At 32.1% G+C, this 280,811-nt stretch overlaps 31 protein-coding genes, 3 non-coding genes and 6 pseudogenes across 81 annotated transcripts in view; 10 read left to right on the plus strand and 30 right to left on the minus strand.

Moving 5' to 3' along the window:
• Positions 1-3,775, minus strand: part of LOC111299088 (uncharacterized) — a 5,797-nt gene extending 2,022 nt beyond the window's left edge. For 2 of the 4 annotated variants that reach the window (XM_022894050.2, XM_022894045.2), the window contains exons 1-7: positions 3,517-3,775; positions 2,161-2,437; positions 1,912-1,985; positions 1,149-1,308; positions 962-986; positions 724-813; position 1 (exon numbers count right to left, since the gene is read on the minus strand). The exon at position 1 is cut by the window's left edge and continues 171 nt beyond it. In XM_022894050.2, coding sequence (XP_022749785.2) covers position 1; positions 724-813; positions 962-986; positions 1,149-1,308; positions 1,912-1,985; positions 2,161-2,353 — 543 coding nt within the window. In that variant the 5' untranslated portion in view covers positions 2,354-2,437; positions 3,517-3,775. Of the gene's footprint in view, positions 2-723; positions 814-961; positions 987-1,148; positions 1,309-1,911; positions 2,053-2,160; positions 2,438-3,516 lie in introns of all 4 variants that reach the window. The other 2 variants (XM_022894047.2, XM_022894051.2) reach the window with 2 other exon arrangements.
• Positions 3,776-11,995: 8,220 nt separating this feature from the next.
• LOC111299089 (leucine-rich repeat extensin-like protein 4 pseudogene) lies at positions 11,996-15,533 on the minus strand (annotated as a pseudogene). Its single transcript, XR_016329682.1, has one exon. The product of XR_016329682.1 is annotated as a leucine-rich repeat extensin-like protein 4 pseudogene (transcript).
• A 15,372-nt stretch (positions 15,534-30,905) lies between these two features.
• LOC111300335 (putative sulfate transporter 3.5) lies at positions 30,906-35,014 on the minus strand. Its single transcript, XM_022895969.2, has 12 exons — positions 34,629-35,014; positions 34,329-34,536; positions 34,065-34,236; positions 33,813-33,878; positions 33,530-33,643; positions 33,310-33,426; positions 33,057-33,183; positions 32,679-32,965; positions 32,377-32,567; positions 32,177-32,259; positions 31,575-31,651; positions 30,906-31,483 (listed from the first exon to the last, which is right to left on the minus strand). The coding sequence occupies exons 1-12, from the start codon at positions 34,930-34,932 to the stop codon at positions 31,304-31,306; spliced, it is 1,926 nt and encodes a 641-aa protein (XP_022751704.2). The 5' UTR covers positions 34,933-35,014; the 3' UTR covers positions 30,906-31,303.
• Positions 35,015-45,753: 10,739 nt separating this feature from the next.
• Positions 45,754-47,180, plus strand: LOC111300846 (uncharacterized; annotated as a pseudogene).
• A 624-nt stretch (positions 47,181-47,804) lies between these two features.
• MSH7 (MUTS homolog 7) lies at positions 47,805-56,049 on the minus strand. Of its 2 annotated transcripts, XM_089747130.1 has the most exons (17): positions 55,678-56,049; positions 54,952-55,414; positions 54,687-54,782; positions 54,531-54,586; positions 54,242-54,308; positions 53,640-53,735; positions 52,920-53,051; positions 52,806-52,839; positions 52,656-52,703; positions 51,996-52,195; positions 51,776-51,902; positions 51,404-51,681; positions 50,695-50,889; positions 49,914-50,327; positions 49,675-49,771; positions 49,173-49,300; positions 47,805-48,526 (listed from the first exon to the last, which is right to left on the minus strand). In XM_089747130.1, the coding sequence occupies exons 1-17, from the start codon at positions 55,983-55,985 to the stop codon at positions 48,056-48,058; spliced, it is 3,210 nt and encodes a 1,069-aa protein (XP_089603256.1). In that variant the 5' UTR covers positions 55,986-56,049; the 3' UTR covers positions 47,805-48,055. The 2 variants fall into 2 exon arrangements, with proteins under 2 accessions (XP_089603256.1, XP_089603258.1); XM_089747132.1 differs by lacking the exon at positions 49,914-50,327.
• Positions 56,050-57,141: 1,092 nt separating this feature from the next.
• On the minus strand, positions 57,142-62,312 carry LOC149513647 (aldehyde dehydrogenase family 2 member C4-like). Its single transcript, XM_089747133.1, has 9 exons — positions 62,123-62,312; positions 61,800-61,942; positions 58,901-59,284; positions 58,719-58,808; positions 58,464-58,637; positions 58,087-58,224; positions 57,864-58,001; positions 57,707-57,768; positions 57,142-57,632 (listed from the first exon to the last, which is right to left on the minus strand). Exons 1-9 carry the CDS (start codon positions 62,232-62,234, stop codon positions 57,359-57,361), a joined length of 1,515 nt encoding a protein of 504 aa, XP_089603259.1. The 5' UTR covers positions 62,235-62,312; the 3' UTR covers positions 57,142-57,358.
• Positions 62,313-68,322: 6,010 nt separating this feature from the next.
• LOC149513648 (FRIGIDA-like protein 4a) lies at positions 68,323-70,266 on the minus strand (annotated as a pseudogene). Its single transcript, XR_016330127.1, has 4 exons — positions 70,161-70,266; positions 69,856-69,912; positions 69,371-69,544; positions 68,323-69,255 (listed from the first exon to the last, which is right to left on the minus strand). The product of XR_016330127.1 is annotated as an FRIGIDA-like protein 4a (transcript).
• LOC149513649 (DNA mismatch repair protein MSH7-like) lies at positions 68,413-71,929 on the minus strand. Its single transcript, XM_089747136.1, has 3 exons — positions 71,355-71,929; positions 70,348-70,532; positions 68,413-69,544 (listed from the first exon to the last, which is right to left on the minus strand). Exons 1-2 carry the CDS (start codon positions 71,660-71,662, stop codon positions 70,529-70,531), a joined length of 312 nt encoding a protein of 103 aa, XP_089603262.1. The 5' UTR covers positions 71,663-71,929; the 3' UTR covers positions 68,413-69,544; positions 70,348-70,528.
• An 889-nt stretch (positions 71,930-72,818) lies between these two features.
• LOC111284558 (aldehyde dehydrogenase family 2 member C4) lies at positions 72,819-77,955 on the minus strand. 2 transcript variants are annotated; one of them, XM_089747134.1, is made up of 9 exons: positions 77,768-77,955; positions 77,445-77,587; positions 74,578-74,961; positions 74,396-74,485; positions 74,141-74,314; positions 73,764-73,901; positions 73,541-73,678; positions 73,384-73,445; positions 72,819-73,309 (listed from the first exon to the last, which is right to left on the minus strand). In XM_089747134.1, the coding sequence occupies exons 1-9, from the start codon at positions 77,877-77,879 to the stop codon at positions 73,036-73,038; spliced, it is 1,515 nt and encodes a 504-aa protein (XP_089603260.1). In that variant the 5' UTR covers positions 77,880-77,955; the 3' UTR covers positions 72,819-73,035. The 2 variants fall into 2 exon arrangements, with proteins under 2 accessions (XP_089603260.1, XP_089603261.1); XM_089747135.1 differs by lacking the exon at positions 73,764-73,901.
• A 6,003-nt stretch (positions 77,956-83,958) lies between these two features.
• LOC111299092 (FRIGIDA-like protein 4a) lies at positions 83,959-88,010 on the minus strand. The gene is made up of 3 exons (XM_022894056.2): positions 86,961-88,010; positions 85,009-85,184; positions 83,959-84,893 (listed from the first exon to the last, which is right to left on the minus strand). Exons 1-3 carry the CDS (start codon positions 87,814-87,816, stop codon positions 84,321-84,323), a joined length of 1,605 nt encoding a protein of 534 aa, XP_022749791.2. The 5' UTR covers positions 87,817-88,010; the 3' UTR covers positions 83,959-84,320.
• A 482-nt stretch (positions 88,011-88,492) lies between these two features.
• On the minus strand, positions 88,493-95,225 carry LOC111299093 (casein kinase 1-like protein HD16). Of its 11 annotated transcripts, none has more exons than XM_022894062.2 (19): positions 95,067-95,225; positions 94,045-94,142; positions 93,761-93,948; positions 93,302-93,427; positions 93,137-93,210; positions 92,982-93,051; positions 92,824-92,879; positions 92,636-92,707; positions 92,458-92,552; positions 92,299-92,365; positions 91,942-92,071; positions 91,615-91,833; positions 91,390-91,520; positions 90,745-90,919; positions 90,561-90,651; positions 90,057-90,214; positions 89,788-89,976; positions 89,313-89,418; positions 88,493-88,840 (listed from the first exon to the last, which is right to left on the minus strand). In XM_022894062.2, exons 2-18 carry the CDS (start codon positions 94,139-94,141, stop codon positions 89,359-89,361), a joined length of 1,998 nt encoding a protein of 665 aa, XP_022749797.1. In that variant the 5' UTR covers position 94,142; positions 95,067-95,225; the 3' UTR covers positions 88,493-88,840; positions 89,313-89,358. The 11 variants fall into 11 exon arrangements, with proteins under 11 accessions (XP_022749797.1, XP_089603265.1, XP_022749794.1 ...); XM_089747139.1 differs by having other exon boundaries at positions 88,493-88,843; XM_022894059.2 differs by having other exon boundaries at positions 94,045-94,172.
• Positions 95,226-97,012: 1,787 nt separating this feature from the next.
• Positions 97,013-103,373, minus strand: LOC111299094 (Late embryogenesis abundant (LEA) hydroxyproline-rich glycoprotein family). Of its 4 annotated transcripts, none has more exons than XR_016329683.1 (4): positions 102,684-103,373; positions 101,752-101,822; positions 101,052-101,123; positions 97,013-100,446 (listed from the first exon to the last, which is right to left on the minus strand). XR_016329683.1 is itself a non-coding variant. In XM_022894067.2 (3 exons), the coding sequence occupies exons 1-3, from the start codon at positions 103,251-103,253 to the stop codon at positions 100,405-100,407; spliced, it is 684 nt and encodes a 227-aa protein (XP_022749802.2). In that variant the 5' UTR covers positions 103,254-103,371; the 3' UTR covers positions 97,013-100,404. The 4 variants fall into 4 exon arrangements, 2 of the variants coding, with proteins under 2 accessions (XP_022749802.2, XP_022749803.2); XR_002691245.2 differs by having other exon boundaries at positions 97,013-100,451; XM_022894067.2 differs by lacking the exon at positions 101,752-101,822 and having other exon boundaries at positions 102,684-103,371.
• A 7,669-nt stretch (positions 103,374-111,042) lies between these two features.
• LOC111299105 (ras-related protein RHN1-like) lies at positions 111,043-115,193 on the plus strand. 2 transcript variants are annotated; one of them, XM_022894083.2, is made up of 8 exons: positions 111,043-111,472; positions 112,073-112,150; positions 112,241-112,408; positions 113,027-113,075; positions 113,426-113,499; positions 113,967-114,060; positions 114,545-114,667; positions 114,998-115,193. In XM_022894083.2, exons 1-7 carry the CDS (start codon positions 111,434-111,436, stop codon positions 114,640-114,642), a joined length of 600 nt encoding a protein of 199 aa, XP_022749818.1. In that variant the 5' UTR covers positions 111,043-111,433; the 3' UTR covers positions 114,643-114,667; positions 114,998-115,193. The 2 variants fall into 2 exon arrangements, with proteins under 2 accessions (XP_022749818.1, XP_089603277.1); XM_089747151.1 differs by having other exon boundaries at positions 114,545-114,652.
• Positions 115,194-116,099: 906 nt separating this feature from the next.
• Positions 116,100-117,829, minus strand: LOC111299102 (uncharacterized). 2 transcript variants are annotated; one of them, XM_089747149.1, is made up of 3 exons: positions 117,692-117,829; positions 117,295-117,573; positions 116,100-117,216 (listed from the first exon to the last, which is right to left on the minus strand). In XM_089747149.1, the coding sequence occupies exons 2-3, from the start codon at positions 117,506-117,508 to the stop codon at positions 116,297-116,299; spliced, it is 1,134 nt and encodes a 377-aa protein (XP_089603275.1). In that variant the 5' UTR covers positions 117,509-117,573; positions 117,692-117,829; the 3' UTR covers positions 116,100-116,296. The 2 variants fall into 2 exon arrangements, with proteins under 2 accessions (XP_089603275.1, XP_022749816.2); XM_022894081.2 differs by lacking the exon at positions 117,692-117,829 and having other exon boundaries at positions 117,295-117,605.
• LOC111299098 (uncharacterized) lies at positions 117,761-122,198 on the minus strand. 2 transcript variants are annotated; one of them, XM_022894075.2, is made up of 6 exons: positions 121,965-122,198; positions 121,748-121,880; positions 121,366-121,469; positions 119,974-120,118; positions 119,744-119,884; positions 117,761-119,636 (listed from the first exon to the last, which is right to left on the minus strand). In XM_022894075.2, exons 1-6 carry the CDS (start codon positions 122,003-122,005, stop codon positions 118,209-118,211), a joined length of 1,992 nt encoding a protein of 663 aa, XP_022749810.2. In that variant the 5' UTR covers positions 122,006-122,198; the 3' UTR covers positions 117,761-118,208. The 2 variants fall into 2 exon arrangements, with proteins under 2 accessions (XP_022749810.2, XP_022749809.2); XM_022894074.2 differs by having other exon boundaries at positions 121,366-121,481.
• Positions 122,199-130,876: 8,678 nt separating this feature from the next.
• LOC111299106 (uncharacterized) lies at positions 130,877-131,948 on the minus strand. The gene is made up of 2 exons (XM_022894084.2): positions 131,677-131,948; positions 130,877-131,325 (listed from the first exon to the last, which is right to left on the minus strand). The coding sequence occupies exons 1-2, from the start codon at positions 131,881-131,883 to the stop codon at positions 131,134-131,136; spliced, it is 399 nt and encodes a 132-aa protein (XP_022749819.2). The 5' UTR covers positions 131,884-131,948; the 3' UTR covers positions 130,877-131,133.
• A 1,839-nt stretch (positions 131,949-133,787) lies between these two features.
• On the plus strand, positions 133,788-139,145 carry LOC111299095 (kinesin-like protein KIN-13B). 5 transcript variants are annotated; one of them, XM_089747145.1, is made up of 13 exons: positions 133,788-133,949; positions 134,367-134,553; positions 134,652-134,828; positions 135,159-135,353; positions 135,709-135,816; positions 136,153-136,230; positions 136,309-136,390; positions 136,837-136,996; positions 137,084-137,386; positions 137,624-137,842; positions 137,926-138,421; positions 138,505-138,570; positions 138,649-139,145. In XM_089747145.1, exons 2-13 carry the CDS (start codon positions 134,422-134,424, stop codon positions 138,823-138,825), a joined length of 2,193 nt encoding a protein of 730 aa, XP_089603271.1. In that variant the 5' UTR covers positions 133,788-133,949; positions 134,367-134,421; the 3' UTR covers positions 138,826-139,145. The 5 variants fall into 5 exon arrangements, with proteins under 5 accessions (XP_089603271.1, XP_022749805.2, XP_089603270.1 ...); XM_022894070.2 differs by having other exon boundaries at positions 133,830-134,200; XM_089747144.1 differs by lacking the exon at positions 133,788-133,949 and adding an exon at positions 134,006-134,021.
• A 2,268-nt stretch (positions 139,146-141,413) lies between these two features.
• LOC111299104 (uncharacterized) lies at positions 141,414-142,938 on the minus strand. The gene has a single exon (XM_022894082.2). It carries the CDS (start codon positions 142,563-142,565, stop codon positions 141,903-141,905), a length of 663 nt encoding a protein of 220 aa, XP_022749817.2. The 5' UTR covers positions 142,566-142,938; the 3' UTR covers positions 141,414-141,902.
• Positions 142,939-149,609: 6,671 nt separating this feature from the next.
• On the minus strand, positions 149,610-150,816 carry LOC111299101 (transcription repressor OFP8-like). Its single transcript, XM_022894080.2, has one exon. The coding sequence runs from the start codon at positions 150,693-150,695 to the stop codon at positions 149,760-149,762; it is 936 nt and encodes a 311-aa protein (XP_022749815.2). The 5' UTR covers positions 150,696-150,816; the 3' UTR covers positions 149,610-149,759.
• A 3,965-nt stretch (positions 150,817-154,781) lies between these two features.
• On the minus strand, positions 154,782-156,714 carry LOC111299099 (polyol transporter 5-like). Its single transcript, XM_022894077.2, has 2 exons — positions 156,487-156,714; positions 154,782-156,262 (listed from the first exon to the last, which is right to left on the minus strand). The coding sequence occupies exons 1-2, from the start codon at positions 156,629-156,631 to the stop codon at positions 154,878-154,880; spliced, it is 1,530 nt and encodes a 509-aa protein (XP_022749812.1). The 5' UTR covers positions 156,632-156,714; the 3' UTR covers positions 154,782-154,877.
• A 15,611-nt stretch (positions 156,715-172,325) lies between these two features.
• On the minus strand, positions 172,326-176,145 carry LOC111299100 (uncharacterized). 2 transcript variants are annotated; one of them, XR_016329684.1, is made up of 8 exons: positions 175,479-176,145; positions 174,495-174,605; positions 174,265-174,363; positions 174,046-174,156; positions 173,650-173,953; positions 173,378-173,517; positions 172,579-173,277; positions 172,326-172,455 (listed from the first exon to the last, which is right to left on the minus strand). XR_016329684.1 is itself a non-coding variant. In XM_022894079.2 (7 exons), the coding sequence occupies exons 1-7, from the start codon at positions 175,614-175,616 to the stop codon at positions 172,717-172,719; spliced, it is 1,464 nt and encodes a 487-aa protein (XP_022749814.1). In that variant the 5' UTR covers positions 175,617-176,145; the 3' UTR covers positions 172,326-172,716. The 2 variants fall into 2 exon arrangements, 1 of the variants encoding a protein (XP_022749814.1); XM_022894079.2 differs by having other exon boundaries at positions 172,326-173,277.
• Positions 176,146-182,664: 6,519 nt separating this feature from the next.
• Positions 182,665-186,902, plus strand: LOC111299096 (proline-rich receptor-like protein kinase PERK1). Its single transcript, XM_022894072.2, has 8 exons — positions 182,665-183,524; positions 184,164-184,730; positions 184,842-184,928; positions 185,019-185,089; positions 185,411-185,487; positions 185,588-185,729; positions 185,901-186,062; positions 186,370-186,902. Exons 1-8 carry the CDS (start codon positions 182,882-182,884, stop codon positions 186,679-186,681), a joined length of 2,061 nt encoding a protein of 686 aa, XP_022749807.2. The 5' UTR covers positions 182,665-182,881; the 3' UTR covers positions 186,682-186,902.
• Positions 186,903-187,042: 140 nt separating this feature from the next.
• Positions 187,043-188,958, plus strand: LOC111300847 (ras-related protein Rab7-like; annotated as a pseudogene). Its single transcript, XR_016329687.1, has 3 exons — positions 187,043-188,150; positions 188,224-188,304; positions 188,572-188,958. The product of XR_016329687.1 is annotated as a ras-related protein Rab7-like (transcript).
• A 589-nt stretch (positions 188,959-189,547) lies between these two features.
• Positions 189,548-195,145, minus strand: LOC111299108 (subtilisin-like protease SBT6.1). Its single transcript, XM_022894085.2, has 10 exons — positions 194,499-195,145; positions 194,277-194,405; positions 193,970-194,122; positions 193,515-193,631; positions 192,804-192,988; positions 191,971-192,234; positions 190,744-191,815; positions 190,051-190,548; positions 189,905-189,965; positions 189,548-189,812 (listed from the first exon to the last, which is right to left on the minus strand). The coding sequence occupies exons 1-10, from the start codon at positions 195,012-195,014 to the stop codon at positions 189,724-189,726; spliced, it is 3,084 nt and encodes a 1,027-aa protein (XP_022749820.2). The 5' UTR covers positions 195,015-195,145; the 3' UTR covers positions 189,548-189,723.
• A 181-nt stretch (positions 195,146-195,326) lies between these two features.
• On the plus strand, positions 195,327-202,517 carry RSY3 (Adenine nucleotide alpha hydrolases-like superfamily protein). 8 transcript variants are annotated; one of them, XR_002691247.2, is made up of 12 exons: positions 195,327-195,917; positions 196,066-196,260; positions 196,332-196,416; positions 196,605-196,680; positions 196,933-197,109; positions 197,255-197,357; positions 197,606-197,715; positions 197,826-197,915; positions 198,002-198,082; positions 198,190-199,014; positions 199,330-199,519; positions 202,431-202,517. XR_002691247.2 is itself a non-coding variant. In XM_022894087.2 (11 exons), the coding sequence occupies exons 1-11, from the start codon at positions 195,665-195,667 to the stop codon at positions 199,420-199,422; spliced, it is 2,088 nt and encodes a 695-aa protein (XP_022749822.2). In that variant the 5' UTR covers positions 195,327-195,664; the 3' UTR covers positions 199,423-199,679. The 8 variants fall into 8 exon arrangements, 4 of the variants coding, with proteins under 4 accessions (XP_022749822.2, XP_089603272.1, XP_089603274.1 ...); XR_002691249.2 differs by lacking the exon at positions 202,431-202,517 and adding an exon at positions 199,718-199,853; XR_002691248.2 differs by lacking the exon at positions 202,431-202,517 and adding an exon at positions 199,704-199,843.
• LOC111300849 (chloroplast processing peptidase-like) lies at positions 200,757-203,377 on the plus strand (annotated as a pseudogene). Its single transcript, XR_016329686.1, has 4 exons — positions 200,757-201,322; positions 202,431-202,517; positions 202,842-202,909; positions 203,000-203,377. The product of XR_016329686.1 is annotated as a chloroplast processing peptidase-like (transcript).
• Positions 203,378-204,073: 696 nt separating this feature from the next.
• LOC111300336 (uncharacterized) lies at positions 204,074-205,842 on the minus strand. The gene is made up of 3 exons (XM_089747150.1): positions 205,210-205,842; positions 204,806-204,991; positions 204,074-204,712 (listed from the first exon to the last, which is right to left on the minus strand). The coding sequence occupies exons 1-3, from the start codon at positions 205,657-205,659 to the stop codon at positions 204,434-204,436; spliced, it is 915 nt and encodes a 304-aa protein (XP_089603276.1). The 5' UTR covers positions 205,660-205,842; the 3' UTR covers positions 204,074-204,433.
• Positions 205,843-206,584: 742 nt separating this feature from the next.
• LOC149513650 (small nucleolar RNA snR60/Z15/Z230/Z193/J17) lies at positions 206,585-206,676 on the minus strand. The gene has a single exon (XR_016330182.1). It is a non-coding gene; the product is annotated as a small nucleolar RNA snR60/Z15/Z230/Z193/J17 (small nucleolar RNA).
• Positions 206,677-206,745: 69 nt separating this feature from the next.
• On the minus strand, positions 206,746-206,829 carry LOC149513651 (small nucleolar RNA U83). Its single transcript, XR_016330154.1, has one exon. It is a non-coding gene; the product is annotated as a small nucleolar RNA U83 (small nucleolar RNA).
• A 233-nt stretch (positions 206,830-207,062) lies between these two features.
• On the minus strand, positions 207,063-207,166 carry LOC149513652 (small nucleolar RNA Z43). The gene has a single exon (XR_016330181.1). It is a non-coding gene; the product is annotated as a small nucleolar RNA Z43 (small nucleolar RNA).
• Positions 207,167-208,027: 861 nt separating this feature from the next.
• On the minus strand, positions 208,028-212,406 carry LOC111299110 (protein CONTINUOUS VASCULAR RING 1-like). 3 transcript variants are annotated; one of them, XM_089747152.1, is made up of 7 exons: positions 212,050-212,406; positions 211,128-211,180; positions 210,450-210,559; positions 209,703-209,789; positions 209,397-209,494; positions 208,763-208,889; positions 208,028-208,425 (listed from the first exon to the last, which is right to left on the minus strand). In XM_089747152.1, the coding sequence occupies exons 1-7, from the start codon at positions 212,200-212,202 to the stop codon at positions 208,334-208,336; spliced, it is 720 nt and encodes a 239-aa protein (XP_089603278.1). In that variant the 5' UTR covers positions 212,203-212,406; the 3' UTR covers positions 208,028-208,333. The 3 variants fall into 3 exon arrangements, with proteins under 3 accessions (XP_089603278.1, XP_022749824.2, XP_022749825.2); XM_022894089.2 differs by having other exon boundaries at positions 209,622-209,789; positions 212,050-212,378; XM_022894090.2 differs by lacking the exon at positions 211,128-211,180 and having other exon boundaries at positions 209,622-209,789; positions 212,050-212,401.
• Positions 212,407-215,832: 3,426 nt separating this feature from the next.
• On the plus strand, positions 215,833-216,545 carry LOC111300337 (dynein light chain 1, cytoplasmic-like). The gene is made up of 2 exons (XM_022895970.2): positions 215,833-216,028; positions 216,126-216,545. The coding sequence occupies exons 1-2, from the start codon at positions 215,891-215,893 to the stop codon at positions 216,264-216,266; spliced, it is 279 nt and encodes a 92-aa protein (XP_022751705.1). The 5' UTR covers positions 215,833-215,890; the 3' UTR covers positions 216,267-216,545.
• Positions 216,546-218,594: 2,049 nt separating this feature from the next.
• On the minus strand, positions 218,595-223,420 carry LOC111300850 (uncharacterized). 4 transcript variants are annotated; one of them, XM_089747155.1, is made up of 6 exons: positions 223,191-223,420; positions 222,411-223,088; positions 221,891-221,967; positions 220,069-221,802; positions 219,658-219,949; positions 218,598-219,514 (listed from the first exon to the last, which is right to left on the minus strand). In XM_089747155.1, exons 4-6 carry the CDS (start codon positions 221,797-221,799, stop codon positions 218,907-218,909), a joined length of 2,631 nt encoding a protein of 876 aa, XP_089603281.1. In that variant the 5' UTR covers positions 221,800-221,802; positions 221,891-221,967; positions 222,411-223,088; positions 223,191-223,420; the 3' UTR covers positions 218,598-218,906. The 4 variants fall into 4 exon arrangements, with proteins under 4 accessions (XP_089603279.1, XP_089603280.1, XP_089603281.1 ...); XM_089747156.1 differs by having other exon boundaries at positions 218,712-219,514; positions 222,951-223,088; positions 223,191-223,396; XM_089747153.1 differs by lacking the exon at positions 223,191-223,420 and having other exon boundaries at positions 218,595-219,514; positions 220,069-221,967; positions 222,411-223,138.
• Positions 223,421-227,013: 3,593 nt separating this feature from the next.
• LOC111300852 (rop guanine nucleotide exchange factor 9-like) lies at positions 227,014-229,900 on the plus strand (annotated as a pseudogene). The gene is made up of 7 exons (XR_016329688.1): positions 227,014-227,380; positions 227,851-227,967; positions 228,148-228,302; positions 228,452-228,526; positions 228,624-228,890; positions 228,975-229,295; positions 229,381-229,900. The product of XR_016329688.1 is annotated as a rop guanine nucleotide exchange factor 9-like (transcript).
• A 556-nt stretch (positions 229,901-230,456) lies between these two features.
• Positions 230,457-235,233, minus strand: LOC111299111 (aspartate aminotransferase 3, chloroplastic-like). The gene is made up of 12 exons (XM_022894091.2): positions 235,047-235,233; positions 234,642-234,713; positions 234,461-234,522; positions 234,288-234,371; positions 234,028-234,127; positions 233,809-233,929; positions 233,389-233,552; positions 233,098-233,239; positions 232,240-232,351; positions 231,788-231,882; positions 231,387-231,507; positions 230,457-230,680 (listed from the first exon to the last, which is right to left on the minus strand). The coding sequence occupies exons 6-12, from the start codon at positions 233,873-233,875 to the stop codon at positions 230,596-230,598; spliced, it is 786 nt and encodes a 261-aa protein (XP_022749826.2). The 5' UTR covers positions 233,876-233,929; positions 234,028-234,127; positions 234,288-234,371; positions 234,461-234,522; positions 234,642-234,713; positions 235,047-235,233; the 3' UTR covers positions 230,457-230,595.
• A 2,112-nt stretch (positions 235,234-237,345) lies between these two features.
• Positions 237,346-240,016, minus strand: LOC111300339 (putative protein ABIL5). 2 transcript variants are annotated; one of them, XM_022895971.2, is made up of 8 exons: positions 239,693-240,016; positions 239,506-239,588; positions 238,528-238,675; positions 238,330-238,429; positions 238,176-238,221; positions 237,947-238,107; positions 237,777-237,838; positions 237,346-237,650 (listed from the first exon to the last, which is right to left on the minus strand). In XM_022895971.2, exons 1-8 carry the CDS (start codon positions 239,768-239,770, stop codon positions 237,555-237,557), a joined length of 774 nt encoding a protein of 257 aa, XP_022751706.2. In that variant the 5' UTR covers positions 239,771-240,016; the 3' UTR covers positions 237,346-237,554. The 2 variants fall into 2 exon arrangements, with proteins under 2 accessions (XP_022751706.2, XP_089602932.1); XM_089746806.1 differs by having other exon boundaries at positions 238,182-238,221; positions 239,693-239,907.
• A 3,647-nt stretch (positions 240,017-243,663) lies between these two features.
• LOC111299112 (peroxisomal fatty acid beta-oxidation multifunctional protein AIM1-like) lies at positions 243,664-252,751 on the plus strand. 2 transcript variants are annotated; one of them, XM_022894092.2, is made up of 18 exons: positions 243,664-243,817; positions 243,924-243,995; positions 245,971-246,033; positions 246,171-246,227; positions 246,314-246,381; positions 246,493-246,574; positions 246,703-246,758; positions 247,304-247,606; positions 247,897-247,983; positions 248,188-248,362; positions 248,574-248,695; positions 248,879-249,042; positions 250,061-250,315; positions 250,796-250,917; positions 251,029-251,150; positions 251,375-251,523; positions 251,821-251,959; positions 252,548-252,751. In XM_022894092.2, the coding sequence occupies exons 1-18, from the start codon at positions 243,724-243,726 to the stop codon at positions 252,584-252,586; spliced, it is 2,169 nt and encodes a 722-aa protein (XP_022749827.2). In that variant the 5' UTR covers positions 243,664-243,723; the 3' UTR covers positions 252,587-252,751. The 2 variants fall into 2 exon arrangements, with proteins under 2 accessions (XP_022749827.2, XP_022749828.2); XM_022894093.2 differs by lacking the exon at positions 250,061-250,315.
• Positions 252,752-253,295: 544 nt separating this feature from the next.
• On the minus strand, positions 253,296-260,672 carry LOC111299113 (protein tesmin/TSO1-like CXC 5). Of its 2 annotated transcripts, XR_016329690.1 has the most exons (9): positions 259,760-260,672; positions 258,630-258,734; positions 257,132-257,309; positions 256,337-256,696; positions 255,946-256,049; positions 255,781-255,875; positions 254,706-255,125; positions 253,815-254,106; positions 253,296-253,690 (listed from the first exon to the last, which is right to left on the minus strand). XR_016329690.1 is itself a non-coding variant. In XM_089747157.1 (8 exons), the coding sequence occupies exons 1-8, from the start codon at positions 260,086-260,088 to the stop codon at positions 254,009-254,011; spliced, it is 1,689 nt and encodes a 562-aa protein (XP_089603283.1). In that variant the 5' UTR covers positions 260,089-260,672; the 3' UTR covers positions 253,296-254,008. The 2 variants fall into 2 exon arrangements, 1 of the variants encoding a protein (XP_089603283.1); XM_089747157.1 differs by having other exon boundaries at positions 253,296-254,106.
• Positions 260,673-261,284: 612 nt separating this feature from the next.
• LOC111300340 (uncharacterized) lies at positions 261,285-267,311 on the minus strand. The gene is made up of 3 exons (XM_022895972.2): positions 266,691-267,311; positions 266,143-266,613; positions 261,285-265,764 (listed from the first exon to the last, which is right to left on the minus strand). The coding sequence occupies exons 1-3, from the start codon at positions 266,778-266,780 to the stop codon at positions 265,099-265,101; spliced, it is 1,227 nt and encodes a 408-aa protein (XP_022751707.1). The 5' UTR covers positions 266,781-267,311; the 3' UTR covers positions 261,285-265,098.
• A 7,990-nt stretch (positions 267,312-275,301) lies between these two features.
• On the minus strand, positions 275,302-278,759 carry LOC111300341 (transcription factor bHLH68-like). Of its 2 annotated transcripts, none has more exons than XM_022895973.2 (9): positions 278,249-278,759; positions 277,700-278,030; positions 277,285-277,359; positions 276,894-276,959; positions 276,603-276,668; positions 276,384-276,446; positions 276,164-276,208; positions 275,936-275,983; positions 275,302-275,842 (listed from the first exon to the last, which is right to left on the minus strand). In XM_022895973.2, exons 1-9 carry the CDS (start codon positions 278,494-278,496, stop codon positions 275,705-275,707), a joined length of 1,080 nt encoding a protein of 359 aa, XP_022751708.1. In that variant the 5' UTR covers positions 278,497-278,759; the 3' UTR covers positions 275,302-275,704. The 2 variants fall into 2 exon arrangements, with proteins under 2 accessions (XP_022751708.1, XP_022751709.1); XM_022895974.2 differs by having other exon boundaries at positions 275,923-275,983.
• Positions 278,760-280,811: the final 2,052 nt, after the last annotated feature.

Consider the following 280,811-nt stretch of genomic DNA (forward strand, 5'->3'; position numbering starts at 1 on the left):
GCTACAGAAAAAGTAATTTTTCTATCAGCATTAAAACCCAAATACATACTGAAAAGTAAATAACTAAATTTCTTTGAATGCCACAGAAAAGAGTTTTCCAAATGTATGCTAGCTTTACTTGAAACAATTGTAGGAAATATCATATATCTAACAGGAGCCACAAAGTACATATTCCTCACTTAATCAATTGTGCAAATGCAGGACAGATGTGACTGGAAGAAAATGGCTGTATAAGTTTGAACAAGGTTCCATGCTATGACAGTAAAGAGATTCAATTATGTGATTTAACAGAGTAATCACTTTAGATCTTGAACTCCAAATCATGACATCTTATTTCTGTGATTACTGCTGCAACATAAAACATGAAATAAATAATGAATTCAGACTTTGGAATTTGCTTTAATTTTCAGGGTAAAACTTTAGAGCTGAATAATTCTTACTACAATCTATTGATAAGAATGTTCACTCTCTTCAGCTGGTGAGAGATTATTCACTGCATTGTACATTTACAAATGATTTATATAGAAAGTGCAAATATGTGTAAAGGCCAAAAGCAAAATCGTATCGGTTATCTCATTGTTTGACTAATAGAAAATGGTTTCCACTCTCAAAAACATCAAAAGAAAACATTTTTTTTTACTTGGGAAAATTATCTAATAAAAGCAGAATTAATGTTCATATTCTCAGGTTTCAGAATCAGTTCTAGGAAGGGATAAGCCTTACCATCTTTCTGCATTTTTATCTAATTGACAACAATCATTCAGCCATGTAATGAAACTGATTACGCTTACTAGCTGAACTAGGAGAAAGACCCTGAAAAGGATAAGCAGAAAGTCCTTAAACAATAAAATTGACTTGTGTAACTTAGGAAGCATCGATCTTCAACTTCCTGAACAGACTATTCCAATAACATTGTACATGTCTTATACAGATGAATTTATAACAGGAATCTATGATGTACCCTGCACCAAAATGCGCAATCTCCCCTGCCAAAAAGAGCAACGAAAGGAAAAAGAACAACATATCAGAGATTTGATGCCAACTACAGCAAAATAAAAAACTGGTGCTAAAGTCCTAGCTAGGATTAATTATTAAAAGATGGGGGAAAGAGAGAAAGGTGGTAGATTTTTGGAAAATAGAACACGAACCGTATATTTGTATCATGAAACTAGGAAGCAAAAAGGAGGTGACTGTCAAGGCAATCCAGAGGCCTATCTTTGCAGACCACCATCCTGAATGCCATGAGTCTCTGCAATTGTACAACCTTGGGGTACCAGCAGTTGAAACAAACATTACAAAATAGAATGCCTTCAATAAAATTAAGGAATAATGCAATGGAATCAAAATAATAAAAAAACTAAAAAGTGAAACTACATAAATTTGTAGAAACCAAGCTTTTCACATTTATGCATTGGAATGGATCAAATGCAGGTAATGTTTTCTGTATGTATCAAGAAGCACAATAATGATAATTCCACATGTAGTTAGGCTAAACGTCATCTTCTTTACAGGTATTTTCCAGAATAAAGTAGCAATTATGCAACTTTAAAGTTGAAGATTTTTGAACCCGTAGCTAGCTCAGTTTGGTTTGTGCAGCCACTCTTAAGAGGTGGCATCAAATTTCAGCACATTCAATCCTTTCCTCTATCCCCAAGCTACCACTTTCTTTGTACCAAAAAAGTTAAAAAAATTTTCTTAAAATTTGTCATTAAACTGAAATTTTGTTACTCTTTAGTTTCATGGTTGCTCCTCATTTTTTCTTCATCATTTTTAAGGTTTGACAAGAGAGCATTGTGAGGTCCTACTCTTCAGCATTGTGGTATTTGACATTCAACATCTAACTGTTGAGCACAGAATGCAATCATTGTCAACAAATAAAAAAAAAAATCTATCATTATGAATCAAGGATACAAAACATCCCAAGCTCACGCGTAGGACTCCTCCTGCGCCCAAACAACCACGGCCACCATGGCAATTCTTGAGTTCTACAACCACATTCCCATATACGTACCTATTAACGTTATTATCATAAAGCTCTAGCCAAACCAGAAACTGAAATTCAAAATGCATTAGGGTAATACATTTATCAATGGGACAAACAAGAAGCAAACCCAACAGCATGTCTCACAAAACAATGTTGATGTAAAAAAGCAATCTTACTTTCCATTTCTGGGAAGGCATTGTGGCCATAATCTCGGACAGCCCAAGCCAGCAAATTTGACACTAGAAAGATCAATGCATAGACATATCTAGCCATCCATGGATTAGAGCCATTCCTGAACTGGCTAAACCAGGACTCATCCTTAAAAACTCCATGTCTCTCATTGAGGTTACTTCCTACACCACTCTCCATTTTTCATCACATTACAGACTCAATGTTCCAACAAAGTAGAAAACCTGTAGATTCCGGTTCACTGAAAAAATGAAATCTTGTTATCTGCAATAAATTAAAAAAAAATTAAATCAGATAACAGTAACATTAATAGATTCATTGTTTTGTCCTTGTGGATCCATGTTATCGATACCTGAAAGTCAAAAAAGTGAAATTATAGAAAATCGTGCAAGTAAGAAAATTGGTTTTGGGCTTTTGATGATTTGGGTTTAGAATAAAGCCTACCAAAATTCCATGCGATTAAATTAAACTTTTGATTAAAGTAACTAATCACAAAGAAACCCATTTGTGAACTGAAATAGCTTTCTGTTGCAACAAAAGCTCAGTTTATTGCGTGCAATGCACGACAAGGTACCAACTTTTTTTCTTTTATTCAGAATTTTATGGCTTTATACCAAACCATTGGATTTAAATAATTTTTGGCAGTGAATCTTTTGGGTTCATGCACATGAACATCGAATATGAGTTACAAGAACAATAAAGAATCCTAATTTATTTTTGCTAAAAATGAAAAGAACAATTGTTTTTTTTTTTTCTTTTTGCATGGAAAAGCGTGCAAGATTGATTAACAGATGAGTAAAGGAATCTTTGCAATCTTTTTCTTCCCTTGCAAGTCTTTGTCAAACAAAACTCTTTCCACAGCAGGAAACAGAAACAAACAGTGTTTGATTCTTTGGGACGATTCCACCCTTCCTACTGTGGTGGTTTCATGGGCTTTACAGTTAAAAACAGGGGTAATGCTGTCAACATGTAAGATTATGTTTACACAGTCAAATGATGTTTCAAAGTACAAAACTACTACCAGGATTCTCTGCTAACGTTGGTAAAGTTCAACGTATTAGATGAGAATATTAAGAAAAAACACAGACAAATATTCTGGAAAAAAAAAAAAAAAAAACAAAGGAGAAATGGTGTGAAATGAAGGAAACTTGAAAGAGAAAGAATCAATAAATTTTCTTTCATAATTTGAAACATTTGTTTGTTATATATCATTTGCATGAGTTTCAAAAATCGTTGTATTTTCCATAAAAAATTAAACCAATATAGAAGTTTACAGCTTTGAAAGGCTAAAACCTCAGAATCATAAAGTTACAACAATGCAATCTTTGAAGAAACGAATGTACCTGCAAATGAGTTTGGCCCCAAGCTTGATGATCCGAAACAGAAACGTTTCTGCAAAGAAGAGCTCTCTCCCTCTCAGATGGAAAAAAAAAAAAAAAGAGAAAGAAAGAAGAAGAGAGAAACGCAAAGAAAGAGAGATTGTGCGATTTCTTTCTCTTCTTTTTTCTTTTAATTTGTTTGGGGTTGTTTCAAAACGGTTTTAGGAAGAATAAAGAAAGAAGGAGAGAGATTGCTTTTGGAGTTTTTCCTTCATTGCTCCCTGCTTTTCTTCATTGCTCCCACTGTAAGCTTTTTATAGCGTCCCTGGTACTTTTAATCCCAACTCAAAACACACATAAAAAAATACGAACCAAATTTAAAATATAGCAAAAATCATATAAATTTAATAAAAAATTAAAAATATTTATATTTAACATATTAATATAAATTATAAAAAATAAATTTTATATTTTACAGAAAATATATATGATAAAAATATACGAATTATTAGAATAAAACTATCAGGTCTTGATCATTAATAATTTTGTTCTAAATACATATGAATAATTATTATGATTACGTCGAATAAATAAAAATGTGATAGGAAAATAAAAGTATTCGTACTTTGAATTTGATTAATTACAAAAGATTTGGATTAACTAAAATTGGAAATGCTTAAGATGGACACATTCGAGTTGGTTGAGAAAGTGGGCAAATGACAACAGAAAGTTGATTGAATCATTGATGTTTTCACTCAAAGGCACAGAGAGTTTGCATGCACGCCTAAGACAATGATGTTCAAGGAATTATTGTACAAAAAATCCCATGTCATTGTTTGGTTAGATAGAGAAGAAAAGGAAAAAACTGTCATCGTTTGGTTATAGAGAAAAGAAAAGAAAAAAACATTGTGGGAAACTCTTGGTCTAAAGCCGTTTGTTAAATTTTGCTTCAAGAATAAGGGATTTGATTGGTTCAAGTAATTTGTTTGGCTGCCAACTTCCCTAAGCAAAAATCTAGATTTAATTTCAATGATGGTAATGCTTATAAACATTTGCAAAAGAAAAATTAAAAGTGAAATCTTGAAATTTACCAGGATTTTACAAAGTTAATTTAAGGACTGTTGATTTGGTGAGAAAAAGTGGAGGACAGGGGTCACTTTATTCGAGTAAAGTTAGATATGTCATTCTTTGCTACCTTTTAGAGGGGCATGTTGTAGCTTTTATGATATATTTTTGGCAAATCCACCGCAAGTAATCATTGAAGCTGTGCTGTAATAATTGTTGATGAAGATATCAGAAATTGAAAATACAATAGCTTTCTCATCATTCTTCTTCGAGGAAAATAAAAGAAAAAGGTGCGCAAAAATCACAATCTCAAAAAAATATTTTCCTTCTTGTTTCCATATGTAGTCATAATTCATCAAAAAAATCTAATAATAATCAAAGAAGATTTATTAGGAGAAAAATTTGTATAAAATGTTAGTATTTTTTTTTTTAATTTACATCATGATGTGTAATTATATTATTAAAAAATTAATCATTTATTACATATGATAATTAAATAGTAAATATTTATTTTAATAAATTAATTAAATTTTTTATAATAAATAAATAATTTTTTAATAATATAATTATGTGAGATAATTTAAATGAAAAAATATATATAATGACATGAGGTAATTATTTCATATAATTTTTTTAATTTATTAATATAAAATTTTAAATTTTAAAATTTATAAAAATTCAAATTCTAAATCGATCCATTTGATTTATTCTTATTTCACAAACCTTAAAAAGACCTTATTGATCAATTTGTTTTTAAAGCAATTACTTAATTTCCCACAAATTTTCAAATTAAATTAGATTGGAAAAGTTTAGGAGCTATTACTGTAAAGTTGTGCACAAGTTTCTTTTTATTAAATTAGGTTAAAAATTTTTGAGAGGGCCGTCCACCTTTGCTTACAATAATTAGATGATTATTTATATAGTACATTGGATCAGATTATTTATTGAGTAGGATTTAAACCCAAAATCAATTAAGACTTGGGATGCTTTAATCAATTTAAATTCTAATCGACTATTTTAGTTTATATACAAATATGCTACATCTTTATATTTCTAAAAAAGAGAGATAAATTTAAAAAAAAAAAAAAAAACCTCAATAAAGGAGCAATGGTTCATTACGCATTATCAAAGCTAAAATAAGCCTGAATGATTTCATGATAAGGCATAAAAGATTCCTAGAGTGGGGTTTTTATAAACTTTTTTTTTTTTGCTTAAATTTTAATGAAGCTAAGAGTGTTTTTTTAATATAATATATTTTTTTGTATAAAGAAAACAAAAAATAAAAAAATTCTAAATATTAAAATTTAAATTCTAAATTTATTGAATATTATTTTTAATAATGATTACATAAATTAATTGAATTAAATATCGAAATTTTTTTATATGATACTTTCATTTATAATAAAAATTAAATTTACAATGAATTTCATTCACACTATACATCAATTGAACGATCCTTATCATAACAGAATGCAAAGAACATTCTTTTTTTTTTTTTTTTTTTTCAATTTAGAGGAAGACGTATCATATACTAAAAGAGCAACAAGTCAATTTTTATGTAGATTTTCTAACAACTTAAGCTCATAATGTTGAATTTGACATTAAATTTATTCTTTCTACGTTATGTAGATTGTTAGAAGAGACTTCTTGAGTATTGTAAGGGCCTAAAACCTATATAATATAAGCGATTTAACCTCTTTTGAAAAAAGCGATGAGACAAAAAAATATTTTGTCATGCTCTTTTTTACCATAACTGTCCCAGTCTCCCTTTCAACCGGTTTGTTAGGAACATAACACTGTCGTAGAAAATGCTTCACTTTTTCTTCATCTATGTTCGGATCACGTTGCTCGGCTATTCCATACTTGTTTAAATCTTATAATTTAGAAAATTATACTTCAAAAATAAAAAAATATTATTAAATTTTTATTTGATGTAATATCAATATATAAATTTTATATACTATTAATGAATCAAATTATATCAATTTATTAATAAGATAAATTAAATTGTGTCATTTTATTAATGAATAAATTTTTTTTAAAAAAATTAAATTTTTATATATTTATTTTTAAAATTAATATTTATTTATTAATTAATTAATATTATCTGATTTACTAACAGTGTATTAAATATAAACTGATAATTATTTAATATGATTATTGATTCATAGACAATCAAAATTAAATTATAATGCGTCATATTTTTATTATATTAATTTTTTTATATGTTTTCAATCCTCTAAATTTATTAAAGTTTAATGGTGCACGAAATAGTTTTTATATTAAAAAAAAAAAAAAAGAAAGAAAAGTTTGAAATCACTCAAATAACGTCAATCAAGGAGCCGTTGTGGCTTAAAAGCTAAGATTAACAACACTTTAATCGTGAAAGTCCTTATTCATTGCTCATAATTAGAGATGCATTTTTTATTTTTTTAGAGATTTAAGCAAATAGCAAAGAAAGCAGCGAAAAGCATGGAAACCTTGAGAGTGAAGGCATGAATCTTAGTTGGGTGGGGGTGGGGCAGATTTCGAGCGTCGATCTCAGAGAGAGTTCGGCCGGAGTGCTTTGGTTGAATAAAGGAAGCTCGTCCAAACTTTTTTACATGGGAAATTTTCATTTGAATTGGGTTGAATGAGGTTGGGCTCAAATCTAAGAGATTATCATCTAGTTTAATCCGCACAGCATCACTGCTGGATAACAAGAAAAAACTATAGGCTCAAATGGGTCAGTGCTAACTAGGCCTAAATTCATAGTCAGATAAGCTTGTCAAAGCGTTTGGGTTCTATCTAGGCCTATGTGTTCAATAAGTAAAAGGGTTATGGACTTATGGTTCACAAATAACAAATCACATCTTCTTACTATTAGAATTTGTGCACGTTTGGGTGAGATCAATGGAAAAACATTTTAAAAGACAAATTATTAGTATTTGAATATTTAATTCAGTGGTTGGAATTTAAATTCCTTTTCCTTAAATAAAAAAAAAAGACGACAAATGATTAATTTAAAATTACGTTTGTTATATAAGATTATAATAAAATAAGATAATATTTTACATAAGATTAAATATTTTATCTTATATTTTATATGCGTAAATATTAAAATAAGATAATTTATTTATTAATCAAAATTATTTTTTTTAAATATATATAATTTAAATTATTGATGTAATTTTTAAAGATATAATAAGATATATAAATTTAATATCATGAATTAAAAATAAGTTTCTACACTTTAAAAGTTCATAAATTATTTTATATCAAGAAGATGATAATACTTCTTGTAATTCAATCCCTTTCAATTATAGTTAAATCAAATATAATATAAAATAATTATCGATCATATTATATATTAAACATGATTTAATTGAGTTATAAACATCATTAAATTATTTTATAAAATTTTTTATGTAATTTTATCAACCAAATCGATATCACTCAAAGTGCGATACAAAACTCAACAATTCACTTCAAATTCAAGGCAGAATTCATTTGTACCATTATGAGCGGAACCATTTTTAACATGGTTTTTACCAAGGGATCTATCTTTATGAGGCAGAAACAAGTAGATATGAGTAATGACTACCCAACGCTCCTAATGAAATTATTGATGGCCCAAATCCCTTCACAATATCAATATAGGGACCCAGATTTTGTTTAGTAATTACAATATAATAAATATTCTCAGAGGGGCAATTAATTTTGGTATGACTATTGCAACAATAAGCCGACACCCCATCACTACTGCAACAATTTAGGGGAAAAACTTAGACGAAGCCCTTAAGTAAAATTCAATAAGTTTTTTTAGTAAAAATTAAAAATTAAAACTAAAATTGATAGATTGAAATTTTTTGTTATATAAATTAAGTATATAAAATTTTTTTAAAAAATTTAATAAATTTTGAAATATATTTTTAAATAGATATTTTTAATAAAATATTGACAATTTTTATTATTGAAACCATATCAATCAAATTTAAATTAAAAATAATATTTTAAATATTTTTTTACATGTTATTAATTTTCATATTAAAATTTATCAATCATTGATTTGAATTTTAAATTTTTATTAAATTATTTTTAAAAAATTCATAAACTTCAACTAAAAGATTTTATATAAATTTTGTCTAAAATTTAGTGGCCCAAAAAATGTTGGGTTTGGGAATGTGTATAGATTCTTAAACAAAAAGAATGCCTAGGATTAGGACTACGACTAATCTAAGATGCTCGTAGGATACATTTCCTCTTTCAATATATTCCTATATAAAGCTGTTAAATTTCAAATAATAATATTTTATGAATTAAAAATAGCAATAGAGAAAGTAAGAATACGTGATTCGACCACGGTAATTTACATTCATAAGAAAAAGATTTCAAGGGTTATATTGTTGATATTTTGAATAGTCCGACAGAGTACAAAAAATTTCTATTTATATGATGATTTAGATAATATGCAAAAAATAATGACGATGAATTATAATTGATTTTAAATATATTTTTTAAATCAATGATTGATTGCTCTTTTAATTGTTGGAATCTTTTTATAATTATCGTAGAAAAAGTCCATAAATGCATTATTTAACCGAGTGGCATATGGTTTTCCATTTGTAAGCATTTGTTTGTTTTTAACAATACTTGGCTGGGAAGAAGCATGGGCAAAGGATTACTGTAAGGAGGACTCAAATCATTGGGGGATTTGGTAGAGAAAATCCCTAATTAGTTTAAGGTTATTCTTTTTCCAATCCCCAGTTTCCTTTTTCTGGTGCTGATGGGACCCATTTTTATAACCATGACTTTATAATACACCATTAATATATGTGACCTAATCACAGCCTGTCCAACACAAACACCACCCCTAAGTAAATGATAGTTATGTCCCATTTTTGAAGCAAATAAAACAAAAAATAAAATAAAATAAAATTGATTTTGGGCATTTAAGTTTTGCATTATGTTTCCGATGTGCAATGCTCTTACAGCCCATGTGACTATCACCTTTAGTAGGGCCCTCTTTTTTTATGGCCTACTTGACTATCTTTTGGTGGGATATGTTTGCATCTTATCATTCAATTGCAAATGGAAATTGGACAAGTTGAAGGCATGTTGTTGGCTTTACCTTAAAAAAAATTTTAAGAATAAAATTCAAAGCTCAAAACTGGCAAGGTTATGAAATTTTTAGTGGCAGTCCCTTGAAAGTGACCTTAGATTGCCTTATGGAAAGGGTTCCTGCATTCAACCACTGCTTTAATGGATAATGGATTCTTCTTGATATGGGAATATCTCACAATCACACTTAATGAAAAAAGGATGAAGCTGGGTTGACAGTAGCCTAAGCTGATTTCACTCCTAAATTTTTTATTTTTATTTTTTTTACTATTCTTATTATTTTTATGGTCATCTACCTAATCATGCTATTTTCCAACAGCCGGGTAATTTTGTTTCATGAGAGGGCAAAACCTTTGTAAGAAAAGGAAAGGATAACGGATTAGAATTAACGCCCACGTACTTTCTTCAAAGCCTCCTGATCATTAGATCAAGAGATGGAAGGTAACAGCTGGCTCTTCTTTTTTTGTTATTCCATTCTCCCTTTTAATTATTCTTCAAGTACAATAGCAGTGTATATTTTTAATCCCTTTATTTTAATTCTGCTCTAAGGCCAAAAAATCACAAGAGTAATTCCCTTAAAATAAGCCCACAGCCATGTAATTGAATTTTTAATTTTAATGCTTAAAATTTAATTTTTAACTGTCTCAAATATTAAAAATCAGACATAATAATACACATTGAGGAAAATTGTATATATAGGTGAAGAGTTTGCCGAAGGCAGTAGCTGAAGTAGTATAAAAAATATAAATGAATGGTTAAAGTCAGCATCTTTCCTTTTTATTAAATACCATTGTTTCAGCAGTTAAAAGAAAAAGCAAAATTCTGATTTAGACTAGTGAAAGTTTTCTTTTTGCTTTAACATTACTTAGTTATGGGCCAAAACGACCCTCTCCAATTTTAAAAGTAGGGGTTTGGGCAAAATAAAAATTAAAAGTAGGGTGATAAAAAGTGCAAAAAAAGCAACAGTTGTGGTGATTCACATGCTTCTGTCAGTGCCAGACAGGAGTTTAGTGGTGTTCTTTTCTCCAATTCTCAAAAGAAAACTTGATGAATGGAAACAAAACGCATTTTTGGAAGAAAGCAACCGCCATGGAAAATTTGTACTCTTGACCCTAAATTGCCCAACCATTTAGAAATGAGTTCTCTGCCTGAAAGAGACTTGGCAACGTAGGTTCCTTTGGAATACGATAGATTGTTTCTTAACAGAGTGGAATGTGTCCAGAATCCAAGAAGAAGAAATGTGCTTTTAAGTTTCAATCCGAGGGACAAATTTTGTGCTACAATTGATAATGGCACCATGGATGAAACTACTGATAGATAATAGTGGGCTTGGCAATGATGTTAGCATGTTGCTGCCGCGGTTGCAGCCTGGCATCAACTTATTTTGGACACTGATATTTGTAAAATAATACAGGGTTTTCTTCTGCCTGTCATAATCTAGTTAATTACGATGGCAAATGTGCTTTGGTACCGATTTTGATTGATAGACCATTACATTTCATATCATTCACATTCCATGGGACTCATAACAGTTGCGACCCAAGCGCTTTCAGATGGTTGCATGTGCTAGGAGGCATCAAGAAATGGTCCCTGGAAAAAGAAATACCATGTGGGGATGCTTGGAAAAGTTTCTGCAAAAATGTTGAGAAAATATGTGGAGGAACAAGGACAACAGCAACAGTCAACAACTCTAGCCACCAATTGTTGCATATAAGGAGTTGGACTTTTCAATTCCAGATTCCAAAGGGAAAAATAGTGTGAGCATGAAGAAATCTGATTTGCATTCGAAATTTCAAATCCATCATTAAGAGGTTTGCACATGGGACTAAATCCCAACAACATTAATCAAATGATCAAAGTTGATTACAGATTGAGTCTACCACCAATTAAGGGGAGGGTCCCACTAAAGATCTCAATTAGCACCCGTCGCCTCGATCGAAAATTCGGGACTTGGATGAAATCAATCGGAGACAACAAAGGGATCCGAAACACCTCCCCTTTCATCCAATCTCCCCAATATTTTACCTGTAATCCTGGAACTACAGGCAACCAAAACAGGAAATTTTTCTTAAAGAGGGGACTGGCTATTCAAAACTATTATCCTCACGGAGTTCCTGATTCGAAAGACTATTCTTTTCATTCAGAATCTAACTCGTATGAATCAACTATTCTTTCAATATCACCTAATCTTACACCGACAATCAAGTAATGAACTTGTTCTGCGCAATGCTATGAAAATATGAAGGAAACGATCAACCAATATGCAAAAAAAAAATGAAAGCATTGGTGATATGCATCAATCAAACTCAACACAGAAACAACTGATAACAACGATTGATAATAGTGAATAGAAAACGAATAACTGAATTCTGGAAAATCATGAATACAAGTAAAATGTTCATCCGATTATACTATAAAATGAGAATCAAAAAAGAAACAAAAGTATGAAAAAAGAAGAGAATAATAACAATAAAACCCACAAACTAGCAGCAGCAACAGCAGCAGGAAGGAAGTGTTGCCAGCCGCTGCCTTTGTAAGGCTGGATAATTATGGTTCCTCAAATTCGTCCCTATACATACAACTTTCTCTGCAACCTACTCTCTCTTTTTCTGCCATTTTTATTTCACAACTCCAAATATCCATAGCAATTCAATTAAATATGGGAGAGAATTTCTCCTCTTACCTCTCTCTCTCTCTGTCAATTACTCTTTCTCTCTTCTTTCCACCCTCTTCAATAACATTCATTGAAGAGTTCCATCCCATAGTTTCCGAAAGTGGTAGACTTTTTATCAATCCCTTCCATGAGCGACGAGAATTGCTCCCAAAGAGAAAGAAGAGATCTTTTTGGTCGTAATGAAGTGCAAAGAAGAGGAAAAAGAAGCCATGGTGATGGCCTAATGCAATTTTTGTGAACATTTATTTTGGGGCTTGTGAAGAAGGAAAAGGTTAGAGGAGTAAAATTCCCAAAAGAATCAATAGAAGGGTGGTGGTGGAGGTGAAGCGTACGACACTCCAATTACCGGTGGCAATGGCCCCTCATACACAGGAACTGGAGGTGGCGGGCTTTCATAAATAATTGGTGGAGGTGAATGGTAATGAACTGGTGGTGGTGGCGGAGAGGAATATGCTACAACAGGTGGCGGTGGTGATTTATAAACTGGAGGTGGTGGAGGAGAAGGTGATGGGGGTGGCTTGTAATGAGTTGGGGGTGGTGGCGAGTACTCTACACACGGTGGTGGAGGTGGAGGTGGTTCTATACATGGCGGAGGTGATGGTGGTGGTGGAGAGTGTACTAGAAGAGGTGGCGGTGGCGGCGGAGGCGGCGGCGGCGATAAGTATGGATAAATTGGTGGTGGAGGTGAATGTGGTGGTGGTGGAGAATATGGAGGTGGTGGGTAACTGTAGTAGTAAGGAACTGGTGGTGGTGGGGAAAACAATGGAGGTGGTGGAGGTGGTGAATTTGGTGGAGGAGGTGGGGACCTCACGCAATATGGAGGTGCAGGAGTTGGTGAAGGCGGTGGGGGTGATGGTGGAGGTGGTGATGGATAAGTAGGTGGTGGGGGTGACGGCGGGGGAGGTGATGATGGTAGTGGTGGCGAAGGAGGTGGAGGTGAATAAATTGGTGGTGGTGGGGGCGGAGGTGGAGGGGAGGGTGGTGGTGGGGGAGGTGAATAAAGTGGTGGTGGTGGTGATGGTGGAGGAGGTGGAGAGTAAACAGGTGGTGGGGGCGGAGGTGAATAAACTGGTGGTGGAGGTGGAGGAGGTGGAGGAGGTGGAGAGTATACAGGCGGCGGCGGCGGTGGTGATTGTGGAGTATAAATGGGTGATGGAGGTGGAGGTGAAGGTGATGGCACCAAAACTGGTGAGGGCACCGGTATTGGCGGAGAAGGTGGAGGAGGGGGAGGTAAAGAAGGAACGAAAGGAGCACATCTAAATGAACTGCAGTCCACTGGTCTAGACAAGAAAGACTTACATTGTGCCGCGCTCCTTTGCAAAGGCCTTGCAGGCAAGCAATTTCTACGGTCGTCAAAATCTTTCAGGCTCAAGCAAACCGGTGGCTCTCCGGTGAAGAAATTGTACGAGAATGTGAAGTTTTGCAAGTTCGGTAACTGACAAATTCCGGCTGGAATTTTACCAGAGAGCATATTATGTGCCACATTGAGTTGCTCAAGGCTGACCATTTCTCCAATCTTTTGCGGCAAAGGTCCCATTAACTCATTGAAGCTAATATCGAAAACAGTCAAGTTTCTAAGCAACCCGATTTCCTCAGGCAAACAAGATCTTAAACCATTGTTCATGAGAATGATTTGTTCAAGGCCTGTCATGTTACCAAGACTCGACGGCACACATCCGTGGAAATTGTTGTTGGCTAGGACAATAACCGAAACAGGGGAGTTGCCGAAGTTGTCAGGAAGGTTGAATCTGAAGCGGTTGTGGTTGATGAAAATGGCATCCAAGTCTTTGTCAAAAAGTTCTTTTGGTACGGTTCCTTCAAACTCGTTGAACCTCAGATCCAAGAACTTGAGTGAAGGCAGCTTCAGAACCACTTCAGGAAATTTACCAGCAAACCTGTTGTTGCTAAGATCCAGCTCGAACAGTATCTTCAGGTTTATAAACTTGTGTGGAACAGTACCACAAAAGCGATTGGAGTTGATGTGGAACAATGCAAGATCGGTGAGTAAACCAAGCTCCTCTGGCAAGTACCCAGCAATATCAGCATGGTTTAGATCAATGCCAGCAACGGTTTTGATTTTCTTGTTATCAGGTGCACCAGCACAGTAAACCCCAGTGTAACTGCAAACTTCAGATCCAACCCAATCACCTGTGAAATTGGAAGGGTCAGAAAGAATAGCTTGTTTCCAAGCTTGTAGAGCTATGTAAGCATTTCTAAGCCTTGGGTTTTCAAAAACAAGAGATGGGTCAACTGTGACTCTTTCCCCTCTATCACCAAACTCATCTCTGTAGTAGAGAAGCTGGCGCTGCTTGATGTACGAGACTTCCTGGTCAGTGAGGCCTCCATGGCTTGAAATGGGATGCTGCTCACAGGAACAGAAGCCAATAAAGAGTGCGATGAGCAGGAGTGAGAGATGAGAAGAATGGAGCTTGATGTGAGTCTTCTTCATCTCACATGAGACATCTGATTTAACAAATGCCACTTTCTTTTCTTTTTTTTTTTTTCCTCTGCCTTGGCTCTTGCCTCTCTCTCTCTCTCACTCACTCTCTTACTTCTTGCAAAGCTTCGATTGCAAATGGGGTTTCTGCAGAAATGTTTGTGGTTTCACTCTGAGATCTAAGGAAGAAAATGTGGAGAGAGGAAAGGTAGAAAAGATAGGGATTTTGAGCTTGAGGGGAGAGAAAAAGGATGAGCCGTGAGGTGGGTTTTTTCTAATAGGGATTTTGGAGATTTGTGTGAGAGAGAGAGAGAGAGAGAGATAGTCTCTGAGAGACAATAAACAATAATAATTTACCAAAAAGACAGCTAAATCACAGCTCAAAGGCAAAGCCCACCAGATTCTCTCTCTTTTTCTCCCTGTTTTTTTTTATATTTTTCCATCATCCTTTATGTTAATTTCTCTCTCATTTGAAGCCCGACTTTATTCTCTTTGAATCCCATTCCCATCCCCATCCCCATCCCCATCCCCATCCCCATTTAACTAAAGTTAAGAACACTTGAACAAACCCACATATAAAAATAGGCAAATGTCACCCAAAACCCTGATTATGTCTAACTATCAATAATTGTCAACAAAATTTAAATTCAAAGCTCAAATAATGTAAAAGATGTCGGTGGAGGAGTCATTTCCGGCCAGTATTGACCGGAGAAAAAAAATTCCGGCGGTAGCCTATTGCTATCACGAGAATGCAGTGAAAATTTCACTTTAGTAATTGGAACATAAATTTTTGGTGGTGGGATATGAATGAGAGACGCCGAACCGTAAATTTTAGTTTAACTTTAATCTGAGACGGTGGAGTAGTTTTTGTTTCTTCAAATTGTCAAATCAGGGAACTCTCGTCGTAAATGAACTGTCAGTGACGCTCTATCAAATTACTTTGCTACCCTCTTTTCTTTTGTTTACATTTCTATTTCAACCTTTTTCAATTTCTATATTCACGTGGAATCACTGTATATTTTTTGGGTGGAGAGTCAATTCCCTCTTTTTTCACTTTTCCTGAGCCATAGACTTTTTGTTTCTTTAAAATAGTTAGGATTTGAATTTTACTTTTTAAAACTAAAAGCCGTTCATGCGATTGGTGTATCATTAAACGTGTAAACGGGCGAAGTTATTCAAAAGATATTTGATTTATTTAAAAATTTTAAATCTCATTAATTTATTATTGAAGTTTAAGTTTTTTAAATAATAATTTGAATAATTTAATATTTAATTTGAGAGGTTTATAAGTTTAATTTAAATTTTATTTTTAATATATTTAATATATATAAATAATAAATAAATATATAATATTCAATATAAATATTTTTAATTTTATTAAATTAAATTCAAATAATTTAATTAAATTATGAATCAATTTTAAATGTAAAAATAAAATTTAATTGAGCTTGAAATTTTGAATTTTCAAAATAAGTCATACTCAATCCTAATATGAAAGTCATTATTTAAAAATAAAAATAAATTATAAATATTAAAATTTAAATACCATCTTACAAAATAATTATATAAATTAATTAAATTAAATAACAAATTCAAATACTTACACTCGAAGTAATCTATTTGAAGCAACTGGGTTTTGACATTTTCCCGCTATATATTTGAAAACTTACACTTGAACTAATATATCATGCAACCGCTTCCAACCAGAACCAATTATTGGTTGCATATAGATCAAATTATGAGAGACATCCATACCAAAAGAATCCATTTTGCGTTTTAACCTCAATGCATGGATGGGTTAATAAAATACTTTGAATCACAACAAGACTAATAAACACTTGTCTCAACTTTGATTTATATTTTTGTTAATGGATCCTAGAAAAACAAACAGATCATTTTTATAAGTCAACTATTTACTTTTTAAAAATTGGTTAGAAAAGTTCTCTTTTTTTTTTTTAAATCGCTGAATACTATTAATATATTTTAAATCATGTAAAAAGCAAAGGTTAATGTTTGTAGATATGAATAGAAAAGGGTTTCATATATTTAAAGCAAGAAAATCATTAAATGTAAACTTAGAAAATGAAAATAATTGTCCCTTATTTCATAAACTTTATTTTAAAAATAAATTTAATTAAAGATTAAAAAAAAGAATTAAAAATTTTAAAGGATTAATTATCCATTTAATTATAAGAAATTCAATTTTAAATGCTAACTCTTTATAAAATAAAAGTATGTTACTTATAATTAATCAATTATAATTTAATCCATAAAAGATTAATTCATTGTTAAGAAAGGAATTCTTTTTTTTTTTATCAACCCAAATTAAATCTTGGTGAGACTTATCTTAAGAATAAAATATTGAACACATTTAAATTGATGTAACCCAAGTCACTTTTTAAATAATTGAAGAAAAAGATAAATCCAGACAAAACTTATGCAAGTCTTAGTCGTATTAAAAAAAATGTACTTACAATTTAAGTTGATGAATGACAGATTTCGTATTGACTCTTAATTGATTAAAAAAAATGAGGGAAGAAGGGTAATTAAGAGAATGAACAATGAAAGAGATACACACATGCATTAAGCAAAGAATTTAAGAAATGCGTTACAATCGTACTAGCATTTACTCCGAGACATAAAAGCACCACTAAGGCGGTTTAGATGTGCTTAGATCGAAAGATCCATGCATGTTACTCGTCCACGTCACAGCTTCTTGATGTCGATGATAAATGATTCCTCATCGTCCAACTTACAAAACTACCCCTTTTGGGATTTGAGAACGATGAGATTAAAAAAATGGGTCCCACCCATTTGAGCCCCATCAACGCGACGAAAACGATATCAATCAAGCCAGTGTTTGGGCCTTTTACGGGACCCACGTGTCACGTCGTGCACTGCTGGATCGTCGGCGCTGGTTCGAAAAAGAGAGATGGTAAGGGCCCCGCTCCCCGCGCTCCCGCGTGAGGTTATACAGCCTGCGCGACCGCATTATCTCTAATAGAGGCTAGCTTTGCCTTTTTTTTTTAAATTACAGAACTACTTTTTTTTTTTTTGTACTTTAGTTTGGTTTGGTTCGGCTGCACGCGTTTCTTGCTCTCCTCACGTCAACGGCTATCTTCAATTTGTCAGTTGCGGTGGTCTGTTGGCTTTTTGAGTTTACGTGTAACGGAAACTTTTCCTCCTTTCATACGCTATGTTTTTTTGACTTCCGTGTTGCTTGTAAAATGATTCAATTTCCAAGTGGTCACGGATAAAAATAAAAATAACAATAATAATAATAATAATAATAATAATAATAATTTTATTGAGGGGATGTTTGAATTTATTATATGGTAAATATGTGATTGACCTTCGACATGAGTTTTGTTTACGAAGGTTTAGAAGTTTTCATCTATGTTTTCTGCATTATCTCAAACTATAAAATACGTATTTTTTGTTTTAAAATGAATTTTTTAAATTATATTTGGACTATGCTTTTGCAACGAGTGAACAATTATTATATTTAAGAAAAATAAAAGGCCAACTATATTCAAAATGTGACGCCATAAAGCATGGCAAATTGGCAAAATTAAACATATAATAATAACTCCTAAATTGATTGTATATATTTATTTTTTATATTTAAAATTATTAAAATTTAAAATATAATAATCAATCAATATATCACATAATTATTGATAATTATGTATATTTATTTTATTTTTTCACATTTGGGTTTGATGTGAAATAACTTGGTCTTTTTGGTCGATGTAAAAATACATTCTCAGAAGGGCCCTTGTACATCTCAAAAGTAAGAACAAGGAAAGCAAAGACAAGAACTTATACTTTTTCTTGTTTATGGTTATCAGCGTTTTTATGTTTCACATCAGTTGGTAATAATAAGCTTAAATTATGATTTTTCTGTAAACAAAAATTTATTATTATTAATTTAGATTCAAATAAAATCATCTTTAAACAATAAATTGTAAAATATTCATTTCAACTTTATCATTTTTTAAGATTACAATGAAATTTTGGATTCAAATTTTTTAATTTAATTTTATTAAACTTATATATAATTATTATAATAAATTTAAATCATGTTATTTTTGTATTATATTTATATCATATCATTAAAACATAATTTAGATTATCCAATTTATTTTTAAATCAACTGGTGCAGGTCATGTTAAGCCAAACGCCCAATTCAATAATAGCTCCGATAGGCCGGTACCACGCCAATCTTCAATCAATAAGTATAAAAGTAAGCAGAAGTGTATTCACTCAATTGATCATTATAAAATGTAATAATTTAAAGTAATTCAAATTTTAAGTTATCTATGTTTGTAAATAAGAAAAAAATTCATTAAAATTTTATTAATTATAAAAAAATTACAATCACATTAACATATTAACATTATTTAAATACTCAACTCACAATTCAAGTCCAAATATACATAATTTATCCCAACTCACATACAAGAATCTCAATCTAAACGTCACTTTCTTTTTTCTATAGGCTACAGCCTGCACATTCAATCTTGTGAACTTCTCACAACTCTTTTATATCTTTAAATTGTGTTTCACTTAACTGACATTAAATCTGTTTAAAAATTAGGTTACTTATTCAGGTTCAAAGTTTCATCTGAATTTTAAGAGAATTTGATAAAAAAATTTTATCAAAATTTGGATGAAAAAATTAAAGTTTTATTAGTTCTTATCAAATAAAATATATAATTAAAATATTATAATTATATAAATATATATGTGAATATTTATTTTAATAATTTATTTAAACAATACTTTTTATTTTTTTATTTTCATTGTATAAATTAATTTTAATAAATGAATTTAAAATTTATTTTTTAAATATTAAATTAAAGTTGAAAAAAACTTTTAAAATCTAAAATATAAAATCAACTTAAATTTAAATAAATATATAAATTATTAATATGCGATCCAACTAATCACAACACTTCTAATTAAGACTTTCCTCTAATCTATTATCTTTCTAACTAAATATATTTTATTATCAATCGCATCCAAAAAGTCTTACGTAATTGATGATCGATTTTTGTGAGATTTACGTCATATTTTTATGGGAGACCCATTAACGACACGTAAGAAACCGAACCCACTAAAACCGTACAAAATACAGCCGGCGATGCCAGCTATACTTCTAAAAACGACACTTGTCACGTCAAGCTGGCCCATGTCGTCACAGATTTTTCCTTAAGGTTCCACGTGGCAAAATGACTGATTCCTGGCCTACGGTTTGGATGGACCCATGCCAAGGGAAAGTTGAAAATTTCAAAAAGGATGGGCTTTAAGTCAAAAGGGCGATTAATTAATTAACAATGTAATTAAGCATTAATTTAATCTCCCATCAGCTAAACTAGGAAAGAAAAATTTTATAGTTTTGTATCATTCAAGAATAGTTATTTCGACATCACATTCCCAAATTATAATCTTTTCCTCCGTTATCAATAATATTCATAATTTTTTTGTTTGTGTCTTTTGGTTGATTGACCAAAATTGCAGACAAAATATAGTGATTAAGATGATTTGTGCATGTGAAATGTTTTTTTAATAGTTAGATTAGTACAAAATTGATTTGGTTCATATCATATTTGTAGAATTGAAATGATTGAAAGAAGTTAAATAAATGATTTATTTTTTTCCCAATAAATTATTTTGATTTTGCTTGTTTTCTTCTACCTTCTACAATGTCTTACAATTCGTGAATTGAATTAAATTAAATTATATGCACTTGCAACGATGAAAGGAACAATTGAAACAATACTTATTTATTGGGAATAAATAATATCACTAAAATGATTATTCCAATACATGATCGGTAGGGTTCAAATTTTCATAAAAACATTCATGTTCGTAAAATCTATTTCATTCTATTGATTTATAAAATTATTTTTAATATGTGATATTTATTAAATTTAAATTTTAATATTTATTATTTTTTCTTTATTTTCATGTAATGATCATAAAAAAAAATCAATAATGAATTACAAGTTAAATATAAATACACATATAATACATATATAAATCCATATATGAAGTTTTTAAAATTCATCACACGTGAATAGAAATAATAATTTAACTGAAATTTAACTTTTTTTTTAACAGCTAAATTTGATTTGAAATATAAAGATTTTTGTGGCTAGAAAGAAGTGAAATATATACCATAAAGATATAAAGATAAATCCATTTAGATAACGTTAGCTCATAAGGCAAATAGCTGAAACATTAAAATTCAACTTTTATTAAAGTCTAAGTAGGATGAATATTTTTTTTCTTTTTTAGGAAAATAAGTATGTTTGAAAGTGAAAATTTTATAACTTTTAATAAGTGACATGTAATATATACAAAATTCAAATTTTAGTGTTTATGGTCATTTCTTAAACGCTTAAACTACAATTTAAAAAAAAAACCGAAATTTTTTCCAAATAGTAAATACAATTCTTAATTATGAAGCGAAAGAAAAAGAAAAAAACTTGCAAGAATCATAATTCAGGGCATGGAATGAGCATATATATATTTAACATAATTTTATTTGAACATATAATTTTCTTTAAAGATGTCACGTGTGAACTTCATAAATAAGTTATTCTTTTATTTACAAATTTTTTTTCTATTTTTTTGATTGCATGACTTTATAAATTAGTTTGATCTTTCAATTTACAAGTTAAAATTCTATAATTATATAAAAATGTGTTCAAATCAATAAAAATTTAATTTCAACAATGATTGGTTTCTTCACCCCATTATTACAATTACTCTATTCATGAATAGAAGATGAAAAGTTTAATTCATTAAATCAAAAAGCGATGAAATCTCTTTATATTTTTTATCTATCCATTTTCATGTAAATCTATTTAATGTTGTAAAATTTTCAAAAGCCTTCATAAGCAAACCTTTAAAAAAATTTATTTATATTTTATTTTTTAATTTTCATCTAGATTTTACCTTTCTAAAAAAAAAAATTCGCCGAATTGTAAGTATTTTTTTATTATTTTATTTAAACTCTTATGATTTATAAATAAGTATACTCACTATTTTGTAATACTCTTTTGCAGAATCTATAGATAAAAGACCTAACTTACAAATTTGATAATAAATTTGTTGATTTGTGTTGTGAATTTCTCCACTCATTTCTGTTTTTTTTTTTTTTTTTATTGTTTATGATAGATTTCACTTTTGATTTTAAAAAACTTAATATTTTACAGGTTAAAAAAACAACTATGTATAAAAATATTTTAGTACTTTTAAGTATTTTAAGTGACATGTAATATATACGAAATTCAAATTTTAGTATTTACGGTCATTTCTTAAATGCTTAAACTACAGTTTAAAAAAAATCCAAATTTTTTTCAAAAAAGTAAATACAATTCTTAATTATGAAGCAAAAGAAAAAGAAAAAAAACTTGCAAGAATAAGAATTCAGGGCATGGAATGAGCATATATATATATTTAACATAATTTTATTTAAATTTATAATTTTCTTTAAAGATATCACGTGTGAACTTCATAAATAAGTCATTCTCTTGTTTTAAAAAATACTTTTTATTTTTTGGATTATATGAGTCCATAAATTAGTTTGATCTTTCAACTTACAAATTAAAATTCTACAATTATACAAGAATATGTTCAAATCAATAAGAATTTAATTTCAGTAATTATTAGTTTCTTCACCCTATTGTCACAGTTAGTCTATTTATGAATAAGAAGTGAACAGTTTAATTCATTAAATCAAAAAATGATGAAATCTTATTCTCTTCCTTATTTATCTTTTTGCCTGTAAATCTATTTAATGTTATTAATTTTCCAAAAGCCTTTATAAACAAACCTTGAAAAAAAATATTCATTTTTTATTCTTTAATTTTCATTCAGATTTTGCTTATTTAAAAAAAAATCACCAAATTGTAAGTATTTTTTTATCATTTAATTTAAACTCCTATGATTTATAAATGAATATATTAACTAATTTACAATACCTTTTTGTAGAATTTATCATATAAAAGACCTAACTTACAAATTAGAAAAGTATTGAAAATTTTTTATAATAAATTTGTTGATTTGTGTTGTGAATTTCTCCACCCATTTCAATTATTTTTTGTTTTTGTTGTTCGTGATAGATTTCACTTTCGATTTTAAAAAGCTTAATATTTCACAAATTAATAAAACAACTACATACAAATATGTTTGAGTGTTTTTAAATATTTTTAATTGTTAAATTATAGTAACACGCAAGACACTACTTAATATATATAATTAATCTCCTTAAAATTAGGTCTAAAAGCAAGAATTGACTTAAGCAAATGCACTAATGACGGAGTTGAACGGGCACGCAAAAGGTGCAATTAAGATGAGAGGGAAAAAAAAAAAACCAACCATGGATTGTCGGCTTAAGCGTTAAATGATAATGTGTTTATTTTTTTGTTGAAAATTTGTAAAATTTTTTTTTTCAAAATTTATTAAATTCAACATAAATAAATTAATTTAAATTGATTCGAAGAGAAGATAAATCGGATGAAACTTAAAAGCCCTTACCACTAAATAAAAAAATTGAGAGGCAAAAAAATTTCAAAACAATAACAACAACCGCCGGTCTAAACTCTAAAGTCAATTAAAAAAAAAAAAGATGCCTTGAGGATTAAAGTTAAGAAATAAGCCCCGCAAATTCCGGACTCATGCAAGGTTTTGTTGTTTATTTACATTTCGTCGGCAAGAAAAGACTTTTTATTTTTAAATAAAAAATGCCAATGGGACAATGGCAGTGGCTGGCACATCAATGTCATGAAGATATAATTAAACTGTATTCAAATTTCAACAGAATCTTCACCTTTTTTTTTTTTTTTCCTTTCATCTTAGTAATTTTTTCTTCCCAATTATATACAAGTATATTTTCTTTTTTGCAATAAGAGGAGTTCTTTATTTACTTTATTCAATTTTCATGTGTGGTATAATTTTTTTTTCTTCGATGTATTGGGCAAAGAAGAGAGGAATTCATTGGTACATATATAATAGTATATATATATTCGAGGATTTTGACCGATTTCTTGAGCGATTTATTTATTATTTTTCTTGCAATTAAAAGACTAAGAATTTGGGACAAAACTAATTGATTATAATAGTATATTTTTTTTCAAAACAATTAAGAAATTCATCATGCATGTAGATTTGAATTAATTTTGTGTTGAATTAAATTGATTGATTTTTTACATCAAATATAATATTTAATTATAATTATAATTTTTATATGACAAGTTTTAAAAATTCACGAATGGTATAACCTGCATAGAGAACCGTTGTCAACAAAAGCTAGCTTTTTATTTAACTTCTATTAAAAGGGTCGGGTTATTATCATTAGTTTTGTTAGTTGAAATTTTAAGATATTATTAATGAAAGGATTTGAGATTTTTTATGAAAAAGGATAAAAGTTATACCAAATTTTATGAATAAAATTCATGAAATTTTTTATTAAAAATGAGTAAATAAAAAATTTAAATTAATATATTGATAAAATTTAATGTGAAAATTAATAATATATAAAAAATTTATTAAAAAATATTATTTATAATTTAAATTTGATCGATAATTATTCAAAGATAAAAATTTTATAAATATTTTTATTAAAAATATTTATTTAATAAATATAAAAAAATTTATTAAAATTTTTTCAAAATTTTTACACTTAATTTATACAACAAAAAATTTTAATTTATCAATTTTAATTTTAATTTTTAGTTTATTTATTTTTAATAAAAAATTTCACACAAAAAAAAAAAATCGAAACAATAAACAGATTACCCAATCATGAGAAGAGATACTGAACAGCTTTGTCATCGAAGTGCCATCACCATGTGGTGCAGTGATGGTTGGTTTCTCATCTTATCATTAAAAACTTGGTGCCATTGAGGATAAGATGCCCCGTCCTTTACGTCAAAAGATCGCTTCCACAAATAATTGTTTCACTTTATGGTAAAATGTTAAAATTTTAATTTTAATTATTAAATTTTAATTTCTGGCAAAATGAAGCATAAAAAAAATACCGTTCCAAATTATTCTTGATTTATTGCCTCTTCTTATCAAACGTCAATGTTTATTACGTCCCTATCAGTATCCAAGCCATGTGATTACCCAACGGAAAAGGAAATATGAAATAAATAAATAAATAAAACAAAAAAAAAAAGGAAGAGAGAGAAAGGTTCTAAGCTTTTAGGCAACTTTGATTTGGACGTTTCGATCTACGCCTAGCCACAAACAAAAGCATAAGGGCTGATGCCCATTTTATTGCGTGTAGCAGAGAAAATAATCTAATATAAACGAAATTAAGAAGACATCAAAGAAAATAAAATTTAGATGCTGTTTTATAAAATGAACAAACATAGAAAAATCTCAATTATTGAATTTTTAATTTTGAAAAATTTAAACATTGAATTTATGACATAAAATTATTTGGTATGTTATTAAAAATTAAAATTTTAATACATTTTCATTGAATATTTTATAAAAATTGTTTATTAGCAAAGTTAAAAAAATAAAAAAGAAAGAATATAAAGTTAATTACTTTAAATTAATAATATATAATTTTTATTAAAATCCTTCATTAAATGATTTTTAATGCAAAATCAAATGCAGTAAAAAAATTAATTTTCAATAATTTATGCACGGAGCTTAAATTATCCGATTTTGTCATGGTTTTCAAATATCTCCCAAGTCCTAAAAGCTCATAATTGTGAGACAACAACTTCCCCACAATAATAACTCAAAAAAATAAACGTATATGTCCCAAATCCTGCTTGCTCTTTCTTTCAGACCCAAAACTTGATTATTTCGAATACAGAAAGGACCCATCTATTTGGGACTTAATCGGTAATATCATCAGTTGATGTGTTGGTTCCAATACCATGAATCATCGATTCTTAAGTCCCTACACCATAATATTATTGTCCCACGCCTATATATAGGTGTTGCATGAATCTATTATATCATCACCAAAATGCTGTTCGTTTTTTTTTTCTGCATAATATATAAGCATAATTAGGACGATCAAGTTATATATGCGATAGATTAGATTGATTCGTGTATTTATTATGTGTAAAAACAATCAATGTCTATCTAATATTTAGGTGTTGTACAATTTAATGGTACTAACTGAGCAGTGTTTTGCTTTGTTTATTAGTATAAAGGAAGTAAAAAATGAATTCATAAGGAAAGGAGGGATGTAGCAAATTAAGGAAGAAGTTCAAAAAAACCACTGGAATTTAACTTATAATCAAATGAAGTAATTAAGGTCTTGTTTGGTATTGTAATAAGAGTTATGCTTGATTGTAGTGACTATATCTCACCTCAAATAGAATGTTAAAGAAGGTAAAATTCGCGATAATTTTGAAAATGATTGCAATTTGTAACTCTATCATTTAAGTTGAAAATGTAAAATTAGGTGTAAGATGAATTTAATATCTTGAAATATACTTGACTTGATCAGAATGTTAATTAGAGCCAAGTTTAAAGTAAGTTGCAATTTTGAATGTCTATAATTAAGATCCAAGTAACGAACTACAAAATTTTGTTACATGCCAAGTTGGGTGAATTGCACCCCTAATTATGAGGAAGATAAGCCTCATCACACTACAAAACCTGAGCATGCAGAAACCAGTGGTCTGTTCAAGCTCTTTATGAAGCTTTATATGTTTCGCCCATTTGAAGAAGCATTTCATGTGAATTTCAGAGGAATCAGGGGAGAAAAGAGGTTTGTGCTTAAACTGAAATCTATTTGCTTTTCCATATTTATTTGTAAGCCTGTCGGCATGTGAGAACAAAAAAATCCTGTACCATTCAACCTAACCATACACAGAAGTCGGATTCGCTTTCAAAACAACCAAAAAAGAAAAACAAATTTTCAAAATTTATTTAGAAATAATATTTAATAGATATTAAATTCAAATCCCCTGCAATTTTTTTTTTCCATCTCCTTTGTGTTAAGAAAAACTTAAATTAAAAATGCCAGCTTGGTTTCTCCTACCTGACTAATTATTAACTATAGGAAAAAAATTAAAGAAATAAAAAGCTAACAGAAGAACCTGGAAAAAGGATATATACTGGAAACTTTCCTTTTTTTATTTTTTTTTCTTTTATACTGTTTTAGGTGTTTATGATTGTTTTGATTCTTGCTGTAAATAATCCTTAACAGAGAGAATATCAAATGATTAGTCATGATTGGGTCATTTTTTTAATAAATGATTGTTAAATTAAAAAAGGTTTATTGTTAGACAGCAAATCGAATAAACCCAAAGAAAAGAGAATGAACAAAATCTTAGTTATTACCAGACATACGAATAACAATATTATTTTACATGTAAAGAAAAGAATAAAGAAAGCAATGAATTAGTGATAAGAATCTGCTTTGACGTCCTTAAGTAACCTGTTTACATATAAAAATATAAATAATAAATATAAAAAAATTCAAATCCTATTACTTATAATTTATTTTTTGAACGATTTTTTTTTTTTTTTTAAAACGACTTGGATCCAAATATTTACAGAATCTGAACAGGGTGCATAACATTTTCTGCTTTATCATCTTTTTCCTTTAGGAAATTACTTTGCATCTGTAAAAGTGTAAAGCATCACAGGGATAAGTATAACTAGCATTGCAAGTGCAAGGGAACAAAAAATAAAGGAGAAAGCTTTAGTCTTTTTTTTGGGTTTGGGTGTATATGGATACAGAAGAGATACAGGTCAGCCAACACAAGAAATAAAGGCAACAGAAAATTCTGTGAGGTCAATTTCTAAGATGGAAATGGAGAGCTACAAGATTATTTGCCGGTGCAGTGAATCAGGTCCCACCTGGAAGGGGCAGGGCTGCTCTTGCTCGTACGACCAAACAATTTTACTTTTCAAGCATGGAACCTGCTTTACTATTTACTGCCAAAAATGTAAATGTGGGTCAGCTTATATTTTCATGGTCGCTGATTAGAACTGATCAGTGATCAGGATGGCTCCATCAAGAGCACAACCACAGATATAAAAAAGCATTAAGAGTGCTATGAATCACAAGTTCAACCATCTACCAACCAAAATATAAATAGATGATGGGATGTATGGCAATATCGATAATTTTCTTGACATGGTTGCATGATTGAACATGTGAAAACACTAGTAACTCCCCCAATGCAACTCCACGAATAAATTTAGCCGCTGGAATTTAATTAGAAATTTCTAGTTTTTACTCCTGAAATTGTTTCTATCTTTTTTTTTTTTTTTTAAATGCCTTTGTTTAAAATACCGTATGATATGATTCTGTAAAATACTGAACTTGAAATATGTGATTCAAGTGAAACAGCTAGCTAACCTATAGAGTTCAGAAAAAATTTCCTTGGTGCACCTGAAAATTAGTGCATAACAGCTGGAATATGCTGTCCGGATGAGAGCTGGTGATGTGGCGCAAGTCACTGCCATCTCAGCTCAACTAAAAAGCAACAAGAATCAGCAATAGTGGCGACATTTGTCCCCACAGTCTGCTAAAATTATAAGCTTTACATATAATGCAGATTTGGAAGTAGGAGGGTTACAGGGTGTAGTTTAAATTGTTCAACTCAACACCAAATCCAATATGAGGAATAAATATATAGAAGTAAAACAACCTTTCTAATCCAAATTTCAAAAGGAATAAATAAATTTGACACAAATAGATCAGAAGTACCGTTACATTTTAGAAGTCATATGTTACAAAAATTGTATGAAAATGGTGAATTTGATGATGCTCATGAAATCTCCAGATGAGGCATATTCGATATTTTTATCGGGGGAGGGGGTTCATGAATCGAAAATACAATAACAAATCAATGGTATAGCTATAAAATTATTCATATATAGGGCCAAACTCCAATCAAGGAACATGAATGCAGTACATACTTAGTATGCTTGTTCTGCAAGAAAAATTCTAATCAAGAGAATGGGACAGGAAATATACTTGAGAATTTTTCTGTTACAGGTAGAGACAAGCAAAAGCCATGGGAACCTAATCCACTTCTCAAAGTTCACCCATGTGATAATGATATTCAAGTAACCATACAAGACAATTTCCCAAACAGACAACAAAAAGAGGACATCACCATTTGATCCCATTGTTTTATCATGAGTTCAACATATCACACTAGAAACGGGAAACAAAATGATGCATCAGAAAAGTAAAATAAAGACGGTTGCAATTTGCTCTTCCTAATGGAGTGTTTTTCTTTCCTAAATCACCTCAGACAAAAAAATTTAGAATACTGTTATTGGCCTTCCGCAGTGTGTACAAGCAAAAGAAACTCTTTGCTAAAACATAGATAAGTGGTAGCAGTGAAGGTCTGTTGCTGTCTACTAAGTGCTACGCTACATACCTCTAACCAGTAGCTACCACGTAACCTCCCTTGATCATAGTGAATCATATTTGTGCAGCTTAGCTTCTATGGGGGGAGTCTATTACCATACCAGTTCAAGATAACTAGTGTAATAGCCTATTCATTCAGACCAGTTGAAATGGCAATAGGGGAACTAAGAAGTGACTGCTGGTATTCTTTTTGCCTTCTATAAACCTTAGAAAATGGTACAAATTCCAGCTTGTCAGAATTTTTCCTGAAGTGCAGCTCCCTGCATGTTTTTTGAGCCACTGTGTTGGCCATTGAAAACTTGATCACAATACATAGGGAATTTAACAGCAACAAGGCTTTTCCCCACATTTACTTGCTTATGCCTTCAAGGTTACAGGTTTTAGTTTACAAATATTTCATGGCGTATAGAGTTGGAGTGTGCAAGTTAGAAGCAGGGAGTTGTACTCTAGCGATAGGAATTTATTATGAACTTTGACCAAATTGGCTAATACAGAATTATAGCAGTTGGAGTTGATCAATATTCAAGCATCATTAACAACTTCCATTATAACTTGAGATCATCAGAATCATTTATAATTTCTCAGATAAATTTTAGGGTAGCATCTGAATATAGAAATTACCTGTGAGTCACTGCACGTCATATCTGAACCATCACATCTTCAGAAGAAGAAAGCAAGTACAATCTGAAGTTCAGCGTGGAAGCTGCTGTGGATAAATTCCATGTAAAGTTTATCGATCATTTTCTTTCAAAATGCAGATAATGCCGGTCAGAGGCAGTGAGGAACCACAAACTTCACCTAACATTTCGTTTCTCAAAGAAAAAAAAAAAGAATGGTAATTGCTATAAAGGCCAAAATGGACTCCAAATTCCAATTTCTTAAGGGATTAAATGGTATAACTACTTTCCAGTGATCATTTTTTATGGCAAAAAAGTGTTGGACAATCTTGATTACCTATGAATTGAAAACAGAGACAATATCTCTGTATTGAATAAATAATGCACCGTGTTCATAAATCTGAACTTAATTTGGAGGAAAAAGTGCAGGTTATGTTTACTGAGAACTAGTAAAGTAAGGATTTAATCATATAAATACAGTAATAGAACTGTAGAAAATTTACCTTTATTTGAGTCTTGAGACCTGCCAAATGAACAAAAATAGAGTGCTCATAAATGGAAACTATTAAAGTCTGTTTCTCAGGGAACCAAACAAAGTGAAAATATTGAGAAAAGAATTTGGCCTACAAATGAAATTGGGCAAGATTACCGTGTTAAAGGAAAAACATTAAATAACCACGACCATTTGGTTCCTCCACTCAATTATGATGATTGTGCTTATTTTTTCTTTGATTGTAATACCATTTTCCACTTCATCAAACTAGTTTAGCATGTTTAGTTCTGTTCATGAATTATTAGGACATAGGAATAGGCCACTGGGCCTGTGGGTGGAGGATGAAAGTTTTGAATAAGAATGACATTTCCAGTTTTAACAGTTTCAACTTTTTTTTTTTTTTACTTTGTTTGTCAAAAAGGATTTACTCATCATAATTTGAAATCAATAGAGCTTATGTTGTTGGAGAAATTCAGATATCTTGGAAGCCTTGATGCGCCTTAAATTCATGTCAAAAATGAAAAGTCTTGTTGTTCTTGGAAAAAAAAAAGAACTGGTTGAGCTTTATTACCATGGTAAAAGTACATGAGCTTCATCGTCCAATTCAAAAATATTATCAAACGACAAGCTGAAGAGATGGGAAAACATGAAAAAAGAAGTTACAAAAACGATCATATTTATCCAAACAGAGGACTATCTCATGATTCTCATCATTTACATAACAACAACAACAAATACAACTACTACTACTACTACTACTACTTGGCCTAACTTCGATTACCAGCAACATAGCCCAGCTTAGCCACCGGCTAGGCACCTTCTTTTATTCTGTGTTTTCTCTTCAATAAACAGAAAAAACATACTAGCATCATCACAACAAATTATTTATTAATCCCTTTGTTGATGTTCAAAGGGATGATCGAATTCTAGACCTGGAAAACTGCCCTGGATTTATGGTGCTAATTGAACTAAAGACTGATGATTCATAGGCACATACATACATACATATATATATATATATATATATGCATATAGCCAGTATCTTTTAAGCAACATTTTGGTCGTTTGAGGATTCTGTGGCTGTTTTCTTACTGTTAAGTGTAAATAGACAACTTTGGACTGCATCTTCAATAGACAAGTAGAAAGATTCCTTGCCAATGGCATCCGTGAATTTCGCTAAGGTCATTTTCTCCAGAACTTCAATCCTGGGGTTTACTATTGCTAACTGCAAAAGATGAATTAAACACGGATTCTTAATTTCTTTCTTTCTTTTAAAACTCCAAGCTTAAATGAAAAGGGAACATGTTTTAGTTTACCTTGATACCCTTTGCGTCCAGAATTCTACGTATTTCAACGAATGTTTCAATCCCTGTCATGTCAATGGATGAAACTCCTGCAAACCGCCATCGTCTAGTGTATCAGTCAAAATTTATAAACATGGATGATGGTTTCCGTTAAATATGGATATGATGCTTACTGTCTCATTGATACATGATTTCTTAAATTTTTTTTCTTGAAAAAGAGGGGTTAACATCACTAAATTATAGTAAAATATTTAATATAATATTTAAATTTAAAAAAATTTTTAATATGTACTTTAATTATGAATTTATTAATTAATATGATATATGAATAGTTGTTTGTCGGAATTATTGTTTGAAGTTAATAATATAAAAATTTAGACATCACATTAATAATTTTTAAAATTTAAATATCATGTTAAACTTTTTATTATAATTCGAGATTATTTGTGATAGTAACCCAAAAGAAAAGGTTCTACCAAAATTGAATGTCTAGTGGCTGTAGGTTGTTTAATAGTAGTAGCTTGAATTGGCACTACAAGATTAGTGGAGTCGGCAAGTGGTACAAGTAACTATATTTTATTTGGTCGTGGATTTTGTGGGAACATGATAATTACCTGACAAATCTAGCAAAACATGCTCAATTACATCACTTTTAGAATCTGAAATGCCCTGTTCCTCCTGAACGTACCTCAGAGTCCTGCTCAAAATTCATCCAAAACAAATTAGAAATTACAATGATTAATGACCATAATTTTCTGGATACTAAGAACTTTTTCCTAATCTGTATACATTGTTTTTCCATGAAGATGTATACCTTTCTCTTATATAGGTGCAGTTTGCAAAATAAATAGGGGAGCCAAGTTGAAGAACTAGGATTCCTTCTATTGTTGTCGAGCCAGGGTATTGCTCTGTGTCACGATATAAACTTGAGTTTGGAATTTTTCCAAGCTTACAGGAAGCAGGCCTTGCCACATACAAAAGTGCTCTGAGTAAGGCAAGTCCTACCTGAAATAAAAGATAGTATTTCAGTTTAAAATGCTGAAAAATGAAACAGAAATATATATTTCTTCATTTCAATACTTCTTTTGATTGTCTTTTCTCGGAAGAAATCCTTACGGAAAGCATGAGGCCGACATCCATGCTTATGAAACTAACACCAAGGAAGGCAGCCATGCAGATGACAAAATCGAATTTGTCGACTTTAAAGAGTTGAATGATCTCCTCATAGTTGATTAGTCCAAGCATTGCAGACATGATAATGGCGGATAGAGCTACCAGAGGGGTGTTACTGAAGAGAGGAGCCAAGAACAGGAGTGTTAACATCATGCAAAATCCCATTATTACATTGGACATTGCTGTCCTGCACCCAGCATTGAAATTCACAGCTGTTTTTGAGAATGGCCCTGTAAATCAAACATCAACAAAAAATCAGAAGCATATTAATTAAATGTTAAAAAGAAAACTTGAAATATTGAAGCATCATTATATATATACCTGTTGTCAAGTAGCATGAAGTGAAAGATCCAATGATGTTCATGAAACCAAAGGCTATAATTTCCTTGTTCCCGTCAGTTTGTTCATTTTTAATGATGGCAAAGCTTCGTCCGATTGCTATCCCTTCCTGGAAGTTTCATTTTGAAGATGATTCAATTATAGTATTTTCACAGCTCCATTAACTTAATAAAGTTTGATAAAAATGATAAACTGCTATTAACATAAAAGAAAAAAAGAAAGTTGGGATTCTCACGGCCAATGCAATAAGCCCAGTGACAAGACCGGCCCGCACAGTAACAGGAAGATATTGGCTTTCAAAGTTCAAATGTTGAATTGAGGGAGGATTTAATCCCTTCTTCAAGTCACCCACCTAAAATAAAAAATAAAAAAAAACCAAACGGTTAAGAGTAATAAAGCAAGATTGTCTATGTGATCAAACTGCTGACAGCAAATCTAATTAAACATGAACTCACAATGTTGATTCCATGTTTTTCTGCATGGGCAAAATATGCAAAAAGACAACCAACCACAACAACGACCATTGGAGACATAGCTGATATCCAAAATAACTTTGGTTTTCTTTGCCTCTGAAATACATGGTAAAAAAGATATAGTAATATTAAATCACAGTAGAGGTTTAGAAATTATTTGTTGGTTCATATTATGAAGATCAGCCATGATCTATAAAGAGTAATTGCTACAATATCAAATGTTTTTCTTATAGGCTTTGGGTAAAGGTTAAAAGAGACAGCTCACCAGGTATCGAGTGAATTGGAGGAAACAAAGGAAGACTACACCAACAACAGCACTTTGCCACCTCCACTGCACAACACAAGAATTTTCTGCTCACTTTCCATGGAATTTATATATAAAAACCATTTCTCTTAGAATTTTAAGCAATGCTATAAATAAATAGCAAATTCAATAGGCTCTGTTTGGCAATTACTTTTGCTTTTTGTCTAAAAAACAAATAATAATAATATCTATCAAATGTTATCCTTCTCAAACCTCGTTTCTATGGCTGAAAACTGCACGTAGAACCGAAACCACATCAGTATGAGTTGTGAAATGTTTTAAACCAAATATGCCTTTTAATTGTTGCAGGCAAATTATTATAGCAGTCCCTCCCATGAAACCAGTGATAGTAGAATGTGATAAGAAATCAACCAAAATTCCCAGCCTGAACAAAAAATATGAATAAATAAGAAGAAAATTATGAAATTAAATACTGCAAACACAAAGTCATTCGAGAAATGGTTATAAATCACTGACCTCAGAAATCCTAAAGCCAACTGGAAAATTCCGGTGAAGAAAGTGGCTGTGAAAACTAAGTGCAGATACAATGTGGGATTGTCTTTTGGTGATACTTTATCTCCAATCGTTTCAGCTATAAGCAGTGAGTTTGCCGCCACTGTTCCCACCGCAAGGTGTTTTGAACTTCCGAAAATGGCATAAACAAAAGGCGGTATAAAACTCGAATCTGCAGCATAAAAATTGATCCATCACATTTTCGGAGATTCTTAGCGAAGTTGGGAAAATTATTAAAAAATATTAATGCATCTTTGAGCTTACAGAGGCCGATGATAGGAGGAAGATCAGCGAGTTTGGCATAGCTGATTCCTTGAGGGATTGCAAGGCTGGTAATGGTGATACCGGCGAGCAAATCATATCTAAGCAAACGTAGGTTGTATTTGGGTAACCATTCAAACAATGGGATGAAGTATTGAATGATTTTCTTGGCTTTGTGCAAAGGTTTCTCATCCTTGAACTTATGAAACGGATCATCAGGGAAGAAAGTTTCTTTGCAATCAGATTTGAAGGTAGTGCAAAAGTCTCTCGAAGAAGCGAAATTCACCATATGACTGGAATTTGTCATGGCTATAAGCACGGGAGAGAAAGAGAAGAATTAATGAGAAAGGGTTAATTAGACAGAAGCGGAGATAGTGTGGGTTAAGGAACGAGAGTTGTAACTGACATTTATATAGAAGTCCCCTAGCATGGAAATAGTGCCAAAATAATGGGGGCCAGCAGCAAATTTGATGTTCTGTATAAAAAAAAGGCAAGTATGAGGTCAAATCTTCTGACAGACAACATTATTGGAGGAAAATTAAAGTTTCTGAGCTGAAATGACTCAGCGGCCGGTTTTATCCAAATTGGAGATTTGGGTGGCATTTGGTACAATTGTTTTCCTAGTAATTTTATCTAGTTAATTTGTTCAAAAAAATAAATTAATTAATCGTGAATATGCAAATACAAATAGTACAATTCTTTTACAAACAAATAAAACATTTTACATCCAACGAAAAATGCATGTATTACCTTACTCAATGACATGGTAAATGTCCCTTTCTTCATTTTAAGAAAAAAAAAATCACCAGCATCATCTCTCTTTACCTGTCTATATACGTTAGTCAAGATTTAAGAAGTGAATAGTTTCCTATAACTTTCAAAATAGTAGTTGCCATGCATCCAATTTTTTGTTTGATGAGGAGTCTTTTCCCGAAGTTTCACGATATAAGTTGCTCACCTTTGAAATGAGATGCTAACCAAAGTTATAGTAGCATTTGTTAAGTTGTCTGCAAACACATATTACGTCAGTTAAAATCTAATCAATAGTTGCATGATTTATTGATAGAGTATTAAACTTTGAATTTCAGTAATCAAAATTCAAATTTTAATAGTTTTAAATATAAAAAAATAATTAAAATTCAATGTGTGATTTATAAGATTATAAATTTCAGTATTCATAAAACTTTCCCTATGTAGGTTTCATATTAGTTTTCCTATCAACAATTTGGAAATTTCATTCAGTTGTAGACATTTTTCACCCATATATATTACGTGAGTTGATTTTCTCATGACTTTATTGGAGTGGATTGGATTTAATTTGTAGTCATCGTTATTTGGAGGTTTATTTTGATGTCTTTTTTTTCTCTCAAATTTTCTTGCACTTTTTTTTGTGTAACTTGACGACGTTGCTTGCAATGTATGCTTTTGAAGTCAATCACCTGTATTTAATTTTTATTATCTCCATTACAATACTTATATATTTAAGATTATCAAGATTGAACCACAATCGTTAAAATTAAAAATATAATACTTTCTTATCCGATCATGCGTTTAATTATAATAAATTTTAAATTAATATTTCTCATACATTCAAATATTTGATTCAATTATTAATATATAATTTTTTTTTCAAAGAATTGAGTTTAAATCTTTCCATTTCTTAAAATGAAAATATAGCATCTCTCATGAAAGAAAATTTCCAAATTTGTAACGATTACTACATTAAAGATGGGGGGACATGTTCGTTGATTTTTACTTTCTACTGTTTGTTATGGGGCGGTTTGAAAAATTAAAAGCACCATAGCTAGAAGAACGACTTACAAGGCATGACAAGGACCATTTAAATTAGTCTCCTTAATCTAATTAAGACAACTTATGTGGCAATAATTGAAGACAATAAAACCAAACATATTGAAGTACCAGAAGAATTAATATATAATTCTGATTTCATGCAAAAGAAATTGAAGCAATTAAATAGAAAATAAAACGAGTCTATTAAACACTAATTTCTTCTATATCTAGATATCAAAATTTTTGTAGTTAATTATACTTTTGATTTTTGAATTTTAAAAAAATATATAAATTGGTATCTAAAAAAATAAAATGTACAATTTATACCTAAACTTTATAATTATATATCATATTAATCAAAACTTTAATCTCATTAATCATATCAGTTTATATATAAGATAGTTGACAAATATTATCAAGTTATTAATTCAACACACATTATCAACATACTTTTTCAATATAAATTAAAAATATATATTTTAATTTACTTGAACCATAAAAAAGATTGAAAAATATCTAGAATAGGTTAATCATGTTTTATCACATGACATTCAAACTAATAATATTAGAGTTTGAATTTAAAAAATACATTATTTAAAAATTCAGGGTGTAAAATGTACCAATTTGTACATTTTCCCAAAGTTCAGGTAAAAAATATAATAAACTCATTTTTTTATGGGTTTTACCTTTTTTTTTCTTCCTTATAAGTGTGAATATCATGACCTCAATATGATTCTTCATCTTTAATGTTTGTTTTTCACTGTCGTCACAGCTCAATTTCTTTTTATTCAACTTGCCTCTAATGCATGTGGCAAGTTCATGAACTTGTTTGGGAAAGAGATTATTATTATTACTTTTTGAACTGGAATTTTCGGAACAAAGTAGGACTGCCCTTTCTAAAAATGAATAGAAACCTTCCTGGAGAGAAAGCTTTGAAGCTTTTCAACAGATGGAAACAGAGCAGAAATTTCGTTGGACCAATTTTGACTCAAGTTATAAAAAATATCGAAATCGTCATTTTAACTGGCTGTGATTGATCTAGCTAGGAAGGTCTCAGTCTGATCACCAAGCTGGGGCACGCATAGACAGTCGACCCTGTTTGACCATGGACTCTTAAGCACTGTCCCAAACCCGATAAAACATAATGATTAAGAAACCCACGGTAAATTATTTAATCGAAATATTGGAAAATGTTAGAATCTGATATGAATTGAAAAGGAAAGACTGGAAACGTTTTGTTAGATTGGATGATTGGATCCCCACTTCCCTACGATTGATAATAGCCCTCAAATTAAAATGTAACTTAGAAGTTGCTAATTTTCCTTGATCCATAGCTAGCCTCCACAATTTCATATGAAACCTCCCTCAGTTATCCATGGCACAAGGCTTCACCTGCTTCAGATGGCGATCATGTGCAACACATCAATGGACAATGGATTGGAATTGGAGGGAGATATCTACACGCAAAGTTTGTTTTGTTCTTCTTGGTGAAGTTTGGTGAGTTTGTGTGCTTCCTTTTAATCTCATGCACTAACTTTTCAACCATCATTTCAACAGCCTCAATCATAGATTGTTGCCTCGCCAATCGGAAGTGAGATTTTAAAAAAAAAAAAAAAAAGCAAAGATTAAAGAATAGAAAGAGAAATTTGAGTGCGTCCAATGCATGATACATCCTCCCATTATAGTTCTTTCAGGGTTCGTCGACTGTTACCAGAGTTTCCAGGAAACATTCTGAACTCAATTATAGCAGCCCATCAATAATTTATGTATCAGTCAGCTTTTAGAAGCCGATGAGGAGTAATAATCACTTTCCATCAGTGGACTCCTAAGCCCACATTACTGCTGACTTGTGGCGAAAGCTTTTTTGCTTGTTTAAACGTAAGTGTTGGGGCCAAGCTATTGTCTAAACGGTAAAGATGAGATTTCGAAAATTTTAAATTTCTATAAATTTCATGTAGTTTTATAATAGTTTTAAATTTGATTTTTTTTAATATAATAGTTTTTGTCATCGTGTATGTTGAGTAATACTTTATTCTAATGTAATTTTTTTTAACATAAATATTTAGAAATAGTGGAGATTATCTTATTTTAAAGTCAATATGTATCTCCTATTAAGAGCAAGAATTAAATTTAAGCTTGTCGTAATGAAATATTCGATCTTTATCATCCTAATCAACTTCGTTGACAAACTGTAATTTTACGCGTACTTGTAATATCATTACAAAAACTATAAAGTATTTGGTTCCTGACATAGGTTCCTAGCAAAAGCTATTTGGAATCTTATTACCCATAATTTAATGGGTATATTTCGCCTCTTAATCAATGCTGTACTTGTTAACTATATCCAAGATTTAATCAATTTCAAATTTAAATTTAAATGTTGATAATTTCTTTTTACCTTCTTAAACTTTTAAAAATAATTAGTCATTAATGTATTTTTAACAAGGTATATAAATATAGATATTATTTTGGTTGTCGAAGCTTTTTTTTATTTGATGCATGCAATACTGAGTAAAAACAAAAAGTCAGGAAGTGTAAATCTTTATTTTTCTAAGATTCGAACTCGTAACTTCTAAGATAGAATTTTAAACTATAACAATGGAGATGTTTTTTAAGAAAAATATGCTCTTCTATGTGAAAAAAAGATATATAGACAGTGACAGATCTCAAATTTTTTTGGGTATCATTTATTATTATGTATATCTATTGGACGCAAAGTGTTAATTAACCGTGGAGTATGATTAGGTATTGAATAGTGACAATGAATAAATCGGTTAAAAAATTTAAAAATTTTAAAAATATCAGAAAAAAATTGAAGATGTCCAATGAAAAATTTTCCTTTAGATTTTATTATTTTTCAACTCTTTTTGGTGTCCATAAACACCCTACCCTACCGTTGCATTTGCATTGGCCATTGTCTATAAATGATTCTAATGTGTGTTAAATTAAATCCAATATATATATAATTTTTTAGGGATTAATTATCTAAAACAAAAATAATTAATTAGTGTCGCCTCAAATTTTCTTTTGATTGTAAAATTGACTTCTCTAGTCAACCCGCTCTCTCCCTCTTTCTTAATTTCCACTCTCGTTTCTCCTATGCAAACCTTTTTCGAGACAAAAATTATTGCTTCCACTCCAGATATTTTCTACGAAGGACGCAAAAATAAGGTCACCTAACGTCCAAAAAAAACAGCTTAACACCTCAGATATATGGAAATACAAGTGGCCTCCATTACATATTTCTTGAACATAAGATAGATAACTGACATAACAGGATTTTGCCACCTGTAATTTCCACCAACTACCCCTAGCCTAAGCAACGTCATGATTTTCATACATGAATCTACAAAAATAAACCATATGGTGCTAGAAATAATCAGGCTTTGTTTGGAAGACCCAATACATTTTTATGATATTGAGAGTTTTAATTTGGTATTGCAATTGAAGTTGTATTTAATTTTATCACAACCATCACATTTTAACATACATATAATATCAAACAATCTATGGAATTGCATTAAAATTTTCAATTACCCTCAATAATAATTTTTAATTGCGATTGCAATGTTAATTAGTCTTAGACATTTGTATATTCTCTAATTTATCAAAATAGTTATAGCGAAGAAATATTCTATTGGGAAATGAATAAAGAGTTTTGTTTCCAAACACGACCTTGTATATTAAGGCCTTGGCCTTTGCTAGGTTTTGCCCAACCTTGACCTTTAGTGTCTTGGAAAGTCAAAATTTCGTGTAACTTGTGGCCTGCTATCAATGGCAACTTGTGCAACTCAAAATCAAATAGAGGGTCAAGAATCTGAGGATATCCCACTTCAAATGTTGTTGATGATTTTGTGGGAAATTTTTTTTTTTGAATAAGAATATATACTTTCACCTTTTTGTGTTTTGTGTGGGAAATGGGTTGTTAGTAGGATAGAAAAGCAGGACCACTTTTTTAGATTTTAATACCATAAGGTTATTTTCAACGATATATGGAGCAAATCCATTTAGGTTGCTTTATTCCTATCCATTGGAAGGATGCAATTTCACCAATTTTGAACTTTAATAATAATGAATTTAGCTATAATTCCATTTAACAATATATAGTTTTCCAAATAATAATGAAAAATGATGGCAGGCTGAGATTACAAAGTTTTATGATGATGTAATTAAGATGGAAAAAGAAAAGTTACCATCATGAAGTGAGCTGAAAATTATTAATTTTTTTTATTAAACTTGACAAATTAATTAATTAAAAGATTATTAAATACATACATAATTTTATGTTAAGATGTGTGAAACTTAATTATTATCCTAATATTAATTACTCCTGTGCGTAGTCAATATCCGTCAATTTGTTGGTACAATTACATTTGTAATATCTCTTTCATAGTAAAAATTTACAGTGATTGTAAATGGACATAACTCTCAATTTGAGAATTAATCACTGTAAATCTTGTGTGTTTTAAATTTTTTCACACTTATTTGTTATTTTTTTATGAGAATATGACTTTAATCCTAAAATATAATGGATGGGAAAAAGAATGAATTACATACGTCATTTGAGTTTAGATCAAATGGCGAGTGAGATTTATTTTTTTTAAAATATTAAATTCAAATTGTAATGTTCTCTTTTTTAAGAGAAAAAAAAAAAAGAATAATATAAGACTACAAGAATGATTTTAATTCTTATTCTTTAAATAATATTTCAATCCAACTATATAAAGACTCTAATTTAACTATTTAAATCTAGAAAAACATCTGAATAAAATACGTTAGCAACACCCTAAGTCCCTAAAATTTTAAACAAAAACAGTTCCTTGCACGTTTCAAGTTGTATAAGTGCCGCTGACTTGCAGCCTTGCACGAGCCTTAACGATGATTTTGAATTTCAAAATTATGTTATTAATAATTTAAAATTTAATTTAATTAATTTATATAATTACTTTTTAAAAAAATATCATTCAATATATTTTAAATTTAAATCCTGACACTTATAATTTTTTTTTTTTACCTTTAGACTACAACCTCGTTTGCGTTGTCAAATAAGCTCAAGAAAACTAGTTTGTACTTCCACAAACTTCCTTAGACATATAGAAGGACGTAGGCCATGAAGAACGCGTACGTGTAATTGAGTCACCTTCCATGAGAAATACTAAAAATAATCGCAACAAAAAATTTTTAAAACTTATATTTGATATATTATTAACATATAAATTTTATATATTATCATTGAATCAAATAATATTATTTTATTAATAAATAATTATTAATTTTTAAAATAAATATATAAAAATATTAATTTTTTAAAAAAATTTACTCATTAATGAGATAATATTATTTTATGTACATCATTAATAAAATAATATCATCCGATTTTTTAATAGAATAAAAAATTTATATATTAACAATATATCAAATAAAAATTTTAATTTTAATTAGCTCTTGAACCAAAAAAAATTATTTAGGCTATAGGCTTAAGAGTACTTAACAATAATAACTTTTTAAGTGCTTAGAATTAATTTACATCTTTTCTTTATTTTATCAATTCAAGCATCGATTTTCCTTTTCTTTTTCCCTGAGAAGAAAAGTATATATTATTGTGTGTGCATGAACAGTGCCTCATTATGATTTCATCTAAAATAATGTATCCTTGAAGTCTAAGAGCTTTAGATTATTGGGAGGGTTTAACAGTCAATGCCATTAGCTTTGTTCAAACAACGTTTATCACGAATAACGTGTAAATGCATGTCTCCTAGAGCAATACCTTCAATTGATTGCAAATCAAAGCTCTTTTACAATCTTCCTCCAATAACCATAACCAACTTGAAATTCAGGAAGTTTTTTCAATTTCCACATTCATCAACTGCCAAAACAGCATATATATTCAAACCAACTATATTTTGTAGTACAATGTGCAGTTCTTCCCACTAAGCCATATTAATTCTCCTCTCTCCAATTTAATCATTTCTTTGTTGACATACCCTTTGGTTGGATTCAAAGCAACAAATCAAAAGCCATAATAATAAGTTAGTTTGTTCCAGGAATTGGAGATGAACTAGTGGAAGTCAATCAGCTATGCCGAAATCAAGCGGGGTTCAAAATTGGAGACAAGTTAATGGGCTGGATGGTCTTAATTCATAACTTCCTCACTTTCCTGGAAGAAATGAAAGCAGATTTTAAGAATCTTTTTTTAGGCCAAACCAGGAGGTGAAGCTTCGAAGCCTCAAAGAAACATGGTGTTACGTTGAATAGTTGTCTCCTATTGCAAATGAAAAGTAGCACTCCATTGTTTTAAACATGGTTAAGTATTTTTAAAAAGTGTTATGTTCTGCTTGTTTATTGATGTTTCTGTTGAATTGGTTCTTTGACTTTGAATTCCCTTTTTTATACAGTAATCATATTAATTTATTTTTTTAATTGTTTAAATTTATATTTGATATATTATCAGTATATAAATTTTATAGACTATCAATAAATTATATGATGATACTTCATTAATGAGTAAATATTAATTTTTAAATAAATATACATAAATTAAAATATTTTTAAAAATTTACTCATTAATGAGTTATTATCATCTGATTCACTGATAGTATATAAAAGTTATACACTAATAATATATCAAATATAAATTATTTTCTAAAATTTTACTCAGTATATTATAAGGGTGTAAATGGTACATTAGTATTCGTAAATTATTTGGGTTCAATCCGAATAAAACTCGAATTTGATTCGATTATTATCGAGTCGAGCTCAAGTAACTTGACTCATCGATCGAGTCGATTTCGAGTATTCTTATATCCTACTTGAATAGTTCGTGAGTTTAATCGATGTTTTATATGTAAATATATTTTTATTATTTTAATTAATAAAATATCTCGAATTCGAGCTTAAATAATCGAGTTTTTATCAAATATAAGAATCGAGTTTATTTTTACACTTTAATCGAACATAATCGAATGAGTTTGAGTAATTCGATTTTTATTTCAAATCAAGTTCAAATTAAAAAAAATAAAACTTGATCGAATTCAAATTTAATAACAAGCTTAAAATTTTGAATTGAATTTAAACTTAAATTTAATATTGTATCGACTCAAACTTGATCAATTACATCTCTAATATACTATTTACTTATTTACTTGGAAGCATTTTCTTTAGTAGAAACGGTTCTCTGAAACACTCTGAATTGCCGTGGCTTTCGCTTTGTATAGGAAATTAGTCAATTCTTAGTGATTGGTCCTGTTTTGGAGGCTACTAAGAGAGATGTTGTCCTAGCCAGGTGTCACTGTTTCACTTCAGTTGCACACCTGAAAATTATAGTTAAGGCTGTGATAATGAAATTAATTTTGATAAAATTAAAAATAATAATTATTATTATAATTGTATGTTAAAAAATTTAATAAAAATTTATATTCAATAAATTTTATTAAGATTAATATTTGGATTAAATGGAAATGTGATAAATTTAATTGTATCATACTAAAATTACAGTAAAATTTAAACTTAAATTAGAGTATATATTTTCATGTCTCCTATTTGTTCTACTGCTTTGTTGTGTTGAGAAATAATTTCTTGTTAGTTATCTCGTGGTATTTCCACAAAATGATTCATTTAGTGTTTCTAAGATTTTGTATTTAATGGAGTGTTTTGGATTCCTAAATTGATTAATTAAAGTATTAAATTATGTTTGTGTACTCAAATGAATCTTAGCATCTAGTATCTAAAAAAGGGTTATTGTCATTAATGAACTGTTAATTCAATGTTACTTAATTTTAAGATTGAAGGTGTGGAGTCCCAATCATAACCAAAAGAAAAGAAAAAAAAAGGGAGTTTTAGTCTTTGGGTAATGAAGTGAAAGAAGAAAATGTTTAAGAAATTATGCTGGTAAAAGTGCCAAGTGCATTTGTAAAATAAGGTTTCTTCAGGACCAATTCTACAATTATCATTTCTAAATCAAATTAATTCGTAAAATATTTCGAGAATCATATCAAGGATTTGAGGTCGAATTGGAAAGAAATATGGAAGGGTGGAGGAAAGGATTTTGTTTTATGAAATCAGTTTACATTTGTTCATTGTCATCTCGGACCAACAAGCCCATCCAGTTGAATAGGCCGATTCTGGACCCAAGACCAATTGGAGCGCCAACACATGTTAATTACCACATGTATATATATGTATTATAGAGCCTTGAAGTCCATATTTTGAGTTGAAACGGGTTTACTTGGTATCCTTCAATTCATCCGTGGTAACACCATGTAAAATATGTCTATATTCTCAGTTTTCAGCTATTATCCAAATCTCAAAGTTATTTCATGTTTGCAGTTAAGTGGATGGATTAAGCTATTAAAGCATGTTTTTGTTAGGAAATTATCTTATACTCAAAATAAGGTTAACCCATTCTTGACTCTTTCATTACCCTCTTACCCTCCTTTTTCTTGATTGTTTTGTAGTATCCTAACAAGTTAACAGTCTTAATTATATGCTGAGGAAATTATTTTGGAAGTAACCAGTAATAGAAGTGTAAATCCGTTTGAACAGTCACCAGCAGAGTTCATTTTCAATCATTCATGTTTTCATCTCTTCAACACGGTTGCTTACTCCATTGTCTATACCTCCCCCGACTCCACCACCTGCACCACCACCAATTCCCCTACCTCCACCGCCACCTCCGCCAATCACGACGCCTCCTTCTCCACCTTTTCCAACACAATCAGGCGGTCCAAAGCCAAATCTGAAGCCCACTCCCTTCCCGAAGCTAAAGGAATGTCCAAAACTCCTCCACCAACTCAACTCCGTCTACCATCAGAAAACCATTCTGGCTTCTTGACCACATTCTCACCCTTCTACTCTACTAGCTTCCTACCCTCAACACACTCAAATTAAAGCCCCTGGATATGTTCAATTTAAACGTTGAACAAGTATTTCTACTTGCTACAATTTGATCAAATTAATTAATGAGAAGATCTTCTGTTGGTCACATGTACACTGCTACTCTAAATCTATTTGTATGTGAATTTTATGTTTGCTAAGCTTGATTTGAACAAAAGATTGGCAACCCAAAAATATCCATTTCTAGTTTCCATTCGCGTTATGTTACTTCACTGTAAATTTTTCTGTAATCACAAAATCCATTTGATAACCTGGCCCATTCATCTACTGAATTGAACCCATGGTATGGCCCAAACTCCGGAATTGCAAAACCCAGAGTACAAGCCCGAATGCTTCCCAAATCCAAACCCTAGAATTTTCAATTACACGTCCAATTGGTCTTTCCCTCGAACGCTCAATTTCTTTCCTTTTATTTCCACCAAAATCTCCAATTCAAATTACTTTTAAACCCAACCAATCACATTTACCAAAATCAAATCCACAAAATGAAACCCTAAAGGAGAAATGGACAGTATTGAAGACGATTCAAGATACCCAACCAAGCGCTACTTATTTATTCGGCAAAAACACCCACAATACCCTGGCTCAATCAGAAGACGCCACGTATACAGTTACGGACTAGAAGAAGAAATAGACGGTGAAGATGAAGAAATGGAAGAAGAAAACGACTACGTAGACGACGACAATGACGATGACCCAGATGTTTATTACCGTGTTATTAAAGAAAGCGAGCGTTTTGAAAGATACCCAAAACGGCGAAAGTTGAGAACTTCAGTTCCCACCTACCAATACACGCCCGATCATAGAGATAGCTTCAAAAATACCTATGATGGACGCGGCAAGAAATTTATGTTTTGTTAGAAGTTTGGGGAGATAGTTTTTGCAATTGGGAAGAAGGAGTTTTTGCAATTGGGAAGAAGGAGCTTGAGGGTTGAAGATTGGGTTGATGTAGCTGAGAAAGTTAGTGAAGCTTTGAAAAGTGAGAAAAATGAAGGGCGATGTAGGCGAATGATCGACGGGTTGAAGAGGAAGTTTAAGAAAGAGAGGTTGAAAGCTGAAAGAATAGGATTGAATTCGAGTAAATGGGTGTTTTTAGGAAAACGGAGATGTTAATGGGGTTGGGTTTTTCTTCGTTTAGGCAACAAGAATCAGGTTTGGCTTGTAGAGTGGATTCCGGGGAGTTTATTTTTATGAATCTGCAGGTTTATTTGGATAGGTCTAATGATTCTGATGAGATGAGGTTAGTCCCACAGAGTCAGAGATGGAGGATGAAGAAGAAGAAGAAGAGGAGGCTGGAGGTTCGAGGATGAGAAGCCAAGGGAGTGATGAGCATTCTATGAGGATGTTGGCGGATTCGGTGCAGAGGTTTTGGCAAGATATATGAGAAGATTGAGAGTAGTAAGAGGGAGCATATGAAGGAGTTGGAGAAGATGAGGATGGATTTTCAGGAATTACGAGGTGCAGAAGAAGCAGATTTTGGAGAGGGCACTAGCAGAGATTGCAAAAATGAAAGAAAAGGACGAGGAGAGTGATTTCACTGATGAGTACAACGACAATTCCATGGAGAATATTAGCGAATTGGTTTCTTGGTTTGTACTTCTTGTGTATATTTGTTCCTGTAGTTGGCATATCAAATTGCTTTCCGTAATTATAGACCACTTAATGCTGGAAATCTTGTTTCTTCTGTTTTTATTTGTTCATTGTCGCTTTATCTTGATATGTTACTGTTTCCTAGTGAGAAATGCCAAAATAGTAAAGATTCATAGCATTTGCTTTGTTACTTTTTTACATTAAAGTTTATATTATTAGCTTATTATAACTGAATCTTCCTTTGGTTGGTTAAGTGTCGATACTACTCTTTCCTGGTAGTAGAGGACAAGAATGTTGCTACTATAGCTAGAAATTATTGGGAAACTCAACTTTGAATGGAGCTCAATAGTGGATTGGATCATTGGATTTAACTTAAGCTGATCGGGCTGCAATTCATTACGAATCACCATACAATAACCTGTAAAGGAATTCGCAGAAAAGAGTAAACGTTTAGCCAAGATAAACCAAAGCTGTGTTTGAGCCAAATTTCTATCATATATTGGTGGGTGATAGAGGAGGTAATACATCTTGCTCTTAAATCTTAATTTAATGAACGCTAGATTAGTTGTCTAGATAGTAAAATCAAGTTGAAATTGAAATAAATGGGTAGCTTCTACTAATACTAACCGTTTTCATCCTCTTCTAAATTAGAATATGCTTGACATAATGATGACTTTGCCATCACTTGTTCTCACTGCTGCACTTTGCTTATACTCGCAGTGTACTATGATGTATCGGATTCATAGTTGTGTACCGTCTTTTTCTTGTTTTCAAAATTGAATCTCTTGATGGAAATTTTTTAATGGCAGTATAAACATGCATTTTTTTTTTAACTAAATTGAGATATGGAATTTCCATAATTAGTTGAAGTTCTGGTTAATTTTCTGACATTTTAAAATGTTATGCTATTGGAAAAAAAAATTACTTTGGGCTTTTAGCTAAGAAAAGAAACTGTAGAGTGGGTTAGAAAACAGGCAAACAATCCAGAGGAAATTCCTGATTTCCAAACAAGCAATGGCTCTGGGGGCCTAAAACATTCCTCCGTTACCCCCAATCAGACAAAAACAAGCCAACCAGCCCAATAGCCCAACTTACATGAGCCAATTTTTAGTCCCTGCCGAATTAAAAACTGTAAATAGAGTATCGTTTTTCTACTTTCAAGCTCGATATGAATTTTTTAGTTCATGCCACAAGCAAAACAATGTGTCGTAAGCATCACCATCATCAAAGTTACATTTTCCAACCTCTGAGACATTTACTAGGGTCTTTAACCACTCTTCATGAAGAGTTGAGAACTCTGATCTCTGTTCACTTGACCTAAAACTTTCTCCAACAGATCTTTTCATTACTTGTCCAGCCTTTGAGGCAGCTTCAACTACGTGTTCCGGGATTCCAGCCATGATTGCAACTTGCAAACCATAGCTCTCTGGGCATGCTCCATCAGTAAGTCGATATAGGAAAACCAGCTCCTGCTCACCTCTACAACAACTTTCAGACTTCCACTTAAAGCAGCAGGCCATGTGTTGCAGTGTAACATGTGGATGAGATGCAAATTCCTTTGTGAGTGGATGGTAGTGCGTTGCAAATAATAGCCGACAATGAACATTTTCGACGAGATGGCGAAACACCTAGACAAGCATCAAAAGTAGGTTGTTTAAAAGGGGTACCAGTATTCGATCTTTACAATATGTAATAATCACAAATGGCAGACAAAACACATTTTGTAAAACAAATGGTTCATAACATGAAGTGAGAAGTTCTTATTAGTCTTCAAGTTTATCACAAAGAAATTCCAGATTATTCTCTGTTCCGTCTAAGTTGTTGCCTCTAAAGCTATGTCTTCTATACCATGCATAAGTAAAATTTGATTTCCCAAAGATTTGCAACATAATAACTACAATAGAGAGATCACTTGTGCCTGCCTTTCACAAAATTTCATTACCATATGCAGGCACTAGCTTTTTTTTATCAAACTAAGAACAAATAACAATTTTATGTTTATTCTCACCATCACTTAGAGCCCATAAAGAACAAATATTTCCTTGTTATACCATATGCTTTTCTTAATGCTACAGTCAATATGTGACTATATGGCCAATCTTGTGAACATAAAAAAATGAAGTATCTGGCCTAGGATCATGGCTCTGTCTAGGCATACTTTAAGATGAGATGAGAAAATGCCATTCTAAGAATTGCAAGATGGCATATTAATTCTCCTAATTAGGTGGAAGAGGAGGTAAAGTTGTAATAGACTAGTAAAGTTTGAAATCTCACTGCATATGCAATAGCATATCCATCAAAAGTGCTTGTTCCTCGTCCCAGTTCATCAAGAAGAACAAGAGAATCTTGGGTAGCATTTTGAAGAACTGATGCTGTTTCCGTGCACTCCACAAGGAAGGTACCTACAAAAGTTGGTTGCACAATCAGACTTAGCAACTGAAAAAGTACATGCAGTACATAACTCATGTAAGGGCACCCACACATTGAGGAGCATGTTTACAACTGTTTGTGCAATCCTGACATTAACTTATTTTGAATTAATTTAGGCATTCAACAACAGAATTATTTATTAACCACAATTTGGGAAGACAAATTTTAGAAGTTTGATAATTCCAACAGTTAACCATATAAGAGTCAAACATGTACACAACTTAAGCAATCCCACTTCAATTTGAAAAAGTTTAACGTAGATTACACAAGAACCAAGCATATTAATTTACAATACACAAGGAAGTCATGAAGTCACCAAACTGTTGGTTTGTAAATTAAAACTTACTCTCGCCAGTCATGATTCGATCAGTAGCACCAAGCCTTGTAAAGATTACATCCACAAGTGAGAGAACACATGTCTCGCAGGGCACATAACTACCCAGCTGCATATCAAAACATTAACATGTATGAAACATAGCAGCAGTGGGCAAGACTAATATTAAAACATACTGATCACCAGCAACCTGTGAAAGCAAGTATTTAATAACTAGTACCAGCTCTTAGGGACCAAGGAGAGAAACAAACCTGGGCAAGTATAACAACCAAACAAGTGGCACGTAAGAGAGTTGATTTTCCACCCATATTTGGTCCAGTCAATAGCAAAGCACGGGGATGATAATCATTTACATCGTCACCCAGGAAAATGTCATTTGGTACAGGCAGTACCCCGTGCTCCCCAAGGGCAAATGGATGCCAAAGCCCTTTAAGTTTAAGTATTGGTCCTCCTGTTTCTTGTTTCAAAGTCATGGTTTTTGATTGGGGCAACACAATAGGCCTTGCCATAGCCCCAGATGACAAAGTTGCAGTTACAGCAAAAGATCTTAGCACATCTATGCAGTTTAGGGCATGAATGACTTCAGACCACTGCATAGCTTTTTCACTAAATAATTCAATCAGTATAGAAAGCGTTTCTGCATCTGTATCTGTCAAATCATGGTTCTGGTAGAGATCATGTCAGTTACTAGATCTAATCCCCAGAAATACAAAATGCAATCATGGCAGAAACCAAAATAGTTACTAGAAAGCAATCTGTTCCTACAAAATCTATGTTCAAACCAAAATTGGTCAGTTAACACTGCCCAACATGAACAGATAACGGTGGGCTGTTTTCACCATCAATATATCTTAGATCTATTTCGAATTTAATATTCCTTTTAAAAAAAGATCTAATCCCCAGAGATACAAAATGCAGATTTTCTAAGACAAGATATCAACATAGAGAGATGCAATGTCTATGAAAAATGAATAAAGGATAGTGATAGCTTTAATAAAAAATATCAGAGTAACACATGACAAGAAAGCAAACCTGGTAATTTGGGAAGTCACTATCTATAGCTGCTTCAAATTGAGTAAGGAATTCATCAAGCCCATCAGTACCACTTAGCATTGGAAGTTTAAAAACTTTTGATAATGGAGATAACATATCTGCATCCTTTTGCAATAGTTTTAACAAATCCATTCCAGTCCTAAGACCTTTGACAAGAGTCCCAAAAGCTTTCACCTGTACCACAACAGAATATATTATCATGATCCTTATAAAAGAAAAAGTGATGGAAGGTCCATGACTAAGGCTTTGCTTGATAGAAAGGATGGAAAATTTGTTAATCCAATGATTAAGCTACAAAGTAGGAAAATGGTTATGAAACCTAACCATTGGATTAAAAAATTTTTCCATCCTTATCCCTTTCCATCTTTTCTACCAAGCAAAGCCTAAAAGTCTGGAAGAGCAACAAGTTGACTTAAGACCTCGATATCTTCCTTTTTTCATATATGAAACCCCTCAGTGAAAAACAGGATAAAAGATCTAGGACTATTGTTACAGAAAAATTGAGAATAGCCATTTTGAAACGATGCAACTCTGCAAATATTAAGAGTAAAGGAGATGCCTTCCTGAACACTATTTCCAGAACATGCAAACAGTGCGAAACAAACAGCATTTACTTTCCAAGCTACTTTACGCAGACAAAGGTAGAGGAGTCTACCAAAAATAAATAAAAAAGATAGAGGAGACATACTCGTCGTTTCAATATTTTTTTGCCTATCATGGGAAGAACAAGGCAAGCTGATGATTGAATGCTAGCCTTAACACTACCAAGTAACCTTTCTAAGTCTGGAAGTTTGTGAAGATATTGAGCAACGAGTAACATGATTTCTGAATGTGACATAAGTTCTTCAACTACATTTAGCCTGCTGTTAATGCTGTCAACATCTTTAAGTGGATGGCAAATCCAGCTCCTCAAAAGCCGCTTACCAGAAGATGTCACACAGTTGTCAAGATACTTGTACAATGTACCTGAAAATAAAATAATCATAAGGATTACAAAATTGAAAACAATGAAACTGCCAGTCAGAAATCTTTCTTAAAGCTAAAGAGATTCACCACTTGCCTGAAGAACCACCATCAGCACTATTGCTAAAAATCTCAAGATTTACTAGTGTCTGTCCATCAATTCTGAGGTAACCTCGGTATACTTGGTAGGGTACAATATCTCCATTGCGTAAAATGTCATCCAGCTGTATGAAAGAGCAATTTATCAATCATACACACAGATCCCAGATTTGTGCATATTTACGTGATTACATAAATACTAGTCTGCATGCACTCACCATCAATCGTGATAGATGACTGACTAATCCACCAAGTGCACATAATGCAACATCTTGGTGCATTACACCACCAAGACCATTAACATATGAATTAGGTGACCGCTTAAAGTACCCATTTGACTGAATCATATTTCTAACTTCAGAAGCATCCAAAAAATCAGAGACTGAGAGTGCAGGACTCAGTTGAACTGCTGTAGATCCTGCAAAATAGACCAAAACGAGTATGCAGTTTAACTTACCATGATTAATATAGTTTTGTCAAGCATTTTAACCTACCTGATTCTTCAAAAATAAAGAATCTAAATGGAAAATAAGCAAGGCTGATTTATGAAATTCTCATTTATGCAGCTGCAAATTGTCCAGAAAGATGGAGCAGGAGACATTTTTATCATCATTGTAATGTACATAGCTCATCAAACATAAATTCAGCTTTTGTCAAATTGAATTACTGTTTTCTTAATTAAACCAATGAATTAAAGACTTGAGAATCCAATAGGAAAAAAGAAAGAACTCATAAAATACAGGAATTATTCATTTCTGCATCATGAAATACTAGTTCTTAGCGATAGAAATACTCAAATAAAACTAGACATACAGATATATAAATATACAGAGAGGTCATTTTCATTCTACTAATGAGAGAGTTCATAAATTGCTTACCAGTAAATGAGTACTTCTTGAGAGTTTTATGGGCTTCTCTGGACAGCCCTGAAATATTTGAATATATACTTATAATTAAGAAGCAAAACTTTTTATCAAAACTAGCCTACGAAATAAGAAAAAAAAGGTAGAGAAATAGAATAAGTTCACCTCTACTTTCATATATGACTTCCTTGGGAGAAACCTAAAATCAGATTCCAACCAGTACATTAGAGCTTACTTTTCAAAAATAGAAAACAATTGCAGGAATATACAAGAACCTACTTGCATCAATAGAGCTCCCAATGCAGCACAAGTAGCATCATCGCTGATGGAACCAACCCAAAATTTTAAAGCAGCACAATCAACAAAAGCAAACCCATACACAGTTGAACTATTCTCCATTCCATAGTTCCCCTAAGTGCAAATACGCAATCATAAAAAATTCCAATAAATATTCAAATTATAAATCGAAAAGTAATAAATTTCAAAATGAAAAAGATAAACTGCAATAACTCATGCAGAAGAGATTTGAAGAGGCAAAAACATGGTAAATCAACTACCACATGCATGCATGCATACTTGACCCCTCTGAACCAGATCATTCCACCCCCTACCCCATGATGTAAAATACATTCATGTACAGTACAGATAAGCTTCAAGAAAACAGCTGAAAATTCAAGCAAGAAAATATCATATGAGAGATAAGCCATATGTTCATTCAGCAAATCCCACCTTCCCAACCCATATCTACAATATTAAATAAAACAAAGATAGAAATAAGGGGAATAAAGATAATAAAAAATCAATTCCAGGAGTCAAAGAAGGAGAATACAGTAAAGTATTCCATATACAATAATGATGAGCTTCAAGAAAAAATCTGAAAATTTGAGCCAGAAAAAATCATATGACAGATAAGACAGATATATTAATTCAGCAGACACTGCAAAACTAAAAATCTGATCGCCCAAGTATAAGTATAACCACCATAAATATAAAACAGACCTCCTTTATAGCAAGTAGATGAACAGCATCAGGCCCAATGTTACCATCAACTGTTGTTGATGGGGTGATTACTTGAACTAATTTTCTTGGAATGACCTGAAAAATCCAATCTTGCTAGTCAAACTACTTAGACAAATTACAGAACACATCCATGGTGTAGTATTTAAGTCATGAAACCACCTAGGAAAAGTCAAGATAAGTAGCTGAATTTTTATTCAAGAATCATGAGTAGGGAACTTTAGTGGAGACTCCAATTTGATGAAACCAGAAATACCATAATTTTAGTTTACATACCATGAAAACATACATCAAGTATATTTTTGTAATAGGAAAACTTCATAGCATTTCTCCTTGAAGCAAGACTCTTGCTTGTGAGTGCTAATCGCATGCATAATCATGGCACATAAATCAAGTATGTTTTTGTAATAGGAAAACTTCATAGCATTTCTCCTTGAAGCAAGACTCTTGCCTGTGAGTGTTAATCGCATGCATAATCATGGCACATAAAGCGTGATATACCAAAGACTAGCCAAATAAAAAAAATAAATATAAGGGAAAATTTATCTAAATTTGCATCTCAAACACGCAACATAAAATCTTACAGAATTTGCACCCCTAGCTTTTGCTTGCTCAGATGTCTCTAACTGCTCCATACGTCCTACTTTGTATCTTCAGGAAGAACATAAAAGAGTGAATCACTAAAAGATGACCAAGGAATAAATCATTATTTCCTCTTTTGCACTCTCTGTCATCAACACCTCTCTATTTCTTTCTCCACATTCCAGAAAGATTAAAATATAACATTCTCGTTTTAGAGTTTAGACAGTTTTTAGAATGATGACAACCAAATCTCCTCATCATTCTTTAAGACTATGCAAATTGTTTTCTTACCCACGAGCAACCAGCTTTTTAACAGCATCATCAATTCCACTTTCTGATATACCAACCTGACAATAAAGGAAGACACTATTACACTTAGACAACTGCCTTGAATGGGCATATATAAGGGAAGACCTATACAAGAATGTAAATTGGACAACGACTCACCTGGCGGCATTTGCCTACTCCACTTACTGTCATTTTCCAATCAAGCTCCCTGTGGCCAATTTCAGCATCTATTTCATATAGCTCATAGAATTTCCCCTTTTATAGAACATTAAGTTGTTGAATTAGGTAAACAAGATTGCAGAAAAGACATGCAAAATTCATAACATACATCAGTAAGTTTAAATCCATATGACTAACATATAATTTTATGCCAGCAATAGTTAGTAACAAAATGAAACTAAAATGCAATGCAACAATAACTGACCACTTTAAAAAAGAGAACGACATCCATATATTGACATTTTATACTCCAATATTGCTTTTGAGATGCTGACATTTTCTTGAGAACGTCGGGAGGTATATAAAGAGTCTTCTTGTCATAAAGGGGATCGCCAGGCCTTCTTCCATTGGCATCCTTGATGCGAGAAGGATCAAGCCATTCAAATTTGCTAGCAATATCATTGCCATCTCTCTGACTCACGCTCCCAACAACAGATTCCTGAAGAAGCTTTGCTCTTTTACTGGAATCCAACAAAGAACTATCCTTCTTATCCCCAAACTTAGGGAAATCATCTTGAATTCTCTTCAAACGAGAAACACCAGGTCGTGTCGCAGGTGTTTCTGGGCCACTTTCAATGTTTAAAACATTGTCCTTTTCAGTTGGTTGCGCAGTTAATTCCATTTTAGGCAATTCTTCAACATTGAAAGAATTGTCACGTGCTTGGTTCCTGCAAATTGAACACAATTTATTGTCAAAAGCCATCCTTTGAGGCTTTATAGTTGAAAATTGAATTTAATTTTATATACAAATTTTAATAATATTAGAATGGACTGCCAGTTTTCTTCTATCCTTTTTCAATTCTCTCAAATATTAAAGATTATGTAAAATTTTCTAAAAATAAAGAAAAATAAAATAGATTAATTTCAACTGTGATTGATTATTAACAAAATTAAACCCTAACCTAAACCTAAAATTAGCCGGAAAAAATACCTCTGGCTTCCATTTTCTTTGTTGTCAACCTTCACAAACTTGTGCATGATACTAGAAAACAGAGAAGAAGAACCTCGGGCATCGGAATTGACTGCGAAGCTCTCCGGCAACACCTTACGTGGCACCTTCTCCGGTGGCGTATCAGTGCCCGTCACTTCCAAAGACGAGCCACCAACGGCGCCATTTTGGTTATGTTGCTTTGAAGGAAACTGAGAAGCTCCTTGGCCATTTACCTTTCCGCCAGTGACGTTTTGGCTCGCCGGCGAAGGTTTTTGCAAGAAAGCGAGTATCGATTTTTGGCGATGCATTTTCAGATTGTGAGAGAGCTGGGAAAGCGGTAAAAAGCACTTTAAGAAGCACAATTTTGGCGCCAATTTTTGCCCTTCTGAATTCCTTTTTATCTCGAAAATAATTTTACAGTGTTCTCTTCAGAAGATCTCGAACGCAAGATTTCTACCGCTCAGTCTGACGCGTCCAATCCAGTTTCACTGTCAGCCACCTAAGAATCGCACTCGACGTTGAACGAATGAAAGATCACCACGTCATCCAGTGAACGAGGTATTTTCCTTTCCTTTTGGATTTTTTGCGTGGGCACCACGCGAATTACACTGTTTTTTAATTGTCCACGTCAACGAAAGAACCAATAACGAATTGCCATGTGATCAGATTCACAACGTAAACGTGCAAAGAACCTTCTAGATATTAGAAGGCGCGGCTAGAGGAGAAGAGGAGTCAAACTGAGTTGGCTAAGCTGATAAACGAGCAGCCTCAGGCAGTGCCGAACCCAGCCGCACTGGCTAAGACGAAGTGGGTTCTTGGGCTGAAGTAAAGGGCAAAGATCGGGAAATGATTTGAAACGACGTAGAATAATAAATCCTGGTGGTGTTTTAAGTGTTTTGAACATATGTGTTTGTTTTTGTGGTTTGGATTTCATGGAAGAAATAAAATTTTACTAAATTTTGTTATGAAAGTATAGAAAAATGTTTAATTTCGAGTTATTTTGTGTGAAATTTTCAGCTTCTATTTGTATTTTCATTGTGTTACGAAGTTCCACCCCTTGAAAATCTTAATTTTACTCTCACAAATTATATAAAAGGAGATTTGTAAGATAATGTGTACTGTTTGTATTAAAAATGTGTAAAATACAAAATTTATTATATTGATATATAAATATAAAATATATTTTTTTGTCGAATTTACATATAATTTTTATTTTTTTAACTATATCATTTTTTTTTCTTGTTACTTTTATATCCAATAGCATTGTGTAGGGTCTAAAATAATTACCTTTTGCCAAAACTGAAGCTTCAATTTCAATACTATAAACTGAAGAGGTTTGGATCTTAATTCAAATTTGCTAAGTGAGAAAATACATTGGTAATACTAGTATAAGTTTGGAACGGTTACTAAACTTTTGATTCGCTAAGCACTTAAAATTAATGAACTCATAAGAAAAGAAGAAAATAAGGTAAATGAAGAAGCACTGCTTTATCAAGACAAGACATTATCATGAAACCAAGCTAAAGTGTCACAACCCAAAGCACATTGTTGACTGATTGCCCTACAAAACAAGGTATAGCTCCCCTGGTCACTGCTGTTGAAATCACCATGCTTATTTTTTTTTAACTTTGTTCTCTTAAAATTACATTTCAGGTATAAAAATTTAGTAAAACTACGAGGATTAGTGCCAGGGAGAATCGTGAATGGGAGTAACAACGGACTTGATTTGGAGATACTGGTTAAGGGCGTCCAAACCATAATCCCTTCCGAAGCCGCTCATCTTATATCCTCCAAAGGGGCAATCCAAATCCAACGCAGTGTAACAATTGATCCAGATGATGCCGGCACGGATCGATCTCGACACGGTGTTGGCCACGTTCAAGTCCTTGGTTATAACCCCAGCAGCCAGGCCATAAGTTGTGTTGTTCGCCCTCTTAATTGCCTCTTCCATAGTTCTGAAATCGCCGTTAATTAATTAAAATGGCAAACAGCAACAGCAGAAAGGAGAGAACATTTACAGACTACTCACTTGAACTTCATCAATGACATTACGGGACCAAAAATTTCTTCTTTTGCTATGATCATGTCTTCCTGTGTACAAGTTTTTGGATGTAATTAAGAATCTAGAGCAAAGTTCCAACAACATCATAGTTTCAAGGTTCTCCAGGATTTGTTAGAAAATGTACCTTAACATCAGCAAATATCGTAGGCTCGATGTAGTATCCCTTCTGCCCGAGATGCTTGCCCCCTGTTAGCAGAGTAGCTCCTTCTCTTTTGCCATGCTCAATGTATGATAGAATTTTCTCGAATTGCTTCTTGTCAGCCTACATCATATGAAAGCCAATGTTGATCAATTAAAGGGAGCTACATAGATACGTATATATACGACTTAACCTTGATTACTCTTACTTGGGGTCCTTGATGAACTCGAGGGTCAAAAGGGTCCCCAACAACACATGCATTTGCCTTCTCTACCAACTTCTTCACAAATTTTTCATAAATACCTTCTTGAACATAAATACGAGAACTTGCTACACAAATTTCTCCCTACAAATTTAGAAGATGAGAACAGTTAGTTCAACTAAATTTTTCGTGCCACATTAAGGTCTGGATTGTAAAATTTTACTTGTTATAGAACTCGAAACTTAATAATTATCTTAAAACATAATATTCGATAAGATTTAAATCTCAGTAATCTAAATATATATTTTTTTATTCTCAAACAGTGACTTATATTCTCCCCTAAAAAAAGGTTTAACTTGTCATAAAAGGCATAAGTGGCCTACTTTGTTGAAAAAGGCACCGCGGAAAGCAATATCTGAAGCCTCGTCTATATCAGCATCATCAAATATTAACAGGGGTGATTTGCCTCCCAACTCTAGCGACACTGACTTCAGATTGCTTGCTGCAGCTGCTGTCATTATCTTACGTCCAACTTCTGCAGACCCTGTAAAACTCACCTACAAGACCCAACAAGATGAGCTAATATCTCCATTCAATGTGAAAATTCTTATCTTAAATATGAAATTAAAATATCCCACTTTGTCGATGTCCATATGAGAGCTAATGGCAGCTCCAGCAGTCTCTCCAAATCCATTTACAACATTGAGCACTCCGTCAGGGATGCCAGCCTGATTTGAACACAAACAAGTTATAGAAAGCCACATTTAACACTAATTTTCCTTTTCAGAAGAGTTCAAACTTATAATCCAAGCTTGATTACCAGCTTAGCAAGATAAGCATAATAAAGAGCTGAAAGAGGAGTCTGCTCAGCTGGCTTGACGACCATGGTGCAGCCTGCGGCTAATGCTGGGGCAACCTTCAAGAAAAACATGATGGTGGGAAAATTCCAGGGAATTATATGTCCTACTGCCCCAATGGGTTCCCTGAGAGTGTAGCCTTGAAGCCCCTTTGACATTTTTAACACTGTTCCATGAATTTTGTCGGCTGCACCTGCATAGTAACGCAGAGTGCTTGCGGAACTTGGGATGTCCAGGGCCTTACAATGAGCGAACAGCTTTCCCGCATCAATGGTATCCAATGCAGCTAATTCTTCTATATTTTCTTCAATCAAGTCTGCAAACTTCATCATGATCTTTCCTCGCTCCTAACATATCCAATTTAAAGCGAATAATAAAAAAGAATATAATAAATTTTTTCATCGGAAAGAATGCACTAATAAATTTGTTGTGAGAAAAATGGCAATATCTAGCCCTCTATTTTTTGGCATGTGAATATATATATATATATATATATATATGTGTTTTGATGCATTTATAATCAATCTTCTATGTAAATATTCGTGAACAACTGCATACATAATTATTTTGATGAGAGATTACATAAGCACCAACTACAATTACAATTAAACATATTTCAGTATATCAAAAGATACCATTAATTGATCCAAAAAATTAAATAAATCAAATAAAATCAATATAAATTTGGACTAATTAACTCACAAAATCCTACAATAAATATACTCTGATGAACTTAAATATTTTTGAAATTTTTATTTGATATAATGTTAGTAAAATTTTTTAATTTCATAAACAGATTAAAAAATCACACATTCCATATTTGTAATATGCCCTATGAGTATGTATCATTTTATTATTTTAGATTATGAAATCTAAAAATTTTATTATCCATATAATTGATATTTTTTCTTTAATAAATATAAATTTTAGTTCAAAAAATTTTTAAAATAAATAAATTATTTAATCTTTTAAATCAAGATAAAATAAATTATACAAGATAGTTTATGATAAATAATTATAAATTATACATTTAAAATAATATTAATAAACAACCATTAATAAAATTCAAACTTAAAATATATTTATCAAAAAAATATAAATTTTAAACAATTGAATTAACCATCGTCTTTGAAAAATATATATTAATGCATTAAGACATGTTTGACTTTATAAAAGTTTTAGCAACGTGAAACTGTTAATTAATTCAAATCTCCGTCATATTTATGGTCAATAATGATGTGCGTCGCAATTCAATAATTAGCGGTGGCGTTTTGTCATTTAATGGCGTTGAAAGATGCACGACTGAAGACACCCCGGAATTTGTACATTGCCCATTTTGGTTATGAAAACTTGTCCTTGTTTGATTCCAGCACATGTTACGACCAGATAATAAATAATTCAGGTCGTATTTTTTTACTTTGAAAACAAAATTTAGATGGTGTCTGATGCAGGCCATGATGTGACCATTCCAAAAAATTAGATGTTTACTTACTATAATTAGATGTTTATATTTGACGAACACTTAATTTTTTTAAATGTGCAAGTGATTTTAGATCATTCATAATTATCAGTTTTGAAAGGTGATTTCAAAAAATTTTTATTAATAAAATAATATATAAAACTAATAATATTTAATATTAAAATTTATTTTTTATCAAAATTGTAATAATTTTTATACTATAAATTTTTATATTTTAAAATTAATATTGATTGTAATAAGTTCAAAAATAAGTTAGATATTTTTTATATTTTATATTTTATATTAGAATATAATCATTTATTTTTTATTATAATTTCAATAGATTAGTTTTATTTGATAATTCAAAATTTTTTACATCATTTATATTATAAAAATTAGTTTACTTATCAATAAATTAATTATATTTTATTATAAAGTAAATAAAATATTATTAATTAACATTTTATAAATTATTATCTTTAAATAATATTAAAATCATTAGTATGTGCAATTGTTATACATGTATTATTAGTTTTGTACTTTCAAATAAAATAATGTTTGAATTTGAGTGTTGCTAAATGCACTCAAACCTTTTCTCTTCATATCTCAATTTTTTTAAGTAAATTTACTTAATTATCTTTTATTTTTCATACAAAATTTTATAAATGACTCTTTAAAAAATTATAAACTTTTCCAAAAATAAAAATTTGAAAAGTCATATAACTTTTCCAAAATAAAATTTTGAAATATTATAAACCTTTCTGAAAATAAATTTTCAAAAAGGTTTATAAGTTTTCATAAATTTATTTAGAAAAGGTTTATAACTTTTTGAAAATTCATTTTTAAAAAAATTTATAATTTTCTGGAAATTTATTTTCAAAAAATTATCTGATTTTTTAAAAATCATTTTCAAAAAGTTATAAAACTTCATAAAATTGTAAGAAAGGTAATTAAGTAATTTTATTTATAAAAAATTTTGAAAAAAAAAAAGTTTAGATGTGAAAAAAAATAAAGGTGCATTTAACAGCACTATTGAGTTTTAATAATACCAAATATATTGATATTTAATTAGTAAGAATTAATAATTATTACTCAAATAAAATGATTTCAATTTTTTAGATTATTTCAATAATTAAATTATAATGATAATTTTAAAAATAATATAAATGCAGTAAGAGTTGGAAGGTATTTCATGTAGCAAAATCATACACACACACAAAAAAAAAAAAGTGGTTAAAACATTGGAAATATCGTTTACCATAATTAAAATTGGTAAGAAACTTTCTTTAAAAATTTTTGAAAAAAAATCTAAGATGAAAATGGTGGAAAAACATGCTCGGATGCATAACAAAACAAAAGGATTCGGATGTGGAAAGGAAAAGAAAGTAATTAGTAAGACGCACAGAACCAGATAAGCGAGGCCAAGGGCCATGGTCAAAAGCATGACGTGCAGCCTTTACAGCCAAACCAATATCCTCTCCATTGCCTTCAGAAACTCTTGTTATCACCTCCCCTGTTCTTGGGTCAACTGTCTCGAACGTTTTCCCTGGTCCAACCAAATCATTCATTAATTTTTCTTGATCCCATTGATTAACAAAAGATGTTGTTTAAACTATTACCATAACCCACAAACGAGAAACATGATTGAGAGACAGAAGACAAGAAAACAGAGCAAGCAAATTGGCATATGCTTCAGAGAAAGAAAAGCATGGAAATGGAAAGTTACCTGAAATGGAATCGACAAATTTGCCGTTGATAAAGAGCTTTGTAAATTTTATTGGTGGAATCTTGACGAAAGATTCAGACTGATCAGAACTTCCGTTGCAATGACTGGCCATTTCTATCTCTCTCTCTGGTTTACCGAAAAGAAGAAGAAGAGCTTTTATCTAATTATCCTTTTTTTTTTGTGGCCAATGTCTTGGTCTCCTCGCTCATTTCCCTGTATATAATGCGCGGGGGATTGATTGAGCATTAAGAAAATCCATTAGTCTAAGTGGATTACTTTTTACATTGAAGTCAAATTCCACGATATTTTCTTTTTCTACGGTAAAACAAAGAGGCGAGAAATTCCATGTCTCGCTTTCCTGTCAGGTTCCTACATCATCTCAGATTTTTTTAAGTACAAGACAGGGGTCGCAATTTTAAAATCGAAAAAAGTTTATAAACTATATAATTCAAATTTTAGATTTATTAAATATTATTTTTTTAAAATTGATATATAAATTAAATGAGTTAAATTTTGAATTTTTTTTAATTGATATAGCCTCTCAAATTTAAAAGTTAAAATAAAATAAAATATATATTATTAATAACTCAATTATAATTGTATTATTAAAATAATTACTCAATTTTAAAATTCTAATTTAGTTGCTAAATTTTAAATAAATATTTTTTTATTATTCAACTGTTAATTTCTAATAACGTATTGATGTGATAATATTACATAAACTGTTAGGTGGCACATGACATTATTACATTATATGATTTGCTACATGACAATATTGACATAATATATAAAGCTTGAAAAAATAAATTTGTCGGTTGAACAATGTTACATGATATTTAATAGTTAATGTGATATTGCTACATCAACACACTACTAGAAACTAGAAATTGTGACAAAAAATTATTTATTCAAAAATTTAGTAATTAAGCGATTATTTTAAAATTACAATCATAATTGAATGACAAATAATGTGATTTACTTTAAAATAAACTACTTGTAACTATCTACAATTGATTATTTGTTGAAGCATGATTTTTTAATTACTCAAAAAATTTTGAATTTTTTTCAGTTCAAAAAAAAAAATATTTAAGTTTGACTTTTCTTTTTGATAGTGTATAAAATAAGATAATCACTCAAAAAACAATGATGATTTGCAAAAGATAATTAGATCATTGTGTTTAGAAAAGCACTTGATGGTCTTACATAATGGTGATCTTATATCATTAAGAGGGATCACATCATTGGTTTATAAGGTGATATAATTTCTATACAAACAAATGAAAATTTTTTATTTCGATGTAAAATGATATATAAAATTAACAACAGTCAATATCACATATTTAATATATGAATTCAAAACTTACCTTTTCTTAAAATTGTAATTATTTTATATTATAATTTTTATATTTTGAAACTAATATTCATTGTAATAAGTTCAAAAATAATTTATACATGTATATATTTTTAATATTTTAGATATAATTTGATTTTTTGATTTTCCTTTATTGTGAATTCAATAGATTATATTTATTTTATAATTTAAATATTTTTTACATTATTTATATTATAAAAATTAATTTACCTATCAATAAATATTTTATTAATTTAATAATTTTAATTATAATGTATTATAAATAAATAAAAATATTATTAATATTTTATAAATTAGTATCTTTAAATAACATTAAAATTATTAATTTATGTAATTATTACAATATACATGATTATTTTTGTATTTTTAAACAAAATATTATTTGATTTTTTGCAATACAAAATACAATGATATTTGATTTATAAGAATTAATAATAGTAACAAAATAAAATAATTTCAAATAAAGAGTAATAAGATCACATTAATAATAAAATCATCTCAATAATTACAATATCATAGTGATCATACAAAAATACTAAACACTACCATTGAGTTTGGTTAATTAAGTGTTTATAACTATAAATAAAAAATAATCAAAATATTATTTTTTGAAAAACTTTTTACATAATACATTATTGAGAAAATCTGAACATGAAATATAAAAACTCCACTAATTGTGGATGGGATAATTTAAAAAAAAATTAAATAATTACAAGTTTTATTTTTAAAAGTAAATTTTGATTAAAAAATTGGTGATTTTTTTTTATAGATGTGTTAATTTAAAATATTAATATTTATAATTATATTGTTTGAATAAATATTATAATAAAAAATAATAATATTAGAGAAAACATTTATGATAATATCAATGAAATCATAATTGTCGTCTTGAACTTATAGTCTTCCACAGAACAATAATAGTTTCATCACTTTCCAGGCGAATCCGTGCCTTTAAAACAATCAACGATTCATTTTGTGCGCAAACAGAAACTATTAAGGCAGTCAACTGGATAGAAAAATAATAATATAAAAAATTGAAAGAGAAAAAAAAAAGAAAAAATGCATTTTCATTGGCGTGCTTGATTAAAGGGATAAAAAATGTTTTATCGATTACTTGATAGAGACGAGAAATAAAAAAAATTAAATTTATTTGACTTTATCATTATAATTTTTTTAAATTAAGATAAAAAATCTAAATATAATAGATAATCTTATAAATATGCAACATGTATTCACAATTTTTTATTTTTGGCCTCTTATTTTTTAATTTAAAATGTTTTATATTTATGAATAAAAATGAAAAACGATAATCTTTCATTTTTTTTCTCACTTTTTTTTTTTTACTACAAACGCACTTAAAAATTTATTTTTTTTCACTTTCCGACCTTATAAAGCAAACCATAAATGTGTTACACAAAAAGGGTAAAGCCAAGTCTGAACATGCCATAATCTGTGTGAGAAAACATTAAAATACATATAGTAGTGCTGTACTGAAATGCTATAAAATCAAAAAGTCTGAAGATTCGCAAGACTTGCAAATCATTTTCATGATACACCATTGCAAACCAAAATCCCTATACAACAAATTTGTTATTATTATTTTTTATTTTGATTTTTGTTTTATAAAAAATAAAATCTAAAATTTAATTTAATTAATTTATATAATTATTTTAAAAAAATAATATTTATATTCTAACAAGTTTAAAGTTTGAATATCGATATTTATAACTTATTTCTCTATCTCCGTAATTTTTTTTTTCATAAAAAAAGGGACAATAAGCTCTATTTGACTGGTTATTACTAATATGTTGTATTATCGTTTGGTTTTTCTAATTTACAGCTGCACATGCATAGGCAAATTCACCTTTTGTGGGAGGGTTTATACAGACACTCTTAAAAATAAAAAAAATAATAAAATTAAAAAAATTTCCTAAACACCCTTAAATATTGAAAAATAATAAAATTTGAAAAAAAAGAGAGATCTGAACACCATTTTCATTAATAAAATTAATAAATCTGAATTATATATATATTATAAATAGATAAAAAAAAAATCCTACAATGTCACTATACACATGCAAGAAAACAGTAGATAGGAATGACCTAAGAATGCATGCGGTGACAATATTATTGACATTACTCACCAAATTGTTGAAATTTTCAAAGTCAGAAAAAAAAAAAGAAAGAAAGAAAGAAAAAGTAATAGTCTCGATGGATTATGTCTGAAACCAATTGTTAAATCTACCATTGCATAGACAAACCGGATTGTCGTGCCGGCTATTCCACATGGAAATAAGTTTAATCTATGAACTTTTATTATCTGTATTCAAAGCGTTTCAACTTTTAATTTGACCGTTAATTTCCAAATGAAAAAGGATTAAATGCCCTTTTTCCTGAAGTATGAAAATTTGTAATAGAAAACTTTTTATGTGGAAAAAAATGCAAAAATTTTAGCCAAGTGAATTGAATCAAATGGATAAAATCACATGGATAATGGAGCGACACGTATACTAAAATAGCAAGAAAAATAAGTTGCTAAATCCTGACGTAAGAATTGAGTTAGTCTAAAAGTGTGAAATTGAAGTAAATCATGAATTAATCTAAACTTTAGACTAAAATTCAAGAATCAATTATTACAATGATAATATCTCATATTTAATAAATATTTATTTTTTATAATTTTATATTTAAATTAAAAATTTTTATTTACTATCAATTAATTTTAAATTTTAGATTTAATATGATATCAAAATGAAGATTTTATTTTATTAATATTTTTAAATTTATCACATAATAAATTTATTTTATTTTTGCTTATACGTGTTAAAAATATGTTAAAATAATATCATTTTACATCTAATTAATATTTAATTTTTTATTATATTTTTTAAATTCATCATTAAAAAATTTATTTTATTTTCACTTATACATGATGAAATTCAATTTAAATATAAAATTATAAAATATTTTAATTTATTAAATATGAAATAGCTTACTTTAACCACAAATATTAAAATTATGGTTTATTACGAGAATAAGAGTTGGCATAAATCTAATATTTCAGTTGTAAATTTTAAAATTTGATTTTCGATGAAAATTCAATGTATTAAAAAGTAAGTTCTCATTAATATTTCACTCAAATTAAATTTTTATTGTTAATAAATTTTTTAAATAAATGATTTGTGAATTTAATATAATTCTTTTTTGAAATCTGCAAATTTTATTTTGAATTTAAAATAACCTCTGGCTCATCTTAATATATATGTTTTAAAGGGAACGGTTTCTCGCTCAAATTAAGCTTCTTCATTGCAACCAAATCGTATTTGTATCACAACAAAAAGAGAGGCGATTGTCTTGTCCGTCCGTCTGTCTTCCGGCCGAATGAATGATGATTCGTCCAACCGGCGGATCCGTTAGTGGGGCCCACCATCTGCTGTCATTCTACTCGTGGTCATCCAACACTGTTTCGTCAAACTGACTATTTTAATTCACCACTGCCGTAGAAACACGTGTCACAAGCGTTGTGGGAATGTCAGCCACTTCAACATTGTCAATAATTTTCTCTGCCATTTAAGGTTTTCGTTCAAATCTCATCACTTCATTCAAAGTCCAAGTAATAGTTGTACGGATACTTAAATTTTAAGAGAAAAAAATGATTTCAAATAAAGTGACATTGAAAAAAAAAAACGAGAGTATTTTGTTTATAATTTTTTATAATATTATAATTATTTAATTATAATATAAATTATGTCAAAGTTTATTATTTATAAGCATGAATTTGATATAAAATTTTGATGATTTTTATTTAATTTTAAATTATGATTGATTAATTATGTTATAATTATTATAATTGATATACTTGTAAATGTAATATTTAAAAAATATGTGATTCTTGAATTTTGTTAAATTTAAAAAATATAAATTTTTTTTATTTAGTTAGAATAATGTAAAATTATCTAATAAATATATTTAAATATGTTAATAAAACGTGACATTTATAATATGTAATACGTAAATAATATATGAATAAATAAATTATTTATTTAACATGTAAATTGTTCATTTAATATTTTTTAAATTATTTAATTAAAAATATTTTAAGTTTTATTGTACATATAATAAAATTTATATGTAACAATAAAATTTTATCATAATATATAATTTTTTTATATTTTCAAAGAAAATTATGCTTTCAATATTAAAAATATTATTTTTGTTGAAATTTAAGAATTCTGAAAAATAATGTTTCTCACATTTTTAATAAAGATCATATTTTTTAATCTTAAAAACGTTTTTTTTATTGAATTTTGAGAAATAATTTTTTTATATTTTAAAACAAATTTCACGTTTTTATTTTTTAAAAATTTGTTTTATTGAATTAAGAAAATTAAATATAAAATAATATATAAAATTATTATATTTGTAAGGAACTAATGTTGTCTATGTAATTAAGCCAGGGCAAATAGGACAATTTTCATTTTTTCTTTGAAATCTAAAAAATACTCTCAGAGAGGGAAGAGTTTTTGATTCCTTTACTTTTCTCTTTTTGGACGTTGTTGAGATTGTAAAATTCTTAACACGAGAAAAAGAATTTTCAAGCAAATTAAAAAATCAGATAACAAAAAAATAAAATTTCATAAAAAGAATAATTTAAGAGGAAAATAGCCCCTATTAAACGCCCATCATATCGTTTTCACTCCTTGTTTGCCTGGAAGTATATCTTCTACCCTTTAAAAAGAAGAAAAAAAATTAAAAAAACAAATCCTTGAATTTGAGATTAAATATTTTCTAGATAAAACTTTTTGGCCCTTGATCAAAACTTTCCATATAAAAGAAAGAAAAAGTGAAGTGGGTATTCACACAATATTTAATCTTCATCCTTCCAACATTGTCCCTGTCAATCTTTCTAACAAATCAGTATCACAATGGAAGAATTCATATATCTTCACTTTAGCTTAGTCATATAAGTAACAACAATTCTAGGTCATCTCAAAATAAAAACAACGACAGAACTGGGGCAGGCAGCATAGATTTTCAGGAATCTGAACCATTTCTAGCTTTTCCTTCCGCGGGAAAAAGATGGTCACTTATTCAAACAAAAAAAGGAGTACAAGATAAGGCTTCCAAATGCAAGTACACCAATGAGGTCTACACAAAATTTCCCAGTCGTCTGGTTACTGCTTCCACGCTATTGGGTATACGAAGAAGGCTGATGCGCAGATGGCGCAGCAGAGCCATAGTCATATGCTCCATAACTAGGCTGACCCCCATAAGCACCGCTGCTCCGATAACCAGAAGCAATCATGTTATCGACAGGGTGTGAGTAGTGCTGTTGAGTAACTGCAGCAGGAATTTGAGAGTGCGGCACACCATATGCTGATGCATAAGGAGCAGTAGGGCCCTCAAAAACATTCTGGCCACCATAGGTGTATGGTCCAGAATATCGCGCAGCTGGGCTATGCTGTGCAGAGGGAGCTGGATTTCTGCCACTAAAAGGGGGATAGGCATTTGAAAATTTAGATGCTTAAGCAGGACGAAAAGCAGGTGGCCCACTGCTCCGGCTGCTACCAGCATTATGGCCTCGCTTATTTTGAGGCTTCCCAGTGGCTGATGAACTCTTTTTCCTATCTACCCTGACTTTCTCCAGCTGAGTGGCTCGCTTTCTTAAGTTATCAACAGAGAACTCTGATTCAAGCTTATGGTCTTCAACGCATTTGATAATAGCTTTGATTGAATTCAGCTCCAAATTGTTTGACTCCTCCTGCAAGATCAACTACCTTTAACCTGCAGGTCTTTACTAAAGGTTCAAAAATGAAATTCTACATACATGATGTAGTTGGTATGTTATTAAAAGATACAGGGGAATGTCTTCGTACTGTTGCAGCTGCGGTGTTATTTCCATTCTTCAGTATAGTGGTTGCATTCTTTTTGGAGTTCCAGAGATGGGACTTAAGCAGAGAAACAGCAGAAAATCTGTGTCAAGCCAGCCTCCGTGGCAAAGTACACTGCCTCAATCTCTTTACCATTCTTTATTAGTTCATCAATAATATCTGAAAAGTTCAGAGATAATTCAAATCAAGGAGGTGCTATTTAAGTGAATTCTCATACGATGATGACAAGAATAAACCAATACAAACAATACATCATCTTTCTCTTTGTGATTATTTGCTTATTTTATTGTACCAGCACAAATTTAAAGTAAAAGCTAAAAGAAAAACACCCCTTTCCAGAAAAAGGAGAATCCTTTGTGGATTCTGGGATGTATAAGACAATGCAAGCTATAGTTATCTACCCTTTACCTCAGTTAACAGTAGTTTTTCATGATCTTTACCTCAATTTAATAGTCTAATAGATGCCTTACATGAGAAACACAGCAGCATAGATCTTTGTAACTGCAAGTCAGAGGTGGTAGACAAGACTAACATGACAAATGTGTATATGATTTATTCAAGAAATCAGAAAAAGAAACCCTTCAAAATACAAAACCATAAAATTGTATCTCTATCTTATTACAGGCAAAGATTTGATAAGTTTTACATTCCAAATACATTTGCCTAAGAGGACATTACAAGAGCACTGGACCCAGTGCCTGTGTGCATGTGTTTTCGAAGTGTCTGCACATAAAACTCAAGGCACCACATGGCTAATGCCGGACATAAACCCTACATATCTTGCCAGCATTGGCATACATCGAATTTATATCATTTTGGATTTTGAAATTTGCATCCTTATTATAGAGAAATGCAAGGCAAGCACATATTCCAAAATCCATCTGTGCAACCACAAACCATGCATGCACACATGCATATATGTATGTATGTATGGAATATAATGCAACTGCATTCTCTGCTACCTTGTAATGCAGGTGGAATGTGATGAAGCACAACTTCTGGCACTCTTGAGATACATACAACTGTCATCTAAAAGAGTAGAACACGGGGAAGAGGTGATTTGTATGTCTACTCTGCTACCTTGTAATGCAAGTGGAATGTGATAAAGAACGACTTCTGGCACTCTTCTGATACATACAACTATCATCTAAAAGAGTAGAACATGGATAAGAGGTGATTTGCAAACCAGCTGCTAGACATGACAAGTTCAAGTAATGATGCAAGGAAGTACAAGTAGATTCCATAAAGGCATAAAGCTTTCAAAGAATGTAAATAGCTGGGTGAGTTATTAGCTAATTAAAGCCCCGACCACGATTTAGCTTAGATAGGTTAAATAAAAACCTTTACTATTGTAGATTTAGACATCTTGTATAAATATTGATTACATGGACCTTTTTCAAAGTTATAGGTAGTTAACTAGATAACATGGTGTGAACATGCTTTCAGTGTCCGTTCAGAGTGACCATTTGCAAGGCAATGCACTGTAAATCCACCATCTAAACAGCAAATTTGAAAAAGTAAAGGACTTATCATAGATGAATACTAGACAATTGCTTTTAGCAAATCCAATAAACTGCCACCAATTAAAATTTTCAAAATTCTATTTGCATGAGTGGATTCAATCCCCAACTATTATCCCAATCAGAATGTTTGATATAAATAAATCACTCATGATGCAAATCGAACTAGTCCACTTAATCTCCATGAATGACACAAAGCAATCCTACACTACCCAATTGCTGGGATGAATTGCAAAAATTATAAATTTGAATTTAATTTTCTATACAAATTTTAATAATATTAGAATGGACTGCCAGTTTTCTTCTATCCTTTTTCAATTCTCTCAAATATTAAAGATTATATAAAATTTTCTAAAAATAAAGAAAAAAAAATAGATTAATTTCAACTGAGATTGATTATTAACAAAATTAAACCCTAACCTAAACCTAAAATTAGCCGGAAAAAATACCTCTGACTTCCATTTTCTTTGTTGTCAACCTTCACAAACTTGTGCATGATACTCGAAAACAGAGAAGAAGAACCTCGGGCATCGGAATTGACTGCGAAGCTCTCCGGCAACACCTTACGTGGCACCTTCTCCGGTGGCGTATCAGTGCCCGTCACTTCCAAAGACGAGCCACCAACGGCGCCATTTTGGTTATGTTGCTTTGAAGGAAACTGAGAAGCTCCTTGGCCATTTACCTTTCCGCCAGTGACGTTTTGGCTCGCCGGCGAAGGTTTTTGCAAGAAAGCGAGTATCGATTTTTGGCGATGCATTTTCAGATTGTGAGAGAGCTGGGAAAGCGGTAAAAAGCACTTTAAGAAGCACAATTTTGGCGCCAATTTTTGCCCTTCTGAATTCCTTTTTATCTCGAAAATAATTTTACAGTGTTCTCTTCAGAAGATCTCGAACGCAAGATTTCTACCGCTCAGTCTGACGCGTCCAATCCAGTTTCACTGTCAGCCACCTAAGAATCGCACTCGACGTTGAACGAATGAAAGATCACCACGTCATCCAGTGAACGAGGTATTTTCCTTTCCTTTTGGATTTTTTGCGTGGGCACCACGCGAATTACACTGTTTTTTAATTGTCCACGTCAACGAAAGAACCAATAACGAATTGCCATGTGATCAGATTCACAACGTAAACGTGCAAAGAACCTTCTAGATATTAGAAGGCGCGGCTAGAGGAGAAGAGGAGTCAAACTGAGTTGGCTAAGCTGATAAACGAGCAGCCTCAGGCAGTGCCGAACCCAGCCGCACTGGCTAAGACGAAGTGGGTTCTTGGGCTGAAGTAAAGGGCAAAGATCGGGAAATGATTTGAAACGACGTAGAATAATAAATCCTGGTGGTGTTTTAAGTGTTTTGAACATATGTGTTTGTTTTTGTGGTTTGGATTTCATGGAAGAAATAAAATTTTACTAAATTTTGTTATGAAAGTATAGAAAAATGTTTAATTTCGAGTTATTTTGTGTGAAATTTTCAGCTTCTATTTGTATTTTCATTGTGTTACGAAGTTCCACCCCTTGAAAATCTTAATTTTACTCTCACAAATTATATAAAAGGAGATTTGTAAGATAATGTGTACTGTTTGTATTAAAAATGTGTAAAATACAAAATTTATTATATTGATATATAAATATAAAATATATTTTTTTGTCGAATTTACATATAATTTTTATTTTTTTAACTATATCATTTTTTTTTCTTGTTACTTTTATATCCAATAGCATTGTGTAGGGTCTAAAATAATTACCTTTTGCCAAAACTGAAGCTTCAATTTCAATACTATAAACTGAAGAGGTTTGGATCTTAATTCAAATTTGCTAAGTGAGAAAATACATTGGTAATACTAGTATAAGTTTGGAACGGTTACTAAACTTTTGATTCGCTAAGCACTTAAAATTAATGAACTCATAAGAAAAGAAGAAAATAAGGTAAATGAAGAAGCACTGCTTTATCAAGACAAGACATTATCATGAAACCAAGCTAAAGTGTCACAACCCAAAGCACATTGTTGACTGATTGCCCTACAAAACAAGGTATAGCTCCCCTGGTCACTGCTGTTGAAATCACCATGCTTATTTTTTTTTAACTTTGTTCTCTTAAAATTACATTTCAGGTATAAAAATTTAGTAAAACTACGAGGATTAGTGCCAGGGAGAATCGTGAATGGGAGTAACAACGGACTTGATTTGGAGATACTGGTTAAGGGCGTCCAAACCATAATCCCTTCCGAAGCCGCTCATCTTATATCCTCCAAAGGGGCAATCCAAATCCAACGCAGTGTAACAATTGATCCAGATGATGCCGGCACGGATCGATCTCGACACGGTGTTGGCCACGTTCAAGTCCTTGGTTATAACCCCAGCAGCCAGGCCATAAGTTGTGTTGTTCGCCCTCTTAATTGCCTCTTCCATAGTTCTGAAATCGCCGTTAATTAATTAAAATGGCAAACAGCAACAGCAGAAAGGAGAGAACATTTACAGACTACTCACTTGAACTTCATCAATGACATTACGGGACCAAAAATTTCTTCTTTTGCTATGATCATGTCTTCCTGTGTACAAGTTTTTGGATGTAATTAAGAATCTAGAGCAAAGTTCCAACAACATCATAGTTTCAAGGTTCTCCAGGATTTGTTAGAAAATGTACCTTAACATCAGCAAATATCGTAGGCTCGATGTAGTATCCCTTCTGCCCGAGATGCTTGCCCCCTGTTAGCAGAGTAGCTCCTTCTCTTTTGCCATGCTCAATGTATGATAGAATTTTCTCGAATTGCTTCTTGTCAGCCTACATCATATGAAAGCCAATGTTGATCAATTAAAGGGAGCTACATAGATACGTATATATACGACTTAACCTTGATTACTCTTACTTGGGGTCCTTGATGAACTCGAGGGTCAAAAGGGTCCCCAACAACCCATGCATTTGTCTTCCCTACCAACTTCTTCACAAATTTTTCATAAATATCTTCTTGCACATAAATACGAGAACTTGCTACACAAATTTCTCCCTACAAATTTAGAAGATGAGAACAGTTAGTACAGCTAAATTTTTCATGTCATATTAAAGTCTGAATTGTAAAATTTTACTTGTTATAGAACTCAAAACTTAATAATTATCTTAAAACATAACATTTAATAAGATTTAAATCTCAGTAATCTAAATATATATTTTTTTATTCTCAAACAGTGACTTATATTCTACCCTAAAAAAAAGTTTAACTTGTCATAAAAGGCACAAGTGGCCTACTTTGTTGAAAAAGGCACCGCGGAAAGCAATATCTGAAGCCTCGTCTATATCAGCATCATCAAATATTAACAGGGGTGATTTGCCTCCCAACTCTAGCGACACTGACTTCAGATTGCTTGCTGCAGCTGCTGTCATTATCTTACGTCCAACTTCTGCAGACCCTGTAAAACTCACCTACAAGACCCAACAAGATGAGCTAATATCTCCATTCAATGTGAAAATTCTTATCTTAAATATGAAATTAAAATATCCCACTTTGTCGATGTCCATATGAGAGCTAATGGCAGCTCCAGCAGTCTCTCCAAATCCATTTACAACATTGAGCACTCCATCAGGGATGCCAGCCTGATTTGAACACAAACAAGTTATAGAAAGCCACATTTAACACTAATTTTCCTTTTCAGAAGAGTTCAAACTTATAATCCAAGCTTGATTACCAGCTTAGCAAGATAAGCATAATAAAGAGCTGAAAGAGGAGTCTGCTCAGCTGGCTTGACGACCATGGTGCAGCCTGCGGCTAATGCTGGGGCAACCTTCAAGAAAAACAAGATGGTGGGAAAATTCCAGGGAATTATATGTCCTACTACCCCAATGGGTTCCCTGAGAGTGTAGCCTTGAAGCCCCTTTGACATTTTTAACACTGTTCCATGAATTTTGTCGGCTGCACCTGCATAGTAACGCAGAGTGCTTGCGGAACTTGGGATGTCCAGGGCCTTACAATGAGCGAACAGCTTTCCCCCATCAATGGTATCCAATGCAGCTAATTCTTCTATATTTTCTTCAATCAAGTCTGCAAACTTCATCATGATCTTTCCTCGCTCCTAACATATCCAATTTAAAGCGAATAATAAAAAAGAATATAATAAATTTTTTTATCGGAAAGAATGCACTAATAAATTAGTTGTGAGAAAAATGGCAATATCTAGCCCTCTATTTTTTGGCATGTGAATATATATATATATATATATATGTTTTGATGCATTTATAATCAATCTTCTATGTAAATATTCGTGAACAACTGCATACATAATTATTTTGATGAGAGATTACATACGCACCAACTACAATTACAATTAAACATATTTCAGTATATCAAAAGATACCATTAATTGATCCAAAAAATTAAATAAATCAAATAAAATCAATATAAATTTGGACTAATTAACTCACAAAATCCTACAATAAATATACTCTGATGAACTTAAATATTTTTGAAATTTTTATTTGATATAATGTTAGTAAAATTTTTTAATTTTATAAACAGATTAAAAAATCACACATTCCATATTGTAATATGCCCTATGAGTATGTATCATTTTATTATTTTAGATTATGAAATCTAAAAATTTTATTATCAATATAATTGATATTTTTTCTTAAAAAAAATATAAATTTTGGTTCAAAAACTTTAAAAAATAAATAAATTATTTAATCTTTTAAATGAAGATAAAATAAATCATAAAAGATAGTTTACGATAAATAATTATAAATTATACATTTAAAATAATATTAATAAACAACCACTAATAAAATTTAAACTTAAAATATATTTATCAAAAATATATAAATTTTAAACAATTGAATTAACCATCTATTGGTCTTTGAAAAATATATATTAACGCATTAAGAAATGTTTGACTTAATAAAAAAGTTTTAGACTACGTGAAACTGTTAATTACTTCAAATCTCCGTCATATTTATGGTCAATTATTAGCGGTGGCGTTTTGTCATTTAATGGCGTTGAAAGACGCACGACTGACGACACCCCGGAATTTGTACATTGCCCGTTTTGGTTTTGAAAACTTGTCCTTGTTTGGTTCCAGCACATGTTACGACCAGATAATAAATAATTCAGGTCGTATTTTTTTACTTTGAAAACAAAATTTACATGGTGTCCGATACAAGCCATGATGTGACCATCCAAAAAATTAGATGTTTACTTACTATAATTAGATGTTTATATTTGACAAGCAGTTAATTTTTTTAAATGTGCAAGTGATTTCAGATCATTCATAATTATCAGTTTGAAAAGTGATTTAGTTCAAAAAAATTTTATCAATAAAAAATATATAAAATTAATAATATTTAATATTACAATATAATATGTAAATTAAAATTTACTTTTTGTCAAAATTGTAATCATTTTTATACTATAAATTTTTATATTTTTAAATTAATATTGATTGTAGTAAGTTCAAAAATAAGTTAGATATTTTTTATATTTTATATTATAATATAATCATTTATTTTTTATTATAATTTCAATAGATTAGTTTTATTTGATAATTCAAAATTTTTTACATCATTTATATTATAAAAATTAATTTACTTATCAATAAATTAATTATATTTTATTATAAAGTAAATAAAATATTATTAATTAACATTTTATAAATTATTATCTTTAAATAATATTAAAATCATTAATATGTGCAATTATTATACATGTATGATTATTTTTGTACTTTCAAATAAAATAATGTTTTAATTTGAGTGTTGCTAAATGCACTCAAATCTTTTTCTCTTCACATCTCAATTTTTTTAAAGTAAAATTACTTAATTATCTTTTATTTTTCACATAAATTTTTATAAATAACTTTTTAAAAAATCATAAACTTTTCAAATAATGAAAATTTGGAAAGTCATATAACCTTTCGAAAATAAATTTTTAAAATATTATAAACCCTTTTGAAAATAAATTTTCAAAAAGGTTTATAACTTTTTGAAAATTCATTTTGAAAAAGTTTATAACTTTTGGAAATTTATTTTCAAAAAATTATATGATTTTTCAAAAATCATTTTCAAAAAGTTATAAAACTCCACAAAATTGAAAGAAGGGTAATTAAGTAATTTTATTTATAAAAAATTTTGAAAAAAAAAAGTTTAGATGTGAAAAAAAAATAAAGGTGCATTTAACAGCACTATTGAGTTTTAATAATACCAAATATATTGATATTTAATTAGTAAGACTTAATAATTATTACTCAAATAAAATGATTTCAAATTTTAAGATTATTTCAATAATTAAATTATAATGATAATTTTTAAAATAATATAAATGCAGTAAGAGTTGGAAGGAACTTCATGTAGCAAAATCATACACACACACAAAAAAAACAAAAAAAAAAAAGTGGTTAAAACATTGGAAATATCGTTTACCATAATTAAAATTGGTAAGAAACTTTCTTTAAAAATTTTTGAAAAAAAATCTAAGATGAAAATGGTGGAAAAATATGCTCGGATGCATAACAAAACAAAAGGATTCGGATGTGGAAAGGAAAAGAAAGTAATTAGTTAGACGCACAGAGCCAGACAAACGAGGCCAAGGGCCATGGTCAAAAGCATGACGTGCAGCCTTTACCGCCAAACCAATATCCTCTCCATTTCCTTCAGAAACTCTTATTATCACCTCCCCTGTTCTTGGGTCAACTGTCTCGAACGTTTTCCCTGGTGCAACCAAATCATTCATTAATTTTTCTTGATCCCATTGATTAACAAAAGATGTTGTTTAAACTATTACCATAACCCACAAACGAGAAACATGATTGAGAGACAGAGGACAAGAAAACAGAGCAAGCAAATTGGCATATGCTTCAGAGAAAGAAAAGCATGGAAATGGAAAGTTACCTGAAATGGAATCGACAAATTTGCCGTTGATAAAGAGCTTCGTAAATTTTATTGGTGGAATCTTGACGAAAGATTCAGACTGATCAGAACTTCCGTTGCAATGACTGGCCATTTCTCTCTCTCTCTGGTTTACCGAAAAGAAGAAGAAGAGCTTTTATCTAATTATCCTTTTTTTTTTGTGGCCAATGTCTTGATCTCCTCGCTCATTTCCCTGTATATAATGCGCGGGGGATTGATTGAGCATTAAGAAAATCCATTAGTCTACGTGGATTACTTTTTACATTGAAGTCAAATTCCACGATATTTTCTTTTTCTAAAACAAAGAGGCGAGAAATTCCATGTCTCGCTTTCCTGTCAGGTTCCTACATCATGTCAGATTTTTTTAAGTACAAGACAGGGGTCGCAATTTTAAAATCGAAAAAAGTTTATAAACTATATAATTTAAATTTTAAATTTATTAAATATTATTTTTTAAATATTGATATATAAATTAAATGAGTTAAATTTTAAATTTGTTTTTTTTAAATTGATATAGCCTCTCGAATTTAAAAGTTAAAATAAAATAAAATATATATTATTAATCACTCAATTATGATTGTATTATTAAAATAATTACTCAATTTTAAAACTCTAATTTAGTTGCTAAATTTTAAATAAATATTTTTTATTATTCAACTGTTAATTTCTAATAACGTATTAATGTAATAATATTACATAACTGTTAGGGGCACATGACATTACCGTATTATATGATTTGCTACATGACAATATTGACATAATGTATAAAGCTTGAAAAATAAATTTGTCGGTTGAATGATGTTACATGGCAGCTGATAGTTAATGTGATAATGCTACATCAACACACTATTAGAAACTAGAAATTGTGACAAAAAATTATTTATTCAAATTTTAGTAATTTAGTAATTATTTTAAAAATACAATCATAATTGAATGACAAATAATGTGATTTACTTTAAAATAAAATACTTGTAACTATGTACACTTGATTATTTGTTGATGCATATTTTTTAATTACTCAAAAAATTTTGAATTTTTTTCAATTAAAAAAAATAATTATTTAAGTTTGACTTTTCTTTTTAATAGTGTATAAAATAAGATAATCACTCAAAAAACAATGATGATTTACAAAAGATAATTAGATCATTATGTTTAGAAAGCATTCGATGGTCTTACATAATGGTGATCTTATATCATTAAGAGGGATCACATCATTGGTTTATAAGGTGATATAATTTCTATACAAACAAATGAAAATTTTTTATTTCGATGTAAAATGATATATAAAATTAACAACAGTCAATATCACATATTTAATATATGAATTCAAAACTTACCTTTTCTTAAAATTGTAATTATTTTATATTATAATTTTTATATTTTGAAACTAATATTCATTGTAATAAGTTCAAAAATAATTTATACATGTATATATTTTTAATATTTTAGATATAATTTGATTTTTTGATTTTCCTTTATTGTGAATTCAATAGATTATATTTATTTTATAATTTAAATATTTTTTACATTATTTATATTATAAAAATTAATTTACCTATCAATAAATATTTTATTAATTTAATAATTTTAATTATAATGTATTATAAATAAATAAAAATATTATTAATATTTTATAAATTAGTATCTTTAAATAACATTAAAATTATTAATTTATGTAATTATTACAATATACATGATTATTTTTGTATTTTTAAACAAAATATTATTTGATTTTTTGCAATACAAAATACAATGATATTTGATTTATAAGAATTAATAATAGTAACAAAATAAAATAATTTCAAATAAAGAGTAATAAGATCACATTAATAATAAAATCATCTCAATAATTACAATATCATAGTGATCATACAAAAATACTAAACACTACCATTGAGTTTGGTTAATTAAGTGTTTATAACTATAAATAAAAAATAATCAAAATATTATTTTTTGAAAAACTTTTTACATAATACATTATTGAGAAAATCTGAACATGAAATATAAAAACTCCACTAATTGTGGATGGGATAATTTAAAAAAAAATTAAATAATTACAAGTTTTATTTTTAAAAGTAAATTTTGATTAAAAAATTGGTGATTTTTTTTTATAGATGTGTTAATTTAAAATATTAATATTTATAATTATATTGTTTGAATAAATATTATAATAAAAAATAATAATATTAGAGAAAACATTTATGATAATATCAATGAAATCATAATTGTCGTCTTGAACTTATAGTCTTCCACAGAACAATAATAGTTTCATCACTTTCCAGGCGAATCCGTGCCTTTAAAACAATCAACGATTCATTTTGTGCGCAAACAGAAACTATTAAGGCAGTCAACTGGATAGAAAAATAATAATATAAAAAATTGAAAGAGAAAAAAAAAAGAAAAAATGCATTTTCATTGGCGTGCTTGATTAAAGGGATAAAAAATGTTTTATCGATTACTTGATAGAGACGAGAAATAAAAAAAATTAAATTTATTTGACTTTATCATTATAATTTTTTTAAATTAAGATAAAAAATCTAAATATAATAGATAATCTTATAAATATGCAACATGTATTCACAATTTTTTATTTTTGGCCTCTTATTTTTTAATTTAAAATGTTTTATATTTATGAATAAAAATGAAAAACGATAATCTTTCATTTTTTTTCTCACTTTTTTTTTTTTACTACAAACGCACTTAAAAATTTATTTTTTTTCACTTTCCGACCTTATAAAGCAAACCATAAATGTGTTACACAAAAAGGGTAAAGCCAAGTCTGAACATGCCATAATCTGTGTGAGAAAACATTAAAATACATATAGTAGTGCTGTACTGAAATGCTATAAAATCAAAAAGTCTGAAGATTCGCAAGACTTGCAAATCATTTTCATGATACACCATTGCAAACCAAAATCCCTATACAACAAATTTGTTATTATTATTTTTTATTTTGATTTTTGTTTTATAAAAAATAAAATCTAAAATTTAATTTAATTAATTTATATAATTATTTTAAAAAAATAATATTTATATTCTAACAAGTTTAAAGTTTGAATATCGATATTTATAACTTATTTCTCTATCTCCGTAATTTTTTTTTTCATAAAAAAAGGGACAATAAGCTCTATTTGACTGGTTATTACTAATATGTTGTATTATCGTTTGGTTTTTCTAATTTACAGCTGCACATGCATAGGCAAATTCACCTTTTGTGGGAGGGTTTATACAGACACTCTTAAAAATAAAAAAAATAATAAAATTAAAAAAATTTCCTAAACACCCTTAAATATTGAAAAATAATAAAATTTGAAAAAAAAGAGAGATCTGAACACCATTTTCATTAATAAAATTAATAAATCTGAATTATATATATATTATAAATAGATAAAAAAAAAATCCTACAATGTCACTATACACATGCAAGAAAACAGTAGATAGGAATGACCTAAGAATGCATGCGGTGACAATATTATTGACATTACTCACCAAATTGTTGAAATTTTCAAAGTCAGAAAAAAAAAAAGAAAGAAAGAAAGAAAAAGTAATAGTCTCGATGGATTATGTCTGAAACCAATTGTTAAATCTACCATTGCATAGACAAACCGGATTGTCGTGCCGGCTATTCCACATGGAAATAAGTTTAATCTATGAACTTTTATTATCTGTATTCAAAGCGTTTCAACTTTTAATTTGACCGTTAATTTCCAAATGAAAAAGGATTAAATGCCCTTTTTCCTGAAGTATGAAAATTTGTAATAGAAAACTTTTTATGTGGAAAAAAATGCAAAAATTTTAGCCAAGTGAATTGAATCAAATGGATAAAATCACATGGATAATGGAGCGACACGTATACTAAAATAGCAAGAAAAATAAGTTGCTAAATCCTGACATAAGAATTGAGTTAGTCTAAAAGTGTGAAATTGAAGTAAATCATGAATTAATCTAAACTTTAGACTAAAATTCAAGAATCAATTATTACAATGATAATATCTCATATTTAATAAATATTTATTTTTTATAATTTTATATTTAAATTAAATTTTTTACTTACTATCAATTAATTTTAAATTTTAGATTTAATATGATATCAAAATTAAAATTTTATTTTATTAATTTTTTTAAATTTAACACTTAATAGTTTTATTTTATTTTTGTTTATACATGATAAAAATATATTAAAATAATATCATTTTACATCTAATTAATATTTAATATTTAATTTTTTATTATCATTTTTAAATTCATCATTAAAAAAATTATTTTATTTTCACTTATACATGATAAAATTCAATTTAAATATAAAATTATAAAATATTTTAATTTATTAAATATGAAATAACATACTTTAACCACAAATATTAAAATTATGGTTTATTGCGAGAATAAGAGTTGGCTGAGTTGGCATAAATCTAATATTTCAGTTGTAAATTTTAAAATTTGATTTTCGACGAAAATTCAATGTATTTAAAAGTAAGTTCTCATTAATATTTCACTCAAATTTATTTTTAAATAAATGATTTGTGAATTTAATATAAATTTTATTTTGAAATCTGCAAATTTTATTTTGAATTTAAAATAACCTCCGGCTCATCTTAATATATATGTTTTAAAAGGACAGGATTCTTGCTCAAATTAAGCTTCTTCATTGCAACCAAATCGTATTTGTATCCCAACAAAAAGAAAGGGGATCGTCTTGTTCGTCCGTCTGTCCTTCGGCCGAATGAATGATGATTCGTCCAACCGGCGGATCCGTTAGTGGGGCCCTCCATCTGCTGTCATTCTACTCTGGGTCATCCAACACTGTTTCGTCAAACTGACTATTTTAATTCACCACAGCCGTAGAAACACGTGGAATGTCAGCCACTTTAACATTTTCAATAATTTTTTCTGCCATTTAAGGTTTTCGTTCAAATCTTATCACTTCATTCAAAGTCCAAGTAATAGTTGTACGGATACTTAAATTTTAAGAGAAAAAAGTGATTTCAAATAAAGTGACATTGAAAAAAAAAAAGCGAGAGTATTTTGTTTATAATTTTTTATAATATTATAATTATTTAATTATAATATAAATTATGTCAAAGTTTATTATTTATAAGCATGGATTTGATATAAAATTTTGATGATTTTTATTTAATTTTAAATTATGGTTGATTAATTATGTTATAATTATTATAATTGATATACTTTTAAATGTAATATTTAAAAAATATGTGATTCTTGAATTTTGTTAAATTTAAAAAATATAAAATTTTTGTATTTAATTAGAATAATGTAAAATTATCTAATAAATATTTTTACTCTATTATTTTTATAATATGCTAATAAAACGTGACATTTATAATATGTAATACGTAAATAATATATGAATAAATAAATAATTTATTTAACATGTAAATTGTTCATTTAATATTTTTTAAATTGTTTAAGTAAAAATATTTTAAGTTTTATTGTACATATAATAAATTTTATATGTAACAATAAAATTTTATCATAATATAAAATTTTTTTATATTTTCAAAGAAAATTATGCTTTCAATATTAAAAATATTATTTTTGTTGAAATTTAAGAAATCTAAAAATAATGTTTCTCACATTTTTAATAAAGCTCGTATTTTTTAATCTTAAAAACGTTTTTTTTTTATTGAATTCTGAGAAATAAATTTTTTATATTTTAAAACAAAATTCACGTTTTTATTTTTTAAAAATTTATTTTATTGAATTAAGAAAATTAAATATAAAATAATATATAAAATTATTATATTTGTAAGAAAATAATGTTGTCTATGTAATTAAGTCATAGCAAATAGGACAGTTTTCATGTTTTCTTTGAAATCTAAAAAATACTCTCAGAGAGGGAAGAGTTTTTGATTCCTTTACTTTTCTCTTTTTGGACGTTGTTGAGATTGTAAAATTCTTAACACGAGAAAAAGAATTTTCAAGCAAATTAAAAAATCAGATAACAAAAATATAAAATTTCATAAAAAAAAATAATTTAAGAGGAAAATAGCCCCTATTAAACGCCCATCATATTGTTTTCATTCCTTGTTTGCCTGGAAGTATATCTTCTACCCTTTGAAAAGAAGAAAAAAAATTAAAAAACCAAATCCTTGAATTTGAGATTAAATATTTTCTAGATAAAACTTTTTGGCCCTTGATCAAAACTTTCCATATAAAAGAAAGAAAAAGTAAAGTGGGTATTCACACAATATTTAATTTTCATCCTTCCAACATTGTCTCTGTCAATGTTTCTAACAAATCAGTATCACAATGGAAGAATTTATATATCTTCACTTTAGCTTAGTCATATAAGTGATAACATTTCTAGGTCATCTCAAAATAAAAACAACGACAGAGAGCTGGGGCAGGCAGCATAGATTTTCAGGAATCTGAACCATTTCTAGCTTTTCCTTCCGCGGGAAAAAGATGGTCACTTATTCAAACAAAAAAAGGAGTACAAGATAAGGCTTCCAAATGCAAGTACACCAATGAGGTCCACACAAAATTTCCCAGTCGTCTGGTTACAGCTTCCACACTATTGGGTATACGAAGAAGGCTGATGCGCAGATGGTGCAGCAGAGCCATAGTCATATGCTCCATAGCTAGGCTGACCCCCATAAGCACCGCTGCTCCGATAACCAGAAGCAATCATGTTATCGACAGGGTGTGAGTAGTGCTGTTGAGTAACTGCAGCAGGACTTTGAGAGTGTGGCACACCATATGCTGATGCATAAGGAGCAGTAGGGCCCTCAAAAACATTCTGGCCACCATAGGTGTACGGTCCAGAATATCGTGCAGCTGGGCTATGCTGTGCAGAGGGAGCTGGATTTCTGCGACTAAAAGGGGGATAGGCATTTGAAAATTTAGATGCTTTAGCAGGACGGAAAGCAGGTGGCCCACTGCTCCGGCTGCTACCAGCATTATGGCCCCGCTTATTTTGAGGCTTCCCAGTGGCTGATGAACTCTTTTTCCTATCTGCCCTGACTTTCTCCAGCTGAGTGGCTCGCTTTCTTAAGTTATCAACAGAGAACTCTGATTCAAGCTTATGGTCTTCAACGCATTTGATAATAGCTTTGATTGAATTCAGCTCCAAATTGTTTGACTCCTCCTGCAAGATCAACTACCTTTAACCTGCGGGTCTTTACTAAAGGTTCAAAAATGAAATTCTACATACATGATGTAGCTGGTATGTTATTAAAAGATACAAGGGAATGTCTTCGTACTGTTGCAGCTGCGGTATTATTTCCATTCTTCAGTATAGTGGTTGCATTCTTTTTGGAGTTCCGGAGATGGGACTTAAGCAGAGAAACAGCAGAAAATCTCTGTGTCAAGCCAGCCTCCGTGGCAAAGTACACTGCCTCAATCTCTTTACCATTCTTTATTAGTTCATCAATAATATCTGAAAAGTTCAGAGATAATTCAAATCAAGGAGGTGCTATTTAAGTGAATTCTCATACGATGATGACAAGAATAAACCAATACAAACAATACATCATCTTTCTCTTTGTGATTATTTGCTTATTTTATTGTACCAGCACAAATTTAAAGTAAAAGCTAAAAGAAAAACACCCCTTTCCAGAAAGGAGAATCCTTTGTGGATTCTGGGATGTATAAGACAATGCAAGCTATATTTATCTACCTTTTACCTCAGTTAACAGTAGTTTTTCATGATCTTTACCTCAATTTAATAGTTTAATAGATGCCTTACATGAGAAACACAGCAGCATAGATCTTTGTAACTGCAAGTCAGAGGTGGTAGACAAGACTAACATGACAAATGTGTTTATGATTTATTCAAGAAATCAGAAAAAGAAACCCTTCAAAATACAAAACAATAAAATTGTATCTCTATCTTATTACAGGCAAAGATTTGATAAGTTTTACATTCCAAATACATTTGCCTAAGAGGACATTACAAGAGCACTGGACCCAGTGCCTGTGTGCATGTGTTTTCAAAGTGTCTGCACATAAAACTCAAGGCACCGCATGGCTAATGCCTGACATAAACCCTACGTATCTTGCCAGCATTGGCATACATCGAATTTATATCTTTTTGGATAGAGAAATGCAGGGCAAGCACATATTCCAAAATCCATCTGTGCAACCACAAACCATGCATGCACACATGCATATATGTATGTATGTATGGAATATAATGCAACTGCATTCTCTGCCACCTTGTAATGCAGGTGGAATGTGATGAAGCACAACTTCTGGCACTCTTGAGATACATACAACTATCATCTAAAAGAGTAGAACATGGGGAAGAGGTGATTTGTATGTCTACTCTGCTACCTTGTAATGCAAGTGGAATGTGATAAAGAACGACTTCTGGCACTCTTCTGATACATACAACTATCATCTAAAAGTGTAGAACATGGATAAGAGGTGATTTGTAAACCAGCTGCTAGACATGACAAGTTCAAGTAATGATGCAAGGAAGTACAAGTAGATTCCATAAAGGCATAAAGCTTTCAAAGAATGTAAATAGCTGGGTGAGTTATTAGCTAATTAAAGCCCCGACCAAGATTTAGCTTAGATAGGTTAAATAAAAACCTTTACTATTGTAGATTTAGATATCTTGTATAAATATTGATTACATAGACCTTTTTCAAAGTTATAGGTAGTTAACTAGATAACATGGTGTGAACATGCTTTCAGTGTCCGTTCAGAGTGACCATTTGCAAGGCACTGCACTGTAAATCCACCATCTAAACAGCAAATTTGAAAAAGTAAAGGAGTTATCATAGATGAATACTAGACAATTGCTTTTAGCAAATCCAATAAACTGCCACCAATTAAAATTTTCAAAATTCTATTTGCATGAGTGGATTCAATCCCCAACTATTATCCCAATTAGAATGTTTGATATAAATAAATCACTCATGATGCAAATCGAACTAGTCCACTTAATCTCCATGAATGACACAAAGCAATCCTACACTACCCAATTGCTGGGATGAATTGCAAAAAGTGCGACTTGAGGTACAAAGCTTCTAACAAAGTTAAATATCTATTCCCTAACCACAAATAATTTAATCTCAAAACATATATATATTTTCACAAATTTATTATCCTAAGCAAACTGAAAGCAAAAACAAAACCACATTAACAAAATACGTTTGAAAAAAAAAAAAAAACCTTAAAACTACCCTTTGAAAAGAAGAGCACAAACCTCCTATTTTATCACCAAACCCCAAAGCAGCAGCAAGCTTAGCCATATCCCTCCGTGACGCGAAATCCACAACCAACTTCCTCAAAAAAGCTTCTTCAAACCTCTCTTTCAACTCAAACCCAACCACCATTTGCAAAAACATAACCGCCTCCGCTGCCCCAACTCCTTCTCCCTCCCCATCCAACTGCCCTTTCCATTTCTCAACCACCTTTCCCGCCCTTTCTACAGTGCTGCTCGCAAACACCGGCCTTTTCCCTTTTTTCTTCTTCCATGTCGCTTCCGGTAACAATGCCTGAACCAATATTCCGCATGCCCATCTCTTATCAGTCAACCCTCCCGTCTTCCCAATTTTCTGTGAAACAAAGTCGTCAACAGCTTCTAAAACAAGCCTGGGCGGGTCAACGGCTTCGGATAAAGCTTTGGAGATCTCAGCTCGTAATGAAACGGATTCTTTTCTTTTGGAAACTATGAATTTAATTAACGCCGTGGAGTCCATACGGCGGGAAAGGGATTTTAATGATTCGGAGAGTTGGGTTGAGGTCATGGGGTTTCTGAATTCAGCTAAAGCAGATTCTTTTTGGGCCTCGATGCCAGCAGTGGCGGCGGATTCGCGGTCAGGGATGGAGGACTCGCTTAAGGAAAGGGACTCTAGGGTTTGGGAAGATGAGGAAGAAAGGGAGATGAATCTGGAGTCGAGGGATTGAGATTTTAGGGAAAGGGAATTTTGGAGGGAAGAGAAATGGTTGGTTAGGGTTGTAAATAATTGGGTGCATTTGGATAGGATTGTTTTCTGGGATTCGAGATCGTCGATGAATTTCTTAACTCTGTCAGTTGAAATGGCCAGCTCGCTCGACATCAGCGATTAAAAAAAAAAGCGACGTTTCAGTGGAAATGGAGGAAAAACCCTAAACCCTTGGCGTAGGGAAGAACAGCCGCAGTGTCCAACAGTGTTTCCTTCTCTTGTCTTGGTCCGGTAAGAGAGATTTTGTTTTCCTTTTGCTGTAATGAAGAAGATCGATTAGTCGATTCTAAACGACGTCGCTCCTGTGAATGTAAGAAAAGGGCTTTTGCTTGACTAATGGGCCAAGTTTCTATGCAAGAACTTGGATATGAAAATAATTTGCCGGAAAGGGAGTGAATTAGGACAAAAATCAAATATAAAAGAAGGGATCACAAAATTTTATTATTATTTTTTTTTTTACAAAATAGATCACAATATAAAAAATAAAAAAATATAAATATTAAAATTTAAAACTCAAATTTATTGAATATCATTTTTAATAAATAATTACGTAAATTAACTGAAATAAATTTTTTTTTTTTTTTATATATTTATGGAAACTCTGGTAAAGACAAATTTAGCGTATATTTTTATTTATGTGTAGTTAATGTTGGTACTATACTTGCTTGTAAGCAAACTCTGATTTTTAATTTTTGAAAATAACCCATTTTATCCCAAATTTCTTTAGGTAACTTTATACTTTTCATGTTATGATATACTTAAAAATTTACAAGTAGGAATACTGATTAAATTTCAGCGGGGGCAAAACTAAAAGTTGTTACTTAAAACTTGTACGTGGTTACATATACAAACATGAAGTTTTAGGATGATTTCAGCCCATTTTAAAATCAAATCTCGTGTTTTAGTTCTAGTGATCAAAGTTTAAATTCCGACAACTTCATCTACAAAAATAATAAAACCTCTGGTAGTAAGTATGATTTACATTCCACATCCTTTGGGCACTTTACAAACTTGGGAGGTTTGAAAAAGCCTTTGTTTGCACTCTGCCCAGTTGAAGCTTTCTACATGCTAAATGGTGTCTCTATGCAACACCAAGACTTTCAGCATCCTCCAAGGCGACAGCCAACAAGCAAAATATCTACTGAAACAAATGGCAAAGATTAAACTCCCTAGTATAATAATAAATGTAAACTTTAAACCAGTTTACATTATAAAATAGGGAGGCAGGTTTAAAATGTCAAACATGCAAATCAATCCGCAGACATGACATAATGTCTAAATAGTAAACAACTGTACCAAGGGATCTTAAGAGTTATCATCCAAGACATCTATCTTCGGGCATCCAGAAAACAACAAGGCATGACAACAAATGCAGTGAGTGAATAAATGGACAAACGAGATCTAATTTATGCTTGATAAACAAGGATGAAAGCAAAATCGTGATAACATGCAAGGGAAATTTAGTTTCCACCCATCAAGTATTAACAGAAGGAAAGGTTAAGCCGCAATGAAATGGAATCCTCACAAGACTCATTAAGCATTCTAATTTCAAGGCCTCAAACCACATCAATATTTGATTGACAACCCAAGGCTGGATCAGAATACTTTACCTGCCTTCAACTTGTAACGGCAATTGCTTGTTTCAAATACCAAACTTCAGGACACTGTCCTCCCATAGCAAATTGATGAAATATACAGATTTTTCAACCATTTATCCTGCAAAATGGATAAAAGCAAGAATCATTAGCAAGTGTGGGATAAATCAAATAACTAATTCGAGTTTACTTTCTTAGTGAGTTAGCATTCAAGAATTATAAGAAAATATATTGTGTAAAATAAATTCTACCGGCACGCAATCTTGAGACTTGACAATTTGGAGCTAAAACTAGATTTACATCTATGTGAGGTTCACCAGATTGCATGGCAATGACATCATAAAGAAGTTTTCAAGTCAAGTTTCACAGTTCGAAAGATAATATAACCCACGTCACTGAAAGACTGAAAGACCTCTTCAAACACCAAAGATAGTGGTATAGATACTATCATACACCATTAAGGAAGAAAAATCATGCAAAATTAGATTACCTTTACATGGGTACTAGGAAAAGCAGATGTACGCAAAGTTTCTTGCATTATATCTTGTGATTTTCTCTTAGGTACACTAAGAATGAATGCAGCTTGGTCCTCTGTAGCTGCTGCTGATGTAATCCGATATCCTTTTTCCCATCTTCTATGAATACCCTCACTTGGATAAAGGAAATCAAGTTCAACAACCTAGTCAACAAGTAAAAGAAGATGTAAGTGAATGCTGCAGTATCATATGATTGAGTATCATTAGACTGGAATTGGACTACCTGACTAAGATAGCCTGCATTTCGGGACATAACAATGCCCCATTTGCTGCCTGCAGTGGCCATTGAGGTCACAGAGAAGCCTTCTTTCCACTTCTTATTAATCCATTTGAAAGGAAATACATCACTAACTTTGTAGGACTGCTGTGTGTAGGGAGTACCTTTAGTAGCAATGAGAAAAAGAATATCAGCATTACCAGCATGGAACTTTTACAACATAATTGCTGGATATAGTTCACAGAGATTTGATTGATTAACATGATAATCACGACATATGAATTTGTCTATTTGTCCTCATCTCAGAACTCAGCTTCAGCTGAACATCAATACTACATCAGTAGCCAGAAATTACAGGCCCACAGCCTTATCAGTTTTGCATGCATTTGCCACACTAAAAATACCAACTTATCTCTTATGAAACAACTCACCCTTTTGGATAATTTATCTGGTGAACATAAATACTAGAAAAATTAAAGCAAACAAGAATCTCAAAAAAGCTTTGATTACCTTTTGACATAACAACCAATGCACTGCCATTGCATGCACCGGCAACTGAAGTGATGTAGTAATTCTTGTCCCACTGTTCCATTATCCACTCCTGATCATTTAATCAGTAAGACGGATAAACTTCCTCAGACTTTGATAATCAGAATAATGCAACTGAAAGCTAAAACTGAACAGTTATTTCTACCTTGTGCAAAAAGATTGGTGATAACTCATAAACCTGAGATGTGAACCCTGTCCCTGCATCCATAACAATGGCCCACAGATTCAATGACGATGCTACACAGCTAATATACAAGCCATCTTCCTTTCCCTTCTCCACGTGATGGTAGAGTCTTGAATCCATAACATTGTAGTGATACCTGCAATAAGTAAGGTGAATTCTTGATAACGAAGAAGAGTCTAATATGAAAAATGGCAGGAGATACCATATTCTAATAAGAAGCAGCCATGGTTGGCTTTCATGACCTTTTTACTTTTCATTTTCTTTTTCTTCTTTATCTTTTTTTTTTTTAATTTTTTTTTTAGGAGGGAAGGGGGTTGTTTTCCATAAGCTGGCTACATAATGGAGTTTCTCCATGAAGATAGGATTCAGTTCTAAAATCGTCTTGCCACTTTAGATAGTGGAAAGTTCTAGCATTTGTATCCTATTTCACTTTGCCTTCATCGAGAAAGGTCAAAAGTTACATTTCCATAAGGGCACTGCCCGATTCCATTCAAATGATATGTGAAGCATAGGAAGCAGCCAAAACACACAAATGCACTGCTAGACACAGTCAGAGAATGGCAGCTTATAACACATACAATATCTTTCATTGAAGAGAATTTTTACCTCTGCTTCATCGAAGTTCTGGAATTATAGATTGAGATCCATTGAGAAGCAGGAGAACCTAGCCGAACTTTCTTCTTAAGCTGCTCAGCATTTTCCAACTCAGCAAGTGATCTTCCCCTTTTTTGACCCACCTGATGCATTAAGGATTTACCAACAAATTCTAAACAAAAAATCTATTTAAGAAAAGGTACTGCCACAACACAAGATAAAATGCCAGGTAATAACCTTAATAGCTCCATCAATTTGGATAGGATGTATTAATGAATTGAAATCTATGCTATTATGAAAAAGGGAAATGAGCTTTGAGTAATTGGGTTCTTCGTCAAATTTCATATTGGTCACAATCTCGAGAAACTGTTGAAAAGGAGGGGGACACAAGTAACAAAGCATCTCAGGAGAAGTTCCCATCTTCTTCTTACAAACAAGAAATCCTTTGTTCTCCCCCTGCAGCCCCATAATACAGCAAAACACAACACATTAATGGCAAAAGACAGCAATTAAGCTACAAAGTTCTAATTGGAAATACAAGGTGGAACAGTTGAATAAACTTACAATGTAACCTTGCCAAGGAAGCTTTCCTCTAAGTAGAAATATGAGTGTATAAGCCAATGACTCAAGGTCATCCCTTCGACTCCCTGTCCTACCCAAATGAGCATGTACACTTGCATAACGTACAGTTCCCCTAAAATAATAATAAATTCAAATTGGCAATCTAAAGATTCAAATTCTTGCCTTCCTTCAGTCTGAAGTAAGAACAGGCAAGTAGGCTGGGAAAAGTATGCTAACTACTTAATAAAGTCTAAACATATATATCTACAGAAATAATAAATAAACAAATATGGAAGTTCTCTGACAAATGTTCATGTTCACAACATAACAGAAGCAGCCTTATTGCTTAGAGTCAGTTACCTAAACACATCAGGCTTTTGGTCATAATCAACATGACGTCCAGAAGCTGCCTCCTTCCATCTTGAAGCTGAAAAGGATCAAGAATTATAGGTCATTACACAATATATGCATAAAATGGTAAAGCATCTCCAGTATATAAGGAGTGGAAAGAAGCTGTACCCAAACCAAGATCAATTAGATACAAGTTCTTCTCTTTCGAGGTCCCAGGCTGGCCAAGCAAAAAGTTCTCGGGCTTAACATCTCCATGTACAAAACTGAAGTGGAGAAAAGAGATGTGGAGAAAATACAACAAGCAGTAAAAGGAGTGAAAAAATGGAATGCAACAATTTTGAAGTACCCTTTCTGATGAAGCTGCTCAAGAATTGATATTGCCTCCACTGCTATACAAGCAACCATCTCTTCTGTCAGCCTATACCAAGAGCAAAAACAAGATATAGTAGCAGCAAAGTTTTACATACAAAAAACTCAAAGCATATAATTTTAGGAAAAATGAAGGGGGAGAAAGTGAGAATAATAGTTTCGTACATTTGGTTGTTTGAGTTCCAAACATCCCATAAACTTGGACCTAGCATATCCATGACCTAGATTCACAAGATTCAAAGAAACATCAAAAAAGACTCTTCATTTTTTTCCTTTTTCCAAAATACGACAGTTGATTTGAAATTCTTTACTGAGGAACTCACAAGGATGTAGTAGTCTCCTAGTTGACCTTTGTAATGAACCAAGGGAATTCCATAACAACCATTAAGAGTGCTGAATGATAATTTTGAGACAGGAAAATAAATTAGGCCATAAAAATTTGAACTTCAAATGACTGCAAGAATGAAATCTGCCGTACCTGTACACTTGCCACTCATAAGGAGGACCAGAACTGCATCCTTTACCGTTTCGATGCTCAAATTTCAAAGCAACCTGCAAAATGAAGCAGGACAATGGCATTAGCACCAGAATGAACTTCCAGTGAATTTTGTTCAGGTTCACTGGAGCGCAAGTGAAATAGAACCTCAAAGGCATCAGGTCCACTGCACCCTGTGCCACCAGATATCCTTCTTCCAACATAAACCTGCCCAAAACCCCCTTTACCCAGCTTTCTATCTAACTTGTACACAGGAGAGTTACCAAGCTGTACCTGTCAAAGGAGAAACAGATGGAACATTAGTACAAATCACTTGAAAAGACTTGGCACATGAAATCTGAAGATGAAAACTTAAGTATAAGTGGTCAGATTTGACCATATGCAACACTTATGAAATCATGCACAACCAGAAAGAAAGTGCCTCTTCTTTTCTTGATAAAGGGAAGTAGGAATAGTTGAAGCGGTTGCTTAGGCCTGTATGGTCATTTACCTCCAACAGTTTGACATCCCCACCCACTAACACAAGACATATCCATTATCATTCCAGTATAACAACAGCAAAGTAGTGACCCCAGAAGGCAGATTAATAACAGAGAAAATCAGTACCCTTTCAGGAAGTGGATTTGTGCTTCCTTCTTCCTCAACAGCAACCAATCTTTCTGCGCTTTTCTCAACTACCTGCCTTACTGGAAAGTTTATTCCAGGGCAACCCCTGCCACAGGCACCAGGACCAACAAGCTTGCCATTGTCATCCTGATTCATTGCTCTACGCCCTCTACCTCTACCCCTACCAGCTGATCATGGATTCATATTATACAAGGAAACAGCAGGTAAATTGGATTGATACAAAACATAAAAAATTTAAAGATCAAACTGAAAAGAGTTATTACCAGCACCACGCCGGGCAGATGGAACTAAGGCAGCAGGGCTCTCCTGGTTGTCATTGATCCTCTTTGATCGTCGAATTCCACCTCTCAAATCTGGCATTCTTTTCCCATGCAAAAAAGGAAACCTCCTCCTATCAAACCATTATTCACGATATTTTATTTAATCATCAATACACCCCTTAGTTAAAATCTCCAAATTTCCAACCAAAATATATGCTACCCACAAAAAGCAAGTGACAATTATTTAAATGGATAACCATAAGGTTTAGCAACAATAAGAAACAACAATCGCACAAAATAGGAATTCATAACATATAATAAAATTAATAATCCATTTCAATTTTATTGCAATCTCAAAATTCTAGTTCATCAATTATATATCACGAAGCCAGACCTAAACTGATAAGTAACCGTAGGCAAATTGCGTACTTATAACATAAAAAACTAAGTGTAGACCATCATCCAAATAAAAATGCAGTGCAATATCAGATTCATCCAAGCTGCAAAACCTACACTCTGATTATCATTGTAAAAACCAGAAAACCACCATTGATCTTTTACTTAAGGCCAAAATCCAATTACCCAAAACTGAATCTAAATCAATTACAAACAATAAATATCATCCAAAAACCAAACAACAATCTGTTTTTAGAAAATAGTTTGAAACTTTATAAGTCAGTATTTCTTTTTTAACAAAAAAAGAAAATTTAAAACTTTAACAAATTTCAGCATCAGCTCTAAACAAAAACCTGATCAAACCAACATCAATTTGGGTACTCACAAATCAAACGATCATCCAAAAACTGACCCCTAACAATAAAAAGATTCACATTTTTCTATAAAAAAAAGCATAAAAAATCAATACCCAGAAACCGATTGCCATAAAACAATGCACCAAAGAAACAAAAACATTAAAACATACCCAAACCGATTTGCCTCTTTTACTGGGGTTTTCTTTTTTATTGCTCTTGTTTCAACAAAGCCAAAAGACAAACAGATAAAACGGAGGGCTTTGATATATATACCTTTTTATTACAAGAAGAAATCGAATGACGCAAACAAATCACGTGATTTAAAAAGTTTGGTGCATGAAAAAAATTGAAGAGTTGATGAAAAAATTAATGCGATCGAAAATTTTCTTTTTTAAATGGAAAGAGAGAAATGACGGTAGGTTACTTGAAGCCAGAAAGAGAAAGAACGAAGGAGGCAAAGGCATGGACATGGACGAGGGAGTGCCCACGACTTACTACGTAGGATGCCAGTAAGAATTACGTGGAAGGCGCTGATTGGCTTCTATTTTCTGATCATGGGTGGGTAAAGTAGCGTATCTTCCCCCGATTTGTAAAAGATAAAAGAATAATGTTTGTTTGAGATTATATTGAGAAATATATAGGTTAAATATGTAATTTGATTTTCTAATTATATTATTTTAATGATTTGATATTTATAAAACAAAAATTTAAGATTTGGTATTCGAATTTTTTTTTGTCAATTATTTTGCTTTGACTAACACCATAATTAATTAAAGTATTGACATGATAACTATTAATTAATAAAAATGTGTGACATATTATGATATTATTAATTATTTTTTAGTCACATTAGTTTAACATTAACAAAATTAGTGGGACAAAATGTTAAAAAAAAACTTTAGATATTTAATCATTAATTTTTTTATAAATTCTAAATCGTTAAAAAATCATACAATTTAGGGACTAAATCACATGATAATCCTAATATATATTTTGAAAAATTAAAGTTTATATGGTAAATTAATTCACATTAAGAGGCATTTGGTTTACAAATATTTAAATTTCAGAATAAAAAGTGATTAAAAAAAATGGTATTGAAATAGAATATGCGATTTTTAGATTTTGTTAATATTAAAAAATATAAAAATTTGTTGTTTGATTATAAAATATAAAATTATTTAATAAAATCTTTAATTATATTGCCTTTGATGACATTTGAATAACACGTGATATTTATAATATGTGACACGTGAATAAACAGATAATTTATTTAAATTTTTATTCATTTAACATATAAATTATTCATTTAATATTTTTGTTAAATTATTTAAGTAAAAATTTAAGTTTTATTGCAATATAATACACTTAATAATACATTATATAAATGTAATAATAAAATTTTATCATAATATAAATTTTTTTTTATTTTTAACAAAAATCATGCTTTTAATCTTAAAAATGTTATTTTTATTAAAATTTAAGAATTTTAAAATATTTTCATATTTTCAACAAATATCATATTTTTGTTTTAAAAGCATCATTTTTGTTGATTTTTAAATACTAATTTTTTCATATTTTTAATAAAATTTATTTTTTATCTTAAAAATATCTTTTTTATTGAAATTTAAAAATTAAATAAAAAATAATTTATAAAATTATTACGTTTTTAAGGTAAATAATACTTCTATATAGTTTGAAAATAGAATAAAATTTTCACTTTTCTTTGGAAATCTAAAAAATTTTTAAGGAGATGAGAATTTTTTATTCTTTCTAATTTTTTATTTTTTCACATTATTAAGATTGTAAAATTTTTAATATGAAAAAAAATTTTAACCAAATTAAAGAATCAAACAATAACAAATTAGATTTTGAGTGAAAATTTGATTTCGAAAAAAGTGATGATAATCAAACGTGGATGCATTTTTCACATCCCCATTTAGTAATTCACCTACTAGATGGGAAAATCAGATGTTATTAGTATTTTTTAGAACGGGAAAATTAGGTGTTTGCTTGTAAAAAATTATACATTTTTTTTTCTATTTTTCCTTAATTTCTGTCACTGTTGCATGATTATAATTTCACCCCAAACTGAATACTTTTCTTGGGAACAAATTAATATGTTCTTCCTCCAAGCCCCTGAGAAACAAAAACTAGAAAACATTTGGTCTCCCCATTTGATCATAGGAATCTAAATATTATTCCAAGAGGAACAAAAAATATAATAATGAACATGTCTAACTGATTTTATTTATGGATAAGAATTACAATATACATATGGGAAAAAAATTATCAGAACTGCTGCAATTTCTCTCACTGAATCCATGGGAAAAAATAAATAAAAAGAATTAGTCAATAAAATCAATGGATGAGGTAGGTAATTGCCAGGGCAACTAGAAGGAGAATGTAAGCAATTCCTTGATCAATGGCTGTACCATCGTTGGATGGAGCAGGTGCAGGCGAGGAACCCATGCTTTGTCCGTAACTGAGTTGCAAAAGTGCAAAGAACAACGCAATGACCGGAAGAACATGCACCCTCATTGAACTCATCATCTTCAAATAATTATTAACCAAAAAATCAACTGAAGATATAAGACAAAAAAAGAGAATTTCTGGGTGTTTTTTCTTTTTTTGTAACAGGAAAAGGAGAGACTGGAATAAACAGTTGAAGAGAAACAGGGTGTTTTACAAGGAAATGCTGGTGAATTTGTGAGGTATTGATGATATTTATGTTGGGAGAGTTTATTTGGGTAGGAAATTCCCTGGAAAGTGAGAGGTCTAAAACTGATGATGGCGGCTACGCCAATATTGACTTGGATACCAAGGTTGGCTTGTTTCTATTACTCGTGTGTTTTTTAAATTTGCCATAACAAAAACAATGTGGATGCAGCTGATTATGGTCCACTCAGAAAATGAAATTAAAGAAACAAATTTGGTTTCGTACTGTCCATCGTTTCATTGACTTAACTATCGAATTAATTTCATTTTTAGGAAAAAAAAATCAGAATATTTATGCATGTGGTGATCTTTACAATTGTATTATATACAATTCAAAGTTTTACTTTTCCAAATCATAGAGAAGCACAAATTGTTATCTTGTCATCTATATTAGAACAGTCTTTGTTGTTAGCTTGGGCCCGACAAGCATGTCAAATTACATGGTCAAACAAGTTGTTTTGCTTTAATGATGCTGTGATTTAGAATAGTTTCACGTGGATGGAAAACGACAGAGACTTTTTTTAATTTTAGTGCAACATTCTTTTTAATATGACCAATTTTTTTCTGGAGAGACTTGTGTTGGTTAGTCCAAGTTGTCATGGAATGCAACATATATACTGAAAAAAATGGATATGTATTTATTAACAACAAAAAGGAGTAGGAAAAATAACCAATAATATGTGCCAAATGCTTAATTTTGCTATTAATTAGCTTAGATTTGGTAGTTGAATAATCTTCTAATTTTCATCTTATTATTATGCTGGCACACATTTTTATTTTGGGGTGAACCATGGGTGCCAGCAATGGCTGTCAGAGTGTCTCAAATGGCAAAGCAATAATGCTGGCAAAATCCCATTGCTTAGCTCCAGACAAACCGAGTCTTCTTTTCTTTATCATTTTTCCTTGCCGGGTTTGATTATATTATACATTTTTCTTCCATAATAAGTTACAATGAACGAGCCAGAAACTGGAACCAGGTCTAAGTTAAACGACTTTGCAATTTCAGGCTGCAAAATTTAGTCTAGATTATCAACCTCTTTCTATTAGTCTGATAAGCTTAATACGAGATGGAGGCCTTCTGGCCCAAAGCTTGACAGCAACTAGACAAGTTGAGCCAACATAAATGGGTCTTTCGACTTTTGCAACTTTATGGCATTTTTTTCCTGTTCAAGCTCTTTCAAATTAAATTGAGATTCGAGCTATTTCGAACTGAGTTTTTAGATTCATTTTACTGCCTCCAAGTCCGAGAAAGGCCAAGGAACTTGAAAATTCTTCTGAAGTGATTGCCTTGTCCATTAGATAAGCTACTGTCAAAAACCAACCTAGTATCTTTTTTTTTTTCGGTAAGGTGCCAAAAAGAACCTACTTGCGACAGTACTAGTTTACCCAATTACACGCTTTTTTTTTTTCTCTAGTATGATGGCAAATTGGCAAAAGGTCTTGTCCTTTGCTAGAATCCAATAAGAAATGTACTTTTGACGAGGATAGGACCAGGAAAAGCGTCAGCATCAGCTCAACCATTGTCCTATTTTTTTTCCCCAACTTCAGAATATGGTACCCCTGCAAAGCCAAACCTGATTTAATTTTCAGCTTCTGCCCAACTGAACCTTATCCCCCTTGGGAAAACATGCGCACCTTTACTGAAAGTAAGCATTTATCGGACAGGTTTCAAAAAGTGTCTAACTAAAAACTGATCTCTTCATTTTGCATTTCCACACTCAGATTTCAACTTTTCCTTAGCTGCTCCTTTGCCACCCAAAAAAAAAAAAAAAAAAACTTTTGTGCTCTGTCCACTGAGCATTTGAGATGCTGCCACGTTTAACATAAAAGAGCATGGCAGCACCTGCTTTTGAACTGGAATGATGGTGGGCGAGTATCGGTTTATTAGGCCATGTTTTGGTAAAGAAGGCAAATGAACAGCTGATGCTTCTCAAACCCAGTCGAAGTTTTACTTGCCCACCTCTCCTTATTCCTTACTATCCTTCGCTTATATAATCTCACCAGAACACATATTCCTTGCTTTTCAAGCTCTGTCATACAGCAACATACTAATACCCAGAGTGGAAGACAGAAGGGAGAGAAGGGCAAAAAAGAAGAAAGGAATAATGTGCTATGCAACAGTTACTTCCGCTGGCAAACAGGGGCTGGCGGTGAGTGCAGATGGTTGGTTTTGCTGGCGTCAATGATGGCTGCAGCCCATCATGTACCAAGAACTGAGGCGGCTAGAGAGATTGGTGGAGCTGGTTCGATGATGAAGCAGTGTCTGTGTTCACCTTCGAAGTCATTTCGCTGTAGGCACCACCATGCTGAATACGTGTGGGGTGGTCGATTCTTCAGAGCCAGAAATGACCGCACCACTATGCCGAGTATGTGTGGGGGTGGTCGATTTGTTAGCAAGAAATGACCGGTAGTTTTAGCTCAAGGTCTAAAATAAGTTGTACAAAGGAACCAAATGATTTTAACTGATTCATAACCGGCCTTCCCTCATTTACAAACAAAATTTATAAAGATTGATTGGTTAATCCTGCAAACTTATAGAAATGCTCCCAAATCGGTTTCTTGCCCTATTTTTGCTTTTTCCCATGCCCTACGCCTCAACTCCCGACCTTCTCTTCTTTAACCTCCTTGCCCCGTCCTTCCTCTCCCTCTTATGTAAATTCAATTTGGTGTTCATTTCTCATAGAAACTCAAGTCCATGTAACAATCATTATATAAAGAAAGATACAGAAAAAATCCTTAGTTGAATATATCATTTTAATCCAATCATGGGTTTATAACTGCTAGTTATATGCACCAACTAACTGAACTATGATGTTTGATCACTTACATTAACATGTACAGTATAATCAAGGAAGAACAGAATCACCAAACTATCCAAGTCTGTTACTGGCTTCGACTACATCAATTGGCCAAACTGGTATATTGGAGCTGTCCACCACTTTACTACAAAACACACCCATTTTAGGATTATCAGTATAAATGTAAGATATAAACATGAAAAAAGGGAATGCAGGTATTGAAAAAAGACTTATATCGATGGCAGGAAGCAATCTAAAACCAGTATTAGCAAGGTATAGGAAGAAAACAATGGGTTGAAGAGACCGTGATATTCTATATTATACCAGTTTCAATCCACATGGATAGTAGAAAACCAAAGAATAGGACATAGAAGAAGGAACAACCCTCTTGAACCTTTCTTTTCCCTCTTTGCAAAATAGAAAAGAAATTATTTGGAACTCTTTCAGCACCACGCAAATGGGTGGACCAATGATACAACAGCAAAATTTAACCATCTAATCAAGCCCACAATTCTCTAAAATTGACTGTGACCCCCAGAATTATAATTAATGTCAATGTGCAGGAAATTTCAAAAATTAGAATAGTGATAATTTTGTCTGGGCGGTACATTAGCACAACTCTTATGCACGCACTTTATCAAGCAAATCCATATATCCTTCTAGTTAGTATCATCTTTGCAATGTGGTTCACACATCTAGATATTAACTTTAGTCAAAGAGGGATAACTAAAAATTGATTCCTCACCTCGGCATAGCAGTCCTGACGAACAATTGTCTGGTTATTTGTATTTACATACACCTCACATGATACTTCTGCCTGAAACATCATAGAAACATAAATCAAACATAGTTGAAGCACAAAGCAATCTCGTTCAGTCAGCAGAATTATTTAAAACAACTATAAAAAGGCACAGAATGAAGAATTCTGAACATAAACAGATATTAACTACCTCATACCAAACTACCAAACCACAATCTTCAGAACAGAAAAAGAAAAACAAGGGGACGGGTGGGGCAAGGAACCTTCTCCACTCATTAGCAGACAGTTGCCAATGATGGCTGCTAACTACTAACTTTCTACTTTCAACTAAATGCTCAAGGCATAGAAAAGTTTCATATGCATTACACATATGAAACGATTTTCAATAAGCTTATCCAAAGTTCTGATGGTCAGGATTGTGCTGTTGTAGATATAATTGCATAGACTGATGCTAATGAATCATAGAATAGGCACCAATAACAGAAAAGGATTGGGAAAATTGAAGCTTTAATCCTTAGTATTACTTTCAGTCAACTAATCAACCAACTTGTGTACAATATCCTAACAATTTGGGCCAAATCATGGGCTTGCTTTGTGACTTTAGCACATAAAAAATTCTCTACTTATAGCATGAGAGCTCATTAAATTATTGAACTTAGTTCTCCATCTCAAACAGTTTCAAGACCTTCACACATCTCCATAGCTTAGCTGTCAGGAATTAGCCATCTCAATCACCAACCTACAGAACCTCCCTTCCTAAAGAAAAGAAAAGGAAAAGTTTTTAATTTAAAGAATCTCTGCTCGTTTATCAAAATAAAAGTGCCATTATACATTTATGCTTAAACTCAAGGAATTAAATACAAGAATTTCAGAGGTCTCTTCGTCTCTTTTTACCAAAACAAACATCAAATTATGTTAACCTAGATTTTAAACACTCCATAATCGTGATATGCCTTTAGTCACATAGCTCTAAAGTCAAGTACAACAGCCATTCAATTCTTTTTAATATTTACCGACTGACTAAAGCCATTGGGAATGGAAATATCTCACTTGATTGTGTCATGTTCCTATTTATTTTACTAACCATCTATGCAATCAACTACAATTCAAGGATTTATCTCTGCTTCAGTTTCTTGCAGCAAATCATTATTGCTCTTTTCTAGAGATATGAGTTTACTGTAAGACAACTTTCTTGAGTTCAAAACAGCACCAATCCATTCAAATAAAAGACACTACATCCAAAAACCAAGTCAATAAAAATGAAAGAAAGTTGACATCTCATCCCCACCCACAGTGTAGTGCAGTAGCAAGCACACTCTACATGTGTTAGTAAAATGTGACTGAATCGAGAGCATAACAGCAACCAAAGAAAAATCTTTCCCCTGCTTATGGTATAGCAAGAAATAACCTTATGGTATGTCCCCTGATCATGGTTTTACTCAACCTCTCATGGGACTTCAGTTCTTTTTTGGGGGTTGATAAAAGCATAAAACCCAAGTGCTAAAAAAAAATCATCACAAGATTATACTCTTCAAAACAAATAAACCATCAAGATAAATGCAGAATCAAATTCAACAAAACCAATAAAAAATATTACTTTCTTTATAAAGGGCTCACCTTGAGGGGGATATTAAAGAAGAAAAGACCAAGAACTCCATCAACCTTAGTATTAGTATCAAAGGGAATAACCCCTCTAGCCAAATCCGCGATCAAATAAATCACATCGTGAACAACCTCAAACCCATCCAAATCTAGCGTGGCGTTCACGTACGAGCTCCCTCGGGCTCTCACCCGCCCTCCTTCTGAACTCACCACCCCAAGCTCCCTCCCTCTATACCCAACCGAAACATCAAGCTTTTCATAGTCCAAAGAGAAGAAGTCCCTGTTACGGACCCTGATGGTCAAAGAAAAAGAGAGGTCTAGAGTGAGTTTGGGCGACGAGATCACTTCCACGTGGTTGAGTTGAAGTCGGGCGAGTTGGAGAGTTGGATCGGAAGGGTAGAGGAAGAATACAGCGGTTGAGAGGAGAAGGACGATGCCGGTGAAAGTGAGGCAACGGCGGATACAACAGTTGATTGGGTTAGGACGGTGGTAATAGACAGGTAACACTATGACGTTTTGTTGATTAGGGTTTGGATGGAGAAGTGTGTACGGCACGGAAGAGTCTCGCAAGTCCCGTTTCGACATTTTTGCTCTGGTGGTCGATTTTGGACCTTCTGTCGTGTTTTTTTGGTAGAGGGTTTACATTCGATGAGGCCAAAAGTAAGAGGTGGACGCTTCTTTGGTGTACCAGATTGTCGTTTTATATTTGTTAAGGGTTACAGGTTGTCGTTTTATATTTATTAAGGGTTACACGCCAGATGGAGCCAAGATATTTTTCCAATTTTTGGTATGGAAATTTTATGGTAGAAAATTTTTTTGTTTCTTTTTAAATTTAGCAAAAACAAACTTTAAATTTTAAATATTTAACTGGTATTAGTAGGGTTTTTTCCCCAATTTTTTAATAAGTATAAATCAATTAATAATTCGTTTCTTTACTAGCACACTACTGTTATCATTTTTTTAAAATTTTAAGATCATACACTAAATTAAAACTAATGATTCTTTTATATGTTATTTTTTGTGTTTGGACAAGTCTTATTTTGCCTTGCATTGGGCTTTTAAGATATTGGTAAGAGCAATGTTGAATAAGAAGATGAGAAATTTGAGATTTAGTTTAGTTTATTGATAATATTTAAATTTTATTTATTTTTTATACCTGAGCTACAGCTTCTTTATAAAAAGATGAAATTGTATTGTTTTTGCATTTTGGTCAAATAGTAAAATAATATTTTTTTTATTTTAATGTGTTTACTTAGACCTTTATATATCAATTAATTATCAAACTTAACCAATTTGTTAACAGTTTAAGTTTTTTTATTAAAATTGATGACGAAACTTTTATTTTTTTAATGTGATATTTTTATTTACGTGATCGTTGAATTTGTTCATGTGTCAAAATTTTTTATGATGACATGATAATAAAATAATGATGTGATAAAATTTTTTGTTACATTAGCATTTTTTCAAGTTAATTTTTTTCAAATTATATGATCTATCCATGTACTTTATCAAATGTAAAATTAATCATTTTATTTTAATGTGTTCAATTAGATTTTTATATATTAATTAATTATCGAATTTAAGATTTGATCTAAAATAATTATAAAAAAAATCAAATATGAAATTAATCATTCTACTTTAATATGTTCAATTGGATCTTTATATATTGATTAATTGTTGAATTTAATGTTTGATCTAAAATAATTACGAGAAAATCATTTTCAATGTAAAAGAATTCGGTCATAATCAGATTAGTGCGTGAGTCAACGTGCAGGTTGCACCAAACCTTCCTTCCAAAATAACATCATCATTTCAACATGTTATAAAAATTTTTAAAAAAATTATTTTTCATAATTTATTCCCCATTTTCTCTCTTTTGTTTCTCTTTATAAGTCCCCTTGAAAAATTAAACAAACCTAAATTCCAATGGGCTTTCTTAAATCCAATAATTGAAAATTTTAACGACCGAAAAATTTTATGTCAAAAACCCAAAAGCCACTAATACCTAGAAATCAACCGTCAATCCCATTGTGTTATCTTGATGATTGCTTCTATTATTGATTGTGTGCCATGATTTGCTGGGTTTATTTGGGTTTCTTGATCTGGTTTTTTTTTTTTTTATCATTTTTTTAATTTTTTTTATCATTTTTTATTTTTATATATTTTTATTTTTCAAAATTTAAAAATATTGAAAATAAAAAAATAAATAAAAGAAGAGAAATCAAAAGAAATAAATAAAAGAAGGATAAAGAAAATAAATGAATAATCTGATTTATGTTGGATTTAAAATCCAATTTGAAACTAAAATGTAATTTATTAAATTAAAATCCAATTAATAATTCAAATGTCTAAAAAAATTATCTAAATGCAAAAAAAAAAAAAAAAACCATGATTAAGGTCAAGAATTATCTAACCGATTTGCTTGCGACTCAATTTATTTGCACTGAAAATGATTTTTTTTTGTACTTATCTTAGGTTTAAACTATAAATTTGATAATTAATTAATGTATGTGGATTCAATTAAACACAATTAGGTAAATGGATTAATTTTATATTTTAATAAAAGTACAAAATATATTGTATAACTTGAAAAAATTTAGCTTGAAAAAATGTTGATGTGACAATTTTTATTATATTATCATAAAAAGTTTGATACATTAACAAAATTAAAAGCTAGATAAGTAAAAAAATGTTATGTCAAAAGTGTCAAATATCATATTATCAATTTTGATATAAAACTTTTAAATTATTAATAATTTGAGTAAATTTAATAATTAATTGATATATAAAAATTCAATTTAAATAGAGATACTAATTCTATCATTAAACTAAATTAGAGATATAATTAATACAACTTGACCTTAAAAAAAAAAATAAGACGAAGAAATTACCGATGCAAAAGCATGACAGTGATGGATCGAATGAAAGAACAATTGGCTTGAATTTTTTTTTCAACTTTTTATTGAAGGGAAATAAACAGGAATTTTCTAGACTTTGAATAGCAAAGACTTGAAATAAAAAGGCTTGAAATCAATTTGTTGACATGACAAGAAAGTTAGATGTTTCATCTAATTCATTTATTTAAATTTAGTATGATTTTAATTTTTATTAATCAAATTAATGTTTGTTTAAAATCATCCAATTATGTGTTTACTCTTATTTTTAAATATAGTAAAAATCATATAATCCAGGTGTCTCACACCTTAGAAAGAGTACTAAATATAATTCAACTTTATGTTTTTTTTTAATGAATTTATGTCTGTTTTTCTAAACATTTAACAGGAGAACAATCCATGCGGCCATGACATCTTAAATAAAATCATTGAAGATGTTTTGTTGGTGATGAGGGGACTAATTTCAATAATTCCATCATTTATTCACAAAATAGAAAAGGAAAGACTAGACAATCGAAAAAACATTGGATAAGGTAGTCTCATTAATTAATTAATGTTATTACGACTTTGAATCCATGTGCAATTAGGTTACAGATCATTCAGAAAGAGACAACTTTTTTTAAGAGAAAGAGTAATATACAAGGCACGTTGATGTAACAATCAATAATTTTTTTTTTCTACAACAAATATCATAACTTCGAGATAAATGAAGAAATTGCAGATGAATTTCGCCGTTGCTATAAAAGAATTGGATAAAATAGATGATGCTTTTCTTGATCTTTCAAATCATCCGAATCGAATTTCAAACTTAATTTGACAAAAACCATTGCAGACCATTCAAAACTCATCTCAAACCATTGCGGTCCATAAAAAATTGAGAGGCAATAATCAAAATTTGACAAAACAAAAACTAACATGTAACATAGCCTAAATAAAGTAAATCGGCACTGTTTTGTGGACAAAGATCTCTTATCTTTTAAGTGAAAAAATCAACAATTGGGGCCAAATTGCATAGGCATCTGATCATCAATGGATTGGGACAGATTTTAATTTCTTTTGAATGTTCTTTAAACTGCAGTTGAAAGGAACATATATAACTTCATAGCTGGAAACCATGATATAAAGTTGGCATATTACGAAAAGATATGTTTCACCTTTGAACATGTCGAAGCATTTGGCAGTTAAAGCATCAAATATTTAATTCAATTGATTCATATTATATCTAACAAATTAAATTTAAAATTTGATTATCAAGTATGGCTATCTTTCTTTGTAAAAGACACAAATAACCTTTATCAAATTACATAGTCAGGTTTGGTTAAAAACTCAACCATGGGATAGAAGAAGGTAAAGGGAAACTTAGAAACAAGGTCAGTGCAAAGATAAAATTAACAATATCGAAACTAGTCATGATTTTGTTTGAAGATTGATTGCATATTTATTCATGCTGGTATTCTTTCATGAAAATTGACAAGTGCTGGATTAATACAAGATTTACAGTAGCCTGCAGGATAAGAGAGAGCTTTACCAGATAACAATCAAGAGAAGCAAAGCTCTTACTAATTAGTTGTTTAATTTTAGATAGTTGGACATATTTATAGTCACACCCCGAGCAAATACATGAAATCCAGCATACAGGGGAGATTGTTATCAGAACATGGAGGAGATCTAGTTTTGCTCCCTTTCTTTATGTAGATTCCACAGACTTGGGAGAAAGAGAAGCCACAGAACTACTGTTGGCAGGCATGGATTTGGATCGCTTGATCCAGGCTGATGAGCTTGACCGATGGAATCTGCATCGGAACGAGCCCTGGTGAGTCGTTGGTGAGCATAAACATTGGCCGGCTTTTGGTGAATTGGCTGCCACAGCTGCTTCAGAGACGCTGCTGCCTTTGGGAGAGGTGCTTACAGTAATGTTTCCATGGGAGGCCATAATTTTCTGGCAAAAAGAAGAGAGATATTAAAGGAAAGTAATTTTAAGTGGCAAACTTAAAAGAAGCTATTAGACCTTGGAAATATATAGGACACATAGTAGGGAGGACTCAGATTTTTGTCTTTGTATAGTGTGTAAAGGTTGAAATAGGTAGAAAATAGAAATATCAATGGTTAAGATGTGAAGTGGATAGAGTATTTTTTTTATTTTTATTTTTGAATTTTTGTATCATATCTATTATGATATTTATATTTAATGAGTATTATAAATTTATTCTTATTTTGTTGATATTTAATGGGTACATATAATCTTCATACTTATAATTTTTTAAAAAATAAAAATAAAAATATATTTTTTAAAATATTTTATTTTTATTTTATATATTTAGGTAAATTTTTTTATAAATATAAATATTAATATATATTTTCAATAAAAATATATTAATTTTATTTAATCTAAAATAATAATTATATTATTTAATAAAAAATATATTTACTAAATATATATATATATAGGATACAGGTATTAACAATGCTATATTATATGTTTCCATCTTCATACATAATAAAAATTTGAAATCATACATATTTACATCTCTACAATGTAAAACCCATCCCATCTTTATCGGAGTAAAAAATCAAATTTCTTATTATACATAGATAAAATTAACATCATTAAAAATAGTGCTAATCAAATGGTTGAGTTAATAAAATTCAAATACTTGATAATAATTAGATTTGAGTGTGGCTGTCAACAATTCATTTGATAAATCTAATATATATATATATATATATAATATAACAACATACATAAACAAATTTGTCACATGAATATTTATGTAGATAATTCTCTTAAATGACACATAAGATAATTTTTTAAAAGAATAAGATAGTTTCTTTTAATTACAAATTAGATAATTTTAAATTTATTTAAATATTCAAATTATTAAAATTATAATTGAAAATCAAATCAATTTAGAGATATATTTTTTAAAATTTAAAATACAAAATATGGATTTAATTTTTTTAACAAATAATTTTAGTTGTTTACCAAATAACCTTATTTAAAAAATTATTTAATTATCAAAATCTTTTAAACATATTTAAAAATTACAAAAATTAAGTTTATCAAAATCATTCAACAATCTTTTTTTTTATCTTGATTTAAAAAAAAAAAAATTTTAAAAATTTACGTTAGACATTAAAAATTGAAGCAACTTTATGTAAGATTTTGAAAATTCAAAAAATTTTCATCATAAAATTTTAAATAATAATATCATCAAAACGATTAAATCCATTTAAACTATAATTATCAAATTTATATTTCAAATAAATATAAAAAATTTAATATTATCTTTATCACTTATTATATTCATTTTAAATTTTAAAAAAATTAATTTAAAAAATAATAGTTTAATCTTAATTGCCACTAAAAAATTATTATACTACAAATGTAATGTGTTATATATCTTTTTTTTAAATTTTTCAGTAATTTTTTTCAAGGAATATTCTATTACTATTATTTTTTTTTTTGTTTATAACTTTTTTCAAGATATATTTTATTATTATTATTACAATTTCATTCTTATGAAAAATATTTTTTTTTCAATTCATTTTATCTTCATTCATATATTTTCTAACATTTTAATATTTTGCATAATAATTTAATCAAGATTACTAAAATAAAAGTATGTTAATACTTCTTATATTATTTAATTTTTCAGTTAGTAATATATATATTTTTAAGAAAGACATAATTTATTTTTATTTAATATAATCTCACATGTGTATAAATATTATTGTAAAAAAAAATTCAAGGGAAAGACATAATTTTTTTACTGTTTTTTAAAAATTTATTTTTGAATGAGAAGTTGATATATATAAATTTTATATATGTTATGAATTTTAAAGATTTGAATATAAAATTTTAAAAAAACTAATATATATTTATATTAAATAAATAAAATTATTTTGTGCATCATATATGTTATAATCTAATTATTTATAAATTTAATGGAAGTCTTCTTTCAACATACAAGTCTGCCCTATCCCTACGACAAGGAAACCTCCATCGCCCTAAACCAATAGATCAAGTGGTTCCCCTCTTTGTGGTTAGGTTCCCTATGTTCAGATTTTCACGTTCACAACGAAATATGAAAAGGGAATTATCATTTGGTAAACCGAGCATCACAAAAACTACATATTCATTTTCCCAATTTATTGTGATTGAAATATATGTACATTTTCATGCATTTTCTCCGAGTATTTGATAGGTTCATTTGGATGGGCTTGGTAAAATTAAAAATAATAATAAAAATTATTATAATTATAATTAAAAAAAATATTATAATTGTCATTAAAAAAAATTTTATAAAAAATTTTATATTAAATAAATCTCACTGAAATTAATATTTAAATTTAACTAATAATACAATGAGTTCAATCACATAATTCAAACTATGACTGAGTCACTAGCCAAATTTTGCCATCATAAATCAAACACAATTTTATTAACATACTAATATCTAAACCAATATTTTTGCCAACGTTTTTGTTATATCAGAATCTATCCTAAGCCCATTTTTGTGATACCTAAATTTGGGTATTGTTCAATCCTAAAAATCAACTTTGAATGAGACAACATCAATCATAAAAAACCTTCATATAGATTAGTTCCTAATTCTTTAGTTAGTTCCACTTTGTGTTGAATATGGTAGGGTATTAAGGAAAATGGTAACCATTTCCATGTTTGGAAACACCAAAAAAAAAGGAGATAAAATTTATATGAAATTTTATAGGTAAAGTTAGTGAAATTTTTTTTATTAAAAATGAATAAATAACAAATTTAATTAAAAAGTCAAATTAATAAATTGTTAGAGTTCAATGTGAAAATAAAAAATATGTAAAAAAATTATTAAAAATATTATTTATAATTCAAATTTGATCGATATTAATTTAACGATAAAAATTTTATCAATATTTTTACTAAAAATATTAATTTAATAAATATATCAAAATTTATTAAATTTTTTCAAATTTTATATGATTGATCTATGTGATAAAAATTTTCAATCGCTTGATTTTAATTTTTATTAACTCATTTCTAATAAAAAATTTCACTTATAAAATTTTATATAAATTTTTTTTCTAAAAAAGAATAATCTACTGGTTTGGGGTAACTTTTGGAAATAAACTTGAAATGGAGCTGAATAATTAGTTTTCTATTCTCAAAACTAAAGCAAATTGCATAATTCTATGTAAGCAAATCCACATTGCATTATCAATTTTCCAAATTTGGTAAAAAATAACACTTTATCTTAGGTCTTTATATAGCTTCACTTAATAGATATGCACACAAAAAAAAATATGAAAAATATATTAAAGAATACATGAAAATACACCATATAGCAAAGCCAACAGCTTGAAAATCAGATAGCAAAGCCAACAGCTTTGCTTATTACTTAATCTTGTTGATACATTGATGGTGATGGATGGATAACTCCAATAATCAAACATATACTTGCATGTGTACCCAAACCTGACATGGATGCCCTTCTCAAATACAACCAAGAAAAAAAAAAAAGAAACAGCTAAATGCTAATGCAATGCAAATGAAACACCAAACACCAAACACCAACTTACCAGTCAACCGACAAAACTACCGGTCTCACTTAAGAAACAGAAACTGCTATTCCCACTCCCGTTTTATCCGCTTCCTAGGTTTCTAAAGCTAATCTTTGTTTGACACTTCCCTGGAAACAATAAAAAGCTCCTGGAGCTAGCCATTTTCTTCTTCCTGTTATCTTCTAATAAGCTTTTGTGAAGTTCCATTTTGTCTTCCATTTCGCTTTCAACTGATTATTTTCAATCCCCTGTTTCTCTCTTGAAGTTTTCTATCTGTGGAACTCTCTGTTTCTGGGAATTCTGATCAAAGCGTTAATGGCTAGGACGAGCAACAAGAACATACAAGCGAAGCTGGTGGGTATGTCTTTCCATTTTCTTTTTTTTTTTTTTTTGGGTATTGGTTTATTGATTGGTTGTTGGGTTTACAAAAAGGAAAGATTTTGAATCAGAAAATTAATTCTTTTTCTTTTTCCACTATAAACATGACCTTGATGCCTGAACCAAAATTATGATCATGAAAATGCTTTAAAGAAACATATTCTTGCAAACACAAAATGGAAAGTGCCACTTTTGAAGTAGTACTAACAGTTTTTTGCCCTATGCTTTATCTGTTGTTTTGATTTAAATCCTGAAACCAGTACCTACTCTCATGAGCTTGAACTGAATTGGTTTCAGTAATTTGATTGCTACTGGAGATCAATGTAGAAATTGCTTTGTTTATTGATTGGTTACTTATTTTCTTAATTTTTTTCTATTATGTAGATATAGTTCCTCATTGTCCTAAATTATAAGAATTTATGAACCCAAAGGTTCAAGTTTTTATTTTCATCGGTTGTTACTTTCTAAAGAAGTAAGTTTTTTAAGACAGTTACACATTGTTATTTACTAATGAATAGTCATGAAATTCATGAATGTCCAAAAGAAGAGGTAAAACTGACATGAATTTTTTCCCAGGTACTTGTTGGGGACGTGGGAACTGGGAAAACAAGCTTGGTATTGAGATTTGTCAAAGGACAATTTTTTGACTTCCAGGTTTATTTTCAGTTTTACTTTTCTATTTTTTCTGCCTTTGTGATATCAGCAAGGTATGTCCATCTAATTATAAGTGTATAACTAATGTAGGAATCGACAATTGGAGCAGCCTTCTTCACTCAGGTTTTGTCACTGAATGAAGCCACCATAAAGTTTGATATATGGGACACAGCAGGACAGGAGAGATACCATAGCTTGGCTCCTATGTACTATCGAGGTGCAGCCGCTGCTGTTGTGGTCTATGATATCACAAGCTCGGTAGTTTTCTGTCAAGCTTTTTATGCTTTATTTTGGTTTATCAACATATTTACTCAGTTTTGATTAAACATCTCTTGGTTACTGATGTCCCTATGAGTTATGAATTTCACCAATTGGGTCCAACCAATACCAAAAGATACTTGGATACAAGTTGTCATGATAAAATAGCAGTATATGAAGAGTCTGATTATCTTGCCTAGATACTCTATCTGCATATCTAGTTATTTGAAACTTGCCTAAGTAATAGTAATAGCTCGTGGCATAGCTGGAACAGGGACATAACCCCACCTTGTCCTCTCCCTTACTGTTACTGTATAGTGTCTCTCCGTGTGGATCGTTTACTGTTTCCTTGTCTTTTTTTTTTTTTTTGTTTTCCAAATACAGATAATTTATTAAAGGTGATAGATGTGTGCATTTGTTGATTATAACGGACAAGGACTTGAAGCTTATATATGTTGATCGTACTTTTTAAATTTATCCATTTTAAGGTTATAAGAAACTAGTTGACATTTCTTTTTTTATTCTTACATGGAGTTTCTTTCTTAAATACTGCTGCCGTCAGGCATTCATGCTTTGTAATTGGATGTCCATCTGATCAATTAATGGTTGGTTTTTCAGGACTCATTTGAGCGAGCCAAAAAGTGGGTTCAGGAACTGCAAAGACAAGGTAATAGACAAACAATCTAAATGTTTTATTCCTAGGACTGAAGTTCATTAGAGGTCTTTGTTCACTTTATCATTTCTTTCTGGTAGCAACCTTACTGCTGACGTCACCTGTCCTCTTGCAAATGAGATTTGTTGGTGTCTTTATGTTTACTCTTTTACTGATTTTGGAGTACCTACCCTCTTAAAATTTGAAGTATACTTCCAGCACCATTTTTTCTACAAAATTTAAATCCATAGATTGGTTTGAATTTCTGTCTTCAGTATTATGAAAATGACCACGTGTAGAACTAATAATTCAAGCATGTTTCATATTTCTTATCATGTTGTTTGATTCATATTACACTGGTTCAGGAAATCCAAATCTGATAGTGTTCTTGGTAGCAAACAAGGTTGACATGGAAGAAAAGAGAAAAGTGGGAAACGAGGTATCTGCAATCTGATATTTGCTTCAATTATCTATTTTTCCTTTTTGCTACTAGAAAGATTGCAATTACAGGCCCCACTTCTTGGTTGATTACTGCTATGCTAGGACATCTTGAAATTTGCTTTATGTCACTCATAGTTGCTTGCTGTTATCAAAGACATTATCATGGCATTTCAAAGAAGGCTCCTATTAACATTTAGGTTACTTTGGGTCATTGCCTAAGTTCGTCTCAGTCACAGTATGCACTTTATCCCACGGACTAGACCTCGCCATTGGTGAATCATTCATTGGTGTGATAAATGTACTACACTGTGTTTTTATTCTTGTTAATGTCTTCCGAGAGAAACTCATGCTAAATAGTAAGAAGGCCATATCACCACTGCCTAGAACAGGGATGAGGAAAACAGTCAGATTGAAAAGATGAACAATCCCTGTGTATATTGAAGTCAGTCTTAATGTTTTATGCAGGAAGGTGAGCTGTATGCCAAAGAAAATGGCCTGACTTTCCTTGAAACATCTGCGAAGACTGCACAGAATGTCAATGAACTCTTTTATGAAATAGGTAATACTATATTTTATAAGCCATTTTCTCCATTATGATGCAATTTGAAGCTCGTATCACTATGTATTCTCTTTTGTCATTGGCAGTAGGTCATAGCACTTAAATTCTCACAATGCATGTATAGCATAAAGCAGTAGTCCTAAAGACAGAAAGGAAATGATCTTTGAATGCTGTCAATATCTTCACTATTAATCATCACCATATGGCTGATAAACTCATCCAAAAGCTTGCTCTCAGATGCCCATTAATAAGAACCGATTTATCTTGGAAAAAAAAATGTGTCAGCTTTAGTTCATTTCTGTTTATTTGAGTCAAGCCAGTATCAAACAATTATCCACTTAGTTTTAGACAATCAAAGAATTTAGCTTAAGTTTTGAGTAATCTATTTTGCTCAACAATATTTAGCTTGTAGATAGCCCTTTGTTGATGTCAATTCACAGACAGCCTCTAAACTTCTTTCTTACGCTCACACACTCTCTTGCAGCAAAGAGGTTGGCAAAAGCTGCTCCTTCTCGGCCAACTGGAATGAAATTGCATAGCAGACCGCAAGAAAGTGGAAGAAGATTCTTCTGTTGCTCCTGATCATATGAAGGCTAGTTGTATACTTGTATGTTTGTATTATTGACATCTAAGTTCTCGCAAATCAGTTTTAATCTTGGATAAATCTGGCAACATGGTTTTATCACTCACGGGGAAAAATTCACCTGCCACTCAATTTAGCCTTGTCAACCAAAGACACGAAGGTCTTATTACCATGACTGAGGTTTTATGTCTGGGCTTAATTTCTAGGCTCTAGCTTCCCCTGGAGTGATGGAATCATGGCTGTTATATTAACTACTAAGATCTATGCATTTCCCCTTGATTACAACCAATCTTTTTCTGGCCTCACTTATTAATTTAACAGGTTTCTCAATTAATAGTTGGCAATTCATTGCAGGTCACTTTGATGAATATCTGAAGATTAAGATGCTTTCTGGCCCCTAATTCACTTTGATGAATATTTGCTGTATGTACACTGCTCAAACAAAACAGCTTTATTACCAATTCCAAATGCCCTCATTTTGTGCAAGAGATGATCATGGAACTCCAAATGAATAATGGCTCAATGCAAAGAAATTAATTTAACTATTGAACTATTAGGGTTTATGTCCAGTATTACTTATGTTTCAAGCAATATGAGCAAAACTGAGTTAAACAAAACTGGGAGCTATTTATCACCTAATTATATATGCTGGCACTAGGGCCATAGTTGTCCTGGAGATTTCAGTTTGGCAGTCACAATGCTTCCATCAGTGCATACAAAACTCCAAAATTAGCCTTGTCGATTGGTGAAAATCTATATTGAAATTAACAGATTCTTTCCTGGTCAGTATCCACGTTGGATACGCAAATATAGATCCTGGACATGAAAGGAAAAGTAAATAGTATAAAACTTTGAACCTTTTGCCCTTTCCCCATTTCCATTCATCAGTCGTTATTTTCTGAAGTTGATAAGAATTTTTATGATATGCTGGACAAGTTTGTTTTAATTTAAACAACGAATTGGTTATGATTAACTGTTGATATCCGATTTAATATCAGCAATGATGAACTTTGTTGGGGACTTTTCACAGGTCAGAAAATAAATCTAGGAAATGGATTTCAACACAGCAGTGCTCACCAGTCACCACTATAAATGTGTACTTTGTAAGGCATAAGTGGGGACAGTGCTGGATTGGGGTTTTTTTTTTTTCATTTTGAGGGTATTTCTTTCCATTTATCAAGGCATAGGGTGCCCACATATCACCACGCTTCGAGCAACCTATGCTTAATAAATTCAGTCAGTTCAGACTTCAGAAACTGAAGCTTCTTACCCTATGGAGCTCATAGAAACCAACAAGACGTGTCATTATATAATGTGGATAAAGCCTCGCAGGTGACCATTTCGTGTTTTGGCTTTTAATGCATAGAAATCACCATTCGAGGCCCCTCAAAAACAGAGAGTTTTTTTTTTTTTTTTGCTTTTTAAATTTTCTATTTCTTTTGGTCCTTTAGTACTGTTGTCAGTTTGCAATATCACATGCATTATTCAATATCCCAAAAACACAAAACCATAAAGCTTTGTTTTTCTGCTGTCTACAACTTTCCAGAAACACCCCCAGAATCAATGAATTCAAGAAAGCATTGCTGTCAAAAAAAGATTAAAATAAACGTTCAATGCCTAACAGCTAGTTTTAACAGAAATTAAGTCTAATCACTATGAAGGAGAAGTGAATGGAGAACCTGATGAAGATGATGAAGGACCATTTTTACTATTAGAATCACTACCCGAAGTACCTAAAGACCTAGCATCTCTAAGAGAGACAGAACAAGCCTGAGCTGGTAGTTTCTTCATTGGACTCAATGGAGGTGTCATTGGGGGTGAGTAGTGTCTAACATGAGATTGACAAGGCTGAGCCTTGCCATCATCGTCCCGTGAAGACCCGCTGCTTTCTAAACGTGAAGGGGATGTATCTGGAGTCTCGAACTGAGTATCTGGGCTGCCAGCATCATTGTCGTAAATAGGATTCGATATGTAAACAAAATTCTCCACACAAGGACCAGAACAAGCATTAGTACTCCTAGTGCCAACTTGAACTGAGATTTCTTGAACAGGGTTCGGTGAGGTCGCAAAGGAAGTCGATGGAGATGTAGGAGATAAGATACCAATTTGATGAGGGCTTGTGTTTGATTCATGCACATGGACTTCAAGGACTTGATGAAGGTAAGTGAGATGGTTCTCATTTTCAAGTCTCTTTTGTTTGCAAGGGAGTACAGCAGGGAAGAGGAAGTTCCTCGGTGCATGAAGAACTCCATGTGCATAGAAGCTACTAAGGGAACTGGTCGATTGGTCTTGGTGATTATCTTGAGGAGGAAAGGAAGAAGTAGCATTGGTGGGGGTGGTGGCAGCAACGGCAGCCGTTGCGGTGTTGCTAACTGTAGAGCCGGAGGTTGACTCTTTGAGCTGACGCCTGCGGAGTAAGAGAGAGCAATAGAGCTCCGCTAGCAGCACTAGGATTAGACCTAAGACAATGGCAATGCTCACCACCATTACCAGTGTTGCACCCATTATTACTTTGTAAGCCCCCTTCATTATTTTACTTTCTTTCTTTCTTTTTTCCTTCTGTTGACCGTGGTCTGAGAGAACGGAGTGAAAGTGGGACAGTAATTAAAGAAAGGGTATGAAAGTATTTTTGGCGGGAAACAGTCCTTTACCTTTGACAAGGAAAAGCAGATGGGAGGGGTGAATCTTGTGAAGCTTTGGGCCTAATGCAACAAGGAGATCTTTTGTTCTGAGGTGGTTGGTTTTTTTTTTGTTCTCCCGCCATTTAATAACTGCAACATTAGCTTGATGCATCATGATGACTTTCTCCGCTCTAAGGTCTAAAACAGTTTGAATCCGCGTAAGTGTCATGGCCAATACGCCCATTCATAGGATTTCCCATCTCGGTTCTCACTCATTTGTGGATGACAGACAACGTTTCCGAAGAAAAACTAGCATTAAAATATATTGAACGATGAGCAAGCAGCCATTGAGTGATCTCTCCTGGGAACACTGAACAAGATACCTTTCATCCCAAAACGAAGTGGTGATAAAAGATGAGAATTTTACCTTAATTTAAGGTCCTCTGATGCATGGGATTTGCCAAACAAAGCCAACTTTGGAATCTGAGATACACGGTTACTGAAAATTTTAGATAGGGTTTCGGATATTCTCAGAAATAGCATGTACCCTACCCGTTGCCATTTATCTAACTTTAATAACATTGAACCAATATCAAGTCTCAACTTGCTACCCACTAATACAGAAACTTGGATGCATGGATTACACATCTTTTACAATCATGTTATCTAAAAAGTGAATCAGCAAGTGTATAAATGCTTGTTACGGCCATGGGTCATAGAAATAGTAATACCAGTGCTATAAACTCATAAGAAAGTATACTCAAACTGCTAAGCACTATAATGCTAAGTGCAGGGGCACCACCTGTCTGATCAAAGTATAGTTCAAGGTTTCCCCAAAATTCGGCAGCAGCACCAACTCAGCAAAGCAAACGCAAAGAGTTTAAGAATGAGGCAACCAAACTGATTAGATTAAAAATAATGATCTAGTATGCTTAAAGCTCCCTCTATCTCCCTTTCATTGCTGCAAAGTGAGATGCCAACTCATCATAGTCAGGCAACTTCGGATGCACATGTCGGGCTGCATTTGACCTCTCTTGCTGGAAGGAAGTAGCACGAGCATACACTTTAGTTCCCTCTGATTGAGCTGTTTGCTCACGAGGGAGGGAAATTGAACGGGGTGGACGGGAAATGGTCTCAGGCATATTATCATATTTATCCCTGCTTACTTTCTGTGGGGCTTCACTTGCATCACTTCCCATATGATGTGCATGACGACTTTTAGACTTTCTTCTTATCCTTCCCTCTTCAGAGGATGATGGCTTCTTGCTGTAATGCATCAACAGTTTATCAATTATCTTTTCCTCCTCATTATTTTTATGCTGCTCATCATCAAATAAGATTTGCAGGCCTCGACTTGAATCTTCCTTTCTCTTGCTTCTTGGTTTTCTCCTTGCAAATTCTGTATCTTCAACATTGCTGACTTCAATATGACCAGATGCTGATTTCAAATGTTGCCTCCTAGATGATCTTCGTCTTGGTATAGGGGTATCACTTCCATCATGGTTATAGTAATAATCATTTTGGCAATCATGACCATTCACTCTTGTAGGTAGAATTATCTGCCGCTGTTTATCAGGATGATATAACCCTTCTTGGCACTTATCAGTCCCATTAGCTGCATAGGCCCTGTCATGTGTTGAAGGATTACCATAGACTCCATTGCTGTCAAAACCAGCAATTGAAGATCCTGCATTGTCACCATGCTTGCGATCCTTTTGTTTAATACTGGGTTTAACATAAGGAGGAGGCTTCCACTTGGGTTCATCTTCTTCATGAGTTTTTCTTGTTGAATTTTGGACACTGTATTGACCAGCATAGTTATCATCAGCGAACGGGTCTTTATCATGATTCTTTGACCATGGAGCCGCATAACTAGGATTTAGATCTGGCTTTCTCTGTGGTAGAACATCTTGGTTATCTATTCTAGGTACAGTATTCTCCCCATCATCTTGTAGCTTGGTTCCACCATCAGCTCTTTCCATTCTTTTCCCATGACAAGAATTGCTTAATCTTGCTGTTTTCAAGGCAACATCATCCTTCCCATTCCAAAATTCAAGCTTACCTGCAGACACTTCTTGTTTTTGCAGTAATGGAACGTCAAGATTCTCCTTTCTTGCGAGAGCTTCCTCCCTGCCAAGAGGCAGATTGTATCCCTCAACAGTGAATTCCAGTTTAGGAGGACTGATGATGTCATCCCTTTTTGAGACATTATCCTCCTTGCAGTTGTTCAATCTGTGCCCACCCTTACCCACTTCAAGCTTTTCTTTGGATGAAAGTTTAAGTTTATCCCGTTGTGGATCAGCACTTCTTCCATCATTTGATTTATGATAATCACCATTGACATGGAATGACCCATAACATTTAGGTTGGTCCTACAGAACAATTACAGAGATCACAAGAGTTCCAGTGTGAGTAGACCATATGGGTAAGCTCAACAGGAATATTAAAAAGTAAAGATCAAACACAAGGAGAGACATACCTGTGGAATCACAGTAGGCTGAGACATTCTTCGCTCAAAAGCTTCAGAGTCCCATTTTATGGAAAACTCTGATGCTATATCATGCATTACCTTGACTTTTTTCTCCGTTATGGAAGGATTTGAACCTGAATTCTCGACAAGCTATCATGAAATTTACAAGGTTGGTAATAGTAATGCAGTGATGGAACCATTAATTATTCTCCTTTTGGAGTGGATTATCGGATATTTACCTGTTTATTGACAAATAATTCCAGTGAATTTCCATATCTCTCATGGAATATTTGCCTAAGATCACGCAACTGTGGCAAATCGGAGAATCTTGCAGCTGCAAACATTAGAGATGAGACGGCCTCCCTACAATCTTCAGGGCAAGCACTGTATACATTTATTGATGAGAGTAAGCAACTGTTGTTTTCAAGTGCTTATTAAAGATAAATTTCAAGAAAACAAATAACCTAAGAAGTTCACAATGTGTCTCATTTTGTGAAAGTAAAAAAAAGTTCAATCAGAAATTTGCAACCCATCTATGTCCCCTGCAAAGGTAAAAACATTTTATGTTGAAGCATAGTTCCAAGATCAATCAGCTAATATGCTCATATATTCACATTTCTTCTCTAGCATTAACTTAAATGTCATAACTATTAGCTTAGTTGATGAAAACTAGATCCTTCTCCAGTGTTACTGATTTGTAAAAATACCAAAAACCAAATCCATACATTACACAGCAGTCCACAGTCCTTGAAATTACTGATATAAATCAGTGATAAAAGAAGGCATACAAGAACAGGAATTTCTTGTGGAGCCAGAACAACAGTCTCATCAGAAAAAACCTTTAAATAATCATGGTAAGGTAAGAGAAATTTCAATCTTTTCTTTAGCAGACATTACTTTTCACTTTTTAAAAAATTTTCAACCTAAATAACATGGTGAAAAGCTGAATGAGAAGAAACTTTTCAACAAATTCCAGTCTGAGATACATTACTCAATCCTTCCACATTTAATAAGCCACCCTTTTCTGACCCACAAGCATTTTATTACTTTAAATTCAATTTTCCTTTTAACCGTTAGCAACAGATAAATATGTTACTCCATTCAACCTCAAATCCAACTTAGCATGAAAAAATGCAAAAGCCTCTTGATGCCATACAAGAAGAGGAAAAGCAGGAAGTGATCCACAAAGAAGAATGACAACCAAATCTTGCATTTAGCCTGCTCACTGAAATGGCCACCTCTATCAGCCACATGCTAAAAGTATATGTAGCTTGTACTGTCAAAATTAAAGTCCAGACAAGATGGATCCGATTACAAACAGCAGCAGAGTATTGCTCACAGCAGTATATTTTAGCATCTAAGCTTAATGTTATTGCCATCGAATTGCACTAGAGATGATGGGAATATAGAAATGAGAATTGGCAAATTTAGGATCACCCCCTTACATAATTACAATTGCCCTTTTATACCGATATTTCCACAGATATATGCCGATACAAAAGCCTAGAACAAGTGGCCACTGGCAAGTCATGTAAACACAGCAAAAGGATATCACATTTCGAGCTACCATTATAAATACGATGTAAAAATAAATTTTATCTAACAGAAACAAATAATACAGCCATATATACCTCAGTTTTTCCATAAGTGAAACATGCTTCGACACGAAATCGCAACATTTCTCAACAAAATCATAGCAAGACGAAAGGATCGATTCAGCTACATATCCTTCCACCTGGTTTACCACCTCGCAAAAAATTAACACAAACATTCATTTTTATGCCAATAAAAAAGAAAAAAAAAAGCATAACTTTTTCAAATATCCAAACAAGCCCGAGAAAAAATGCCTAAAAATTCGAAACCTTATATTCCATTATTAAGCATTCTAAAAACTAAAACAGAAAAAAATAAATTTAAATCAAATTCTAAAATTTTGAACACTTCTTTTTTCCAGCAATTTTGCATAGAATATAAGGATTAAAAATAGGAATAATAATTTTTTTAAAAAATTACCCTGTCATAAGCGATAATATCATGGCCATTGGCGAGCAGATCAGCTATATCTTTCTTCAAAAACTTAAGCGTCGCAAGCTTCTTCCTCCTTATCACATCGACCCGACTCTTTATCGCTTTTATCAATGATTTACTGCCAAAAAAAAAATCCTAACATCAATTTAATTTTCCAACAAAAAAGAAAAAAAATGCATTTATTTTAAGATAAAGTAGAAACCATTTGGAGGCAAAACCACGGCCTAAGATTCCGTCCAGCATCTCCGATCACTACTTTATTCAACTAAGTGGAACGATTCGACTCAGGTAATTCAAAAACGACACCGTAAACTCGAAATGCAAATCAAGAAAACGCAAGATCTGCCATTAAAGAAGAAGAGAAAAGGCTCTTTGGTTAAGCTTCTTCAGTGCCGTCTCTAAGACTACTTCTTTGGAAACACTCATTTCCAGATTTACGCAGTACTTTACTGCACCTTCAAAAAATAAAAAAGGAACCATGTAAATTTACGATCATAACCTTAATGTTTCCGTTTAACGGTGGGTCCTCAAACGATCGTTGATTTAAACAGTAGGAGGGTAGTTTAGGGAGTTGAAATGTTTTTATTTGGTGCGGATAGGACAGTAGGTGGGATAGATCGTGGCCGTTGGATGAGGGCAGTGGGTCGCGAAAGTGGACGGTAAGATGGGAGTGTTTTCGTTTCTCTCTGGTGGTTTAAAGAGGAAGAATCGTATAATTAAGGTTACTAATCAAGTGCTTAAAGCTCGCTAATTAATGTTTTATGAATGATGATGATTTTGTAGTCGCTTTAAGACAAAATTCCGAGTACATGGTTTCAGTGAATTTGTCACTGTACGATAAAAATAAAAAGCCGTTATAACGGTTTTAATCATTATGTTTTTCTGTTGGTATTTTACTACAAATCAATAAATGTTATGGAATTATTTATTTCCAAATTTTAAATTAATTAATTTATATAATTATTTTAAAAGATAATTTTAATATCTTATTTAAATTTTAATTCTTATAATTTTTTTCTTATTTTTAATAAAAATTAAAAAGCAATCGTTAACATCTGCTAATTCACAATGGTATATTATAAAAATTTTAGGTGAGGTTGGGAAATGACAAGGACCCACTCACTATATTTGTTCAACTAATCATTAGGGGCTTACTAATTGATTGAACTTAGATTTTATTTGGATGAGTAATAAGATTAATTTTGATGAGATAAAAAATAATTATAAAAATAAAATTAATTATTATAATAATGAAATTATAAATAATAATAAGATATATGTTTAGATGTAAAAATAATAGTGTGATAAAGTAAAAATTAAAAATAACCATTAAAAACTTATGATTATAAGGTAAAAATAAAAAATAAAAAATCAGAAGGATAAAGTTCAAAAAAATAAATTCCATGCGACTACATAATTTTCACAGGAGCTTTTAGCTCCAATTGCTCACTAGCACTAATCATGCCTCAAAAATGGAATCCAAACGAAAGAATGGTACATTTGAAGTGAAAAGCAAGCAAGTCTAACCTTCTTAATGCTTGGATGAGTTCTAAATGAAGCCTAAGAGTATAAAGGCTTAATTTTTGGGTTAAAATGCAAAAAATGTTCCATCTACTCATTGGGTGCCACTCAATTTTCAAAAACTTTAATTTAATATAAGTATCTTAATGAATTTTTATATAATTTATTTATATTAATCCCACTAAAATGAATAGAAATTTTAAAAAAGGATAAAAATTTTCTTAAAATGTCTTATATTTATATTATTTTTATATTATATTATATTATGTTATATTATATATGTAGTTATAAATTTTTTATTCAATACAAATTTACTACTAATAAAAATATTCAATTAAAATGTAAAATGTAACATATTTTTAAATATATTATTACATAATTTTTTAATTTCATTTATTTGAGAATATTACTAACTTGAGAATGAGATCGTATCTCAATGGTAAAAAGAAAGCTTTCAAACTTTTAAGTCTCTATGTTCAAGTTCCACCAACTAGAGTTTTATCCAAAATTATATATTCATTGGTTGGCTATTAATTTGGTTTGCCTCTTGTCTTATTTTTTTGTTGTATATTAAAAATTATTTAATTATGATTATAATTTCTTTAAATACATATAATTTCATAAAAATATTATTTATTCTTATATTTAAACACATCATTTCTCTTATTCTTTTAGAAAAAAAAAATAGCAAAGTAAAAATGCAATAGAAGCCAACTTAATTTATAAAATTCAAGAATTATAAAATCATATACTTAAAATAATATTTCATTTTCACTGTATTAATTTTTGAATGAAGAGATAATAAACTTATATAATTTTATAAGTTTAAAACTTTTTGACTTTAACAGATTTTTTTTTTCAATAATGTAATGTTTATAGAATGAAAGCTAAAATATGACTATTAATATATATTTTTTGACTATGTCTCTCATCTACTATACGCTTTTTTTTAGTTTGATATTTAAAAAATAAAATTCATAATAATGTACTTAAACTTTCGTTTCATTATACATTTTGATATTTTAGACTAATGTTATTAGTCACATTGTTAACACGATAGCAATATCCAATAAAATTATGATATATGTCAAAATATTCAATTATCGCAATATCATCATTACCATGTCAGCATTAGAAAAAAATTATAAAAAAAAATTAAAAAAATTAAGGAAAGACTTGAGAATTTTTTAAATACCTAAAAAATAAAATAATTTTTTGAAAAATTAAAAGTTCAAGAAAATTCTAAAAGATTAAAATATTAAAAATTTGCCAAAAATTTCAAACAAATTTTGAAATTTTTTTAAAAATTCCAAATTTTGAAAAAAGGAAAATAATTTGAAAAATTAAAAGATAATAAAAATTCAAAAAAAATCTTAAAACTAAAAAAAAAAAACAAAAAATTATAACATAGTAAGAAATTTAAAAAAATCTCTAAAATAAAAATATGAAAAGTCTTAAAAATTCAAAAAAAAAAATAAAGAATAAGAAAAATATGAAAATTTAAAAAAATACACGAAAAATTTTAAAAATATGAAAAAAAAAAAAAGGAACGATCTTAAATATCCTAAAAATTCAAAATAAAATAGAAGAAATTTTAAAAATTAAAAAAATAGAAATATTGAAATATTTTTAAAAAATTAAAATTTGAAAAGCAATTAAAAAATTAGCAATCCATAAAAATGAAAAATAAAGATTGGCCTTGTAAAATTTTTTCAAATTTTTAAAATCTTTTTTTGTTTTTAGTTTTTAGATTTTTTATGTGTTTGTAATTTTGTTGGATTTTTTTTTAATTATTATTTATTAGTTTTTTTTTTCATTTTTTAAAATTCCTAAGATTGTTTTTAATTTTTCATATTTTCTTAGATTTTTTTTGAATTGATCCTTATTATGAAATAATAAAACATTAAACTAAATAAGTTTAATTATGATTTTACAAAAAAATTATTTAGTACAATGTTTTTAAGTTTTATTATTTTTGCACTAAAATATATAATATATTTATGAAAATGATATTTGATTTGCTAAAACTTGAAAAACTTGAAAAAATATTTTGAACTTAAAAAATATTTTTTTGCCAGCTATGTTTCAAGAGAAAAATGTCTTAATATGAAAAACTAATTTCTCTCTTTGTTTAAAAATGTTTTTATGCAAATTTGAAAAGAATAGATCAATTCCTTGTCAAAATGAACTAATCCCTTGAGTTATAAGATCGATCTATTTTTTAGCCATAAAGTTTCTAAGTTTAATTTTTACAAAATGTATCAATCTTTTATTATATAGGATCGATTGGGTTTAGGGTTTGAAAAAATAAATTGTTCCTTTACGGGAACTGATCAATTGGTTTTTTTTTTTTTCTAGAAAGCTACGAATTGCATAACAGCACAAAATGATCGATCATTTATAAGAAGGGATCAATCAGATCCAAAATATGATCTATCGATTCTTGTTGTTTCTGGTTCAAACAGTTGGTATTTCAAATGTTCAATGGGTATTTTCTTATCCAATCAATTCTCAATGGTTGCAAGCTCATTTTCTTTATAAATTGAGCATTTTAACACATCATTGATGAAAAAGAAACAAGATAGTAAACACTAATAAGCCTTACTTCCATTCTCTCAAGGATGCAAAAGTTTTTAAATCTTAAATTTAAAATCCTTTGTATTTCTTGTATCCAAACTAAATTTTATTATTCATTTATCATCCTTGGTATTTTATTAGGTAAATACTTAACCTTTAAGAAGAATTTTTAACTTGTAAAACATTAAAGCTAAATTATAATCAAGAGATGAGACATCCTCTTGAAAATATTTGAGAGTTTTTGTAGAAATTCATTTTGAGTAATTAGAGATTGCTACCTTAACTTAGAAAGCTAAAATATTAGAGTTTGCTATCTTAGCCTAGAAAGATAGAGATTGAAAGGTTGCTATCTTAGTCCTTAAAAGATATGGATCGTATTTTGATTCAATTAGTAGATTAATCTTGGCTAAAAAAGCTAAGAAAGAAGATTTAAGTGCATTTGGAGAAAAACTGAACTTCTATAAATTTATATATTTGATTTCTCTATCCTTACTTTCTTTAATTTAATTATTATTTATAATTGCTTCAAGTTCATTAATTGTGGTTAATTGCATTATATTTTTATATTAATTTTAATTTTTCATTCAATTATATTAAAGCTATTTAAGGGAATAATTTTTGAAACAATCAAATTCACCCCCACTTTTGAATTACTAACACTTGAGCTAACGGTTTTATTTTTTAAATTTTTTTAGTTTTTCATAGTTTTTCCTTTTGGTATAAATTTTATAAAAATTTTGAATTTTTTGAATTTTAGGTTTTTTTGGAAACTTTTAGGATTTAATTTTTAATTTTTAATTTTTAAAACTTGTCATTAAATTTTTTGAATTTTTTTTTATAATTTGTTTTCAAAATTTGTCATTTTTTACCTTTTTAAGAATTTTAAAATTTTTCATATTTTTTGAGGTTTTAGGATTTTTTTTTTGAAAAATTTACTATTTCTTGTAAATTAAAAAAAATAAATCTCAAATTTACATATTAAACTTAATTTAACTTAATTTATATAATAAAAATTTTTAAAAATATAAAATATAAAATATAAAAATAAAAAAGTTTACATATATATATATACTAATTTAATTATATATTTTATTAAAAAACGAGTGAGTTAGGCTTGAGTTTTAATTTTTTTTATCTAAGATTTGATTCGAAATTTAAACGTACCAAAAAATTATACTCAAATATGTTTAATTGATTTTAATTTTTTGTCAAAACTCTTTTAAAACTTGGTTGGGCTTTCGAACTTAAGCAAATGATCCGACCCTTGAACAGATCTATAATAAACAAAAATATTATATTAATATTAGAAAAAAAACAACTACAAGAGTTCTTAAAACAATAGTAATCTTTTAAGGGTAATTTTAGATGTAATGCAAAAAGAATGCAAAAAAATATGAAGTGATATGATTTAAAAATTGAGTAAATATTTGATATATTATCAATATAAAGTTTTAATTTCAAAAGTGGTTTTAAGACATTGACACATGTTTTATTTTTATTTTTAATTAATTTTTTCATTTTTAAAAAGTATATGTTATACTTTCTGAATCTAGTTTGTAAAATTTAAAAACTCCACTGTTATTGTATTTAATAATTTTTTTTTTTAATTTTGACAAAATTTGTATATGAATTTGATAAAAACAAAAAATATATTTCATGTTTAAGGTATCGAAATGAATTATGACATATTAATTTTTGTATTTTATACAAAATAAATATGATACAAATATATGAATTACAAGTCTATACAAGATATAAGAAAATAAAACATTATAACTCAAAATCTTAAGATATAAAAACATAGAAACTTATACTTTATATTTTAAAAGAAATTAAAATATAAAAAAAGTTCGAACCTTCTATTAATTATAACTTATGTCAATCAGTCGCCCTTTAACTTTTACTAACAATTTATAATTAATGGTGAGAATTATAACAATCAACATCCATTTTTAATAATAAATGAAAGTTGATAAACATGATACAAATACATTAATTACAAATATAAAACATTGTAACTCAAAATCTTAAGATATGAAAAACAATAGAAAATTAAGGGGACCGGACAAGTCATTTTTGTTCAAAATGTACACCGATGAGGGTGGGGCAAGAACACCCAATTACCAATGTACATCCCCTTTCATTCTCAGAACGATAGACCAGCTTATGTTTTTCTACCACCAAAATTCCTTTTCCTCCTTAACACAGCCATGCTCTTCTGTTTCTGACTTGAAGCAGAGTATGTTCTTTTGAGAGGTGGGATTCACCGAAAGTTAATTGGGTTGATTTTGCATAGCATGTGGCAATTGGCATGCTCTAAAACTAAGGGTCAAATCCCATTCCTTGAATATGGTGGCTGATTCAACTTCTACAAGATTAATGTTCACTCCAAGGAAATTCAGAAGATTTTGCAAATGATTTTGGTTTTGCTCGCTGGCTCCATCTTGTTGGCACATATTTTCTCTTGGAAGGAAGGGATTCCAGCCATTCGAATTTGAGTGAGTTTTCAATTTGTCATTACAATTTCAGCAACACCTCTAATTTAGACATGAAAACTCCAAAAGCCTTGTGATTCTACAGTTAATGCCTCATATTTGCTCTTTGTATAACTCAATTCTCTTCATAAAAAAATATTGCAGCGAAATGTTTGGTTTGAACGTGTGATTATCAAATTGTGGTTTTGCACATGTTACAGATAAAATAAAATTACTCAAAAAAAAAAAAATTGCAGTTATCCATTAATGTGTAAAGAAGAAGAATCACGAGTCACTTGAAATCTTGCCTTCCAGCTTGAGTAGTAGCAGTAAATAGTAGTCTACAGAAAACATCTTAACAAGTTGACGAGGAAATGGAATAAATAATTTTCTTGATCTAACATTTCATGTCGAACCAGTGTCTCCCACATGATGTTTTGAGGCAGAAGATCACTGTAATATAGCAAGGTTGTGACAGAGGCCGCAGGCTCAGCGATTAACGATGCCAATAGCCGCACCAGGGACCGAAACATGAGTGGTGTAAGAGACTGCAACAAAAAGTGAAATTAAAGTAGTAGCGACAGTTATATATATCGATTTTAGGAAGATAAAGAATTGGATGAAAGAAGTGACGACCAAAGATATGGAGCATATACCATGGGTTACTCTGGGGGGTTTGGAGACCCAGAAAAATGCTTGAAAGTGGAATCTTGGAAGAGAAAGAGGCAAAGAGGGATTGGGGCCATTGAGTTTGAGTTCTCTTTAACTGTCAATTTTCAGGCTTCAGCGGACATTCAGACCTAACCTTCTATGTACTAGTCTTTATAATAACCAGGAAATTTGGTAGCTGGAGAAAAATGGGGTGATGCACTGCTGGCAAGTGGCAACAATGAAAAAAAAACGGTCTGGTCTTATTCCACTAAACTGATGCCACAGCAACAAGTGGTAAAATTCGTTGTTTACTTGTTTTAAAATACATCATTATCTTCAAATTGTTTGTTAGTGCAAGCAACTCCCTTTGCCATTTGGGGATGGTGGGATTTCCTTTACTTTATAAAGACGATGGATGGTTTGCCTAAGTATAAGCTTGGAAGACCTTCTAAAAAGTTGAGATTGCTTATAGCAAGTGCAACGGAGATCAAATATAAAAACCTTAGAATTCGTTGACACAAACTTTTTTAGTACAGAAGGAAGCAGAAGACTAGGGGGATAGGGGAAGGTAAATTGCAAGCATTAGAGATTGAATCACAGCCTTGTAAGAATTCACCCCTAAGAAAAGTGGGTTAACTATTTGGGTTAAGTCTCATGCTTATTCTTAGTTATTATAATGAAGAAATTCTGTTTAAGCTGATGCAAGTGCAGCTGTCACGGACCTAAGAAGGAATCTTGAATCATACATCGAATATAATAAGAGGATCACTGGAGTATAAAAGGGTTCACACCATCTCAACCTTGTAAAGCACCTTTTGTAGGACAAAACCGTGAGATCAGAGAACCAGAACGAACAATACCTCACAATGTTGTGAAACGTCTCGACCCGTGACACAGCAGCCAGCAGCTCAGGAATTGGGAGCATCTACTCTCCACCAAGGGTGTCTTAAAGTTCTTTAGTTGCAGCTCTTCAACTAACCAGTTACAGTACTTGTGGATATGGTACAGCAAACTACCACATAATCCAGAAGCTATTTGGGTGGCCAATTATGGATAAATCTAGAGTTCTCATTTTGGATGGTGATGGAAAATTAAAGATCATGCATAGTGAAGGAGAGGTAGTTCTTCTCAATTCCAATCAGGGAAGTTCACATAGCCTGAATGCCACTTTACTAGATACTGGAAATTTTGTATTGAGACAAGTAAACACTGATGGAACCGATGGACAAATAGAGATGCATATGCCTAATAGAAGTGAAACATGGTTAACATTATCAGGCAATCATTCGGCCAGATACAGATGTGTTTCCCATTGTTTTCTTTTCTGAGGAGGTGAATGTAGTCCTGAATTATGTGTTCCAGCCCCCCCCCCTCCCAAATTTCTAGATAATTATCTGCTTAGCTATTTACATAGTACATGTCTAACATTAAAATCAAATCATGTTGTATTTCTTCAATGTGATTCTTTGTTCAGGAAAGTAGAAACTTCTCCATCCAAGATGCCTTCGACAGATAATAAAGCTGAATACAAAAATGGTTTTTAGTTATGTAACTCCAGATGGAGCCTCATAAGTCTGATAAATACTCTTATCAAGCAAACTCTGTTCTGGGGCTTGGGCTTGATGTAAGATCATCTGTGTTTATTCCTCATGCAAATCTAACAAGACATAATTCTTAAAATCATAAGATGAGGGTTAGTGAATGCTTAATGGCAAAATCATTCCATCATAGATGCATGTGAAACAGCTTTAGAATGAGAATTCAAATCCACCGATTCTTATTTCTTACACTTCCAATATCTCATCAAGATAACCACCAGTAAAAACCCCTTTTCTCTTTTCATTTTCGTGCATGAAGTGCTAGCCCTTACATTGCACTCAAAATCTCAAACTTCAGAATTTGAAATCATTGAATTTCACGTTCTCAATAAATTTCTAGTCATCAAAACATATAAACAAGAAAACAACAGCTAAGAACATTATTCAAAAGAAACTTAGTATATTTTATCTCAGAAAAACTTGTGAATTATGACACTACAAAAACAGGAACTTAGGCCTAACTTTCACCATATTAACCTGAATAAGTCCCAAGAAGACGCTTGCACAATCCCAGATCTTCCCGTATTAGCCTGAATAAATCTCAGTACTCTTATTCAGGATTCTCCGGCTCTTCTTCCTTTTCAGTATCTTCCTCCTTTTCCTCTTTCTCTTCCTCTTCCTCTTCCTCTTCTTCATCTTCACCAGGAGGATCATATGGCATGGGTGGTGGTAATGGTGTTTTCATAGGGCTAAATTGAGGAAAAATGTCCGGTCTACGCCCTGGTCCAGGCCTCTCCCACTCCTGCCATGTAAACGAAGTGGTCATATTTAATCATACTGCCTGAGACAATAAAATTCCAAAGCAGGAATAAAAAAAAAAAACCCTACCATTTATCAAAGCAACATGTTCTCAAATGATGGAATTATCTAACCAGAACCCATAATCAAACAACACTGTCCCAACAGAGCATTACTGCATAAAATCAAACCCATCTCTTAAAATCCTGTATAACCTTTTCTTCCCAAAGCTGACCACAAAAATCGTATCAGCATTTTGAAATTGCCCCGGCTGCCGAAAACTTGAAATTTCCCTTCCCCATTAGACAGGCAATCAAAAACTACGTATAGCTCAATAAAAAGAAAACGAACTTACAACGGGGAAATCGAGGGGATTGCGGCGAGTCAATTTCTCTTCCTCGGGAGCCATACAAACCACTTGCTGCCTCTTTCTCCTCGTCCGTTGATGGCCGCTAGAAACGGAGACGACGAGGGAGCATCTGCAACCGCGGCTCGTGGAAGTGGAAGGCAGCGCTAGGGTTTTCGAAGGCAGCGATAAGGATAGGCAAATTGATGATAACATGGTTGGTTTTTGGGGGTCACAGTTTCCCCAGTTGGGCAGACGTTTGACAAAAACAAAAAACCAACGAGCTTACCAATAGCAACCGCCCTTTATATGACTCGTCTCAGTTGGTCTCCAAGCGGCCCCAAATCCCCAATTGCAACAATTCTAATTTGTGGTGGCTCGGCCCTGAGTCCTTCAGCATTTATGGGCCTATGATCCTATGGATGGGCCAGTCCACTTGTTAACTTATTATGGGAAGAGAAATTTCTTCATTCTTTCTTCTGCCTATCGGCCCCATCCCATTCCCTCTGAAAGAATGTCCACTTAGTGTTTCACTCACGTTAGGCCGTCACAAGGATTTGGTTCATCGAGCAGTAGCCAGATTATACTTGTAAGCACTGTTGAAATGTTCTATGACGATTTCGGAATCTGACTCCTCTTTTCATGTCATATTTTGATGTATCAAAGAAACAAAAAATCATACAGAAGAACAAGCAATGCGAGAGGTCTGACAATCCTAAAATTTAAAACATAATATGATAATATGATATAAATATAATATAAAAATAAAATATAAAAAATGATATGATTTAAAATAATAATAATTATATATAAATTTATTAAAATAAAAAAATTATACTTTATATTTTTATATCGACATAAATTATAATATATAATTTTTGTTTAAAATATAAAATAAATATATAAAATTTAATATTTTATAAAATATAAATATTCGAATCGTTAAATAAAAAATAATTTTTTAAATAAATTTAGCAGTGTCTTCTAGTGTTGTTGGTCATGTTCTTGTAGCCCAATAAGTTTTATGAATTTATTATCCATGGAATCAATTGCCCTATCTTTACCCTTCAATTAATAAAATTAAAATCAAATAATTATTTTATATTATATTTGATTTATATTTAATTAAAAGGGATAAAATTATAAAAAATATTATTATTCTTTTGGTATAAAATAAATTAATCCTTACAAAAGTGGAAGTAATTATTTTTAATCTATTTGATTAAATTTAGATATCTTATTATACTTTTAAAAATTACATTAATAATTTAAATTGTGTAATTTTTAAAAAAAGATAACTTTAATTAACAAATAAATTATCTTGTTTTAATTATTGCATACATTAAATATAAGATAAGATGATATTATTTAATTTAATCATATTTATAATATTATCTTATCGTATTTTATTATAATATTGTATATCAAACATGATTTTTATATTATATTTAATTTATATTTAATTGAAATTGATAAAATTATAAGAATGATTATCATCCTTTTATAATAAAATGATTAAATCATCCTAAAGTAATAAGGATTATTTTTAATTTATGAGTTTAAATTTATATATTTTATTATATTTTAAAAAATTATATCAATAATTTAAATTATATAAAATTTAAGAAAATATAATTTTGATCATTAAATAAATTATCTTATTTTATTCATTATGCAAATCGATAAAATAATATTATTTAATATAATCGTTAATATTATTTTATTTTAATTTTATGTACAAAATATAATTTAAAAATCTTGAATTCAAACTCCAATAATAATAAAAAAATGCAATTCAACTATTAATCTCCAAGTTAAAATTTCAAAGTTTCCCTCCTATCCTATTTGTGATATTCATCTCCTAATTCTTTACCTGTTATAGAAAAAAATCCTGCACTTCTTCAATAGGCGGTCAAGTGGTTGTGGTCCAACCAATTTAAAAAGAGCGTCATTCCTAAGTAACTTAAAAAAATATTGGGAAATTTTCTAAAAAAAAAAAAAGGAAAATGGGCTCCACAAATATATCGAAATCGAAATCAAGAACCTATAAACATAACAATCAAACGTAGACTGAAAAGCTTAGTCAGCATTTAATATCATAGTCCGCCATCCACTGAAGCGTCCCATGTCATTTAACGACGTGAGGAGCAACAACTCTGCCCAAGAAGGCAAACAAGGCCCCCAACTTTGACACTTCACCGACCCAACGCATCAAAGCGGCTTTGCCTTCGGCCGCTCCACTCCAGTCCCTAGCAGCCAAAGAAAAAATGGCCATCCCAGGCGTGAGTACTTGCACGCGCTGTTTCTCAAGTGTGGTTCATCACTTCTTACTTTCACAAAACCTTTAGCTAAATGTAAGTCAAAAACTCAAACAAAAAAGAGCCAAAAGAAAACACACCGTCCTGTTTGCCTTCTCCGTTCAAATACACTACACGCGTGGACCCCGCCCACTCCTCCTCTTTAGTCCTTTCTCCCTCGTGTCGTACACGCGCCGCTCCTCCTCGAGAGTCGCCCCCCGCATTTTTCAAATATTGTAATTAGTACTCGTAGTTTGAAAATTTAAAGCGAAAAGAAAAAAAAAGAAAGAAAAGAAAGCTTCAAAACAATATCATACCAACCACACTTGTATTTACTTCTTGGCTTTCTCTTTCTTTCTTCATATTCTTTATTTCTTTTCTCTTTTTCGTTGGTTTTGATAGTAAAATTTTGGCCGAAGAAGCTCTGGACAAATTCTTGTACTGCCGGCGAGTGAGAATGAGCGTGCTAGGGAGACAGATGGCGAGATCTAATTCGACAGCGCATCATCAACGGCAATACTCCGCTAACTTCCTCGACGCCTCGTTTAACAGCAAATGGCTTCAGTCCTCCAATTTCACTTCTTCTCAGGTCTTCGATCGTTTCCCCTCCCCTTTCTGTTGCTTCGCATTTACAATTAGCATTTCGTGTAACGACGTCGCTTTTTTTTTTTTTCGCTGTTTGGATAGGAGTTCGGGTTCTGTGGCGGGGAAAGAATGAGCAGTAAGTCGCCGGAGCGGACGACACCGCCGTTTTGTTCTAGGTCTTCGAGCATGAGGAAGAACAGTGATGAATACATGTCGCCCAGTGAGCTCAGCCCCGGCTTACTGGATCTGCATTCATTTGATACTGAGCTGCTTCCTGAGGTTTTGCTCTATTTCTTCAATTAGATTATAGCTTTCCGGTTTTGTTCTCACGCTTGAATGCTTAGATTTACTTAGCCCTGTTTTAATAAAATATATTAAATTCTAATTAATAATAAAATTTGTACTATGTGATGTTTGATTTGATCTGCTGTTGATCAAGTGATATAATTGATAATCATGTAGTTGCACTGTATTTTTCATAGCTTTTTCGGACCTGGCTAACCATTAAAATTTGATTTATATAAACAATTGGTGGCATTTAAAAATTCGTTGTTGTTTGAAAATTGCTTCTCTGTTGTGGATAATAGACTTATTAGTTCCTTTTTCTAGTTGCAGGCTCCTAACCTATATGAAGGACTCGGGCTTCAGGGACCTGTTCGTGGTAAAAGTTTTGACGATTCTGAACCATATCTATCCACCAACAAACTTTCAAACAGGCCACGTGGAATGGCTGAGAATAACCTTACTAAAAGCATCTCAGTAGATAAAGAAAGAGCTAACACTGTTGCCAAGATTAAAGTCGTGGTATGCTACTTGAATGCTTTTTTTGTTTTATTTATTGCGTAGCAAATATTGATTTCAATGTTTGTAACAATTGCTGTATCAAATCGATCAATCAATTGTGTCAAGAAATACGATGAGCTGTGGATTTTGAAAACCTGAATGCTCAGCTGAGTGATGATCTGAATTCTATAGACAATTGAATGTGACATACCAAGAAAGAATGGGAGCAAATATAGATTATGAAAATCTTAACGTACAACTAATACCAAGAAAGAATTGGAGCAAATATAGACTGTTGAAATTGGAAAAGAAAGCTCTACCTTGTTAGATTTTCTTTTGTCATTGTTAAAATAGCTAATAATAACTTTCAATGCAGGTGCGCAAGAGACCAATGAACAAAAAGGAAATGGCAAAGAAAGAAGAAGATATTATTACCATACAGTCAAATTCCAATGCCCTAACGGTTCATGAAAAAAAACTAAAGGTGAGCAGCTGGTAGGGCTTCTCTTTTTTCCTATAGTTGTGTTATGATGTTTATATTTGGATTTATTTTTTGGTTTACTTGCTAACTTGAGCTCCTAGCCCATCAGTCATGTGATGCTAAAGCATTTTCAAGAGATTACTTGTTTAAAGTTGGAATCAAAGAAAGTAAATTGCTCTTTACCTTGATTTTCATGGAAAATCCAAATTGACTTATTATTTGAAAGTCTCACTAACTCATGATAATCTCCACCAGCTGTAACACTATACATCTTCCATGGTTAATAATATGACCTAGAAGCAGTTTTTTCTATGAGATCTAATCATTGATTATCTGCAGGTTGACCTGACAGAATATGTTGAGAAACACGAATTTGTTTTTGATGCTGTGCTGAATGAGGATGTTAGCAATGAGGAAGTGAGTATATGACCAGAAGTTGATAACTTTTAATGTGTCGTTCAGCTAATTTCACAGTTTCATTTTCTATTGCTGTAGGTATACTCTGAGACAGTGGAGCCGATTGTCCCACTAATTTTCAATCGAACAAAAGCTACTTGTTTTGCATACGGGCAAACAGGTAAGTAGTTATCCTGAATTTGAAAGTTATGTTATGCTACAAGACAATTTCTTCTAAAAGTTCCCTAGTATGAAATCTTTTGTCATTGTATTATAAATGGCAAACTAAAGCTTTGTACATTCTGTTTTAAGTGATAGAAATCCATGCATCTTTAACCTTTTTGGAAAAGTCCATTTGTTAATTAGTTCAGACTTACACATCTTAAATGTGTTTTTGTGGATTCAAATGACATTTTATATAAATTATTTTGGCTTGGCATTTCATATCTGTTGCTTTAGCTATTTATTTTGCTATTTTAAGCTATATGCATTTTGCACTAAGCAATTGGAAAATTTGTGGTTTTTTAATGTTTTCATGGTTCCACTTTACATGTCTTATTCTTCTTCAGTTTACATTCTTGCAAATGAACTTTAGTTGAACTTTTTTTTTTTTTTTTTTTTGTGCAGGAAGTGGAAAGACATATACTATGCAGCCACTGCCTCTAAAAGCATCTCAAGATATATTAAGATTAATGTACCATTCATATCGGAACCAAGGTTTCCAACTATTTGTCAGTTTCTTTGAGATATATGGGGGGAAAGTCTTTGATCTCCTTAATGATCGGAAGTAAGTTATTTCCATTTATATGCCATAGGAAACCTAGATAAATTGTCCTATAGTTTATAATTCTGATTAGAAATATACTTTTTGCAGAAAGCTTTGCATGAGAGAAGATGGTAAACAGCAAGTATGTATTGTGGGTCTGCAAGAGTACAAGGTATCAGATGTTGAGACGATCAAGGAGTTAATTGAAAGAGGAAATGCGACAAGAAGCACTGGCACTACTGGAGCAAATGAGGAATCCTCAAGGTCACATGCAATTCTTCAGCTTGCCATCAAGAGATCCGCTGATGGCAGTGAAACAAAGCCTGCTAGACTTGTAGGGAAGCTTTCTTTTATAGACCTTGCTGGAAGTGAGCGTGGTGCGGATACAACTGACAATGATAAACAGACGAGGTAAAAAGTTTTACATCCATACAGTCTGGGATTATACTTCTTCAAAGCAATGGTACCATGAATTGCATAGGCATATTTATGGAGCCATAGAAGTGCTCCATGGAGTTACTAGGCGAGAAAGTACACCAACTAGATAAGCAAATCTTGTTCTCTTTGCATATAATTTGGGATGCTCTGACCACCATTATATAGAATGTGCTGTTCAAATCATGACAAGCTGATTTCATATTTCTGCAGAATGGAAGGTGCCGAAATTAATAAAAGTTTACTTGCTTTAAAAGAATGCATCAGAGCTCTTGACAATGAGCAGGGTCACATTCCTTTCAGAGGAAGTAAGCTGACTGAAGTTCTTAGAGATTCATTTGTTGGTGACTCGCGTACTGTTATGATATCATGTATTTCACCAAGCTCAGGATCATGTGAACATACCCTGAATACACTTAGATATGCTGATAGGTGTGTAGTTCTGTAACTAAAATTGAATTGTAGAAGTGACTTGTGCATTTGTTTGAATAGTGCTGTGGATACCTTCATTCCAGGGTGAAGAGCCTATCAAAAGGGAACAACTCCAAGAAGGATATGCTATCTTCATCTTCAAATCTTAGGGAGTCAACTGCATTGCCCTTGGCTTCATCTTTACCAACTGATACCCTTGAGGACAATATAACTGATGTTCCTCTTGAAAAGAACAAATTTGGGTGGTCCAACCTGATTGAAAAAGATGCATCTCCTCCTTTTAAAGTGGATCGTGTTCCTAGTGGAAGGGCAGAAGGAAATTTGGCCGTACCATATTCAGATTATTACAAGGGTCAGAGAGGTGGTCTTGATGGCATGGCCGAGGATGATTTTGATTACCCTGAGGGGACATATGAACAACAAAAGATGTTGGGGAAAATTAATAGGAAGGCACGGGCCTACCAAATTCCATTTTTGGAGGAGAAGCAGAAGACTGATGCTTTGACAAAGCGTGTGGATCCTTCAAGCATTGATGATAAAAATTCTCATTCAGATGATGATCTGAATGTCCTGTTGAAGGTACCATAATCAATCCGGACAACTGAATTTTCTTACCTAATATTATTTAATTGTGAAATGAAATTTATCTTGGTTGTTACTAGGAAGAGGAAGACCTTGTATCTGCTCATCGAAGGCAAGTGGAGGACATGATAGAGATTGTTAGGGAGGTAGATGACATTCTGGCTGTAGTTTATTTTTGTTGTCTTCCATGATTACCTTTGTTCTGATTGTTATCATGCCTGCAGGAAATGAATCTGCTAGTTGAAGCTGACCAACCAGGCAACCAGCTGGATAATTATATCTCTAAATTAGATACCATTCTTTCACAGAAGGCTGCAGGAATTCTACAACTGCAGACCCGCTTGGCTCAATTCCAAAAACATTTAAACGAATACAACGTTTTAGTATCTTCTGGCAATTGATTTATCCTGCAGAAAAGATATGGTGCGGATTTGGACCGGCATTTGATTTGATAATTTCTTCCTGGATGGTTGGTGAGGCAGTTGATGACCCGCCAACTGTCATATGGTTACAGAATGAGAGTACCTATTAGAGTGGGTGGTGAGAGTGGAATCTTGTTTCTTCCTACATTTTTGATGCTTCAGGTAACTATTGTGACTTTTGAGTTATACGACACTCCATATGTTATAAATATGCATGCTCCTCGGCTTTAGAAAATGTAAAATTTCTGCAGCATTGTGATGTTATTGTTGATAATAAAAACACCTTGCCATTAACTCAATGTGGGTTGGCTATATATATATATATATATATATATCGGGAAGTATTCTTTTTTCCTGGTTCAAAAGGGTTAATGTCTTGTCTAACATTTGACGTATTCTCTGTTCGAAGGGATGAGTTGATGCTTATCTAATTTGTTTATAATATACATTATGTGCCCATATTTCCGATTAGGGTAAGGGAGGGAGTTTATTCATGGCCCCATTAAATCCCAATTTTGGTTAGGTACCTTTGCTTGCTTGAAGAAGACAAGGAAGATCAAGTTTAACATCTTGCTGAATAAATCCATATGATGTTTGGATGTGCAGAATTCAGCTTCGAAACATCTCATTAAGCCGATCATTATCAATGGTAAGATATGAAAAGCAACGGTAAAGTACTTTTGACTCAAAAAGTCGAAGATAATTATTTTGAGATAAAAGAGTAAAAATAAAGGGACAGGAATAAGGCCAAAGACAAAGCATAGATCTGGGACAAAAGTATCGCATCAAGTCTGTCACATTCGTCCTTCAACTTCAAAGGCAAAGTCTCAAAGTCAAATAAAAACATCAAAATTAAAAAAAAAAAAAAAAAAAGGTCTCCTAGTTTTCTCATACTATGTTTACAGCTAGAGATGAAACCAACAAAATCATAGAAGAAAAGCCAAAATAATAAATCAAGTCGAGAAGAGGGATCGGATTTTATAATATAACGTTATCAAAAAATTTTGAGAGAATTGCTTTTGTTTTCCACTTAAAAAAGATAAATTTGGTATTCCTTTCTTAATTATTGTCTAAAAGAAGCAAATATTTATCTTGTTGATCTTTGAATTAATTGACATGTTATTAAAATTAACGTTTTAAAGTTACGAATTCAAAATGTTTTTTTGCATATAATACCTATTTCAATTAGGTAAATATTAAGATAATAAATTAAAAAACTAAAACAAGAAACAAATCCTTATTAGTAAACACCACATTTCATATCAAGCTTTATTTCACGTTGAAAAAATCTAAAAAAATATCTTTACTTAGTAATAGTTACCTTTTTTTTTATACAAAATAGATTGTCGTTTGAAAATAAAGGAAGAATTTATAAAATACTAAAATTTAAATCTCATATTAATTAAATATCATTTTTAAAAAATAATTACATGAATTAATTGAGTTAAATTTTAGATTCTAATAAATTACTCTTTTTTGTTTGCAAGTGAAGGGATAATATATCTTTCATTTCACGGGGATGCAAAAACATGCATGCTAGGGATATATTTTTCCCCCTAAGTTTGACATGCAACTTCTTTTTTGCAAAAAAAAACTATAAATCTTTTAACATTTCCATCCTTTTTCTACGACTATTCTTTTATCATATTTCTTTTTTTCTCCAACAAATATCCTTTTATTAATATTTTTATTCATAATAATACTTTATAAACCTATTTTGGGATTTTCATATTTTTAAATTTTGCAAGTGAATTTATATAATTGACATGTGTTTTCAATTATTTTGACTTATAAAATTTTTAATAAGCTAATAAACATGTTACCATTAATAATTTTTCTAAAGATTTTAGAGTCCTAGTACAACCTCACAAGTAAATAGCCTTCAAAATTTCATCCAATATATATACATACATATATATATATATATATATATATATATATATATATATATTGGATGAAAGGTTAAAACAAGGAAATCTTTTTATCTTTAACCACCCCGGTCCTAGGCCTCAATTCCCAAATTTTCCATATTATGGGTCAAAATGAAGCCCACTATATATCTGTTTCAAAATCCGTCCAGTATGGGCTCTTTTGATGCAAAAATATTTATTTCCTTCAAAGTCTCAACTTTCCAATCTATCCGTTGAAGAAAACATGGACGGGCTCTTGGGGCCAAAATTTCTCCATTTCGATCTATCAATGTCCAAACTGAATCGGCATTTATGATTATCAATTGGTATGTAATTAAAGTTGATATTTTAAAATTATAAATTTGAAAAAATTTAGATACGTAATATTTTTTTCAACTAATAGAATAAAAAAATTTAAAGATAAATTAAGAATTTAAAAAAAAAAAAAAAAGAACGACCGACACTTTGCAGGCAGCAAACTCTTGGCGTCATGGAGTTGTTTAAGTTTATCATTCGATTTCTAGTCGAAGTTGGGCTTGCCAAATTGCAATTGGAAGGCTCAAAACTCAGCTACTTCATACTATGTGACAATCGTTCTGTCAATTCATGTAGGCTCAACTCATAATCAATACCTAATCAAATATATAGAAATACATTTTCATGTTCTATGAACAATGGCCATCTATCAATGATCAGCTACCATTTAGGGCCACAACAAATTTATTCATTTTGATATTGAGATACTCCTTTTCTGATCCACCCCAACACCCAAAAAAAAAAAAAAAAAAAAGGGAGAGAGACAGAGACAGAGAGCCTACTGTCTACTCCTCAAAGTTCCCTGACCAGTTACCACCCACAACCACAAAGGGATGAAACTGATCAAATTGAATATGTAATCAATGTACAATCAATAAGCATATTAGATTTCAAATATTGTCTCACAATCTTGCGTCAAATGGCATCAATCAAGAAAATTGAGAAAAGTAAACACGGATATACAGAAACTCAAAGAATTAATGGATTGGAGACAAATATGAACAAAGAGAGAGAAAAAAAAAGTTGTAACAGAAGTAATTATGACAACTTCAATTCTTGACCTGTCCCAAATTCTCTGAAGAGAGAGGCAAAATGAAAAAAGGGTATTGATCAGGTTCTCACTGATCGAAATTTTGGTCTCGAATTGACACTTCTAGGAGAAGCTGGCGGACCAAAAAATTCTGTGTACACGTCCATGAAAAACTTGTCGACGATGTCAAGATAGGCAGGGCAAGTCAGGCGAGAATAGTAATGAAGAACCTCTTCAATGTCAAGAACATGATCCACATCGCTCATATCCATCATCTCTAGCTTCTTCAGCTTTTGTGCCACTGACAAACTCCTTGCTTCTCTCTTACTCTTTGAATATGAATAATCTTCTTGCCTTTTCTCCACCTGGCCACTCCTCGTTTTAGACTGACCATAACTTAATTTTCTTTGCGTTGATAACTGCGTGAAACTTCCCTTGTTTCCTTCTTTCTGTTCTCCTGTTGGATCAGTTGACATCATCTTCTTCTTGTTTCTCTTCTTTGCCTTGCCATTGTCCGAGTCCCACCGACCAGAGAAGTCAGTATACAACTTTTCACGTTCTTGGTGATTACTTGTCCGGGGATTCATGTCAACGCCGGCAGTATTACTGAATGAAAATGGATTGTGAGGAGAGGTTTTGGGTAGCTTTTGGTAAGGTTCACAACCAGCGAAGAAAGACTTGAAACTTTGTATGGTTTTTTGAAAGAACTTTTTGGTGTTGGAAATGGAATTTCGAAGCAGCATTGGTACCTACTGTTTGGCTTCTTTTCTTTTAGTGATTGGGATGAATTGATCAGGGAAGTTTTTTTTTTCTTTATACAAAAAAGAAAGGAGAAGAAGCCATTTCTAAGTTGTTAAAAGCTTCTTTTTTCTTTGTCTTCACACGCTCCTTTCTTGTTTTTGTGTTTTGTTCTTTGGTCACCGAAGAGTCCCCACTAGGCGTAGCTGATTATTCAAACATATCAAAGTTTTTATGGAAGCTTTTGGTGACACTTTCTTCTTCTTCTTCTTCATTATTATTATAAGATAGTTTCGTCACTTTCACTTTTGATGGTGGAGTTGGTGTGTAGCCTCTTTAGGAGGAAGAAAGGAGCGGTCCTTCCTGGTTGTTGAATTGGACCTCTCGCCTTTGCTATTTATTTTGGTCCTAGTTGTAGTTTCTCCGCATACAAAATGGGAAAAATATTGTAGGACACAATTATTTTATGTTAACAATAAGTAGTTAGCTTAATTTGTAAAGAATCATTTTTTTTTAAATGTAAGATTTTAAGTTTATATTTAGTTGATAATCGAATATTAAAATTATATCGAATATATAAATTTTAATAATTTATTTTAAATTATTAAATATAATATATTTTATTTTAATATAAAAAGTTAAATAATTTATCTATCCCCGTATATTTTTTTATGAAAAAAATTATTTCAGGCTTGTATATGTGAAGCTCCTCGATAATAAAATTGGCAATGGAATAGATTTATAAATAATTACATAACATTGACCTAAATTAATAAAATATGTAAACATGATCAGAAGAATTGCGACCGACATAATGAGTGCGTAATAAAAGAGTTTGAAGAAACCTGTTTTCCAATCAAAAATTGGTCTGCAACTTCTGATTTGATTAAGTGATGTTAAAATCATTTAGACTTCTAGACGAGGATGCGCTATAATTGTAGAGAAACATACAGATCTTGAAAGGAAAACATGGTTTAGACCAGGTCTCATCATCAATATCATCCCGTGAATCACGGAGCCAGCTGGACTTCCACTATTTTTACCATTTAAACTCTATTCCCTGCATAAATTACAGCAAAGCTTTTTTGTCTATTTATTCACCACCTTTTCAATTTTACGTCTAAGGGAGATGGCCTTTTTCCTTTTTGCTGCACAAATAACTGTAAAAAGAACACATCAATATATATATATTTATTTATATATATATATTTCAGTAAAAAATAAAAATTTGAAAGTAAATAAATTATTTAATTTTTTAAATTAAAATAAAATATATTATATTTAATAATTTAAGATAAATAATTATAAATTAAAATAAAATATATCGTAATTAATAATTTAAGATAATAAATAGTATATTTGAAATAATTTTAATAAATAATCATCCATATAATTTGAATTCAAAATTTTTTAATAAAAAAATAAATTTTAATTAATTAAATCAACTATTGATTATTAGACTATTAGACTATTAGTACCGGTTGCCTCAAAATTCTTCAATTTGAAGTTTTAAATTATAGGATAGGAGTAATAGAAAAATTGTCTTTCCTTTTCCATACAAATTGGTAAGAATTTAAAATAAAACTTAATTAGTTTATATAATTAATATTAAAAATAATATTTAATATTTTTAAAATTTAAAATTTAAAATTTATAATTCTTTATAAAAAATTTAAGATAAATATTTATTACCTAATCTGTATTAAAAGCTGACAACACGTGCAAAAGGAAAGAAATAGCTGACAAATTTGACTCAACAATATTGGATTCTTTCGAATTAATGATTTATCCATGTTCAAACTTGAACATTCAACCCTGCTTTGTTAAGGGGGACGATGTGAAATTTTAAAAGTTCCCGGTGGGAAGTGGGAATTTGCAGATACATTTGTCAAGCACGATAGAACTTGTTGTATTCATGGTATAATTACAGCCATGGATAAGACAAAAAAAACAAAGGCACCGAACCTACACTTTAAACCCAGAAAAAAAAAAGATGAAAAAGAAATAAGATATAGATACCTACCCTACTAGATGAATGGTGCAGGAAAGCATATCACTCAACTAATAATCATGAGGGTCTTCTTCAAAATAAATAAATATATAATAATAATAATAATCATAAGGGACTCAAGTACTGAATTAATTTTTAACCTACCAAACAGATATGAACTATATGGTTGACACTTTGACTATTCTACCTTTTCAATCCTTATATATAAAGTACGGTATACGTATCTTTCAAAAATTAAAATTGCTTTTGACATAACAAATTTTAGAAAGAGTCCTGAGTATGTTTTGCATGCAAGTCAACAACCCAATGAATAACTCTGATAAATCCTAATTAATCATAAACTAGCTCAAAGAAATTGAGAACTCAAGCATTATATATATATAAATAAAACTGTTGACTACATGATTCACTTTTTTATTAGCTCTTCTTGAGCTCCTTAACTTAGAGATTTTGTTCATATTATAAATAAGCTAAATTTAAGGATTTTTTTTGTATAAATACTCGTAACATTATTTTTTGATGCACGCTTAATTCTCATAATTCATTACATCGATACGGTATGATTAAATTCATTACATCATTAATTAAATTCAAATATTAACTTTAATAATGTAAAATCAATATAAATTTTTTATTAAAAATTTTTTTAATCGTAATTACAATAATTTTTTTAATCACAATTATAATAATTTTTATTATTGTTTTCAAATTTACAGTTTATCGAAATAAAACTTTAAAAAAAATACTTTTTAAATACTTTATATATTTTAGTTTGCTATCAGAGCACCGGCTTTGTTGAAATCTTTTTCATTTTTATCTTTTGTTTCGTTGAAATTCTCTGGGAGCCGCTCCAGATTCGGCATACACTTTTTATTTTTCAACTAAAATAACAAATTAAGGCAGCCAAATGATGGTAATCATTCCTGCAAAGGATCAAAATTAAAACGAAATTAAGATTTAAACAAACAAAACTCTTTTTTTTTTTTTTTTAGAGATTGTAAAATTTGTAACTTTCTATTAATTGAAAGATTAGAGAGTTCAAACCTTTTCCATACATGTATAGATGCATTGTACAACTTGACTGAGATTTTGGAGGGAGACTATAAAAATCCTTAGTAGTTATAATAAATTTGATTTGATTTTTTAAAATAATATATAATATTATAAATTTAAAAAATTTGAATACGAATTAATCTGACTTTAAAATCAACTTATATGCAAACTGAATTCTATGGTTTAGGTTTATCAATTTTTAAATTTTTAAAATTTATTTTTATATGTTATTTTAATATGCTTCTTAATGTATTTAAAAACATTTAAATATAAAATAACTAATTTTATTTTATGAAAAATTTTAAAACATATAAAAATTAATAAAAATATATAATTTAATTTGATTTAAAAATTTTTATTCTAAATTAATATATATATATATATATATTTAATATATAAACTAATCATATCGAATAAAAAAGTAATCAAAATCAAATCGAAAACTAAAATTTTTTTTTTCACCTGTACTGCCTAGCCAGCTAATTAACCAGGCCCAAGCTTAAAAAGCTTTTGATTAGGCTCATTCAAGATAAGGCTGTCAGGCCAATTCCATATAACAAATGATACAAACTTGAAAGAGTTGGTAGCAGAATCCTGAAAGTCACAATCGATTTTGCAGAAAAGAGAATGAGGGTGATGGAGACTGGGGAACGAACCACTTATTTTCAGTGGGGAAGCAGATGGAGACAGTTGAGTTGTAATACAGATGGTTGAGCACTTGTAATTGGCCACGTTGTCTTTAGGGTTGGAACCAGTCACTTTCACAGTGGAATGAACTGTGAGACCTCGCCTGCCCCCTCCCTCTGTCAAAGGCTTCTTTCATTTCAAGATTTTGGACTCTTTCTTGCTTCTTCACTAAAACTCCCCTTCTGTCTTAACTTATCTTCTAAAGTTTAAGACTTCCAAAAACATAATTAACATTAGCTTCTGCCCTTCTGTCCCAAACTTTAAACAATAATAGAGAATTGTATTACTTTATAATCCAAATTTTAATTTAATTAATTTATTTAATTACTTTTAAGATATAATATTTAATAGATTTAAAAATCTCAATATTTGTAATTACTTTTCCTTATCTCCTCTTACTTATATATGACTTATAATTAGTTGTAATTAGATATTTGCCTAAAGAAGATCTTAATACTAATTAATTCGTTTCTCAAATTTATCTAACTATTTACATTAAGTTCATCTATAAAATTTTTCAAGAAGACAGACATGGAAGACTAATTGAACGAAGGAGTTTTTAAGACAATGCTTTCATCAGTTGGCTCTTATTACTATGTATCAGTACTTTTCATTTAGTATGAAATTTATTTACCCCGTTTGCTGTTGTGGTAATTCATTTTCTCCACCTTCTCTGTTTTCAATGAGGAGAAATTCAATAATTAAATTCATTCAAAATGTACGTCTCAACATTTAAACATTCAAAAAACTTCAATATGCTTTTGCCTGATTTTGGAGTTTTCCATCCGTATACAATGTCAAACAGAAAGGACCCAAAGAGACTAAAGAAACACAGCCGAAAACGGAGGATGGGCTTAGCTAAGGTTAAAGGACTACACTAATCTGTCCCTGGGTCCCAACCATCATCAAAAGCCTGCGCTAAAGCTTTTAGCTGAAGCATTGACAGCTACGGGCTTAAAAACCATGCCAGCCCAGGTCATATGCTGCTGAAGTGATGGTCAAATTCATCTAAAAAAAACAATCTGAGTTGATCACATGTTGCAAATGAGAGAGAAAGAGAGGGGTTGGTTTGGGTGTGGTCGTTTGGATTTGGGGGGTGCTCAAGAACCCAGAAAATGCGACCATTAATGAGAATGATAGGTTGTTACTCCAATGAAGAAAGGCAAGCAACTATTCCGACATATTTATATACTCACTGCCAAAATCCAGCATTCTTTAATTTGCATTCCAATTAGGGAAATGCCTTTGACAATCTGTGGTGCAAAACAGGGAATGTCCTTGATCGTTGTTTTTACAAGAATCCAGGTTCTCATAAATGCATGATATATAGGAGAAAGAGACGAGAAAGCAACACAACTAACCCCTTCTTTCCACCACTTCTCTCTTCCCTTCTCGTATACAATGTTCCATAGCTTTCAAGCCAAAGGTACAGGGTAAAAAAACAAAACAAGGCATACATCCAATAGTCCCCCACATATGGAAAGCAGATCATGTCTGCAGGGCTCACATTCTCTCTAATTTACCTTTACTAAAACCTCAACAGGTTTTTCCTTTCGCACTAGCCTTTCTGTCTGTCTTTCTCTCTTTCTCATTCCATTGTCTCTTTTTTAATCTTTAAGCCCATGCACATCCTATGAAACCGACGTTTCCTTGTTCATGGAAAAAACTTGTCAAGCACAAATTCCCAGTAACAATTTCTAGCTTATTTCTCTTTCCTTTTTGTCGTCGAAAGATTCTAATAAATCAGTTACTCTAACCCTTAAATTAAATCGCAATGTATGATTTTTTTTTCATTTTGATTCAAATCTCAATATTTATAATGTTTTATTATCGTATTGCGATTTTATTTGTAAAATAAAATTGTCCGAGGTTTTACATAGAGAAAATTTTTCTTTAGGTTTTAAAAAAGCTTTTGGAAGGACATGCATTTATCATACTATGAGAACAAAATATTTATTTCATGTTAGGGTGGTGGGATATGTTGGCTTTTTTCTTGTCTCTTCATTACATAATGGGAACAAAAAATGAATTGCTTAATTAAGTAATTAGTTAAGAACACAACTAATATAGAGATTCACAATACAATTTAGTGGCCAATATTTTGTCTTTTTTTGCAAACCAATAATTTTTAAATCGTCAATTTGAATATTTTTGTCTCTTGGCATCATGCCAACAATAATTTTAGATCATTTAAATTCCAGAATGCCACCGTTTGGCTAAAAGATGTGATGAACTGACGGTCAATGCTTTAATTCATGTTTAAGATTGTTCATAAAAATAGGTTTAATTAATTTTTTGGAAGCAAAAAATATAATATTTGATTTTTAATTAATATGATCCAAAAGCGCAAGATGATATTAATTTACTTTGTTATATAAAGATGTTATATTTTATTCACCTAATAATTATGGCAAACCCAATAATGTGGTGTTTAAAACTCAATGGACTTGTCACTGCAATTTCTTTATTTGACGGAAAAAGTTAGACGAGGAAATGAAAGATTTGAACCAATCGATTTATTAATTTTTGTATATGTCATAAATATTTTACCTTAAATAAGGCAGGCAAATAATCTTTTAACCTATTATTTTGTGGATAATTAAATCTTGTTCCAAAAACCAAAAATGTTATAGATGAGAAATTGAGCATCAAAAACCAAAAAAAAAAAAAAAAAGATTTTCTTTTTTCTTCTAATCCTTTGGTGCAATTTGCAATTTGCAATTTGCGTGGAAAGAAGTTTTTTTCAAAAGTCCAACAGAGAAGACTGAGATTTGTAACTTTTTGGGGTCCCATTCTATCATATCTGCTTTCAAATCAAACGATTAGTACAGCATATTCCATCTCATTTTCCTTCAATCTTCTTCAAGATTTTTTTTTTAGAAGTTGAATCCTGGAAAGCTTAAGCTTCATTGCTCAAAGAGTTGAGCAATCCAAAATCCTATCTTTTTCTTTTCATTTCTTTCAAAAAAACATAAGAAACAGCATGCCGCAAGATTTTTCTCTCATTTTTCCCTTGCTCTTCCTTTTCCTCTCTTCTCCTCTCAGGCCTATCTTTGCTGTAACAGTTCTCCCCTGCAGAAATATGTCAATGGAAAGGCAAACAAACACTAGAACAAACAAAAGCCAATCCTGCTTAAATTCCACTCTAGGGTTTACATCGAAACAATCAGATCAACTGGTCAAATTAAAAAAAAAAAGTCATATATGGAAAGCTATATATGGAAACCTGGTGTAAGCTGATGTAAGGTCATCAGCTACAGTTACTAGCACAAGCGACAAACACAAAATGTTTGGATAATATGGAAAGCTTATCCCATTAACAACGTTAATTCAGATTTAGAACTTTAAAATCTAATTAAACTACATTTCTTAAGAACATGCAGTGAAATAAACAGAGAGAACAAGTAAAAGTTCAACAGTTTTCTTCTTCTTCTTCTGCTTCTACATTTCATGACCAGTTCGAGAACAAGGTCTCAAAAATCTCTGTAAAAACCTCTATAATTATCCTATGATGGTGATGAGAGTTCAGTGACAGGAAACACTGCAACAGTTGCTTGAGATCCTTAGCTGCAAATATATGTCTCTCAACAATCATCTCCACCATTGATGTCCTGAAATCATTGTGGGGATCACTAGAACTTTTCACTACAGCAAAGCAGTCTTTCACTTTATTGGTTCCTTCGGTAGGTAAAACCCCCATGTCACGGCTCCTGTTTTTAACTCTTCTTCGACGATTGGTGCACCTTTTCCGGTAATTAGAATGTTGCCGGAAAGACTCGGGTGAATCCGACGAGAGAGTCCTTGAAGAGAAAAGAGTCTCTGTTTCATCTTCACTGCTAAACCACCACCAACCATAAGTCTTATTAGTAGCACTTTCTTGAGAAGATGAGCTGAAAAAAGTGGTAGTAGAAGACATATTCTTGCTTTTAACATGAACCCTTTTGTTATTCTTCTTTTTCTTCTTCTCGTGTTTAGCCAAGCTCTTCTTTTTCTCATAGAAACCAAAGTCTTTACAGTCGGAGAAGAGGTTCAAAGGCGATATAGGGGAAGCAGGAGGGCACTTGCGGCCATCAAAAGCAGCCGCCGAGACAAGGAAAGGAGGGTAACGAGCAGTCACTTTACGCCTTGGCAGAGTCTCTCTAGGTGTAATCGTGATACAATCATGATTGATGGCGCCTTGGGTCGATTCAGGGCATCTGGGTTTACAAATGGAAGGGAAGGATCGAGGCTTAGACGGCGACAATGGCTCGACCAAGTGGAATTTGCTGTGGTTCTGTGGTGAGAAAACAGCTTTTTCAATAACGTCCGAGACGTTCCGGGTTCGGCAGGATCCAAACGAGGATCGAAACATGCGAGAGATTCTTATCTTGAATCGATTTTCCATTTCGGAGAGAAAGCGAAAATGTGGGTTATTTCTTGAAGGGAGAGTGGCTTTATCTGAATGAAGAAACAAAACTTATATAAACAATAAGAAACCGAAAGTGGAAGTGATTTTTATAATGATAATTCAATGAAAACTTTCTGCTGTTTTTTTCGTCCATTTCTTTGTCCTTAATTGTGGAAATTTTGTTTTGTTATTAATGAGTGATATATAAAAACATGTTCAAAGTCTGACGGATCAACTTTTCTTATGTGCTTTAATTTTTAAATTTGAAAGTAGAAATTGTTCCAACTAAAAGTCTAATTACTGATTTTGAAATTTAATTACAGTTGATAAGGCTGATTGAAAATGGATAATTTTTTAGGTTGAAAAAAGGTGCATGAAATCAATTGAGCAGGTCAATCCTGGTTTGGAAAATGAATTCCAAGTATGATATGGTTAAAGTAAATGCCGTGCCTACCATATTTTTGTCTTATATTTGGTTTATATTTGAAATTCAAATTGCTTTTTCGAAACATATTTTCTTATATCAATTTGATAGGTTCAGAAATTTAATCAAAATTGATAAAGAAATTGAACTCTTTTATTTACTGAAAATATTTAATCCTTGAGAATTGAAATTCAAACTGTGATATCACATGAAAGTAAATTAAAGTGAAAAATTTTGATCCCCGTGAGCACATAATGACACAGGAAAGTTCCTTGTCAATGAGGTAACCGAGTAATTGACAATTATTGAAGAATTTAGTAACAAGCATGTTCATGATTGGGTACTTGAGTGAACTACTATGTTTTTTATATATTTGTGGCAACGAAGATATCTGTGTGCAAACGACTGTTAAAATCGCTAGATTCAGGATGCTGTCCCTACATCTGAGTTTATTATTATTAGCCTTTTAAGTGTGCGTGGTACCACTTAAATAAATTATAATATAATTGTGGGCAAAGCTTTTTTGGGTAGGGCGGAATTTGAAATGTGCCACAAATGATTTTCAAAAGCCTGTCTATAAGCAAATAATAATTGCTACTAAGTATTCATATTCACACGCCTTTAAATTCCGAAATCAAATAGGTTTTTTTTTCAAAAAAAAAAAAAAACAATTTTCAATTCGAAGCCAAGCTAGATATGATAAATCAAGGCAAACATCGTGATTTGATCTAATTTTATAAAAAAATTTTATCCTTTAAGTTAATATTGAAGTTTGAATTTAAGATCTTCAATTTAAAAATAAATTTTAATACGATTCATTGTTGATTTTATAGGTTTTTTTTTTTTTTTTTTTTGTGTTCGTAACCTTACTAATTATTTACTGAAGATAATTAAGTTTATGTATTTTCAAAACTATATGATAAAATATAACAAAAAATTTAATTCAATTAATTTATATAATTCATATTAAAGTTTAAAAAATAACATCAACAAATTATAAGTTTGAATACTTATAATTTTTTAGTCTTAGGTTACAATCTCAAATTAATTTTTACAATTAAATTGTTTGAATAGATCGTTTACTCCCTATTCATAATATTTTTTTACACAATTTAATATATTTGTAAATTTAAAATTGAAAATTAAAAGAACACTCTATCTCTGTTTAGACAATATATATTTCACCAGAAAATAATTACTGGGAAATTATTAAGATAAATAATATAAGAATAACGCCATATATAAGAGGATATGAATGGGACACCGATCGTAAAGCACGTAACCGTGACATTCCCATCGGACAATTAAGAATGACATCGTTTGTTTGTCTCCCCTTTTGGCCCATAAATTTGGTGGCTGCCATAAGCACTTCCTTTTATCCCCCGGCAATGGTGCCCCCTTTGCGGGGTAACCACAAGTGGAATATGCTTTAAAAACATTTCACATACAAACATATGGTTCATGTACGAAGCATGGAAATTGAGACTAGTTGAATTTTGATCTCAAAGATTTGATTTTATCATGAAACTTTAATGTGATTTAATCATAAATAAATAAATATGATTTTATTTGAATTTTGCGATTGTGATTAAATTACGTCAAAATTTTATGATAGCACATATGAAATCATGCAAGCTCATGAGATTAGAATTGCGATAAAACTTGGGACTTTTATTTTCTTGGGCACTCTCTTATATGTATAAAAATATTTATGAAATTATCACTATCTGTCTAGCTCATTCACGTTTACACAAATATACTAGTATATGATACCAAAACAATTACCAATTGCCTTGCCTTGCCTGAATTACAATAGCCTAAACTCTAATGAAACACTATTGAAGTTTAAGTAAGATCAAAAGTAAGAGTGAGGAAATATTTGAAAAAAAAAAAGTTTAAATTATAAAATTTGATTTGGTTTTGATTAATTTTTTCATTTGATTTGGATAAATTCAGATATTAAATGGATATATTAAGTTCGGATTAAATTTCAGATCGAAATATAAAATATAAAAAAAATTTAACTGAATCAAATTATATATTTTTATATATTTTTATTATATATTTTAAATTTTTATAAAATAAAAATAATTAATATATATAAATTTATTTAAATATATTAAAAATCTTATTAATATAATATATAAAAAATTTTAAATTTTAAAAATTGATAAATTAAATCATATCTGTAAAATTCAATTCATATTAGATTAATTAAAAAATCAATTTAAATTTAAAAAGAAACCAAGCACATGGATCAAGTCGTACCGGGGGAAGTGCTTCCGCCTCTGAGTGTGTGAGGGTGAGAGAAAGTTAGGGAAAGTATTATAAAATACGCACTAGGTTGACAGTGGAGGATAAAGGTAGTATTGTCATATTTTCCATGTTTGATATCAGAAGCTACATTTTTTTATATATATATTTTCTCACCCTTTTCGTCTTTCAAACCTGTAATAGATTTTTATATAAGCTTGTCAATATGCTAGTGTCTGGCTTAAACTTGAACGCTAGAGGACAAACAAACAGGTCGAAGGCTTTGGCTACACCAAGAAGTTGAATCTTAGAGAGTACTCTGAATATATCAGACTTTCTATCTCTATTTCCCAAAAATAGGGGTCTTAAACTCCTTAAAACTAGATGTCGTAATATGATAAAAAAATAAAAAAATTATATAATTTAAAATTTTATTAAAAATCATATATGAATTTAATAAAATAAAAAATATATATTTTATTTTAGATATATATTTAACACGAAATATAATATAATAAGTTTCACATTTTTTACACACAAACTGTAAGACACGAATAGACAAATCTACTTAAAACACACGCAATGTCAAAGCGTGAAGACTATCAAAGAGCATCTCACCGTGTAGGAAGATTCCAAACAAGAAAAAAAACATATCGAAGAGGTGCAGTTCTTACCCTTTGAAATGCCACACCAAGAGCAAACAGACAGTTTGAGTGGTTGATTTCAGCTTTATGGAGTAAGAGGCAAAGCTCAGCGACAAGTAGAACCCTTTTGTTTTGACATAGATTTCCTGACCCCATTTTTGTTTTGGCTAGCTTTTAAAACCCCTAAGGTCATCGGTACGAAAGGCTCTGAAAAGATTTTTCAAATGAAAAGCAAAACGCCATTTGATTTCTCAACTGAGGCTTGAACAGTAGAGCCCGGTAGCACTTACAGCATTTGCCAAGTGGCTTATGACTTTTTTTTTTTTTTTGTAACATATTATTTTGTGGGTTCATGTCAAATTTTCATGTGTGGTTGTCTTTTACAGTTGGCTTTACCAAAGTAATCTTACTACAAACATTCATGACCTTGGATTAGCATATATACTCAAGTCTTATGATTACATTGGCTGTCAATAAAACAAATCGTAGTTAATAGTTTTTTAATTAATTTTGATTATAGAATATATAGATCCTGCATTACTAAAAATAGCCTTCTGTGAGATATAAGCCAGGTTTGTGAGATAGTAAAATTAAACATTTCCCTCATCAATGCATCCTTTAAAATTGTGTCATGAATAAATGACCAATTATATAACAGAATCAGCTGATTTCCCTGTTCATTTTCCCAATGAATTGGCTAGCCTGGATATGTAAATCAAGAAAAATTATAATGCTGCATGTCAAAACTCTTTAAAAAAGCTATTACTATTCAATATTCAATTTGATTGTAAGTCAATGCATGTACGAAACACTGATCTTAAGTACAACCCATATTAAATGCAGCTGATGGCAATAGTATCACATTTCTCTCATTTGCGTTCCCCTTTTACCATCATCATTTTTATCTTTATCCTCAAACAGTGCCCAGACCTCTTCCAGGCTCTTGTTTTTGGTCTCTGGCAGAAAGAAATAAAAGAACACTGTGCCCACCACCATTATTCCAGAAAGCACAAAAAACATTCCTCCAAATGTTATTTTCTTGGATATTGTCAAAAATGTCATGGAAACCACCCCACTAACCAGCCTGTTCACTGATATAGCCAGGCCTGTGCCCTGGGCCCGTAGCCGCAATGGAAATATTTCTGATGAATAAACCCATGTGATCGGACCGAGGCCAATCGAGAAGAAGGCAGCATCGGCACAGACAGCCACGATGCATACAATAAGAGCCCACAAAGGTTTGGTTTCCGAATGTTCGAGAAATTTAGAACCCATGCCCAACGCAGCCAAGGACACGGCCATCCCAATTGAGCCTAGCAACAAAAGAGGCCGTCTCCCAAACCTGTCCAAATAAAGAGCCGAAATCAACACAAAAGAAGCCTTGGCTACTCCCATGATGACATTAACACCGAAGAGCTGTCTTTTATTTTGAATGCCAGCATCCTTGAACACTGCGGGGCAATAGTATATAACAGCATCATTGCCAGAAGCTTGCATAAAAAAGTTAATCCCAATGGCTGCAATAAGAATTCGACGAACAGGTCTTGATGGGCTTAATAGAAGTTCCCTCCAAACCCCTTGGCCACGCCAATTGCTATTGCTTGAAGAGGTTGCTTGGCCTAAGTCCATAGCAGCAGCTTTGGTTATTTCACTGAGTCTAAATTCAGCTTCTTGAGAACTATCCGAGACTTTGATCAAAATCCTTTTTGCTTCATCTGTTCTTCCTTTCATGACAAGCCAACGAGGTGATTCTGGCATTGCTATAACACCAAATCCAATTGCAACAGCCGGTATTGCTGCGAAACCAAGCATCAGTCTCCAGTTTATGTTTTGGGGCAAACCTGATAAGGAATAGTTAACGATGTAGCCTAGGAGGATTCCAGAGACGATGAATACTTCGGGGAGGGAAGTGAGGAACCCACGTTTCATGGCAGGGGAGATTTCAGCTGTGTATACAGGAGAAATCATGAGGGAATAGCCGACGCCAATGCCAGCGACTATGCGGCCTAATAGGAGCATTGAGAAAGAGGGTGCAAACCCCATTAGAAGTGCACCTACTAGGAATGTCACTGCGGCTAGAACAATTGTGTAACGTCTGCCTATGTAATCTGAGGTTTTGCCAGAAGCAAGTGAGCCTATGAGTGAAAGTACATTCAGGCTACCAACTAAGATTTCTACTTGAACTGATGTAATTTTTAGGTTTTCTTTGATAAAGATCACTGCCCCACTCATGACACCAATATCTGCAAAAGGTATACAGAGCAAATCACCCAAAAATTTCAGAGATGATGAAAAAGGACTTTGATTTGAAGGCGTGCATGCAAGACACAAGAATTAATTAATTGTGGGTTTTGAATCTTTTGATTAGTAATCAAAAAGCAATTTTATTAAATCTCTATTTGGGTTCTTGACGATTTTAGGGGGAAAAATTAGATATAAGAAATGAGACAAATAAAAGTGGACTCACCATAGCCTAAGAGAATAGAGTTTGTAGAGGCCAAAAGAGCGCAAAGAAGAGTGTATTTGTTTAGACCAGTGGTTCCATGGCCAAAATCATCATACCCTGCCGCCTCCGTCTCATTGGCGTCCATTTGAGCTTCCTCTGCAGCCATTTTAAGCTTTTCCTTCCACCTTTTTTTTATTCGTCAAGTATTTTTGAAAGACACAAGGTATGTGTGGGGGAACTAGTGGCTTAAATGAGGAGTTCTATAGATTTAAAAATTTATAATTAGATATAATAAGATAAGTTATCATTAATTTTTTTTTTAAGTGTGATTGATCATCTAATAAATTTATCATTTTATAAATCTTCTAAGTTTGATTAAAGGTTCATAAAAAATAAGTTTTGGTTAACTAATCATAATATGGTTCGAAAGTTTGATTACATATGATGAAAATTATAGTATCCTTACATGTCCATATAAAGAATGATATTATTTTATTTTAAATTATCTTAAGTTTTTTATTCTAATGGTATTAAATTTAAATGTTAAATATTGAAAATAATTCTTAAAATTTTTCATCAATCTGGTAGAATTCTTAAAAATATTTTCTTACCTTAAGAGTATTCAAGAATTTTATTTGTTTTCTTAAAGAGGCTTCATTATCGGAAAAAGATTTAATCATTATTTTTATTTTAGTTTTTTTTTATAAAAAATATATCTAATTTTTCTACAATTTGAGTCAAATTACAAATATTTTTTGTCTAAAAATTTATTAAATAATCATCTATTTGTGATTACTAAAAAATTTTATCATTGGAATTTTTTTTTATTTTTTTATTTTTATTTCTAAATTTTTCACTATTTAGGTCTATTTAAAAAATTTTCTTGAAGTTTTATTTTTAAATTTTTTACTGTTTGGGTCTGTTTAGAAACAAACTTTTGTTAGTTTTCTTTTTTAATTTTTGGAAAGAAAATAATATAACAATTATATTTTGAAGTTTTATTTAAATTCTTTCATAATTTGAGATAAATTTAAAGAAATTTGTTATGTAGAGATTTTTTAAAAAATTTACTATTCAAAATTTTAAAGAATTTTATTATTGGATAATTGTCAAATATTTTTCAACCAATTTTTTTAAGTTACATTTTTTTATTTGAAAAATAATACAATTACTTTTATTAAAATTTTATCTAAATTATTTCATAATTTGGGACAAATTTAGAGAAATTTTTTGCCTAAAGATTTTTTTAAGAAATTTACTATTTGAAATTTTTAAGAATCTCATCATATGATAATTAGTATTAATTTCAAAATTTTTTTTAAAAAAATTTATTATTGATTATTTTTTAAAATTAAAAATAAATATTAATTATTATTATTGAAACTTTATATAAATTATTTAACAATTTGGGACAAATTAAAAAAAATTTCTTAACTAAGAATTTTATAGAAATTAATATTTTGTAATTTCTAAAAATTTTCATCATTGGATAATTAGTATTTTTTTAAAAAAAATTTATTTTGTTTTATATATTTTTTAATTTTTTTCTAAATTTAATCATGCAAAAATACTTTAAAAACAAATACACAAAGAAAATAAATAAATAAATAAATAAATAAAATACCAAGTAATCAGCTTGGCTCCAGCAGCTAAAAGGCTTAGCTAGAGACACAGATGCCAGTTCCAAAGATGTGGCTCAGTGTCTCGATATAGCTTGGCTTGGCTTCAAGTTTCAACTACTAGAAGCGGGTCACGGATTGGGTCACCCACTAGAAAATGTGCAGATCTTGAGGGCTACTTAACCTCTAAAATGCTACCATTTAAGCCTGAATATAAAAGGCCAAATTTTTTCTTTTTCCTTTAGATTTCTCTTTTTTTTCTCTCTTTTCTCTTTTCTCTCCCTCTCTCTTTAAACCAAGAACACCTATTGAATCTTTACCGGATTATGAAAACTCTTGTCAAAATCTAGATTGAGTCGTCGAAAGTTCATCAGTTTCTAGAAAACTAATGTCGAAAACTGGGAATCTCATTGAAATTTGGGATGATGTTAGAAAGTCATCAAATCTTCAAAGGTTGTCGAAAAATTTCACCAAAAATTGGGATTTTTAGAAAAAAATTTTCTTTTTAAACAAAAAAATCTCTCAAAAAATTTTTGTATTTTATGGCTACTTTTTGTTTTGTTATTCTGCCTCGATCATTTATGTTTTACTGCTTGGTGTGGGTCTATATTTATAGAGTTTAAATCCAGATAACCTTAAACTAAAAAAGGTTTTAATTTCTTTTAAATTTTAACTCCAAAATTTAAGTCCAATTCAAACTCTTTAATCCAAACAAACGAGTTTCACACAAACTCTACCTCTTGATTTTTCCTTTTTCCTTTTTTTGTTTTTTGTTTTTTATTTTTTGTTTATTTTTATTAACAAAATAATTAGAACCCTAGACAAATTGGGATGTCTACAGTTACTCTTATTTGTGTATTTTCTTTGAAATAAGAATTATGCAAAAACGTAGATAACCCTTATATCCAAGTAATCAATTTGACAATTTTTTTTATTTTTTAAATGGATATCAAACCTTTCGAATAACATAAAACTCCTCTAAACAGAGGCACAATGACTTTGAAAAATAAATAAGGCTCCTCTAAACAGAAGCTTAATGACTTTAAAAAATAAATAAGGCTCTTCTAAGTAAAAGCTCTATAACTCTAAAAAATAAATAAGGCTCATCTAAGCAAATGTTAAATAACTTTTGAAAAATAAATAAGGCTTTTCTAAGCAAAGGCTCAATAACTTTGAGAAATAAATAAAGCTTATTGCTAATCATGTCTAGAGGTCTTACAGATTATCAAAAAAAATTATAAGAGATTATGCCTATAGGTTTTACAAATCGTTGCTAATATTAAGAAATATCCTTTTCAAGGATCCGAATCTTATCTTAAAGGTTTTCTTTTTGCAAATGAGAATTTGAAATTCTTTCATTGAAAAATTTTCATATCTATCTTCTTCATGTAGGATCTTGAAATATCCCTGCTTCCTAAATTCATGCATTAGATATTTTTAAATGCAATGCATGCTATGTACTAAATATTTAGAAATATAATGCATGGTATGCAAATGTCAATTAATTAATTTTTTTTCAATTACGGTACTTAAGTTTTTCAAGCTTTTTCCTTGGATCTCGAACTCTTCAATCTTCAAGTACTAAGACCAAATCGATTTAATTCTTAATCATCTTTCCATATTTCTTTTTTAAAGAAATCTTTCCTCCCTAAATTCAATGTCTTTACCAAGAGCTGAACATTTCATGTTTGCCTTTACCACCCTCAACCTTTCTAAGGTAATATAAAAAATCTTTCATGTTATTATTCATTTATCAATCATTATTTCAATTTCAAAAAGTAAAAATGCAATCTCACATTTTTTTCGTTGCAAGGTATTTAAGGGAAAAACCAATGGATAGATTGGGAATAAATTGAAAATAGTCATTAAAAGGGAGACACAAGGAATGAAATGAAATATATCTTAAAAAAATGGTAGAACAACTTTGGCCATTAATAAAGAAGAATGGTTACAAAATGGGTATGGGTAACAACACCCAAAATAAATAATCAGATAATCATGATAATATATATTCAAGTCTTTTCGAAAAACTCAACACCTGATACACCTAACAACTTAGAGCTCATCAAAACATGCTAGCCTCTATATTAGTGAATTTTTAAATTTGATATTGTACCCTCATCATCTAAGCCCATTTTTCAGGTTTTTAACTTAAATGAATCTCTTTTAACCCAAACTACCATGTTGGGGTTTTTGAATTGAGTCTTTCTTTTTTTCATTTTTTTAAGCGTAGTATTTTTTCATAGTATTAGAATTTATAGGATTAGGCAAATCATCTCCATCCACCTCTGTTAATATTAATGCTCTATTCAAGAAAGATCTTTTCACTGCATATGACCCTTCTCAATTCGGAGTTCATTTTTGTCTATTATCATACAGGCTTAAAAAATTTCTTTTCAAAACCAACTTTTTTTCTCGGAAACAACGAGGTTGGACTTTTTTATCGTAAGCTTTCTTCATTCTTCTTTGATATAGCTGATCATGACACAGCACTGTCAATCTCTTATCTTCAATGAAATTTAACTGCTAGTAGCATTCTCGAAGCCATTTAGCTTCTTCTAGTCCAAACTTCCTTTAAAACTCTCAAGGATAAGATTTTTACTGCAACCAGTAATATAGCTTCCATCCCATAAACAAAAAAAATAGGGTTGTCCCAATAAAGATACGTACTGATGTTCGATAAGTATAAATGGCAAATGGTAACTTTTTATGATAGTCTTTATAAGTCTCAATCATTTTAACAAGAATTCTTTTTATATTCTTGTTTGTCACCTTGATTGCCCCATTCATTTTTAAGCGGTATGACATCGAATTATGATGTTTGATCTTATACTTGGCACATATTTTCTACATCATCTTATTGTTCAAATTCTTGGCATTATCTAAAATAATTTTCTCTAAAAGTTTATATCTATAAATAATCTTTCTTTTTATGAACTTACAGATCACAGATCATGTCACACTTTCAAATGAAACTATTTTAACCCATTTTGTGAAATAATCTATCATCATGAAAATGAACCCTTGCCCATTAGAAGCCTTTAAGGTAATAGGACCAATAACATCCATACCCCACGTGGAGAATGGCCAGGTTAGTGCCAAAACATATGAAGCAGTCGATGAAGCATGGATCTTATCAGCATAGATTGACACTTATGACAGCTTTGAGCATAGTCAATGCAATCTCTTTTCATTATCAACTAATAATACCCAACTCTTATGATCTATTTTATCATCATATGTCCATATGTATGTGCCTCACATATCCTATCATGCACCTCCTTAATAATTTTTCTTGCATCAATCGTATTTATGCATCTTAATAATATTTGATCACGGCTTCTTTTATACAAGATATTATCATCCAGTAAGAAACTTATAGTTAGTCTCTAGATAACTCTTTTATCATTCTTAGTTGCTTGGACTGGGTATTGCTGATTCTTAATGTATTACAAAATATCATAATACCATGATTTTTCATCTTTCTTTTTTTCTACATTAGAACAATGAATTGGTATATTCTTAGCATTTAGCTTGATGGGCTAAATATCGGTATTATTATTAATTCGAATAATTGTTACTAGAGTAGCCAAGGCATCAGTAATAAGATTTTTCTCACGAGGTAAATGATCAAACTAAATATCTTCAAATTGCTTCACCAACATTAATAAATACTTATGATATGAAATAAATTTTGAAGCTCTCATTTTTCATTCTCTTTTCAACTGATATATAATTAGAGCCGAGTCTCCAAACACTTTTAATACTCTAATCCTTCTATTTATAGTAGTTTATAAACTCATGACATAGGCCTCATATTCAGCAATGTTATTTGTGCAATTGAAATTCGATCTCACTATTATAGGATAATAGTGTTTTTTTTTTAAAATCAAAATTGCCCCAATTCTATGTCCTAAGGCATTTAACAGCTCTATTAAAGTACATTCTTCAACATTTCTCATTATGCTCTTCTTTTTCAAGTTGAAAAATATCCAACAAATTTTCATAAAAAAATTCTAACCTCATTAGCTCATAATCTTCAGTAGTATGATCTATGAGAAACTTGACTATAGCATTTTTTAATTATCTTTTGGCTCACATACACGATGTTATATTCTGATAGCATTACTTGCCATATCGTAATTCTTTTAGACAATAAAAGCTTTTCAAAAATATATTTGATTGGATCCAGTTTTGCTATAAGCTAGGTAGTATAATAGAGCATGTACTATTTGAGTCTTTTGGGTGTCCAAGCTAATGCATAACATATTTTCTCTAAAGAAGAATACTTTGACTCATATTCTGTGAACTTCTTACTCAGGTAGTAAATAACTCTTTCTTTTTTACTAGACTCATCTTATTGTCCTAGCACATATCTCATTGACTTCTTGTATATTATCAAATATAAGATCAAATGTCTTTTTTAAACAGATGGCAGCGATACTAAAAGATTTGACAAATACTATTTAATTTTATCAAAATCCTCTTAGCATTCCTCATTTCATTCTTCATGATTATTCTTACGATAAAACTTAAAAATAGGATCACACTTATATGTGAGCTAAGAAATGAACCAAGAAATGTAGTTCAATCTACCTAGAAAATTTTAAACTTTTTTTGATGTACTTGGAGGTGACAAATTTAAAATAGCTTGTATTTTGTCTAGATCGACTTCAATCCCTATTTCACTGACCACGAAGCTTAACACCTTTTTTGACTTTGTCCCGAATGTACATTTGACTGGATTCAACTTGAGTTGAAATTTTTTCAACCTTTCAAATAACTTTCTAAGGCTAATGATAAGTTCTTTTCTTTCACGAGATTTTGCAATCATATTATTTATATATACCTCAATCTTTTTGTGTATTATGTCATGGAAGAATGTCACAATAGCTTTTTGATAAGTTATTTCAGCATTTTTTAAACTAAAGGGCATAACTTTGTAACAAAATATACCCCATATAGTCACAAAAGTGATCTTTTCCTTATCATCTTGTGTTATTTTTATCTAATTATACCCTAAAAACCTATCCATAAAAGAAAATATTGAATGCCAAGATGTATTATCCACTAGTGTGTCAATATGAGGTAAAAAAAAGTCATAATTTAGGCTAGCCTTATTCAAGTCACGATAATCCATACACATTTGCACTATTTCATCTATCTTAGGGACTGGTACTATGTTGACTACTTATTCTGTATACTTGGTCATTTACAAAAAACCTGTATCAAACTACTTCTTCACCTCTTCTTTAATATTTAGCAATATTTCAGGCTTCATTCGCTTCAATTTCTATTAAATTGGTTTATATTTTAGCTTTTGGAGGCAATTTATGTTTCACTATTTCCGTGCTAAGCCAGGCATATCCTGATAAGAACAAGCAAACATATCTATGAATTCTCAAAGTAGATATACCAATCTTTACCTATCTATCGATTAAAGTGAGGTGCCAATTTTAACTTTTTTTATTATTTTTCTCAATTTCTAAGTTCACCAATTCAGTTATCTCTTAATAAGGCTCAATTTGTTTGTTTTCTTACTCAATTAATCTCATTAAGCCTACAATGAGGGCATATTCTTCATAATCATCTTTGTCATCAAGTTCATCAGTGCTAATCAAATTTTCAAAATTAATCCCTTGATCATTATCATGATTATCCTTATGTTTATTTAAAGACCTAAAATTGAATGAAATTAGATATGTTAACAATATGTGTTGAGAAAATGAAAAATGAAAGTAACAAAAAAAATGAATGAAAATGTATCATTCCTAATTTTGATTAAAATAATAAATAGATAAATGGCCCATATATAAAAGATCATCCCAATGTTTTTGGGTATAAGCTATTGGGATGTACACTTACATTGAAATGCTCTCAAGGATAGTAGGCATTTCAATGATGCTCCAATTGTTTAGTTTGTAACCTAGTGGACAAGGGTGAACCCACATTTCTTGTTCATGCCCTTTTTTTTCCAATTGTATGGATGGACAACTCAACGAATGCCTCTTTCATACTCAATTTAAAATCTTTCTTTGCCTCTAGGTACATAAACCTTTTAGGCCTGAAGGTATTATAGATGTGTGGGATGACAATTGGCATAGTCTTTGGTTTATACCCTTTTGGCCCAACCATTCTTCTTTCTCTCATGTTTGCTCGTTTTCTTCTTATCTTCTATCCTTCTACCTCATATCTTAGGCCCAACCTCTCACTGTTGTCAATTATTGTTGGAAACTTTCTTATCCCTTGTAAATTTTTATCTAGTCATGTTCTAAGATACCAACCTTTATAATGATCTGACTCATCACTATTTTTGAGAATTGTTGATTTTAGATCTTTCACCCATAAAATTGACCAGTTCAAAGGATTGGTAGGAATATTGTAAAGCTTTTTTAGCAACCTCTACATTTGAGGCATTCAATGACTAAGTTACAAGCATATCTTCTTTTCTAAATCTATCACCAACTGATCTTCCACATTAAACTTAATCTTTTGATTTAAGGTAGAAGGATAACATTTGCCATGTGAATCCATGGCCTTTTCAACAAACAGCTATAAGATAAAAAAATATCTATCACTTGAAATTTTATATTAAACGTGCATGGCCTAATCTGTAAGAGCATCTAAATATCTTTTAGAACTTTACACCCGGTCCCATCGAAAGCTTGGATGACTATATGGTTACTCTTCATATATGAATAACTAATAGGTAGCCTTGCCAAAGTTGATATAGGCATGATGTTAATAGTAAAGCCATTGTTGATGGGGACTTTGGCTATAATATACCTCTTGCACTTGACAGTGATATGTAGAGCCTTGGTGTTTTTCCTTTCTTCTAGAGAAATTTCATCATTGCTAAATGCTATATAGTTTGGCATAATTAAGTTTTCAGCTAAGTGATTCATATACTCAACAGACATATTATGTGCCATATATGCTTGGTTTAACACATTCAATAAAGCATTTTGGTGTGATTCAAAATTTAATAATAGTGATAGCAATGAAATTCGTTCTAACATTTTATTCAATTTTTTAACCCTAGAGTATTCACTGTGCATTACCAACTTCAAGAATTCATAAGTCTTTTTTTCTAACACTGGCTTTTGATAATCTTTTTTTAGTATCACTTCTGGTTTATTTTGTTTTTCCCCTACTTTAGCCTTTTCTTTTCTAATCCTATCCAGCATTTTTTGAGTATAGCATTTTTCACTTTGGGTGTCCAGTATTTTTAGAATATAACATTTTTCACTTCAGGTTATACCTCCTACATCAATTATATTGGTAACATCAGACTTAGGTGTATTCTTTTTTTTGCCCCTGGAATACCATATCATAACTATATCTCTATGGCATAGCTTTATTGTCCTTATAGGGAAATGGAACATGGATTTTAAAAGTTATTGGCCTAAGGATGAGTTTATCCACAATTGGCTTTGGTTTCTTTCTATAGTAAATTATTACTGGTCTTGAAACCAATTTTGATGGCTTGTCGGTCATAGATACTTTAATACTTCCTGAGGTTTTTCTTTCTTCATAAATCTCAATTTGGTAAGAATCCATAAGCTTCTGTACCTCTTGATAAAATTGCTCACAAGTTTCAATAGAGTGACTAATTATCCCATTATGATATTTACAGCTTTCCTCTAATACATATCCTCAGCGATAATTGTAGAGATCTACTGGCTATATCATATTAGCTTTATATAAAACATCAAATATTTGACTGGGAAGAGTCTTTATTTCTTCCACTTTCTTTTTCGTATGACACTTTTGATCTTCACTTAGAGTATTCACATTATGGTTAGACAAAAGATTACCACTAACATTTGACATTGTCATTATCCTTCTTGTATCAAAGTTTATCATTCCATCTTTCATCAATCGTTGCACCTTATGTTTTAGGGCAATACAATTCTCAGTGAAATGATCAACAATTCTATAATGATAGTCAAGTGAGTTGTAAAATTATACTACTTAAGATAGGGAGGCTTGAGTGGCTCTATATGGTTGGGAGTAATTAAGTGGTTGTTGTAGAGTTCTCAATATAATTTCATATAAGTCATAGAGTTTAGGTTAAATACGAATTTTTCTTGGGTAGTTTACAACTCTCGTGAACTACTTATTAGGTTAGTAGAATGAATTTAGGGTCTTCTAGGAGGTTGAGTGTTTAAACTGTATATGAGAGCTTAGAGTCTAAAAATGGATTGATATATTGGTAGGTAAGATGGCTATAGGGTTGGTTGGTATAGGTAAAGTGAAGTATTATTCATAGCAGGGTAGTATGGAGAGTAACTTTGTAGTAGATAATGTTGATAACCTATGAACTATTGTCTTTCAAAGCTCATAGCTTGAGTTTCAACCTCTTTTTTCTTTAAGGCTTTCTTAGTGGGAGCTTATTCTCCTTCCAACTTGCCATTCTTAATGGCATTCTCAATGATTTTGATCGAGATAATCATGTCAATGAAATTTTTTATTGCATTTCCTATCATCTTTTTATAATAGGGATATTTTAAAGTACTCACAAATAATACTATGATCTTTTTCTCAATTAGAGAAAGCTAAACTTGAGTAGCTAGTCTATCCACTTTTAGGCATACTCCTTGAATGATTCAGTTACCTTATTCTTCATATTCTATAAAAAAAATGATCAGGAACTAGATCTATGATATGCCGATATTGACTAATAAAATCACAAGTCATATTACTCTAGGATTGAATACGGGTATTGTCCAGCTGAACATATCATCTAGCATCAAATTCAATAAGGTTGCCTTAAAATACATGCATTAATAGCTTCTCATTATTAGCATAGATAATCATTTTCTGACAGTACATGGTAATGTGGGTCTTTAGACACTTTATACCATCATATTTTTTAAACTTTGAAACTTTGAACTTCAGAGAAATAACAACATTTGATACTAAACAGAGCCTAGCAACATCCACGAAACCATAAAAACCAATTTTTTTTACTGCTCGTAACTTTTCTTCAAGCATATGTATCTTCCTATCAGCTATTGAGTCCCTCAATGACTTACCCTCTTTTGGTTTTAATTTTTTTTTTCTTTTAGATCATTCAGATCAGGAACTTGGATTGATTCCATTGCCTTATCAGTAAAAACATGATTTATATAGCTCTCATAATATCCTGAATTTAAAGCTGATGATATTTTGGAGTATGTATATCCTATATAGTATATGAACTACTATGGTGGTACATCTTGTGTAGACTAGGCTTGATGCAACCTATAACTAAGAAGATATAAAAGGGTCAGTCACCTTTTGTGATGGATAGTCTTGTTGGCTAATATTTTCTTTTGTACCTTACTTTTTGTTTAACTTGTTCAGAGCCTCCAGAATCTTACTTAACTCTCCTTTAAGCTTTTCTTGAGCTTTCTCTATCTTCACAAGATGATTGAAATTTTATTATTCCATTTATCTAGCTCGAGCTTTTAATTGTATTGGTGAGTTGATTGTGTGGGGTTATTACTTGGTGGAGCTATCTTTGAACCTTGAATACCATAATTGCATTATTATTAGAAATGACATGCTTTATGTTTGATAATTTAATGCATGATTGAAAGGTACTAGTGTAACGCCCCCAATCCCACATCAGTAGGATGTGTGGATAAGGAATGATATATATGTAGAGACTTAATCTCAAACTTGTGAGACGTCTTTTGTAGGACAAAACCCTGAGACCTTCGGATCAAAGCGGATAATACCTCGCAGGTTAGGTGCGGGTCTCTACAACTAGTATTTTTCACATAGCAATCATTTTATATTAGTATAAGATCTGATTTATCAATAACTAATATGTGGAAAATATTCCCTATATGAAAATGATGCTAAAGCACAATGTTAAACATGATAATGAAAATGATGCATGGAATTAAATTTAAGTACTAATTGAAATAATGCAAATGCACAAAGTCAAACAAATAAAATGGTTAGATAATTAATATATCACACAAATTTTTTCTTCTTGTGTCCTAACTTTAGGTTACATCTATCAACAAGTAGGAATGGCTCTATTTTAAGGTTGGTCTCTTAAGAATAAATTATATACTGGGCTAAGTAATTTTGACAACTAAAGATTTTTAAATTATTTTTTACATAATTGTCCATCACAGACTAGTAAAGTATTCTAATCTTCACCCATCATAAGCTACCAACAAAAATGATTCAATTTGAGTAAGAGTATTTCGTTAGCCATTACGGAGATCATCATCTCATGAGAGTGTAAGTACTTTACTACCTCTTAAGAAGAATGGACTTCAGGTATAGAGCTCATGTAATGCAAATGCATGTGAAAATATATGTGAAGGAACATATAGGTTTTCAAACCCCATAAATAAAATAAAAGACAAAAAAGAAAAAAACGTTAGTAAACAAATAATATAATCAATACACTTTAAAACTATTAGATCAAAAGATAGGATAAATTTAAAATGTTATGGCCTGACTCTCTATGCATATCCCTAGTAGAGTTGCCAAACTGTCATAAAATATAGATCCGAAAATCTATAACTAAATACAATAAGAAAGGTCGCCACCAATCTTTTCTTTAGGTGTGATTGGTCACCTAATGAATTTATCATTTTATGAATCTCTTAAGTTTGACTAAGGATCCATAAAAAATAGTTTCTAGTCTATTAATCAGAATAAGATTCAGGAGTTCGGTTACATATAGAGAATGTTATAGCATTCCTACATATCCATCCAAAGGACACTATCATTTTATTTTAAATTATCCTAAAGTCTTGATTCTAATGATCTTAAATTTTAATGTTGAATATTGAAAATAACTCTTAAGATTTTTCATCAATCTAGTAGAATTCTTAAAAAAAATTTTCTTCACCTAAAGAGTATTCAAGAATTTCATTTGTTTTCTTAAAAAGACTCCGTCGTCGAAAAAAGATTTAATCATTATTTTTATTTTTATTTTTTAATTGAAAATATATCTAATTCTTCCACCATTTAGGTTAAATTAAAAATATTTTCTTATATAGAAATTTTTTAGATAATCATCCATTTGTGATTACTAAAAATTTCATCATTAGAATTTTTTTTTTTTATTTTTATTTCTAAATTTTTCACTATTTAGGTCTATTTAAAAATTTTCTTGAAGTTTTATTTCTAATTTTTTTACCATTTGAGTCTATCTAGAGAAAAAATATTATCAATTTTTTTTATCTTTGAAAAAAAATAATATGACAATTATTTATTGAAGTTTCATTTAAATTATTCTATCATTTGGGACAAATTTGAAGAAATTTCTCACCTAGAGATTTCTTAAGAAATTTATCATTTGAAATTTTTAAGAATCTTATCATTGGATAATTGTCAAATTTTTTTCAACCAATTTTTTTAAAGTTATATTTTTTTATTTGAAAAATAATACAATTACTTTTATTAAATTTTCATCTAAATTATTCCACCATTTAGGAAAAAATTTAGAAAAATTTCTCGTCTAGAGATTTCTTAAGAAATTTATCATTTGAAATTTCTAATAATCTTATCATTGGGTAATTAATATTTAATTTTAAAAAATTTTTTAAAAATTTATTATTTATTATTTTTTAAAAATTGAAAATAACTATTAATTATTATTATTATTATTGAAACTTTATTTAAATTATTTCATAATTTGAGATAAATTTTAAAAAATTTCTCACTTAGGAATTTTATAGAAATTAACCTTTTGCAATTTCTAAAAATTCTATAATTAGATAATTAGTATTTATTTTCAACCAAAAAAAACTTTATTTTGTTTTTTTTTAATTTTTTCTAAATTTAATTATGTAAAAATACTTTAAAAATAAATACACATAGAAAATAAATAAATAAATAAATAAAATACTAAGTAATCGGCTTGGCTTCAACAACTAAAGGGCTCGGTTAGAGACATAGATGGCAGCTTCAGAGATGCAGCTCGACGGCTTGGTGTGGCTCGACAAGGCTCGACTCCGAGTTTTAGCTGCTAGAAGTGGGTTGAGATCACAGTGCTATGAGTCGGGTCACCCACTAAAAAATGCACTAATCTTGAGAGTTGCTTAACCTCCAAAACATTGCCATTTAAGCCTGAATATAAAGGACTAAATTTTTTCTTTTTCCTTTATATTCCTTTCCTTCTTCTTTCTCTCCTCTTATCTTTTCTTTTCCTTTTTTTTTAAACCAAAAACACCGGTTGAATTTTTACTGAATTCTGAAAATTTTTATCGGAATCTAAGTTGAGTCGTCGGAAGTTCGTCAATTTCTAAAAAATTGACGTCGAAAATTGAAATGTTGCCAAAAAGTCGCTGAAATCTTTATAGGTTGCCAAAAAAATTCCACCGAAAACTAAAATTTTTAGAAAATTTTTCAAAAACAAATTTCTTTGTAAACCAAAAAATCTTCTAAAAAATTTTTGTACTCTCTGACTACCTTTTGTGTAGTTTTTCTGTCTCGATCATATGTGTTTTGCTACTTGGTGTGAGTTTGTATTTATAGAGTTTAAATCCAGATAACTCTAAACTAAAAAGGATTTTAATTTCCTTTAAATTTCAACTCCAAATTTTTTAAGTTCAATTCAAACTCTTCAGTCCAACTCAAATTCTTCAATCCAAACAAACAGATTTCAATCCAAACAAACAGATTTCGTACAAACTTAGCTTCTTGATTTTTTTTATTTTTAGTAGAAAAACAATTAATTGGGATGTCTATAGTAGAATTAATGGAGTTTGTTTGACTCCCATATGGAGTTCAAACTGTGTGAAATCAGAAATGCAAAGCTTGGCATAAATGGTAGGAATGAAGAACACGTTCACAGTGGAGATATCATTCAAAATGAGTTGGCACTACTGTTTTCTTTGTCCTAAAAATCAAAACACTTCCCTTTTTTAAACAAAACTCTTTCTTATTGATTATCTTGTAAAAACCCTTTATGAGTAACGATGGGCAATTGAATTCCCACACACTTTCCAGGGGACTACAAAACCATTCACTAAATAAAAGTGTAGTGGCTTAGATGATCATAGTATTAGCAGTACTCTTCTTTTATACTAGAAAAGGAAAATGGGAAGGCCACTGGCTAGCAGGTGGCACTAGACCTGAAATTGTGGGACAAAGTAACCCAAACTATTAGTAGTATTGAAACTATACTCAATTATTGCTCACCCCTGGGCTAGGAAAACAACCAAGAAGACGATAACATGGCAAAATTAAATGGAAATGGACGCAAAAAGGAAAGTGAATACTTCCTTTGAATTTATGTTCCAACCTCCAACCAGGTCAAAAAAAAAATTAATACCTTAATTCCTAGACAAGAAAGCATTGAATGAGGGAAGACGTGTTTATGCCCATTGCTTAACACCTCAAATGTCAAGTGTTAGCTTACCATTACCTTTGAATTGATGTTCCACCTAGCGACCATGTCAAAAAAAAATTGATACCTCTAAACAAGAAAGCATTGAATGAGGGAAGACGTGTTTATGCCCTTTGCTTAACACGTCAAAATGTCAAGTGTCAGCTTACCATTTTTTCAACCGCCAAACCATTATTTACTTGTTCAGAGTTAAACCTGACCAAGTTTTTTGCCAGGCCTTGCAAATCCAAACCCAAGAAGAGAAATGAAGATTGAACGCAAGCATGTACATAAAGTTCGTAACAAAGAGGAGAGGCCTTCAAGTGGAGGGCACCTACTTATCGATTTGTTTATTCCACTATGAACGAATTCAATAAATTCATTAAGTCAGACAATTTGCTACTTCTACTTTTTTGCTAAAATCAGCTTTCAATGAGATAGGCCGAAGAGAAGTAGACTTGGGAAAAGAATCTGGGTTAGAACTTGAAGGAAATGAAGATGTCCAAGAGACAAGTGATGGAGAGCTGAAACCATAGTTGCCAGAAAGAGACTGAGGATTGGGCTTCTTCTTTTTTTTTTTTTTTTCCACTAAATAATAATAACCAGGTTTATAGTTTCTTTTTGTTTTTGTTAAATATTTTTATCTTGTTTTGTGACATTTTTCTCAGTCTTAATATCTTGGAAGGAACTGAAACCAGTTAATTTCAAGTATTAGGACAAGGACGTCAAGAAACACTTGATTAAGTTGCCAACTCAAAAACAAATCCATGAATCTAATGGGTAAACGACAATGCTGCAATTATTCACAATTTATCTTTCAAGTTCTTAATCATTTTTCTGATGTGATTAGCAATAATTACAACAAGGATATCACAAGTCCACGCCCAAGGCCAAGATGAAATAATGCAGACATGGATCACTATTTGTTTAGGTTCAAGGTATATAAGAAAACATGAATAGAAATTTTGTGCAAAACAAAACCCAAGCATCCTTCCAGAGATGCTGGAAAAGAAATTTATTGCTGCCCTGCAAAACAAATGAACACTCCTATAACATGATACAAAAAAGAATGCCCTTTAGGGGAATGAAGTAGCAAGCCAAATGAAAGTTCTACAAGAATAAGCTCCCTGATATATGTAGCCCACTCACCATCTTCCGAGTTTTCAGCAGCACTTGCAACAAATTGACAAAGATCCTTGGAGGAATATCATGAATGAAGCCTTTTAGTTTGATTCGATGAGATCCCATCCACGTCACTTGAGAATGATAGACAATATATTCATGCTTCTAAGCTTTGACTGAAACCATTAGTGATTGCGATAAAAGACGAATGCCAGCTTCAAGGTCTGCTAAGGTTATGGTACGCAGTTCATCTGCATCTATACAGTCAAAATTGAGTCTAAGATCTAGGTTCTCCCTAGCATTAACTAGCAATGGATCAACTAAACCTCCATTCATCTCCTTACGCTGCTTTTCTGATGTTTCTGTTTCTATTAGTCTTGCTATTGCATCCGCACTGCAAGTACCATGCAACTTAAATCCATATAACAAACTCTCTTCTGTTTGATTATTCATCTTGATATGGAGGATCTTGGCTAGTTCGTCGGAGTTGAAATCACTAAAATGAAAAAATTTTGTAACTCTTCTGCAGAACCCTTCATTAGAAGCAATTACACGCTTCATTGGTTCACTATACCCTGCAAATATGACTACAATTTTTCCACTGTCCATTACCGACATGATCTCTTCTAAGGCCTCCAATCCATAGTCCTTATCATCTGCTTTTTGCATGGGTATCAAACGATATGCTTCATCAACAAAAAGAATTCCTCCCTCTGCTTGTTGGATCTGCACATGATCAGTCATAAATTAGTTCATTTGAGAAAGCATAATAACCTTGATCAAGAAAAGGCACAAACAAAGAAATCCAGAAAGCACAGGCAAACACCTTTCTCCTTGTCTTTGGCCCAGTGTGTCCAACAAATTCACCAACCAAATCTGTCCGTTGGACTTCTGTTACCTTGTCAATAGGTAGAATTCCCACCATATGAAGTAATTTCCCAAGAATCCGAGCTACCATGGTCTTACCTGTCAAACATATAATCATCTTGTCATTAATTCTTATCAAAAATCATAAGAAGTGTAAAACCAACATGTTTTCTAGAGTATCACCAAAAGACAAGCAATCCATTTCAAGACATACGATCAAATATAATTTACCTGTTCCAGGATTGCCAAGGAATGCCATATGAGGAGGTCTTCTGGCAGCAACTTTCAACCCAAGTGCCCTGCGTCTTTCATCCAAGAGCATCCCCTTTGCCCATTTCCGGAGTTGTACTTTGAGCTCATGCAAGCCCACAATATTCAACAGTTCCTTTTCAAGTTCATCCATCTTAGCCTTTGTTTCACCACATGCTTCAAGTGCTCTTCTCTTTTGCTGCTCTTCAAGGTGCCAGTGGATTAGTTCACTTAACTTCTCACTTCCGGGGCCTTTTGAAAGATGTTTTATAGGAGTCATACCCTCCTGCAATGCAAAAGGTAAACCAACTATCAAGAGTTGGTATAAAGACGAATCAAGCAGAATGGAATAGTAGAAGTAAATGGAATGAGTATAACATTGTCCTCAGCACTGCAATCAGCATTGTACTCAAGTAGTGTCTTGACAGTTGCATGGTTGTCAGATCGAATCGAGTCCCAAACAGCAAGGTGTAATGGTGTCATTCCATTCTGCATAAATAACATGGAAGAACAAAATCTTCAAAAGAAGCAACACTTTCCATCCAGTTCTAATCACATACAACACTAAAAGGGAAATAAAGAGCCAAGAAACAGCACATTAGCCTTAGCTTCAATGAAAGCACCACGAGCAAGAAGCAACCGCACAGCATCATTACATCCATTCTTGGCTGCCATATGCAATGGAGTTTCTCCATACTGCAAAAGTGAACACATACAACTCAGAGGAGAAATCCAAAAGGTCCAAACCAAGGAGCCTTACCGGATTTTCAAAGGAAATCATCAACATATTGAAAAAATAGTGAAGAATACATAAAATGTTTAACTACCATATTCTTGGCCTCCAGCTCAGCTTTTTCTGGTCCTTGCCAGTCAAGCAAAAATTTAATTATCTCAGCTCTATCATATCCAGCAGAAATATGTAATGGTGTCTGTGCCATCTGCATTTATAACCAAATAAAATCAATAGACCTAAGACTAAGATGGAATAGATTCCATACGTATGTGCACACAGATATATACATATATCCCTAACAGGCATTCAATTCGATCTCTCTAAGAAGAAGCTCATACTTAAAGTTACTGTTAGAAGCTCAAAATCAACAATGAAGTAGTTATCATGTGCCACAAGTCCATGAAGAAACAATTGAAGGGGTAAAGAAGAAGAATAAAATAAAATTGGTAGCAAGCTATTATAATAAACACGGAAACAATAGATTTGCACCTGCTGCTTTGAACAGGTAAAATATTAATTCATACAGAAGGCCTAGGATAGTTTCATCAGGATTTGAAATCGCCTCACATGCTGTGCATGGATTCTATCATATTTATGCTCAAAATCTTATAACTGCCCTTGACAACAATACTTTTCGCAGTAAACTTAGAATGTATGTTGAAATTTTGCATCAATGAATGATTAAAAGACAGTTACACTTGCTTAAGATGACGAGTTCATGCCCCCCACCGAAAAACATCATTAACCCATTACTCTACCCCATCAATTCATTCTGTATAACGATTGCTCAGTGTCACCCTCAACCTCCCTTGTGTAAATAGACAATCTTGCTTGCACGAAAAAACCATGGAACACTTTTATTATTCCTTCAGTTCATTATTTCAAAGAAGGTAAAATAAGATGCTATGTATTTTTTTCTATAATACATAGCATCCTAAAAACAGCAAAATTATAAGAAATGTAAGCCTTTCATTAATCTTAAAACATAAAATTTTACCCAAACTAATGCTAAAAGTGCAGCGAAATCATCCAAGTTCATGCGTCATTTAAAAAAAAAAGGTAAAAGAAAGAATCTTACAACAGGGTTTCTCTCGTTGAGAAGAAAATGCTTGTCCTTGAGCAGCTTCTGGAGGCCAACAAGATCCCCAGATTGAGCAAACCCATGAATGGTGGTGGGCTTGGCAGATCTCGACCGTTGATCCTGACGCCCCTGCATCCTTTAGAAAAACGTTGAACGTGTTCTTTCCTTCTTTTTCTCTCTCTGTGGAAGACAAGTGAAAGACGAAAGAAAGAACAAAATGGAGAGGAAATGAGAAAATAAATTCCCCGCTTCCGACGCTCGCGTCTGAATCTCAAACTGTTGTCTTTCAGTTATTCTCTTTCCTATATATTCTCTTTCATTTTCCCGATTTTACGCGGTTTGGGGTTTGGGAATTGGCAGCTCTTTTTTTCCCTCTACTGTGGGCTGCGAGTGGCAGCCAACCTCTCTTTCCCTGTTTAGCTTTCCTAGTGGCCGTCGCCGCCCACGTCATCGCCACCTTTTTTTATGCTGTCAATAAACTACCTAAAATTCCTTATTTAGTAGTAGCAGTAAATCAATACTCATACACTTTTCCCCAATCTTTTCCCAAAAAAAAAAAAAAGGTTTTATAATTATAAAATAGATCGGACCAAGCTTGGACTCGGTTTTCAAAAGATTGGACTTTGATTAGGCATTGTTGAAGCCCACTAGACCCGAAAAGAATAAAAATGGATCGAATTGAGATAAATTTTTATTTGTATCTTGATTTAATTTTATATATTAAATATTTAAAATTTAATTTAATTTAATTTAATTTAAAAATATAATTTTTATATTTGATTCGATTTATATATATAATTATAATTTGAACCTTAAAATTAATAAAATATTATTTTTTAATATAAAAATAAAATTAAATAAATAAAATATATATATATTATTAGGTTGGATTTACTTAAAATTTAATTTTAAAAAATGATTTGATAAAATCGAATCAGGTCGAAATTCAATGGATTTCAATTGAATTGTCAATCCTAACAAAAGATTATCAAATTAAAAAAAAAAACATTTTTTAAAATGATCAAACTTATATAAGTGTCTAGTGTCCTAAATTTATTGAAATTAATAATTAAATAATTAAAACTTTAAATTTTATATTAATGTAAATTGATATTTTAAAAAAATATTGTTTTATGCTCTTATATTTATGGTCTTAAACCTTCTACTACATACATGATTACATTCAAACAAAAATGTAGGCTACAGGTTGGATAAAATGATCTACCAAATTTGCTTCTTTTATTAGTTTGAAATGGAGAATTCTGGAATTTGGTTCTTTTCTTGTATTAAAGTTGTGTGACGGTTATTAGCACTATAATTGTTCAGAATTTTATTTAAGCGGTAGATATTTGTATTGTATTAATTGTTAGAAAAATTAGATGTTGATATTTTTCCAAATTAAAAAAAAAAAAAACAGAAAATTATAATAAAAACTAGAGATGAAGATCAAATCCTTGGGTGCTTTTGCTCATCATCATCATCATCATCATCATTATTCGTGGTTATCCCCAGAGTCAACTAATCAAAATGAGTCCTCAACTCTCTGGTCGTTAATGGTTACTAATTATAGTAAGTAAAAAGTTTCATCACGAAAACAGTTGTGGATATATATATATATATTATGTATATATAACAATGTATTTTTCATTTTATTAGGCATGTTATTACTTATTACATAATAATAAGTAAAATTTTTGACAGGCAAAAATAAATAAATTGGATTTTTAGGAGAGAAGAAACTCATTGTAGGAAAGAAAATATTTTTTTTTAAGCTGAAACATACAGCTTGTAGCTCCAGTCTCTTACAAAAATGGCCGCAGTGACAAAGCTTCATTTATGTACCTTCCAAGAGGACCAACACTCTTGTTCCAAGGAACAATAACGGAACTGGCGAAACGGGGTTGTTTGTACGGTTGCCGTTATAACTAGAACCCTTATGAGGATGTACGTGGAAAAGTGTCGGGAGGGGAAGTGGAAGAGAAAGAGAAAAAGAAAGAGATGGAAAGTGAGAGAAAGTATGGGATTTTGATGGAAAATGAAGTGAAGTTGGAAAAAGGAGACGGAAATATTGTGAAGACAGAGGTGAGTCTGTTGATATGACTGTCAAAGAACTTGAAAAAAAAACCTCAAGGAAGGTATGACTGCAGGTGGCTCATCTGGCTGAGACGAGCAAAAGTGGTTGGCACAGCATGTGATGGGAATGTTTCCATGTATACGAGTACTGGCTGGGACAAGCTTTATGGGTTCTGAATACAGTAGCAGGCAGACATTAGATTTTTATATCGAAGCATTCTTTATTCCAACACTTGTAACATGTATTCATGTAATGGCTGAATCGTAATGAAATTTAGATCCTTTATTCATATTTGCTATTATTAGTTATTGAACTTGAGGCCAATTTCTGAGAGCATTCTTTCAGCAAGCCCCTTCTATATGTTTTCCCAGGGGCATGGGCCCGTTGAGTCCAGTTGCCCATTGGGGTGTGTATTAGGCAGAAAGCTCAACAGGGAAGGCCATGCTAAACAATTAGCAGAAGATTATAAAGGCCCAGATCCGTCAGGTTCTTACTCTTAACTGTAAAGCCTGCCGAGACCTTTGAAACCCAAAATCAATCCATTTTTCTCCACAATGCCTGAATATGTTAAAAGGCTAGCTTTGCATTGTCGTTAAAGTAAAAAAAAAATTAAATTGAGAAAAAAACATGTTTAAAAAATATGGTTAAAAATTTTAAGTATTTAATATTATTGTAGAATAGTATTTGAGTAATAAAAATGTTAAAAAAGCATGTCTAAAATAATAAAATATTATAAATATAAGGCAATTTAATAATTTTTAATTTCAAAAACACTTTGTCATCGCAAAAGTAGAGTTGCTTTTTGGTTTTAATTGTAAAACTAAAATTTTATACTGAAAAGTTATATATTTTTTATTATTTAGCATTGAAGTTGTGTTAAAAACAGCTTTCGAACACGGTTTTTTTTCAATAAAAGTGCTAAACTAAACCTAATCCAACTTATTATTTTCATTTAAAATTGTACTTGACAAACTCAATTTTTAATTTAATTAATTCTTATAATTATTTAAAAAAAAATTCGATAAATTTAATGTTTAAATATCAATATTGAAAATATTTTCTCCTATCTTTATATTACAATTTTTTTTGGTAAAAAATTACTCAGACCTTATAAAAAATAACAACTTAAAAACAAAAGAAAATAATATTTTTGGTCATGTATAACATTTTAAGAAACCATTTGGAAGACAATGATAGCAAAAGTAAAAAAAAACAATAAAATGTTGTCATGTAGCAGTGGTTCTTTGAAGAAATAATTTGAGTTAAATAATTAGAATCCGCGTTAACCATGATTATTATTCACATAATTTTTGTATTATACTTTATAATAATCGCTAACTAAGTCTATTTGATTAGCCAAATGGCTTTGACTCCAACTTTGCGTGCATTGGTGGTGCAACCATAAATGATTCCAACCAATAACCACCAACATAACATATTTCACTTATGTTAGCCTTTGACTTTTGGTTGCAGAGCTGTATTTTTTTTTTTTTTTTGGTTTTCTAATTGTGTTCCCTTGAACCCATGAAAACCTAATGTGAAAGTTAAGCAGTTTAATGTGAAAATTGCATTTGAATCTTTTGAGAAATCAACCAAATTACAAAATGGTTGAATAACTATTGATACCAAATCAAAGGGATTTGATGTCTTTTGAAGCCAAATTCTTATCCCAAAAACCACCTGATTATGTTGAAAAAGATAATCGTTGCAATTTGGAACGTATCAGATTCACAAAAGATAAACTTGAACAAAGAATAAAGCTTGGAAAAGATAAGATATAAATGCAGAATGGACCAATAATATCTTAAAAAAGATAAAAGATAAAAAAAATTACAAGTATTAAAATTTAAAATTGTTGAATGTTATATATTATATAAATCAACTGAAATAATTTATAAATTTATAATTAATCAATTTAATGCGTAATTCTTTATAGGAAAAGAATCTAAAACATTACAGTTTTTTCTTTTTTTCGAATTGGTAAATTTCATAGCTGGATTGAAGTGACTAAAATTGGTTTAGTCAAAGCAGCGAATGTCGTGCCAGTGATCAAGAGAAGAAAAAAATAATAGCACGGCCTCTTGCAAGTTGCAACCTCCCAACTTTAGCCCCTCCCTGGAAAAAGTAAACAAACACGACCCACCAATTTTTCATGTCAATTTTGGAGAATGAAGAATATTCAGACGGCAGAAATAAGAAAAAAAAATGGCATATCTTTTCAAAACAACGAAAAAGAAAAAATATCAGTCTTGGAGAATATGAACTCAAAAAAAAGTGTCAGCATCATTCCTCAATGACCAATGTACATGCCCACCATGAGTGGCTATAATAGAGGAAGAAGTGAAAAGGATATGTGATTTTTTTACCTGAATTGGGCCCTGAATTGCTAAGGTTTCAAAGCATTATTTTTAATGTATAAATTTTAAAATTGAATTTCGAAAGACTTTTTTTAATAAAAAATTGTATTATAAGATTAAAAAGATATTACGAGTACTGAAATTTTAATTTAAAACGTGAATTATCATGTAATGACATGAATCAATGAGTTCAAATATTACTTGTTTTATATGCAGAAGCCTGATAATTAAAAAGCTACACCATTGGATTCGAGTGACAAACAGGAAATGACATCTGATAGCCATTGTTAATCAGAAAACAAGTATAAGAAGCCAATAATTAATTGAATTTGTTTCACTTGTGCTTGAATCTTGATTTATTTTTTCCTTTTTCCTCTGTTCTTCTGTTTATCTGGATATCAGGCACTTAGCAGGCATTGTAGATTTTGAAATTGTCAAGTCAAAAATGTCTCGAGTCCTAAGAAACAAGCCTGCAGCCTCACTGCACATTCAGGTTTGAACGCATCTCTCCACCGCCTCACCAACCAATTAGAATTTAGAATCAATTTGCCGGCGGCGTACTTCTTCCTCCGTTCTCCCAATTGAGAAACACAAGCCAACTGTTTATTTTCTGCAATCAAAATTCACCTCAAAGTTATTGCATGAGAGAAGGGACGCTTTCTTTTCGGTGGCAAATATTTTGCTAATGCTGGTAGTCTGGAACTGACACAAAAAATTCCAAAACAAACAATTCAGATTATGAATTATTTTTCGACAAATTCTTCCATTATAATATTCCTAATTACAGCATTTTTTTTAAAAATATAGTAGGAAACACATCCCCATCTTATTGTTTCAAATTAGCTCTTGGTTTCCAGCTGTTTTGCCTCTTACTTGGAGTAACAACTATCATCTTAAATATGTAAATTTTAGTAATTTTAAGCATGATACTTTAAAATTTTAATAAAAATTATATATAAATTTGATAAAAATTAAATTTACATTTTTTTTGTCTAAATATAATATAATATAATAAATTTTATATTTTATATATATTTAAAATAAAATAAACATAATACAAATATACAAATTATCTAATTCAAATAAATTTTAAATGTGAAATATATATATAGTAGTGTAAATTTATATACTATAATTAAGTTTTACCTAATCCTTGACTTACCCTGCATATATAAATCTCAAAAAAAAAAAAAGAATTTCTAATCCCATTGCCTGTTATCTGTTAACCATTTTGTTCCCTGACAAAGTCATACTTCACCTCTACCTTACACCGATGTTTCATGACGTCACTTTTGAAAGAATGGAACAAGAAAATTTCAATCACTTAACCATCATCTTTGGGAAAATTTAACATTTCAAACTTTCTCTCATGAACCTCCATTTCTAAAAGCTACTCAATCCATTCATGGCTAAGCAAAATCAGAATAATTTATAAATGTCATCCTCTTAATAATTAATCAACATTCTTTTTAGCAGCATGCATTGATGCCACTTGGCGACTTTAGAACAGACATCTAAAACGTTGCAATTGTTTGTCCTTTCCTCCTTGGAAGTTTCAAGTAAATCTAAGTAATTTATGAATTTTTATAGAATAAAATATTAATAATATATTCGTAACATAAAATCTAATTTCAATACAGCCGTAAATTAAGTGAGATTAATTTGTTTATCTGGAATCCATATTAGGGTCAAATTGAGCCCATCTTTTTTTTTTTTTTTTTGTTGCGTTTAAATGACTCCAGAAAAAAGTCTATGGAATTGGAAATTTTAGAGCTTTTATGATTATTTCTCAACAAGGAAAAAAATGAAAAACTTTTGAAATTTGAGGCAAGAGAGTTTTCATTTACTAGACCTTTGAATGAATTTGAAGCCAATTTTTTGGCAATTGAGTTGGGGGTGATGGTGATTGGATAGGCAACTAATTAAATCCCAACCAATCTGCCATGATTGATTCCATCAGATTTTGATATTAAATTACTATATGATTATTAATGGAAACTCCTGATTTTTTTAGCTCTTCTTGACATATTGGAATATTCATTGCCATTGCAATTTATATTTGGAAAAGACTTGAGATTTTGTATGGGTTATATCATTCATCACTCACCCTGAATTGCATCTTGGATTAATAACTTGATCAGAAAAGTTCACAAGTGATCATATCAAAATGTTGAAAAGGAAAACAAGGGTAAATACCAATTGGGCAGAACAAGGAAGCTCTAATCAAAGCCTGAAACAACGCAAAATTCCAATTAGAAACTTCTACAAACACAAATACCAGAAGAGATTTGTATTTTTTTTTAATTGGAATAGAAAATGATCCAAAACGAGTATTGGAAGGATAAAAGCGCGCGCCTGCCGCGTAAAAGGATCCCACTAAACAGCTCTTTCTTTGTCCTAAACTCAACTGCATGGCAAAAAATACATTATAACCAACAACAGCAATAGCGGACAATAACTTCCCATCCATTTTTTTAATTTATTTTTTATTTTTTAAGTTCTGATTAATTTCATTAAAATATAATAATTTAAAATATAATATAATAATATGATACGAATATAATATAAAAATAATATAATTTAAAATTATAATAATAAATATATTTAAATTTAATAAAATAAATTTTTTTTATATTTTTATATAAATATAAATTATAATATATAATTTTTATGTAAAATATATTATTAATATATAAATTTTAATATTTTATATGATATAAATTCATAAATATATGAACAGCAAGGGCAGGGCCAGCATCATGTGCAAACAAAGTATTAGTCTACTACTGCTTTCAAACTTGAAACGCTATGAAAACCAAAACAAATCCAAACCCAATTAATTATCTTATCCCTTATTTTCTCTTCTTTCCTCTAAAACTTTACGCAAACATTCCTCTTTTTCACTGAGCAAAACCCAATAAAGTTTTTAGTTTTTTAGAGCACTTTCTTTTCTGTTTCTTTAGACAGCAATGTCATCACCATCACCAGGGGCTGCCCCAGCCCCAACATCACCGCCACCATCGACTAATACTACATCCCCAACGTCACCACCACCATCGACTAATACTACGTCACCACCGCCACCAACCGCTTCAACTCCCCCACCAACTAGTACTCCCTCCCCACCACCTGCCACCCCATCTCCACCACCCGCCACCCCTTCAGCACCTCCGCCTTCAACTACCCCATCCCCTCCCCCTCCCTCGACTTCATCGCCTCCGCCATCATCCTCTACCAACCCACCGCCTCCAGCCACCACATCTCCCCCGCCATCATCCTCCAATCCTTCTCCTCCGCCTCCTTCTACATCGACTCCACCACCACCATCCCCGACAAGTTCGGGGACTCCATCACCGCCACCACCTCCAAGGAGTTCGGGGACTCCATCTCCCCCGCCGCCGTCTCCAAGGAGTTCGGGGACTCCATCTCCTCCGCCGCTGTCGTCTTCGTCTGATTCGAGCAGTCGGGTGTCGACGGGGCTGGTAGTTGGGATAGCAATAGCGGGAGTGGCGATATTGTTGGTTTTGAGTTTGTTGTTTATATGTTGTAAGAGGAAAAGGAGAAGAAGAGACGAGGGAAGTTACTACGTGCCTCCACCTCCTGGGCCTAAAGGTCAGATCTTGTTCCCATTTTTGGAATTAAATTGTTAATTGGAATTATGGGTGTTGTTATTTTTTTCAAACAGGCAAATCGGGTTATGTTTATTTATTTATTTATTTTTTGCATTATAAAGATGGAATTTTGAATTTTTTGATGTTATTTCTTTTTTTTTTTGGGTCATTTTGGGGTTGCATGATTATACTTGTGAAAAACACGTTTTTACAGTTGTGAGGATTGATCCGTGCTTGGAGTCAAGGAAATATTAGATGTTTGAATCATATGTTTGGGATTTTACATATACATTGCTGTTAGTGCTTTTGCATAGGCCTTTTCGATTCTGGTTGGATCATACGGAAGATGGAGAACTTTGTTTATGGTTTTCGCTCGAGCTATCATATGATCAAGCCTTTGACTAATTAAACCTTTGCCTTTGTTCACTCTACGTCCTTGCCTTCATGTTGTTTTTTACTTGAATTTCAGTTTGACTGAGTTTGGAGAATTTTATTTTGTTTTGGCTGTTTGGGAATCATTGAGGAAGATGCATATGCTAATTGTAAAAGGATTTTATCAATGTCTTAGTTACTTGTAGTCGTACTTTATTGACTCGGACCTAGGTAACCATAATTCAAAGAGCTGGTTGTTTTTTCCCAGTTGATCCATATGGTGGCCAGCAGTCGCAGTGGCAGCAAAATCCTCCCCCTGGTTCGGATCAATTTGTTGCAGTGCCTCCAAAGCCCACTCCTCCGCCGGTTATGGCATGGCGACCTCCATCTCCAGGACGCTCTCCTACGCCTCCAATGCCACCGCCACCCCCACCTTTCATGAGCAGCAGTGGAGATTCTGGCTCTAATTATTCAGGTTCTGAAAAACCACTTCCACCACCGTCACCTGGTATTGCGTTAGGTTTATCAAAGAGCACATTTACCTATGAGGAATTAGCAAGGGCAACAGATGGCTTCTCTGATGCAAACCTTCTTGGACAAGGTGGTTTTGGGTATGTGCACAGAGGAGTTCTCCCTAATGGGAAGGAAGTAGCAGTCAAGCAACTGAAGGCTGGAAGTGGGCAGGGGGAGAGAGAATTTCAGGCGGAAGTTGAGATTATCAGCCGTGTTCATCACAAACATCTTGTCTCATTGGTTGGATACTGTATCTCTGGGACAACAAGAATGCTTGTTTATGAGTTTGTTCCAAACAACACTTTGGAATTTCACTTGCATGGTAAGGTTGTCTTTGGAGTTGCAGGTCATGGTGCCTCTTTGAAGCATTGTGAATGCTAATTGATGTTTGATTCATCTGGTAAAGTGATCTAACGGAGAATGCTAATTACAGGAAACGGGCGACCTACCATGGATTGGCCAACTAGGGTGAAAATTGCTCTAGGATCTGCAAAAGGACTGGCATATCTTCATGAGGATTGTATGCTCTCTGACTCTCTCCCTTGCATACTTCCTCTAGATGTATGATTTCAATCTCTTACTTTATGGTAAAAATTATCACTGTTTTCAGGTCATCCTAAGATTATTCATCGTGATATTAAGGCAGCTAATATTCTTGTGGATTTCAAGTTTGAGGCAAAGGTATTGATTTCATTTTAATTTCTTGGCATTTCTAATTATTTGAATCATGAATCAAATCCAAACAATTACAACCAAAACACAGGCCCTGAGCTGTCTGAGTAAAATCTCGTTTATTTAATTGACATAGATTTGCTTGTGTCAACCTGTTAACTAAGTTAATTATCTATAAAATAACATTCTTTCAATCTTAACACTTCTATGTTTAAGTTTGGATGCAGTAGTTTTGAATGTGACTGTCTTGCTTTATTAGGTTGCCCAAACATGTATGTATTTTTTCTCTTATTATTGTTATTGAGATAATAATAAAAATTTTGTATTCAGGTTGCTGATTTTGGACTAGCAAAGTTTTCTTCTGATGTCAACACTCATGTCTCCACCAGGGTTATGGGTACTTTTGGGTAAGAAGACCTCCTGCATTCTTGTTGCTTGGTACATAGGATATGCAATTAAAATATTTTCTTAGTTGGTTTTCATTCACTTAATTCTCGCTGTTTCCAGGTATTTGGCTCCGGAGTATGCTTCAAGTGGAAAACTCACTGACAAATCAGACGTTTTCTCTTTTGGGGTCATGCTTTTGGAGTTGATTACTGGACACAGACCAGTTGGCTCTTCTTACATGGAGGACAGTTTGGTGGACTGGGTTAGTTATTACTTATTACTTTGGTCTATGATGGTCTCTCTTTACAATCACACACACATCATTTCATCTGCATCTTATTCTCTGTCTGTCTCTGCATTGGTTGCAGATACATAATTCTATTTTTGAATATCTTAGAATCTTTTATTAAGTAAATCTGATTTGGCATTGCAGGCTAGGCCTTTGCTCACAAGAGCTTTGGATGATGGAAACTTTGACGGTCTGGTTGATCCAAAGTTACAAAAGGAATATAACCACAATGAGATGGCTTGCATGGTTGCTTGTGCTGCTGCTTGTGTGCGACATTCAGCACGACTTCGACCACGGATGAGCCAGGTAATTGGTGTTGGTGGCATTTCTTTCAAATTCCATTTTGGGTACAGAGATTCAATTCTAGGGATGCCATGTCTGCTTGATAGGTATGGCTCTGAAGATAGATAAGATGATCAGATAATTGAAATTTAACTGAGAGACTTGCATATTGTGTGCTTAAGAATCTTATTATGATCATGACCATCAACCAAGTTGGTTTAACTGGTGGTTGATGGCTCATGAGTGAATACCATACTTTCAGTTAGACCTCATAGTTACTTTTATATCCCGCCCATTGTTGGACTCTGACCAAAAACTCGTAACGAAGCAGATAGTCCGTGCTTTAGAAGGAGATGCATCATTGTCCGATCTTAATGAAGGAATGAGACCTGGACACAGCAATGTCTACAGCTCTTATGGAAGCTCAGACTATGATACCAGCCACTACAATGAAGACATGAAAAAGTTCAGGAGGATGGCATTCGGCACGCAGGAATATGGTGCTAGTAGTGAGTACAGTGAACCGACCAGCGAATATGGTTTGTACCCTTCTGGCTCGAGCAATGAAGGCCAAACCACCCGGGAAATGGAGATGGGAAGGATGAAGAAGAATAGCCAAGGTTTTACTGGAACTTCAGCCTGACAATATTATTATACCTCATTTCTTTGTAAAGATCCTAACCCCACTTCTTTTTCATACTATTACTTGGATATCACTTTGATTGCTAAGATTGGCATGTTTTTTCATGAGATAAACACAAATTTTTATCCTTCTAATTTTGAAATTATAGGTTTTCATTGATTTGTATTTATTAGTCATTCACACAAAAGTAAATAATGGATACACTTTGGTTGATTCTTTTATTTGTTGCTTGATTGTTAATATCAAATTTGATGTGCTGAAACTGTAACTTTCTCCATTCATTTGTTGTGAATTCTTTCCTGTCAAAATTTGCTTGGATTGAAATTTTAGTCGTTGGGTTGGATCACCATGTTATATGGGGTGACATTAGTACCTAAGCTTCTAGTCTGCATTTACATCCAAGACTTAAAGCATCCATCCTTGATCCTTGATCCTTGATGATCAAAGCTTCGTCGGTGGAAAGATACCAAAATTTTGTTTATACCCTTTTTCTTTTTTGGAGACATAAAAACAAAATGGTCAATATTACTGTCAAACGCGGTTACTAAATCATTGAAACTGACAAAAGGGGTCCAGCTCATTTTGGGCTGTAGTCCTCTCTGGCTTCAGACCGCTGAGTAGCGAGTGCCTACCAACTAAACTTACCTGTGCCAGGAGAGATCAATGAGTCAGGTATCTCTCTATCATGTTTTGGACGTCCGGTGATTTCTTTTATTCAACAATTCATTGCCAACCTAAAATCCGAATCCAAATCCTTTTTCTTTAAGCGTATGGAAGACAGATATCACAAGACCAATGGATGTAAACAACAATTAACTACTTACTATAAAAGAAAAAGAATGAGAAAATATGAGACATGGTGAGCCTGTTTCATAAAAATGCCTAATATAATTTCTTGTAGCATGTCCTATCAACACAAATACCATGAAAACTTTGGTGTTGGACTAATATAGAAAAGGAAAAACACTATAAAGTAACAAGGCAAGGCAACAAATTCCCTACATGATAGATGCAAGTTTAGTAATCGGTACAAGGAGACTACTGGAGCTGTTTTTTCTTTTTGACGAAAGAGGTCCAATTTGAAGACAGGATTTTCAATTAGATGTCTTAATTTGCAGATTTTCTCCTTAATTTTAACTGTTAGTAATGAGTTTAGATGCATCAACTTAAAAGAAATCTGAATTAGGTAATGGTTATGCTAACCTTTGGAACATCTGTAATGTTTCTATCAAAATAATGTGGTTTTTCGGAAACCACTTTGCAACAGTCTTGTTTTGCTTGAATCCAACCCTTTAACTATAACGAATGCCAATGTTGAGCTACTGTATTAGTTATGGGATACCACAGGACAGGAAAGATTTCAAAGTCTAGACGTGTCATTTGCGGACTGTTGTGTGCTAGTTTATGAAGTGAATGTCATGAAATCATTTGATCACCTCAACAACTGGAGGGAGGAGTTTTTGATCCAGGTAAAGGTTTTGACCCTTTAGCACTCCTTCATTCCTGGTTCTTTTTTATCACTTAGTCGTTTATATTATCCAGGCTAGCCCATCAGATCCAGAGAATTTTCCCTTTACCGTATTCGGTAACAAGGTGGATGTTGATGGCGGTGATAGTTGAGTGGTATGATGAATGTTCCTCCTTTCAGCATGTTTTTATCTCTTTAAGTTAATACAAGATGTTATCTTTGTCATCTTTCAATCTGAAAATCAAGAAGAGTGAATTTTTCAATCTGTTCTTTGTCTAGTGTAACTCTAGCATGGTGTTTACTTCATAAAGTAAAATTCTGTTTAGCTATTTATGCACAAGATAATGATATTAATTATTAGACATTTTTTTCTTGTAATTGTATGTCAATGTATAGCATTGGCTGCTCATTACCATTTTCAGGTGTCTGAGAAGAAAGCAAAGGCATGGTGTGCCTCCAAAGGAAACATCCCTTATTTTGAAACATCTGCACAGGAAGGTTTCAATGTGGAAGCTGCCTTCTAGCGTATTAGCCAAAAATGCTCTAAAAAATGAGCCTGAAGAAGAAATGCGAGTATATTCTTAAAATTCAATTTCCAGGTCGAGAGTTTTCAGCTGCTATAAACCTAGCATGATATTCACCATTGAAATTTATTGATAACTGTCTGCAGTGTTATACCAAAGTTGGATTATGTTGTTGTGGGTGATAATGACACATTTTATCATCCTTAAGACTCCTCTGATTACACATACTGTATTGATGGGTTTAACGCTAATTTGATCTTGTCTGAACATCCTCCTTTGATTGAATTCCTCTGTTATTTCGACTCAAAGCTACTATATGCTTCCTTTTGTTCTTCATTCATTTTCATTGATGGGTGGGTGGGGGGGGGGGGGGGGGGGGAATTTCATGTCATAAGCTGATGCGTTCAAGAGATCACTGTCCTTTTTGCTATTTGCAGGAGGGTGGGGTTTACTAGATAAGCTCTGCTGGTTTCTATTCTTACAATGACAGTTTCTGTATTTGATCGCACACATGCTAACCTAATTGGATAATTCATTTAACTTTTGTTGATGAAGTTATCTCGCGGCCGACAGCTGCAAAGTTCTACGGGTTGCGAATGCTAAGAAAACAGCAACTTCATACATGTTATTCAAGTTCTTTGTATATTACATTTGCTCAGAGAAACTCATGTGATGATACTTTATAAATTTATATAGTATATATTGTTTCGAGTAGGATGTTTTCATTTTTCTTTCCATTTATTGCTTCAGCTTTCTTTTAATTGTTGATAAGAAAACTGGTGTGGCAATTTCCTTTCATTTCATATATGAATTTGTCTCATTATGAGCATATGAACCAAGAATATTGCTACAAAAATGAGTTGCTACGAGCATATGGAAATTGCTACAAATCTACATATATGAATTCAAAATTAACTCGTGGTGCCGCAGCTGTCAAAACTTTCAAATGTCTGACAGTACAGGAGTAAATTTGTGAAAAGAGAAAAAGTAACTTCAAAGAAACTATCCTCGATTATAGATTGGCCTCCGGACAAAAAAAAAAAAAAAACACTATAGATTGGCCAATCGACCAGAGCCAGATCGCTTTCGTCTCCGTCGTTTTTGTCGAATCTGCCAAATGCTCAAAAATAGTAAAATGCCTGAAGAACAGCAGAGAAATTAATCAAATACTAGGCCAAAAAAATACAAGAAGATTTACTTCAAGATTAGAATATATATGACATTCACCAACCTGTAACTGCAACAATTGCAGGTACAAGCCACTGACTAGCAACTAGTTCAGGCGCATCCAGCTGCAAACGAGAGGGAAGTTTATCAGTCTTTAGATTTAACATATAAAGAGAATGAATCAGTTAAATCAAATCTTCTGCTTCTTACCTCATCTCTGTACAGCAGACCCAAGTACCTGTTTCCCGCAGAATCGCCCTTATTTTTCTCTGTAAACTTGGGACGCCTAGATTTGGTCGAACCAACAGTGGAGTTTAAGCCTCTCCCCAAATCAATAACAAGATAGCCCGGCAGTCTTCTGTTTCTTCCCCTAACGTGTAAATTGTATCCTTTAGTTCCCCACACTTCAAATCTAGAGTCACTCCGACAGATTAAATCCTTTCCAATGACAGCAGAATACACAGAGAAATTTACATCAGTTCTTCGAGACGATAAGTGGTTGTCATCTTCATACAATGGCGTATCTTGCTTAACAGACTCAGAGAAAAGCACTGAATCTTTAATATTTGAACCAGTGAAATCCAGTATTTTTCTTAGAAGCCCGTAGCAATTGGTAACCATATGGCTGCTATCCAAGCAGTTCGAGTCTCCATATACAGCAATGCGACCTTCACCAACCTCTAACAGGCCAAGGATTGGTGAGTCTGCCTGTACATGCCAATAGATCCCGTAAATTTCAATGTTTGCCAACCATAAATGATTAAAAGATGAAAATGTCATCTGTAATGTAATAATCTAATTGTAGGTGTGTACATGAGTGATTTAAGCGTATATGTGGGAAGGGGATGGGGATGCATGTTGCTCCATGAGTCCAAAAAAAAAGGAACATCAATGTCTAATCACCTTGTTCATGCCAGAATTCAGCAGCACATTTTGAGTGGCCCCACTTTCTGAGCTATCCAAAAAAGGAAAGCTGTGAACATACCCGCCTCTAGGGAACCTCACTATGTCTGTTCCAGATGCATATCGACTCTGCTCACCATCAATAGAAAAATCACCATTCAGAATCTTATCCCCAAAAGCTATCCCAAATGGAGCCAAAAGATCATTTAATGCTGGAATATTTGCACCTCCAGTTACAGGTGTCCACCAGCTCCTTGTGTTATCATCAAAAAATCTCATTTTCACCATTGTATCCACATTATACCACTCAGCAAACACAGCCAACCCCAACCCAGTATTAATGACATCATCCCTGAGCTTTTCAATCTCTTCTTGAAAGTACTCATCCTCAAGATCAACCAGCAAAAGAGTCCCATATTGGCTAGCATCAAAGCATGTAAGAGGAGAACCAAGTGTCTCAACATAGTAGCCAGCATCTCGTAACATGTTGAACATAATGTGAAAATTTGTATGCAGGTGATCCCCATGCCAATCAAGAATATCATTCCGCACGTCCAATGAGTCTCTTGGAATATATCCAGGAGGATATTTAATACTGTGGAACTGATCCCATAAAACCCGTTTTGATCGTGGTGGAGTTGGAACCACATTCAATTTCAACTGGAGAATGCAAGTACTACTTCGAGCAGCCCTCTCTCCTTGGGCTGGAGGACTGTATAGTGTAACAGTTACATTGCCCTCGATCACTCCAGAAAAATGTACACCTTCTTCCTTAATTTGCATGTGCAGTGCTAAGTAACCAGTCCAAGGCCAGATGACTTCTGAATAAGTAAAGTGAATGCTTAGAAGATTCCCTTCCTCATCTGAAGGATGCCATGAAGGCGGACTTTGAACATAGCCAATGACACCCATCCCATTCAGAACAGTAGCATTGAATATCACAGGCATGGCACCAGCATAGAGTGGTTGACGACAAAAGGGCCAGGAATATGGACAATCTGTATAATCAAGAACACTAGGAAAGATGCTTGCTCGAGGTTGGTAGCTCTTTAGGATTTCATACGATTGTAATCTGACAAAGAAATAAAAATAATCAGAGCTGCTTCAACTGGGACTGGAAATGCAGATAGTCTGAATAAAAACAACAAGGATTAACATACAAAATAGATCCAAAAGAAATAATTCTGAATGTTAAAAGTGAGGATCCCTGTGATTGGGTGAGCTTACAGATCCACTCTCCCTGCACCCTGTTCATACATGTTAGGACCAGCAAGCTTAGCAGCACCCTCAACCAGTGCTTGTTTCATGCTTGCAGGATTCAAAATCTCCTTCCGTTTGTTCTCAGGAAAGATACTGACAAGCAGGCATACGACACCAGCAACCACAGGACTTGCCACACTCGTGCCCGATAAGCTTTTACACCCAGTACTGATCTTGGATCCCATAATTTCCCGTCCATATGCCACAACATCTGGTTTGACACGACCGTAACTGCAAAGGAATTAGCCAAGTTAAATCTTTATGCTTTAATCAGCATCATAAAGCTTGCTTGTTAAGGGAGATACACATGGAACATCATAACAAAAAAGAAAAAAAAAAGTCAAAATGAGTATGAAAATTGAAAGCCTTCATAAAATCAGCACTGAGAAGAAGGGATAAATCATATGTGGCAGTACCAAGACCTGAACACATTTAAAGAAAAAAAATCTAGTAGAGGGGTTACGCTAATAAGAAACTGTACTCCAAAAGTAAACACATGTAAGTTTCACAGTCACCAATGCAAATACAACTCCAGCAAAATAAATTGAATCGGGACTCAGGAGCCAGGAGAGGTGGGCTTGCTTTTTTTGTTCTTTCTTTCTTAAAATGAAGAAGATTGTGGGCTAGAAAAGTTATTGCATAAAAACAAAAATTACTAAATAACTCACGTAGTTGATCAAAAATGAGAAAAAAAGGAAGAGAGACAAAAATAGTACAGAAGAATTTAAAGATTCAAAACCAAGTAGGATAAATACAAAACTACTAAATAAGTTAATATGTAGAATAGAAGGATATGCTACCCATGAGGAATCTCCCAAGTACTCATGCCACGCGATGAAAATGAGGCTATGTGATCACTATAATCGATGCCACCAACACCAATAACATCACTTTGGTCGGCTGGATTGTTTAAAGTGCCATAAAGTGGCCCATCATTTCCAATGGCTGATACCATAATAATATTATTGGCTGTTATTTCCCAAACCTGGAGAACCATAAAGCAGCAAACATTAACCAAAACGGGTTCATCTGCAAAATATAAAAAAAAGGTATGCAATTTTATGCGTAAACAAATATTGGAAGTTTCACCTCCAAAGGGGGAACCTCACAAGCTGGTCCTTCCCTATTTGGAAATAAATTTCCAAAGGAGACAAACAATCTTCTTCAAAATGTAAAAAATTAGATAAAGTCAACTCATTCAATTTGAATGATCATACCATGATGCACGGAATTTAAGAGAGTTCATAGAAACTTGATGAAGGCAAGAAAATGCATTGAATACGATCATGAAGCTTGCAGAAAACTCAACAACTTTAATAAAGAAATGAGCCATTATGAATGAAGTGTTTCCATGTGCTACCAAAACCAAAATTATGGCAAAGTTGAAATTCAAAACTAGCGAGACAGACTAAAACCAACACTTTTATTCACAATTTCACAGTTGTGAAACCAAAATATCAAATGACGGTTGTTATATGAGCCTTAGTTATCCACAGGCACGAGAGTGGTACCTTCTCTACAAATGGGAGATCCAAGTAATCAGGACCACCTATGCTCAAGTTTAGAACATCCATGTTGGTTGCAATAGCATAGTTGAAAGCATCAAGGAACCAGGATGTATATGACACCTGCAATAAGCTGAGGACAAAATTCTCATAATCTAGCCAAATTTTATAGAATAAATCAAATGTTAAAAGAGAAAGTCTTAGGTTAAACTGTATGAAAAATAAAAGTCTTTCATTATATTGCCTATTCATTTCTCAGATAAAATATCTTGTAATTCTAGTGATGAACAGTTCAAAAGAGCTTCAGATTTCCCTAATGCATGCTAGGCATTTTCAAATAAATGAGCAGAGAAAATACAGAGGAAATCAAGGACAAAAAGGGTGTGATTTGTAAAGACCAGGGGGCAACTTCCAATCACAATACAAAAATAAAGAAAATTTATAATACCAACATGTGTTACCTGTGCGTCAGTAAAAACACGAAAAGCATAAATCTCAGTATCTGGTGCAAAACCAAGACATTCTGCATCTTCACCAGCAATAACACCGGCAACAAATGTCCCATGTCCAAGATTATCATTCAAAGTATCCTCGTTAGTCCAATTAATACGTTCCTGAAAGATTAACTCTCGAGAGTGAATATTAAAGTTCCCCATTGAAGCCACATTATTAACTAGGCAAAACAAGAGTCATTGTCAATGCGAAATTAATTTCACATAAACATAAGTTCAAATTTCAAAGAAATGCATTTTCCCACTTATAATATACCTTAATGTTTCGAAAATGAGGGTGTTTAGCACGTATTCCAGTATCGAAAATAGCCATTTTGACTTTAGCACCAGAATAACCTTTTCGCCAAAGAACATCTGCTCCAAATAAGGAAGTAACTTGAGACCTCTGCAACATCAAAATCAGCAATTCCATAACTTTCCTTATTTAAATTCCCAAAAAACAAACATTGCAAATCTACTTAATCAAATTAAAATTTACCGGCATCAAAAGATGTCGACTCCAATTAATTGAGCAATTACTTGAACCTGAATCGTGGCAATGTTTCTCTTCACTAAAAGACATCGAAGTAAAAATCTTTCCGGGTTGCTTTTGCTCATTCTCAAAAGCACCACCAAGCAGGCCCCTTTTATAGCTAAAATCAACGTTCACATCTTTAACAAGTCTCAGCCTCTCAATTTCCTCAATCAAGGCTTCTTTTACTGAATCCTCAATCGAAAGTAGCCCAAAATCCGTCGGAAACTTAGCGGCCTGGTTGCGTCTCTCGATCCATTCCCAACCATCGGATCGAATGCTGGATTCCAAGTACGAACGGTGATCGGACGCCAGTCTGTAGTCGGTGAACCGGATTATGTAATTGTTACAGATGGCCTGTTTTTGGGTTAGGGTTTGGTTACCGGTCGGATTGAAGGAAAGCTTGAAATGGAAAATGGAAAGGGAGATAAGAAGAATCAAGAGGGCCGATTTGAGAGGAAATGAAGGTTGAATTGTGATCATGATGATCGGCCGTTAACGGTTGATTCGCTTGGCGAGAAATTCCACTCATCGGAGAGAGAGAAAAGAAAGAGGAAGAGATCTCTGCCTCTTTGGCCTTGTGTTTAACTTCACTTGCATCTTCGGCTTCCGACAACTTCGTAAATCTAGAGCGGACGACAGAAACGAACTTTTTGGAGTGAAATGCCACGTGGTTTAAATCGTATTCGGAATCAAGGAAGTAAGTGACGTGGCCTAATTCATCAGGCGGCAAAGTAAATACCAAAAAAGCCCTTATCTCTCTCCACCTAGATTTTACCAAAAAAAATCACTCCAACGTACAAAAATTTACAAATTCTACTTGATTTTAAATTTGAATTAAAATAATTTTTTTGGGTAAGAAGCTGCCGGAGGTCGATCGCCGGCGGTGGCGGTAGACGACAAAAGGCTGTCGGCTATCGAAATTTTAGAGAGATAAAAGAGAATTGGCAGCTTGGTAGAGAGAGGTGAAATTGAGAGAAAAAGTGTACTTATAGTTAGGGTTTTAAGATAGGATTTTTTGGGTTTGTCTAAAACGACGTAGTGTTAGGTGTAAATGGTCGCTGCTTTCCAAAGGGAAGCAACTCCACGAAGGCAAGTACCGCAGCGCACACCGCACTGCTTCAAACCAGTAGATGGGGCCAGGCCTAGTACTCTGTGCACAAGCCAGAACCATAGTCAAGCTTTCGCTTTCACTCCCGAAACGGAAATTCCGGTTCAAGCCCCACCATCATCACCTCTACTATGTACCTCGAAATCTTCCTTCAACTCGCGTCTTTTGCGGTTGCGTTGGTTCCGAAACCCCAACGGTAGTAGATATAGCCACATACAATGAAGCTTTCTCAAGGCGAATGGCCATGGCCGGACTCAAACGCCGAAACCGTATCGGTTAGCTTCTTTTGTCTCTTCTCTTTTTTGGGTTTCTGTTTGTTTCTCGAGAAAAGACATTAGGAAATGAAAAGAAAAAAACTTTGTTATGCAAATTAGTAAATGGTTAATTCTCTCTTTTTTTTTTTTTTTTTGGATTTGTTTTTAGCTTTAGGAGTATCCGGGGGACCTGATAGCATGGCCTTGTGTGTTCTAGCCGCTAATTGGAAAACTGAAGGCCTATGTGGGAATGGCGACAGTGGCAAATTCATTGATGGTCTTTTGGCAATAATTGTTGATCATGGGCTACGTCCAGAGAGCAAAGATGAAGCAAGTCTAGTGGGACATCGGGTTTCAGAAATGGGTATATTTTAGTTTATCAGTGAATGTTGAGTTTGTGAATTATCTTTGGATGGCTAAGATGAGTTTGTGTAGGAATCAGATGTGAGATTGCCCGTTGTGATTGGTTGAATGGCAAGCCAAAACAAGGTCATTTGCAAGAAGCTGCTCGTGACGGGAGGTTGTTTGATTCCCCTTTTGAAGTTTGTTGAAAATGCTTGCTGGTCTGATACTAGTGTTGTTAGGCACTTCTTTTTTCATTTTATTGTTTTTGAGTAAGGATGCTTTTATCTTTGCGGTTCAGCTTGACAGGGATAATCGTCTGATTAGTAACATTTTTTTTTCTCATTAATTGCGCTTGAATTTCAGGTATAAAATATTTCAGGATGTTTGTATGCGAAACCAGATCAGTGTTTTACTTGTTGCGCATCATGCAGATGACCAGGTTTTTACCAACATTAGTGTGCTTCATACAGTTTGCAAATCTGTGCAATTGTGCATGTATGCAGGATTGAAAAAAGTTGCATTAAGCCTTTAGCTATTTGTTTTTTTTTTTTTTTAAATAAAAGCTCCATATTCATTTAGTTTACTGATAAGAAGCAATTGTCTGTTTTTGGTGAAGTTTCTCACGGAATTGATTAAAACATGAAGGGGCAGACAGAATATTAAATGTAATAATTTTTTATCAACATTGCAGGCTGAGTTATTCATTCTTAGATCATCTCGTAATAGTGGGGTCCTTGGACTTGCTGGCATGGCATTTACATCTCAAGTGTTCTCGTCACATACATATTTTTATAATGAAGATTGGAAAAATCATAGTGTTCTTCTAGTGCGACCACTGCTGGATTTTTCAAAAGAAGACATGTACAAGGTTAGTGCAAAAAGTATAGCAATAAATGTGATTTGTTCTTGCCTTTGCACCAGTTTCAGTTATATTTTTGCAATATTGCTGTTTTTGATGTTCTCTTTTATAAGCTCCCAATGGATCTTTCTTTTTTTTTTTTTTTTTTGGATAGATATGTCAAGGGAGTAACCGGGGTTGGGTTGAGGATCCAACAAATCGAAGTCCTTTATTTGCTCGGAATAGGATTCGGATGTCATTAGGAAATTTGTCATCAGGTGAGTAGTGATAGATGTGACAGTTTTGGTCATATGGATACTGTTATCATTCATTACAGTCTTCTTGCTTAAACTTTTAACTTGCTGTTATATATGATGGTTTTCCATATTGATCTTGCTGCTGAGTTGCCAAAGCTTGAGGTCATATGAGATCTGCATTGTCAAACCCTTTGTATTAATACATTGTTGCTGGAAAGCAATTATGCTCTAGACTTCACATTTTGAAATAACAACTTTCTCTTTTCCAGGTATCTTTAAGTCTGAACTACAAGCAGTTATTTCTGCCTGTCGAAAAACACGCACCTATATTGATCAAATTTGCAAGAATTTGATAAATCACACTGTTACCATAATGGATGTAAGCATTCATTTGATGTTTGGAAGCTTTTTGTTTCTCCTTATGCCTTACTTTAATTTAACTTCAGGATAATACTGCAAGTGAATTCATCATGATGATCACTTTTGCAGCAAGGTTATGCGGTTATCAATTTAAAGGCACTTGATCCATCAAAAATTGAAGATATATGCCTTTCTAAATTTATTGCATTGGTTTTACAGGTACTTGAATGTTTTTGGGGATATCTCTAATTTTTTTTGGGGATCTTGAATGTTTCTATTAATTATATTTTCTTGTAACATGTCAGTTTGTTTCACAAAGGCAAAGACCAATTGGAGGTAATACTTCAAAATTGCTGTTGCAGTACATACGTACCATCCCATGTAAGGTACATTACTTTCAGCAAACTTGTAGTTGCATTTCTTGTGCAATTGTTACTGTGTTCTCTGTTGCTAGTGCAAGTTTCTTGATTGTTAATTTCAACTATTTTTGCAGACCTCCCTTACTGCTGCTGGTTGCTACATTTGTCCAGTTCCTGGGTCTAAGGGTGCCAAAGCTCTGGTCTGCTGCTCTGTCAATTGTCCTCTGCCTTCAAAGACAGAATTATTTCGCACACTCTCTGGTGAAGAACAGGAGCATTTTTTTTCAAATGAGTTGGAACAAATTATAGCGAATGGAAAATCATCTGATAACTTGGCACCAGATGCATCCCAAGTGCAGTTTTTGGACACTAGGTCTGCATCAGTTCTCGATGAAGCCCAAAGACTAGATATTATCAGTGAGTCAACCTATGGAAACATTTTTTTATTGCAAAAGGAGGAAGTCAAACATTTCAAGTTTAAAACTGATGAAATTGCATCTGAGTGTGAGTCAAAGCAGGAAACTGAACATGTTGCTGCATTTCTGAGTGAACGACTTCTCCATGGGCAAACATGCTACTTCATGAACCGCTTCATTATCTCATGGAAACTAAGTGAGGAAATTTCTAGTGATGTGTTTCCTGGTGAAGTTTATTGTCTTTCGTATTTGGGAAGGGAAAATCAGCACAGTCACTGCTGTTGTATAAACAGGCATGACATGATAGCCCAGGTGCGTACCATGATTGAAGCTGACTGGCTTTATCTTGCGGAGTTGTCAAAGTGGCCATGTTCAGATGATTCTGAAGTGATAAGACTTCCATTAACCAAGAAGATAACATGCTCAGATTATTCAAGGTTGTCGGCCAAAGGAGCACTTAAATCACTGAAATCTGTCCCTGTTGCTGCAAGAAGAAGCATTCCTGTCCTGGTCAATCATCATGGACAGCTACTAAGCATCCCAGTATGTTAAACTCTTCCTTTTAAAAAGTTATATAAGTGTAACATCTTATCAAAACCACTCTGATTTCTTTGATACCTTATGCAATTTAGTTATTTCCAGTACATTCAAGTTCTCTCTTAAGCTACTTATTAACAATCAGTTCATACATTCTTTTCCCCTTTTTTTCTGCTATATTATTTTGGAATACATTCCTGCCAATCTTGATGGTAAACATCTTCATCATGCGTATGATTCCTTCATTTCTTTTAGATGTGTAGGGTGTTTATTAGAAAATTTCTTCTACCTAACAATTCCCTTTGACTTCTATTCTTCCAGAGCATTGGCTTTAATCATTGCCCTTTCTTGATGGCATCTGCTGCATTCAAGCCAAGAGTACCACTAGGCGGAGGACACAGCTCCTTTCTTTAGTCATCGTAAATTCTGTTCACCAGGCCTATAAATTTACACGTGCCAGGGATTCCTGGACGAATACCATTTTTCCCAGAAAAAGCTTGGAGGAATTCTGGTATGTCACCTTTAATGTCATAAATGTAAATTCAAAGCTCTCCCTAGTCCATAGGTTTCACATTGACATTTTCTCTTTATAATTCTTTTTGTTTACTTTTTTATGGCTGTAACATCTTTTTCCTTGTATATGGAATGTATGCCCTACAATCTAAATTGAAATAAATAGAAAACGTTTTGTCAAGCGTTGTTGATGCAGGTAACTGACTTGCCGATGTCAATCTGAAGCTCATGCATCTCAACACACAACATGCATATTTATTGGTAGATGTTAGCTGTAGAAAATTTATAGATTCAAAGAAGAATTGCACACCAGACCTCCAGCTAGGGTTCTGTGAGTTCATTGCATTTGAGTGAAGATTGGCTGTAGCACGTCTAAAACGCCAGTTGCCATTTTGGGGTTGTTCGTTAATTCTTTCAACAGTACATTAATATTTTGTTGCACGCTTGACAATGTGAACAATAAAAAAAAATACAAAAGTTGGAAGAAATATCACAGTCTGCCTTGGCCTCCTTGTTCCTTCAATGAGGTAAAAGAAGTAAACCGTTGTTTCCAGGGAGCATCCTTCTGTTGCTCAATCCATGTTAAAAGGCACTGTCTAAAGGAGTTGGTATCTCACGGGAACATAAAGGAAATTTGCAACCTGAGCAATTGGCCACACACCACCCTCCAGAATCAAGGCCGGAGGGAAATCCCTCTTTCACATCTTCCTTCACTTGAGCAATACTTTTGCCGGTGGAAAACCCCATATAAGTGAAAAACACAAACAAGTCAAAGGGGCCAAAGATAAGGCCATCCATGGCAACTATGGTAGCATCAAACCTCGCAGACTTTATAAATCTGTCCGGGCCTTCATACACCTACATGGAGAAAGGGCAGGTTGTAACTTGTAAGCAGTTGTCAGCTCACACTATGAACTGCTCCAGCATAACCAATTCAACAGATACTTATCATTGCCAATCTTACGCGTAATTGTGTTTCTTCAATTTCACTTCAAAAGCTATCTCTTATGTCTCATTGCGATTTTTTACGTATTATTTCTACTGATCTGTAAGAATTTGGAAGAATTCTGCAACTCTTCTTAGATGTTTAACAAGTAACAACCATGTCATAACTGATTGCAGAAAATAAATTTACATTTATTTATTATTAAAAGCATAGGATTTCCACTTCCCCCTATTTAAAAGTTTAGATTTCAATCCCTCAGAATATTGCATACTGACTGCTTTGAGTAGAGATGGTGTTATCTTTACGCTCCTTCCCAACATTGCTTTCCTTTCAAAACCCTAATCAACCCAATTCTCCAAAACTTTGAAAACCCCTAATTTCACCTCAATTCCCTTCTTCGAACCCCTTAAAACCCCCAAGCTCACAATCCTCAGTCTTCACCAAACTTCAAAACCCCACCTTTTAAGCTATATCCATTCCACTTTTCCCTCCAAAATTCCAATTTTTTTAGCTTTTGGATAGAAAATGCGACAACTTTAGGCCCCATAAACCAATTTCAAAAACTAAGCTGTTATGGGGTTAAAGGCTCCGGTGAGGATACCAAAGTTGTGGTGGACTCTGGTTGCAACGGAGTTAGTGATGGCGGCGGCGGAAATAGAGCTGATGGGGAGGTAGAGAAGAAAAGTGGGCCATTGCCAGAATCAATGAATGTTACTTCAGATGATGCAAAAACGGTTTTTGCCGCTGTGGCAATACCGCTTGCTTTTCGGTCATTCGTGGCTGAGCCGAGGTATATTTCTTTATTGTCGATGTATCCAACGTTTGATGTTGGGGATCGAATTTATTGCTGAGAAGGTAGTTATTATTTGTTTGATTGTTAGTTAAGGTAATTGGCACAAGGTTTCTATTGGAAGCATTGATCACATGCTATTGACTGTTTGATGTTTGTGTTTTTGTCTTTTGTGGATATGGATTGTTTTTTAAGTTCTCTGGTAATGGCTTTAGCTTAGGTTGAATTGTCTAAAACGTTACCGTTAAGCTTTACATACAGTATTAACTTTTAGTGAAGGTGAAGAAATGAAGTTTAATGGAGTTTTAAGTATGCTTGTCCCGAATTAAGAATGGAAAGCAGCACTTCTGAAGTGATTGAAGATGAGTGAAAGGCCTGATTAACCTTGACTGGAATGATTAGAGCTGAACATACCCGTTTTCATCTAATTAGATTATAGCTTACCTTTGTTGACACCTGAAAGTGATAAGTAATAGCTGGCATATATCGTATAGGGTTCACAGGAAGTAGAGTTTGTGCTTTGGGTGCTTAAGTAATCTATATAGTTGGTTTTTGTTGAAGTATTCTATTTTTAGATTTGGTTGTCACAACTGAAATGCCTGTAAGCTTTGTTTAAATGATTGCCATAGTAATGCTAACATCTGAAAGTGAAAAGATCTCTTAAGCTTCAAAAACCTAAATGGAAAAAACTATGACGTCAGTAAGTGTTAGCCTTATAAACTACTGCTGAAGTATATGTGTGCGTTAGGATTTACCAAGAGCTCTTCTCTAACTAAGGAAAGGATGTGACATGAACATCCAATCTTCTTATTTTTCTTTTAACATGCATTCGTAAGTGAATGAATGGTTTAATTCTTACATGTACCATATGACAGTTTTTTTAATTGAATTGTCAGGTTTCATACTACTTCAGGAAGCCATGTGCTAATAATATTGTGATTTTCAAAAGTTTACCAGTTCTTCAAAAGGATATGTATATGCAAATTATCCACTCTGTTTCTGTTTCCATCCCACATATTAGGCACATAGACATTTTATCTTACTTTTCTGAGTTACATATAAGGTGTCATCACTTTACAGCCATTCCCCATTTGTTTTATTTTTTGTTTTGATGCATTATTAACTATAATATGGTTTCATTAGAATGAAATATGAAAACTTGTTATATCGCAGGTTCATAATGGAAAGCTTATTGTTAATGGGGTTGTACGAGATGAAGAGTTCATCAATGAAGCACCTTCTTATGAAATGACACCAATTGTAAGTATTGATTTCTAATCTTAAGAATCCTATAGCTTTAATTTTTATTTCCATAGGCCCAAGCCAAATGAGTGGGGTGGCTATTGAGCAGAAAATTATAGATAAGTTTTGCCTGCATGAGAGAGATAAAGACTGAAATAATAGAAAGAAAGAGGGGAAGATTGGAAGGGGTTTGGAGACAATTTACAAAACCTTTTCGGTGAAGTAGAGGATGAACCATGGTCTTGAGTTGAGGCACAAATATTTCACTAGTTGTACTTTTGCCTTATTTGTAAGTTTGTGCCATATGTTTCTGATTGTATATATATGCTATTCATGTTGCAGCTAGTACTGGAGAACTTTGTCTTTGTGATAGGTGATAATCGTAATAAAGGCTATGATTCTCATGTTTGGTAAGATATTATGCTCTAACAGGTTGACAATCGTGCATCCATGATCCTTCAGCTGAGTTGATTTTTTGAGTTGAGTTTCGTTTTGTTTAGGGGTCCCCCTCTCTGCCGAGAACATCATAGGAAGATCAGTACTTCGTTATTGGCCTCCAAAGAGGATTGATGGTACAGTACTTGAGCGTGTCTGTACAGTTGACAAGCAGGAGGAGAGTGTCAAAGCATCTGAATAGATATCCAGCCTTACTGAGTTTTATTTGATCAAAGTAATTCTTTGGCTGTCTGCGCCATTTTTCCTGATGAAGTCTCTGTTCTTATAGTTTTCATTTTTCTTTTTAACAAAATTTCTGCAATACTATCAATTTTTTAGTAGGAAGGCTATTCTCGTTAGAAAGGCCCTTTTTTTGGCCTGACATGATCTTCTTACCACTGTAAATTGACCATTGTGATGATTAATGCAACTATTTTTCTGTTTCTGTCGCTTCATTTCTAGTTGCGTGACCGTTTGATTTATTGAACTACAGTTTAATTCTACTAATAAAGGACTTGAAATTCTTGATTGAGGAGGGAATAATCCTCTAAATTTGGCTTTGCAAATAGTTCAGTGCTCTCTGATTTGTATGCATAATTGCATAGTTTTGTAGGAAGGAGCACAAGGATCAAATTTAGATCTTTAGTCAAACCTCACCTCATCTAACCACTTTGAGCCAAGTTCAACGGTGCTTCCATAGTTTTTCATAGAAGAGTTCCGAGTTCATACATAAAATTTACTCCACAAAAATCAACCGATCGATCATCTACCAGCTCTGCTTGTTTCTCCTTTTGTTCAGAAAAGCTTAACCTTTTCTTCAACTCTATCCTTCTGTAATGTTACAAAATGGCCATGCATTAAGAGCAAGAACAGAGCTTCTGTCGCTAGGGATATGCCATTGAATAAGGTAGCTGCTAATGCAAGTTTTTATATAAATTAACCCTATACCTTGCATTTTTCTAGTTGATTCTATTCTCCCAAACATAGTTGCCACACTTTTATATGGAACAAGCTGCAATGTTTCACTAATGCAATACGAGATGATCTCCATCTTCTAAGACTACTCTTTGAACCTAGTTGAAGGAGCACGAGAACAAACAAGTAGACCCTTGTAGAACAAAAGATAATAGCAACAGATATGAACAAAATCTTGTTTTACCAATTATCAAAGAAATCATTCATGGAGTTTCTTTACACGTTTACAGGCATAAACGGAAACAAGGAACTTCTTCATGAATTAAAATTAATATCCTATCGACAAGATATAACCTAACAACAAGATGATAGTTCATACTTCTCCAGGCAGAAACAAAAGCTTGAACAATTTTTCAATTTCAACCCAAACTGATCGAAAAAATAGTACTATTTTCAAAAGAAATTATTACTTCCACACATACCAAACACTAGAAGCTTTGGAAATGACTCAAAGCAGCCAAAATCCACCATTTCCAAGTGAAGAGCAATTTTGTATAGATGCAGGAGAACCACCATTCTCAGACTCAGTCATATTGGCATAAACTATTTTTTAGCTTGAGAGGCTTGTTACTATGGGAATCAATAACCAAGGAACAAGAGATATGTTTCCGATGCCTTGACCTCACCAATTTCCCAACCACATTCCCTCTGGACCTAACTTCAAAGATCAACTTCATTGGAACTCCACCCACATCATCTGAGACCGCTAAGCTTGCTCCAGCCCCATACAAAGGAACCTTATCTCCCTGGAGAGTCACAACCACAGTACGATGACTCTTTCTTGGTTGATAGTATTTCTTCAACTGCAATCAGAAACATACAAATAGAAATCATTGGAGACCAATGGTAGACATAAAAAGCTGCTATACTTGGGTAAAATTCAGAGAAAATGTTACCTGACCAGTTGCAACTGCAATTTCTGAGTACATTAGATTGACTGGATTGGAGCTAACATGAACACCAAAGAAAGTAGCAGGATTGTACACTGTCATCCTAACTGAACAATTCATGGTAAGCATCTTGCTTGGAACTCCTGTCATGTCCGCTCCTTCTCCAAAATAAAAATTATGGACAGTCAAGCTCTGCAAAAGAATAATTTTTGATAAGCTGTTAAGACAAGTCAATTTGTTTAGCAGAAATTAAGAAAGAATTGTCCAAGTTTCTGACAGAACACAAAAGTTTAAGATTTTTAATATTACCTTTTCGAGTATCTTCTGTCTAAAGGAATCCGAGGGTAATTAAATAATATTATATATTTCATATAAGGACAAGAACATAGTGTACATTACAAAATGCAAACCTTAACAGCAATTTGAGCTTTGTAAGGGCGGCTGGCACCCCAGATGATCAAACAAAACAAACTGAAAACCGCCACAAACCCAAACACAGCCATCGAAATCTGGCACCTCCTCGTCAACCCTTTATCCCTCCCATAAAAATACTCCCCATAATCCCCTTCTTCTTCAATAACATTACACTCGGTCCAACCCTTTTCGTTTTTCTTTTTTTCTTTCTTGAGGGTTCCCGAGAAACGACTGGCGGATGAGGCCCTGGAGTGACGGCTGTAGGAAGGGTGAGAAGGAGACTCCATGGGGCTGTCGTAGGCGGGGGTTGCCTGCATGGTAGACGACTTGTCCCCATCATGGGAGTCCCTGGAAGGGCTTTGGACGTAGTAGAGTTGGCGTTTGGGCGATCTTGGAGACGATGGGTCCACTGAGCTTGTTACGTCGGAATCTGATTTGGTGTGCATGTTGATCTTCGAACTGAATTGTTGAATTGTGAAGGGGAAAGTTTACTGTGAAGAGGGGAGGGACTGGGGAGGAAGACGAGAGAGTGAAGAAAGGTAGGTTCGGAGCTTAGGTACGGGGACTGTGAAGCTGGAGGTTTGGTAATGAGTGTCGGCAGTGATTCCGTTAATGTGCTTGTTGGGTTGGAATAAAGTTAACGTCATGTTTGACGGAGCATGAAGAAAATTGAAGATAGTTAATGAAACTATAACGACGTCGTTTTTATCCTTTTTTATTGACGCTACCTACTTATTATTGTTTTGCAATAATTCCAGATAATTCGTATTTTTTCAATATCTTGAATATTTTTAACTAAAATTAAAAAATTAATAATAAAAATAACACTAATTTAAAAATAAATAATAAATTTAATCCATATATTTAAATCTTATCTCATTTTGTTGGAAAAAAAACTTATCTCATCTTAATTATATATTCATTTTAATTTATTTGGTCCTTAATCGAATGTTCAATTTGCCACTTTTTTCAGGTATAGTTTTCTACCTAACAATTTGACACTCCGCGTGGCAGTTTTTTTTCACATTTTACCATATATCAACAGTTTTTCTAGATGACGCGAGTCACGCCACCATTTTCAGTCCGGGCTTATTTGGGTGAAAATAACAATTAATGAGCTGAATTATTGCAACAAACCTACGAGCCCTTGACGGTAAATTTAATTAAATTCAAGGTTTTTTCGTTTAAACCAAACAATATTGACAAACAGTTCCATCTGATCTTGTTCAATAATCTCTGTTTTCATAAATTCCTCAAAAACATCAGCATTGACACTTACAGAAAAAATAATCCAAAAACTAGAAAAAATAATCCAAAAACTATCAGAATTACATCTCTGAAGCAAAGAAAATACTTAAAAGTAACGAAAAAGGGGGTCATCAGATAGGAGCGAAAGACTAGCAGTTTAATAATCATGGAGATTATCAGCTGAACTATGCTTTTTTAATCATCACTTGACCACTCTATCAAATATTTTATTCATAAAAACAAGGATTTCAATTATTAAAAGAAAAGGAAAGAAAATACAAACAAGCCTCAGAAGGAAGGCAGTAGAGGTATATATGTAATCATCCATTTCATAAATCACAACAATACCATTTTCTTCATCACTGGCAACTATGAAAAGCTTTCCTTTTTCCAAAATTGTGGATGAAAGTGAAACATTTAATTTTCAGAAAATATAATCAGAAAAGAGGGAAAAAGAAAGGGATAATCGACCTCATAGAGAAGATTAGGCATTTCAACATGAAATTGTTCAGACATATGCTTGTCATTAAAATTATTTAATCATCAGCCGATTTGTGAAAAAAAAAAAAAAACTTTTAAAATTGAAATTAAGGAAAAAATGGGACTCGGAATATGGGTGGTGATATATCAGGATGGTCGGCAGGGCCGTTGAAAACAGCCAATTACGACGAACGAGACCTTTCAAAGTTGAAATCGTCACCGTCCCGAAATCATAATATTTTCTTTGAAGAAAGAACAAACGAAGAAAAACAGACACAAGTTTCAAAGCAGAGCAAACCAATAGAGGAAAACTGAAACCCTAGAAGAAGAGAGCAGCTCTCAGTCACGGTCGAGGGCATAGCTTATGCTTTATATAATGACTTGAATGCGAGCTAGGGTTTGTGGCATTGCGGGGATGTGAAAAAGAATAGGATTCTATTGGGATTTCACTTAATACGCGCGGGTGCATGCCTGTTCTCAAGCGCCAACTTTTCCAATTAGTAATGGGCCACGACCCATGAAAGAAAAAAGAAGGTAAATGGGCCAGAACCCATGAGTGTAGTCTCGTTAAGTCGAACTGGAACAGTTGAAAAATGAAGAGTATCATTATTACCCCTCAACTACTTTTTGTTAATGTTCCATTTCAAAAATTAAAAAAGCCGAAGGCTTTATCCAAGTTTAGGATAGGTGCAGCCTAATCAAATATAATCGGATTTTATTATGTTAATAATCCATTTATTTAATTAACAAATTTTAAAATACTGTTCGAATTTTATTATATTCATAATAGGAATCTTAAAATGTATTTTTTTTATTGTTAAACTTAATAAACAAACATAATTAAACAGATATTAAATTTATTCACGACCTGTTAAAAAAATCTAACATTTTGCTTCCACTAATGGATCCTTCAGACAACTGATGCAACAACAGCTATTTGGAATTTCAGAACTTCCAAGTCCCAAAACAGTGCCAGATTCAGAGACAACCCGGAGGCTTAACTGAATTAGCATTGCAGGTTAAATAAGTAAACAGAATCAAAGCTCAAGAAATTTGGAAGGAGAGAGAAATATCGGTCGGAGCGAATAGAACATATTCAGCTAAATAGCATTGCTGTTGTAATAGTTGGAAGAAAATGAAGAAACACAATCCAACAACAAACTACTACCTGCCCTAATATCAACCAAACTACATTCGAAAGCTAAAGTGTTACATTCTATGTAATCAAGGAACGGTGCATCTGCCAACAGAATCAGATAGCCAAAAATTTATAAAATCTAATTCCGGATCCTGTATTACCAACACATTGATTGTGTGGCCGCTCCAATGACTTAAATCTGAAACCAGAGAAAATACAATGAATAAACAACTCTACAACTGTCACCTTAAATTTCAGTTTCCGACAGATCTACTTTCCAGCGGCAAATGTATGTCTAGTGTTGACAAGATCTGGGGCATGGACATCCCTCCAGACACAACAATTTCTGCAATGGAAGAATGCATGAGATATAAGCTTAAACTGCAGCAGGAAAAGTTATAGGAACATATTTGCTCCATTCTGTTTTCTTTTTTTTTGGATATTAACAGACCACCACTTCATAATAGAGAAACCATCCTCGTGAAGTGGCAGTTTCAAAATATCCCCCATTAAGTATTGCAATTAACAAGGCTCTATATAACCCCAAACAATAGGGAATAAGAGTTAGGAGGCCTATAAGAAGACAGACTAATTGGAAATTGTGAGCAAAATGTAACTGCCCCAACACTTCTTTCTTCCTTGCATTTGTAAATAATGACAACAAAAGAAGACGAGTCCCTAACCAATTCCTTCACGGACTGATAGATTCGGTCTGATAACATCCTTGGTATTGACGAGGAATATATCACCAATATAAAGATGATTCGTGGGAACATAGACACAGCATAGCTCTTCTTCACCAGAGTAACTCTGCATTTAAAAGAAAAAAAAGAATAAAAACAACATTCTTGATATCGCATTGCCTGATGTGTCTTAAATCTTATTCTTCCACTGCTCAATTTTTAAAAATGGTAGTCAAGCAAGCAAATTTTTAGCTTTTTATAGGACATAAAAGTAGATAATGAGATGTCAATTATTGTTGCATCATGCAAAATCCTGCTGAGCGTCAGTTGGGTCACCTTGACATGGGATGTACTCAATACAGTTCGGACAAAAAGACAGGAGAATCAGTAGCTGCATGTCAGGAAAAAGATATTTGCAAGTGGGCCAGTCTTTCCCAACAAGAATCCCAAGGAAGCAAGAACCAATCCACTCGCCAACAAGCAGTCCCAAGAGTTTTGTGGAAAGAAAAAGTCATGCAGACATGCATGCCAATAAGATCATGTGAAGCATGATGATAATGGAACAGGAAAATAAGAAAAACAGGGAAGCCTATGCCAAAATGATAGTTTTGGGACAAGAACTTCATCTGCCCACCTGCAGGATAACAGATGAAGTGATAAATCCAAATGCATATTCACCAATACGGGGATGCCTTATGATGGCTACTTCCTTGAAGGCCTGTGTGTTCTGATCTGAAACAACAGAGATGTAAAACATAAAAGGTGAATTAGCATATAGATTGTCAATATCTGAACCAATTTTTATAATATGACCAGCTAAACTTATTTATTTCATGAAGAAAACCAGCAGAATGCACACCAGGTGATATAGCAGAACTAATCTGCTTGGAGGCATTGTAGATGTGACGAATAAATGGCATCCGCTTGATAAACCACTCACCAAGACCCAGGACAGATGCTCCCAACCAGGATGACATGAATACCCCAACCAAGAAGATGAATGTTATAGAAGCAACAAATCCAAGACCTATCCAAAAAGCAAAAGGAGGGCAAAACATCAAGCGACCTGTTAAGTTAACCAGATGGTACATACTCCACAGAGAGACATTCTTAATAAAAATGATAAAGATCAATTTAAGATACATCTGTGATAAGGGTAAATCATTTGCAAAGGTCATTTTGTGAAAACCAATTCAGCTTCTTGCTGTAAATATCATTTTTAGCAAGATATCCTGTTAAAGATTTGTAAAACTACAATCTAATAAGCCCTTTGTCCTAGGCTAAAATGTCCCTAACATATATATGTACTTATTTCCATACTATCAAAGTCCGATTCTGTGGAAATTTCATATGAAGAATGCTAATAAGTATTATATAGGCTGTAAGCATAAGGAAAATTTCAGCAAAGATGATGCACAACAAAAAAAGATTCATCCAGTCTTACAGAATATCATCCAAGATCTCATAATTATCCCTAATATTGTCCACAATCTCTCAAAAAAATTCCAGGCACCGCAATCCTAGTCATTCAGAAGCCTTAAGGAAAGATAACATAAGTTTACAAACTCCAAGGTCCAATTAAAGGGGGAAAAGACTAAAAGATTTAACCAATTATCAAACAAGTTCACAGCTGTAGATGGGAAAGACAAAAAAGGGTTTTTAGCTGCTAACTAAATGAGATGCTCACCAAATATATTAATGCCAAGTTGAGCATAAATTGGAGAGAAAAATCCATCCACAAAGTGAATAAACCACCATGTTATGTAGAAAGTGATCGCTATAGGAAACAGAATGACACTGCAAAACAACTATGAATTAGCAACTGCTATAACAGCATCAGGAATAACAATAGAAATTCTATAAGACAAAATTCCATAAACATATACTTACTACTAGAAACCAAACCAAATAAAAGGTTAGAACAAATTCATGATGGCAAGAACTACCATTTTGTAAGATGATAGTAAGTACCAAAGGAATTTCAAGAAAGCCAACCATTCTAACAGAATTTTATGAGAAGACAAAAAAGTGGAAACAAGGAAAAACCAAATGAAGGTGTCAGGCTGGTAACAATTAAATCTGTCACGTCCATTTCACTTCTCAGATCAAGATTCCAACATAACTGTCCCCAAGAAAGCATTGAGAATGACAAAGATATTTAGGTTTGATACATTAGTGAGAGCATTTTCACTTAGGATCAAGGATATAAGAAAAGAAGCAGGATTGGAGGCATGTGCAGATCATTTTTTTCTGTAAGGAGATAATCGTAGCACCATACAAATCACTAAATATCACATAGATGATAATTAAACAAGTATCCATCATGAGTCTATATTAACGCAAGGAGATAAAAAATGCCACTTGCCATCCTGTCATGAACTTCTTTGAAGCCCAGCTCCGGACAACTTTGTAAAAGGTCTGCATAAAACAAAGCTTGTTTATGTTTATATATATATATATATATATATATATATATATATATATATATAATAGGCACCATTACACGAGTACACAGATAAACATAAGCATAGAGTTCCTATACAGCCAACAGGCTTAAATCATTTGCTTTGAAATATTTCATTCCGTAATATAGCAATTTTCTTAACCCACTCCATCAAGCAGAAAAAATAATGTCATCAAGTCTCATAAGCAGAAGGATAACTTCAAATTCAAGCCCAAAATTCTATACCCTACAGATATTTGAGGGCATTTACAACAAGGGTTGAACATACAAAAATAAAAGGAATCATATACGTTCTGTTATGGGCCTTAACAAACTTTACGCAGCATTTTGGAACTAAAAGATAAATCACAGATAAATTCCAAGCCTCCAAAAAGAAAAGGCAACCATTATCACCAATGTTGTACAAAACCTTATCAACCATCAGTTTAATTGTATCCACCAAATGGTCTCATCTTCTGATAACAACTTCAAAAAGAAAAACCATTTCATCATTTTTTAACAGCTCTAGTAAATTATTATGCTCTAATCCTACATCACAATACCAAGTCAAACACAATAAGTTCAATATCCACACCTATTGTAAAATCAATAATTTCTCTCTTAAAAATCAAATTGAACCTCAAATTTCTCTCTATTAACAGCCAATTCATTCAAACAAAATCATATTAAGCTCTATTATTAAGTTACAATCTCACAATTAGCAACAAATGCAGCTGCAGACCCAGTCAAATTGAATTCAAACACAAATGTAACGCCAATTAACAACCAAAAACTGTTCAAAGATAAAATTAAAAAAAAAAAAAGAAATGAGACAGACAAAGACCTCGCGACCGGTGTGATGCGAAGAAGAGGAAGAAGAAGAAGAAGGTTTAGAGGAATCATCGTGGACGGATTCAGCGACTGGGATTAGAAACTCTCGATCTCTACTCTCCCTATCTCTACTCACCATCACGATCGTCGATTTCTCATCTCCCATAACCAGAAAACCACCGCAACCAATCTCCTTCTCAAGAACCCAAAAAATCCTAATTCACGCTTCGACCCTTTCTCTCAACTCACTGTTTATCAGTCGAGAAGAAGAAAGAAAAGAAGAGGTTTGGCATTTGAAATGAAGGAAGACTCTCCGAAATCTGCTTCCTCAATTTGGCTGCCTTTTGTTTTTTGTTCTTTTGTTTGTTTTGTTTTTTGAATTATTTTTGAATTTAAGTATATATTTATTAACTTATTTATAAAAGAATAAGCAGTACAACAATGGGAGGGGTCGGGTCATGGGGCGGGTGAGGTCAGAGCTGTAATCAAGTGAGGATTTTTAAGGAGATGTTGGCAGGGATAATAGTGGGACGGGTTTTTATTCATTTTAAATTTAATTTGATTTTATATTTATAATATTTGATTTAATTTGATAATCGTTTTATTTTTTACATTTGGTCCGAATTTATATAAAATTATATCTATTTTAATTTGATTTAAAATTAATAAAATATTATTTTTAATATAAATATAAAATTAAATTAATATATAAACATATATAAATATAAAATTAAAAATAAATTTTTTATATATATTAAATCAAGTTGAGAAGAATTTGTTTAAAATTCGAATCAGATTTTAATTCAATACTGATTTTTATTTATTATTATTTAATTTGATTTAACTCAAAATTAGATTTAAAAAAATGATTTTAAAATGTCAAATCAAATCAAAATCGTCGAAAATGAGTTGAGCAACTATCCCTAGATGTTGATGTTTTTAACCTTTTGTTTTAGCACTAATTACGGGTTTAAGGTCGGATTAATCAAATCTTAATAAGGTATTAATTGTATGGGTTTTTTGGGTTAATTTTTTTTTAACTGTGTTTCGTTTTGTACCTGTTGCTGTTGTTGTCTTGTGGATGAGCTGTCCACGATTATTATTGGATGCCATTTGCCATACCAGCATTTTGTCTGCGTAATTCAAAATCTAGAGTAAATAATTAATGATTTAAATCTATTATTTACCCAACCAAAAAGGGCTTTTTTATTTTGTTTGTCGAATGAGTTTGTATGTTTTATTTTTAAATAACGTGATGTTTGATTAAAATATGATTCCAATTATTATTGATTAAAATTATGATGAAAAGTTCTTCTTAATACAAGATTAATATGAAAGTACAACATGCGTCACCACTTTAAGTTTTAAGTGAAAAATAGATGTAAGGTATTTAATTTCACTTCAAATAAAAGGAAGTCTTTGAACATAAAAAATGTGAGTGTAGCATATTTCAATAAATTAATTTTACAAAAAAAAAATAATGATCATGTAATATATGCATATAAGAATTATTAAGTATTTATAATGCAAGAAAAACCTTTTTTGTTCTAATTAACAAAAAACATAATAATTATGAGACTTGCTACTGCTCAATTGCATACAATTCAAGTCGAAGACCAAGACAAAACATAAATGACGGTCAGTGGTAAACTTTCGTAAAATTAAACTCATAAGTTTGATCTTTTTTTCTTTTTTAAAGAAAGTGATTCAATTTCGTAATAATTTTTAACATGTTTAAAGTTTTAAATTAATGTGTTAACTTTATTGCTTTTAGTGATTTTGTATAATATTAAGGAAAAATTTTTGATTAAAAAAAAACAATGGCTCTAATAAATGAAGCGTTTGTAGTGATTTTGCATCTCAGACATTGAGCAAAAGCAACACGTTGATGATTTCTTTTATATGTCTTTCAAAAAGTGCTTTTATGTTCGGTTTTTCTTTTTTTGTTGAAGAATTTGAGTAAATATTGTTTTATTGAGCAGCAATTAACCCCTGTTTTTTCCTATGTTGATCACACCCCATGACTCCTTATGCTCTTTTGCTTATATTCCAAGTTGTTCAAGGATCCCAATTCCAAAAGTTTTTCAATATTCAATCATATATATTCTCGGAGGATTAAAGGCAGGCAAGTCTGGAAGAAGAGTTACCAAAATCAAGAAGGAGATTTGGTAATGGAGAATTTGCTATGGCTAATAGTATTCTTGTAAGGACTGGAGAAGGAAACTGATCTTCTCAGTTCTCAGTGGTGAAAAGAAGGTGAGTCCAGCCCCAGGAAAGCATATAGAAACCGCCCAGAAAAATCTAGAATTTTCAATTTTCACACTGCTGAACTTCTTTTTTTCTATGTTTTTGGTAATCCATAAAATAATTTCATTTCCCCCTTGAAAAGGTAGGAAAACAGCCCTAATAATGAATATATATATATAGATATATATATAGTTCGATCTATAAAATTAAGAATAGTTCTATGTTCAATCAATTGAGAATTATGGAAATTGCATAGTTGATGGATGTAAAAGAGGGTTTCGAATCATGACACTAACATTTTTTATGCAAAAATTTAGCTAGTTCTCTACCATCAAACATGGTGGAATTTAAGTTCATAATAAAGAGTAAAAAAGTAGAAAGATTAAAATAATTTTATAGTATAAAAATATAAAATAGATTCATACGTTAGAATTCTTAAAGGAAAACCTTGATAAACGAGGGTGAAAAAGCGGACAAAAAAAAGAAGTGTAGAACAAGATTGGACTGCGTGCCGCCATGTCAAAAAGTTCTCCGATTCATTCATACGCAATAATGATCTCTTTTACTTTCTCTTCTGTGTAATTGTGGAACATAGAAGCTTCTGGTTCTTACTTTTAAGGTTGTTTTCACTTTTCGCTCGAATTTATAGCTGCAGAACGTCAAATGATATTAGGGGTAAATTGGTTATCTCCTTCTATAGAGATTATCAGTAATCAGTCAGAGTAATTTTTAATTTTAAATTTATCTGACATATATATTTATTTGTATAATATTACATCAATTTTATTACGTTATTATCTCATAATTTTTTATTTTTTGTTTATAAATAAAATTATGTGGTACTATAATCCTAATTTTTTTTTTACATCTTTATTTTTCTCTTCTTTTAATTTTTTTAATTCTGATTCTTGACTTGACTATTTTTAATTTGAGTGTTGAAACACAGACAAAAAATATTACCTATCTTTGCCGAATCACTTTCTTTATTCTCTTATAATTTTAGGATTTTGATTTTTTTTTTATTTTTTGTAATTTTAAGATTTTGACTCAAAGATCGAGATTAGAGATGACAACGAATCGAGACGAATTTTTGTTTGTCTCGAACCCGACTTAATTTTACATCCGTCAAACCTAAACTCAACTCGACTTGAATTTTTTTATTTTTTAAATATTCAAACTTAAACTTGATCTAATATTATATAAATCGTATCCGATCCGATTCAATTCAAAATTAATAAAATATTATTTTTAAATATAAAATATTATTTTTTAAATATAAATATTTAAATATATAATTATATAAATAAAAAATTATTTTAAAAATTATTTTTATATAATATCATGTCGGGTAAGATTTGTCTAAAACTTGAACTCGATCCGATTTTGATTTTTCTTTAGTGTTATTCGATTCGATCCAATCAAAAATTTGATTTAAAAAAAAAATCGATTCTATAAAATCAAATCAAGTCAAAATTCATCGGGAATGAATTGGATTGTCGACCTAATCGAGACTCAACTAAAACGTATATAAAGAGCAAAAGTTAAAAGGAAAGGAATCCCTGGTGAGAGAGAGAGAGAGAGAGAGAGAGAGAGAGAGGACTAAGGAGATGTTAGAAGGCAAAGCTGTGATCAAAGAAACAGACATGCCAGAGAAGATGCAAAACCAAGCCATGGCTTCTGCTTCTCAAGCACTTGATCTTTACGATGTTTCTGACTGCATCTCAATTGCTGCCCACATCAAGAAGGTGTTTGCTACTAGATACTCAAAAGTACAGGTTTTGCGACATCTTTAATAGTGGTATATTCAACTGATTATATTGGTGGGGTTTGGAAATTTTGCAGGAATTTGACAAGAAATATGGAGCAGGATGGCAATGTGTGGTGGGTTCAAAATTTGGGTGCTTCTTCACTCATACAAAAGGGACTTTCGTTTATTTTGCTCTGGGAACCCTCAATTTTCTCATCTTCAGGGCAGCATCTTAATATTATGAAGATAATAAGAGTCTGAGAGGAGGCCAAAGGGCAGCCAGCCATACCAAAAACTGCCAAGAGTTCTGTTCAAAATGGTAGACTAGTAGTTAAAATGGCCTTATCTTGTTTTTCTGAATCGATAGAGGCACAATACTCCAAAATTGCCTGTTTGCAGTTCATCAGAATTAGGATAAGGGATTTATTGTTTTCAATACTATTGGAATTAGAATAATGTAATTATTGTTGTTAAGAAATCCGTTGCTCTTTGTTATATGGTGTTTGTCTCTTTCAATCGGCAAGCTGCTTCTCATAGACCTGGAAGTCGGCAACTCCAGCCCAAGAAATGATTAATAAATATGTATGATTGAGTAGCTGTCATTACCCGAAAGGGATTGAGTCAGTCAAGCACGGACAATGGTTCCTTGCTGCCATGCCCTTCTGAAATTTAAGCTTGACATATGGAGGTTCAATGGTTGATTGAGTAAATATTGCGTCTGAATGAGTAAATGGTAAGTTTTTTTTGTTTTTTTTTTTTAATTTTTTTTAGACAAAATTGAGTTCCTTTGTTGCATACAAACACACTTAAGGCCTTTTGGATGCATTTTGGGGATTAACCTGCCATAAATCTATTAAATAAAAAAATTTAGTGAATAAAAATTTTATTGTTCAATAAGCCACGCTTTCTTATAAGAATTAATTGACACTTTCTTATAAGAATTTATTGTTAAATATACATTGACACATATTTCATTAATAATTATCAGAAGTATATCGTTTGTTATCAAAAGATTATTAAATTACATTAAGAGGTTATTAAAATTTTTTCAAAAATTACCAAATTGTATCAATAGTTACCAAATTATATTATAAATTACCAAAATTATATCAAAAGTTACCAAAATTTTATAAAAAATTATCAAAATCAAAATTAAATTATTAGTATTTATCATAGTTTTTATTAGTATTAAATTACTAGTTTTTGGACACATGCATAACACATATAATTTTTATCTCTAAATATTTATTTTAATAAAAAATTATATATATTCTGATAATAATAATAACAAAAATAAATACTAATAATTTAATTTTGATTTCAATATAATATTAAATTTTGATAATTTTTTATATAATTTTGATTTTGATAATTTTTTGTAAAATTTTAGTACCCTTTAACATAATTTTAGTAACTTTTGATATAATTTTGGTAATCATTAATAAAATTTTGATAATTTCTTATAAAATTTTAGTAACCTCTTCATGTAATTTAAGTAACATTTGGTAATTATTGATAAAATTCATGTCATCATATATTTAATAATAGATTTCTACAAGAAAGCACATGTTCAATTCTAATTTAAGATAATTTTTTTTATATATAATAACATTATTGTTTCATTCAAATTTAAAATTTTTTTATGAAATTTTTTATTGAATAGGTTTATGGTAGGTTTATCATAGTTTTCCAAGATGAAATTTCTATATTCATTTCTGGTAATAATCAAGTTTCAACTCTTGACAACTTCAAGTATAAAAAAATTTATCAAAACTTAATAATAAATTATGAATAATTTAATATAAAATCAATAATAACTTGACAATGAATCACGATTAATTTAGTAATAAATCTATAATGATTTTGTAGTAAATAACCAAAAACTAAGTAGCAAATCAATGATAATATAATAGTAAATATATAATAACATAATAGTAAATTATTAATAATTTAGATGTAAATTATAAATAATTTAGTAGTAAATCATAAATAATTATGTTGTAAATCAGTAATAATTTAGGAGTAAATTAGTTAATTATTGATAATTTTGTAGTAAAATCATCGATAAATTAATAGTAAAATAGTTATAACTTTTAAGTAAATCATTAATAACTTAATAGTAAATGAAACTAATTTATCATTAAATTTCACTAATTTATTATTAATTTATCATTAATTTTTTACTAAATAATTAATTATTAACTATTAAATTACCACTTATTTTTTAATAAATTATCATTAATTTACTACTATATTGTTATGCATTTAAAATTATATTATTATGTCTTCCGTAATAATTTAAAGATTTCTTATTTAAGTTTTTTTTCCTTTCATTTTCAATGTTTTATTTTTATTGTTTTCATTGTTGAATTAGTTAATTAATTTTAAGATTATTTCCAAAGTAAAATTACAATTTTAAATAATCGGGTATTAAATTATTTATTGACTGAACCCCTTAAAAGGTCCAGTCATTTTCGATACTCTAGATGCGGTGGGAGTCTTTTTCACCATGCATCCAAATGGAATCTTACACTAGATCATACGATGTATTTCAAGAAAGTATTCATGAACTATATGATATATCCGCTTCATATTAAAAAAAGAGATCTGGATTATTTACAGATTTCAATTTATCTAGATATCACATCTATGTGCCAGGCTTTTACTCTTGAAATGGCTTAAATCTAAATTTACATTTGTCACTAATAGCAATGAAAATTTCACAGTTGAATTATATCTTTGAATACGAGATATGGCCAACACTTCCAACGCTGCCTCCTTTTGTCAACCAAAGTAAGGTTATTTACAATGCTGAATCACTGACCTCTTGAAGCTATGCATACATTGAACCATTAAACAAGTTGGTAAAGCAGAACTTAGGCAAAAATCTCCTCAATTAACCAGCTCAATAGTTGCTTCTCTATATCATCCACTACTTGCATTGTGTCATCCACAGAAAATCCTTTCCTCCAACCCAAGTCCCATATTCCACTTGAAACTTCACTGAGCTTTATATCTCTTTCCAGCATTGCGTAAAGACTATCAGTAGGATAGTTTTCACTGGCAAGTTCGCTATAGCTTCTCAGATCCTCAACACCATTACAAGTTTTCTTTAATAAATGGTCTAGAGAGATACGACTTTTGGCATTTCCAACCAGGGTTAGTAACGGAGGGTGGACCATTTGAGAATCAGGAAAGCTTCTTCGTCGAACAATTTCATTTGCACAATCCAAGGAGAGCTGTGTGTTGGCATCTGTGAAGTCACTGATGCCAAATTTTTGTGACGTTGGAGGAACATTCACATGAAGATGAAAAAGCTCCTCTGCATGATTGAGAAAAGCTGGACTGCTCAATAGCAAATCCTTTAGACTGGTCCTTCTCATGAAGCTTTCACTGTTGGTTCCAATTGGAATGATTGGGTCATCATCAACTACTCCAATAGATCTTCTGCTGTTTTGATCGTCAGTAGTCACCAGAAATGCATCTATGTATTTGCATCAATAGGAAATTACATCAGAAATGCATGTCTCTATGTATTTAAATCTCTAATGTGAGCACATGGCAGCTGACTAATGACACCTACAGCAACTGTGCTTTAATAAATTCAGTCAAAAAGGGTGGTGTTACCTCCAATCTGAATAGTGGTGTGTTCTGTTCCCTCTTTTGTAGGAAGTTGATCTGCAGTTTCAGTGCTATATCCTTTCCAAAAAGTATCATTCTCTGATGCAAGATCAATTCTCTTTCCAGCCAAAACTGTATCATTTTCAGATGCAAGTTCAATTCTCTTTCCAGCCAAAACTGTATCATTTTCAGATGCAAGATCAATCCTCTTTTCTTCCAAAACAATATCAGTTTCAGATGTAAGATCAATCCTCTTTTCTTCGAAAACAATATCTCCTTTGCATTCTAATTCCTCAGTCTGCACAGAAGATAAACTGCATTTAGTTTTCATTCCTTTTTCATAGCTTAATGCATAGAGGTATTTCTAATCTGAAATTTAGAATTATGACAGCAGAATGTAAACTTAAAAGGACTCACAGTTATTTTCGCAGATGTAGCCTTGCTCACTTCCTTTTCCTTTTTTGTTGGGCTCCTTTTCTGACCACTGGGACCACGGACTACAGTTTCTGCTTTGTGATTGGAGTTGGACTTTGCAATAGCGCTTTGTTGACGGGAAACTTTATTTTTTGTAACATTTGTTCCATTTTCAGGCTTACTGGACTTTGGAGGGTTAACCTTGGCTTGATCTTTAGACCTTGATAAATTCTTTGCTTTTGCTACCTCCTTCTCAACTGGTTTCCTGCTGCTTATTGCAGGTTTTGGTATCTTGTCAATTTTCTTGCCAGTTGCCTCTTTCTTCAGCGATGGCTGAGTTACAGGACCCAAACTCTTCATCTTCGTAGAAAGCCTCTGCTTAATCTTTGCTTCTTTTTTCACAGGTCTGGCCTCCTTCTCTTGGCTGTCTTTAGCACCATCCTGCTGGCTAAGACTCAAACATCTATTGTTGGAGTCAATTGTTTTGGAAGGAGGCACCTCTTTTGTTTTCACCTTTTTGAGCGCAGTTTCTGTGTTTAAGGTTCCCTCCTCCTGCAACACTGGCACAAACTTCTCTTTTGGTCTCAAGTGCAGATCATATCGAGGTTTTATGAGTACAATAGGTGGACTATCATTAATCAACCTCTGTTCAGAAAAGAAGTCCCTGGATTGATGGGAATCAGGCTTAATCTCTTTGATGGAGTTGCTTTTCTGAAGTTCTTTAAAATGCATGGATTCAAGGATGTCCTTCAGCGCCCTCCTCTCTGGATCTTCCTTTCGAAGCACAAATTGAGACTTCCTTACTTTTGGCACATCAATTTCAAAGATAGGCCTCTGTTGACTAAAAGTCTTCTTACTCTCCAGCTCTTCCTGGGAATTTGTCTGCAATGATTTTGAGGGCATTTCTTCTAGGCCCATAAGCTTTGCAATCAAACTTGGGCCACTTGCCTTCTTTTCTACAGCTGCTGATGAGATAGATGAATCCAAGGAAGGAAAGTTTTCAGTTTGGAAAGTTGAAGATTGGCTCGAGCTTGTGGACGGGATATCTGAAGCTGAGTCCAGATATCTTCTGCTGCAGCATCTCTTTTCTTCAGCATTTTGGTTTGGCAATAGATTTTGCCTAGCTAGGCTGTCTCTAATGGCTTTCCTAAGCTCCTCAATGCAGTCTCTTGAAGAACCATCAGCAGAAAGGCGTGGATTTTTTATCCCCATTGGATGGTTTCGCTCCCCAACTGGACTTGAATTCGTTCTCTGAACCACTTGATCATTTCTCATCCTATCGCATTTTTCCTTTTCCTTCTTCTTCAATCTGGCCATATAATGAGATGCTTCTTGCAATTTCCCAAGCTTATGTAGAGAGTCTTGCAAATCAAGCGCTCCTTTCAACAAATCTTTTGCTATATCCTTCGAATGCCCATCATACCAAAGCCCTTTGGACCATGAGTCAATTACCTGATTCAGCTCGTGCGCTCCTCTTGAAACCTCCAAGAGCTGACAGGAAGATGAGCTATGTAGTTCTTCTATGGACCCTTCAGACATCGTCTCTTCTCTTTCTGCCATCTGCCCCACATATAGGTTTGATCTGCTCTGTGCTTTTCGGCCTTCATTCTTATGCTCCATCTTCTCAGAACCACTTTTGGACCTTCTAATTGTTCCGCACTCTACCACTCCTTTTCGATCATCACATGTAACAAATGATCTGTACACAACTGATCTCAGACTGTCTTGAGGCATATTCTGTGGCCAAAAGTCAGATAATTTGCATACAAATAACTCAAAGACCAAATCCACCAATGCTAAATATTTCTCATTGGATGATGCTTACATGCTCTTGATATTCTAATCAGTCTTTGCATTGGACAATGGTTGTCTGAAACAGACAAAAGCAGCACTTATTCGGCTCTGCTTCAGTGAAAACAACATAAGCAAAAACCTCAATCAGTTGCCGCCCTAATAAACAAAAGCAATGCCATTAAAAAAAAAGGGAAAAAGAAATTCCTTTTCCCTTTTGAGTGTTTCAAACTCTGGCTGTTGAATCATCCCAGTGATTCCTTATCCAAACAGATAGTTGAAACTAGGTTGATCATAAATCAAGGTTTGAGCAAGAGTTTGACCATAAATGAGGATGAAAGATTAACTTGTATAATTCCATTACATGATCAAAAAGGACATAAAGATTCCTATATATCAATCAAACCAATTCTTTCTCCTTCACCCAATACTCAGAAGCAAGAATGAAAACAAAACCATCCCAAAAGAAACAAAAGAAGAAAGACCCAGATGAGAAAATGCATGTAAAAAGGAAAAAAAAATCAAGAGCGAGAGTTTATGCAGGGAACGCTGACCTGCTGCAAGTTAGCTAGCAGAGATTCAGATCCAAAGAGAAAGACAAAGCAGCCTCGTGCATTGACTTTGTGAAGCAGTGAAGAAGAAGTGTTTACAGGGGCTTTCGGTTTTCTCCAAATCAAAGAAATAAGAGAGACACAAGAAAAATATAAAGAAAAAGAGAATTAAAAAAACAGTTTATTTGTTTAGTTTAATGGGAAAAATGGGGATAATGAGATTGTTTAGGAAGATTATTAAGCGAATCTGCTCGAAAGCACCAAAATTTTAATCCAAATAACACTTCTATCCATGTTTTTCAATTGAAGATTGCCTTTTAGAAAATGTTTAAGAGGTGCAATTGTCAAGGTTAAAAACGTGTGTGATGCTTGTGGAGGAAAAAAGTAGGAAAAGGAAAACAAGAGACAAAGAAAGAATCAACCAGCTGACTATAATATTCCAAAAGAAATTGAAAATGAACCTCACACTTGAAATAAAATTAAAAAAAGTGAAAGTATAACAGCTTAGATTCAGAACTTCAAAAATTTGTCCGAAATTTTTACCTTCAATCGGCTGACTTGAGTGACCAAAATTTGGGAAAAGGAAAGAGGCCTAACCAATCATCCAATCACCAGTTCTCAGCCCTCAATGAGTTTGAGATTTCACTAACGAGAGAAACTTGGGAAGTATCCTCATTTCAACTAAACAGAAAGAAATTCAAATGGTTCAGATTTCAGACAATGCAGGCTTTAAATTTTATTTATCAGACAATGCAGGCTTTAAATTTTATTTATAACAGTTACCAAATGAAAGAACCAAGTCTGTCAATGTTGGAGTATCAGAACAGGCTCCATTGTTCTTTTTCATTCACATCACTTACCAAAACCTGTTACCATTAGTACACTACCACATTAAAGTTCAACCTTTCACCTGCAAATCATGTGCTGACATTGCCTTCTAGGTAAGGGCAAGAACCAAAGAACTATCAGAAAAATTAAAAATTAAAGTCAGGTCTGGTTATTCCTAAACCATTGAGAAAACCCACTTGCATCCATGTCTTAATCACCTCTCACCATCACATCATTAATTAAACGAACTTTTAATTGATTCAAGATTTACCTTTTCTATCTGGGTTTTCAGGTAGCCAGGTAAAAAATCATCAAAGCTGAAAATTGGACGGTTTAAGTGCAGTCACGGGACTCTTGCAATGTCTACATATACATATAAATCCACTACTTTTTGTTGCCTATCATAAATGTAATTGAATCGTCACCTCTACTTCTTTTGGCCACATTCTTCTATTGGCTAGTGCGCAAATAAAGTTATTGGCTAAGTCATGCTTTGAATTTCAAAACCCTTTTTACAAACTTGGACTGCTCAGCCTAGAAAGTTATCTGCAATTTGAAGTGAAATTGACTAAACCCTTTTGCCCATGCGCGATGCTGAGCCAAATGGCAAAGGTAACATTCATTTGGGATCATCAGAAATTTCTCTCAGCTTCAGTCATGTAATTTTTTTTTCTTTTTCTTTCTTCCTTTACAGGTTGTCAATGATAGATATATCTTTTTGGACCATATGAGTGCATTACCTGATTCAGCCCCTTAGCTGAGCTCTCATTCAAACCTTTAAAAAAAAAAACAAAAAAAAAAAAAAAAAAAAATGGAAAACAAATGCATTAAACATTTAACAACAGTTGCAAAAAAAAAAAAAAAAAAAGCCATTCTATGCGAATATATATGACATGTTTTGCAGCAAGTGATGATTATATGATTCATTAAGTTGTTGATTACAACTTATTAAGATAATGAAGAGGCTATAATTCTTGTTAAGGGTGGTAATTTTAGTGAATTATGTTTGTTTTTTGTCTACCCTTTAAGTTTTAAATCCCTATTAGAATGTTAATAAAATGATCGAATTTGTAAGATTTAAATATTTCACTTACAAATTTTAAGTTTAAATTTTATTATCAAGAATCTTTTTAATGAATCATTTATAAATTTATTATCTGCTTTAATTTTGAATAAAAAAACTTCCCTCACTTTTAAATTTTTATGTTTTAAAAAAAAATCTCTATGCAAAATTTGTGATTGCAGCAATTTATTCCCTATAGCCAATAATTCAACAGCACAAAGACAACAAAATATCTTTTATTTAAGGATCAAAACGCTCTTCACAATCACATCATTCTTTCCGCTTCAAGTGGGGGCAGTGAGCACATGCCATGTATTTTGATGGCACAGCATTTTTGCTACTAAAGCTTCTAATTATTAAGCCTAAAAGTGGTTAATCATATTAGTAAAGACAAGGGCCTTTGACAATTAGACAAAAGTTTCCAAATGTTCATGGTAAGCTAAAGGTCAAGCTATAATGCAGTCATATCAACAATCAAATAAATAAATAAAAAAAAAAACACATTTTTGGATGAACAATCAACAACAATAAATTTCCGACATGAGATCCTATGTTATGGCCAAAAAACTTTTCGGAAAAAAACAAAACAAAAGGGGATGTCTCACTATCAAAATATACCCTTATTTAGTTGCTTCTTGTAAATATAAATCTTATTGTCGGGGCATGTGAAATTTGAAGACAAAGTTACCCTCCTAATATTTTTGGAAGGGAATTAAATTATTTTTCAAAATAATAATTTTATTATTTTAATAATTTAAAATTACTCCACATAAAAATTTTAAATTATTATCAAATACGATGATTTAAAATCATTCTCTAACTTTTGTTCTTTAAAAAAGATAACATTGGGAGATAAGAATTTACTTTAAAGTTTCATACTAAACTATAAGTTATGGCTAATATTATTCAACAGTTTTAATCTAAACATTTTTTTCATAATCTTATATTTAATGTAACATTGTTAGTAGATAGATAATGAATATACAAATTCTGTCTTATATATATATGTACGAACACAAAGTAAATGACATTTGACACTTGCATGCAACCATCTAGGGTTTCCAAGTTTGTAGTAATTAATTAATTAATTAATTAATATCCACAACCTTGTTAGGTGGACATTAATTCTTAGCAGATTTGGTCAAAAATTAAATGTTTGTTGACAACAAAAATATGTCGGTGGTGGACATTGATTCTCTTTCTCATCACCCAAAAATGTCTTAGAAAAAAAGTACTGGAAATGTTTAATCTGCGAAATAATTTTTCATTTTTCTTTCCTTTATTAGATTTCAGAGAAAATAATTTGTTTTAGTTTGAAGCTTAATTTGACAAAAAATTTCAAGAAAAATCAATGAGATCGAAATATAATTAAAGTTTAGTTTAGTTAATTTATATTATCACACATAAAAGATGATATTTAATATATTTTAAATTTAAATTTTAATATTTATAATTTTTTTTCATTCTCAAATTAGGGATCTCTTTTATTTAAAAAAAAAAATTAATTGAAAGCTAAAGCCATATAAAATACTTACATTGAGTTGTAGCCGTTTGACATTCCTTTGTCCTCTTGGAAGGCAATTTGAAAGTGAAAATTGCCACGAATTTCAATAGTTTATTACTTTGAAATTTAAAATTTAATAGTATTTTTACACTTTCACTGTTCAATAATATTTCCATTGAATAAAAAAAATGTTGTATGTGTTAAAATTTAAAATTTAAAATTATTAATTATTATTTTTTAAAAGTAATTATATAAATCAATTAATTTAAATTCTAATTTCTTCTTCGTATCTTTGCTTGAACATCACTTGCTAATTAGTTGCTGTGGAAATTATTCTTAAATAACGTGATAATTTTAGGGATTCATAACATGATTAAAAAATTACAGTCTCCCAAGATTTCTAGTTATTTTGACTCAATCAACCAATAATAAATAATTTTTGTCAATTTGGTTCAATTCAAGATATATATCTTGGTTGACTAAAAAACAATCTAAAATTTGAAATACTTTATCCCTCATTGAATTTCTCCTCATCATGCCACTTAATTGTTGAAAATATTCTGCCATTTATCTTTTCTGACTCTTGGTTTTGTCCTAATGTTACAAGGTTATGCATTTCCTTTGGATATAGAGGCAAGGAAACCTTAGATTAACATAAAATTTTATGAAATATGAAGATTCAGGAGAGGAAAGGGAAACCGAATTTTACTACAATTAGGGTATTGCAATAGAGAAAAAAGGAGAATGCACGCTGTCACCTCAAAAATGGCACCCAACTGATTCAGGGTTTATATCTCAACTAACTATATTCTTTTTCCTTAAGTTACCGTCTCCTTTCTTAAAAATAAAAAAAGAAGACAGCAGATGAAAGGTATAAAAATTAGTTAAAACAGTTAAGCTTGTATGTTTTTTCTCGGGCATTTTGCCAGCATTGACCTGTCTCAACAATTTGACTTTTTTTAGACAAAAACCCTTCAAAATTACCATATATGTTGTTTATAGTATATTTGTGACAATCGTCGACCCTCAAATTTGTTTCCAAAACGTGCACCTTATTACAATTTCTTGGCGCAATAACAGAAAATAAGATTAACTGCTCCACGCTCTATCTCTTCAACCCAGCAGAATCAGATGAACCCTTTCATTTTCAATCATTAGCCTCTCATTTTGAAGGAGTAGTTTTTCTCTTTTTCCTTTTTTTTTTAATCTCATAGAATATATGATATTGTTATAACTAAAAACCGACGAAGGGGACTTTTCTTTTTGTAATCATTTTCACCTTTGCTTCTTCTTTGTTTTTCGTTGTTTAAACAAAGAAGAAGCAAAAAGATAATAAGCAGCTTGCATTGACAATGGTTCGAACATTGACACGTCGGTGCAGCATTCAGAGCTCGGGATCTTTTAGGAGAATGCTTGACAATCCAGGAAGACAGCAGCAGAATCTGATCCCAGGTGGTAATGATGTGGAACATGTTGATGATAATCAGCAATCAAGGCGTATTGACACCAGAAATGCAGAAGACCAGTCGATGGAGAACCAAAATAAAGGAGAGTCTCCCCAAGAGAGGCCACAATCAGGTGAAGTTCAACGTTTGTGTTTTTTTTTTTTTTTAACAAAGAAGGCCATGGCCTGTGAATATAGTAAGGGATTGCAGTTGTTGATATTTGAATCTCATATTTATCGGATGCCACTTCTTAAGGGTGATTACATGAATTAATTGAATTAAGCTCCGAGTTTTAATTCAACACCTTTCTATGTTAATTACCATAGCTACAGTTCACGTTCCATAAAATTCCATCCTATCCATTGATATTTGATCAAATTCTCTATAAATATGCTTAAGTTCTTCTCATCTTGTTGACAATTAAGTGGTATTTTCTCATGATTGATTCTCATTTTCATATTCTAGCTAATTTGCATATGAAAATTGCAATTCCAAAGTTGCATAGGGTTGAAAGGGGAATCTCTATCACTCTTTTTCTTCTCATCTCAAGGAAGAAGATGATGCTAATGATTCTTCTAATAACTTGTTTTGTGGTTGATACAGATATGGAACAGATGAAGGAACGGTTTGCCAAGTTGCTGTTGGGTGAAGACATGTCAGGAGGAGGAAAAGGTGTTTCTTCAGCTTTGGCTTTGTCAAATGCAGTGACAAACCTAGCAGGTAAAATATTCCTGTCAAAAATCTAATTACCAAAAACATGGAGGCGCCAGGTTTCAGAGATGGCCATGGTGCAATCTTCTGGCTTTTCCTTTCCATTCCAAGATACAACGTATTGATAATTTTGAGCCTAACGGATGGTCCTTCTCATTCACATCTCTCTGTTGGTCAATTATAATGCAGCATCCATTTTTGGAGAACAAGGGAAACTAGAACCTATGGCTCCAGAAAGGAAAGCAAGGTGGAGACAAGAAATGAATTGGCTTTTATCTGTAACTGATCACATTGTTGAATTTGTTCCTTCACAACAGAAATCCAAGGATGGAACAAACATGGAGGTCCTGATCTCTCTCAGAAATTGAGCACATACAGATTTTTTTCAAGCTATATTAGGACAAGTTACAATTCTTAAAACTGTTACTTTCATGCTGCATTTTGATTAAAATTTCACCATATTGACTCCCAACAGTTTGTTTCAACTTGATAGATTATGGTCACAAAACAAAGGAGCGATCTGCTTGTAAATATACCTGGCCTGCGCAAACTCGATACATTGCTTATTGTGGGTAACTTATCCTTCTAGTTTCTAACCTGATAAAATCACTTGATAATATAGCAAAGATTAACACTATGGTTGCTGATCAAATTATAATGAACAGGAGACTCTTGACAACTTTGGACAAGAAAAAGAATTTTGGTATGTGTCGAAAAATGATGATCAAGAGAACGAAAACAGCCAGAGGGATGGCAAATGGTGGCATCCAACTGTTAAGGTTCCTGCAAATGGGCTATCAGAAACGTCAAGAAGATGGCTGCAATCTCAAAAGGAGTCTGTGAGCCAGGTATTAAAAGCAGCTATGGCCATCAATGCTGAAGTCCTATCTGAAATAGAGATCCCTGAAAGCTACATCGATTCCCTCCCCAAGGTAAAGAAATGCTACTCCCCATCAACTAGAACCTTAAAAGAATTTTTGTAATTTTGATTGTTCTTCCCCATGATGTCTATGTAGAATGGAAGAGCAAGTCTTGGTGATTCAATCTATAAAAGCATTACAGTAGAGTACTTTGATCCAGCGCAATTCCTCTCAACCATGGACTTGTCCACAGAACACAAAGTTCTTGACCTTAAGAACAGGATTGAGGCCTCTATTATTATTTGGAATAGGAAGATGCACCAGAAAGATGGAAGGTCTTCTTGGGGTTCAGGTGTCAGCTTGGAAAAAAGGGAACTCTTTGAAGAAAGGGTACAGATTATTTTACGCCTACTCAAGCAGCACTTTCCGGGACTTCCACAATCTGCACTTGATATATCTAAGATCCAAGAGAATAGGGTACAGAAAGCATTGCAGTTGGCGTTTTTATCTTTCCCTCAATGTATTCTACTTTGATAAACTTATTTACTTATGAACTTCACAGGATGTAGGACACGCTATCCTGGAGAGCTATTCAAGGATTCTAGAGAGCTTGGCTTTCACAGTCATGTCAAGAATTGAGGATGTCCTTCACGCTGATAAACTTACTCAAACATCATCACCAGCAAGATCTGACATGTCCTCCAACCCCGACGAAGATGCAGCGAGGTTGAGTGCTTCAGAGACACCAACACTCTCAGATTTCATGGGTTGGGATATTGGTTCCACAAGGAGTAGTTCAAGAGATCTAGAAATCTACTTTAAGGGTGATAATGACAGAAAAACGTCAAGTCTCCACTTATTCCCTCCCCAATAAAAGCTTCCTATCTAGAGACGCTTGAAAACTCTAGTGGCCTAAGAAGTCCGAATGCTCACGATATTTGACTGATAACCGCTAACATTTGAAGCAAGGAAACAAGAGGAAGTAAGAGGGAACAAAAAGGAACAACAGAAGGGCAACTATAGGGGAAAATAGATAGTTAGAAAGCTTACCTTATGCATATATTCAGCCCCATGTAGGATTTTATTGGGACAGTATCTTTCAGAGTTTACATAGTTCTTCCTTCAGAATTTGGACAGGAAGTGATTATGTAACTCTTAAGATTGATGCATGCACTCGGTAATTGCTTTCTGGCTGTCTGGATCTCTTGTTACCGTCAATTATCTGGTCTGGTGGCGTACAGCTTCTTGCCTTCATTCCACAATGAAACTTTTAGATTGCTCTCCAACCGTGCTTTATATGTAAATTTCTCCTCTTTTCAGCTTCATTTTTCAGATTCTACCATTTTCACAAACAGCAAAGAAAGATTCACAATGACAAGCCCTATAAAAGAAGTTGGATTTTAGTTTTCAAAAATTTTTCAGCATCAATTATCACATCAGCATAAAGTTGGGAGTTAGAAGGTTAGAGATGATTTTTCTAGGTTGTTCGAACACGAAAGGAACCAGATGTCTTTAAGAAACATAATTAAACATCTTACAATTATTTGAGCGAAAAAAAAAAAAAACTAAAAAACAATTATTCGAGTGATTTCAGTGTATATTGATTTGCTGCAATTAAGTACGGTAACCCTTCAGAAAGACTTTCAAATCGAACTTGCATTCGAGTGAAGTGTTTATTAAGGAAAATCTTATTTGATCTAAAGAGTTGGGGAAAAAAGTTTTCACACAGATGGACTAAGAACCAAAAATCCTTGCCACACAATTTTCAAATTCTTTTCTAACAGGCACGAGTGACTGCAGCATGTATAGCACCGGCTAGATGAGGGACGGTCTTGGAACTAAGACCTGCCATGCTAATCCTCCTGCAAAGAAGAAGAAAAATGACTTTAAACTTAAATTTAGCATAGTGTCAGTTAAATTGGGCACTTACAGATCAATATTAGTGGGCGACACAGTCTTTGACAACAATAAAAGAGTTCTATGGTTCATCAAATGTACAGACTTCAGAAGCCCCCGTTTCTAATGGTACACGTAGAATAACAATATCAATAATGCAAATGAAGTTCAGGTTTAAGGGATACAGTAAATGAAACAGCAGAAGGGACTGCCAGAATTCTAACTGTAAGGTGGGTGTGGGAGCAGGGAGGTGGGTACCTACTGGAATTGGAGGAAGAGAATACCAAACTATACCTAGAATATGTACTTATTAATTTTATGCAATTTCTAAGTAATACAAAACCAAATAAATTCAAACAGAAACAACTTTATCATAGCAGTAAAGAAGCTCTCTTCATGTTGAATGGAAGTGTTTAATCATAGAACAACATTGATCACATTGATGTCAAATGATCTTATTATGACTTGTGAAAGAACACTGGAAGAAGAAATCTAAAGGCATGATTTTCTAGCTAAGAAGCAATTCACTGCAAAAAAGCAGAATTTTAGAAAGAGGAAAGCATATCCTTCTTGCCAACTGCCTAGAAACCCCAACCTTCCTCTCACTCCTAAATAATATTTGAAAAAAAAATCAATAAAAAAGTGAAAAGAAAAATGAAATAGATCTTTTACCCATCAGATGTCATGTAAATGTAGTATTCTTTGGTCATAAATGCAACTTGATCGCTGTTTAACCCTGTGAAAGTAAACATTCCAATCTGCTTGATAATGTGACTCCAATCACCTGGAGTGCCTGCCAAAAAGAACATAGAAACATGTTTAGTTTATTAGCCGGATGGAATTCACCAAAGATATAACAGTGAAGAAAATACTAGAAAAGAATAAATGCAAATTTTTTGTGTACAACAAATGTTGTTTGCATAGGTATGTCCAACAAATGTTGTTTGCATAGGTATGTCCAACAAATGTTGAATGACTCATACATATCAAACTTACATTTCATGCAAACAGGAATTCTAAAATAAAAGGGCACAAAAATTTATAGAACATAGAAAGAAAGGATTAGGTAAAACCTCTAGTGCTTAAAGCGTCAAATAGTTGTTTGCGCATGCTAATGATTCGGTCTGCCATTGCTTTCACTTCAATCTTCCACTCATTATACATATCACTGCAAAGAAAAATAAAACAAATTTAAAAGAGAAAAAACGAAAGTGCAGTCCATAAGTGAATTAACTTGATTTGAGTAATTAACTCACTCAATGTTGAACAAGAACATCAAAGATAAAAAGAATTAACCTCAAAAAATGAACACATGTTCTTTTTCTCTAATTATTATTACACGATTTGGGCAGTGGTCAACAGTAATTAGAATGTCTTAAGACTCTTAACATTCACTTTTCTTCAAACTCTAACACCAAGACAAATTGTGGCAATTTACTGAAAACTTTTACAAATGTTACTAGTTTCTGTAATCTAACAAGTTCTAAATAGAGGTTGGTTTGGTTACACCATAAAAAGGCCTCACCTATTCTTGAGAATGGTGGCTGCAATTGACGCACCATGAATAGGTGGACTTGAATACATAGGCCTAATTACAAGCTTCAACTGGCTCTCAACCCCGCTTGCAACATCAGCCACTTACAGACCTGTAAGCAAAATTATTATTATATTCCATGCAAAAGGACATAGTTCACATAAAACAACTTAAACAATGGAGCAATGCAAGTGATTAAAATGTAAAATATAACTTCTCCCTCTTGAAATCGATTTAATGGCTATCTAGTAAACCAATCATCTTCAATGAGTTCCAAGATATTTGAAAAATGCCATTTGCACATAGCAAATTATTCCAAAAAATTAAAAAGAAAAAGAAAAGACAACACTTAGCTATTTCCACGCAGCAATAGACATCATGATGTTAGTTCTTTTAATAAATGTGGATTTACATTATTTAAAGCAGATTCAATCTGATTAAAGGAATACAATTCCAAATGTCACGGACAGAAGACATTTTTATTTGAAGTCCAATGCTACTGTAGCAGGGAGCAAAAGGAAGCAGAGCACTCAGTTTTCCCTGATTGCTGGAAAAATATCATGCTTATCATGAAACAAAAAGAAGGCCTGCCGCTTCACGATATCACTTCTATCGTGAACCAATGGATGTGACAAAGTTTTAACTTCAGACAGTGTTTGTTGACAGACAAATTGACATGAGAGGGTAAAATTATTTTCACCTAAAAGGCTATATATTAAAAGTCTCAAAGAATGTCGGGGAGATTCTTCTTAATTGTCAGAGTAACAGTTTTCAGACAAAAGATTTAGGCCTCCAGCATTACTTAGTCATAATAAAAGAATTTTGCTCAAGATTTATAAGTCCAGCAACTTACAATGCCGAGAGCACCAACACGCTCCCCATAAAGTCCCATGTTTTTTGCATAACTCTGAGCTATAAAGCATTCTCCACCATCAGCAACAAACATGCGAACAGGCTGTGCATCTGCATCTAAGCTACCACTTGCGAACCCCTGGAATGTCAAAATTCAAGTGTTTGTAAATTAACCATTATAAAACCTATTAAAACTATAAGATTAATATCTATGGCATTTTTTATGCAGCATTCTAATAATATCACACATATCTTTAACCACAAGTATATTCGATATTGGAAAATTACCTGGTAAGCACTGTCAAAGAAAGGCAATAACCCTTTAGATCTTATCAACTGCCGGATCTGTTCCAATTGCTCAACAGTTGGGTCAACACCAGTCGGGTTATGAGCACAAGCATGAAGAAGAACTAAAGCTCCAGCTGGTGCTGCGCTAAGATCTTCTAGCAAGCCTGTTTCCCAAAAGTTTTGCCATTCTTTTTATTAGTATACCAGGGGAATTAAATACCAAGATATCAGTTCCATAAACAATAGAGAACTTGTATGAAGGAATTTTAAACCAAAAACAGGCAATAAAAAGGTAATGACATATGCAAGCTGTAATAAATGAAGACTTCAATTGTTTCTCCAATAACTTATTGAAATGAACTTATAAACAGCAGCAACTCATTCACAGTATAGCATATTGATAGAATAATTAACTCGGACCTTGGAAATTGAGCCCACGAGTTGTTGGATCATAGTAGTGGTAAGTCTTCACTGACAACCCTCCCATTGTGAAAACTTTCAAATGGTCTCCCAATGATGGAAATGGAATGTATATGGTATGCTGGCAAACAAAAGGTAGGCAAAATAAGAATTACTTGCTCTTTAAATAAAAATAACTTACTACAAAAATTAAAAACAGAAAAAGATTGTGCATTTTACTTGGTGGTAATGCTTTGCTAGAAACTCAGCTCCAACCCTCAAGGAACCACTACCAGGCAAGCACTGAGTAGTAGCCACTCTGTTCTCTCGAATAGCAGGACTACTCCCAAAAGCGACAAAGAGAAAACATCCAATAAGCTATCAAGAAAACACAACAAAAATGGGAAAAGAACTTGACAAACATTTATAAACTATAATTTCAACTGAATCAGAAGCAATTTTTTTCTTTAATCATTTCCTTTCTTTCTTCCTTTCTTTACCTGTCATCACCAAGAATGAGCTTAGCACTCAATTTATTGAACTCTCCAAGACCAAGAATAGGCAGATATACTTTGACTCTTGACCTGGCATATGCAAAGCATGAGCAAAAAATTTATAAAACATTTGAAAACACTACTAAGGCATGAAAAACAGAATGGTTTGAGTGGCTTACTGGTCATTAACAAGAAGCTGTTCCGCTTTCCGAACTACTTTGAGAACTAAAGGTTTTCCCTCCTGTTATGGCATAAAAGATCAACAAAATCAACATCATTTAAAAAATGAAAGACCGATCTTTTTTTTTTTTGTATCAATATGATTTTTTGAGAGAAAACAAAAAAGGAAATTTAAAATACCTCAGTTCTGTAAGCACCAACGCCTAAATTCAACTTGATCGGGCTGGGATCCTTGTTATAAGCAACAGTAACCTATTTGTTCAAATAAAAAATTCACAAAAATAAAAAATCAATCAAATCATTATATCAATATATAATAACATTAATCAATCGAACGAGTTTCGTCTAAAAGCTAATCTAAAATGAAAGTCTAGCAAAAAAATTGAAACTTTAATATTACAGGCACATGCAAATAAGAAACAGCAAATTCTTTGGTTATATTTGATCGCAGTTCATGATTTCCCGTTATCGAACACGTTATGATCCAATCAACAAAGAGGACCGGCTCAAACTTAAAACAAAGTATTGATAGCTCGCGAAAGAAATATATAAACCAAAGATAGAGAGAAATTGATCATGAGTTACCCCTAGAATGGGATCTTGAGAGCTTGAACAATGGCGGCAAACACCGAATCCATTGCCTTTGGGAGAAATGGAAGAGCTTTTTTTTTTTTTTTTCTTTCCTATGGTTTTACTGGAACTTCGACAGCAGAATCAGAGAAAGGAGATTTTATTTTTTTTGTTTCTTATTACCTGAGATTCTTTGGTTGGTTTCTTTGACGCTCGTGCTTTTCTCAGTGGTGCACTTTTTGCGACGGTTTTTTTTTTGTCTTTTCTTGGAATGTTTTTTTCTCCTTCTTTCGAAACTTTTTGCGTAGACAAGGCTTCAAGAGCTGCTGATTCGGCGACGACCGTGGAGTTTTACATGGATAAATGGGTCCCACCAGCAAAAAGTACTAGTTGTATCTACGAGTCCACGACTAAAAACTGAAATTATTTTTTTAGACTTATTAAAAAAATAAAAAAATATATTATACAAGTTTATCAAGGTTAAATGTAAAAAAAATTCATGTATTAAATTTATTTTTATTCATTTAATATATTAAAAAATAAAATTTTTATTTCATCAAATATTTTAGTATTTTAATCTAACACACATAATTAATTTATTTACTTGAAATCTATATCTAATAAAATTATGATATGTTACATAAATATTCAATTATCAACATATTATTTATTTTTTACGACAATATTTAAAATTTATTTTTAATTTCAAATTAAAAAATTATATATTAAAAAAAAAGAGATTTGAAAAAAAGAGAAAATAAATTTGTTGCTAACGTAATAATAATTGATGTGAGAATATTTATGACACATAATATAATTTAATTAAGTATTTATATCATGTTAATTACATAACTAACGAGAATAATGTGAAGTATCAAATTATTTAACGGAATGAATATTAAAATATTAAAATAAAAATTTTATTTTTTTAAATATTAAATTAATTGACAAAATATATATTGCATGAGATATTTTACATATTAACTCTTACAAAATACATAAAAAAATTATTGATTTTATTATATTATTATAAAAAAATGCATAAAAATTTCTTAATTTTTTGTATTAAGTTATCAAGAATATATCACAAGGCATTGAATTTATCATACAAGATTATAAAAAAATTCTATCAAATACATTGAATTTACTATACAAAATATCAAAAATACCATTAACAATTTAATACACGTATTTATAAAAAATATAATTAAAGATATTGAATTTAGAAAATAAGATTGTCAAGATAAAAAAAAACAACTTATTCAATTTACCAGATAAGTTTGTCAAAAATACATCAAATGGTACTAAATTTATCACACATAATTATTAAAGTACATTGAGGTACATGGCCATGAGTATCTTAAAATAAATAGCAGTGTTAAGTAATATAAGTGATTTTAAAATTCAAATCCATATTGTATTGATTTTTTTTTATAAAAATTTATATAAATCGTTCAATTTTTTAGATGAAGATAAAATATATTGTATTTAATAATTTAAGATAAATGTTATAAATTATACGTTCGAACAAGATATCATATTTAATAATTTAAAATAAATTATTGGAGGTAATACATTTTTTAAATTTAAACCGAATATTCCGAGGGAGACAAGCTGAGCTAACAAGCTGGCTGAATATATCATGGGGATGCCCGATTTGCGATTGAGCTAGCCGATAAGTATGATCTCTCCGGTCTGGCATGAGCCACTCCATTTCTACTTCCACTCAACAAAAAAGATAGGATTCTTGGGCCCTACCTCCAGAGTGGGATATGAGGAGTGCGTACGGCTATTTCAGACCAAAGGGGGCAAGGGGAATCCCCTAAAAGAAAAAAAGTAAGAGAAGTAAGAAAGGGGAGCCACACCCGGGCTATGAGCGTCGTTTTCTTGCCGCAAGGGTTGAGTTCGCTAGCCGTTCAATCCGATCTTCCCTTGGCATGGCAGAGGAGCGCGGCTCGAGACTACTCTTTCAATTCAAAATGAAAGGCAAGCAGGTACATTTTTTAAATTTAAACACTGATTGTTATTTTTTTTTTTGTAAAAAATTTTAGGAATAAATAAATTATTTAATTTTTTAAGTCAAAATAAAATATGTCGTACTTAATAATTTAAAATAAATAATTATAGATCATGTATTTCGAGATGATTTTGATAAATGATTATCAATAAAATTCGAATTCAAAATTATTTTCGTCAAAAATAACAAATTTAATCAATTAAACCAATCATTTGATAATTGAAATGATTATTTCTCTGATAAAAAACTAACCCAATTTTGCTTAGCATTTGCTAGCAAAAGCGTACATGAAAGATGTCAACAAGTAATCAAGACATTTCTGTGTCATCTGCAACCTTGAATTAATATATTACAATAAACCTTCAATAGTACTAGCCCTCTAAATTTAGAAAAATTCAGCATCTCTCCACCTAAAACTAGCAATGAGTTATAACTCACCAAGAGATTAGCACAAAATAAAAACGGTATCAAAAGAAACACATGGATTAATCCCTTTCAAATTTTTCTCATACTGCTGATTTTCTTGCCCGTCGAATGAAAGATTCAGCACTCTGAAATGTTTTTCTATAGAAGCTTTTCCGTCCAAGTTTTTTATTTCCTTGCTGCAAACATAAGATCAGACCAAAGCTAAATGAAACTAATTTGATGCAAATGGGGTTATGGGAATTATTAATTGAAGATATTATCTACTCATATACTTTATGATCAGTGGTTCAAGCTAAAATCACCTGGAAATGAAAGGTAAGATTTGAATCCTTTGATAGTATCGAGAGTCCATCACGAACAGGCACTGGTAAAAGAGACCCCCCAATATGGAAAAGTTAACCAAACTATCAGATACTTGAAGGAAAAATGAAATAATAGCTTGATAATTTGTTGATTGATAAAATGGTTTTACCCAATGCTGAATCAGAGTCATATTCGTCGAAATTAGATCTCAGCAATGGACTCTTAGATAATGCAGGATTGCCTGTACAGGTAAAGAAGAAAAGTGGCACTCCTTCAATGTCAGGCTCATGCTTGTGTATGAGTCTTGCAGGACTTGGAGCAATAGAAACCCTGCATTAGGGAAAATGGTTGGAAAACATAGAACTGATATAGTGAAGATTGAAGAGAGTTGATGGTACCTTGACCTTGAGTCTTCATTCGATTTCTCAACAGTTGCTATTGTTGCTAGCAGTATTTAGGAAAAAAAAATGAAAGAGCAAATTGACAGAAAGAGTTAGAATTGTAACTGGCTAATTATAAACATAAGCAAGAGAGGTGATTTGGAATAATTACATGCAGACAAATAACGCCGGTGATGTCTAGGCAAATTTGGGTTCCACTGAACTCTGGCCAGAGCAAGCTTGTGAGCAAATTGTTCGCATGAGAGAAGTCTCTGGTAGAACATATAACAAGTCATACATAAATGAACTGCAAATGCTGCCAATGACTAAATTAAGTTGTTAGTATCAGCAAGATGAATATATCACTGACTTGTTTTAGGCAGTTGATGCGGAGCTCAGCCTCAGAAAATGCATTTGTCTTGGAAATGCAGTGATTTAGATTAGCAGAGACGTTCCCCAGATGATCAACAAAGGTAACAACAGCCTTGCATATGTACTCTTTTGTGTTTTCCACCACACTGCAAATTACAAAACATACCAATCCTAGCTTAATAGTAAGTCATGAAGTTGAATGTGTCTCTTTGGCAAGTGTCCATCTCTATTTGGTCTAAAGGTCAGTGGTCAGTGGCCAGTGGCCAGTTACCATGGATAGGAGGTTGGGCACAAATGGGCTGGGAGAGGGTAAGCCCTGTATCAATGGCGTCTATTGGTCACAAGGGTCACTGACCACGGGTTGGAACTAGGAAAGTAATCTGAAGAAAAATGGGCTTGAACAGAGGAAGCCCAAGACTTGTACAAAATTCCAGCCCATCAACACCTAACGGTGGGTTCACACTTCACAGTTAATGCGTCTGAAGCAATAGGCTTTACATGAGCCATGACCAAGAGAAAGAGGCTTGAGCCGAAAAAAAAAAAGAAGGAAAAAGAAAAAGAAAGTCATGGGTTCTGATCAGTAACGGCCTAATGGACTCTAAATGAGTCATGAATGAGTTTGGGACCCATAATTTAGGGTCAGATGCAGAGCAGGTCCGTAATATCATGATCCTTCATGGCTTCTCTATTACCCTGCAGCGAAGCTGAGCCAGTCATAACTCAAACTCAACCATGAAAGAGCTTGGTTCGGCCAATGGCCTGCCTGAGTGTCGAGACTCATGGTTGTGGAGTTGGAGTAAAGACCAACTTCCAAATTATAGACAGTTACACGAAAAACGCACCATCAACAGAAGAATAGGAAGAGAAACAAAACTTTTCATGTTTAGGATATGTAAGGGACATCTGGTAAACATGCAAACGAGGTTTTTCAGTAGTCACAGTAATTTTGACTGCTTAGAAATCAAGAAAAACTTACGCTTTCTTCTCTTCAGAGTTCAAGAATGTTGTTTCGCAGTAATCTGCAGCGTAATGAAGCTGAGACCGCAAATCTCTGAGTTCCTATAACCAAAACAAAACAAGCATTAAAATGGAAGTTTTGTATAAAGAAAACTAACCCCCCCACCCCCCCAAGAAAAAGAAGAATGAGAGAGACAGAGATAAACCTGCAGAGACTTGTCAAATCGAAAACCATCGTCCGAATCTTCTTCATTCGGAGGAGAAAATATTTCTGTAATATTCATTCTTTATTGTCTTTGAAAATCAGATCTAACTGATGATGGTAAGTAGAGTAGCTGAGTTAAAGAGATGATGCAAACTTTTCCCTTATCTTTCCTCCGTCTCTTCTTTTGGACTGTATACACTCTTGGGTTAATTCCGAAAGTGAGAGAAGAGAGAGGCTAGTGCTGTTTTCACTGTGGAGCATTCTTTATCTTAATGGCACGAAGAGAATAAGAGAGAAAGATGACAAAAAAGAATTGCAGTCCCGTGATCCTGTGTTGTTAGCTTTTTTGCTTTAAACTCTGTTCCGGAAAAGAGCTGTCACTTACTGACAAAATCATCCAGCCAGTGTGCCACTGCCACACACTTACTTTGTCATGGCGTATCAATGTAGATATACCCTCCATTTCATACAGTATGATGTATGATCTTTATAATGGAATACTTAAATTTGATACTGCAATTTCACTTTTGGCTGCCAGATATATACACCTGAATAATTATGCTGGTGATAAGTAAATTGAGTGGCTGACATCTGAGCAAGCATGTGACTCACTGACGAATGATTGCAAAGCTAGAAGACATTTTAACAGATTTTATTAGCAAAATCTACTGTAATCAAAATTAGATGAACTGATTTCTTCACAACAATGGATTTTCAATGTACACAAAATTACATAGGAAGCAACTGCAACCTTCAATTCTTCTTCCCCAACCCATTCCTCCATTCTCTCCAGAAAGAAATAGTCCTAGTCTCCTACTATGTAATGGTAACTCTTCAATGGACAAAAACCTTGCTTTTAGTACACAAAGCATCAACATACACTCAGCTCAGGGGCTTCAAAACTATACAAAGGGGTTCCAACCGTGATTTCATTTATATTTCTGCAACTTTAGAAGGCCGCCACTTGCTTCATATTTGAAAATCAATTACACAGTTACCTAGCAGCTTTGCAGCTTCTATTTCTGATAGAACTGTGCATTGATCGGAGGAGACGGAAGCTGGCAAAATATCTATTATATTTTTGTATATTTCAAATGGCTTTGCAAACCCATTTGAAAACTGAATTAAGTTCTTGTCAGGAAAACTAACCTCCAATTTATTAGTACTCCCCTGGCTCCTTCCACTTTCAACCAATATTCCCTTGTTTAAAAAAGGATTATTTAATTCTGAACTCTGAAGGACTAGAATTCTCACTATCCTTATCTACCGGTTCACCTAACCCCATTGAATTCATATCCCCAGCTTCATTGGAAACGTGTAACATATTTAAAGGTCGACTACCACTACCACTACCACTTTTAACAGGTTGAACAACATCCACTGCTGCAGATAGGGGGGAGCAAAAGTCGGTTTGGATCGATTAGATCGATCAAAATCGAGTGAATTCGATTGAATCGATTCGATTTATTCGGTTTTAATTATAATCGATTTTTTAAATCGATTAAATTGATTAATTCAATCGGTTTTCAATTTTTAAATTTGATAACCGTATTGATCGAATTAATCGATTTTTTAATAATTAAAAATAAAAAAATTGAGATAAATATTTTTATTTATTTTTTTTTGTTAAAATATTTTTAAAATTATTAAATTTTTTAGTAATTTAGTTTGAATGATACTAGAGTTTGAATTTTATTGAATTGAATTTATAGTTAAATAATTATTCATAATAAAAAAAAATGATAAAAAATCGATTATTTAACCGAATCGATCGAACCGAACTGATTTTAGTCGATTCGGTTATGGTCGGTTATTTACTAATATTTGATCGGTTCGATTATTTGTTAAATAAAAATCGATTAAGTCGATTATTGATTTTTTCAAATCAAACCGACCGAATTGATCATTTACTCATCCCTAACTGCAGAAGAAAAAAATCACAAGCACGGCATAATGGTACTGCTAAATGCCCCATTCTAAAACCTATTTTCAGAGCCTTATCATACAACTGAATTGCCCCCATGGCTCCATCACATCCCCTTCTTTGAACACATATCCAACTGAATCCTCAAGTATACTTCAGATGAATTAGCGTTACATTTCTTAGAAATTTTCCCCATCTTTTTCTCTCCCACCACCGCCATCACCATCCTTAGCCACTGAATTGTCCATAGGTTAGAAGATTTCAGTTTAAGCCCCATAATCTCATATTTAGCCCTCAATGAAGAATTCCTAGAACCCATTTCTCTTCGTTTTTCCAAAAAAATAAATCTCTTTTTCTTGCATTCTTATCCTTTCCATACCTCCTCTTTTCAGCAATCCCTTCCAACAATGAATTAAAAAGATTTTCCAAGTAGTTTCTTTCTACTCCCTCATCTCCGGACCTTAAAGAGCTAAACCCAGAACCACTTTCTTTCTTACTTTCAGAATATCCAGTCTTTCTTGAGGTTTCATAGTCTTTTGTGGATAACTTTGCATGAAGTAGTGTCTAACATGACTTTATCTTACAAAAGGTTGAGAAATTTTGTCCTTTGGAGGTGAAGGATGACGAAAATGAGAAAAACAATCGAAGTTGAGAGCGGTAAAAGGTAAAGAGTACTTACAGATACAGAGAGGGATGGTAAGAAATGGAAAGGACATAATTAAAAAAAGTCGTGCAGATAAATAGAACAAGTACTTAGAATTTGCTCCCAAAGTATTTTTAGTCATATAAAGAAATTGGTTTTTATCCCTATTTTAATTTTCTGAAATCTTTGTAACGCAAAATGAGAAATTTGTTGAAATAATCCATCTGTAGGAAAGGGCTTCAAATTCTGTATAAACTATTTTTTTTTCTTTGCCATGATAATTTAGTGGCGGATATTAATATTTAATTTTAAAAAATTAATTAATATTATATTAAATATTAATTTTTTTCATTAATATATCTTATTATATATATATATATAATGGAGGAAGAAAAAAATTTAAGGTAAAATTAAAAGTGGCAATTACACGAAGAAATGTATCTTGATAGTTTAATTTTGTGTAGTCTGAATACATAGAAAAGCTCATTGATAATCTCTTAACGCGTATGCGTTAAATGTAACTTTAACCTCTATATTTTAAAAGTTTAAATTTTGGGGGCTAAGATTCTCTTTTGCTTGTATTACGAGTAGTCTTGCATTATCAGTGTATTCGGTTAAATTTAAATTAAAATAAATTTAAATTTAAATTTAAATTTGATTTAAAATTTAATATTTAAAATTAAGTTTAAATTTAATCAAATTTTATTATTTTAATTTGAATTTAATTTGAGATAAAAATTAAATTACTCGAATTCATTTGATTAAATTTATTAATATTTAAAAATAAATTTAATTTTTATATTCAATAAAATTTAATTATTTGTGTTTGAGTTCTAATTAAAAATATTTTATTAATTAAAATAATTAAAACATAAAATTTTAATTAGATTTATAAATTATTTTAATTAAATATAAAAATATTTAAATTTAATTTAATTGATAAATTAAATTTAAATTTTATTTAAATCGAAATGAATATAAATATAATATTTATTTTCTTATCTTACATAATATGATGATTTTTATAAAATAAAAAAATAATAATATTGATATATGAGTCGTGAACGCAAAAAAAAAAAAAAAATCAATCACTCATAAAAACGATGAATATCTTTTTCTTTCATAAAGGAGCCAAAAAAGCCAAACCGAGCGTTGACCGCGGTTGTTAGAGATTAAAACGACGTAGTTCGTACGTCCTAACGTCACGCTTTTCATGGGATCAGGATTGGACGGCCATGACGGCCAAATATCCACGTGGCACATGATGCAGTACCGCAATATGTTATATCTGTTACACTGTAGTATTCGAGAAAATATTAAAAAAAAGGTGGAAATATTTTTTTTGGGTCAAAAGCTATTTTCTACTCGACGAGTATATAGAGTGAAGCACGGCACCTTAATCCAAGCTTATTTCATATATCCGCTTTAGAAAGATCCATAATTGAAAGAAAAGCCGAAAAGATCGATGTCGCAAATTCGAGTGACGATGGAGGTCGGAAACGACGGCGTTGCAGTTATCGCCATCTCCGATCCTCCCGTTAACGCCTTAGCTATTCCCAGTAAAGCTTTGCTCAGCCAAACTTTATCGCTTTCTTTTCATTTCTTTTTTCGCTCTTCATTTACGATTTGGTGATTTGATTTGATTTTCTTCTTTTATTGTTGCAGCTATTGCGGGATTGAAGGAGAAATTTCATGAGGCGACGAGGAGAAGCGATGTCAAAGCTATTGTTCTAACCGGTGAGTTTCGAGTTTTTAATCTAATCAAATTTAAAAGAATCTTTTTTTTTTTTTTATGATTATCTTATATTCAAGACTCAAAGAGTATGATCCATGAGGAGTTACTAGAGACAAAAGTTGGAGAAAAAGAACTGTTCAAAATTGCTAAGACGAAAGATAAGAAGAGTAGAAATCTTAATGGTGTTAGACGCATCAAAGGCAAGGACGGATGAGCTTTAGTGAAAGATGAGGAGATTAAAAAGAGTTGGAAAAATAATTTTGATAATTTCTTTAATAGCTATTTTGAGCATGATATAGGTGGGTTGAACATACCTTCTTAGGGTGTGAATGGTGTGTTTAAGTGTAATATTAAAAGTTACATAAAGAGGCTTTGAGAAGGATGAGATTAAAGAAAGCTATAGGACCATATGGAATCTTGATTGAAGTCTATAAATGCTTAGGTGAAATAGGGATAAGATGGTTGACGGATCTTTTTAACAAAATTTGGCTTATCCAAAGATGCCAAAAGAATTGAGGAAGAGCACTCTTTTTCCTTAGACAAGAATAAAGGCAATGTATAAGATTGCTCGAATTATTGAGAAATAAAACTTATGAGTTATACTATGAAACTTTGGGAGAGAATAGTTGAATGTAGGTTACAATGTGAAGTCACTATTTCCAAAAACTAATTTGGGTTTGTACTAGGACACTCCACAATAGAGATGATCCACCTTTTGAGGTTTTTATTGGAGGGTTTTCGGGTAAGAAAGAAAGATCTACATATGGCATTTATCGACTTAGAGAAAGCATACGATAGAGTTCCTCGAGAGGCGCTCTGGTGGGCCTTAATGAAGAAAGAGTCCCTTTAAAGTACATCAACATAGTTAAAGATACGTATGAAAGAGTGGTAACGAATGTGAAGATGATTGGGGGCATGACAGATAGCTTCCCTATTACCTTAAGATTACATCAAGGCTCAGCAATAAGTCCTTTCCATTTTGCATTAATTATAGACGAGCTCACTGAATGTATCCAAGATAAGGTGCCATGGTGTATGTTATTTGCTGACGATATAGTCTTAGTTGCTGAAACTTGTGACGCCTTTGATACAAAATTAGAATTATGGAGGAGAACAATGGAGTCTCGAGGTTTTAAATTGAGTAGATCTAAAATTGAATATATGGAATGCAAGTTTAGTAGTCACAAAGAAGTGGGTACTAGTGTGATTAAGTTGGATGGTGATGGAGTACCAAAGAGTAGTTAGTTTTGATATTTGAGATCAATTATTCAAAGTGATACTTAGATAGAAGTAGATGTCAAACATAAGATTCAAGCAGGATGGACGAGGTGGTGAAGTGCATTGGGTATGTTTTGTGATCGCAACATGCCTTTAAAGTTAAAAGCGAAGCTGTAAAACAATTGTAAGGCCTGCATTACTATATGGAACTAAGTGTTAGGGTGTTAAGAAACAACATGAGAAGAAAATGAATGTGGCAGAAATGAGGATGCTTAGATGGATGTGTGGTAAGACTAGAAGAGACAAAATCAGAAATGAAGAGATTCAAGAAAAATTAGGGGTAGTTCGAATTGAAGAGAAGATGAGATAGGGCTATTTGCGATTGTTTGGACATGTGAAACGTAAGCTTAGCTATGCACTGGTTAGGAGAATTGAGTTTCTAGATTTGGGAGAGATCAAAACATCTGGAGGTAGACCATGAAAGATATGGATGCAAGTAATAAAAAACGATATGATGGTTAAGGAATTAGATGAAAAGCTGGTTGTTGATAGAAATGAGTGGTGCAAGAAGATTCAAATTACAACCTAACTTGATTCTCTTATTTGATTTTTCATGCAGCCGACCCCAAAGTATGGGATATAAGGCTTAGTGTGTTGTTGTTGTATTATCTTATGTTAAATTTTTATTGTAAGGTTTGGATGCTAATTCTTGGAATTCTGCTTACTGATTTTATTATATTTTTGAATTGGTTAATGAAGGCAAGGGAGGAAGGTTTTCTGGTGGTTTTGATATCAATGTTTTCCAGAAAGTTCACGAAACCGGTATGAGCTTGTTTGTTAGTTAATTAATTAGACTGTTTGCAGTTCTTTTTTGTGCGGTTAATTTTATAAAAAGTTAATTACTTAAACTTAATGAGAAGTGGAAATTTACAATCTCTATTTGATTGGTGGTTAAACAGGTGATGTATCGATTATGCCCGATGTCTCCATTGATCTTGTTGTTAATGCTATTGAAGGTCTTTCCTCATCCTTTTACTTATTTTGAGTGTTCTTTTTACTGTTATTTATGGCCCATCTTATGCGATTCTTTTCACCCTCTCAGATTGCAAGAAGCCTGTTGTGGCAGCTGTTGAAGGATTGGCTCTTGGAGGTGGCTTAGAATTGGCAATGGTTTGTTCTTTTGTCTCTTGATGAATATGTAACGTGATTAACTTCTTTTGCTAACAAATTTTTGTCCGCCTAAATTTTCTCAGTTGTCTAATCCTTGTTATTCTTATGCAGGGTTGCCATGCACGTATTGCTGCCCCTAGAGCTCAACTTGGCTTGCCAGAATTGTCACTTGGAGTGATTCCTGGGTTTGGAGGTAAAGCCACTAGTATATGTCTGACAAAAACATGTGCAGATGTGCAATTATTTGGAGTTTGGATGATAACTACTAGTTTGTACTTTTCAAGCATTGACTGACTTGTTATGCTATGGCTCTTTCAAAAGGCACACAACGTCTTCCAAGGCTTGTAGGGCTGTCAAAGGCCATTGAAATCATGCTGGTAATAATTCCTGTCTGTGATGCTTTTTGAAATTTTTGAATGACTAGTTAACTTATTTTTCCTATTTTTAGGGGCTTGTAATTTATTCTGCACTGTGATTTTACCTATTCATCACTACAAAAGGGGAGGGATGGAGAGAGGGGGTATTCATCAACATATTAAAAAGTTCATGGTATTAATTACATCTTCTACTAGAGTTAGAAAACATTGTCATTAGGTTTTCATTCCTTTGTTGTAAACTAGTTGCTGGACACCTCCAGTGGATTAAGAAAAAGTTTATTTTCCAACTAAGAATATTTTTATGATGAATTTTTTTAGTAGTTACTCATGGTTAAAATCAATAATTGGATTTAATTTTGCTTTAATTGTTCTAATTTCATGATAGGATGAAACTGCAAATCTACCTGTGTTCCTTATCATAAGACCCTAAGCTGATGTTGTATCCTTCACCGTCTGAACTTTAAAATGCTTTTCATTGTTAATGGTTGTGGAGTTCACTTTTTTCACTTGGTAAATCTAATTCATACATGTAAAATGCTTTGCAGTCATCCAAACCAATCATGTCTGAAGAAGGGAAGAAACTTGGTCTTATTGATGCTCTTGTCCCTTTTGAAGAGTTGCTGAAGGTTTCTCGCAAATGGGCTTTGGACATTGTAGAGAGACGTAAACCGTGGTTGCGTTCCCTTCACAGAACAGACAAGATTGGATCCCTGTCTGAAGCACGGAAGGTGTTAAAAATTGCAAGACAACAAGCCAAAAAGACTGCCCCTAATTTGCCTCAGCATCAGGCATGTCTAGATGTAATTGAGGAAGGCATTGTCCATGGGGGATATAATGGAGTTCTACAGGTAGATTTTGGTTTTGAGACGTACTGCGTTTACTTGCGTAATTGTCTTCCTTGCTGAAGAAATTGCTTCTGATGTTTAGTTGTTTACATGAATGCTTTTTTTTTTTTAATAGAGCTTTTATAATAGTATCTCATAAACTTTTGTGGTGTGCAGTGATGGATTTTGTAGGATCCCTTTAATCTTATATGTGATAATGTTTAGTCTCATAAGAATCTTGACTCAGCTGTACTTAAACATTTGGATTGCTATCCATTCATATTTATTTTTCAAATTGGAATTTATATATGCAGGAGGCCAAAGTTTTTAAAGAGTTAGTTCTTTCAGACACTGCAAAAGGTCTTGTTCATGTGTTCCTTGCCCAGCGTGCTACATCAAAGGTAATTGCTGATACCTGGAACATTTTGCACCTTTTCTCATTTTAATTCCTTCGGCAGTAATTAAGCCAGCGGTGGCACTTGCCTTGTGAAATAGTTGGTTGTCTATATGTAGTGGAGTAATTCAAACTTTAAAGTTGATATTGAAGTCACACAACCAATTGGGATCTTTTGTGGTATTTTTTCTCTGAAATTTTACTTTTGCAGGTGCCAAATGTTACTGATGTTGGTCTAAAACCAAGGCAAACAAAGAAAGTTGCTATTATTGGTGGAGGCCTAATGGGCTCTGGAATTGCTACGGCTCTTATTGTGAGCAATATATTTGTTGTTCTCAAGGAAGTTAACTCTGAATATCTCCTGAAAGGAATAAAAATGATTGAAGGTGGTTATTCATAGTTTATGGTTGCTCTTTTAATAGCCAATAAACTGATGGTAGTAGTGTTTTCTTGGCAAGGAATTATGACATTCTAATTCTTATTTTAAAATATAACATTAATGATTATTTTAAGGTATATGTTACATGTGGAACTATTTACAAGTTATAGAAATTTAATGCTATCTTTTTTCTTCTCTTTTTTGATTTTTGTTGGCAGCAAATATTCGAGGTTTAGTGGCTAAAGGAAAATTGACAAATGATAAGGCAGAAAAAGCTCTCTCAATGCTTAAAGGAGTTTTGGATTACACTGAATTTAAAGATGTAGACATGGTCATAGAGGTGAGACATGTTATGAAATTTGTAACATTTCTGAACTATTGATTGCCATGGCCTGGCCACACGTAAACTCTCATGACTATCTTTACTCAAAATTTGTCAATCTCTAGTCTGTACTTAACTTTGGTTTTTCTGATGTTAAGAGGATTTGCAATGAAGTATTTCTAATGCAGTTTCTCTTTGCAGGCTGTTGTTGAAAATGTCCCATTAAAGCAAAAAATATTTAGTGAGATAGAGAAGGCCTGCCCTCCTCACTGCATTTTGGCAACAAACACATCCACTATTGACCTCAATTTAATTGGAGAAAAAATAAAATCACAAGATCATGTTATAGGAGCTCACTTTTTCAGGTTATCAAACTTATTTTCCTCTTTTGCTGACATGTTATTGCCTTTCTAATTATCTATCATATGCGTTATATATGGAGGAATCTAACATATAAATCCTCCATGACTTTTTGAAAGGCTTTATTTGGTACTTTTGGAGCTACAGTCCTTCCACTTGCATCTTGTGCTCCTCAAGTATATTGAGAGGCTGATATTTCTGCAGGAGTTGTGAATGATTTTAAGGAGCCTTGTAATATAATCTTTATAAGTGATGTACACAAAGAATACTTTGCCTAGCTGTCAAACTTTCTCTTCATTTCTCACATATCTTTACATTTTTTATTTTTAACTCGTATAGTAATAATCAGTAGTTATACTTCTATCATAATTAATAGGATCATCCAAGATCAAATAGATCCCTTCTAAGATCTCATAATGCTGTTGAGGAACAGAAGGTCCTTTGAACCCTTCATTTTTTACCACCTTCCTCTTCTTTCTTTTGGTTACATTGAACTTTTGTGTTTAGCATAGCACTAGAATGATTCTGAGTGTTTCTTATGTAGACAGTCTTGGAGTCAATGGCACTTAGCAGTCCAGAATGATTTTGATAACACGAATGCTATTCCTCAGAAGCTTTGATTTCTTCCTTTCCTAATGTATTTTTTTCATCTCTTCACACCATGGACAATTAATTAATTTCTTGGGATTTGTTTGTTTATGAGGAAACCCTGTTTAAACAAACATGAATTTTGGCCTTAGGATAAATGATGAATGGAACAAGATGTATAAGATTTCTTTGCAGAGTTTAAAGAAATGAATATTTAAGGAACTGACGTTACTTGAAAAGAACAGATTAGACCTTACATGAAATGAGTTGGTCTCCTAACTGTCATATGCTCTTTGCATAACTGAAATTGAAGTTTTTGGACAATTGCACTATAGTTTGTATTGTCTAATTTCTTTTGTTGAATATATTGTCTGATATTGATCCTTAATAAACCAGCCTTTTCTTATCTTTTTATTTGACTTGGATCTCTCACAGTCCTGCCCATGTGATGCCTCTTTTGGAGATTGTAAGAACACAAAAAACTTCCCCACAAGTAATTCTTGATCTTATGACAGTTGGGAAAGAAATAAAGAAAGTTCCTGTTGTGGTTGGTAATTGCACCGGCTTTGCGGTCAATCGGACATTCTTCCCCTATGGGCAAGGTGCACAATTATTGGTCAATTTAGGTGTTGATGTGTTCAGAATTGACCGGGTGATCAGCAATTTTGGCCTTCCTTTGGGTCCTTTCCAGTAATCTTCTTTCTTTAGCATTAGACAGCTTTTTCATGATTTGAGTACATATGTTTACAACTTTGATGATCTCCTTAAATAGAGAGGAAATCAACCAAATAAATTGTGTGTCATGGAACTGTCATCATTCTTGGTTGTAGCTTGGGTATAATGATGATTTCAGCATAATATATGCTTATGCAACTGAAAAGCTGGGTATCACTGGTCTTTCTGGAAGGGTAAATCTAAGGCATAAATAATTGCCACATATTGGTGCATCTACACAAGCACAAACACACACCACTAATGATTCATATTACTATCTGGATGCCACTGATGGCTTGGGGAACAGATCAGTTAATCTTAGAGTTCTAGTAGTGATCAGATTTCAGTTCATCTGATTGTGGCAATTCGGTTTGAAGCAATACATATGAACTTTATATCTTGGTGTATTCTGGATGGATGGTGATAAGTTATGCTTCTCTTTTGCAATTCTTGCAGACTTCAAGACTTAGCTGGCTATGGAGTGGCCTTGGCAGTTGGGCAAGAATATGCAAAGGCATTCCCAGATCGAATATTCAAATCTCCATTGGTTGAACTTTTGGTGAAAAATGGACGAAATGGTAAAGAAATACTATATTTCTAATCCTGTCACATTCTTTTTCCTCTTTGATAGTGTTGTCAATGCACGTTCCTTTGTTATTGGAGCATTTTATGAACTTTTGGTCTTTCAGGGAAAAACAATGGGAAAGGATACTATATTTATGAGAAGGGAAGCAAGCCAAAACCTGATCCTTCAGTGTTACCTATTATTGAGGAGTCTAGACAGCTTACCAAAATTATGCCTGGTGGAAAGGTACACTTGCCTCCAAAATAAGTCTATAGGCATAAAAATTTGTCCACTGATTGCCAACTTTTAAGATTTATTGTCCCATGGTTGAGTTGTTGGCAGCAGGCTATAAAAGACAGGAGAACAACTGCAATCACCTGCTTAGCAAAATAAAAAGCAACTGCAATCACCTTTTCTGTTGCTTTTTTAGGCAAATTAGCTAATGCATTGTTATTGTAATTGTTTTACAGCCTATATCAGTTACTGATAAAGAAATTCTGGAGATGATACTCTTCCCAGTAGTTAATGAGGCATGCCGGGTTCTCCATGAAGGGATCGTGGTTCGAGCATCTGACTTGGATATTGCATCTGTTCTTGGAATGAGCTTCCCATCTTATCGGTAAATCTTTGGGCCTTGGGGGCAGTTGCTCTTTCATACTTTTTTTTTTGGTGTTGGGTGAGGAAAATTCACGGACAGTTTTTGTTTTATTTGACAACTTTTTTAATGTCGTTGCAAGGTTTGTCCTAAATATTATCTGATTTACAATATTGTTTGATTCATTTGTACGTTCATTTTAGGATCAATTCACGTGTTTGGGAATTGTTATTTGTAGTATGGTTCTGGGTTAGTCCAGAAAATCACTTTGCTTTCGAGTTTTTCTCCCACATTTGACAGTGATTATCTTCTTTTTGGCAGTGGTGGTATAGTATTTTGGGCAGATACAGTAGGGGCAAACCATGTATATAAAAATCTAAAAAGATGGTCGGAAATTTATGGCAACTTCTATAAACCATCAAAGTTTTTGGAAGAAAGAGCCATTAAGGGCATCCCATTGGTAAGATCCTCATCCTTTTTGGTCTGAATATTTTTTTCATCTTTATCGAATGTTATTAAACTTGGCATTGCTTAGATTCCTACGTACATCGTTGCATGTAAGGGTCTAACGAGTCGAGTTCAAATAGTTTAATACTCAATTCAAAAGGCTCTTTAGTTTAATTGAATTTTTACTTTGTAGTATATGTATATAAATAAATGGTAAAAATATAATTTAATGTTAATATTTGCAATTTTATCAAAATCTAATCGAACTTAGCTCAAGTGATTTAGTTAAATTTTGAGTCAGACTTGAACATGAAAAATGAAGTTTGATTGAGTTTAAGTTGAGCTTTGAGTTTTGAATTTTCAAGTGAAGTCGAGCTCGAGCCTGTAAATGGTATTAACTCGATCCAGCTATATTAGGGTACTCTCGGCTGAGATTTCACCCTGGCTGCAATTTTCAAAACATTTCTGTGGTTAAGTTTAGGCCCGCATCCATTTTTCCGCTCTTAGACGCGTAATGTTTGTCCCATTTTTCTCTATCAAAATTGAGTTTACAAAGGAAAGAAGATTATGATGTTCATGTTAACCTTTTTCTATTTTGCAGAGTGCGCCGGCAACGTCATCTCCATCATCAAGGCTCTAAGGCTTATGAAAGTTCAAATTCACCCAGTCATTAAGCCAGCTGTGTGGTAGTGGATGGTAATAAAATTAATAAGAATTTGGTTTCAAATATAAGTGTCTTCCAATCGTTACTATCTGAGAAACTCCGAATGGTTTAAAAGCAATAAAAATTATGGTTTTAATACAATTTTAATTTTAATAATTCATTGTTTCTTAATGTAAATAATAAATGTGTTTCTTCGTATAAATATTTAGTAATGTCAAGGAATATACATTGGCTTGACATGCTATAATTTTTTTCATTTTTCAGTTACTGTTTTACAAAATTCACGAATTTGAAATTGACTTCAATATTACTGAACTGAGTGGTATTAAAATCTTAATTTTTGTATATACGATTTAGGATTAAAAGAGAAACTCTCTTATTCGTAAAGACTACATCATGCATTTGTATTACTTACACTTTCTAAAAAAAATCTTTCATTTTATAAATTTTATTTCGCCCATTTCATTTCACTATTTGAATTTGAGGCTTACGCCTCGGATTATCTTCATGGGTACGGCAGCACTTTATGGCCGTACCCTTAATCCCTTGATAGCTTGCTTAAGAGCATTTCAATTTTATGTTCTTCCCTTTCTCTTTTCATCTTCTGAACTAGGAAAGTAAAGCCAGAATCCAATTCGGTTGAAGAGAAAAATGAAAACACCAAACCCAAGGACCAGGCAAACCATACCACAAAACAAAGAGCCTGAAAACTTTTCATTTCAGAAGAATAATATACATATAAATAATGAGAACATTAATGGTTGAGGCAACTCCATGCTATAAAAAAAAAATCCCTCAAAAAATGGATGGGCAAGTAGCACTCAATACAAGACAACTAATTTCCCCATAGATGTTTTTGAACGGGACTAATTAAGCACTAATCAGCTTTCTTTTGTATGGAACTCTAAGCTACATACTCCATTAAAAAATTATAAAATTGCTCTTTGTTTTTACCAAAAATTGGGATCGATTAACAAAACTCCTAGCATCTAAGAACAGAAATTATCGTGATCATTGGCAAGAAGCGCATATAGTACTGTGCAATTTACACTGGTTGAGGCAGAAAACTGATAAATATATCTGTAAGGGGAGAAATTAATCAGAGCTACTAGTCAATTCCAAGAATGATATGCACGCAATCACCTTGATATTGCATCGAGGTGGAGTGAAAGTTGGAATAGTGAAGAGAACTGAATTATCATACCTTGGGCCAATTGTCAGCATTTAGGATCTTTACATTTGTTTTTCTGTTCTTGATTTCGCATCTCCATTTTCAGGAAGGAATGGAACTCTAGGGGGATCATTATTTGTGGTGGTGACCACCTCAGCAGCCAGCTGAGATGTCTTAACTGTAGTTGGACTGACATTTTTTGCAACTTCATTGGTAATGAATCCCAGTCAATTCCCAGTCTCAGTTCTGACAACTTCAGTTCCATTGCTGAGTGGGCCTCTTTGACTACCTATCTCTGTTCTAGCTAATGATGAACACTGCGTTTCTGTGGTTGAAATAGAGCAGCATTGTCAATTACCAATAGTTTATACATGGAAAAGCTACATACGATAGATAATACATATAAATTGAACAAGTGCACCCTCTGCCATTTTACAGATAGCAATTTAATTCAGCACTCCTTGATCCAAAAAAGTTGAACCTAGCCTAGAAAAGTACAGCAATTTGATACATATTACGACATGGAATCTCAGGAGCTAATTTTGCTGACGCTAACTTTCTCATTCTAGAGAACCCGTCAATCATGAACCATGTTTTACATATGCCATCATATTACTACTATTCCAAAAAAGGAAAGATTAATGAAACTTATTTCTAATATCTGTAAAACAATCTGATCTAACTTTCTAAATTCCAACACATCAACTTTATTTTTGTTTTCTCATCCCCCTTATTTAAACATCCATAAACTGAATATCGATCAGTGTCTATGGAAATTTGGGTAAATAGGTTCTTTTCTAGTTCTTGAGGACGTTTTTCATTATCTGCAAGGATGGTTTCACTACTGGAAATTTTCTTCCTTTTTGATGTACACATATAATTAGTTGTGAATCAAATTTTCAGAGAAGGGAGAGGGAAACTTGCCCTTTATTTCTCCGAAAGTGATAAGCCTATTGAGACAATCTCGGAACTTTGTCAAAACAATTCTTTCCTGCTCTGCATAAATCTCTGTCATGCCCTTTCCATAAGGCAAATGTGAAGATGTGCTGCAGTCATGGTCCATGATCCCATTAGGAGAAGCAGTTGCCATGAACATTGCATCTTGTTCATCACACATCAATGCCAAAGTTCCTGGAGACATAGGCCTTCCCTCTGCCATATCAGCACCATCTGAGCTGGAATCCTCAGGACCAGCTTTATTAGCCTGGTTTGCACTTAAACAATCATCAGCCATGGTTTTCTCAGCATCAGAATCCTTCTGGCTTTGCAGCCTGTCTTGAGTGGATGATGCAAGGGAAGTTGCTGTCTGATCTTCAGCCCGTTTTTGAGTCAAACTTCTCTGATCTGAATGTATACAGAAATTGAAGGAAGACGCATTAGATGAAAAAGCGGCACATTATTAACTTCTTCTGACACAAAGTTAATTGCTAAAAACAAATTAAAAAATGACATACACAGGATTCTTTTAGTTGCATCAACTGTCCAACTATTATTTCTTACAAGTACTCAGTACTCACTAGGACAAGAATGGTCTAAAGTAAAAGAAATATTATAGAAGCAACATCAATACTGATATTCAAACAGTTTTACTACAGTATTTGTTGACAAAGGAAGTCTCTAACTTTAAATGCTCATATTATGTCCTCATTTGAAACAAAGTTCTACCATTAAATTTATTCTTCACAAACAAAAAAAAAAAGTTGTACCATTAATCTTCATTAACATGTACTAACAGAAGATTCAAATAAACAGCATCACACAAATTTGTCTTTATTAGATAATAATGTATCAGTAGACAAAACAGCTAGTGATGAATACAACTGCAAAGCAAGTAGCTCATCATGCATTATAGCATTGACACTGTTTTCTGATAAATAAGCACAAGTGACCGTATGCTTACTCATGCAAACACATGAATTAAGCACTGAAATATGTCAGGAATGAGACACTGCAAGTTTGCACCTGTGATTTGAATTGTTTTACAAGCATCCCCATTTACCTGCAAGTGTCTTTGCAGCTTCTCCAGATAGAACTACCAAAACAGAGCAAAGCTCCTTCAAGTCCTGGTTTTGAATGATGTCTGCTAACAGAGACCTTCCACCAAAATGCATAAGTTAGTTTCCAGAAAAGGCAGACTACAAATACCCATCAACACTCCATTTACCTATATGTGAATTTTGATGGGCCTACTCCAGCAGTTGTACCAGCATGAGAAACTGGCATAGAAGACAAGAAAGAGGAGGGTGCAGAACCTCTGATATGATTTTCCTGATTAACATATAAAGCAAGCAGCGAATGTAAGTTATAGGAACAAAAGACAAAAGCAATGACGAGAAAGCTTTTATGGTGACAAGTGAAGCACAAATCAAATGTTAAGCAGCAGCAGAAGAACGAGAATAGAAAAGCTAAATTCACTAGCTGTGCACATGTTATTTTCTTTTAGAGGAAAAAAAAAAAAATGGTACTAGCCTAAGACAAATTAAAGTGTAATTGAAATAAGATTCACAAAGTTTCTCCAAAGACAAATGTCAACAAACATGCATAAACCTGTTTACCTGTGGAAAGTGTCCAAGCCTGTGAACAGATGGATCCTTGGCAGTTAACCCAAAGAACAGTTCCTGACATCTTCTCTTCTTGGATACTGGATCAGATGCATAACCTGAGGACCCAATACCTCCAGTTATGGCAGCATTTGCTGCCTGCTGAATATATGCCATATTGTTGGCATGATCACCGTGAAATAGAGCCTGTCTCTCTTCACTTCCCTCAAAATTTTTGCAGTCCATGCATTTGCAGTTTTCAGAGCAGAGAATGTCAGCTTGGAAACACTCACAGTACTTTTTAAGGCACCCAGATTTCTTGCAGTGGCATCCTTTGTTGTGCTTTCCCAACATTAAAACTTCCCCGGCCTCTTTCTAAAAATAATTCAAAACTAGTTCATATGAAAACGCCAATTGCAGCAACTATGAAATTACAAAATCATTCATGTTATATTTTAAAGTTTATATTTTTCCATCAAATATTCAACCCAGGCCCTTTTCCGTAAGATCATTTTCCAAGAGTCTAACCAAATAGAATTCAGAAAAGAGGAGATCAACTATGTGCCAAAATCAAATGTATGGTCACACATTTAAATACAAGAATATCATTTTAAAAGATTCTGTATATTCCAACAGGAATATCAATGAGTAAAGGCAACAAAACATGTGACCCTGCTAGACATGTTAATGGAGCCCTATGAATATTAGTAGCTCCAATGATAAAATTAACCAAAAAATTTTTATGGCTTTTTGTTGAATAAATACTGCACAGAATCTGCAGGGTAAAAAAAATAAGGTTTGACCACATACCCTACTATCTCGTGCACCATGTGGACTGCTAGCAATTTTTGGCCTGAATGCATTTGGATTACGCTCCAAGGTTGCTTCAACAGCATCTCGTCTCGCAGCTTCATTCTCAACATTGTTATAACAATTAACACAGTTACACCCATCACAATATATGCCAGATGCAAAGCACTCACAGTACCTGATCAAGGCATTGCATTATTAACTTTCTATATCTTATACCATCAAACAAGGTGATTACAATTCACACACAGAAATGGCTTAATCATATTATATGAACAGGAAAATTATACACACAACAAGAATGAATAAAGGAAAAATAGTACTATCTAAAATGCCCAGGCAAGCTGCCTAGATGCTACCTTCATAACCCTATTTCCTTCTATTTCCTCTCATGCACATTTCTCAATAGATGGAACATACAATAACTGTGAACCTAATCAGTGTGTTGGATCACATTTATACATCTGTTATACAGATCCTAAGCTAGAAAATCTATTGAGATATAGTGAAAAAGGGTTAAAATCAGTAGAAGAAAAGGTTAGCTTAAGGAAAATTCTCAACAGAAGCCTCAGTTATTGAAGCATGCCAAGGGTTGTGGCACAATTGGATGAAGAATGAAGTGCATTTTTTTAAATTAAAGGCATGTTCCTCCTATTTCTGCACTTGATACATTCCCTTGTATTTCTGCAATTGTACAGAAGGAAATATCCCTACACCTTGCACTAAGTTTTGAGGCTACTCAGGCCAAACCAATCTAAATGTGGAAAAGGTTTAATAAGTGATGCAGGACAAACTTATAAGCTAGGAAGTACCGCTTATCAGCCTGAAAAAAGGTGAGATTGGATTCAGCTTGGGGTTGATGATACAAAAATTAATGTTGTGAGACATATTTCTAGTAAATATGCATTAACTAAATATTGGTACAAAAAATAGAAAAGAGTATTTACTTGATTGTTGCTGATAAGTTTTAGGCTTCTTTCCATTATAACATAGATATATAAACAGTACAACAAATTGAAATACTAAACTTCCCAATTCATGGCAAAATATTTCCTTCTATTATCCAACTCAACTTTGCAAGTATTTTTCTCTTAATGGTCTCCAAAGTCATTTGACATTTCTTTCCCCAAAAAATTTGAAAGAAGATAAAAACCAAATAAAAAAGTTTAAGATAATCAGATAAAAAATGAAACACTTGCAATACTAGATATAACCTAATAAGTGGATTTTCCCATTTCATGAATACAAAAGTTGCATTTAAGGGATAAAACCAATTTCTTACCTTGACCAGGAAACAGATTTGATGTCTTATGTATAAAAAATCTATGATCTGGCACAAGGAACCCTATGTAAAATAGTTCGTAAGAAATATGTTACTGGAGCCAACTAGTAAAATCGTAACAATAGCTGTTCAAGAAAAAATCCGGAGAAAAGCAGCAATGAATCATGGAAGAAGAATTCATTCATGCTAAAAGAGAATATAAGTCAATGTACTTACAGTTTCAGACACCGAGAATGTTTACAGTTACACTGCTTCTGCTTCTTTGGAGTAGCATCTTTTAGTTCATTTGGTCTTGGTTTTGCTTTTGGGGATTCTGGTTTTCTGAAGAGAGCAAGAAAGAAAGAGAATAAATTTAGAGTAATCCATATTAAAATTCTCAAACAATGACAGATTGTAAATAAATCCTGCAGTTCTTTGAACCATTAACATCAAGTTTGAGAGAATATCTTCCATAAATGCAACAAAAATTTTAGAAGATTAGCATTAATAATCACAATATGTATTTCATCTGCACTTTAAGATTAATAATCATTAGAGATAGAAAGGGGAAAAGCAAAGTCAAACACAAACTAAATAAGCGTGTGACAAATATGAGCATTGCAATAATAAAATCAAGAACAATAGAAAGGAAGATTGTTTGCATCCAAATTGAAAAAAAAAAAAAAATTGAAAGAGAGAATAGGACAAATTTCATTGCAATTAACAGGTAAGAAAGGGGGAAATGACCAAAACTTTTATGTCCTCAAACACCCATGACAAGAAAGACCAGTGTTCACATCCTACAGGTACAGCCTATGATCATAACAGAAAGAATGGGAAAAAATAGGAAAGAACCTAAGAAGCCATATAAAAGGTGACTGATCAAGCTTAAACAAAACCAAATTCCCAACAAAGCTACTCATTCATGCTTCATTCCAACACGATGTTTACTGAAGAAATTAAAAGACAAAAGAAATTAATTCGGAAGAGAAAAGGGGTGTAAAAGCACCAGTTAACCTCCAAGAGATCAATTCCCAAAAGAAACCCAACTATTCTGTTCTACAATTAGTAAAAAAAAAAATACTCAACCTTTATAAAATTTTATTTCTTAGAGAAAAAAAAAAAGGCCAAATTTACCAGAGTATGATTCAAACATAATTAAACTAAAGAGTTAATTTTGAAACATGTAAAAACAAAATGTCAATCAGGACAGGGAAGACCGTAAACCAGACTTCCTTACTGTGTACACTCTCAAAAATGAAAAAGAACAAGCTAATTGTTATAAAAAAAAATGAATTCACAGAGCAAACACCAAAAATATAACAAACTAAAAGGAAAGATCACAATTTTTTATTGCAAAAACTTACTCAACCCTCGGAGATGCTGTATTAATAGGAGGAGGTTGCGCATCGGCCACAGTGGCGGTCGACACCATCGGCGGCTTTATCTGTTTCTGCTGCTGCTGCTGCTGCTGCTGCTGCTGTTGCTGAGTAACTGCAGCCGCCGCAGCTGAAGACGAAGATGCAACCATCCCTTGTGTGGATTGCGGGTGTTCCGGCAAAACTACACCTCCAGAAGAAACCCCGCCAAAACCGGCCGTGAAATCGAGCTGCCTTACTCGCTTCTTAAACGGAAAATCTGCCGTATCAGGTTGCACCTTTTTTGGCGGGAATTCACCTCCTTCTCCTTCCCCCATCCAATTAAAACTCCCCTGAATTTCAAAAAAATTTAATCAAATTCCAACCTTTTTCCAATTCCTCCACACAACCACAACTGAAAAATCCACCGAATAATCTCACAAATTGCCTTAAATCAACTCAAATTCACCCAATTTTAGATCCAAATCCCAATCTACAATCTCCAAAACCTCAAATTACATAAATATCCGCGATTTCTCCAAGCTCGATGTTTCCATCAAGAGGAGCCAAAAAAATGGAGAAAATTTTGATTCCGATCGATTGCATAGAGAGAGAAAAAAAAAAAAACTAAAGAACTCTACAGAGAGAAAGAGCGGGCTAGGGTTTTTACAGTATTGATTTTGTAAAATAAAGAAGGGAGAAAGAAGCAAAAGTGTTGAGGACTTTTTTTTTATTTTTTCTTGTTGGTGTTCTGCTTCCTCTTCCGCTTCGCCCTCCGGTTCACCTCCCTCTCTCCTGCTAAGTTTTGAAATTTCAATTTTTTTTCCTTTTTTGTGCTTATTGAATGGTGAGATTCGCGTGGGTTTTGGGTCGGACGGTTCACGTTGAAAGAATTAATCTGACGGGTAATATTCATAGGAGTGAGTTGATGACCGTTTGCATCTGATTCTTCAAGGTTTACACAAACAGCGGTGCGAGTGTGAAGGGTGATTGTAAGGTGAGATTGTGACTAGGGAATGGGAGTAGTTATCCATTCTATTTTTGACACGTGGAGGATTGTTTAGGGGATTATCTGAACGAGTCTTGGCGTGAGAGGATTGGGTGGAAAAAAAAAACAAAAACGTGCAATAAATGACGTTTGCTGATTTATACGAGATTTATCAAATAAAATTTTTTAATTGGTTTTTTTAAATAAAAAAATTATTATTAAATTTTAAATAAAAATTTTTTTATTTAAAATTTAAAATAATATATAATTAATTTATATCAATTTTATAAATATTATTGGGATGTTAATTCTTTCGTATGGATAATTAATTTTCAAATCTAATTTTAATTTTATAAACTAAAATTATTTTTTAATAAATTTTTAATTTATTTTATTATTTTATTAAAATAATAAAATTTTATAAATAACCAATAAAAACCTTTAAAAAATTAACGACGACTTTTCGAAACTTTATGATGGAGTCTCCAGATCCATAGGTTATGTCAGCTTGGAGTAAATAAGTACAACTAGTAACAAGTAAAAAAGTAAAAACCAAGAAAGGGATAAATCATTGATTTGAGAAGGGAACAGAAGCACAAATCTTAAACACAAATTCTGACAGTTCAGGACACTGAAAACCTGAACAAAAATAAAAAGGAACAGTAGACAGGGAAAGCTCCGTCAAGCCGTGTTGTCGACGACAACTTACAAAGCTGGCAAACATCGTGAGAGTGGAAGGCAACGGTGATGGAATTTGTTTTAATGACACGAGTCAACCAAGTCAAGTTGCAATGTGTGGCCTGGGTAGGATAGAAAAGCACGGCTTCCAATCTCTTTCATTTTAAAAAGACTGCTACAGTTAACAAGCACATGAGTACATCACCGAGGAACGGGATCCAGAAGAGAATGGATTTAACTGTCAACTCTCACATATTTACCAGATGTTTAGGGGGAAATGGAAGTGTCATAAGCAAAGCACTGAGAATTAAGCCCTAGCTGTCCTCTTAACACTTTCGTCAATTTTACAGAAAGCCCAAGCTCCATGTAAACCAATATTAAACTACCCTTGCTATTATGCATCTCCCATTCTGTCTCATCCCACACGACGTTGATACTTCGTCCTCGTTCCGAGAACATTTCTCGATGATATTCTTTTGGTGGAGGCACACCCCTGATGGGTGATATGCTTCTCTTTCTCTCACATTGCGGGGAGGAAGCTGTGGAGGTGGAGCCTCTCATACCCTTCTCTTTCATTGAAGTTATCCCCTCCACGATCTCAACGCATGCTCTGATCAGAAAACCTGCCTTCATGCCTGGGAGGAGGTGGACCACCAGCTCCAGAGCCTCTGGGGCCTTCCTTAGCCCAACCACGGGGAGGAGGTCTAAAGCCATTCATATTCCTGCCAGGCACTGATAGATCCATGTGAGAGCCAGGAAAGCGCTTGGGAGCATGCGAAGGAAAAGGACCAGGGTATCCTCCACATGACTTCCTACAAGCGAATAGCGAAATCTCTTGCAATCATTACAATACTCTGCTTGCAAAGTTTATGTTTCCACATCTGAGACATGGTAACTGGTAAGGATATAAAATAAAATGTAATGACAGATGCTTCAAACTTGCAAATTCATAAGAAAAGGCAAAAGCAGAAAATAGAATAGCTCATCTGTGCTAGGAAAGCAGGATGAAACTTAAAACAGTTGAGATTTATAACTCTTTTCTATTAAAATACATTTCAACAATCAAATAAGATTACAAAATCTAGGTTTGTTTTGAATTTTGAAGGACAAGAACAGGCAAAAGAGTGTCTAAACTTGTATGAGTATTGAGAGTAAGAAATCTTGAGAGGATCATGTTCTATGTCACTTATCATACCTGTTGCAAGACAAGTTGTGTCTCCGTCATTCATATTTGTATTTTTGTCAGTTTCATCCATGGCATGTTGTTTAGCCCTGAGCTCAACCAACTGTCTAAAATATTCTTCTTTACTCGTATCTTCCTCCACTTGGTTATTATATCCTCGATTTGGTAAATTGTCTGCTTCAGGGACAGCATCTAATGGTGGATAAATGTTTTCCTGATATCCAGTGTTCTGTTCAAACGGTTGTTTGTTATCATTCTCAGCAACAAATCCAGGCTCTATGAGTATCCTCGCCTGAAAACTGAGCCAAACTGTCAAATGATGCCAAGAAGATGACAAGTAGAACAAATTTCCAGAGTTTTTTCTTTCTTTTTTTATTTTTTTGTTGTTGACTACAATTTATATGGTACTTTGCACTCTTGAGAAACACACTAATCAAATGCAAATAAGAATACTGGCCAAGGCTTTGATATCAAGACTAACTACTCAAAATTAGCAGTTGGAGAGCTCTAGCAGCCAAGTTGTCATGTTAAGACAGCCACCAAGGAACCATTGATAAGTTAATGGAGACAAAATTCTCACTCTTTTATTCTTTGTTCTATCATTCTTTGAATGTACCTGGTCTGAAACAGGAACCATGTGCCTTTACGAACTGTTTATTGACAACAAAATTGAGAAATCAGTATCCGATAATGAATGGGGCCAATGTGCTGAGCTTTCCTTATGTTATCAGGAAACCAAAGGGATCTCCTAATAGTATTGTAATTTGTAGCAATTCAATAGAAAAAGGCAATAGTCTATTAGAATCTAGGACCCAACACCTCTTATTGATGCAAATTGTCACCTACTCTACCATTAAAAACTTAAACATTTGGATGAAAAAACGAGAGTGAAGAATCCCATCAAACCTATAGCATCCAAATTTTCTTCTTGTAACTTCACTAGCAAACCAATTGGATCAAATGATTTGAAGCATCTGCTAAGAGAGCAAAGGAGTAGGCATAATGTGAAACCAAAAACTTTCAACATAATCCTTATCAGTTCGGATTAGTAACCTATATAATGGCAGTAGAGCTTAAAAACTCAGCATGCAGGCTTAAGCTCCTTTGGATAAACAGAAAAAATGATTGCGATGAAATTAAAAATAATAAAAATTTATTACAATTACAATTAAAAAAATTTATATTAATTTAATTTTATTAAAATTAATATTTAAATTTAATTAATGATATGATAAACTTAATTGTGTCGTATCAACAAGTGCGATGAAATTCAAACGTGAACTTAAACACTTGCTATATGCTCATTGAACTAAATATGTTAACTTGATCATCGCGTTATTATCCTTGAACAGTTAAAAATTCCGGGTTCATACACCTGCGACGCCATTAAATTAAAGTAAAGTTCAAAATGCAAACTTTCCAATCTGTACAAACTTAATTTCAAGATCACCACACTACTCTTCCCACAGGCCAAAGCTTCACAATTCAACTAATTACATTATTATTAGTAAAAGAAAAAAAGCATACACATTTCGCATAAATGAAGTTCCCCAAGAAAAAATCCCTTCGAAATCAAACTTACGTGGCCAAAATCATCTAACTTAGGAACCCCATCATCAGCAACCAACAAATTCCCAGGCTTTTAAATCCCGATGAACGATCATATTCCGATGACACGAGTCAACCCCACATAAAATCTGAAGCATCCACCTTTTAACCTCTCCAATTCTGATCCAAACTTCCTTCCTTTTGGCTTCGTGAATAAGTGCCGCTAAATCGGTCCTCAAGAACTCCAAGGCGAGCACAGCGTCCTCGTCTTCCGCCAAAAGTACTAGTACAAAACGACGATGTTGGGGCAGTTTTGGAGCACGGCCTCGATTTCCCGGCACGCCGGTCGGTAGTCGTGGACTTCCTTGAGGGCGACCATGACATTGTCGGAGAGTCGAGCGCCCTGTAGACATCGTCATTGGGGCCTGAGGTTCTGAAGTATCCGTCTGATGAGAAGTGGCAAGCGAAGACGAGGAGTTAAAGGAAACGACGGCGTATAAGAAATGCCTCACATGCTAGTTAATCGGCAGGGCTTCAAGCTATGGACCATTCTATTTTTGGGCCCAACATCGGAGCCCATGAGGATTGACTTTGAAATTCATACTTTGGGGATTGAATTTGATGCCCTGGAATTCCAGAAGTTAAATTTATCTCATGTCTGATCCTCCACAATGAGTTGAAACATGTTTGCCAAGTCTCCTTGGAACATGTTATTCTCATATCTAAGAGACTAAGACTAGAAAAGGCTAGAAAATCATCTTAACATCAATATGGAGTTTAACAAGTTGGCTAAATTATTGGACTTACGAATCATTTTATCAAAGAATATAATACGGTTAAATAGATATTACAAAGTATATACCTGAAGAGAAAACTCAACTTCCCCAAAATCTATGTATTCCCATAAAATTCAGAACCTCCTAGAAGATAGCTATTTCAGAGAAGGTATAATCAGAGGGACCAGTTAGAGCGAAGCATAAGGGCCAGGGTCCTGGAATTTCCATCCACTACATAAGCAACGCCTGGCTTGAAGCTAAATTTCCTACCCAGGTTAAATTTTACATAGGATTCAACCTGAAAGTGATCCCAGTTTCTTGGACCTTCAACAATCCCACCAAGATTCATACCCAAACCATATACATCATCAGAAATATCAGACAAATTAACAGCCCATTGTAAATGTTTTGGATTTGCTTGTTTCATCTCAACCCAACCTGCAAGTCTTCTATATTCATCAAGTTCTGACTCCAGCTTCAGGGCAATAGATCCAGTTTCCTGGTTGTTTGTTGTCAAAGGTGGAGAAGATGATTCAACCGTTGAATTATCATCTTCGAGATGTCTTGGAAATCCAACAGAAGTAGCAAGGGCTCCAAGGCGGACATTATGACCAGCCAATTTAGGCCCTCGGTGAAGGCCAAAAAATGAGAGTTTCAATCCTGCTGGAAGTTGACAAACAACTTGTCCAAATGTACTCGAGCAATGTTCATTTCTCATTCCAGAGACAGATTGAGCCAGCGAAGCAATGATATTTGACTTTCTCACTGTCAACCCAATTGCACTTCCATATTGCTGTTGCAACAGGGGTGGCCCAAATGATAAATCAGTGAGGCCCTTTTCCTACTAGACAACAAATAAAATCCAGATTAGTACAGCAAAGAGTTCGGGACGGTAATTAAATTTTCATATCAACAAAGGAATCTGATCAGTAATCAGTGTAAAATTCATGAAAATAAATGCAACTCATAAAAATGGAATGTGTAGACCATTAAGTAAAACACTTTTCAACATTGTTAGTATATAAATAAACTAACAGTAACTTACCCCCCCCCCCCCCCCCCCCCCCAGGACATCGCAATGGCTAAAACTTGAGATTCCAGGTCTCAGGTTCCAATTTTGGGAATAAGAGAAGGGGGGGGGGGGGGGGGGGGGGGTGGGGGGCGCTTGGGGAGTGACAACCACCTCGTATCATGTAATTCAAGGTGTAGTGGATTGTACCTGAAGGGAAAAGTCTGAGGCAACATCGAAGTCTCTAAACTGAGCTCCAAATGGAATAGCAATAGCGGAAAACCAATCACCGGCATTTGCTTTGTAAAACAATTTAGACAGCGACAGTGGAGTTCCATATAAATCACCATCATCACTTGCACCCCTTTTCTGATTAGCCACAAACTCAACCCCAACAGAATCTTTATCCCGAACAGTTGTTTCAAATCTAAACCTGGAATCAACCCCAGTTCTAATTCCTGCCCGACCAATCCCATCCCAATGTTCCTCATCAACCTTGGACATTAACAATACGGCTCCGACAAGATCAACTTCCCCTCTCAAAAGGGTTCTTGATTCTTGGAAGGGATTCCCCTTTGATGCTTTGTAAAATGAAAGTAAACGTTTGACTATGTCTTGTCGGTCTCGGAGTTTCATCGAGTCTGAAAATGATTCTCGCTGTAGCCGCTTCAAGATTTCAATCTTCAACAAGAAAAAAGGGTCGAATCGGTAAAAGAAAAATAGAGATTAAGAAATCATAAAAATGAAAGAATAAATACCGGATTGCGGCGAGATGAAGATTCGCGGCCTTTAACCAGGTCTTGAGCCAACCCTTTTATTTTCTCCACTGTTGAAGCTATGGAATTCATTCTCTGAAGCTTTTTTGTGGGTTTTTGATGAATAACTTGCTCCAGATGTTAAAGGCTGGGGTTTTAATTTGGGTATTTGAAAAGCAGGAGCGGCAACATTTGTTTGCGGCCTTGTAGGCTTTACCGTTGGACTATATGGTTTTTATTTATTTATTTATTCATTTATTAATTATTTTGACTATGATAAATTCCTTTAACTTGGAATGGGGAAAAAGAATAAGAATCAGAAATTTCCAGAATTTGTAGGCAGCAAAAAAGTTTTCAGTGGAATTATTCTGCTTCCAAATTGTTCAATAATCAATGTGTTCTTCATGGTTTACAGCACCCTGCCTCCTTTTTTAAGCTTATTAACTCAATCTCTATGCCTGCAGAGCAAATGAGCTTTGACAGTACATTCTATCACAGCAAATAGTTAAAGTTTAGTGACTATTTGAAGGTTGGGGCATACATCAAATTTGTTGAAGAAAAAGAGGAAAGAAAATTTTTTTTCAACCTGAATTCGGCCATCAGAAGTTCCAATAACTAAAACTTCTTCATTAGCATCAAAAGTCATGCAAAGAACTTTACAATCATTGTAGTTCTTGTTTGCAGTATTTCAATTCTAGTGTGTGTGTGTGTGTGTGTGTGTTTTTTTTTTCTGATCCCAACTTTCCGTAATTCCCCTCCTTTGCATCCCAAGTATATCAGCTGAGCTTATTGCCATGGACCTCACTTCTGAAGTAGTTGGCAAAGATCCTACCATATTATGATTTGTAGTGATCCAAATCTTTGCAGGAAAGTAAAAAAATGTAAAAAAAAAAAGTCATTGTTTTTCTCCAAAATGAAGACAGCTAAAGAAAGGAGGGATAGCCAAAAAGAGAAAGAAACCTTCACAGCTACTCCTTCCAAGGCAGTGCTGGCTGAATATATCAGTCCATAGTGAACCTCTGGAGGGCATGGACAGGGTGTGCTTTGCCTACTAATTTTTCAGAACCACTTTGAATGGTACTGACTAATGAGTGTTCCTGATGCATATCAAGTTCCTGAAAACAAAATTTTTTTTCATTAGCATTTCAATAATGGCTGAAAAAGATTACTGCTTTCTTGCTTGCAGTACTCCAAGAAAAAGGAGGTTTAAACGTTGGATGATGAAGCCCATTTTTTAGGCCCACTCATAAAATAAAAAACCATGTGCTTCGAGGACAACACTCAAAACAATGGGCCCAAAAGAAAGATGAGGAAAACCTTTTCCAATACACCAAGAAACTTTTAATATAATGGGCCAATGGCCTCGTAAGCTCAGGATATCTCGTTTTAGTTCTAGAGAAAATGTTGAATTAAATAATGTTGCATGTTTTCTTAATGATTGTAGTATAATTAATTAATTATAATTTAAATTTATATAAGATTTATTAAAATTTTATATTAAATCTATATTTATAAGTGATGGATCTATATATAAATCTTTATTTTAATTAAATAATTATAATATTGTAATAAAAAAAATTATAAGTGATATACCCTCAGGTAAAAATTTTAAATATAAAATTTTACGTAGATAAAAAAAACCTAAATGCTCAATTTAGTATCTAACATTTAGTTATTTTATTAATTAAAGTCATATTTGATGTATAAAATGATACTTATCTTATAACGTATTTGGTTTGTATCTAAAAAAATAGGCAGAATTGTAACTAAGATTAATCAACTCTTGACATAGGATAATTCAATTCTCTTAAAATAAAGAGAATTATTTTTAATCCATGATATTCACTACAGGAGATTAGGTATTTAGTGGTTTTTTTTTTTTTTTTTTACATTTAGCAGCGTTTTAAATGTCACTAAAAGATTCACAGCATTTGTGAAAAATGCCATTAAGAGCGACGCCTATACCGACGTCGAGAAAATAACAGTGTTTTTAGAAAAACATCGCTAACTTAGTGATATTTTTAAGCACAAATGCCGTTAAATTTATCAGTATTTTCTTATACAAACGCCACTAAATTTAGCGGCGTTTGCACTTAAAACGTTGTTAAATTATGAATTTAATGGCATTTGTATCAAAAAACACCATTAAATTTAGTTGCATTTGTATTTTAAAATGCTGTTAAATGCTAAAAATAGTAGCGTTTGTAGTAAAAATGCCATTAAATTTAACGATATTTTTTTATACAAACATCACTAAATTCAGCATTTAGTGGCATTTTTAAATACAAACGCTGCTAAATCAAAAATTTTATTTTTTTTAATATTTATTATTATAATTAAATAAAAAATTTTAAAAGAAATAAAACTGAATTTAAATTCATAAATTGAATATTATAAATATTTAAATATCTAAATACATAATTTGTTTCAATATGTATGTAATACAAAGTTTAATACATGCAATAACATTCTACTTTGCATTTGTTTTCCTTTTGCCTATCGACGGACTTCATGGAAAGAGTAGCACTTGCTTTGAGTGGAGCCTACAATGCCCATTCCTCATAGTGGCTTCCATTGCTAAAGAGAACATTTTTTCATGAATATCAAAATGTGCTGTTAAAATGCATCACAATACATTTCATTTATCTTCTCCACAACTTCATGTTCCATCTTAATTAAAAAATGTCACAGGTAAGCTATGAAAAGTACCATAAAATTTATAATGTAAGAAAAAATTAGGGAAGATATATAAGATCTCATTATTACATACATGCAAAAATAATGGAGAAACAAATTTAACCAAAGCAACAAACTAAGATATATTTTTTTGCCAATGATCAAGATAAATGCACAAGGTAAAATGATGTATGCTCCCTCTCTAAGTGCATTTCACAAAAATACCTTTCATAATCATATTCTTTCATTTTGCATATTTCATTATAAAATTGCTAGACTTGAAATGCAGTGCCATATAATTTGAGGGAAGGAGAATATTCGAATGGCTGAGATAGATCTTCAATCAAGTTCATGTTTGATTGCATTAAAAAAAGATAAAGATTATTTGATTCCATGAAGTTTATAAGATAAACCATTTCAAATCATATTTTTAGCTTGTAAATAAATTCATACAAATAAATGGATTCAAATGCTTCAAGAGAGAAATAAACCAAACTTTTAAAATAAAATGACCATGCAATAGAGTTTCAAGAGGGAAATACAAATTGTGTAATGGATAAATCAATTATGCTGCACCTTGAACTGATGATATAGCTGTCTCTATAAAGATCAATGCTTTTTTAGACTTAGCAACAACAAAAACTGTATCATGAAATCATCAAAAAGTAATTAAAAAAGTATAAAGGATTAATCCAAGTTGATAGGCTACAGTATACACCTTTCAACTACAAAGGCTTCATGATAAAATCCAGAATAGCAAATGAAAGCATCACAATGGTTTTCAATCAAAATGCAAAATGCCGATTTAATTAACTGCCAACCTATTAGCTAGTTATCTCAGATTAACATATGGGCAGAGCATAGAGCATCATAAAATATGACAGTAGCAAAGCTTGACATATTTGAAATAAAGATGCTTCTTTTATTCTTAAATTAAGAAGGAATTAAAGAGATTAATTTAACAAATACCTATAAAAAAGCTAGAAAAAAAAACTTACTATTCCATCTAAACACATTCGAGTGCATATCCAATTGGCATACAAGTGTAAAATATTATTAGCCATGTTGTTTTATGATACAAAACTAGAAAAAGAATAAAATTCAAGGGGATGACATCAACAAAAAAGTTTTTAATTGAAAGAGATATAAACACAAAAGGCATGTTACATATAACTCTCAAACTCAATAATTAATAGCAAGATGATTGTGATCTATAGATGTGACAAAATAATTAGATTGAACCCTAAAACTAAATTTTTTATAATGGGTCATACTAAAACAATTAACTTAATTTCTTGTTTCAACATTAAAAGTTTGAAGCCAGAACATCTTTTTTTTTCCCTTTTTCAAATTGAATTTTCATTTTTGTTCATTTAAATTTTTTTCAAAACAAGCTGAAATTTCAAAGGTCTATAAAAAAACATCATGAGAAATTAATTTGAAAAGCAAAAGTTGAAGAAAAATCACACAATGTAATGAAAGAACACAAAACTGCTGCTAACAACTAATTTGTAACCAAACGTGAATTAATTGATCTACATCTAATTGTTGCTAAAACAAGTGGTCATAAACTGGAATTGAAAAGATCAATTAAGGAACCAAAAGAAAAACTGATTTGAAGAACAAAAAGTACAAGAAAATACAAAAATTAACTAGAAACAACTAAAATATAAAGTGAAATTTAACCGAAACTCACTGAGTTGATGAAATAAAAAATTAGGTCTAAAAACTTATAATGAAAATGAACTTGAAATGAGCTAAGAAACAATTCATCAATCAAGTTTGCTACAAAATTCAACAAGAAAATGGTGGCAAAATAGAGAAAAACTAACTTAATGAACTAGCAACTTAAGTGATACTCAAAACAGAGAAAAACATAGTAGTAACAACTAAATTTATCCAAACACCAAATGAATTCATGAAAATAAATGCAATCAATTAAAAAATAATAAGTAAACATGTAAAACTAAGAATGTAAAGTATGAGAGAATCAAATCGAACACCTAGAAGGGGAGAGGATTATCATTCATCAAGTTCTCATGCATGGATTATTTCTGCCTTCTAGATTCAGCCTTAATTTTGAAGAATTAACTATACTTGTTCAAATGGAATTTGAGGCTGAGTTTTTAGTGGATTATAGCTTATGAACTAGGAATCTAGGAAAAAAAATTTTAAGTAAATCAAACTAGAATTCACTGAGTTTTGATAAAAAGATTGAAGATAGGTCAGGTGCACGGTTTTGAAACCAAATTTGAGTTCGATATGAATTTTACAGAATTTGAAAAGGAAGTCATGAGAATTTGTAAATTTCATTATGAAAACCTTAAAGAACATTCAAAAAGAATGTAGGAAACCTAAAATTATAATAAGATTCAATTAAGAAAACTAAAATTAAAAGCTATTTGGTTTGAGAGAAAATGAAAATGATAGCAAATCAGGTTTTGACAAGAAAAATGAAATGTAAAATATCAATGTTGTGCTCTGAGTTGCACCAACAAAGATATATGGAAAGCATAAACTTCTTATAAGACAGCTGATTAGTCATAAAATATGGCCTAAACAAAGTTTAGGAAAGTACAAACAAGCACAAATAAATATCATACAGACATTCACGTGAAACCATAACCTTCCACCCCAAAACCTCTCAACTTCTAACAAATTATTAAAAGAAATTCTTTTTGTAATAGAATACAAAATTCAAATACATTCAGTTATCATGAATTTATACTTTTATACAGTTCTCTTAATTTGAAAAATCTTTTTTCAAAACAATTACGTATCTCACTTTCTTTCACACTCACCAAAGCACATTCAACACATTAAAATGAACAGTAGGCAAAGATTTTTATATTAAACCAGTAGAGATGGATCAAGAATCAAGGCAAACCATTCACATATAGATATGAGATAAGTGAGAACAACCTTATGTTGGAGTACTTAAAGAGCTTTTTAGCGGCTACAAAGACTAGAAAAGCTATCTTAGCATCGCAAAGAGTGAAAAACTCATGAGCTTTCTTGAAAAGTCATCATCTTTTTTTTTATAAAGTCACCTGCCTCGTTGCTACGTTGTCAATATTCTTGATTTGAATTTTCTTTCTCACCATTCTCTTCCAAGAAAAAAGCTGAAGAAAGAAAGAAAATTATATGGAAGAAAGATGAGGTTTCAATTTTGGAAAAAAATTTTAGCCACGCCATTTCTTCAAGATAGTGACGTTTACTTAAAAAAATGCCACTATTTGTAAAAAAAATTATTGAAGGCATTTCAAGTAAAAAAATGCCTTTAATAATCCTATTAAATTTTTTATATGAGATTATTGAAGGTATTTTTTGTAAAACACGTCTTTAATAATCCTCTTAAATTTTGATGAGGAGATTATTGAAGGCGTTTTTGACTAAAAATGCTTTTAATAATCTCCTCTAATTTTTTAGAAGAAATTATTGAAGGTATTTTATGCAAAAAATACATTCAATAATCTCTTTAAATTTTGATGAGGAGATTATTGAAAGTATTTTTTTATAAAAAAACACTTTCAATAATCCCCTTCAACTTTTTAGAAAAGATTATTGAAGGTGTCCCATCCAATTTTTTATGAAAGATTATCGAAAGCGTTTCAGGCAAAAAATACATTGAATAATCTGCTCATAAAAAATAAAGATGATTATTGAAGGTATTTTCTGTCAGAAACACCTTCAATAATTTTTTTCAAAAAATTATAAAATATTATTGAAGACGTTTTTTTATTCAAAACGCCTTTAATAAATCTTCTTGTCAATAAATTTGTCAAAAATGGAGTAGTGTTATCGATTAGAGCATACGATCATTAATCATAACATTGTAGGTTTGATTTCTTTCTTCAGTAGCTTTTAGGTTTTTAAAATGCCTTCAATAATCTCTCAAAAAACCTAAAAACTATTAAAGAAAGAAATCGAACCTACAACCTTATAATTAATGATTGTATGCTCTAACCGATAATACTACTCTATTTTTGACAAATTTATTAACAAAGAAATTTATTGAAGGCGTTTTTGATCAAAAATATCTTCAATAATCCTTTAAATTTTTTTAAGAAAATTATTGAAAGCGTTTCTGGCAAAAAATACCTTTAATAATTGCTTTTATTTTTTATGTACAGATTATTCAAGGCGTTTTTTGTCTGAAACGCCTTTAATAATCCTCTATTTTTTTTTTATGAGGAGATTATTCAAGGTATTTTCTACAAAATAAAACACCTTTAATAATCACTAGAATTTTTTAGAAAAGATTATTCAAGGTGTTTTAGTCGATAAACGCCGTTAATTTTTATCTTTAATGGTGTTTATAAGGATAAACGTCGCTATTTGAATATTTAGTAACGTTTTGATAAAAAACACCTTAAGTTTTATAGAAACACGAAAGCTAACGATATTTTTAAATAAAACACTGCTATAAACCTGTCACTAATCTTTCATTTTCTTATAGTGATTAATCTTACATATCTTATTATATCCTTAAAATTATATCAATAATTTAAGTTGTATAAAATTTGAATAAAATTAATTTTGAACAATAAATAAAATTATCATACCTTAATCTTTAAATACATCAAATACAAATTAAGATAATATTATTTAATATAATTCTATTTATAATATTATCTTATTTTATCCAATCATAATATTAAAAATAGAATATTTAAATTCAATTACTTAATTAAAAAATACATATATCATCCTATTATTATATATTAAATCAAATACTCCATTGGATACTCCTAAATTCCTAACTGAAACATATATTAATTTATAGCAGAATTGTTTCCTTTTGCATGGTTGTTAGGGGTTGCATAAAAGGAAGGTTTGTTGGGCATATGCAAATATTGGTAGGAGTAGGGGGGTGGCTGGACATTACAGACCATGCCAACAAACAACATCTTGTTGACATGAAATGCATGCGCCACATGGGACAGAATCATTGATCATGACACGTGTCACATCTTGAACATTCATGTAAAAAAACAAATACTTATGATTTGTGGGTTTGAATTGATGACATAGGGTATGTTGCATCTTCTATATGCCTTTAATGGAGTATAGATGATGCAATTTCTTTCTAGTTTAGAATCTTAACATTAAAAAAAAAAATACGCGGATTCTTGTCATTATATATACATTTGGAGAAAATTTTCATGAAATTAAGGGCTTCTAAAAAACAAATCTTGAAAAGAAAAAGGAAAATCTTTATATCTCCATCTATTATTTGGTAAATCCTAATTATTAGGCTATAATACTCAAATTCGAAGGTATATATCAGATACAAATATAATAAGTATCCAATACGAGTAAATATAATTTTTTTAAAAAGAATTTTCGTGTTTTTGAATGGTCTTTCATGCTCATGTCCAAAAGATATGTGTTGAATAGAAAAAACTTTAATGAAATTTCTTAACTGAAGTTTCTAATTAAAAATGATTAAATAAAAATTAAAATTGAAAATCAAAATCAATAAATTAAAAAAATTTGTTACATAAATCAAATGTATAAAATTTTAAAAAATTTATATATATATTTAGATAGATATTTTTAATAAAAATGCTAACAAAATTTTTATCGTTAATGAGTATCGATTAAATTTAAATTATAAATAATACTTTTAATAAATTTTTTATATATTATTACTCTTCATATTAAATTCTATTAATCTATCAATTTAAATTTTTTATTAAATTATTTTTAAAAAAAAATTTAACAAAATGCCCGTAAAAAACTTAATGTAAGTTTTTAACTGTGTTGAACACACTTAAAAAAAAGTTGAAAAATAAAAATAAAATAAAAGCCCAAGCGTGATATATAGACCCTAGACAGTAGGCATAGACTTTCGGCTTGATTTCCTTAATTTGGCTTGTATATATATGTTTAAAACGCCCAATATAAGATATTATATATCGCTCAAGATATTGGATGATTCAAGAACGCTACTAATTTCAGTCAATGCAGCATTAATTCACGCTACTGGATATACATGAAAGCAAATACTAGTGTAGCAGCAGCTAATAATTTAATCAAATATCTCATAAAAATAGAGATTAGCTTAAATATTCTTAGTAGTAAATTAGAGAGAGAGATCTCCAATTAATCACCCCGCCGTGGTAGAGCTTAGCACACACATGTACATCTACAAATAGTCCAAAGAAAGAATATATGTATAGCATCATGAGCAATCAACCTTACAACATTTTAGCAGAGTGACTGCTCATGGTGTTATATCGTTTTCGTGAAGCTGCTCTGCTCTCATCTCTGGTCTTTGTTTTTTTTTTTTTTTTTCCAAGTGTCTGCTAACCTTTCAACGGTTCTAATTAACCCTTCTATCGGGACCCGTCAGCCAGGGCAGGAGCCCAATAATCAGCTCCATTGTCACTCCCAACTTGAAATGTGCATGACACTGGAACCAAGCACAACCCTCTATTCCTCAGGTTCTTCTTTGGCTCTTGATCATGAGAATCCTTCAAAAAAAATGGAAAAGAAGAATTGTTATTTCCATTTTTCTCATGCATGTGAAAGAAAAAGGAAAGAAGGAATATACATTAAGATTTTACCAGCTGATCAGGACCACCTTTCCTCTTCATACAGTTTTCGTTCAACAGCTAGACAAAAAGATAGCATCCCAAAAAGTATTAATTACTAGCATTTTAATCAGTAATTGATTTATCAAACTTAGCTATAAAGCTGAGAACATTGTTCTTTTGGCACTATCTTCACTGGTTTTCCAAATTCAAGTTCCCCCCAAGTTCCTTTGAGTTAATGGATCCAATAAAGCTTATTACCTGACCAGGGTCGTCAGGAAATATAGAATTTCTCTCCCCTTGAACCTAAACAATTAGATATTATAATCATTAATCAATTAATACCACATTATCCATAAATAAATATATACTGATGCACATGTATATGCAGAGAGAAATTAATGATCGTCTTTTTTTCTTTGTGAAAGTGATAGAAATGCTATATATATTGAGGATACGATGATATTGTAGTTTTTCTTACAGACTGTTGCTGCGGCAGACTCATGTTTCCTGATCCACTGCCCATGTACGGTAAGCTGAGAACCTATATTCAAGGGGGATATATGATAAGAGAAGAGAAGGAAAAATATTTAGGACTTCAATGTTAAAAGGAACATTGTGACTGTAAACATTGTGCTGCTATCACTGGTTCATTGTTGTCTGCAAAAAGAAAAGAGGGGAAGGAAGGAAAAAACTTCACCTCAATTTGACTCTGAAGGAATCTAATGTACCCAATAGCCTCTAACAAGACAGAGGCTGTGTCAGTCTGCAAAAGAGAAACCACAACCCTCCAAAGTCATATTTACTGTCTTTTTTTTTTCTTTTACTAAAGCAAAACAAAATGAAGAAGAAAGGAAGCTTTCATCTTTAGAAAAAGACCTTCTTTATGGGTTTTCTACATAAAGAATACAAAATGTTTTTATTCCATCAATTTTCATTCAGAAAAGGTCAAAATCTTTTAGCCAACTTCATTGATTAAAGTTTTAATTACCTTCCCAAATGGAGAAACAAGCTGGTGAAGTGCTGTAATTCTGTCTCCTAATTTTTCCTTCCTCACCTATGCATAAATTTTACAAATCAGAAAAACAAGTTATGATTAATAACTTTTCACTTAAATTATATAATATATATTCTTTTTTCTTCCATTAATATATGGGAGATATAGCTAGCCAGAGAATCATCATCCTTGAAGAAACGGACAATTCAAAGAAGGACAACGCTTTCACCAGCCCACGGATGACAGAGTGTGTTTTTCTGCTTGTGGTATCATGTGTGAGTGTGCATGCAATTTGTGTTTATGTGGTGAGTAGGAAAGAGAGAGATAGAAACAGAAGGCTGAAAGGGTTAGGAAAAATTTTTACTGGTTTTTTTTTTTACATTACCTTGAAGGTAGATTGTGTTGCAGAAGGTTGAAACCTTGCTTTCTTCAATGTCCCATCAGTTGGGGTGCTGTTACACTAAAAAGAAAGAAAAGGAAGAAAGTAAGGATATGAGAATTCTCATTGGACAGCAATCTGATAACTCAGAAACGGTTAGTTAAAAAAAAAGAACCCTTCATGGCCTAGAACAAGACATTCAGCTAACTAACCTTGTTGAATACACTATTCATATCAACCACCAGTTGCACTACTTTATCAAAGTAGAATAATAGATCAAATTATGGGTCTATGTAATTCATTTAATATAACTTCAAATAAATTAGGAAACCCTAAAATGACTAGAAAACCTTTTTTTTTCATTGATTAATGTATATATATCTATCACTTTCTTTCCATTTTCTTTCTTTATTCACTCTACCTCAGAGACCGGTGGCTGCCTTGTATCAGCTAATTTGTTACCAGAAAAATCCAACATGTTACTGCTGAAACTTGTTACACAGGACTTGGGGGATGAAGCAGCTGCAATTATCTGATGAGACCAAGCTGGTTTAGTTGCCTGATGATGAAAATCTTCTTTTGCATGTCCATATGCATAGCTGCTTGCAGAGTTTTCTTGCTTCACATCCACGACAGATGTAGCATTAGATGCTTGGGGTAATGCTTGTTCCTCCAGCCAGTTCTCCAACTTCTTGGGTTGAACATGAAACTGGCCTATACCATCCTTTTCTTCTTGTCCCACCAATCCGCCACTACAAATATAACACATGTAACATATATTTTTTTTTGCTAAAGCATAACACATGTAACATAAATTAACTCAATTAACTGCCTATCTTTTATTAGCTCATCAAAGCCAGATCGAATCTGAAAACATGCAATCGTATTATACTTAAGTACATAAATCAAAGTTGAAACTTTGTTAATGATCCAAAGCCAATACAAGAGAGAGAGAGAGAGAGAGAGTTACAAGAGTAGTTGACTCCATGACTCAGCTGGAAGCTCCTGGTTATCATGCCAACAAGAAGAAGAAGAAGAAGAAGTAGACGAAGAGGTGGGTGTGAATTGAGGGAAGAAAGTAGTAGGAGGAGGTGGAGGCAAGAAAGGAGAAGCTCCTTGTTGATGAGTTGGTGGGCGCATGCTGTTGATGCTCCACCAGTTAGGATTTCCGGCCATCATCTGCTGCACTGGTGAGCTCTGCAACACTCCTCGGTTCATGGCCTTCCCTCACCAAAAACTGATTTGATGATGATGATGAGAGTGATCACTTTCCTTCTTGTTTTCCTTTCACTTTCTCTTTCCCTTACTTTTCTTTTCCCCTATAAGCTGGCTGCCAAGCAAGTCTTTGTAGAAACTTTGGGAGGTCTTCCTACTCTGGTTTAAGTAACAGAGGTAAGAGAGAAGTTACCCTCAAGTCCAATTCCCTGAAAGAATTTGAATCATGGAGGCTTTGAGCACCTTTTTTTTTTCTCTCTTTCCTTACTTTCTTTATTGCTTTGCCTTTTTTATCTTCTTGTTTTTTCCATGCTTTCGCTTTTATCGGGACAGAAAAGGTGAATTGGAATTCTCAATTTCTTATTATCAAATAACAAAACAAAAACAAAAAATAAAAGAACTCACCTAGCTACTGTAACTTTTGGCATATCTATTCTTATCTCTTCCATCAAATCCACCCATATGTATAATGAACAAAACTTACATGTGAAGTTTGTAATATTGTTTATTAAAAATAAATAAATAAAATTTTTAATAAAAAATTTAAATGGATAGATTGATAGATTTTAATGTGAAGATAAATAATATAAAAAATTATTAAAAAATTACTTATAATTTAACTTTAATTGATATTTATTCAACAGTAAAAATTTAATTAATATTTTTATTAAAAATATCTATTTAATAAATATATCAAAATTTATTAAAATTTTTTCACACTTTGCACACTTAATCTATTTAACTAAATCTTTCAATTTATCGATTTTTATTTTCGATTTTTATTTTTATTTATTCATTTTTAATAAGAACTTTTATAAACTTCACCTATGAAATTTCGTATAAATATTTTCCAATGTATTATTAAGTTTCATTTGAGAGCTTTATTGGAATACTCTCATTACATCTAATAATGCACTTTATGACTAGATTTTTAAATTTAATTAATTGATACATAAAATTAATTTTTTTCTTTTGGATTCTTAAATTTTCTTTCAAATTTATAGGCTAGAATTAATTTCCAGATCAAGAAAAAGATTATTCTAAAACAATATTTTATCTTTTTATAATATATTAAAAAAATAATAATTTGATTAACAAGTGTCTATAAATACTTATTAAAATTAGCTAAATTATTATTTTAAAAAATAGTTTTTTCATTTAATATTTTTTTTCTCATGAATTTAAAAAAAATAATACATTAATTACAAAATTCTTTCTTTATATATCACTTTACAAGTGCCTATAGTACCTTTTTTTTTAAACATTTTTTAAATAAATACAAGATATATATGTATATATAACTCAGATTCACAAATATTTGAAGAAATTAATCACGATATTAGAAAAAAAAATTAATTAAAAATGCTTAATTAATTAATCGACAAGTACCTTTCAAGATGACCTAATAAAAAAATATTTTTATTATCCAATTATGAAAAGCTTGACTGATGAGCAAATTTAGCCTATCAGCTAAATGACTATTAGTGGATATACGAAAATGGAGTCACAATTATTTGATGGTATGTTGATTATTGATCATATATATATATTGCCATATACGTCACAATGTCTTGGTGTGAGTATGGGCTAGTATGATTTCTTAGTTGAAATTAAGATTGGATTTGTCTTGTCTTAGAATAGTGCATGGTTTCCTTAATTGTGAGGTTACATAAATATTTACAAACTTTATCCATATACAGCATGCGGTTATGACCAGACCAACTTCCATTTAGCTATATGTGAATTGGTTTTGAAATTATTATATTTTTTAAATTTGAAATTTAATTCAACGGCTAATTTATACAATTATTTTTAAGAGATAATATTTAATAGTTTTATAAGATTTCAAATTTTAATGTCTATAACATTTTTTCTATTCTCAAATTATGATTTTTTATATATAAAAATTATTATAATACTTAATTTAAAGGATCGTGTTTGTAACTATTATTATTCATTTTATAAAAATAATATTTTTATTTAAAAAAATAAAATAAAAATATTAAAAATTTTAATGCAATTGATTCATATAATAATTAAAAAATATTTAATAAATTTGAAATTTAAATTTAAAATTTTATTATTTTCTTTTATTTTCATGTTGCGATAAAAAAAAATTTTATGCAAAATAAAAAAATTAATTAAACATGGTATTAGAATTTTTGGAGAGAGTGCTTGTAAATGAAGACGTAAGAATGATGGAAAAAATGGAAAATATGAGTAAGAGTGTGTTTGCTTCAATTAATTAGATAATAGACGTGTGGAAAATGTAAAAAGGATGGTGACCGACACACCACATTTTTCAAGAGGTTTGGAGA

The sequence above is a fragment of the Durio zibethinus genome, chromosome 18 (genome assembly GCF_047325235.1).
Source record: "Durio zibethinus cultivar Kanyao isolate XHJ-2024 chromosome 18, ASM4732523v1, whole genome shotgun sequence".
NCBI lineage: Eukaryota > Viridiplantae > Streptophyta > Magnoliopsida > Malvales > Malvaceae > Durio > Durio zibethinus.

Excerpts from the sequence above, each read along its gene's own strand:
- LOC111300335 (XM_022895969.2), bottom strand. The coding sequence starts at position 34,932 with ATGACAAATTCCAGTCATATGGTGAATTTCGCTTCTTCGAGAGACTTT. Across the intron at positions 33,644-33,812 it reads TCCAATTCACTCGATACCTG|AGGCAAAGAAAACCAAAGTT; the intron begins GTGAGCTGTCTC and ends CATGTATTTCAG. Across the intron at positions 33,184-33,309 it reads CTGGGCTTATTGCATTGGCC|GAAGGGATAGCAATCGGACG; the intron begins GTGAGAATCCCA and ends TGAAACTTCCAG.
- MSH7 (XM_089747130.1), bottom strand. The coding sequence starts at position 55,985 with ATGCATCGCCAAAAATCGATACTCGCTTTCTTGCAAAAACCTTCGCCG. Across the intron at positions 54,587-54,686 it reads GAGTAGGCAAATGCCGCCAG|GTTGGTATATCAGAAAGTGG; the intron begins GTGAGTCGTTGT and ends CTTTATTGTCAG. Across the intron at positions 52,704-52,805 it reads AGTCATATATGAAAGTAGAG|GGCTGTCCAGAGAAGCCCAT; the intron begins GTGAACTTATTC and ends CAAATATTTCAG.
- LOC149513647 (XM_089747133.1), bottom strand. The coding sequence starts at position 62,234 with ATGGCCAGTCATTGCAACGGAAGTTCTGATCAGTCTGAATCTTTCGTC. Across the intron at positions 61,943-62,122 it reads ATTTGTCGATTCCATTTCAG|GGAAAACGTTCGAGACAGTT; the intron begins GTAACTTTCCAT and ends TGGTTGGACCAG. Across the intron at positions 58,002-58,086 it reads GAGTTCATCAAGGACCCCAA|GCTGACAAGAAGCAATTCGA; the intron begins GTAAGAGTAATC and ends CATATGATGTAG.
- LOC149513649 (XM_089747136.1), bottom strand. The coding sequence starts at position 71,662 with ATGCATCGCCAAAAATCGATACTCGCTTTCTTGCAAAAACCTTCGCCG.
- LOC111284558 (XM_089747134.1), bottom strand. The coding sequence starts at position 77,879 with ATGGCCAGTCATTGCAACGGAAGTTCTGATCAGTCTGAATCTTTCGTC. Across the intron at positions 74,486-74,577 it reads ATGCTTATCTTGCTAAGCTG|GCTGGCATCCCTGATGGAGT; the intron begins GTAATCAAGCTT and ends TGTTCAAATCAG. Across the intron at positions 73,446-73,540 it reads CGATATTTGCTGATGTTAAG|GAAGACATGATCATAGCAAA; the intron begins GTACATTTTCTA and ends ACTTGTACACAG.
- LOC111299092 (XM_022894056.2), bottom strand. The coding sequence starts at position 87,816 with ATGTCGAGCGAGCTGGCCATTTCAACTGACAGAGTTAAGAAATTCATC. Across the intron at positions 85,185-86,960 it reads GTTTGGTGATAAAATAGGAG|ATATTATTGATGAACTAATA; the intron begins GTTTGTGCTCTT and ends TGAACTTTTCAG. Across the intron at positions 84,894-85,008 it reads ATAATACCGCAGCTGCAACA|GAGGAGTCAAACAATTTGGA; the intron begins GTACGAAGACAT and ends TTGATCTTGCAG.
- LOC111299093 (XM_022894062.2), bottom strand. The coding sequence starts at position 94,141 with ATGCCAGATTTGAGAGGTGGAATTCGACGATCAAAGAGGATCAATGAC. Across the intron at positions 92,708-92,823 it reads TGGAACTCAAACAACCAAAT|GCTGACAGAAGAGATGGTTG; the intron begins GTACGAAACTAT and ends CTCTTGGTATAG. Across the intron at positions 92,553-92,635 it reads GAGCAGCTTCATCAGAAAGG|TTTTGTACATGGAGATGTTA; the intron begins GTACTTCAAAAT and ends TCTCCACTTCAG.
- LOC111299094 (XM_022894067.2), bottom strand. The coding sequence starts at position 103,253 with ATGTCGAAACGGGACTTGCGAGACTCTTCCGTGCCGTACACACTTCTC. Across the intron at positions 101,124-102,683 it reads TCTTTAATATCCCCCTCAAG|GCAGAAGTATCATGTGAGGT; the intron begins GTGAGCCCTTTA and ends ATGATGTTTCAG. Across the intron at positions 100,447-101,051 it reads GTCAGGACTGCTATGCCGAG|TGGTGGACAGCTCCAATATA; the intron begins GTGAGGAATCAA and ends TTTGTAGTAAAG.
- LOC111299105 (XM_022894083.2), top strand. The coding sequence starts at position 111,434 with ATGGCTAGGACGAGCAACAAGAACATACAAGCGAAGCTG. Across the intron at positions 112,151-112,240 it reads GACAATTTTTTGACTTCCAG|GAATCGACAATTGGAGCAGC; the intron begins GTTTATTTTCAG and ends TAACTAATGTAG. Across the intron at positions 113,076-113,425 it reads TCAGGAACTGCAAAGACAAG|GAAATCCAAATCTGATAGTG; the intron begins GTAATAGACAAA and ends ACACTGGTTCAG.
- LOC111299102 (XM_089747149.1), bottom strand. The coding sequence starts at position 117,508 with ATGGGCGTATTGGCCATGACACTTACGCGGATTCAAACTGTTTTAGAC. Across the intron at positions 117,217-117,294 it reads TCTGCTTTTCCTTGTCAAAG|ACCACGGTCAACAGAAGGAA; the intron begins GTAAAGGACTGT and ends CCGTTCTCTCAG.
- LOC111299098 (XM_022894074.2), bottom strand. The coding sequence starts at position 122,005 with ATGCTGGACGGAATCTTAGGCCGTGGTTTTGCCTCCAAATG. Across the intron at positions 121,881-121,964 it reads CGTGGTTTTGCCTCCAAATG|TAAATCATTGATAAAAGCGA; the intron begins GTTTCTACTTTA and ends TTTTTTTGGCAG. Across the intron at positions 120,119-121,365 it reads TCACTTATGGAAAAACTGAG|TGCTTGCCCTGAAGATTGTA; the intron begins GTATATATGGCT and ends AAATGTATACAG.
- LOC111299106 (XM_022894084.2), bottom strand. The coding sequence starts at position 131,883 with ATGTTATCATCAATTTGCCTATCCTTATCGCTGCCTTCGAAAACCCTA. Across the intron at positions 131,326-131,676 it reads ATCCCCTCGATTTCCCCGTT|GAGTGGGAGAGGCCTGGACC; the intron begins GTAAGTTCGTTT and ends TTTACATGGCAG.
- LOC111299095 (XM_089747145.1), top strand. The coding sequence starts at position 134,422 with ATGAGCGTGCTAGGGAGACAGATGGCGAGATCTAATTCGACAGCGCAT. Across the intron at positions 136,231-136,308 it reads AGGATGTTAGCAATGAGGAA|GTATACTCTGAGACAGTGGA; the intron begins GTGAGTATATGA and ends CTATTGCTGTAG. Across the intron at positions 136,997-137,083 it reads GATCTCCTTAATGATCGGAA|AAAGCTTTGCATGAGAGAAG; the intron begins GTAAGTTATTTC and ends TACTTTTTGCAG.
- LOC111299104 (XM_022894082.2), bottom strand. The coding sequence starts at position 142,565 with ATGCTGCTTCGAAATTCCATTTCCAACACCAAAAAGTTCTTTCAAAAA.
- LOC111299101 (XM_022894080.2), bottom strand. The coding sequence starts at position 150,695 with ATGGAAAATCGATTCAAGATAAGAATCTCTCGCATGTTTCGATCCTCG.
- LOC111299099 (XM_022894077.2), bottom strand. The coding sequence starts at position 156,631 with ATGGCTGCAGAGGAAGCTCAAATGGACGCCAATGAGACGGAGGCGGCA. Across the intron at positions 156,263-156,486 it reads CTCTATTCTCTTAGGCTATG|ATATTGGTGTCATGAGTGGG; the intron begins GTGAGTCCACTT and ends TACCTTTTGCAG.
- LOC111299100 (XM_022894079.2), bottom strand. The coding sequence starts at position 175,616 with ATGCAGGGGCGTCAGGATCAACGGTCGAGATCTGCCAAGCCCACCACC. Across the intron at positions 173,518-173,649 it reads CCTTGGCAATCCTGGAACAG|GTAAGACCATGGTAGCTCGG; the intron begins GTAAATTATATT and ends TATGTTTGACAG. Across the intron at positions 173,278-173,377 it reads GGCCAAAGACAAGGAGAAAG|ATCCAACAAGCAGAGGGAGG; the intron begins GTGTTTGCCTGT and ends GATCATGTGCAG.
- LOC111299096 (XM_022894072.2), top strand. The coding sequence starts at position 182,882 with ATGTCATCACCATCACCAGGGGCTGCCCCAGCCCCAACATCACCGCCA. Across the intron at positions 184,731-184,841 it reads TTTGGAATTTCACTTGCATG|GAAACGGGCGACCTACCATG; the intron begins GTAAGGTTGTCT and ends TGCTAATTACAG. Across the intron at positions 185,730-185,900 it reads AGGACAGTTTGGTGGACTGG|GCTAGGCCTTTGCTCACAAG; the intron begins GTTAGTTATTAC and ends TTGGCATTGCAG.
- LOC111299108 (XM_022894085.2), bottom strand. The coding sequence starts at position 195,014 with ATGATCACAATTCAACCTTCATTTCCTCTCAAATCGGCCCTCTTGATT. Across the intron at positions 194,406-194,498 it reads GTCGACATCTTTTGATGCCG|AGGTCTCAAGTTACTTCCTT; the intron begins GTAAATTTTAAT and ends TTGATGTTGCAG. Across the intron at positions 192,235-192,803 it reads ACTTGGGAGATTCCTCATGG|TTACGGTCGTGTCAAACCAG; the intron begins GTAGCATATCCT and ends ATTCCTTTGCAG.
- RSY3 (XM_022894087.2), top strand. The coding sequence starts at position 195,665 with ATGGGGCCAGGCCTAGTACTCTGTGCACAAGCCAGAACCATAGTCAAG. Across the intron at positions 196,681-196,932 it reads CGCATCATGCAGATGACCAG|GCTGAGTTATTCATTCTTAG; the intron begins GTTTTTACCAAC and ends TCAACATTGCAG. Across the intron at positions 197,716-197,825 it reads ACACTGTTACCATAATGGAT|CAAGGTTATGCGGTTATCAA; the intron begins GTAAGCATTCAT and ends TCACTTTTGCAG.
- LOC111300336 (XM_089747150.1), bottom strand. The coding sequence starts at position 205,659 with ATGCACACCAAATCAGATTCCGACGTAACAAGCTCAGTGGACCCATCG. Across the intron at positions 204,992-205,209 it reads AAGCTCAAATTGCTGTTAAG|AGCTTGACTGTCCATAATTT; the intron begins GTTTGCATTTTG and ends ATTCTTTTGCAG. Across the intron at positions 204,713-204,805 it reads TTGCAGTTGCAACTGGTCAG|TTGAAGAAATACTATCAACC; the intron begins GTAACATTTTCT and ends TTCTGATTGCAG.
- LOC111299110 (XM_022894089.2), bottom strand. The coding sequence starts at position 212,202 with ATGGGAGATGAGAAATCGACGATCGTGATGGTGAGTAGAGATAGGGAG. Across the intron at positions 211,181-212,049 it reads CGCATCACACCGGTCGCGAG|ACCTTTTACAAAGTTGTCCG; the intron begins GTCTTTGTCTGT and ends TGTTTTATGCAG. Across the intron at positions 210,560-211,127 it reads AAGAAGTTCATGACAGGATG|TGTCATTCTGTTTCCTATAG; the intron begins GCAAGTGGCATT and ends GTTGTTTTGCAG.
- LOC111300337 (XM_022895970.2), top strand. The coding sequence starts at position 215,891 with ATGTTAGAAGGCAAAGCTGTGATCAAAGAAACAGACATGCCAGAGAAG. Across the intron at positions 216,029-216,125 it reads TTGCTGCCCACATCAAGAAG|GAATTTGACAAGAAATATGG; the intron begins GTGTTTGCTACT and ends GAAATTTTGCAG.
- LOC111300850 (XM_089747153.1), bottom strand. The coding sequence starts at position 221,799 with ATGCCTCAAGACAGTCTGAGATCAGTTGTGTACAGATCATTTGTTACA. Across the intron at positions 219,950-220,068 it reads CTACATCTGCGAAAATAACT|ACTGAGGAATTAGAATGCAA; the intron begins GTGAGTCCTTTT and ends TCTTCTGTGCAG. Across the intron at positions 219,515-219,657 it reads CACCACTATTCAGATTGGAG|ATGCATTTCTGGTGACTACT; the intron begins GTAACACCACCC and ends GCAAATACATAG.
- LOC111299111 (XM_022894091.2), bottom strand. The coding sequence starts at position 233,875 with ATGGGAGGGTTGTCAGTGAAGACTTACCACTACTATGATCCAACAACT. Across the intron at positions 233,553-233,808 it reads TCGTGGGCTCAATTTCCAAG|GCTTGCTAGAAGATCTTAGC; the intron begins GTCCGAGTTAAT and ends TTTGGGAAACAG. Across the intron at positions 231,508-231,787 it reads TGACGCTTTAAGCACTAGAG|GCACTCCAGGTGATTGGAGT; the intron begins GTTTTACCTAAT and ends TCTTTTTGGCAG.
- LOC111300339 (XM_022895971.2), bottom strand. The coding sequence starts at position 239,770 with ATGAATATTACAGAAATATTTTCTCCTCCGAATGAAGAAGATTCGGAC. Across the intron at positions 238,222-238,329 it reads CCGGCGTTATTTGTCTGCAT|CAACAATAGCAACTGTTGAG; the intron begins GTAATTATTCCA and ends AAATACTGCTAG. Across the intron at positions 237,651-237,776 it reads ATCTTACCTTTCATTTCCAG|CAAGGAAATAAAAAACTTGG; the intron begins GTGATTTTAGCT and ends TTATGTTTGCAG.
- LOC111299112 (XM_022894092.2), top strand. The coding sequence starts at position 243,724 with ATGTCGCAAATTCGAGTGACGATGGAGGTCGGAAACGACGGCGTTGCA. Across the intron at positions 246,382-246,492 it reads GTGGCTTAGAATTGGCAATG|GGTTGCCATGCACGTATTGC; the intron begins GTTTGTTCTTTT and ends ATTCTTATGCAG. Across the intron at positions 246,575-246,702 it reads AGTGATTCCTGGGTTTGGAG|GCACACAACGTCTTCCAAGG; the intron begins GTAAAGCCACTA and ends CTCTTTCAAAAG.
- LOC111299113 (XM_089747157.1), bottom strand. The coding sequence starts at position 260,088 with ATGGGGGAAGGAGAAGGAGGTGAATTCCCGCCAAAAAAGGTGCAACCT. Across the intron at positions 258,735-259,759 it reads ACAGCATCTCCGAGGGTTGA|AAAACCAGAATCCCCAAAAG; the intron begins GTAAGTTTTTGC and ends TGCTCTCTTCAG. Across the intron at positions 256,050-256,336 it reads GGCTTGGACACTTTCCACAG|GAAAATCATATCAGAGGTTC; the intron begins GTAAACAGGTTT and ends TATGTTAATCAG.
- LOC111300340 (XM_022895972.2), bottom strand. The coding sequence starts at position 266,780 with ATGAATTCCATAGCTTCAACAGTGGAGAAAATAAAAGGGTTGGCTCAA. Across the intron at positions 266,614-266,690 it reads CTTCATCTCGCCGCAATCCG|ATTGAAATCTTGAAGCGGCT; the intron begins GTATTTATTCTT and ends TTCTTGTTGAAG. Across the intron at positions 265,765-266,142 it reads CCTCAGACTTTTCCCTTCAG|GAAAAGGGCCTCACTGATTT; the intron begins GTACAATCCACT and ends GTTGTCTAGTAG.
- LOC111300341 (XM_022895973.2), bottom strand. The coding sequence starts at position 278,496 with ATGAACCGAGGAGTGTTGCAGAGCTCACCAGTGCAGCAGATGATGGCC. Across the intron at positions 276,669-276,893 it reads TTGTTTCTCCATTTGGGAAG|ACTGACACAGCCTCTGTCTT; the intron begins GTAATTAAAACT and ends TCTCTTTTGCAG. Across the intron at positions 276,447-276,602 it reads TCCTTCAGAGTCAAATTGAG|GTTCTCAGCTTACCGTACAT; the intron begins GTGAAGTTTTTT and ends CCTTGAATATAG.